This window comes from Oncorhynchus clarkii, chromosome 31, assembly GCF_045791955.1.
Source record: "Oncorhynchus clarkii lewisi isolate Uvic-CL-2024 chromosome 31, UVic_Ocla_1.0, whole genome shotgun sequence".
In the NCBI taxonomy this organism is placed as follows: domain Eukaryota; kingdom Metazoa; phylum Chordata; class Actinopteri; order Salmoniformes; family Salmonidae; genus Oncorhynchus; species Oncorhynchus clarkii.
The window spans coordinates 39,109,860-39,398,217 of record NC_092177.1 but is presented as its reverse complement, the minus strand read 5'-3'; the positions used below and the strand labels follow the sequence as shown (position 1 = coordinate 39,398,217).

Genomic DNA, 288,358 nt, shown 5'->3' with positions numbered 1-288,358 from the left:
TAGGATGCAATTGCAAGATATAAACATCTAATATTTTTTATGACGTTATCCATGTCTTCCAAACTTCGCCGGCCACCTTCGTGGGTCGAAGGCTTTGTGGTCTGTCTGCCCTCCTCGGGTTGCTCCTCTGCATTTGAAGCATTTTGAGGGCCTCCCAAGTGACATAGACCAGCGACTGGATTAGCATAAAAATCGTATTCCACCGGATAAGATTAACAATCGAACGCAGACCTGGCAGGAGCGAGAGCTATAGGCTAGGAATCAATTACTAAATTACTCAAACCTCTAAATCGACATTAACGCATGCCATCGACCAGCCTGAAGTAAAGATTTTGAAAAGATGTGATCATTAAATCTCTCGCCAGTGTTCAAAAATGTGGTTAATAAAATCGTCCAAAATGAGATGGAATTAAATTCTTATCAGAGTCCCATGTCATCATTTCATCTCGTGCTGTTTAACGTTGGTCAATGGCCTTCATGCGATTTCCCTCTCTTTAAATAAACTTAGTAAGTGAATCCTCCCCTCTTCGAGACATCGTTTGCGTGTTAATTTATCAGAGTTTTGGCGGATATGACTGCATGCCTACTCCATGAGGTAAAACCGGGAAATATAAAAGACTGTCCACCGTTTTATGACAATATGCATTTTTATATTTAGATCTTTTGTTTGTTTTTATTCATTTGATCAAAACAAAGATAATGTATTTTATAGTAGCCCTATAGTCAACTTGTTTTTGTTTGCCATTATTTCACACATTTTACACATAAGCATAGGCCTAGGCTGTGTTAGGCCTACACTTTTCACATGTAGGCCTAAACCCAAAATGTCTTGGGGACGACTTAAACTCAAGCTGTCAAAGCCTTACTAGCTGTCTCCCCTAAGTAGCCGTGCGGGGGTCGTCATGTGTCAGGCCAGTGGCGGGCGAAAGAGAGGGCATATTTTACTTAGCATATACTGGCATTATACCCCCCCCCCCCCCCCCCCCCCCCCCCCCCCATTAGCAATTGACAATTATTAGCTCCAGTTTCATAAATCAGCTGCTTGGAGCGTTATTATTGTTGAATTGAATGGCTGTTGGGGAAGTGAGGGTCAGTGTCATTAACTAGCCCCCCGAATCCCCACGCGTTCCTCCCCCGGCCCCCTGAAGGCATTTTGGGCTCAATACAAGGCAAAGACCTGCTGGCTAATATCGCCGTGTGGTCGGGCTAAAAGCTTAATCACACATGCATTAGCCAGAGACAGCGGGCCATTGTGTACACGTAGGTTTACTGGAATTAAGCGATTAATGGGAGGCTAGGACGGCAGGCGGACAGGGCAGCGCATCAAGAATGATGGAGCGCTTTTTAATGTTAAAACCCCAAATTGGCCAATGAGAGAGCGGATGTCGCGCTGACTGGTGCGGCGTCAAGGGGAGCGGCAATTACAGTAGACCTAGTCTCTCAATTCATCATAACACGTCAAGGTCATTGTGAAATTATATTGAAGATTGTATCCCGGCGCATTGTAATGTTTATTGCTTTGCTATTATACCCATTCCAACGATGCACACGTGTAAACACCTGCCATGCATGACAGAAGCTTACCAATTTGTTTCGCCTCATGCAAGTAGACCCCTTTATTTTCTTTCTTTTCATATTTGATGGTTTCACTTGTAAGTTCTGCATTACAGAATTTTTTGGGGTATGAGTCATCCCTTTAGGCCAATAATTACTCGGTCCCCTTATGAATGAATTATCATGAATAATTCAGAATAAACCCCAAAGTGGAAATTGTTAATATAATTAATTAGGCAGACTATAATATCCAGGCAACATAATTATTTAATAAAAATGAAATGTATTCACATGCTGGAGCTTGTACCTTATGTAATGTGAATATGTTTGTGGGATGTTGCTATAGGGAAATAACAAATGTTGTCCATTCATTACAATAATATATGACACACATTTGTCTTGTATTGCACATTCCACAAATTGCTTTAATTTATATCGGTAATTAACTTGCAGATCGCTAAATTGTTGAATCTATGGTTTCAGCCTGCAAGAAGGCATGTATTTTCACCAGGATGCTTGACTGGGTAACCTATCACCCAAAACACTGTAATCTTCTTGTGGGTTTATATCCACTTCATTTAACCATAACTACATTCTATGAAACTCAGAACCTCAGCAGAGGCAACACTCAATCAAAACCACAAACTGGGTTTCCAAGATTAGTCCAAAACGTCATTTTTCTTGCACTGCAGGCTAAGGTTGATACTCGACAAAACAATATGGTGTGAACCTAGAAGAAACTCTACTGCATATTAATATACGCATTTTTCTCACTGTTGTTGAAAAAAAAAAAAAGTATCCCTAACCTGGTTATAATCGGTTTTGATTGAATAGGGCCTTCAATACCCACAGCCACTAGCCAATCGTAATGCCTGTGGATCAATCAAAGCTAATTTGATTGGATATAATCCTTAAAAAAAATAGCCAGATGGGAGCAATCGGATGCAGTCTGCCCGTCCTGAGCCTCTGATTCACTTCCTGTTCCCAGAAGGCCCCTCTCTCTTTCGAAGAAGAAGAAAATGCTCCAGTACTTCCCTCTCCCAGCCTCCCGTGAGATTGCGTGACGTGTGTGACAAATTGCTGGATGTGCAGTTTTCTGAAGCGAAACCAACATGCCTCTCATCATCATAGGGCACAAATTTGATCAGAACACACCCAGAATCCCCAAGCTATCTGATGATGAATTGGCGTATCAGAGACTATGTTTATGCATCCCTCACTGGCAAATGAGAGTAAATTAATTCTCAGGCAAATATCAGGCCTGGGATTCCACAAGGCTGAGTCCTGGGTCTACCCACCTTGGTTAATTGCCGGAACATTTCCAAAGAGCATAGCAAAAGTAAACAGAAGTTATCTTATATCTGGTGATGTTTAAATATACATGTACCCATCCATCTTTTGGTCCCACAGAGTCCAAACTCAGGGAGGAATTAGACAAGATATTTGGAGTATTGACTCGGAACCATTATGGAACCAGAACTAGAATACACAGGGGCTCTCCAGAAGCAGAGTCTGCTGTCAGGTACTCACATTGTCCTCTACGCCAAGATAATGTGTTGCGTAAGCACAATAGTTATCCAAATGGTTTTGCAATTATAGAAATGGCAGAGAAGTTTTGATCTGTTATATAGCTCCTAATCATGTTTTTTATATATATATTTTAATGTTTTTGTTTTTCAAATACTTTCTCTCGTGCATTTTTCCATTGACGCCGTGACCTCCCACGCTACGACCTGTGTAGGATCTCATGTGAACAGCTTTTGTTTTACTTCTGCTGCTGAACAGTTGACTTGGCTAGCGCTTGGTCTAAGTCCATATTGAACCAACCCATAGAATGAAAACCAATACCCCGGGGGGTGATATAAAGTATCACTCAGAAGACAGAGCAAAGCCTAAGAGTAGCAATATAGCTAACGCAATAAAATAAAATGGTTTTCTGAATAAAGGTGGGAAGAAAGCGATAGACTGAAATCTCTATTTCAGGACCCTGGGCAGAGGTGACAGTTTGATGAAGCAAAATCCTGCAGCAAGTTCATATTTGTTTTTCTGAGGTCAGATGCTAAAGAATTCCCCCAACCAACACTATATATAATATGAGATAGGTTATTTATTCACTGCTGATACCATGTTTAGGAAATCATGTTGGTTTGGATTCAAGTTTCAGCCTAATTTTAGTCAAGGTGTTTGGAGGAGTATACAGATTTTTTGCACACTGACGGGACAAACTCGGGAAGGGTCTCAGGGCCAAAAACATGGAGCAAATGTCATCGTCAGTGTGTGGGAGTTTGGTTTGAAAAGATAAACAAGAAGCCTTCAGAAAGTATTCAACCCCCTTGACTTTTTCCACATTTTGTTATGGTACAGACTACATTTGAAATGAATTCAATTTGGTGTCACTAATCTACACACAATATCCCATAATGTCAAAGTAGAATTTAGATTTTGTAAATGTTTACAAATTAAATCAAATCAAATCAAATCAAATCAAATCAAATCCAATTTTATTTGTCACATACACATGGTTAGCAGATGTTAATGCGAGTGTAGCGAAATGCTTGTGCTTCTAGTTCCGACAATGCAGTAATAACCAACAAGTAATCTAACTAACAATTCCAAAACTACTGTCTTGTACACAGTGTGAGGGGATAAAGAATATGTACATAAGGATATATGAATGAGTGATGGTACAGAGCAGCATAGGCAGATACAGTAGATTGTATCGAGTACAGTATATACATATGAGATGAGTATGTAAACAAAGTGGCATAGTTAAAGTGGCTAGTGATACATGTATTACATAAGGATACAGTCGATGATATAGAGTACAGTATATACGTATGCCTATGAGATGAATAATGTAGGGTAAGTAACATTATATAATGTAGCATTGTTTAAAGTGGCTAGTGATATATTTACATAATTTCCCATCAATTCCCATTATTAAAGTGGCTGGAGTTGAGTCAGTGTCAGTGTGTTGGCAGCAGCCACTCAATGTTAGTGGTGGCTGTTTAACAGTCTGATAGCCTTGAGATAGAAGCTGTTTTTCAGTCTCTCGGTCCCAGCTTTGATGCACCTGTACTGACCTCGCCTTCTGGATGATAGCGGGGTGAACAGGCAGTGGCTCGGGTGGTTGATGTCCTTGATGATCTTTATGGCCTTCCTGTGACATCGGGTGGTGTGGGTGTCCTGGAGGGCAGGTAGTTTGCCCCCGGTGATGCGTTGTGCAGACCTCACTACCCTCTGGAGAGCCTTACGGTTGAGGGCGGAGCAGTTGCCGTACCAGGCGGTGATACAGCCCGCCAGGATGCTCTCGATTGTGCATCTGTAGAAGTTTGTGAGTGCTTTTGGTGACAAGCCAAATTTCTTCAGCCTCCTGAGGTTGAAGAGGCGCTGCTGCGCCTTCTTCACAATGCTGTCTGTGTGAGTGGACCAATTCAGTTTGTCTGTGATGTGTATGCCGAGGAACTTAAAACTTGCTACCCTCTCCACTACTGTTCCATCGATGTGGATAGGGGGGTGTTCCCTCTGCTGTTTCCTGAAGTCCACAATCATCTCCTTAGTTTTGTTGACGTTGAGTGTGAGGTTATTTTCCTGACACCACACTCCGAGGGCCCTCACCTCCTCCCTGTAGGCCGTCTCGTCGTTGTTGGTAATCAAGCCTACCACTGTTGTGTCGTCCGCAAACTTGATGATTGAGTTGGAGGCGTGCGTGGCCACGCAGTCGTGGGTGAACAGGGAGTACAGGAGAGGGCTCAGAACGCACCCTTGTGGGGCCCCAGTGTTGAGGATCAGCGGGGAGGAGATGTTGTTGCCTACCCTCACCACCTGGGGGCGGCCCGTCAGGAAGTCCAGTACCCAGTTGCACAGGGCGGGGTCGAGACCCAGGGTCTCGAGCTTGATGACGAGCTTGGAGGGTACTATGGTGTTGAATGCCGAGCTGTAGTCAATGAACAGCATTCTCACATAGGTATTCCTCTTGTCCAGATGGGTTAGGGCAGTGTGCAGTGTGGTTGAGATTGCATCGTCTGTGGACCTATTTGGGCGGTAAGCAAATTGGAGTGGGTCTAGGGTGTCAGGTAGGGTGGAGGTGATATGGTCCTTGACTAGTCTCTCAAAGCACTTCATGATGACGGAAGAGAGTGCTACGGGGCGGTAGTCGTTTAGCTCAGTTACCTTAGCTTTCTTGGGAACCTTAGCTTTCTTGGGAACAGGAACAATGGTGGCCCTCTTGAAGCATGTGGGAACAGCAGACTGGTATAGGGATTGATTGAATATGTCCGTAAACACACCGGCCAGCTGGTCTGCGCATGCTCTGAAAATGAAACGCTGAAATGTCTTAATTGAGTCAATAACTGTTCACCCCCTTCATAAGCACAGGCATAAACATTTGCTTGACAAATCACATAATAAGTTGCATGGACTCACTCTGTGTGCAATAGTAGTGGTTAACAGGATTTTTTGAATGACCATCCCATCTCTGTACCCCACACCTATAATTATCTGTAAGGTCCCTCAGTCGAGCACTGAAGATCAAGCATATATTCAACCACAAAGACCAAGGGAGGTTTTCCGCTGATTGGTAAAAAAAAATAAAAAATAATAAGCAGACCCTGAATATCCATTTAAACATGTTATTAATTCGGTTATGGATGGTGTATCAATACACCCAGTCACTACAAAGACACAGAGATTTCACAATGAGGCCAATAGTCATTTTAAAACAGTTACAGAGTTTAATGGCTGTGATATGAGAAAACTGAGGACATATCAACAACAATGTAGTTACTCCACAATACTATCCTAATTGACAGAGGGAAAAGAAGGAAGCCTGTACAGAATAAAATATTCTAAAACATACATCCTGTTTGCAACAAGGCACTAAAGTAATACTGCAAATGAGGCAAATACTTTTTTTGTTGTTGTCATGAATACAAAGCATTACGTTTGGGGCAAATCCAACACAACACATCACTGAGTACCACTCTTCATATTTTCAAGCATGGTGGTGGCTGCATCATGTTATGGGTATGCTTGTCATCGGCAAGGACAAGGGAGTCTTATTTTGTTGTTGGATAAAAAATAAACGGAATAGAGCTAAGCATCTGCAAAATCCTAGAGGAAAACCTGGTTCAGTCTGCTTTCCAACAGACACTGGAAGACAAGTTCCCCTTTCATCAGGACTATAACCTAAAACACAAGGCCAAATCTACATCAGAGTTGCTTACCAAGAGGACATTGAATGTTCTGTGTAGCAATGATCAACAACCAGCTTCACCGAACGGCCACGCAGGGCACGTGCCCCAGTGGGAGGTTGTGGGTTCCCCAGATAGCATATGTTAGCAAAACGTGTAGAATTGTAGGAAATTAGCTTTAAAACTGCAACATTTTCTCTCAGCCTCAGGCAAAATGTAAACAAAAGCATGAGAGGAGCTAAAAAACAAAAACATTTCCCCCTGCCCAATGGCAAAAAGTGTAGAACTGCTGGAAAGTAGCTTTAACAAAATGTGTAGAATAGCATTATAAAACATCACATTTTTCTCTCTGCACCATGGCCCCAAATGCGGTACTCTAGCCCTGAGCTTGACAGAGCTTGAAGAAAGAATGATGGGCAAATATTGTGTAATCCAGGTGTGCAAAACTCTTAGAGACTTACCTGTAATTGCTGCCAAAGCTGTTTCAAACATATATTGACACAGGGGGTTAAATACTTATCGAATCAAGATATATTAGTGTTTTAATTTTCCTACATTTTATAATATTTGTAAAAATTATTATTATTGTGTAGATCGTTGACAACAAAAAAATACAAATCAATTTTAATCCCACTTTGTAACGCAACACAATGTGAAAAAAAGTCAAGGGGGTTGAATACTTAGGCCTAATGGTGAGCAATAATGCATCCAATTACGAGTTTATGGTGCAGTCATACTCCAATGATCAGTAACGAGACTTCAGTGTGCCCACCATTAAGCCTATGCCCAAAACATAAACACTATTTCCCTGCATATTTGTTCACCCTCCCTTCCCACTGTGTCAATTTTTGTGAGATCAATGCGCATCCATCTATGCATCTGAATCATCGGGGCCTGAGCACTAGCTGGCCACGTGGAGGCAGATTGATGTCATTGTCTCGGCACACTGACCTTTGCTGTAATACCCACGGCAGACATCGCAAACTCTCACATCAATTTAGCCCAATTGGATGTGGCATGTCTTGGCTAACTCGATTTGTGGAGAAATGCACCTGTCTCTGCCTTCTCTCCCTATAGATTTCGGCTGAAGTGGGAGGGGGTGGGGGGGGGGGGGGGGGTAGAGGAGGGGAGGGGGGCTTGGAGTGGAGCTGCTGCATGCTCTCCACCCCCATCCACCAATCCCTCTATCCCTCCCTCCCTCCCTCCATCTCTCTGCAGATGTAGCCCCGTCTGCAGTAGCACACCCCCGTGTGTCTTGCCTTTCCAAAGTCTGGCCAGAGCGTCTCCGAGCAGCAGAAGGAAACCCATTAGCCAGCCGGATAATCTGATTAGGGAAACGTTAAAGGGGGATGTGGATTTAAACAGGGAGGAGAGGAAGAAAGTTTGAGGTTTTATTAAGGTTGTTCATTTCTCATATGGTTTGTGTGTGTGTGTGTGTGTGTGTGTGTGTGTGTGTGTGTGTGTGTGTGTGTGTATGTGTGTGTGTGTGTGTGTGTGTGTAAACCAGAGAGCAAGAGAGAGAAAGATCGAAGATGAACGAGTATTAATGGTGTGTGTGTTTGACTATTGACAAGCTATATGTGCATGAGTTTGTGCATGCCTGTATGTGTGTCTGTGTGCATGCATTAAACTGTGTTTTTATGTCTAGGCCTGTGTGTGGGTCTGCATTCTTTATATGCTTTTGTCGATATTTGCGTTAGTGTGCCAGAGAGAGTCAATTGTGTGTGTGTGTGTGTGTTTGCCTGCATGCGTGTGTACATGTTTGCACATGTATGTGTGTGTGTGTGTGTGCGTATCTGTATGTGTTGCGAATGTGAGGGGTGCATGACTCGTGCATGCGCGCATATGCGTCCGTGTTTGTGTGTATGCGTGTGCGTTATGCAAAGCAGTGTGAGCTGTCAGCGATGAATAATATACAGTGGGTTATGAGCATTAGGTAATGAGGCGCATGCTGTGAGATGAGCGCTAACGCAGTATGCCATGGCCCTCCATCTGTGCTGACACGGTTTATTTGCGATTACAAACAAACACACCCACCAGCACCAGGTATACATGTGGCCCTTCAGTCCCACCGTGAGGCTTGCGCATTTTGGACTTTCTAACCCCAATTCAACGTTGTGCGTTTGAGCTACAGACGACCTATGTCTGTGCGGTTAACGGGGGCTGAGCTCGAGTTTGTTTGTGAGACAAGGGCGGATTCTCACAAACATTTCTGTAAAGGCCCGAACAGTTTGCGCTACAGAACTATTATGAACCATCTATGAAAAGTTGGTCTCCTACATAGAAGATCATTGAAAATCCCAGGACATTGTGTCTATAATACTGTAATAAGCTCATATAGTTGCTGGCACAAACTCCAAACTCCACACATTTGTCACTGACTAGTTGGATAGTCATGTCCCACTGAGCAAACATTTCCTAGAAATACATTTCTTATAAGGTTTTTGCTTGGCGGACCTTCGTTTTTTTATTGAGATTTTTTTTAATTTTTTTTTAGCGCTCATGAATGCAGCTGTTTATGTCAAGTTGTTTTGTGTTCTACTTGTAGCCCTGGTTGTCCTGAAAAGAAAATGGTTAAACACTTTAATTGTGAGAAAAATATGGGTCACACCCTGATCTGTTTCACCTGTCCTTGGGCTTGCCTCCGTCTCCTCCAGGTGTCGCCCATCTTCCCCACTTATCCCCTGGGTATTTATACCTGTGTTTTCTGTCTGTCTGTGCCAGTTCGTCTTGTTGGTCAAGCTTACCAGCTTTTGTCCTGTCAGCTCCTGTCTTTTCCCAGCCTCTCTTTTTCTCGTCCTCCTGGTTTTTGACCCTTGCCTGTCCTGACCCTGTACCCGCCCGCCTGTACTATCGACCCCTGCCTGCCTTGACTTGTCGTTTGCCTGCCGCTGTTGTTACAATAAACATTGATACTTCACACAGTCTGCACTTGAGTCTTACCTTCATACCTGATAATATGAGGGAATAGTAAGCAGATTAATGATAGTTGTGAATTTCAGGTTTTTCATTGTGGGATTTCCTGGGACTGATAAGGTTTGAACATACCCTCTCTCTGTCTCTCTCTCTCTCACACGCACTCACATGTACACACAAACACACACACACACACACACGAGAACAAACACACAACAGATATTGAGATGGCAGTCAAATCAAATCAAATGTATTTATATAGCCCTTCGTACATCAGCTGATATCTCAAAGTGCTGTACAGAAACCCAGCCTAAAACCCCAAACAGCAAGCAATGCAGGTGTAGAAGCAGGGCGGCTAGGAAAAACTCCCTAGAAAGGCCAAAACCTAGAAAGAAACATAGAGAGGAACTAGTCTTTGAGGGGTGGCCAGTCCTCTTCTGGCTGTGCCGGGTGGAGATGATAACAGAACATGGCCAAGATGTTCAAATGTTCATAAATGACCAGCTTGGTCAAATAATAATAATCACAGTAGTTGTCGAGGGTGCAGCAAGTCAGCACCTCAGGAGTAAATGTCCGTTGGCTTTTCATAGCCGATCATTAAGAGTATCTCTACCACTCCTGCTGTCTCTAGAGAGTTGAAAACAGCAGGTCTGGGACAGGTAGCACGTCCGGTGAACAGGTCAGGATTCCATAGCCGCAGGCAGAACAGTTGAAACTGGAGCAGCAGCACGGCCAGGTGGACTGGGGACAGCAAGGAGTCAACATGCCAGGTAGTCCTGAGGCATGGTCCTAGGGCTCAGGTCCTCCGAGAGAGAGAAAGAAAGAGAGAAAGAGATTAGAGAGAGTATACTTAAATTCACACAGGACACCGGATAAGACAGGAGAAGTACTCCAGATATAACAAACTGACCCTAGCCCCCCGATACATAAACTACTGCAGCATAAATACTGGAGGCTGAGACAGGAGGAGTCAGGAGACACTGTGGCCCCATCCGATGACATGGCCAAACAGGAAGGATATAACCCCACCCACTTTGCCAAAGCACAGCCCCCACACCACTAGAGGGATATCTTCAACCACCAACTTACCATCCTGAGACAAGGCCGAGTATGGCCCACAAAGATCTCCGCCACGGCACAACCCAAGGGGGGGCGCCAACCCAGACAGGAAGATCACATCAGTGACTCAACCCACTCAAGTGACGCACCCCTCCTAGGGACAGCATGAAAGAGCACTAGTAAGCCAGTGACTCAGCCCCTGTAATAGGGTTAGAGGCAGAGAATCCCAGTGGAAAGAGGGGAACCGGCCAGGCAGAGACAGCAAGGGCGGTTCGTTGCTCCAGAGCCTTTCCGTTCACCTTCACACTCCTGGGCCAGACAACACTCAATCATATGACCCACTGAAGAGATGAGTCTTCAGTAAAGACTTAAAGGTTGAGACCGAGTCTGCGTCTCTCACATGGGTAGGTAGACCATTCCATAAAAATTGAGCTCTATAGGAGAAAGCCCTGCCTCCTGCTCTTTACTTATAAATTCTAGGGACAATTAGGAGGCCTGCGTCTTGTGACCGTAGCGTACGTGTAGGTATGTACGACAGGACCTAATCAGAGAGATAGTTAGGAGCAAGCCCATGTAATGCTTTGTAGGTTAGCAGTAAAAGCTTGAAATCAGCCCTTGCCTTAACAGGAAGCCACTGTAGGGAGGCTAGCACTGGAGTAATATGATCACATTTTTTGGTTCTAGTCAGGATTCTAGCAGCCGTATTTAGCACTAACTGAAGTTTATTTAGTGCTTTATCCGGGGTGCCGGAAAGTAGAGCATTGCAGTAGTCTAACCTATAAGTAACAAAAGCATGGATTCATTTTTCGGCATCATTTTTGGACAGAAAAAAGCTGTCCTTGAAACAATCTTGATATGTTCGTCAAAAGAGAGATCAGGGTCCAAAGTAACGCCGAGGTCCTTCACAGTTTTATTTGAGACGACTGTACAACCATTAAGATTAATTGTCAGATTCAACAGAAGATCTCTTTGTTTCTTGGGACCTAGAACAAGCATCTCTGTTTTGTCCGAGTTTAAAAGTAGAACGTTTGCAGCCATCCACTTCCTTATGTCCGAAACACAGGCTTCTAGCGAGGGCAATTTTGGGGCTTCACCATTTTTCATTGAAATGTACAGCTGTGTGTCATTCGCATAGCAGTGAAAGTTAACATTATGTTTTCGAATGACATCCCCAAGAAGTAAAATATACAGTGAAAACAATAGTGGTCCTAAAACAGAACCTTGAGGAACACCGAAATGTACAGTTGGACAAACCATTCACAGAGACAAACTGATATCTTTCCGACAGATAAGATCTAAACCAGGCCCGAACTTGTCCGTGTAGACCAATTTGGGTTTCCAATCTCTCCAAAAGAATGTGGTGATCGATGGTATCAAAAGCAGCACTAAGGTCTAGGAGCACGAGGACAGATCCAGAGCCTCGGTCTGATGCCATTAAAAGGTCATTTACCACCTTCACAAGTGCAGTCACAGTGCTATGATGATGTCTAAAACCAGACTGAAGCATTTGGTATACATTGTTTGTCTTCTCGAAGGCAGTGAGTTGCTGCGCAAGATTCGATATAGGCTGATAGTTTTTTCTATTTTCTGGGTCAAGGTTTGGCTTTTTCAAGAGAGGCTTTATTACTGCCACTTTTGGTGAGTTTGGTACACATTCGGTGGATAGAGAGCCGTTTATTATGTTCAACATAGGAGGGCCAAGCACAGGAAGCAGCTCTTTCAGTAGTTTAGTTGGAATAGGGTCCAGTATGCAGCTTGAAGGTTTAGAGGCCATGATTATTTTCATCATTGTGTCAAGAGATATAGTACTAAAACACTTGAGTGTCTCTCTTGATCCTATGTCCTGGCAGTGTTGTGCAGACTCAGGACAACTGAGCTTTGAAGGAATACGCAGATTTAAAGAGGAGTCCGTAATTTGCTTTCTAATAATCACGATCTTTTCCTCAAAGAAGTTCATTAATTTATTACTGCTGAAGTGAAAGCCATCCTCACTTTAGGAATGCTGCTTTTTAGTTAGCTTTGCGACAGTATCAAAAATACATTTTCGGATTGTTCTTATTTTCCTCAATTAAGTTGGAAAAATAGGATGATCGAGCAGCAGTGAGGGCTCTGCGATACTGCACGGTACTGTCTTTCCAAGCTAGTCCAGTTTGGTGTGGCGCCATTTCCGTTCCAATTTTCTGGAAGCTTGCTTCAGAGCTCGGGTATTTTCTGTATACCAGGGAGCTAGTTTCTTATGAGAAACATTTGTAGTTTTTAGGGGTGCAACTGCATCTAGGGTATTGCGCAAGGTTAAATTTAACAGTCCTATCTGTTTGGGCTTATGGATTTCCACCGCAGGGATATTGACGACCAGTCATTATCCACGTGTGCAGAGACCAACCTCCATTTTTTACCCTAACGTTCACTTAACACTGAAATGTAGAAATCACCTCCTGGACAGCACACACAGCCAAGAGCCTTGTATGCCAAAATGTCAGTGTTGCTTATATCAATCATCCAATGTACTACTTTAGTTTTCACCTCACTCATATGGAATTGTGAACCTTACATATTGGTGTAAGGATAAACTGTCAATCAGTATGTATCCCCATTGGTAATTTGGTTTACAAACAGGACAACATGACCAAATACACACAATCCATATACAAGAAAACAGACCACAGAGTGGCATACACCACATAACACATCACCAATTCCAGGTCGGCGTTGTGAATGAGAACTTGTTCTCAACTGGCCTACCTGGTTAAGTAAAGGTGAAGTAAAAAATAAATAAAATCATCATACTGCATTTATTAAAGATGCTGCTGCTGATCCACTACACATAAACTAAGCAGGAAAAGCAAACTTGTAGTATATTCAAGGTTTAAAAAGACAAACGTTTGTCATTTCTACTTAATATGCCAAACTTGATTTGCCATAACTAAAAAATGGATCAACCCCTCCAAAAAATGTCAGTTAATTATAATCCACACAATAATTCACATTTCCTGTTGCTGCAGGATTATTCTCCTGTTGTGAGAAACTGGTCAAATTAAGATCCGACACCTGTAGCTGTGTCCTCAGTCGTCCCCTAAAAGTTCCACTGTGTGTGTGAGAGGTAAAGTTATGGCTCCGGTGGCACAATAATGCCTTCAGCCTGGCACCCTGTCTGTCGCAGCCACAGCCTGACACTGGGGGTCAATGTCCCCATCATCCCTGTGAGTGCCCCGAGGCGCAAGACAACATCGTCATAATACCAGAATGCTGACCAAACCCCACGGTCTACAGACACACACACACACACACACACACTTTGTATTCCCCAGCATGGGTCCACACAACCACACAGTGAGTGACCTGTTCCAATCAGGCTCCCCACCAGCCACCACGCCAGAAGTCCAGACTGACAGAGTGACCCCCACTGCCCCCCTCTCCTCCCCACTATCCCCTCTTCTCTTACCCCCCACCCAAATGCTGAGGCATCACAGTTCCTGAGCACACAGTCCTGTCCTATAGCACCCCCTGACCCCACGGTGTCCCCCATTATAGGCCAGTCAGAAAGCTTTTAGGGGTCTGGTAACGCTGAAAGATTGATGGCGTAAAATGGAGTGGAGGAGGGGGGAAGAGCAGGTGGCTAAGAAGAAAATGTCCTGCTTAATGGGTTGCAAGGAATGTAATTCAATAATTATGAAAAGTCACTCAGGAAAGCCAGGATGGGTGGCTTGTGGTTTCAGGAGCATTGAGATTGTTCAGAGAGTTGCGGGTGTTGTGCGCATGCCAGGTCCCTTCACTTCCTTCTCCCTAACAGGGGAGTTATGTCAGACTAACTTCCTGCTTCCTGCTATGACATCCTAGATGTACAGTAGCCAGTATTGGAATGACCCCCCCCCCCCCCCCCCAGTTTTGGTTCCAGTTCTACCTGGAACCAAAGAAAGTTATACCGGGAACCAAAAGGGTTGTCGTATGGGGACAGCCTAAGAACCCTTTTTGAGTTTATACAGTAAAAGGTATAATAAAAACATAACCAAATCTAGAACCACAATAAAGTGAAAGAATGTCTCTTACAATATCAACTATTCTGACGTGTTGCCATTTTTTTGCCATGTTTATTTTTTTTGAGTCGAATTCTGATTCAAGCAGGCCCTGTAGTTAAAATGTCATAAACGTACAGACAGTAACACGACTGACGACGATATGAAAACGCAGGTTTTTGTGACACTTGCTAACTCCACATGTCAATAAATCTCTTCAACATAATATATGTCTACTGTATGACTCCAACCAGTTGTTTCATCTTCCAACTTTTTTTTTTATCTAACACCCCCTTTCCAATACCCAGGGTCTATTCTATTCAATGTCTTTGTCTTCTTATTCTCTCTCAGCAAGATGTATTGCTAATTTCCAGCAAAAAAAAATACAATTTCCGTTTATTCTACAGAGCAAAAAAAAATCCAATAGTGCAGTCTTCAATTCAATTGCTTTTTTTTTTTTTACAAGAGTGGAGAACAATAAACATTGAAAGGACCCAGCTCCAGACATTCAACATGAGATTATTGTTCAAAAGAGACCTGATACAATTCCAGGAAGCAATAGATAATAATTACATCACAACATGATCTCTCCTCAGTGGACAGCACATATTAATCTGTGTTATGCATGGGAGTGAAGCTGAAATGTGGCAAGTACAGCACGGCAGGGCAGGAACCAGGTCTTTCATGAAGGTTGGCCGGTATTTTGATACTGTGTTATAGCAAGGTTACGGGGGACACCGACACATACATTTCAAGTTAAGCAACCGAATTTTGGGACAAGCTGCTGTCTGAGAACGGGTCTAGTTATTATATTTTGAGATATAACATGTCAAAAACATGTAAGAATAACTGTGGTTCCATCAACAAGCACAGCTTACTGTCCTGCATTGAAGGGTCGCCGATGACATCACAGGGAAATAGGCAGATACTGTAGGACTTGTTATCGGTCATCCACAATTGTATGAAGCGTTGCACTGTGTAGACGTCGAAAACATTTGAATGAGAAAAGAAAATGGAAAACGTTGCTTTGTTCGATCACAGACGCTTTATTGTCACATACACCAGATAGGTGCATTGAAACGTGTCGTTTGACTGGGTCAGCCAGAGTAGTATGGTGCCCCAGGAGCAAATTAGGGTTTAAGTGCCTTGCTCAAGGGCACAGACATATTTTCCAGCTTATCAGCTCAGGTAGTCAAACCGGTGTCCTAGGCTACCTGCCTCCCTTTTTAATATTGTTTATGTCAGTATTTAGGCTTAACTCAAGTGCAGACATGTGATCAATATTGATCCCTTTAACAACCTCATATCACTAAACATCGCACCTTTTATGTGTATATTAATTGATACAAATTTGCTTATGGCAATATGTTAACCTCAAATAATGTGGGCCATACACCACATCAGCCTCACATGGTGATATGGCACCACATCTCACAACTACACCCCTTAAAACCCATTCCCAAAATAGCAGGCAACACATTAACCATCCCCAAAAAAAGGGGGGGGGGGACTGAAAACAAACAAGAGTAATTTGATTCCAGTGTGCAAAGAGTAGCTGTTTGGCGAGGAGGTAGGGACGGAGGGAGGGCAAACAAACGGTGGGGACCAGGCGGTGAAAGATGGCCCCTTTTACAGGGAAAGACAATGCAAAAGAAAAATAACAAAACTGCCCAACTTTGAGGGCCCCTGAATATATTGGTCACTCTGCCTGTGCTGCTGTGTGTGTGTGCCTGCAGCAGAACAGCAGCAGCGGGTGGGGGGGGGGGGGGCAGAAGGGTTAAGTAGGATAGAAGGCACCCATACTTCAGATTGGCAGCAAGCTGCCACAAGGATAATCTAATCAGGGGATATAATTCAATTAGCTGGGGTCTCTGGTGCGGCTGAGCCAGGCAGCCGGTCACAGAGCAGAGCCGCTACGCTACCGAGGAGCCCTGTTCTCCTCCGCCGATGGTAGCCCGACCGACGCTCCACTCGGCCCGGGCCGCGCCGCATGAATGCAGATGAAATTTGAAACATGAAAATATCCAATAATTTATGGAAGTTGTCAGGAAAGCCGGGGCCAGGCCAGTTGCTGGTGGCTGTGTTGGGAGGAGGGAGGTGGTTTGGAGAGGAGGGGGAGGGAGGTGGGAGGTGGTTTGGAGAGGAGGAGGGAGGGGGGTTTATTCCACCCATAGAGACAAGTGGAAGTATCTGACTGGTTGTTCTTCGATCTCAGAGTGACTAGTTGTGCATGGATGCTCATGTGTGCTAGGCCTTTATGTTACTTGCTATATGGCAAACAGATGAATGCGTGTACATTTGACATAATACAAAGGATCATAGCTGAGTTAAGCACGGTAGCAATGACTTCCAAACCTCTCTCACACGGACACACAAACCTGAACTTTGCTACATATCCCGATCGTTATCTCTTCATCTCCCCTTCTCTCTCAAGTAACAACAAAGCCACACAATTATGAAAATCACACACACATCCCAACCCCCCCCCCCCCTCCCTTTTCCTCCTCAAGAAAAGAGAGAAGAAGCCGATGAGTGCAAGAGGTGGAGAAAACGAGAGAGCCGAAGGAATAATGGGTATTCTCTGCTGTGAACCTGAGCCTTGACTGGAATGAGGGTGGGGAGTGAAGAGAGAGAGAGGGATATAGAAAAAGAAAGAGAGAGGCTCTTAGACAAATTACACCTCATTAGAGACTGCCTTGCACTGTGCCATTATGTCAGGAGCAATCCTTTTTCATTTGCAAAAATTTGCCTGGAATTCTTTGAAATTAGCCTGGCCTCCATTATCAAACATGGGAATCCGATTAGCTCTTGATTATTCTCTGCCTCCCATGCCAATGTTTCCTCATGTGGCCTGTGCTGGTGGCTGGAATCTTCGCTAGCCTTTTAGTAACCCCCGCCAACACACCCAAACAAAAGCATACAAGTCTACATACGCTATTATGACATAAATTAGTCATCCTTTGACCAATGCCCATCTCTGTGATCTAATACATGTTTACTATGCTATATGCAGTACTTGTGCATATGATGTGATATTCATGTTTGTATGACAATGGAATAAAATAGCATTGTCAAACATTCCGATTTGTGTATTGTTACCCTATGCTCTTCTATATGATAATGTTTTAAAACTAAGACACAGGAGTGTAGGCCTATACATATTCAATTTACCATCACGCTCCATTTAAGCTACTGATTTTACTGTCACAATGCCCCTATTAGACCATGGTAAATACCTACTCTTATGATATACCCTTATTCACTGGGGTTTAAATATGATTATTGATTATTTGATTCGATCATTGAGAAGCAAATCCAACTGTAAATCCATCATCTTATCAATTGATTGGCAATGTGAGGAAGACGGTGACAGATTCCCCCTTCTGACAGAACAGTTGGAATGGTTTCCCCATTGCTAAATAATCCCTCCAATTAAACAATTACAACCCGAGGAGAAATTGAGTTACAAGGGACCCCGTGTATCCACCCCTTCTTCGCTAAACATAAATGAACAGAGACACGCTTGATTTTTGATGGTTTCATCAACCTGTTGGAATGTTAAACACAAATCTTGAAGGGCAACTTCACGGTTTGGTCTGCCATTTTGTATTGGCTATGCTGCTGATGAAAGCAAAACAACACAGTTTATAAGAAAATGAGCTTTATTAGGCTACATAGATTTGTAGTTACTACAGAGACAACAAATTATGTTTTCTCGAAAAATTGTCCAACAACCTCTCTTCAAAACTGCCATCCCCTGTAAGACGCAGTATAACAAATTGATTAGAAAATACCAGATGTATGGTTCTACATACACTAACGTTCAAAAGTTTGGGGTCACTTAGAAATGTCCTTGTTTTTGAAAGAAAAGCACATTTTTTGTCCATTAAAATAACATCAAATTGATCAGAAATACAGTGTAGACATTGTTAATGTTGTAAATTACTATTGTAGCTGGAAACGGCTCATTTTTTATGGAATATCTACATGGGCGTACAGAGGCCCATTGTCAGCAACCATCACTCCTGTGTTGCAATGGCACGCTGTGCTAGCTAATCCAAGTTTATCATTTTAAAAGGCTAATTGATCGTTAGCAAACCATTTTGCAATTATGTTAGCACAGCTGGAAACTGTTGTCCCAATTAAAGAAGCCTTCTTTAGACTAGTTGAGTATCTGGAGCATCAGCATTTGTGGGTTCGATTACAGGCTCAAAATGGCCAGAAACAAATAACTTTCTTCTGAAACTCGTCCGTCTATTCTTATTCTGATAAATGAACGTCAACATCAACAGTGAAGAGTCGACTCTAGGATGCTGGCCTTCTAGGCAGAGTTCCTTTGTCCAGTGTCTGTGTTCTTTTGCCCATCTTAATCTTTTGTTTTTATTGGCCAATCTGAGATATGGCTTTTTCTTTGCAAAACTGCCTAGGCCAGCATCCCAGAATCGCCTATTCACTGTTGACGTTGAGACTGGTGTTTTGCTGGTACTATTTAATGAAGCTGCCAGTTGAGGACTTGTGAGGCGTCTGTTTCTCAAACGAGACACTCTAATGTACTTGTCCTCTTGCTCAGTTGTGTACCGGGGCCTCCCACTCCTCTTTCTATTCTGGTTAGAGCCAGTTTGCACACACAGCGTTGTATGAGATCTTCAGTTTCTTGGCAATTTCTCGCATGGAATAGCCTTCCTTTCTCAGAACAAGAATAGACTGACAAGTTTCAGAAGACAGTTCTTTGTTTCTGGCCATTTTGACCCTGTAATCGAACCCACAAATGCTTATGCTCCAGATACTCAACTAGTCTAAAGAAGGCCAGTTTTATTGCTTCTTTAATCAGGACAACAGTTTTCAGCTGTGCTAGCATAACTGCAAAATGGTTTTCTAATGATCAATTAGCTTTTTAAAATGATAAACTTGGATTAGCTAACTCAACGTGCCATTGGAACACAGGAGTGATGGTTGCTGATAATGGGCCTCTGTACGCCTATGTAGATATTCCTTTTTTTTAAATCAGCCATTTCAAGCTACAATAGTCATTTACAACATTAACAATGTCTACACTGTATTTCTGATCAATTTGGTGTTATTTTAAATGGACAAAAAAAATCGCTTTTCTTTCAAAAACAAAGACATTTCTAAGTGACCCCAAACTTTTGAATGGTATTGTACATAATATAACCATTAGGATAAAAATCAGAGGGCATCCATCCTAAATGACTAGGGAACATTAGCATTATCTTAGAAACTCCTTTCATTTCCAATTCAATTACATGGGTTTGAGTGGCTGAGGTAGAGGGATCAGTGGAGAGCTCGAGTGTGACATAGAAATAGAACATCCAGATAGTCCCGCTACCATGAGACATCGCCTTGAATTGCAACATCCATTCTACTAACTCTACTCCCACCCATCTGAGACCTACTGGGAGTAAGTGTCATAGGGCAGACTGGAGCCACAGGACATAAGCCCATCACTCCACCCCCTTCCTCCCTTCCTCCCTTCCTCCCTCCTTCTCATCCCTCCATCTCCAACCAGGCTGTACTGCAGTGTACCGTGTAGCTGCACTGAGCCTGGGGTCAGTGTAAAGCTGGCTTGGTAGGAGATGATTGCAGCCTAATTGTGCCATTGAGGGATGTGGTGCACTGGGGTTAGTATGGCCTGCATGAGGTCTGTCTGGCCACTGTGGTGGACCATTGGGACTAATGCATTTTCAGGATGACAGGGATTCCCCAAGCTTCAGTGGGAAGGTCTCTGTGGAGCAGGGGTCAATGGCTGACCAATTGGTCTCCTGTTGCTTGGTGCAAGTGTGGCACTTCTATGAAGGCCTTTTGATTAGCTGGTGCCCGTTTGGGATTCTTGCTTATAGTTATGGATGAAGGGATGTAAATAAGTATTGTCCCAGATGTTGTCTTGTTTTGCCTCTTTGTTTTCTACAGTATATTGCCTGAATAGTATATCACCCTTCGGTTAGATTAGAATTTCAATTTTTAATGTTAAGATAAAGAATATAGGTGTTACATACTCAGGCAAATACAAAAAACCTGCATTTTCTGATATGCAAATCATCCCTTACCTTCTACCCTGGAGGAAGCTGCGTGATCATCAGCATCTTTCTCCATCTCCCTCTCCCTCAATTCCTCGATCAGTTGTGTGTGAACTGTACGCGTCTCCCTACATCCTCCCCTCCTGTGGGCCCTATCCAGCCCTCCACTCCCTGCTATTTTCCCCCCCCCCCCCCCCCCCCCCACACACACATACACACACACACACACACATTCGTCGCTGCACTTATTATCTAGCCTCAGACGGCTGGTGGCTCAATGGCTAAATGGATTATGGAACAACAGAGCACCTTCCCCTCTTCGCTTGCTTGCCTGAATCCTCGTAGGCGGTGGCTATTGAGCGGGCCCAGGCCCTCCACTAGCCAGGCTTTATTGAGGCGTCTATGGGGCTTTATGCTGCCAGCGCTCGGCCTTGCCCTCGCCTTCATCAATCATCTGGGCTCCAGGGCTGCTATCACAGCGGAGACAGGCCTCCAATGCACTGCAGCACCCATCCAGGAAACTCTATAGGACAGAGAGAGAGAGAGAGAGAGAGAGAGAGAGAGAGGAGGGGGGGAGAGAGAGAGAGAGAGAGAGAGAGAGAGAGAGAGAGAGAGAGAGAGAAATGAAAGAGCATCAGTCTGTTGGGGTTTCTTAGCCTGCCACTTGTTTCTGGGGGGTTTGAGTGCCATAGAGTGCATGACATGACAATGCAATGATTAACAAGGGTTGGGCTATTGCATATCGTTTAATCATAATGTTGTGAATGTATATGTCATAATGTTGGCCCCTATGTATTCCTGATCACAGTGATAGTAAGTTATGATATGAATAATGATAATTTCTGTTTGAAAATAATGACTTTATTCAATAATAGATAGACCATTAACAGATAGAGACCATACTGTGTCTATGCTATAGGATATTGTGTAAAGATAAATGAAGAAAGGTTATTTAGGGATAATATGTCTCATATAGGCTAAGGTCTGTCGGTGTTATCACTTTCCCCATTTTTCAACATGCCTCAACAGTATGTTGAATTTTACTCTGTGCCTAACTTTTTTAATAAAGATTTTTTTTCCCTCCCCTTCAGCCGTACACTCTCACTCTCTCCTCCCTGGTGGAATAGCCTAATGCGATTATAGTTCTATTTTACAGCAGACGCCAGGGGCGCAATAAAAGGAGGGGAGCATGGAAACGGGACTTCAGCCATCAGTTAGATCTCTATTAGCAGCCAATGCAGACCTCACCGCAGAAAATACTGCGGCCGGACTGCCTCAGCCAAGCGCCGAAATGAAAAAAATGATTCAAGCCCCTCGACAAGCTTGAGTCAAGTCTCCATTGTTTTGGCCAAGTTGTTTTTCTATAACCGATACGATTTCGTCTTGAGTGCTATGATTATAAAGGCCACTTCATGCGGGAGCAATGGCCTTGTGACCTGCGGCGGTGCTAACATGTCCATGTGAGATAATTAGCTGCAACAATAAAGGAAATAAATGGGGAATGCCTTAGAGAGACGTTTGTCTGAGATTAAGGGCTAGATTGTATCAGATCCGCACTAACCGACAACCGCATAGTGGTTGTTTTTGGCCGTGTCGGAGATCCGACAGAGCTGTCTAATCCACAAGCAGCTCCCGGTATTACTCTATACCTAAAGTGGACATTGGCTGCACAGAGTCTAATTAAGAGAAATCCCATGCAGCCTTGTTTTCAAGTTGAACACTGAGATGTAATCTACACCTCGATTAGGCTGATAATCCTCATTATTTTGCTTAAGAATTTCTAAATTTGACCGTCATTATTTCTATATAGCCTAGGTCTACAGACTTTCTCGTTCTGAACTCCTAAGGCGCGTGGGACGGGTGTGGCTTTGTGACAAGGATCACAAGAGCAGATGCTCACCAATTTGACAGCTCCAACACAGTTACACCTCTGGCACAGTCAAAACATCAGCCATGCATGTGTCAGTTATCACTGGTTAATGCTGATTGAATCTAGGCCTAATTCGTGATTGTAAAATGAGATGTTTCTGTCTGTTTCCTGGCTAATTTGCTCTAACAGCACAACGGTGATGGGAAGGTTAGTGATCTTCAAAACATCCATTCGGGTCCCAGGGACTTCTAGAGTTGCCTTCAAAACTGGCCACTAGGGGCAACAGTGAGCCAAGTAAAAGCAACACTCCATTGCATGTTCAATCCCAGTGACAGGCAACTGTTTTTTGCTTTTCTGTTTTAAGCCTTTCCCAAACCTTAACCACTCGGAATTCATTCCTAAACTTAACTAAACTTAACATTTTAACCCTATACCACACCTTAACCCTTTAACTTCACCAGATTTGAAACCCCTAGCCCAATGGCAGTTTAGTGTTTGGTTTCACTTGAGTTAGGTAACAGTGGCTTAACTTAAACATTAAAAATAACTGTTTTACCTTGACTTCAGCCACAGATGTTTGGAAAAACGTGGACAAATGTCAAATTTACGAAGTTAAAAAGTGATATATGGGATTTGATCCACTTGATTAACCAACCCTAGCCTCCCATTAGGACAATTTGTGTTGTTTTGTGTGGAAACGTAATTCAGAACCCTCTCATGTGTTTATAATGCATTTGTGTCATGTGTGAATTGGTCTGTTCTGTATTTATTATCTCATCTGAATGCCACAACCAAAGCTACCTCTGAGAAAAAGTCATTATATTCTCGCTGATCTTTGTTGCTATCAGACTCAGAGCAAACTGATTGTCTGATTTCACTTTGTGGGAAAATGTCTCAAATACATGTAACTATTGTTATACTAAACAAGTCATGGAAGAGACACTGTTAGGGCACACGAGTATGCTCTGCTCGTTCTCCATTGATGAAGAGAGCATGCAGCTTGGTCTTGCAAAACTTTCCCAAAATTCACAGGTTATTCCAGAAATCCCAGATGGAATATTCCTGAAATCAGGTGGGAATAAGCAGGAAATCCACAAATCTTCCAACCAATTTCAAGAAAGTTAGGAGAATTTTGCAACCCTAAATAGTTTTTTCCCCCTCATCAATCTACTCACAATACCCCATAATGATAAAGTAAAAACAGGTTTTAAGAAATGATTGCAAATGTATCAAAAATATAAATACATTTTTTTTTTAAATCACATTTATATAAGTATTCAGACCCCTTACTCAGTACTTTATTGAAGCACCTTTGGCTGTGATTACAGCCTTGAGTCTTCTTGGATATGACGCTACAAGCGTGGCACTCCCATTCTTCTCAAGCTGTCAGGTTGGATGGGGAGTGACACTGCACAGCTATTTTCAGGTCTCTCCAGAGATGTTTGATCAGGTTCAATCAAGTCTGGGCTCTTGCTGAGCCACTCAAGGACATTCAGAAACTCCTGCGTTGTCTTGGCTGTGTGCTTAGAGTCGTTGTCCTGTTGGAAGGTGAACCTTCACCCCAGTCTGAGGTCCTGTGTGTTCTGAAGCAGGTTCTCATCAAGGATCTCTCTGTACTTTGCTCCGTTCATCTTTCCCTCAATCCTGACTAATCTCTCAGTCCCTGCCGCTGAAAAACATCTCCACAGTGTGACGCTGCCACCACCGTGCCTTTCCGTAGAGTAGGTGCCAGGTTTCCTCCAGACGTGACGCTTGGCATTCAGGCCAAAGAGTTCAATCTTGGTTTCATCAGACCAGAGAATCTTGTTTCTCATTATCTGAGAGTCCTTTTGGTGCCTTCTGGCAAGCTCCAGGCCGGCTGTCATGTGCCTTTTATTGAGGAGTGGCTTCCGTCTGGCCACTCTACCATAAAGGCCTGATTGGTGGAGTGCTGCAAAGATGGTTGTCCTTCTGGAAGGTTCTCCCATCTCCATAGAGGAACTCTGGAGCTCTGTCAGACTGACCATCGGGTTCTTGGTCACCTCCCTGACCAAGGACCTTCTCCCCCATTTGCTCAGTTTGGCCGGGCAGCCAGCTCTAGGAAGAGTCTTGGTGGTTCCAAACTTCTTCCATTTAAGAATGATAGAGGTCACTGTGTTCTTGGGGACCAAGATTCAATGCTGCAGACATTTTTTGGTACCCTTCCCCAGGGAAGGGGGGTGCATCGACACATTCCCGTCTCGGCGCTCTACAGATAATTCCTTCGACCTCATGGCTTGGTTTTTGCTCTGTCAACTGTAGAACCTTATATAGACAGGTGTGTGCCTTTCCAAATAATGTCCAATCAATTTAATTGACCACAAGTGGACTCCAATCCAGTTGTAAAAACATCTCAAGGATGATCAATGGAAACAGAATGCACCTGAGCTCAATTCTGAGTCTCATAGCAACGGGTCTGAATACTTATGCAAATAAGGTATTTCTGTTATATTTTTGTTCTATAAATTTTCAAAAAAATCTAAAAACCTGTTTTGATTTGTCATTATGGGTAATTGTGTGTAGATTAATGAAGAAAAATAATAATTTAAGCAATTTTAGAATAAGGCTGCATGCAACAAAATGTGGAAAAGTAATACTCTGAAAACTTTCCGAATGCACTGTTTAACCATTCATTGACACCCATGCCATGATTCTCTAGTCTAGGGATGTGCTTGTCACAATCTGCAACCAAGACAACATAATTCTTGCATTTTAGGTTTAAATAAATATACATAACATAAAATAAACAACGTTTGTGTTAGTTCATGTTGCTTCAGTAGTCCTATAATCTTAAAGTTCAACAAAACTAAAGTACCCAATCTTTAGCAGTTTCTTAGTAGGCCTCAAGGTTCGTATTTCTCTATTTGTTCAATCAAAGGATGGCAATTTATCATCAAGAGGGACAGCTTCGTATTTTCTACCTAGTTCTCTGAAGCCCAGACCCAAATCCAGCATTTTTATGGAAAACTGCAGTCATTTTGATTGATGAAATCTAAAGATGTCTAAAACAATGCAAGAGATCCCCAACTGTGGCGCGCCGAAGGGGTGCTCCACTGTTGTCATTGTTCCGCACAAATGGGGAGCGTTGGGAGAATACGCAAGAAAAAATAGAGATTTCAGTTCAAAAGGAATAGAAAAGTAGCATTTCTTTGCAGGCAGTGGGAAAGTTTCAGAAAACATTTTCCACTTCACTCGAAAACAAAGCTAGCTTTGGTCTTCTCTTGACTAATTCAAACATATCGGCTTGCATAGGAATAGGATATAAAGAATATATTATTTTACTGAATATGAAAGTCGTTTGTTTGCATGCGTGAGTGCCCGTATGTCTCCAATTGATCCAATAATAAAAATGGTACGTTTCATGTGTCCTATATAAAACGATTATTATTTGACTATCATGGAGCTCAGGGTATCCCAAACTCGGTCCTGGGGCCCCCCTGCGTGAACGTTTGGGTTTTTGCCCTAGTGCTACACAGTTGATTCAAATAATCAAACCTTGATAATGAGTTGGTTATTTGAATCAGCTGCGTATTGCTAAGGCAAAAAACAAAACGTGCACCTTGGGCTGGACCGAGCTAGGGAAACCGTGGTGTGCCCTACTGTAGATTTGTGACACATGGGGTTGTTTCCTTGGCATGTAATACAAATAAATTAAATAAAGTACCATGTACATTTGTTTTTGATTAGAGGCCTACTTGTACTTGCTTGTTTTCCCTTCTGTCTGTCTTGTTTAGCGGGACACATAATGTAACCTGCCTAATTTCCACGTTATATTATTAATACCAGGAGAGCGTGGCATCCTTATCACCCGCCGGGAATATTTTACTTAATACCGCGACACCCAAAGGGATCAATAAATCTCCCTTTAACTGCCTTCTCCCTCAAAACTCCTTCAGGCGAAAGGAGGCCGTGTCAAGATTGCGTTTGTGTGCCAGTGCTTAGGACCAGCTGCTCCTAAAGACAGACAAGCCCTTGTCAATTAGCCAGTGACAAGCAGGTCCTCTGGTTGCCTAAGGCGCTCCACCACCCAGCTAGCACATTTGGTTCCTTGGAAGTTGTGGGAACTTTTGCTTTTGATTTCAAATTGGTTGTTGGAACAACGCAATACATTTCCTGACCATTTAAACTGAACCTTTTTTACAGGTTCTGAGAACAGAAGGGAAAACGTTGCCTGTTCTGGGAACATTTATTTTCAGGTTGCAGGGAGGTTCTGAAAACATTTTACTCTGGTTCCTTGAATTTTTTTCTTGGAGGTTTTAATTCAGCTCTGAGAATGGAAATTATAGGTTATTGAGTTTTTTTTAAATAACTTCCTTAAAAATTACACTGAATGTTTCAATATAACTTTTAATAACACTACTAGCTTATTTTGAGTTAGGTTTTGTTTATAACTCTAAGCACAGATAGGACACAGACATTATTGTCCTTTGGCATTTATACATGTATTTGTTTTTTGTGATATGGCATTTGTGGGATTTGAATGTAAGATATTTTATTTTCTATCTTTTGAATTATTCCACTGCGCCGCCAGAATACAAAGCTTTTAATTTGAGTCTATTCAAACAAACCCCATTTTTAAAGGAAACAAGCACTCATTAAGATCAGGTGTGGTCAATTAGTGTGCGCAGCCAACACATCTGAGCACACTTAACAAGATAGAGGATAGAGATAGTTTTGTTGATGCTGACAACGAAATGTATATGTTTTCAAATAACATTCTTAGAACGTTATCTGAACGTTACTAAAGTTTTCTTGTGTTTTTTTTTTATGGAACATTTTCCATTAAGAAACTGGTGGGAAACTTTATGCAGAAGTACGGGAATTCCCACAGAACAACGCTGTTTCATAATGTTTTTGGCACAATTTGAGAACATGACTTTAAAATGAACCCTGAGTAACCTATAGGAAACACTATGCTTATGTACTGAAATTCCCGGAGAAAAACGTAGATTTTTAACATTCTCTGTATTACTTGAAAACATTCCTGTCAAAATAGTTGGAGAACCTTCCTAGAACATGACCCAAAATGTAAATTAAATGTATCCATGTTTGAACTTTTGGGAAAGGTTCTGTTAAAGTAATGGAATATCAAGAAAGCTAAGTATTTTTATACCAATTAAATGTTCCTTAAAGGTGCTGAGAACCTTCCAAAGCCAAGCAACTATCATGCACCATTCCCAGAACGTTGTGGGAAGGTTGTATGCAAAATAACCATAGGACAACCACGCTCTCACCAAGCTCTAAGAAACATATGGTTCTCAGAACGTTATGTGCTAGCTTGTCAGCTAGCCGTGTACAGTCCCTGCAATTAGTATACAATTCTGTCTGGACCTCCTTGGAGCACACAAGGAGGTCCAGACAGAAATAACTGGATAAGCCACAAATTACACTGCGTAATATACCATTTTAGCTGCAAGAGAAGGAAATGCTGGAATAGAAAGAAAATGTAGACTTTTTTAGGCTTAAATTCAAACATGAAACTGTGTTTGGTTCCATGAGACTAGTAACAAATGTCAGTCCAACACTGTCACAATACTGACATCCCATAGAACGATTGCTCACCGCGAGCCTTTGTGGCCGGTGTCACCGCTAGCAGCTGGTGGTGCCATTCTGAGCCACGGACGGTGCCCTTTGGCCCGTGGGGGGATGGACTTCGGACAGGGCGGTCCAGCCGTTTCAACAGCGCAACAGAAGAGCTAAGTTTCCAGCAGGACATGCAAAGTCCAGAGTTAGAACACAATCCAAAAAGCTCACCGGGCCTGCCGACTCATTAGTACGAGCGTTTATTTAACCAATTAGCAAGCTGGGCAGTCAGGGGAGGCTTGTATTCGACAGGGCATTGATTTTGAGGAATATCCAGAGTTCAAAGTACAGGATGGGGACACGGCAGCGTCGCCTGGTGAGGCACACTGAAGTTCAAGAACAGTGCAAACAGCACATGCCAACAATGGGGGGACACACACTATTCAACTGTGGAGCCAAAGAAGTCCCAACGACTGCAAAATAGAGAGCGAGGGGGGAAAGATCCCCAGTTAAACATGGGAAAGTTTAGGGAACGGGTCGGCGGGTCAAGAAAAGTCAACAAGAGAGCAGTCTTGATGACAGAAGGAATTTAATATCAAAAATACATAAATCTTCGAGTAAGGGCAGGCGCACAATGGGCACAAAGGGGGCGAGTGTTCCGAGTCAACGTAGATATGTAGTTGGCGGTAAAATGGATTAGGCCAAGTTGTTAACATTTAACACAAAACGTTGGCACTAGAATAGAAGTTGGGTGAAATAGAAGGGGGTTCCCTTTAGGCCAGGGCGGTCTACAAGGAAGAAAAACAGCTTATGGTTTTGCCTCGAGGCTAATTGGAGACAGCCAATTCCACTGAGGGTGGCTATTTTTTAAGCACGTAAAAGTTGCTCATGCGAAAAAGTGCGCTGGCTGATTATTTTTTTATACAATGTAATAAGCTATATGCAAAAAGAAAGCAAAACCTACTCGCAAGAGCTATGAGTTAATGACCAATGAATGATATGTCAGGCCTTGCAGGGCCTTCATGCTGGAATAGTTCGGTGCACTGAAATGCATCATCAACCTAGTTGATTTTATGAGTAATAAAATTGTCACTAAAATTGGCACATTTGGGAATAACGGTACTTCACCATCTGTAAACATGATGGGGTGAATGGTAAAAAAAAAAGAATTACATTTACATATAGCAGCCAATACCAAGCCCCAATCCAATCGTAAAATTCAAGTGGCGCCACTTGTGCCTCCTCTCTCCAGTCCTTAGAAGATGCCACACACTGACCATTACTGCTGAGAACTTCATCTGACCTTCGCCAGTTTCTCAGCAGTTGGCTGCCCTCACCCTTCCTAGCCCACACTAGGTCCCCCAGCAGTCGCCAACAACCCTGGATTCCATAATTCTTCGACGAAAAGGCATTATTAGGGAAATCCTTCCTTTTTGACAATTTAATAGTGAAAACTAATCATCTGCGTGACACGGGACATTCATCTCGTCATAGCGAGACAAAGACGAGGCCTCTTCGCATGTTGAGTCTGGGATCCTGCAGCTAAGACATGGCTCTATTTTAGGATAAAGTGCACAATAAAAGCATTGTGAACGCTTAATGGTTATGTTTGTGAAACCAATACCAGTGTATTAAGTCGATTTTTACTACGGATTAGAAATCTAGCCTAACCCACAGAACTCACAACTTTCATGTTCCGTTTTCAATTTAGAAGAGGAGCGAAATGGTATCTGAAAAAATAGCTAACTTGAAATGCGTAAAAGTAAGGACAACATGATGGAGAAAGCAGGGGGAAGATAATGGTAGGGTGGGACACAATTAGGACTACTTTCTGTAAAACCTGAAACAATTTAGTGGTTCCAAATCATTTCCCAAACATTCTCTTGCGGGATTAACAGGCCAGAGAAATTGATCCGCTGAGACCTCACCTTTCAGTGCGCCTCAATAAAAGAGACATCAGCCTCGCGCGACGACTGTTTAATTTTTAATATATATGCAATAAATGTTCAATTTGTTTCCTGAAATGACGGGAAATAATAACGTCAAATTTTAAAGCCATCCATTATATGACAACGATGTGCTTGCTCTATTGCGTGGCGCTTGATTAATTCATTTTCTGATTGTGTTTGATAAAGCAATAAAGATAGCGCTTTGATCTTGACATTGTGCTCTCCACGGGGCAGGTAGACCAATTCCCCTTTAGGGGGAAAATACTATGCAGGCATAGGCAGTTGTTTAAATATGATCAATTATTAATTTATGAATTCGACGTTATTAAGCCACGCCATATCTGGTTGCCCCAAATGTCAACACCAAAATAGGTCTACAGATAAGGGCCCATATTTTAGGCCTTTACCATTAGATTGGCGATCCGATCCAAACGAATAATTCGTTTTTCAAGAATGTCACACACTATTTTAAATGTGTATGCCAACACAAATTGTATATGTCTTCTACAGTGAACGTGTCCTCTGCTTAAAATGACCTACAATAGGCCTACACACAATTTAGTTCATAAACATCATAAGAAATATGGCGATTATGGTAGCCTTCCGGCTACCCATACCATTATCGCCAAACGAACAAAAGTGGCCTATCAGCATGCATTGGCCACTGCACAACGAATAAATCAAATACGCCTTAGATTGGGTAATATTCCTATAACCATTTGATTAATACTATCGTATTCAACCAAAAGGAGGCCCATGAGCTAGAGAGAGGGACGTGACTTAATAGTCGAGCAACCCTGCGCGCCCAGATGAGTTGTGGTGACAGCCCAGGGCCTCGTTTCCTAGTTGCAATGTAACTTAAACATTGCGATTATCGTACCAGTTGCCTCCTTATTTTACAAGCCAACTTTTTAAACCAACTTTTTAAACAAGCACGTAGAGAACGTTCGCTAAGTCCATCGTTAACAGATGGTCTTTAGACCATGTGTCGACACTGACAGGATCGAGAGAGAAACATCAAAGCTGCTCTTGGATCAGCCTTCTCCACTCAAATCTTACCTTAACATTATAATTATGCCATAATACTGAATAAATGATTGTCATTATATGCAAACATAGTTTGGAAATATGCACTGGTAGCCAGGGAGGCATTTCTTTGTTTGAATAATGGCCCATGTCAACACTGGCTGACTTTACAATACAATGCAATACAACTTTGTCCATTAGTTACAGAGAACAACACAAATATGTCTTCTGCTCCATTCTCAACCTTGGAGGCTCCACAGAGGAGGAGCATCCTCCTCAGTTAATTTCAGAAAAATGTAAATAGTGAAACATTTAAAAAGTTATCCTTTTAAGATACAAGTATACTAAATATATTGTCAACACATCAACAAAATATTTATTAAAACACACTGTTTTGTAATGAAGGTCTACAGTAGCCTCAACAGACTCTGTGGGGTAGCACCATGGTGTATCCAGAGGACAGCTAGTGTCCGCCCTCCCCTGTGTACTATGACTTCAACACAAAACCTAGGAGGCTCATGGTTCTCACCACCTTCCATAGACTTACACATTACAACTTCCGGAGGATGTCCTCCAACCTATCAGAGCTCTTGCAGCGTGAATTGACATGTTGTCCACCCAATCAAATGATCAGAGAATGAATCTAGTCCTGAAAGTATAAGCTACAGCTAGAGCACTGCAGTGCATAAAATGTGGAGAGTACTTGACTCAAAGAGAGAGAATGACAATAGTTGAACAGTTTTGAACAAATTCATTTCTTAAAAAATGAAGGAGAAGCTAGAGAGGGAGAGCTAGCTGTATTTCGCTGTATCTTTTTCCATTTCACTTTCACTTACTAAGCTTGCGAATGCAGCTAGCTAGTTTCGTCTACTCAAACACCCGGGCCAAACAGAGAGGGACGCTATGTTAGCTAGCTGGATATGGCTATCCAACACTGGAACTCTTCCAAGTCAAGGTAAGCTTTTGGTTTTATTCAGTGCTTGATTTGGACTGAAATTGGTGCTGGTACTCATTTTAGGTGCTGGTACTGTTTATATTTGGGTTCAGGAGCTCCACAATACCTTTGAACTAATATTCTAAAAGATGAACATTAGCTCAAGCGTTACAATATTGAAGGTGCTGGTACTCAGCTACGGTGAGCTCTTGCCCAAGTCAAGCACTGGTTTTATTAATTTATTGCCACCGTGACCTGCCAGTGTACACTACTTGCTGACTGTACACTGTACTGCATGATTGTAGTGGGTATACTAACACATTAGTTCTAATAGCTATGTTTACCATGACATTAGCTAATATAGTGACAACGAAATAGGCTGTGTGTAGCAGTTAGCGGTTATGATATGAAGGTTTGGCTTGGAGACATTTTTTTGCCTGGTCACAGACAGCTGATGTGCTGTGCACTGAAGTCCACAAGTGAAAGAAAAAGATGGGAGGTGTGAGATGGAATTATACAATGAGCAAAGTGATCATACTGGTTGTATATGGCTGCTATGAAAGTGAACTGTGTTTTTGCATGTGATCAGGGAAACGGAACAAAACGGGGATAAACATACCCAAATTTGTCCAATAGAAACTTGTTTGCAACTGTTGGACTTATGATTACAGCCGAGATCAGCTAGATGCAGGCAAGAGTGTGCATGCTTGTATTGTATGTGTCACTGTCTGTCACCTTGATTACTCAAATTTTTCTCTCGACCTGTGTGCACCTACGTAGTAAACTAGGCTATGTTGGCTAGGTTATAGGCTAGGTTGTAGCCACCTCATGATGGGTATAGGGAATATTTTAGTATCATGTAGAAGCCTAAACCTATCGATGTTACATTGAGCTGGTTGAGTGGAATATGAATGACAGTCATCCAATATGCTGTAATAGAAATAAGGCCATGCTCCTTAACACAATGATCTTCCTCCCTCATCTTAAACGGCACTGACCGCCACTGGTTCTCAACAATAATGAGTCTACATACAAGGAGTACCAGTACAGAGTCAATATGCAGCGCTACGAGGTAGTTCAGGTACTTGAGGTAATACAGTATATACATGTAGGTAGGGGTATAAATGGCAAGGATAGCAGCGTATAGCAGGATAGAAGCGTATGTGAATAGTGAAAGTGTGTCTCTGTGAGTGTGGCGTCAATATTCATGTGTGTGTGAGCGTAAGCAGTGTGTGTGTGTGTGTGTGTGTGTGTGTGTGTATGTATGTATGTATGTGTGTATGTATGTGTGTGTGTGTGTGTGTGTGTGTGTGTGTTGGAGTGTGTTGGAGTGTCAGTGTAGTATGTGTGAGTGTGTGGGTAGAGTATAATGAGTGTACATAGAGCCAGTGCAAGAGAGTCAGTGCAAACAAATTAAAATAGAAAATCTTTAATAAAGGGGGCCCATGTAAATAGTCTGGGTAGCCATATGATTAACTTTTCAGAAGTCTAATGGCTTAGGGGTAGAAGCTGTTCAGGAGCCTTTTGGTCCCAGACTTGGTGCTCTGGTACCTCTTGCCGTGCAGTAGAAGAGAGAACAGTCTATGACTTGGGTGGCTGGAGTCTTTGACAATCTTTAGGGCTTTCCTCTGACACCGCCTGGTGTAAAGGTTCAGCCCCAGTGATGTACTGGGCCGTATGCACTACGCTCTGTAACACCTGAGGTTGGATGCCGAGCAGTTGCCATACCAAGCAGTGATGCAGCCAGTCAGGATGCTCTCAATGGTGCAGCTGTAGAACTTTTTGAGGATCTGAGGGCCCATGCCAAATCTTTTCAGCATTATAAGGGGGAAGAGATGTTGGTCATGCCCTCTTTACGACTGTGTTGGTGTGTTTGGACCATGATAGGTCCTTTGTGACCTATCATGCTGCAGTGCAACACCCCTGGACGGAGAGAATGCTGCGGGGTTAAGGGTTTTGCTCAAGGGCCCAACGGTAGGGGAATGTTTTGATGATGTGAACCCAGCAGCCCTCCAGTTGTCAGATCAATTCCGCCTGTTTTTTTTCCAGCACCCGGCCCAGGTTACCTACTGCCAGCACAGTATGGATTATCGGCTGACTGGTTCCAGAGGATTAGACAATAGGAGCAAAAACACAAGTTAATCTTCAGAAATAAGCATGAGTTAATCTGACAAAATGAAGACAAAATTCTGTGCATACATATAATTATTATGATGTAGAAAAACAACTCACATACAGCTGTTGTCAGCAGCAGCCAAAACACAGATTATCTGCCTCTGATAGTTCTGGGTTACTGCCAGACTGAGGAAAAACATAGTATGTTAAAAGTAATGTAATGCTTAACTAGGCTTTTGAATCACCAATACTTATTATACATCATATGTTATAAATAATTTGTGCATAGGCCTACCTCCTCTCAGTCAGCAACAGTCTTCTAACGGCTTCATGAAACATAGTCCCCTCAATTGATTCCACACTAAAATACTGAAATAAAACTAACAGTTAGCAAATGTCCTTTGTCAGATTGTGTCTGTAGCTCCATTTGGTATAACCCATAATAAAAAACAATGTTTATTTGAAACAGTAAACATTAGCCGGCTAGCTTGTAAAGTGGCAGATTAAAGTAAATCCTAGCCTAGCTCAGCGTTTTCTGTTTAATGCTAAATTAGCCAAATAAATGCTGTGGCTAGAAACGTGCTCAAATTCTAATAACATAACACAGCCTATAGTTTATCATATGAATTTGCCTTCCTATATTTTAAATAAATAATCTACTTTGCTTACCTTAAGACATTGAAAAATAACTTGCTTATGGGCACGGTTCAACCACAGTACTCTTGCTTATTCATGCTAGAATGGCAGGTGGTTTTGAATTGACCAAAGGTTTTATATAGAAGCAATTTTTTTAATCTATGCTTTTATGAAACACATTATTTCCTCCTGCTAGCTAGCACAATGTGGCAAAATATGAATTCGATCTTCCCCTTGCCATAAAGAGCTAACGTGTTGGACGTCAGCTAGCCATTCTTCTGACCAGGCATAATCATGCAGCAGTATCATTAATATGTATATAAATGTCAATGCAACAAAAAAAAAAAAAGCTGAAACAAATTAAAAGGGCATGTTAGCTGTCATTTCAGAGTTTGATGTGACTGAGTTAGCTTTTGATAGGCTAGATGTTGTTTTCTACATTCCCCATTACACTCCGGGGTAGGGATAGAACCCTCAAGGTTATTTACCTTCACAGGGTATATAGTACAGTAGCCTATGTATAAACGTTTTTAGTAAAGGGATCTTTCATCTCGACCAAAGAACCAAAATGATCTATATTGAACCCCAAATATCAATTTTTCTAAGTGTAGGAGCTGATCGGTTGTCCGTAGGCTATTGTGGAATCATTGTCATGTTATGGTAGATTTGAATGGAGAAAAGTGATCTCAAAGCAGCAATGCTTTTCTTTCGATCCTAACAGTAGCGAACACATGGTCTAACAACATACTTAGCGAACATTCTGTTTACATGCTTGTTTGGGAAACGCTCTTTCTTAAAAGTTGGCTCATAAATCTACCACCTCTCACAGTCTCAAATCTGAATTAGACATTCATCCATGTTTCTCAAATATCAAATTTCGAAGTTGTTTCAAATGTCAAATGTTGAAGTATTTAAGGTTAAGTTCAGGCATGAAGTCTAAATTCTTAAGGTTATGCATTCAATCCGAATGGTTGATGTAAGGGTTAAGGTATGGAATATGAAAACAAAAATATCAAAAACAACTTTCTATTGCTGCATTCGAACGTGTAACCTTTGGAATCAGAGGCTTATAGCCTACTTGAAGGTAACAATGCTCAATGTTGCCCCTAGTGGCCGGTGTCCACGTCATCTCCCAATGTCCTCAGAAAGGAACAGAAGTCGAACACTGATTTGACCTGGCTGCATAAATAACGATGCATCTGGTACCATCATTGTGATGCTTAGTTACATCGTAACTAGGAAAATAGGTCCTTATCCGATCAATTTCATAGGTCCCGTTTCCCGATAGCGATGGAATTTAGGCTTACGGGTGTTTTAAAGATGTATCTTTCGTACAACGGCCGAAGATGTTTAATGCGTTTTCCAAAACACCATGCAGAGATAACTTTGGGCTAAGTGCGTCGTTGAGGCATGTATAGATACTAATAGAATCGAAAGAAAGGCGCTGCTCTCGGGATCATCCTTCTCCACTCAAATCTTACCTCAACATTAGAATAATTACACAATACTGACAACGGATCAGCTCCTAGAGAGATATTATCACCAATGGCTGCAAATGTTGAGGTGGCTTGTTCTAATGCTTACCCTTATAATAATGCACTAAATACAGATTCGGCACATAATTGCGCACATGTTAGGCTACACATCATGAAATATAGCCTATTGAGGTAGAAATTACATACAGTTGTCAGATAGAAAAATTAAATACAATTAAATAAACATTACATTGATTTCTATATAATTTAAATATATAGGCCTATGTAGCCTATACTGTAGGTAGGCTATTTATATTTTAATGCAGGCATCTCGGTTTTCATTTGAAGCATATTTTTTATCCTTCACTTGTTTGTAACAATTGCATAGACATTGGCAACTTCATTGTGATGTTATCAGCGGTCACAGAGACAGATAATCATATTGATTTTATGTTTAGCAGAGATCTTCTGTGTATAAAGTGACGCGGTAGGGAAAAACGCATCGAACGACGTGCTTATCTCTTCTGAGAGTGGTCTGAGGCAGTCGGTAAATAACGAGCATTTTCAAGTGCACCTTTTGTAACGACAGTTTTGGGAAACCCCTTGGAGATATAACAATGCTCCTACGAAGGTTCTAACGAGGAACTTAGCCTTAAGATGCTTTTGGGAGACCGGGCCCAGGCCATTCAGCTAAGAAACAAACATACAGTACCTCCCCAAAAGAAAAAGGCTTTATTTTCTAAATAAAGCATTTATTCAATGGACATAGTTTGGCTATCAAGTCAAGCATAAGGAACAAGAGATTAGCCTATATAACACATCATTTGTAGCCTGTTCACTGGTCAGCGGGTTTTCACCCGCATCCACCACCTTAAGTGTTCTACATTTTGTTAATGCATGTTTATAATGACTTTTTTGTCTGCTTGACCATGCAAACATATTGCCATGCAAACATATCACCATGCAAACGAATGCCGCAACAAGAGCTGCCAATTATTTACAGGCTACAATCAGAAATCAGCATTTATTTCATTATTGTATATTTGTTTTATATTTTCGAAGCAATTCTGAAAGTCCGCTATTCTAAATAAATAGCATTAATATAATGCTTGATCCCCCATTAACAGAGCTAATATAAGGTTTGAAGGAACTATAGATTCACCCTTATCCCTTTTCCCTCTTCCACCAAACCAAGCCTTTTTACACGTCTTCCTCGCTTGTGCCAATTTTCGTTGGTTTCAGCCCATTCCACACCCTGTTTCTTTTGGTCAGATACAGCTGCACAGACCTATTTTTGCCGATTACAACTACATTCCTTTTGAGGTAGCCCCCCCGCTTATACCCTGTCAATCGCACGTATGTTTTCTTCTATGTCTCGACGCAGCTTCAACAGAAAACGTATGGCCCTTGTTGATTGATCAGTTTTGAAATAGGTTAAAAAGGTTAAAGGTGGAAATAGTTAAAGTGCGGCTTTAAAGGTTTCCCTGGCAATTGCTTTGTTTTTGCGAAAATGCTGTTATTTTTTTGTCATTGGTGGTAGCGATTCGACAGCAGAAAAAGTGGGTTGCTGAACGAATTGTTTTGCATAAAAAAAATAGACAATTGTGGACTAAATCAAATAGATACAAAAATAGGAGTCAACAAAAAGCCTACATTTTATGACACAAAAAAAATGTAGCCCTACATCATTTGCAGCTTCCACATATTAGAACATGACGGACGGTGCAGACAGACAGGTGCGTCTGAACCCTCACGCTTTTATGGAGTTTATGGAGCATTTCTTCCCCTGCACTTTTGCATTGCAGTGAATATAAAAAGGAGAGGGCCTTTTCATCGAAATCCTAATATCACATTTAAGCAACAGCAATGCAAAAAACGCTATATCTTGGTGAAATAATCAGAAAGCTAAGCCTAAACTGCTTTAATGCAGGAACAAATAATTTATTTTCCACCACAGAATGTCTAGATTTTTCCACATTTACATTTTGCAATGCATGAATTCACTCTAAGTTAGGCTATACGCTATAATGACTGTGGTTTAATGATATAGGGTCCTCGAGGACCTGACGCAGGATAAATATCATGCACTGCAGTGCTCATATATTGATGTTGCCATATATTGCGATTCCCTCCGGGAATAATATATTTTTTTGAATAAATCATGCAGCAATATACTCTTCCATTCGTTAAAGGAAAACGACATACATTTCATAGTTCGATGCGTAGCCCATGGTTAATGCAGCGATTCCACCAATAAAACACGCTGCCTTATAGCCTCGGCTGTAAAACTACAACATTTCGTGTAGATTCTGATGTTTTAATAACAGCAATACGAAAATGGGCTATAGAAAAAAAGGGCAAAAATACACATGCTATAGCCTACTTACTATGACGATGTCCTGCTTTCCCATCTCAGATCTTGTCAAATGTGGTGTGTTTTGTCTCGACCATTTCTCAGAGATTCACTTAAACAAGTGGAAACTTAGTGTCCTGCACGATTTTATACACGATGAGCCGTCAGTAATGGGATTATTAAACAAAAACGGTTTCAGGCGCTGGCGTTAACCTTTTTTAATGCCTAATTAGGTTTTGCAACGAAATAATTAGATTCAGTATTGCACTGCCTTTATTTTCTAATGATATCTTTCCACAATCTCATCATTAGGCTATATGACCCTCTTGTCAATCATATTTAAGCATATATTTAGTGTCAGAGTACAGTAGATGATTTAAAAACATGTTGGCATCAAATACAGCATTATAGACGAAGCGAATTATCCTACACACAGCGACAGTCAACTCCACACTGCAGAGGGGCAATGGACCCAACTGAAGGGCTGACCGCGCCATCTAGTGAAACCATAACAAAACATAATTGTTCTGTGAATACAACCATCACATGGCCTCATTTACAGGTTCATTGAAACATTAAAAAAACTGATTGAAAAGCATGCGGAAAAGGGCACGGTGCTGTCCATGGTGCTGAAACCAATCTGCAGCTGTTGCCTGGGCCACAGTCACTTGATGACTGTTTTCACCATGGTCTCTGATGCTTTCCAAGTGATTCTTGCTGTTCTAAAACCCATCCAGCATCTCGGTATCACAAATATTGGCTGCAGTCAGTGCATATGTAGCCCTAATATCTGTCTTTTCAACCAGCCTACTCCCTTGATGTCACAGATCTCACCCCAGGGCTTGATTGCATTTACAACAGATTTCAAATCCCTCCATTCCTCCACAACAGCTTTTCAAACGCTGGGAGAGGAAATCACATTGAAATTGTTATCACTGTCGCTCTCATCAGTGGTGAAGATGGTCTCAAACTTTCCAATTGTGTCAATAGGCCTAAATAATCAAACCGTAGGTCAAACCTAGTTACAATGTGGATTTATTAGACATGTTAGCCTTTGTATAAATCTTATTATCCTGCATCATATAATCAAATGTCCAGATTACGCTATACTAAATAGAAATTAAATCAATGGTAATTGCAGCTAGATATCACAGCCAGCCCTGCAAGTACCATTTATTAAGTAGAGGGCAGCATTGAGGTCAATTTTGCTAAAGGCCCAGTGTAGTCGAAAACGTGGTATTTATGTGTTTTACATATATTTCCACACTATGAGGTTGCAATAACTGTGACATTATGAAAATGATGATGCCCTTTTAGTGTAAGAGCTGTTTGAAAAGACAGCCTGAAATTTCAGCCAGTTTAGGTGGGATTGAGTTTTGGCCTGTCTGGTGACATCACCATGCGGGAAATTAGTTAATAGACCAATGAGAAAGAGAGTTCCAAACCTCTCTGCCAATAACAGCTAGTTACTCCCCACTCAGACCACTCCAAGACAATCCTAGCAAAATTTTAGCTTGAGAAATTGTATTTTGCTAAGAAGCTATTTTAGTTTCTTTTTTACTAATTTAATTGAAAACAATCAATAGTAAGGTACTTAATTGTTACCCAGAAAATATTTGATATTGAGATAAACGGCTGAATTGGACCTTTAATTATTTTATTTCAGTTTAGTGAATTGTTTTTTCATGATTCGTTTTGTTTCAGTTTTTGCTTACTATAATAACCTATGTGTGTGTGCGTGTGTGTGTGTGTGTGTGTGTGTGTAATATAGAGGAGTATTGGCCAATTTAATGGATTTCAGGTTGGTCTCCAGATGAATGTTTGCTGGCTTGACACTTCTAAATTGTGGATTCTGTTTAAAGTACTGTTAAATATGACATGTACCACAAATATATGATTAATAGATCAAAGCCATTTGAGCTACAACACTGTAATTAATCCCTTGTTAGGATCCCCGTGTGGACATGATGCAATACAAGGAAACTTTATGCACATATCCCATGTAGACGTTTCCTAGCCTACTGCACATGTGAGAACTTGCACTCATTGGTTGCCATATCTTTTACTGAGGGAGTATTTCCAGTGTATTTATACAATACCAATTAAGTTTAAACACTGAATCTTGACTAAAGTAGACCTAGATCTCAAATCAAATCAAATTGTATTTTGTCACATGAGCCAAATACAACAGGTTGTTGTATTACAGTGAAATGCTTACTTTAAAAGCCCTTAACCAACAATGCAGTTTTAAGAACCCCCCCCCCCCCCCCCCCCCCAAAAAAAAAAGTAAGAGATAAGAATAACAAATAATTCAAGAGCAGCAGGTATTAACAATAGTGGGGCTATATACATGGGGTACCGGTACAGAGTCAATGTCAATATGCGGTGGCACCGGTGTCGAGGTAATTGAGGTAATATGTACATGTAGGTAGAGTTATTAAAGTGACTATACATAGATAATAACAGAGAGTAGCAGCAGTGTTCCTGGGGGGCAATGCAAATAGTCTGGGAAGCCATTTGATTAGCTGTTCAGGAGTCTTATGGCTTAGGGGTAGAAGCTATTTTAGGCGCCTCTTGGACCTAGACTTGCCGCTCCGGTACCGCTGGCCGTGCGGTAGCAGAGAGAACAGTCTATGACTAGGGTGGCTGGAGTCTTTGACCATTTTTAGGGCCTTCCTCTGACACCGCCTGATATAGAGGTCCTGGAAGGCAGGAAGCTTGGCTCCGGTGATGTACTGGGCCGTACACACTACCCTCTGTAGTGCCTTATGGTCGGAGGCCGAGCAGTTGCCATACCAGGCAGTGATGCAACCAGTCAGTACGGCCCAGTACATCACCGGGGCCAAGCTCTTGATGGTGCAGCTGTAAAACCTATTGAGGATCTGAGGACTCATGCCAAATCTTTTCAGTCTCCTGAGGGGGAATAGGTTTTGTCGTGCACTCTTCACGACTGTCTTTGTGTGCTTGGACCATGTTAGTTTGTTGGTGATGTAGACACCAAGGAACTTGAAGCTCTCAACCTGCTCCACTACAGCCTCGTCGATGAGAATGGGGGCGTGCTTGGTCCTCCTTTTCCTGTAGTCCACAAACATCTCCTTTGTCTTGATCACGTTGAGGGAGAGGTTGTTGCCCTTGCACCACATGGTCAGGTCTCTGACCTCCTCCCTATAGGCCTACCACTGTTGTGTCATCAGCAAACTTAATGATGGTGTTGGAGTCGTGCCTGGCCGTGCAGTCATGAGTGAACAGGGAGTACAGGAGGGGGCTGAGCACGTACCCCTGAGGGGCCCCGTGTTGAGAATCAGCATATCGGATGTGTTGTTACCTATCCTTACCACCTGGGGATGGCCCGTCAGGAAGTCCAGGATCCAGTTGCAGAGGGAGGTGTTTAGTCCCAGGGTCCTTAGCTTAGTGACAAACTTTGAGGGCACTATGGTGTTGAACGCTGAGCTGTAGTCAATGAATAGCTTTCTCACATAGGTGTTCCTTTTGTTCAGGTGTGAAAGGGCAATGTGGAGTGCAATAGAAATGGCATCATCTGTGGATCTGTTGGTGCATTATGCAAATTGTAGTGGGTCTAGGGTTTCTGGGATAATGGTGTTGATGTGAGCCATTGCCAGCCTTTCAAAGGATTTCATGGCTATAGGCTTCTGTATATTTATATAGGATCAGTAGGTTTCTGTATTTTTACAATAAAATAATTCCAGTAAGATGAATGTTTTACACAGAAATCTTGCTAGGACAACATAAAAGAAGCCATACTTGAAATGTATCTAGCTAGTTTCAAATAATAAAACAAAACAGAGATGATTTGAATGATCTTTTCCCCTTTCTGGTGCAAGCCAAGGTCAGCTGATAAATTTTACTTCAATGTGGGAATGGCGCATATCGCTATAGTCAGGAAGGTACAGGAATCAATTGATGAGGTAGAGCAGTGGGCATTAATGTGGGGATTCAGGTTCTCTGTAGAGAAAATGGAGACAGTGTTCTTTACCAGGAGGAAGGTGGGAGATGAAGTACGCTTGAGGTTATATCGGAGAAACTTGGAGAGGGTGGGGACCTTCAGGTTCCTTTGGGTGTACTTTGACACTTGGGCCAGGCTGACCTGGGCAGAACACATTGAGAGAGGGGTGGGAAAGTGTAAAAAGGTGCTAAATGTGACGCGCTGTCTGACGGGGAAGGAGTGGAGGGCTGGGCGTTCCTCATTGAGGACCATGTATGTTGCATGGATCCAATCTGTAATCGACTGGCAGTTGATGGTTCAGCAGCGCCTGCACTACAGATGAAGAAGGGGGATATGTCATTGCAGATTAGGAGACAGCAGCTGGCAATTAATTATTGGGTCAATTTACAAGAACATGGAGTGTCTCATCCTGCGAAAGGGATTTTACAGGCATGCTGGGAACATGAGCTTTGGGTGGGTGGGTAATACCCAGGCAAGGGAGATGGGACTGTCTGGAAGGGAATTTTTCCCAATGGTAGCTATTCCTGTGAACCCATCATGGCTACTCCCGCCTCCAGTAGGTGATCTAGAAGTGTTGGAGAGACATTTTGTGGCCATTTACACAGATGGTTCAAAAGATCAAGGACAGGGCGTACTGGGTCAGCATTTGTACTGCAGGAATGTGGGGTGTCAGTCAGGAAACGTATTACAGATCACCTGGCTGTATATGTGGTGGAACTGATGGCTGTACTGTTGGCTTTGCAATGGGTAGAGGAAGTCAAGTCAGACAGAGTAGTTATTTGCTCTGATTCACGTGCAGTGTTGATAAGTCTCCAGTCCTTTAGCTCACGTAGCAGACAAGACCTGCTTTATGACATACTACAAACCCATGGCAGGGTTAGACAGATGGGAACACAGACCAGATTTACTTGGTTCCCAGCCCATGTGGGGATGGAGGGGAACGAGGCAGCCGATGTACTGGCTAAACAAGCATTCAGTAGTGGAGATATTGATGTTGTAGTTTCAATGAGCAAGGCAGAGGAAAACATCCTGATATGGACCGTGACCAAGACTAAAGAGATGATTGTGGACTTCAGGAAAAGGAGGACCGAGCATGCCCCCATTCTCATCGACGGGGCTGCAGTGGAGCAGGTTGAGAGCTTCAAGTTCCTTGGTGTCCACATCAACAACAAACTATCATGGTCCAAACACACCAAGACAGTTGTGAAGAGGGCACGACAAAGCCTATTCCCCCTCAGGAATCTAAAAAGATTTGGCATGGGTCCTGAGATCCTCAAAAGGTTCTACAGCTGCAACATCGAGAGCATCCCGACTGGTTGCATCACTGCCTGGTACGGCAATTCCTCTGCATTTGACCGCAAGGCACTACAGAGGGTAGTGCGCACGGCCCAGTACATCACTGAGGCTAAGCGGCCTGCCATCCAGGACCTCTACACCAGGCGGTGTCAGAGGAAGGCCCTAAAAATGGTCAAAGACCCCAGCCACGCCAGTCATAGACTGTTGTCTCTACTACCGCATGGCAAGCGGTACCGGAGTGCCAAGTCTAGGACAAAAAGTATTCTCAACAGTTTTACCCCCAAGCCATAAGCCTCCTGAACAGGCAATCAAATGGCTACCCAGACTATTTGCATTGTGTGCCCCCCAACCCCTCTTTTTACGCTGTTGCTACTCTCTGTTTCTCATATATACATAGTCACTTTAACTACACAATCATGTACATACTACCTCAATGGGTCCGACCAACCAGTGCTCCCGCACATTGGCTAACCGGGCTATCTGCATTGTGTCCCACCCCCCACCCGCCAACCCCCTCTTTTACGCTACTGTATAGTCACTTTAACCATATCTACATGTACATACTACCTCAATCAGCCTGACTAACCGGTGTCTGTATGTAGCCTCGCTACTTTTAAAGCCTCGCTACTGTATTTAGCCTTTCTTTTTACTGTTGTTTCATTTCTTTACCTACCTATTGTTCACCTAATACCTTTTTTGCACAGTTGGTTAGAGCCTGTAAGTAAGCATTTCACTGTAAGGTCTACCTGTTGTATTCGGCACACATGACAAATAAACTTTGATTTGGTGGTGCAGAGATGGCATGAGTAGTGGAATAGAGACACTAAGGGCAGGCATCTATTCCAAGTACAGACAAAAGTCGGGGAGGACGGAAGAGAGGAGGCTAAGATTACGGGTAGGACACAGCCAGGTTGAATAAGACTAAATGTGATAGGAAAGCATCCAATTGGAATGTGTGACTATTTACAGGAAATATAAACAATAGGGCATGTAATGATACTGTGTGGGCAGTATGAGAGGGAAATAGAAAGGCTGAGATCCAGTATGAGGGAGAAGTGGATACAGGAAATGAGTTTAAAGAGTACACTGAGTAGAACGTCATTAGATACAATATTCTCAAATATTTTGATACCTTTTTTAAAGGAAACGGGGCTGGCAGGTGGGATTTAGTTTTTCCCCGTCTCTGGTCCATACTCCAGTACAGTAGGTGGTGGTAATGCACCATAACGTTGGCTGCCAACCGCCGACAAAAACCCCACCGAATAAGAATATCGCTGAGTATTTAGCAAAATTAGCCAACAAAATAACAGAGTCATTGATGAAACGGCACATCTGACGTTGATCTCGAAATCTCAGGTAATTTTCAGAAAAGAAAATATAGCCTAACCCGAATTGTTCGTGTTAGCCACATGGAAGCCAGACGGTCCACGCAGAGAATATTTAAGATAGTTTACGGTACATTACATGCTTGGCAGCTAGTCTAGCCAGAATTGAGCTAGCTAACGATACTAGCACTAGCTAACAAGCGTCCGAACATTCTAGAGTGTGAAGGCGGTCATGCGTTAGCTAGCTTACATTAGGCTAGCTCACTTATTTACCGGGATTAGCCAGTTTGATAACGTTCTCTCAATTAACTCATTCTATTAAAGCCAACACATTTGCTTGTTAAGTACTATAGTTGGCTAGTTATCACTTCCTGATCTGTCCCACGTTGGTGTGGCTAATAATTGCTGTCTAAGTTAGCTAGCTAAGCTAGTTGAACAGCGACTTTTGCTATGTTCTGACATTGCTCCAGCTAAACCAAAGATATTGATGCCCGAACTGACATTCATCTAACGTTGGCTGGATGAGTATGTTGGGTAACGTTAGCTTGAATCGGTTAACGTCAAAAGCAACCAGCAAAAATGTTAACGTCCGCACTCGGCATATGCAAAAGCAACTCATGGACGTGTGTTTAAACTGATCAGCGTTTTCATTCTTGACATTTCTTCAGAGTCAAGTGGGCTTTCTATGTCAGGGTGCTGGAAGTTATTCATTAAACGGCGTCTTTGTTTCCTTCTCTCTTCAGGGGTAAACGAGAGTCAAAAAGATGGCTGACACAGAGCAAACAAGTGCCCCTCCCCCTCAATTAGGGCCAGTGGTGAGTAATCATGCACTTCTACTTCATCGAGATCATAGATTATACATCCTGCCTAAGAAGTACACTCTAGTGTAGGAGCACTGTGACTTCACCACACATTTGGCTGCATGTTGTAATTTTACGCACTCTCCAGTGATGTTTTGTTACGGACGTTTGGTTGAGTATAAACCCAGCTTAAAGCCTATTTTATACATTGTGCAAGTACTCAATGCAAGGACACTTATATACACTAATTGTTAGTGATGCACCGATATTACATTTTTGGCCGATATCTGATATTTTCCTTGCCAAAGAAAACGATACCAATATTTTTTTTTTAATTGCAGCCTGTATCACATCCGGCCGTGATTGGGAGTCCCATAGGGCGGTACACAATTGGCCCAGTGTCGTCAGTTTGGTCGGGGTAGGCCGTCATTGTAAATAAGAATTTGTTCTTAACTGACTTGCCTAGTTAGATGAAGGTTACACACACCACACTGACCAAAACGTTTTTTCTTTTTTGGCATTTACACATGTCCCCATTACCAGTAAAACATAATTTAAAAAAAACTTGCCGTGCTGTTTCGTTGTTTATTTGTTTGTTTCATTCTTAACCAGAATTTCTATGGAATGCCGGTTGGGTCTTTGCGTGTCAAAAAAGATATGTCAAATAACACCACTTGACAAATAAGCTTGTTGACTAATCAGGACCTGAATATGACTACATGTCACGTAATAATTTAACGCATTCATGATTTTTTTAACATAGTTATTACACATTTATTAAACTGTCACTTGTATTTCATATGTCACCATGATTCATTGATACGTATGCTATAATGCTGGTAAAGTTGTCTCGCGCACCTACAGTGCTGGTCATTAATAAAAAACAATCAAGCTAGCTCATGGATGCAAATGATGTTCTTCCCCAAAAACATAGCAAAATGACATCTGTTTTAGTAGCTATATAGTTAGCTAGCTAACTATATAGCTTGGTGTCATTATCTAAAATAACCCTAATTTATAAGACAGTTTTTATATGATTTAATGGTTGTCGGACCCATATGTGAAGCTAGCCACAATAAGGATTAGCCACAATAGTGGACCTTGCTGTTAGCCTTCAAAACAAAAGTATGTAATTGACAATGATGCAAATTAATACAAATAGTAGAATTATGCCATAATTGAACAGATCATGCTAAACGAGGTTGGAATGTTATATAAAATCAGCAAAATACAATAATTTGTCAATTTGACCAGTCTGTTGAAATCACACTGGATGTATTATACATAAGAATTGCATTGGGGGCATACTTAGTTCACTGTACCTGTGGATCAATGACATGGGGTATCAGTCTACTCCGTGACACCCAGAGAACATTAGCACCGTAGCTCTTATTGTGGGAGTCTGAAACAACTGTGAATTGAACCACATTTATTGACAACCTATGTCTATTGAACACTGTTGCTGAGGGAAAAAAAATACTGCGTAGATGTTTTGGAGTCTGAACTCTGAGTAGGATGTTGGGGGGGAAAAAATATATTGGGTATTGAGTAGACTGATAGCCCATTTCATTGATCCCCTATCCTTAGGTAAAGCTGTACAGTGCAATATGAATGTCAATACACACACTAGGCTTACTGGGGAGGGGATTTCACGCAGTCCCAGTCCCGCGGTAAGAGCTAAAACACGAATCTTTGCGTAAACTCTTCAGTTGTGTTCTGTGGGTGTCACAGAGTAGACTGACACCCCATTACATTGCTTCACATTCCAACCTTGTTTGACATTATATAGGTTAAATATGGCATGATTCCACCAATTGTGACCTGCTGCATCACTTTCAAATAGGTACTTTTATTTTGAAGGCCAACCGCAAATTAAACTTTTGTGCCAAATCCTTATTGTAGCTAGCTTCACAACACATAACCCGGTCCGGTCGAGCCTCCCTAGCCAGAAGTTAGCTGGATGCTTATAATGTTAGCTTTGGGAAACGGGGTTAAGTAGCTGGCTAGCTATTTCTTTTCATGAACTGAAATTCAATTTCAATAGGCGAACAACAAGTGGCTACCTAGCTAATACTTACTCACAAGGATTCCTAAATCATTGCTAAGAATAATGAAAATGACTGCAGTTTCTACTGGTCATTGTTTTCAGGCTGGTTGTATTGGTGCTAGCTAGGTACCCCAGAAGTTGCGGTTGAACAAATAATGCTTTATTACCAACGTGGTATTATAAACGCATAGATTGTGGCCGGTGTTTGCTTGTTTGTAGACTTTCTTTTACAGCTTTGACTGTGCTACTCATAGTAGTGGTGGCGCTTGGCTTGCACGTGCAAATTCAGAACAAACAACATTCTATAATAGAACGGTGTTATTTGACATTTCAAATTAAAAGCTTATTTAACGCGTCAAATGGTGTTATTGGACATGTATCTTTTTTGACACGCAAAGACCCAAATGGTGTCGGGAAGCTAATAGCATTGCCGCTATTACTGTGCAACTCCGGTAGGGTAACATCTGAAAAACGCACTTGGTAGTGTGTACCGGTGCTCGACCAGTCGCGAAAGCCAACATCACTCACGACAGAGAACGGTTGATTGTCAAGGGCAATCTTGGCGTTAATTAATTTCGCCTTTGAGTAGTCTTGCTGAAATGTTGTTCTTACTTTTTCAAATGACTGCTCGACTTGACTTGACTGCTCGATCCACACAGCAGACATTGTGGGCCAGGTTAGGAATGCTGTGTTGCACGTGTAGCGCAACATTTTACGTGACGTGCATATAGGTATGCACGTTAGCGTTAAACTAGACATCGGGCCGATACCGATGATGGCGTTTTTAGCTAATATCGGTCGATTCCGATATGTTCACCGATATATCATGCATCCCTACTAATTGGCTGTCCTGTGCAGTTGTATTACAAAAACATGCTGAAGTGTGCAGACCCAAATTTGTAGTGCAATGCAATTGTGAAGGTAATTGCGTCCTTGTAGACATTATTTTTTAAATATTTTTTGGGGTCTCACATTTTGGTGTATTGCAGATCATTTGGATAGTGCTCAATGATAGGCTTGGATGGTGATTTTAAAATATATTTAAAGTTTTTCTAACCTCATGAACTTGAATGTCCTCTATTTTTTTTTTCACAGCAATTCATGATGGCTAACAAACTAGAGACGGCAATGTGGCTCTCACGGCTCTTCACCATCTATTGCTCAGTAATGTTCATTCTACCACTCTTAGGGTAAGGGTCAATGCTCAGATGTTTTACTTTGTCTAGATCAGGGCTCTCCAACCCTTTTCCTGGAGCGTTACCATCCTGCAGGAGGTTTTCAGTCCAACCCCAGTTGTAACTAACCTGACTCAATTTATCAACCAGCTATTGTAGTGTGCAGTTTGGGTTTTGCGTTATTGTTAATGTTAACACCTGGGATGTTAGCAACAATAGCTGACACAGAACACCAATGCAGAACTGCAAAATTAACAATGTTCTGCTGATGTCATTATCAAATGAATGTCTTGACTGGTCACGTGATGCCACCACATATTCAATTTTGTAGCATATTGTCGTCCAAATTGTTTCACCTTTTCGATACACTGAAATGTAGTTAACTAGTCTAAGTTCCCTCAAAGTAATGCATTTGTTTGTTTTAAACTTTTAAAAACTTTTTCCAGACCCCAGGCGGCTGCCAATTTCTACCAGCGTGCGCTGCTGGCCAACGCCCTCACCAGTGCTCTGCGACTACACCAGAGGCTCCCCCACTTCCAGCTCAGCAGGGCCTTTCTAGCCCAGGCACTCCAAGAGGACAGTTGTCACTACCTGCTGTACTCCCTCATCCTGGTCAACTCTAACCCCATCACAAGTATCCTCTCAACCATACGTAAAGGCTTTATGACAATAGCCTGGTCCCAGACCCGTTTGTGTTGCATAGCTGAATCCCATGGTCATTGTCATGTCAGGCTAATGTAACCATGCCTTGGTGGTTCTGTCATAAGGGTCTCAGATAAAGCTAGAGCTTGGTATATCACCACAAACTGGTTTGGGGAGAATGCTGATTGGTAATGCAGGAAGGTTTTTGTAATGCTTGGGGTCATTGTTTCAGTTATGCAAATCTACTAAACCTATTTTCCTATTAACAAGAAGGCGTTGCTTGAAAACACTTAAGCTGCCCTTTAATGTCTGTTTTGCGTTGTTCATCTTAACTGCTGTTTGCCCTTTAACCACTGTCTACAGTGAGCATATTCCCAGTCTTCCTCTTCTCGTTGCTTCATGCAACTGCCTACACAAAGAAGGTTCTTGATGTAAGTATCCTCTCTTGATTGCAAAACATTTTAAATGTTAGTAAAGCCAGTTGGGTAAAGCATAGCCACCACTTGAAAAAGGGTATTTTGTGATTTGGATGGTGACAATGACCTTTATGCTCATTAGGCATTTCTCATTTAGGAAATTCATGGAAAATGTAGTGTGTAAGGTGCTCTTTAAGTGCTAGTTTAATCATTATTTGGTCATCCTGATGTATATTATTCCCCTTGTAGGCAATGGGCCCCAATAGCCTGCCCTTTGTGAGGAACTTCCTCAACAAGCTCACAGCCAACCAGCAGAACATCCTGAAGTTCATCGCCTGCAACGAGATCTTCCTCATGCCAGCCACCGTATTCATGCTATTCAGGTATGTCTATTTCTTGGTACATTTCTCTGCACATTTTAATGGTACCTTAGAGCTTTTTTCCCTTTTTGTCTGTCTTGCAATACCAGTATGCACTGAGATAAGAATTCATTGATTGTCCGTCCATCTGCCCCCACCCAGTCACTTGATTGACTCGTGGTTTTTGTTGTGTTAACAGTGGCCAGGGAAGCTTGCTGCAGCCTTTCATTTACTACAGGTTTCTAACGCTCCGCTACACCTCAAGGAGAAACCCATATTGCCGGTAAGTAGCCTCAATTGACTTCTGTAGGTGTAGCAATATGTTGGATAATTGTACAATAAGTAAATATGGCAAATTGCATTTCTCAAACCATAATTTCCCTTCATCTCCCTGTCCACCCTTCCCAGCACCCTATTCTCAGAGCTGCGGATTCTGCTGGAGCATTTCATCATGAAGCCCGCCTGCCCAGCCTTCTTCAGAAAGATGTGCCTCAACAGTATCGCCTTTATGAGTCGCCTGGCCCCCACCGGAGTGTGACCTCACTTCCTGTCCCCCCCACAACCACAGTTTGTACTGTAAGGGGTGTGGCGACATGTCAACTCGAAAGGGACCGACGAGCAACAACAGAGTAAAATACATTTGAATGTTACATGTCAGGTCTGTGTTCCTGCTGCTCTGTTCATTTGCTACAGCGGAGGCTTAGGCTCAGCCTGGGATGCACTGAAAATCCCCCGATATTTGTTTTTTAAATGGCTTTATGGAGTAGCTGGACACTCACTCACCCTCCTCCACCCCCCTTTCTCTCTCTTTGGGAAGAACACCAGCTGACTATCTGATGTGTTCTACTTCTTCTAAGGATTGACCTTATGATGGTAATTGTCGTTGGTCTGTCCTGTATGATTTATTTATTTATGGAAAATACTTGTTCTTCTCTTGCAAAAAAATATTAACTTCTGAGATTAGATATTTAATTTAAATTGTACTAATATTCATAGTTGTAATTCTTTTTTTATTAATCATATTGTTTTTCAAAGGCAATGAGATGTCAGTTGCTCTGCGACTTCTACATCCACCAATTCCATTTTATACATTTTTTTTCTTACGTGGAAAGCATCGGTTGTTATGATTGTCTTAACATAAATTTTTCTCTTTGAAATTCAAATGTGATCTATGCCATGTAACTCACTACTTGGAAAAAAGAAAAAGGGGAATACCTGCTGTACTTCTGAAGACTTGAATGGTACAAGGACATGCAGTCAAAGGATTTATGCTAAAAAATTAAACAGTTTCACTATACCAGCAGTTCCTCAGTCTGCACATGGTATGCAGTAAATGGGAAGGACTAGGCTTCAAATGCAAGTGTATAGTTGCATTTTGAATAGGTTTTCTAATTTAAAAATGTCTTCAATTCAACTGATTCGTGGCTAATACCCCTAGTTTTACAGTTCACTGCATGCCCACATTGCCATGTTAAATGTATTTATTATTTACTTGTAGAGAAACCGTTTGTGTAGATCTGGAATAAATTCATCCATTTTAAATCAATAAAATATTAAAGAAATTACCTTGTTGAATGACATTTGTAATATTGACTAATATAAACATGATTTGTATCAATTCGTATTTTTTACTCCTTTTTGGAGCGTCGGGGATTTTAAGGTCTGCTTGGTTTTTGTCAGTGTTTGATCAGCGCTATCCGGGAGCCAACGGCGTTGGTCCCATGAATGTTTATTTTAGAACGCTTCCGCATGGAATTATTACGACGTTTTTTAACGTAGCTACTATCGAGGAAGACACTGTGGACCACGCTAAACCAATCAGAATCTAGGTTTAATCTCAGACACCATCACCCTCATCCCGTCAGTTGAGGATGCCTGGTCTTTCTTTAAAAGTAACTTCCTCACCATTTTAGATAAGCATGCTCCGTTCAAAAAATGCAGAACTAAGAACAGATATAGCCCCTGGTTCACTCCAGACCTGACTGCCCTCGACCAGCACAAAAACATCCTGTGGCGGACTGCACTAACATCGAACAGTCCCCGCGATATGCAACTGTTCAGGGAAGTCAGGAACCAATACACACAGTCAGTCAGGAAAGCTAAAGCCAACTTCTTCAGGCAGAAGTTTGCATCCTGTAGCTCCAACTCCAAAAAGTTCTGGGACACTGAAGTCCATGGAGAACAAGAGCACCTCCTCCCAGCTGCCCACTGCACTGAGGCTAGGTAACACGGTCACCACCGATAAATCCATGATTATCGAAAACTTCAACAAGCATTTCTCAACGGCTGGCCATGCCTTCCGCCTGGCTACTCCAACCTCGTCCAACAGCTCCCCCCCCCCCGCAGCTACTCGCCCAAGCCTCTCCAGGTTCTCCTTTACCCAAATCCAGATAGCAGATGTTCTGAAAGAGCTGCAAAACCTGGACCCGTACAAATCAGCTGGGCTTGACAATCTGGACCCTCTATTCCTGAAACTATCCGCCGCCATTGTCGCAACCCCTATTACCAGCCTGTTCAACCTCTCTTTCATATCGTCTGAGATCCCCAAGGATTGGAAAGCTGCCGCAGTCATCCCCCTCTTCAAAGGGGGCGACACCCTGGACCCAAACTGTTACAGACCAATATCCATCCTGCCCTGCCTATCTAAGGTCTTCGAAAGCCAAGTCAACAAACAGATCACTGACCATCTTGAATCCCACCGTACCTTCTCCGCTGTGCAATCTGGTTTCCGAGCTGGTCACGGGTGTACCTCAGCCACGCTCAAGGTGCTAAACGATATCATAACCGCCATCGATAAAAGACAGTACTGTGCAGCCGTCTTCATAGACCTTGCCAAGGCTTTCGACTCTGTCAATCACCGTATTCTTATTGGCAGACTCAGTAGCCTCGGTTTTTCGGATGACTGCCTTGCCTGGTTCACCAATTACTTTGCAGACAGAGTTCAGTGTGTCAAATCGGAGGGCATGCTGTCCGGTCCTCTGGCAGTCTCTATGGGGGTGCCACAGGGTTCAATTCTCGGGCCGACTCTTTTCTCTGTATATATCAATGATGTTTCTCATGCTGCGGGCGATTCCCTGATCCACCTCTACGCAGACGACACCATTCTATATACTTCCGGCCCGTCCTTGGACACTGTGCTATCTAACCTCCAAACGAGCTTCAATGCCATACAGCACTCCTTCCGTGGCCTCCAACTGCTCTTAAACGCTAGTAAAACCAAATGCATGCTTTTCAACCGTTCGCTGCCTGCACCCGCACGCCTGACCAGCATCACCACCCTGGATGGTTCCGACCTTGAATATGTGGACATCTATAAGTACCTAGGTGTCTGGCTAGACTCTAAACTCTCCTTCCAGACCCATATCAAACATCTCCAATCGAAAATCAAATCAAGAGTCGGCTTTCTATTCCGCAACAAAGCCTCCTTCACTCACGCCGCCAAACTTACCCTAGTAAAACTGACTATCCTACCGATCCTCGACTTCGGCGATGTCATCTACAAAATTGCTTCCAACACTCTACTCAGCAAACTGGATGCAGTTTATCACAGTGCCATCCGTTTTGTCACTAAAGCACCTTATACCACCCACCACTGCGACTTGTATGCTCTAATCGGCTGGCCCTCGCTACATATTCGTCGCCAGACCCACTGGCTCCAGCTCATCTACAAGTCCATGCTAGGTAAAGCTCCGCCTTATCTCAGTTCACTGGTTACGATGGCAACACCCATCCGTAGCACGCGCTCCAGCAGGTGTATCTCACTGATCATCCCTAAAGCCAACACCTCATTTGGCCGCCTTTCGTTCCAGTTCTCTGCTGCCTGTGATTGGAACGAATTGCAAAAATCACTGAAGTTGGAGACTTTTATCTCCCTCACCAACTTCAAACATCTGCTATCTGAGCAGCTAACCGATCGCTGCAGCTGTACATAGTCTATTGGTAAATAGCCCACCCATTTTCACCTACCTCATCCCCATACTGTTTTTATTTATTTATTTTTCTGCTCTTTTGCACACCAATATCTCTACCTTTACATAACCATCTGATCATTTATCACTCCAGTGTTAATCTGCATAATTGTAATTATTTGCCTACCTTCTCATGCCTTTTGCACACAATGTATATATAGACTCCCCTTTTTTCTACTGTGTTATTGACTTGTTAATTGTTTACTCCATGTGTAACTCTGTGTTGTCTGTTCACACTGCTATGCTTTATCTTGGCCAGGTCGCAGTTGCAAATGAGAACTTGTTCTCAACTAGCCTACCTGGTTAAATAAAGGTGAAATAAAATTAAAAAAAATAAAATAAAATAAAAATGATCTTGAAGCTTCTTCAAATGACATCGTTGTCCATGGTAACGGGTCCAGTGTGCTCAATCAGATGCTAGCTCGACAACGTGAATTTGTTACTCTATGGAATATATTAATGATACTAGTCCGTGTGTGTCACGTGGATTTCGAGAAACGCAAAGGAGCTAATTTAGCCAACTAGGGGTGTGTTCGTAAATTTAGAGCGTTGTCAGATTGTCCGTTCGTAAACTGGACGTTCTGGCTGAGAAGTAGGGTTGATCCGAGCGTTCTGACTATGGGGCATACTGACCTCACAACGGCACCCAAGCTAACTGGCTAACGTTGGCTAGCTACTTCATGTCACACAGAACACCTCACTAACTGTTGCTGGCAACAATTTCATAACGTTTTTTTGCCAACGTTTACTGACACCCGCCACATTCGGGTGTTGAGCGTTCGTAGATTCTGCGCTTTTGGCACACTATAATGAGTGCTCTGAAATCGGAGTAGATAACCAGAGTGAATTTACGAACGCACCATAGGCCAGCAAATCCCTACTACAGAATAATCCCACGGAGCTGTACTGTTTTTGATAATCCCATTCTGACAAAATATTTGTTGCTAATTTCGGATGTTAGCTAGCCAGCTAACGTTGATTTAGATGCATGTAACCCGGTTGGAAATAGCTTCTTAACGTTTCTGGACAGAAACCCAGCTTCTTTGGATAATTGAGCTAGTTACAGTAGCTAATCAATTAAATTTCACACCAAGCCAAGAGAACATCATGGAGATCAGCCTCAATCGAGTTGATTATCTGCAGTTGCCTACAGTATTTTTACGTTTTTCATTTAACCAGGCAAGTCAGTTAAAAACACATTCTTATTTACAATGACGGCCAAACTTGGTCGACGCTGGGCCAATTGTGCGCCACTTTATGGTACACCCATTCACGGCCAGATGTGATACAACCTGGATGCCTCTTGCGCTGAAATGCAGTGCCTTAGACCGCTGCGCCACTCGGGATCCCAAAGTTATCACACCATCTAACGTTAGATCATTTGGCTGGATAGCTTTTTTTCCAACATTTTGATCCCAGGCCCTGAACACGTCACTAATGTTATGGCTAGGTAAATAGTAGCCTGACTGGAAAAAGGACAGATTTTTTTTTACTGTGCCAACTTAGTCTTTAGTAACTGTCGATGAATTGTGATGCTGATTTACCCTGGCTGTAACATTCATCGTCACAGCTTGGTGTGGCTTCTCAGAAAACCAAGATGCCCCCAAATGGTACTGTAACGTTAATGTGCATTATTAGAGGTGACCCATAAACATACCTTGTCATTGGTTTGGAATATGCTTTTGAAATCTGTCTCTGAACAATGCCCCAAGTATTCAGTTACAAATTTAATTTAGCGTGTTACCGGTTGCTGATCATGATGGTGTGAGAACTTGTTTTGGGAGGAAAAAAGGAGAAGCTGTGGTGTGTATGGGGTCTTACATATTCAACCTCATTGAAATACTAGCCTGGGCGCCATTCTGTTTTTAGCCAACTCATTCATCATTGTTGGCTAAAGCAGAACCAGACTGGCACAGAGGCTATCAGAATACAACCACTTCTCAGGGGCTTCATATGAATGCCTACTGCCGTTGTCCTCCTGTACAAGGCACTTAGCCTAACCTGCTCCAGAGAAACTGCTCTGCAGCTGACCCTGTGCTGTTCGGTGGGATGGGTACCATGTCCTCAAAAATACAAGTTTCCATTGTGTAATAAATAAATAAGGTTTCAATCTATGAATGTTGATTGTGGTTATCTTGATGAGGCTCTTGAAACCCTGCAGAAGATCTTTGTGTGTGCTGGCTCAGAAGTGAAGGGATACACCAATAAAGGCAAACAGTTCCTGTCCTTTGAGGCCAACCTTACAGAAAGCATTAATGCCATGTCATTTTTTTAACTTTTCGATTTGACATAGGTTACCTTGCCTCGGTTCCAGGCCCTCTACACATGTTCGTTAACAGTGATGAACGGGACTGGAGAGTATGGTGAGAGTATAAGGCTACCTTTTATTGTGAAAGAGACTTGGAGCATTTTTTTTTTAAATTGGTGTATAAATAAGGGGAACTGTGGCTGTTTTTTTAATGCCTACAATGTGTTTTGCAGGCACGTTTCAGATGCAGACCTTTTTGTATGTGCGAGTTACATCTACAACCACTACTGTGAATGCAATGCACCAAGACCAGGACCTGTCCGGAGACAAAATCAATGACATTGTGTGTTTGTCTGCTGAGAACTTGGGCCACATTGTCCATGTGTTGGCATGTCAAGACAGTTCTCAAGAGTGTTGCAGGTAAAGATTTTACCACACGGTCTATCATTTAATCCCATTTCCATACAATCCAATGCTTGTTTTCTAATGGGTGAATGGAAATTAGTACTTCAAAGAGTTTGTTGTTTCTTGCCCATAGGGATCTGAGCTATTGTATGATATTGAAGTCCCTGGTCCTCCCTCAGTTTTGGAGCTGTACAATAGAGATGGAGGCAAGTACAAAACTCTTATACTGAACTCAAATGTCAATTTCACACATCCCTGTACTTACAGTGCATTCAGAAAGTATTCACACCCCTTGACATTTTCCACATTTTGTTGGTTACAGCCTGAATTTAAAATTCATTACATTTTTTTGTCCCTGGCTTACACACAAAACCCCGTAATGTCACAGGGATTTCTGTTTTTAGAAATGACTAGAAATGAAAAGCTAAAATGTCTTGAGTCAATAAGTATTCAACCCCTTTGTTATGGCAAGCCTAAATAAGTTCATGATTAAAAATGTGCTGAACGAGTCACGTAATAAGTTAAATGGACTCACGTTGTGTGCAATAGTGTTTAACATGATTTTTGAATGACTACCTCATCTCTGTACCCCACACATACCCCACACATCTGTAAGGTCCCTCAGGCGAGTAATGTATTTCAAACACAGATTCAACCACAAAGACCAGGGAGGTTTTCCAATGCTTCGCAAAGTAGGGCAGCTATTGGTAGATTGGTAAAACATTTAAAAAGCAGACATGGAATATTTTGGGCATGGTGAAGTTATTAATTACACTTTGGATGGTGTATCAATACACCCAGTCTCTATAGAGATACAGGCGTTCTTCCTATAACTCAGATGCCGGAGAGGAAGGAAACGGCTCAGGGATTTCACCACGAGGCCAAAAGTGACTTTAAAACAGTTAGAGAGTTGGCTGCAATAACTGCGATAACTGAAAACTGAGGATACATCAACAGCATTGTAGTTACTGCACAATACTAACCTAAATGACACAGTGAAAAGAAGGAAGCCTGTACAGAATAAAAATATTCAAAAACATGCATCCTGTTTGCAATAAGGCAAATAAAAGTAAAACAGTAAAACATGTCAAAGAAATCCACTTTGTCTTAAATACAAAGTGTTATGTTTGGGGCAAATCCAACATAACTGAGTACCACTCGTCATGTTTTCAAGCATGGTGGCGGTTTCATGATGTTATGGGTAAGCTTGTCATCGGCAAGGACCAGGGAGTTTTTTAGGATAAAATTAAACGGAATAGTGCTAAGCACAGGAAAACTCCAAGAGGAAAAGCTAGTTTAGTCCTCTTTCCAACAGACACTGGGAGACAAATTCACCTTTCAGCAGGACAATAACCTAAAACACAAGGCCAAATATGCACTGGAGCTTCCCAAGACAATACAGAATGTTGCTGAGTGGCCGAGTTACAGTTTTGACGTATCGGCTTGAGAATGTATGGTGTGATGACCCTCCCACTCTGTCTGCCGAATCCTTTCTCTTTGTTCTCGTTTTCCTTAATAGGATGTCGGTGGGCGGAGCTGGGAGGGTCGTCAGCGAAATGGGACACGCCTGGGCTCAGGTGTGTCCCAGGATAAATGCACCTCTTCCCCATTCATTGGGCAGACTCTCTCCATGCAGGCACCTTTATAGATTTTTTGGGTGTGGCCTTTTTGGTTGTTTGCTTTGGCACCTTTCAACACCCCGCATTATCACATTTATGCATGCAAAACACTCACTTACACTACTGATTACTGATTACACACACATTGTACTTAGTTTACTTTATTTAAAAAATATATTTTGTTATTCCTTGTCTCCACATTGTCTCCCTTTTGTTATGAACTTTGAGCCGGTTCGTGACAATGGCAAGACATGAAAATGGCTGTCTAGTAATGATCCCCTACCAACTTGACAAAGCTTGAAGAATTTAAAAAATAATAATGTGCAAATATTGTACAATCCAGGTATGCAAATCTCTTAGATATTTACCCAGAAAGACTTACAGCTGCCAAAAGTGATTTTAACATGTTTTGACTCAGGGGGTTGAAGGGGGTTTTGACTCAGGGGGTTGAACACTTAATCTAGGCGGCAGGGTAGCCTAGTGGTTAGACCGGAAGGTTGCAAGTTCAAACCCCCGAGCTGACAAGGTACAAATCTGTCGTTCTGCCCCTGAACAGGCAGTTAACCTGAACAGGCAGTTAACCTAGGCCGTCATTGAAAATAAGAATTTGTTCTTAACTGACTTGCCTAGTTAAATAAAGGTAAAATAAAATAAATAAAAATAATAGTATTTTAGTTTTCATTACAAATGTTAGGGTGGGTTGCACCAACATGGATTAACTCTTAAACTGGGTTAAATCAAGGTTCATCTATTCATCTTGTTGCACCAAATGTTTAACCTAGTTTCACTTTAAACCTAGGTTAATTTTAATCCTGTTAATCAATCATTTCAAAAAGAAGCAATACAAACTTAGATTGGAGGTCAATTCAAAACTACCACTTGGTGGTTTAACTGGTAAAATGGCAGCATATCTACCGTGTAGAGACCAAAACGACAGAGTTCCTCAGAGAATAATTAGAGACAGGTTGAATCCTGTTGAGTTTTTGATAATGATAAGATACCACTTCTCCAAATACTCTGTAATGCAACTGGAAAGAAAGGTTGCACCAACCATTAAGCATGGGAGTGATAGGAATGTGGCTGTACCCCAACTACTTCAGCTGCTGGTCCGGTTCTACGCAACTGGATGTTTCCAGATTTTTAGACTCCACAAGTCAACTGTCTGCAGGATTGTAGTCCGAGTGTCCAGTGCTATTGCCTGTCTGAAGAATCAGTACATAATGTTCGATCCTATGGAGGAAACATCTGGATTTTACAGGAGAGGTAGATTCCCAAGTGTACTAGGAGCAATAGACTGGACACACGTTCCTATTCCCAACCCTGGTGGTGAGAATGGAGAACTATTCCGTAATCGGAAAGGTTACTGCTTCATCAACGTGCAGGCTGTCTGTGATGACAAAGGTCAGCTCACCAACATCGTAGCTAGATGACCAGGATCCACCCATGACAGCAAAGTCTTTGACAATAGTCATCTGGGTGTAATGCTGGAAAGGGGGGCATATGAAGGCCACCTACTAGGTGACAATGGATATGCCTGTCCTGGGTACCTTATAACTCCCCTTTTAAATCCCCAGACACCTTAAGAGAGAATACAACACCTCTCATTGTCAAGTGTCAATGTGCAGCGGTTAGGACGGAGTCAGGCGCAGGACATAGAACTGAGTAAAAGACGTACTTTACTCGAAAAGAAACAACCAAATGTCAACGCAGTGTAATGGAATTCTTCATCCTCCTCTGACGAGGAGTATGACATTTCGGACCAATGTGCAACGTGGTACACTGACATACAGACAACAACGTGAATAAACGAAAAAAACGAAACAGTCCTGTAAGGTGCAGAAAAAACTAAATAGAAAATAATCACCCACAAAATACAGGTGGGAAAAGGCTACCTAAGTATGATTCTCAATCAGAGACAACGAACGACACCTGCCTCTGATTGAGAAACATACCAGGCCAAACACATAAACACAGCACAGAAAAAAATACATACACTACCCACCCCAACTCACGCCCTGACCAAACTAAAACAAAGGAACTAAGGTCAGAACGTGACACGCAGGGAAAACACACCAGCTCACAGAAGTCTTGAACACTAAACAAAAAACATACACGCACAAAACCATATGGGAACTAGAGGGTTAAATAGGGAATAAATTATAACGTAATGGGAACCAGGTGTGTACAATCAAAACAAAACAAATGGAAAAAGAAACGTAGATCGGTGGCAGCTAGAAAGCCGGTGATGACGACTGCCTCCCGAACAAAGAGAGGTACCAACTTTGGCGGAAGTCGTGACACTCATATCCTGGCAAGTGTGGGGGAAAAAATATTCCCCTGCCTAAAGGAGGGGCTCCGCACAAAGATGGACACTACACTGACAATCATCATTGCAGTGGCGGTTCTGTATAACTTAGGCAAGAGACAAGCTACCTGAGGAAGCTGAGGAGGACCTACCTGAGAGGAATGAAGATGGCCAGGTGCAACATGCTGCCAATGCAAATAGGAATGCTGCGAGAACCTTGATTGAGAACCATTTAGCAGCCTAAGGTGTGTCAAATGTAACATTGGTAACATGTAAAAAGCAATATTATATTTTGATCTACACGTACAATTCCTAATTAGGTTATCTGTATTCAAATGTATAATTTAGACTTTGTTATTCTCAATACCATACAGGGTGGAACTGGAAGTACCAGAACACAAGAGTGGAGACAAGACTGGAGGATACCAAATCACTTGGGAAAGCATTGTTTTAATAAATAATTGTTTAAAAAAATGATTCCTTAAATAAATAAAAATATTCTTTACACAGTGGGCATTTGTTTCCCTGAAGGGGTTTCTGAATTTGCAATAGCTCTTTTTGTAAATTCAGGACCTCAATCTGCAGTAGAATTCTCTCTCTCCAGCTACAAAACATCAATATGAGCTTGGTTCATGTCAGTTCTGGGGCTTTTTGTTTGGCCTGTCCGGTGTTTTTGCTGCTGGCATGCAAAATCCAGGCACTGCTGTTTCTCCATGGCACAGTGTGTCAGCTACAACAATTGAATTGGGCCCTATATGCCCAGCCTTGGTACAAATTATGATATGTGACATGCTGTAACGGGCCTGATAATAGTAACATTGTGAAGTAGCATTAACATTCGTTTTAACGTGCATTATAGTCATTGATATTTACCAGTTATTTATACTTACTAAATATTGGTGGTTCGAGTTGTCCGTCGTCATCATAGGGGTTAAGGAGAGGGGAAAACTGCTGGTGAATCATCTCGCATATCTTCTGGGAGAGAGAATCAATTCCCTTGGAAGGAGGCCCCCCTCTGGTCTGAAATAGCCCCCGCCGCATCCTTTTTGGCTTTCACTTTTACGTTTTTCGAGCACTTTCATCTGATTTGGGTCCCACTTTTCTTTAATCCGTGTCGAACCATTAAATCGCCCAGGTGTCTTCCTTCTTTTTGACAGTCGCGTTGTCTGTCTTTTTGTCCTCCAGTACGTTACTAAATTCCTCCATCAGCTCCGACAATAGTTTTTTTTTCATAAGCGGAGAAATTTGAACTTCTTTGACGTGTCATGGATGACTATGAGTGGAAGGTAGGAGTCAGGCGCAGAGAGCAGAGGGTTCAATGATTCGTAAATAATTTAATTATCCGGAAAAACGGTCACGCCAAACACTGACCAACCCAAAACACTGGGCAAACAATCCAGAGAACGAAAACACATCGACAGAGAACACAAAATAATCCCGCACAACCCTAGGCGGGCCTAACAGGCTTAAATAGACCAAAAATCAAGAAACACAAAAGGAACAGGTGCAACTAATAAGACTAAACAAATAGAAAAGGAAAAAGGGATCGGTGGTGGCTAGTAGACCGACGACGACGACCGCCGAGCACCGCCCGAGCAGGCAGGGGAGCCACCTTCGGTGGGAGTCGTGGCATGACGTGTCAAGGTGGCTAGCTGACAAATAATAAATGCCTAAATAAGTAATGACAATAATATATGACATTTTATGCTAACTAGCTTTGTTTATAAACTAGTTATCTACAGTCGTGGCCAAAAGTTTTGAGAAAGACACATAATTATTGTTCGTCACCAAACTGTTCCTGGATGGTTGGGAAAAGTTGCACTCGGAGGATGTGTTGGTACCATTTTTTATTCATGGCTGTGTTCTTAGGCAGAATTGTGAGTGAGCCCACTCCCTTGGCTGAGAAGCAACCCCACACATGAATGGTCTCAGGATGCTTTACTATTGGCATGACACAGGACTGATGGTAGCGCTCACCTTATCTTCTCCGGACAAGCTTTTTTCCGGATACCCCAAACAATCGGAAAGGGGATTCATCAGAGAAAATGACTTTACCCCAGTCCTTAGCAGTCCAATCCCTGTACCTTTTGCAGAATATCAGTCTGTCCCTGATGTTTTTTCCTGGAGAAAAGTGGCTTCTTTGCTGCCCTTGTTGACACCAGGCCATCCTCCAAAAGTCTTTGCCTCACGGTGCGTGCAGATGCACTCACACCTGCCTACTGCCATTCCTGAGCAAGCTCTGTACTGGTGGTGCCCCAATCCGGCAGCTGAATCAAGTTTAGGAGATGGTCCTGGCGCTTGCTGGACTTTCTTGGGCGCCCTGAAGCCTTCTTCACAACAATTGAACTGCTCTCCTTGAAGTTCATGTTGATCCGATAAATGGTTGATTTAGGTGCAATCTTACTGGCAGCAATATCCTTGCCTGTGAAGCCCTTTTTGTGCAAAGCAATGATGACGGCACTTGTTTCCTTGTAGTTAACCATGATTGACAGAGGAAGAACAATGATTCCAAGCACCACCCTCCTTTTGAAGCTTCCAGTCTGTTATTCAAACTCAATTTGTCATGTTGTCTTGTCTCTGTCCTTTCCCTTCACCCTGTCTCCCTCTGCTGGTCGTGTTAGGTTACCTTTTCTCCCCCGCTTTCCCCCAGCTGTCCCTTGTCTCCTCTAACTACCCATTCACCCCGTTCCCCACCTGTTCCCTTTTTTCCCTCTGATTAGGTCCCTATATCTCTCTCTGTTTCTGCTCCTGTCCTTGTCGGATTCTTGTTTGTTTGTGTCATTCATGCCTGAACCAGACTGTCGTCATGTTTGCTGTAACCTTGTCCTGTCCTGTCGGAATCTGCCGGTCCATCTGAGCCTACCTATGTTTGGTAATTAAAGAAGCTCTGTTTAAGTTGATTCGCTTTTGGGTCCTCATTCACGCACCGTAACAGAAGAATCCGACCAAGAATGGACCCAGCGACTTCGGATCCTCTCCACTCAGCCGTCGAGATCCAGGGAGCGATGCTAGGCAGACACGAGCAGGAATTGTCTGCTGCTCGACATGCCGTTGAGACCCTGGCCACCCAAGTCTCCAACCTCACAGAACAGGTTCACCATCTCCGCCTCGATCCACCGGCCACTTCCAGGGCTTTCGAATCTCCGGAGCCCAGAATCAATAACCCGCCGTGTTACTCTGGGGAGCCCACTGAATGCCGCTCGTTCCTCACCCAGTGTGATATTGTGTTTTCTCTCCAGCCCAACACTTACTCCAGGAGCACTGCTCGTGTCGCCTACGTCATATCTCTCCTTACTGGACGGGCTCGTGAGTGGGGCACGGCAATCTGGGAGGCAAGGGCTGAGTGTACTAACCAGTATCAGGACTTTAAGGAGGAGATGATACGGGTTTTTGATCGATCTGTTTTTGGGGAGGAGGCTTCCAGGGCCCTGTCTTCCCTATGTCAAGGTAATCGATCCATAACAGACTACTCTATTGAGTTTCGCACTCTTGCTGCCTCCAGTGGCTGGAACGAGCCGGCCTTGCTCGCTCGTTTTCTGGAGGGTCTCCGCGCAGAGGTAAAGGATGAGATTCTCTCCCGGGAGGTTCCTTCCAGCGTGGATTCCTTGATTGAACTCGCTATTCGCATTGAGCGACGGGTTGATCTTCGTCACCGAGCTCGTGGAAAGGAGCTGGCGTTCTCCGTTGCCCCCCTCTCCGCATCACTACCATCTTCCTCTGCCGGCTCGGGTGCTGAGCCTATGCAGCTGGGAGGTATCCGCATCTCGACTAAGGAGAGGGAACGGAGAATCACCAACCGCCTCTGTCTCTATTGCGGTTCTGCTGGTCATTTTGTCACTTCATGTCCAGTAAAAGCCAGAGCTCATCAGTAAGCGGAGGGCTACTGGTGAGCGCTACTACTCCTGTCTCTCCTTCAAGATCCTGCACTACCTTGTCGGTCCATCTACGCTGGACCGGTTCGTCAGCTTCCTGCAGTGCCTTAATAGACTCTGGGGCGGAGGGCTGTTTTATGGACGAGACCTGGGCTCGGGAACATGACATTCCTCTCAGACAGTTAAAGGAGCCCACGGCCTTGTTCGCCCTGGATGGTAGTCCTCTCCCCAGGATTCAGCGTGAGACGCTACCTTTAACCCTCACTGTTTCTGGTAATCATAGTGAAACCATTTCTTTTTTAATTTTTCGTTCACCTTTTACACCTGTTGTTTTGGGCCATCCCTGGCTAGTTTGTCATAATCCTTCCATTAATTGGTCTAGTAATTCTATCCTCTCCTGGAACGTCTCTTGTCATGTGAAATGTTTAATGTCTGCTATCCCTCCTGTTTCCTCTGTCTCTTCTTCACAGGAGGAGCCTGGTGATTTGACAGGGGTGCCGGAGGAATATCACGATCTGCGCACGGTGTTCAGTCGGTCCAGGGCCACCTCTCTTCCTCCACACCGGTCGTATGATTGTAGTATTGATCTCCTTCCGGGAACCACCCCCCCCCGGGGTAGACTATACTCTCTGTCGGCTCCCGAACGTAAGGCTCTCGAAGATTATTTGTCTGTAGCTCTTGACGCCGGTACCATAGTCCCCTCCTCCTCTCCCGCCGGAGCGGGGTTTTTTTTTGTCAAGAAGAAGGACGGGTCTCTGCGCCCCTGCATAGATTATCGAGGGCTGAATGACATAACAGTGAAGAATCGTTATCCGCTTCCTCTTATGTCTTCAGCCTTCGAGATCCTGCAGGGAGCCAGGTTTTTCACTAAGTTGGACCTTCGTAACGCTTACCATCTCGTGCGCATCAGGGAGGGGGACGAGTGGAAGACGGCGTTTAACACTCCGTTAGGGCACTTTGAATACCGGGTTCTTCCTTTCGGCCTCGCTAACGCTCCAGCTGTCTTTCAGGCATTAGTCAATGATGTCCTGAGAGACATGCTGAACATCTTTGTTTTCGTTTACCTTGACGATATCCTGATTTTTTCACCGTCACTCCAGATTCATGTTCAGCACGTTCGACGTGTCCTCCAGCGCCTTTTAGAGAATTGTCTTTTTGTGAAGGCTGAGAAGTGCACTTTTCATGCCTCCTCCGTCACATTTCTCGGTTCTGTTATTTCCGCTGAAGGCATTAAGATGGATCCCGCTAAGGTCCAAGCTGTCATTGATTGGCCCGTCCCTAAGTCACGCGTCGAGCTGCAGCGCTTTCTCGGCTTCGCGAACTTCTATCGTCGTTTCATCCGTAATTTCGGTCAGGTGGCAGCTCCTCTCACAGCCCTTACTTCTGTCAAGACGTGCTTTAAGTGGTCCGTTTCCGCCCAGGGAGCTTTTGATCTCCTCAAGAATCGTTTTACATCCGCTCCTATCCTTGTTACACCTGACGTCTCTAGACAGTTCGTTGTCGAGGTTGACGCGTCAGAGGTGGGAGTGGGAGCCATCCTTTCTCAGCGCTCCCTCTCTGACGACAAGGTCCACCCATGCGCGTATTTTTCTCATCGCCTGTCGCCGTCGGAACGTAACTATGATGTGGGTAACCGCGAACTGCTCGCCATCCGGTTAGCCCTAGGCGAATGGCGACAGTGGTTGGAGGGGGCGACCGTTCCTTTTGTCGTTTGGACTGACCATAGGAACCTTGAGTACATCCGTTCTGCCAAACGACTTAATGCACGTCAGGCGCGTTGGGCGCTGTTTTTCGCTCGTTTCGAGTTCGTGATTTCTTATCGTCCGGGCTCTAAGAACACCAAGCCTGATGCTTTGTCTCGTCTCTTCAGTTCTTCAGTAGCCTCCACTGACCCCGAGGGGATTCTCCCTGAGGGGCGTGTTGTCGGGTTGACTGTCTGGGGAATTGAGAGGCAGGTAAAGCAAGCACTCACTCAAACTCCGTCGCCGCGCGCTTGTCCTAGGAACCTTCTTTTCGTTCCCGTTCCTACTCGTCTGGCCGTTCTTCAGTGGGCTCACTCTGCCAAGTTAGCCGGCCACCCTGGCGTTCGGGGTACGCTTGCTTCCATTCGCCAGCGTTTCTGGTGGCCCACCCGGGAGCATGACACGCGTCGTTTCGTGGCTGCTTGTTCGGTCTGCGCGCAGACTAAGTCCGGTAACTCTCCTCCTGCCGGCCGTCTCAGGCCGCTTCCTATTCCCTCTCGACCGTGGTCTCACATCGCCTTAGATTTTGTCACCGGACTGCCTTCGTCAGCGGGGAAGACTGTTATTCTTACGGTTGTCGATAGGTTCTCTAAGGCGGCTCATTTCATTCCCCTTGCTAAGCTTCCTTCTGCTAAAGAGACGGCACAAATCATCATCGAGAATGTTTTCAGAATTCATGGCCTTCCGTCAGACGTCGTTTCGGACAGAGGTCCGCAATTCACGTCTCAATTTTGGAGGGAGTTTTGCCGTTTGATTGGGGCTTCCGTCAGTCTCTCTTCCGGCTTTCACCCCCAGTCTAACGGTCAAGCAGAACGGGCCAATCAGACTATTGGTCGCATCTTACGCAGTCTTTCTTTTCGCAACCCTGCGTCTTGGTCAGAACAGCTCCCCTGGGCAGAATACGCCCACAACTCGCTTCCTTCGTCTGCGACCGGGCTATCTCCTTTTCAGAGTAGCCTCGGGTACCAGCCTCCGTTGTTCTCATCTCAGTTCGCCGAGTCCAGCGTCCCCTCCGCTCAGGCTTTTGTCCAACGTTGCGAGCGCACCTGGAAGAGGGTCAGGTCTGCACTTTGCCGTTATAGGGCGCAGACTGTGAGAGCTGCTAATAAGCGTAGAACTAAGAGCCCTAGATATTGTCGCGGTCAGAGAGTTTGGCTCTCCACTCAGAACCTTCCCCTTAAGACGGCTTCTCGCAAGTTGACCCCGCGGTTCATTGGTCCATTCCGTATCTCTCAGGTCATTAATCCTGTCGCAGTGCGACTTCTTCTTCCGCGATATCTTCGTCGCGTCCACCCGGTCTTCCATGTCTCCTGTGTTAAGCCCGTTCTTCGCGCCCCCGCTCGTCTTCCCCCCCCCCCCCCCCCATCCTTGTCGAGGGCGCACCTATCTACAGGGTCCGTAAAATCTTGGACATGCGTCCTCGGGGCCGTGGTCATCAGTACCTAGTTGACTGGGAGGGGTACGGTCCTGAGGAGAGGAGTTGGGTTCCCTCTCGGGACGTGCTGGACCGTGCGCTGATTGATGATTTCCTCCGTTGCCGCCAGGTTTCCTCCTCGAGTGCGCCAGGAGGCGCTCGGTGAGTGGGGGGGTACTGTCATGTTGTCTTGTCTCTGTCCTTTCCCTTCACCCTGTCTCCCTCTGCTGGTCGTGTTAGGTTACCTTTTCTCCCCCGCTTTCCCCCAGCTGTCCCTTGTCTCCTCTAACTACCCATTCACCCCGTTCCCCACCTGTTCCCTTTTTTCCCTCTGATTAGGTCCCTATATCTCTCTCTGTTTCTGCTCCTGTCCTTGTCGGATTCTTGTTTGTTTGTGTCATTCATGCCTGAACCAGACTGTCGTCATGTTTGCTGTAACCTTGTCCTGTCCTGTCGGAATCTGCCGGTCCATCTGAGCCTACCTATGTTTGGTAATTAAAGAAGCTCTGTTTAAGTTGATTCGCTTTTGGGTCCTCATTCACGCACCGTAACACAATTAGCATGACAGAGTGATCTCCAGCCTTGTCCTCGTCAACACTCACACCTGTGTTAATGAGAGAATCACTGACATGATGTCAGCTGGTCCTTTTGTGGCAGGGCTGACATGCAGTGGAAATGTTTTTGTGGGATTCAGTTCATTTGAATAGCAAAGAGGGACTTTGTAATTAATTACAATTCATCTGACCACTCTTCATAACATTCTAGAGTATATGCAAATTGCCATCATACAAACTGAGGCAGCAGACTTTGTGAAAATGAATATTTGTGTCATTCTCAAAACTTTTGGCCATGACTGTACAGTAGCCAACGTTTGATAACGAATTAGATATCTGTCTAGTATCGTTCACGATGGAGTTGCAGTAGTTCTAACTTTACATTTGTATTATTTTATCAAGGAACAGCAACTTTGTGGCCTCATTTGTCAAGTAGGATAGCTACTTACCTCATATATTGGTGTAACATGTCACTAATCGTTGTTTACATTTTCTGATCCAGATTTACAATAAAGTGGTGCAACACATCTCTGATTAATTCTAATCCTAGATTAATTGAAACCATGTTGGTGCAACCCACCCTTAGAGTATTTTGTGTAGATCGTTGACGGAAAAAAAAGACAATTAAATCCATTTTAATCAGTGGTGGGAGAAGTACCCGATTTTCATACTTGAGTAAAAGTACAGATACCTTAATAGAAAGTTACTCAAGTAAAAGTGAATGTTAGCCAGTAAAATAATACAATAATAATCGTCAAAAAGTATTTGGTTTTTACATATAATTAAGTATCAAAAGAAGAAGTATAAATCGTTTAAAATTCTTCATATTAAGCAAAGCTGATGGCACCATTTTCTTGTTTTTAAAATATATGGATAACCAGGGACACACTCCAACACTCAGACATTATTTACAAAATATGCTTTTGTGTTTAGTGAGTCCACCAGACCAGAGGCAGTAGGGATGACCACGTGTTCTCTTGATAAGTGTGTAAATTTGACAATTTTTCTGTCCTGCTAAGCATTCAAAATGTACTTTGTTTTGGAAAATGTAGTAAATGTAGTAAAGTAAAAGTTGTCAAAAATATAAATAGTGAAGTACAGATACCCCAAAAAACTATTTAAGTAGTACTTTAAGTACAAATATTTTAAGTACTTTACACCACTGAGATTAATCCCACCTTGTAACACAACAAAATGTGCAAAAAGTCAAGTGGTGTGAATACTTTCTGAAGGCACTGTATATCAAACTGGTCAACATTTACCACACCAGTCTGCTTTAGGGACTAATGGCGAAGACATTCTCTATGGAACTGTGGATAGCAAACTGGGACTGATTAGGATAACTGATTCCTATTCCTCTTCTAAATGGGAGATTGATAATGACAAAACGAAAGGAGGTACGAGACTGTTAAAGAAGCCTTACTAGCTAGTGTATGTTTTATTTGCCAGAGACTGAAGAGTATCTATGCACTTAAATGCAATTAGCACACGTATTGTCATCTTATGTTAAAATAATGTTATTGACATTGATTTACTATGTTGGTTATCATTCATTCATACACAGTGGGGCAAAAAAAACTTCAACTATGACAGACAAAATGAGAGAAAAAAAATGAGAAAAAAAGTATTTTCCACCAAAAATTCTACAATGTGATTTTCTGGATTTTTTTCTTCTCATTTTGTCTGTCATAGTTGAAGTGTGCCTATGATGAAAATTACAGCCCTCTCTCATCTTTTTAAGTGGGAGAACTTGCACAATTGGTGGCTGACTAACTACTTTTTTTGCCCCACTGTAGCTAGCGTTATTCCATTCATTCAGCTTATTCCTCTTTTCTTTTTCTGTGGTTGTTGACAATAGGTGTTTTGTGGAATTGACACGTTTTGATATCCTGGGTGACGATGTGAAAGACATCCTCACACCTGGTTGCCAGGGACGATGGGACAGTGGAGGTCTATGCCATTGACAGCTCCGACGAGTTGTCGTTGTGCTTTGAGCATGTGAGGCCACCATTTTTTAAATTCGTCATCCTATATCTTATATCCTTGGGCGTCCAACTGTAACCAACTTCACTAGCCCACCAGAGGAAAGGCACACGGACACCCACACTTCAGCTTGACTCGTTTTTTATCTGCAGTAAAATATATCAAAAAGTGATGACATGCATTGACAGGACGGTCACAGCCACACGTTCACTGCTCTCAGAATATCTCTCTCAGACTCAATCCACAAAGTGATCGTATGGTATACATGCGTTGTGTTTAGAAAATAACAAAAATACAGAAAAGCACACGTGCAGTAAAATATATCATACAGTGATTACGCATTGACAGGACGGTCACAGCCACACGTTCACTGGTTAGGCAGGACACAAGATATCTTTTAGATAGGAGCAACACATGCCCTCAATGTGAAGTGATATTAATCCATAAATACAGAGCACAATTATAACCCTCTTTTATATAAACATTTTAAGGTAGTAAGAAAATAATCACTCACTTAATATTTCAATAAGTCACCTGCTAGAAAATCACCTGCTGTCAATAGCTAGTGTAACATTGTAGTGCAGTGACCAACGGTGCTAGTTATTGTGAGGTTCTGTGTTATGCACTATAGCCCGTTACCATATCATATGTGATTGAATATTTTCTGCTGTTGGCTTGTGTGGGTGTATGTATGTGTTATGCAACATAGCTGACTTGAGACATTGTTAACAGTTTCAGGGCCATGGGCCTTTCTCCTGATGGAAAAATACAGAATAACATAAAAAAAACAGGAACTGTGCAATGAGTTGCGAGGGACACATACAGAACGTAGTGTAGGGAACAAACGTTTTTTTGTTAGATAACAGGAGCCAGGTGTGTGATAACTGTATCGAGTGTATGAGCGCATAGATATTCTACACAACTACAACGACTGACCGCTGAATCGCCTAGGGGGCTGGGACCAGCTCGTGCGCCAACAATCAACGATAGGCTGGGTGAGTTTAAACTACGCCCAGTCTCTACTTTATGACAGGCCGGCTCGGAAGCAGGAACTACTTCTGTCAGAGTATATTATAATATCTTTGTCAGGAACAAGTCAGTTCTCTGTACTGCCCTGCGTGGTGTTACAGCGAACCCGTATATACGAAAATTGCATTTACCACTTATTGCTTAGCTAATAAAAAGTACATAGTATACAATCAGTGACTCAGTGTCATATTTATCCTGATACCAGATTCGATTGATGCAACCCTTAACATTAGCTCGTTGTTAACATGGCTAACGTTAGCTAAGTCAGCAAAAACTTGGTTAACTTGCTGAAATAGGTCTTCAATACATTAACGGCAAAATAAATATATACATAGCCCCATTCGCTATTGACTTTAGGATATATGAACCAGTTTTCCAAAAACACTATTGTGTTATACAGTTTTAAGCAGTTTTTAAAAACAGATGAAGGAGACAGGAACCTTCTCTCAGACTGAGGAGCAGGCAGACCAACTTCCTAAATAGGGGAGAAGCACTCAAAACCCACTAGTTGTTCTTTCAAAGAAAATAATACAAAAATGGTAAATCCAAAGACCTCTCGTATTACCAACCTTAATACAATGGCAGCAAATATTTGTATAAATTCAGTAACACATAATGAAAGGAAACTATTTATATCACCCCTTTTCCTGAAGTGAATGGTTTCACCCACTACTCCACCCGCGAACTGCGGCGTTCTCTGATATCTACATTGCTCGCGAGGTTGATGGAAACTCTATATTTTCACGTTGTTACACAACCATCAGTGGTGGGTAAGCTACTCCGAAAATATACACTGCTCAAAAAAATAAAGGGAACACTAAAATAACACATCCTAGATCTGAATGAATGAAATATTCTTATTAAATACTTTTTTCTTTACATAGTTGAATGTGCTGACAACAAAATCACACAAAAATTATCAACGGAAATCAAATTTATCAACCCATGGAGGTCTGGATTTGGAGTCACACTCAAAATTAAAGTGGAAAACCACACTACAGGCTGATCCAACTTTGATGTAATGTCCTTAAAACAAGTCAAAATGAGGCTCAGTAGTGTGTGTGGCCTCCACGTGCCTGTATGACCTCCCTACAACACCTGGGCATGCTCCTGATGAGGTGGCGGATGGTCTCCTGAGGGATCTCCTCCCATATCTGGACTAAAGCATCCGCCAACTCCTGGACAGTCTGTGGTGCAATGTGGCGTTGGTGGATGGAGCGAGACATGATGTCCCAGATGTGCTCAATTGGATTCAGGTCTGGGGAACGGGCGGGCCAGTCCATAGCATCAATGCCTTCCTCTTGCAGGAACTGCTGACACACTCCAGCCACATGAGGTCTAGCATTGTCTTGCATTAGGAGGAACCCAGGGCCAACCGCACCAGCATGTGGTCTCACAAGGGGTCTGAGGATCTCATCTCGGTACCTAATGGCAGTCAGGCTACCTCTGGCGAGCACATAGAGGGCTGTACGGCCCCCCCAAAGAAATGCCACCCCACACCATGACTGACCCACCGCCGAACGGGTCATGCTGGAGGATGTTGCAGGCAGCAGAACGTTCTCCACGGCGTCTCCAGACTCTGTTACGTCTGTCACATGTGCTCAGTGTGAACCTGCTTTCATCTGTGAAGATCACAGGGCGCCAGTGGCGAATTTGCCAATCTTGGTGTTCTCTGGCAAATGCCAAACGTCCTGCACGGTGTTGGGCTGTAAGCACAACCCCCACCTGTGGACGTCGGGCCCTCATACCCCCCTCATGGAGTCTGTTTCTGACCGTTTGAGCAGACACATGCACATTTGTGGCCTGCTGGAGGTAATTTTGCAGGGCTCTGGCAGTGCTCCTCCTGCTCCTCCTTGCACAAAGGCGGAGGTAGCGGTCCTGCTGCTGGGTTGTTGCCCTCCTATGGCCTCCTCCACATCTCCTGATGTACTGGCCTGTCTCCTGGTAGTGCCTCCATGCTCTGGATACTACGCTGACAGACACAGCAAACCTTCTTGCCACAGCTCGCATTGATGTGCCATCCTGGATGAGCTGCACTACCTGAGCCACTTGTGTGGGTTGTAGACTCCGTCTCATGCTACCACTAGAGTGAAAGCACCGCCAGCATTCAAAAGTGACCAAAACATCAGCCAGGAAGCATAGGAACTGAGAAGTGGTCTGTGGTCACCACCTGCAGAACCACTCCTTTATTGGGGGTGTCTTGCTAATTGCCACAAGAGCATGTGAAAAAACAGCATGTGAAATTTATTGTCAATCAGTGTTGCTTCCTAAGTGGATAGTTTGATTTCACAGAAGTGTGATTGACTTGGAGTTACATTGTGTTGTTCAAGTGTTTCCTTTATTTTTTTGAGCAGTGTAGTTTACCAAGGTACAAATGACTTCACACTGGAAGAAGTTAAACTACACTAAAGCTACCCTTAAAAATACTATTTGACTAATTCACTGCATCAACCTACTTTGTGACACAGTAAACTAAAATCTGAAATTACATAGAGTACAAATTACAAGAACATATCACTCTGGAGTCCAATGTTAACAGAATGTGTAATTTATTCTGTTAAATAAAAAAACTATGTTTCAAATAAAATTTTGGCAGTTCTGATGCCAAAAAAAGAAAGGAAATGCTTGCCTACTTCACCCCAAAAATGTCTGTGATGACATTGAATCAATGTAAAAACTGATTGGATTAGCAGAAAGTCATCAATGTAAGGGCATTTCATTTTTTAAAATCCAACTTTTAACCTAAATTCAATGACATGGTGAAATGTTTAGTTGAATTCATGTTGAATTTACGTTAGTTGACAACTCCAAATGTAGATCAAAACTAGACTAGCCTTATTCCGAAATGGATTAAATATATATTTCCCCTCATCAATCTACACACAATATCCGATAATGACAAAGCAAAAACAGGGTTTTAGAATTTTTTGCTAATTTATATATTTATAATAATGGTACATTTACATAAGTATTCAGACCCTTTACTCAGTACATTGTTGAAGCACCTTTGGCAGCGATGACAGCCTCAAGTCTTGGGTATGACACTACAAGCATGGCACAACTGTATTTGGGGAGTTACTCCCGTTCTTCTCTGCAGATCCTCTCAAGTTCTGTTAGGTTGGATGGGGAGCGTCGCTGCACAGCTATTTTTAGGTCTCTCCAGAGATGTTTGATCGGGTTCAAGTCCGGGCTCTGGCTGGGCCACGCAAGGACATTCAGAGACCTGTTCCGAAGCCACTCCTGCATTGTCTTGGCTTAAGGTTGTTGTCCTATTGGAATGTGAACCTTCGCCCCAGTCTGAGGTCCTGAGTACTCTGGGACAGGTTTTCATCAAGGATCTCTCTGTACTTTCCTCCGTTCATCTTTCCCTCAATCCTGACTAGTCTCCCAGGCCCTGCTGCTGAAAAACATCCCCACAGCATGATGCTGCCACCACCATGCTTCACCGTAGGGATGGTGCCAGGTTTCCTCCAGACGTGACGCTTGGCATTCAGGCCAAAGAGGTCAATCTCGGTTTCATCAGACTAGAGAATCTTGTTTCTCATGGTCAGAGAGTCCTTCAGGTGCCTTTTGGCAAACTCCAAGTGGGCTGTCATGTGCCTTTTACTGAGGAGTTGATTCCGTCTGGCCACTCTATCATAAAGGCCTGATTGGTGAAGTGCTGCAGCATGGCCGGGCGGCCAGCTCTAGGAAGAGTCTTGGTGGTTCCAAACTTATTCCATTTAAGAATGATGGATGACTGTTTTTTTGGTACCCTTCACCAGATCTGTGCCTTGACACAATCCTCTCGGAGCTCTACGGACAATTCCTTCAACCTCATGGCTTGGTTTTTGCTCTGACATGCCTTGTCAACTGTGGGACCTTATATAGACAGGTATGTGCCATTCCAAATCATGTCCACAGGTGGACTCTAATCAAGTTGTAGAAACATCTCAAGGATGATCAATGGAAACAGGATGCACCTGAGCTCAATTTCGAGTCTCATAGCAAAGTGTCTGAACACTTATGTAAATAAGGTATTTCAGTTTTTTTTTTTATAGATTTGCAAACATTTCTAACCTGTTTTCACTTTGTCATTATTGGGTATTGTGTGTAGATAGATGAGGGAAAATATTTTATTTAAGCAATTTTAGAATAAGGCTGTAACGTAACAAAATGTGGAAAAAGTATTTCCCGAATGCACGCTATACCCAAAGAATTTATAGTGAAAGATGTTTTTTTAATCAGATTAGGAAATGAGAAGTAGCCTAGGATAGGCTAGCCTACTGTGTGCTCCCCGGGCTGGGCTCCCAGTCTCCACAGATGCGCAGCTCGACAATCTCCCTAATTGTTTAAGCTTTTAAGGGACATGCAAATTAGCATACCTAGGCTATAACAACACAATGCAATAATGCATTTCATGATTTTTTTCAACCTTGTAAAGACTTCTAGTCTAGGTTGTTAAATGCAGTGAATATGTCATTTCAATAACTGCTAAAAAGCCCTGCTTTTTGAATGCATGTTTCACTCTGAAATAATAATAATCTAGCCTAGGCCTCGTTAGGCAACCATTTGGATCAGTAATGGGTCTTTTTCTCTACAGTTTACAAGGTACAGAAAGGCACATTAGCGGGCCAGTCATAGTGTTTTCTGTCAGGCTATATTGGCATGAACAGATATGGCCTTCTCATACTGATATGCGCTGTTTGTCGTGGATCACCATTTACCCAAGTCGTCCTATAATTAATGTAGCCACCAATTTGCTCACACATGCCCAGCACAGGAGGATGGTGGCACCTTAATTAGGGAGGACGGACTCGGGGTAATGGCTGATCAGTATATGTGGAACAATATCAAATACATCACACATGGTTTCCATGTGTTTGAGGCTATTCCATTCACTCCGTTACAGCCATTATTATGAGCCGTCCTCCCCTCAGCAGCCCCCACTGATGCCCAGTTATTCAGGCAAGTTTATCATGCACTCTGCCTTCTCCTCTCCGAGCAGACACCTAGAACCAAGAACACTTCAATAGAACGCGTTTTTGATTGGTTGTCGGTAGCTATTTTTCCTTTAACTTGTCCTGTGATTTTTTTTGTCGACATTTAAAACATTCGTATATAAAATATATGCGACAATTGCCAACTGCGGTGCCTTTCCATTTAACTATCTTGTGTCGATAAAAACAGCTGGATGAAATGACGTCACACCAACAACATTCCATTACCGATTTAGCCAATTGTGCATTAATAAATTGGGCAAGAGCCTGTATGCCTTTCCATCTATCTGTTTCATGTCTCAGGTGGCCCATCAAAGCCAGCATGGATAGAATGCAAGAATTGACTAATATTTAACATATTCTAAAAATTGTCATTAGGGCTGGGTGGTATACCGTATTTTATGATATTCTGGAATTGATGCATGGACCGGTTTGGGTTTTTACTTTACCTTCTAGAACAGTATTTGAATGTTTGGTTGTTAATGTGATACGCCGTGTGTAACATCCATTTTTATAGTTTACTTCGCTACTTCAGTCATCTCTCTCAGCTCTCTCTCCATGCCGTTTTCCGAGCACATTTGTGTTTCCTCGACCAGGAGACGCGTGCATTCAGTCTGCATGGTCAATGCAGTGCATGCAACAATGTTGATGACAATGATGCTGTTTTCACTTTGCTTCTTAATATAAATCTACTAGTGTTCTATAATTACACTATTCGTTTGTGTTTCTTACATCGGCAAACAGAAAGTTTGTCTTTTCTTAGCAAGTTGAGCCTAAATCTTGTTAGCCAGTAATGTTAATCGCTAGCTAGCTAGCTAATAAATAAACTGAGTCAGTGCAAACCTAATGAGCAATACAGCCTGATTATTCCAGTGATATTGTGGACCTAAATCAGCATGTTGTTTGTGCAACATTATCTTCTAAATCAAAGAGGAATAGGTGACTGGACATCTGTTTTTTTTGGTGCATAGACGTCTATGTTTGGTTCAGATTTGGTTCGGTCCGTGCCAGCCTTGATTTGGCACAAACATAGACGTCTACGGTTTATTCAGATTTGGCCTGGATCAGACCAAAACTTGATGTCCCTGGATGTTGAAATCAAGTCTGGACCAAATCTGAACCAATCATTGACGTCTTTTTGTCGCGACTAGGGCGACAGAACAGCTAGGACCGGCACAGGAAACATGCCCAATGTTTTATAATCTGAGGGACAGGGAAAAAAATAGCTCTGAAAGTGATCCAAATGATAGCTCTCATGATCGTTTTCCTTGAATTAGAGCATTAGTATTTTTGTATAGTTATCGTCCACAAGGCCCTTAAATCTGGCCATCCTACAAATGTAAAAACCCCAATAAATTTTGAACAGATTATGATAGAGATATGGTTTGGAACATTGATTTATTTTCTTAGAAGAGTATCTACATAATTAACATACTATTTCACCCATTGGTCAAAATATGCGTTTTTGATTGGACACTATATACCCTACTGGCACTGTGCATATCATTTGAAATTCAGGGAAAAAATAAACACTTTATTGCCATTCAAGGTTGATAGGAATTTTTATTTTTGTTGTGGAAGTCTGAGAAATAACAAACTTTCTATCCTAAAGTTGAAAGCGTAATCCATGTCTTTGTGTTGTCGGAGAGGGTCACCTCTATTCATGGTGGCTGTGTTGGGAAGGAGTCTTATGACGAGGTTCTGACAGCCACGTATACAGGTGAACTATCAACGAGAGAAAAGAGAGGGTTTTGTGCACAAGCTGTACAAAAATAATAACCAGTAGAGAGAAAAACAAGTGATGTCAACGTTGGGAGCGACTTGAAATAACAATATGTATGTGTCCAGGGTGGGTGACAGGGCTAACTACAGAGCCCCAACAGGCAGAGGTAGGCCCTGGAGAGGAAGTCAAAATGAGGTCGGGGGACCCAGAACAAAGTGTCAGCTCTCAGGTACACTTGTGGAAAGTTGCAAACCTGCATTTGCCAAAAGATATCAATGGAACTTTGTAAGCAAAACTTAGTGTTGGCGAGGCTAATTCAACAGCCAAAGTGGTAGTTTAGCACAAAACAAAGATGGGAGTCCTGTATTTTGCAAACATTAGAGGTAGCTAACTTAATTATGAGGACAGATAGTAGCTACGCTATATATACACATAAGTATGTGGAGACCCCTTCAAATGACAGGATTTCATGCACACCCGTTGCTAACAGGTGTATAAAATCGAGAACACAGACATGGAATCTCCATAGACAAACATAGGCAGTAGAATGGCCCGTAATGAAGAACTCTGTGACTTTCAACGTGGCACCGTCATAGAGTGCGTTTATGTCGATAAAAAAACGCTGTACGTAATGACGTCACACAAGAAAAGCGATTCTGCAAAAATCTACAGTGTTGAATAAAACAGTAGTGGTTGAAGTGTTTCCATCACCCATTTAGGCAAATTGCACATTAATAAATTGGTGACAGCCTGTATGCCTGCCCACCTATCTGTTTCATGTCTCAGTTAGCCTGCGAAAGCCAGCATGGATAGAACGCAATAATTATCGTGTGCCAACGTATTGCCATGGGCCGTACCATGGTGAAACTTGCACTTCTGTCGATCTAAAATAATTGGATGGTGAAACTTGCCAGCCAATCAGAAGAATAAGGCGAAGAAGTTCAAGCATTCTTGAATGTCAGGACAATCCTTGTCCTGCAAAGAAACATTGTTTTTATAGTTTTAAAAAATATACTTGCAATCAGTAGGCATTTAGAATTAAATGTGGAGCCATAGACATTAAAACCTTATAGTTATTAATGAATTCACGTACCTTCAAAAGTATTCGGCAATCATAATTTATTCAAAAAACAGTTTCCAACATCATTTGTCGCAATAAAGAATGTTAGACAAAAGACAAATCCACCCGTCAAAAGGATAAAAATGTAGTTGATCTTTAGAAAATGACTCCTATACCTGCCGTTTACATCACAAGTCGCAATGTTTTTTTGTTGCAACATTGCTTTTGTCAAATAACCTTGGTCAATAGAAACCTGCCTACTGTCTGTTGTTGTTGTTGTTATTTTCCCCAGTATGAACACACAGCACATGTCACCCTCAGGGCAGAGCTAGACCAACTGCAGATGAAGGTCCTTCAGGGCAGTGTGAAGTACCAGCAGACCTCCCAGTCCAGTACGGCCATCTCTGCCATGCACATGTTCAGCGTCAACGACAAGTTCACCCTGTGTCAGGATGACGCCAGCTACAGCCTCACCCTGGAAGTGCAGACGGCCTTTGGCAATCTGCTGCTACAGGTGAAAGTAATTGCCTCAACTCTGTATTTTTTATGTTGTGTATTGAACCCGAAAGGGAGGTTTGAACGTTTCTTTGCATGAGAGAGATCTGCTATTGATACGGCTATGACGACTTGTGGATTTTTATGTAATGGATTGTAATGCTAGGTTCCATTTTAGTCGGTCACTCGGTATAACATACCATGGGGAGTCAACGCCCAATCCTATTCACCTGAAGGAAACTAAAATAACGTCCAACGTATGCCGAGCCTGCCCTTCGAAGCCCTGCCTTACTGGCTATAATACCGGGCCTGTCATCCATTTTCTAAAATCTTTGCTCTTCAGCTCGCCTGAAGGAAGAACGTTTCACGCAATATACAAGCACACAAAGGCTCAGAGATTCGCCTCCGACCTACAGTGCCTTGCGAAAGTATTCGGCCCCCTTGAACTTTGCAACCTTTTGCCACATTTCAGGCTTCAAACATAAAGATATAAAACTGTATTTTTTTGTGAAGAATCAACAACAAGTGGGACACAATCATGAAGTGGAACGACATTTATTGGATATTTCAAACTTTTTTAACAAATCAAAACTGAAAAACTGTTGTGAAGAAGTTTAAAGCCGGATTTGGATACAAAAAGATTTCCCAAGCTTTAAACATCCCAAGGAGCACTGTGCAAGCAATAATATTGAAATGGAAGGAGTATCAGACCACTGCAAATCTACCAAGACCTGGCCGTCCCTTTAAACTTTCAGCTCATACAAGGAGAAGACTGATCAGAGATGCAGCCAAGAGGCCCATGATCAATCTGGATGAACTGCAGAGATCTACAGCTGAGGTGGGAGACTCTGTCCATAGGACAACAATCAGTCGCATATTGCACAAATCTGGCCTTTATGGAAGAGTGGCAAGAAGAAAACCATTTCTTAAAGATATCCATAAAAAGTGTTGTTTAAAGTTTGCCACAAGCCACCTGGGAGACACACCAAACATGTGGAAGAAGGTGCTCTGGTCAGATGAAACCAAAATTGAACTTTTTGGCAACAATGCAAAACGTTATGTTTGGCGTAAAAGCGACACAGCTCATCACCCAGAACACACCATCCCCACTGTCAAACATGGTGGTGGCAGCATCATGGTTTGGGCCTGCTTTTCTTCAGCAGGGACAGGGAAGATGGTTAAAATTGATGGGAAGATGGATGGAGCCAAATACAGGACCATTCTGGAAGAAAACCTGATGGAGTCTGCAAAAGACCTGAGACTGGGGCGGAGATTTGTCTTCCAACAAGGCAATGATCCAAAACATAAAGCAAAATCTACAATGGAATGGTTCAAAAATAAACATATCCAGGTGTTAGAATGGCCAAGTCAAAGTCCAGACCTGAATCCAATCGAGAATCTGTGGAAAGAACTGAAAACTGCTGTTCACAAATGCTCTCCATCCAACCTCACTGAGCTCGAGCTGTTTTGCAAGGAGGAATGGAAAAAAATGTCAGTCTCTCGATGTGCAAAACTGATAGAGACATACCCCAAGTGACTTACAGCTGTAATCGCAGCAAAAGGTGGCGCTACAAAGTATTAACTTAAGGGGGCTGAATAATTTTGCACGCCCAATTTTTCAGTTTTTGATTTGTTAAAAAAGTTTGAAATATCCAATACATGTCATTCCACTTCATGATTGTGTCCCACTTGTTGTTGATTCTTCACAAAAAAATACAGTTTTATATCTTTATGTTTGAAGCCTGAAATGTGGCAAAAGGTCGCAAAGTTCAAGGGGGCCGAATACTTTCGCAAGGCACTGTAGGTGTCTGTTAGTGAGCAGAGAATATTCTTCCCCATATGTGTTGCGAGTTTTGGGTCTTGGTATCGGTTTTTGTGTTTGCTAAAAGCGAACTACTTTCTGCTCTGCTTGTGTAGCCAGTGCTTCCTTGCCAATTGTAAGAGTACGTTCAAAAAGGCTAACCAGCCGAGTTCGAACCTCCTACCGTACCCTAGGGCATGTGGTTTCACAATGAAAATGAAAGATACTCTTGAGTGCTGTCCTGTTGTATGGAGTGGAAACACGCTCAGGAAGCCTTGGCTCGAGCCTGTTCGTGTGACTATTGTCTCCAGCTGGGTTCAACTCCATTGGGAGTCAGGCTGACTGAGAGGAAAGTGGTCGAAGTTGATAAGGGTGTCATCCCAACCCAGTGAGGCTCATTCCGGTTTTCAGTGTGTGAATCGGATGACATCAATCCGGTTCAGCCTGAAGCCACGACTTTGGATCCGGCTGAGGAGACTAAACCATTGGTGGTGAATACGCCTTTGATGCCGTTTTATCCCCTGCATCAGTACCTCCAGGTTTGGGGAAGGTACACCAAATATACAAAAGCATGTGGACACTCCTTCAAATTAGTGGATTTGGCTATTTCAGCCTTAACTGTTGCTGACATGTGTATAAAATTGAGCACACAGCCATGCAATCTCCATTGACAAACATTGGCAGTAGATTGGCCTTACTGAAGAGCTCAGTGACTTTCAAAGTGGCAGCGTCATAGTATGCCACCTTTCCAACGGTTCATAACATTTCAGCCCTGCTAGAGCTGCCCCGGTCAATTGTAAGTGCTGTTATTGTGAAGTGGAAACGTTTAGGATCTACAACGGCTCAGCCGCAAAGTGGTAGGCCACACAAGTGCACAGAATGTGACCACCGAGTGTTGAAGCGCGTAGGGTGTAAAAATAGTCTGTCCTCGGTTGCAACACTCACTACGGAGTTCCACACTGCCTCTGGAAGCAACTTCAGCACAAGAACTGTTCATCGGAAGCTTCATGAAATTTTTTTTCATGGCCGAGCAGCCGCACACAAGCCTAAAATCACCATGCGCAATGCCAAGCGTCGGCTGAAGTGGTGTAAAGTTCGCCGCCATTAGACTCTGGAGGAGTGGAAAGGCGTTCTCTGGAGTGATGAATCATGCTTCACCTTCTGGCAATTCGAAGGACGAATCTGAGTTTTGCGGATGCCAGGAGAATCCTCCCTGTGGGTTTGAGCCTTGGGCTGCCATGGCACCGCACAAATACACATTTACTGCAGGTTTCCTGTGGGTTTTAACCTCAGGCTGCTGTGGTTCATCGACTCTGGTCCGATGCTATACATCCCGCGTGTGCGCTTTACCAAGTCACGACAGATGTTTTGTTTTGGACATGTGATTCCTTGTACAAGTTCTGAAATTTCAGGCTTGCAATTGTTGTTCTTGGAACCTTGGGGTCTATGGACTTGGGCTGCAGTGTTAGTGCGCATAGCCAAGTTCCAGCAGATTCTGGTTTCCTATATGGGGCTCTGACAGCTCAGGTTTCTAGGGTAAGTATTTGGGGGGGGGGAAAGGTGGCTTTTGTAACGCCTTTTTGGAGCCGGTAGAACCTGGATGTGCTTAGGTTGCCATTGGCCTCCTAGTTTGGTACTCTCTCAGCCGGCTTGGCGCGTGATTGTACAGTGCCTTCGGAAAGTATTAAGACCCCCTTATTCTAAAATTGATTAAATATTATTATTTTTCTCAGCAATCTACACACAATACTCAATAAAGACAAAGCAAACACAGGTTTAGATTTTATTGCAAATGTATAAAAAATGTAGAACAGACCTTATTTACATAAGTATTCAGAACCTTTGCTATCAGGTGCATCCTTTTTTTATTGATCATCCTGGAGATGTTTCTACAACTTTATTGGAGTGCACCTGTGGTAAATTCAATTGATTGGACATGATTTGGAAAGGCACACACCTGTCTATATAAGGTTGACAGTGCATGTCAGAGCAAAAACCAAGCTATGAGGTCGAAGGAATTGTCCATAGAGCGCCCCGAGACAGGAATGTGTCGAGGCACAGATCTGGGGAAGGGTACCAAAACATTTCTGCAGCATTGAAGGTCCCCAAGAACACAGTGTCCTCCATCATTTTTAAATTGAAGAAATTTGGAACCACCACGACTCTTCCTAGAGCTGGCCGCCCGGGCAAACTGAGCAATCAGGGGAGAAGGTATTTGGTCAGGGAGGTGCCCAAGAACTCGGACAGAGCTCCAGAGTTCCTCTGTGGAGATAGGAGAACCTTCCAGAAGGACAACCATCTCTGCAGCACTCCATCAATCAGACCTTTATGGTTGAGTGGCAGCAGGGACTGGGAGACTAGTCAGGATAGAGGGAATGATGAACAGAGCAAAGTACAGAGATCCTTGATGAAAACCTGCTCCAGAGTGCTCAAGACCTCAGACATGGGTGAAGGTTTGTCTTCCAACAGGACAACAACCCTAAGCACACAGCCAAGACAATGCAGGAGTGGCTTCGGGACAAGTCTCTGAATGTCCTTGAGTGGCCCAGCCAGAGCCTGGACTTGAACCCGATCAAACATCTCTGGAGAAACCTGAAAATAGCTGTGCAGCGACGCTCCCCATCCAACCTGACAGAGCTTGATAGGATCTGCAAAGAATGGGAGAAACTCCCCAAATACAGGTTTGTCAAGCTCATAGTGTCATCATACCCAATAAGACTTGAGGCGCTAATCGCTGCCAAAGGTGCTTCAACAAAGTACTGAGTAAAGGTTCTGAATACTTATATAGATGTGATATTTCTGTTTTTATTTGTCATACATTTGCAAAAATTTCAACTTTTTGCTTTGTCATTATGGGGTATTGTGTATAGATTAATTATGGGGGGGGGGGGGGGACAATTTTATCCATTTTAGAATTATGCTGTAACGTAACAACATTTGGAAAAAGTCAAGGGGTCTGAATTCTTTCCGAATGCACTGTAGACAGTCTCACATTTGTATTTGCGGCTCTAATCTTTAGATATCAGTGACGATTCAGTGAGCCACACACTCAAGATGATTCGTCTGATGCTTGAGTATCAGCTGCATTTGGCCAAAAAGTTTCAGCTGATTGACTCATTAAAAGTAAATAGGCTTACCAGTGTTGCAAACTGCTTTTTTTTTGTATTACTGAAAGATGTTGAATATTGCAACCCTTGCACACATATCGCTCTCGTTCTCTCTCTCTCTGTGTGTGTGTGTGTGTGTGTGTGTGTGTGTGTGTGTGTGTGTGTGTGTGTGTGTGTGTGTGTGTGTGTGTGTGTGTGTGTGTGTGTGTGTGTGTGTGTGTGTGTGTGTGTGTGTGTGTGTGTGATGATCTTCATGTTCACAAGGGGAATGCAGACTTCCTTACTCCTGAATATTGTAACATTCTAGACGAGTCTGCCTATCTGCTAGAGGAATACTAGAAGCAACCAACTCACCTCGAAAGACTTTAGTTACAGTTATTGCTGTAACATTATCGTTTCACTCAAATAAATAAAAAAACAGCCATCACAGTAGACTAGCTTGCCAGGGATCCTACATCTCCTGGGTGCATAATGAATGTGACAACATGGTTATGCAAAACTACAATCACAGTAACGTGTGTGTTTGTTTCCGTTTCCCCAGGTACTATAACTGACCTCTTCATCGACAAAATTCAAAGGACAGAATGTCAAGACCAAAGGTGTCATTGCTGCTGGAAATGTTTGGGTAACTACGATTTGGATTCTTTAATGAATTTCTTCAATGAGGATACAAACTTTGACACTTCATTTGTAATGGCTTGTTGTTTTGTATAGAGTTTATTTTTCAGCTTTGTTTGTTTTTTGTAAGATACTAGCATCAATTATGTTACATAATATGAATTATTTATATCAATTGTCAACAACATCTGGATGTCTAAAGCCCTATATTCTGTTGGTCTAGCTATATCATCTGTTGTATGTTCTCTTTTATAGGTTTACACATTAACAATTATATTTTCATGTTTGACAAGTTATATTTCTATTCAAGTATATGTATGTGTACCGCACGGGTCGGTATTGAGATCTGTACTATTTACATAAATAATATTGGTCTATCTGTTAAAACTTGTAATATTCATCTGTATGCAGACAACACTGTTATTTATTCCAAAGACCCAACTGTTGAACAGCCTGTTAGAGCTGTAATTTGACCTTGTTAACTTACAGAAAGCCCTGGTTGGTTTAAAACTTGTACTTAATGCGGGCAAGACTAAATACATGTTCTTTAATTCTCACCAAAAAATTAAGATGGACTACGTGTTTATTCATGGTTGGTTCTCCCATTGATCGGCTTCCCGCCTATAAATATTTGGGCATTTGCATTGACAAAAATGTAATGTTTAAAAAAACGTACAGATGAGCTAGTTAAAAAGCTACAATTTAAAGTGGCCTGGCTTATTTTTTAGAAATGGATCTTGCCTCTCACTAAATAGCAGGAAGCAGATTGTACAGTCAACATTCCTGACAGTTCTTGACTATGGTGACAGCCTTTACCAGATTGCAGCAGCCACTACTCTTAAACCTTTGGTTTCCGTCTATTGGATCACCATTCGTTTTATCAAAGGTGGTATTTTTAATACTCACCACTGCATCCTGGTTCAAAAGGTTGGCTGGTCCTCAATGTCCAGTAGATCACTTAATTACTGCCTTTTTGTTTACAAAGCTCTACTACATAAGCTTCAAACTTACCAAACTTCGTTGTTAAAGTATAAAAACATTAGAAACAAAACTGTTGAGATTTCTCTGGTCTCCCCAGAACTTGGTAAATCCACTTTTAGTTATAATGCGCATCATTGCTGGAACCAACTACAAAATACATTACAATTGAATGTTCTGGTCCCCCTCCGCAATTTAAAATATTGATTTGGGAACTTCTTACTGAGGAATGTAACAGTTGTTCTTGAATATTTGTGTTGTGCTATATTTTAGTTTGTTTTACATTAGTATATAATTTTCATTGGATTTTGTCTTATGAACTGCATATGCAGGCTTTATTGTGAAAGAGAATGGTAACTCCCTGTTTAAAGGTTCAAATAAAAAAATATAAAATAGAGTATTTAAATATATCAAATGTTTAATAATTTGTGGTTCATTTGTCATGGGGGGGTTGTCTACTCTGTATAACATAAGTGAGTGTAACAATACTTTGAGATGCTCTCAGAGAGATCATAATTGTTTATACACTATTATATGAATTACAGTGATAAAAAATCGGCCTTTGAGTATTCATTTTCAGGTTGTCCCGCCTGACAAAAGTGTACACCGAAATCTCAACGGCTGTGCATTCGCGGCATTCGCGGACACAGGGAATCTGAGTTCTATCAGCCGCCGTAGCTTCGTGACGTACTTTCGCATTCGGCTCTGATTGGCCGTTTCAATGGTCGCGGGCTACTTGAATTGAGAAAAAAAGCAGCATATCTCTAGCTGCATGTTCTGAGAAACAAGGGACTTGGTCTAGTTAGCAGTTATAACATTTTCTCAAACCGTATGGCCAGCTAATGTTGTGTTTTCATGTAGAGGATTTTGTTGCGTCAACGGTCCAGATAGGGTTTCAAATTTGCAGCGCCGACTTTTGCTAACGGTACGTTGCCATCTCAACACGAGACTTGTGCGATAACTAGCTAACCTAGCCTCTAGCTCTAAGCTCATTTGTAAATCCAGTTTATATTTTATTTACCATCAAGGTTCTGTTTAATCTTCTGTGACAAATTGCACGTATCTGCAGTGACTTGTTTGACTTCAGTGAGCCACGAACGGTGGAACATAGGCTAACATGTCAGGATCAACCCAAGGACAAGGAAGCGCAGTTGATGTTCCACTGCCAGAATACCAAAACCAAGAAAATAAGCTGTCCGGACTGAGGGGTACAATCAAAAACCGTGTGGACAACCAGGAGAACATTGTCCCAAAAGCGCCACAGAGAACTGTCCTGGGAGCCTTGCAAAACAACAAACGCAGCAAACCTCAAACTCTGCGCGGCACAAAACAGGTTGGTAACTTGCTAACTAGCCACTAGCCAGCCAACACCATATACTTACAGATTTGTAGACTAGCTAGCTAACATAGCAGTAGCATGCAGATTGAGCCTGGTGGCGAGCTAATTTGCTACATTTAGGGAAACACTTTTTAAAGTTAATATTTTCACTACCAAGCAATTTTATTTACATTTTACTGAGTATTTGTTTCTAGAAATGTTGGGTAGGTTTACTTCCAACTAACGTTAGTCCGCCATTTTATGCTGTCAGTCTCCTCTTCTGCTCATTGGAATGGCCTATTTGCATTCTCAAACACAATTCTTGTCCATCGAATGTATTAATTTAACTTTAGAAACCATGAGCATGGAAATAATTGTCTGCTCTTTGAAATGATCTGCCCTCATTTCAGGTGCTATCCTGTGACAATGAAGTACCCAAAAGTTATGCAGACAAGCTGGGCAGCAAGCAACCAGCTTTCCAGATTCATGTGGATGAGCCTGATAGTGCCTGCTCCAAGAAACAGGTGTCCCTCAAGGCCAAGCCCTCCACAGAGATTCCACCCCTGACACTGAACCCAACAGTTACCCTTCTCAGGCAGCCTCTCTCCTCTCTTGCTATACCAGCAACATGTGTATCTAACATGAATGTTAGTTTTGACGGTGAGTGATCAATCAGACTTTATATATCCCCTAACTTATTTACCCTTTTAAAACTCTGAACATGGTGTTGTCTCAATATGGATTAGAAAGTCAAACATTTTCCAATTATCTTGATATATATCTACAGATTCTCCCATGGATATGTCGGTTATTGAAGGCGACGAGAAGCCAGTGAACGTGGCAACGGAGTATGCTTCAGAAATACACACGTATCTTAGAGAAATGGAGGTGAGCAAACTTGCGCATGCAGTCATTTTTCAGTTGGCGCTGAAATAACTGACCTGTAACTAGAGTATTGTGGATACCCTTTGTCTTTGGACTCTTGTCCTTAGGTTAAGTCCAGACCAAAAGCGGGCTACATGAAAAAGCAGCCAGACATCACCAACAGCATGCGGGCCATCCTCGTTGACTGGCTGGTGGAGGTTGGAGAGGAGTACAAGCTCCAGAACGAGACGCTGTACCTTGCCGTGAACTACATCGACCGTTTCCTGTCTTCCATGTCAGTCCTGCGGGGGAAGCTGCAGTTGGTCGGGACCGCTGCAATGCTGTTGGCTTCGTAAGTGTTGTAGACTCCTCCACAGCATTATTAAAGGGAGTTTGTGTCTCAAAGGTGTGCGGAGTGGACTTAGTCTTTGCTGTTTGTTGTGTAGCGCTCACTTGATGTATTAGGCCTCTGTCCCAAATGAATGGAAAAGATTGGCACCAACATCTGACACACGTTTTCATTAATGCAGGAAATTTGAAGAGATCTATCCCCCGGAGGTCGCAGAGTTTGTTTACATCACGGATGACACCTACACGAAGAAGCAAGTGTTGCGAATGGAGCATCTGGTGCTGAAAGTGCTCTCCTTTGATCTTGCCTCTCCCACCATCAACCAGTTTCTCACGCAGTACTTTCTCACCCAGCCAGTCAGCAGCCAGGTGGAGAGCTTGTCAATGGTGAGCAGAGCACACATTGTGGTGTACACATCTGGAAATTTAAGTTGAAATTGTGGTTTTATTGTTCTATGTTTGTCTTAGTTCCTAGGGGAGCTCAGTCTAGTTGACTCGGACCCGTTCCTGAAATACTTCCCTTCTCAGACTTCTGCTGCCGCTTTAGTTTTGGCAAATCACACAGTAACAGGAGGCTCATGGGTAAGTTTGCAATGCCACAGTAAGTGTTCCAACGGGGTAGGAGTTTCCTTGGCCTTCTGGTTTGGCCACCATGCCCCCATTCAAAATAGGGCAACAACATGTAGTGTCTTCAACAGGTCTTGGCCGCAATGCAGTAGGCCGGGATTTAGTAGCTAGTGCTAACAGGAAATCCCTCCCTGCAGTAACTCTGCCACGGGCACTCACTGGCTTTTGAAGAAGCATTCACACAATTTTTAAAAATCTCCTTTATATGCAAGGCTTCACAGTAATAATCAGGCCTTTTTTGATGCTCAATGATGCTTTGGCCAATTTGGTGTCACTGAAGGTTAAGTGCCCTTGTTCTATACCCTGACTTGGCACATACAAAACCTTATTTCCAACTGTCAGTAAAGTCACTTCTATATTAAGTCTGCTTTTTTAAGTTAATTGTTTGATAGGTAGGCGATACCCTAGTTGACAGGTTTGCTTACTGACAACATAGGAATACACCATCTCTAATCCCCCCTGCTGCCCATGTGTTTATGATCCTCAGCCTCCTCCCTGACACGCAGTCTCTTGCTTGTATTTAATTTTTTTAACAGTTAAACCTACATTTTTCCTTATACTGCTGTTGTGAGATTGTCTTACCCTGAAGAGACTGCTAGCCTGTGTGGAATGAAAGTTTGCAATTGATAAACAGTTTCTCCCAAACTCAAATGACTTGTCTTTGCTCTAAAACAAATAAATTTGCAGTGCCATTTTTTAAAATTCCTCTTTCCTGACTCTGTTTTTTTTATTAGTCAAAGTCTCTGGCAGAGGTGACTGGCTACTCTTTAGAAGACCTGATGCCTTGCATAGAGGATCTGCACCAAATGTATCTCAACACTGCTACACATGCACAGCAGTCAGTACGGGAGAAGTACAAGGGTGCAAAGTAAGTGATTTCAAAATTCTTAAGTTGTTCATGACTCACTAGTGGTCACCGTAATCCACTGTATATACCAAATTTGGCATATGTTGCTAATGTTAACAACCAATTAGTATCTCATTCATTTGATGCTAATCTATACTGACCAAAAATATAAACGCAACAATTAACGACTTTACTGAGTTACAGTTCATATAAGGAAATCAGTCAATTGAAATAAATTAGTCCATCATTTATGGCTTTCACATGACTGGGCAGGGGTGCAACGATGCCACCCATTGGGAAGCTAGGCCCAACCAATCAGATGTAGTTTTCCCATCAAATAGTTTATTAGACAAATACTCATCAGTTTCATCAGCAGTCTTGGTGGCTGGTCTCAGATGATCCCCCAGGTGAAGAAGTTGGCTGTGGAGGTTCTGTGCTGGTGTAGTTACGTGGTCTGCGGTTGTGAGGCCTATTGGCTGTACTGCCAAAATCTCAAATTATGTTGGAGGTGACTTACAGTAGAAAAAATAACATTCACTTCTGGCTCTGGACAACCCTGCAGTCAGCATGCCAATTGCACCCTCCCTCAACTTGAGACATTTGTGGCATTGTGTTGTGACAACTGCACATTTGTCACTTTTTGTTCCAGTACTGTCTAATGATCATGCTGTTTAATCAGCCTCTTGATAATCCATCCACCTGTCAGGTGGATGGATTATCTTGGCAAATGAGAAATTTGAGAGAAATTTATTTTTGTGCGTCTAGAACGTTTCTGGGCTCTTTCAGCTCATGAGACATGGGACAAACACCACACATGTTGCGTTTTATATTTTTGTTCAGTATAAAATGTCCAGTAAGCTTACGTGCTTGGTAACCACTTGATGTGTTAATTTTACAGATTTCTATTAGCTTGAACATGACTGATTAGTGCTGGTTTTCCTACCATATTGTGTTTCTCATTGTCCAGGTACCAAGAGGTCTCTCTCATCGAGCCCCCAGAGAAGTTGTCATTGAATTGATTTCTTTCCTTTGCTCACCAATGCTGAGAACTGGTTTAATCTTTTTTTTTTCATGCACATTTTAATCTTTTTTTTTTTTTACATGGCATCTTGCCAAAATGTCTAACTGAACCATGGCAGCAATCTTTTGTAGCTTTGGGCACAATTTAGTGATCTTTTATGTATTTTTATATGTACAATCCTGTAGGATTGTCTTTTATGCTTGATGCAACCCTGAGCTTTAATGTAGTTAATCAAGTCATCTGTCGGTCTCTTCTCACTAGACAAATGTGTTCAGTGGTTTTTAACTGTTAGAAAAGCTGTACAGATGCATCTTTCAGTCTGCATTCTTGTAATAAAACGTCAGCTTATTTTTCCCTCTCAAACACATGCTTGTGAATATTTCCTGACCAATCTTTCCCGGACTAGCTGTCTTGGTTTTCTGATTACTTGATATTTTATATGGGCTGTAGATTTTATTTTTATAGCACATTCTGCTCAATGGTATTCTAGCTAAAGTTGGACACTGAAGTCTAGTTTTTTGGTTCAACATTCTGCAGAACGGTGCCTTATTTTTTTTTTTACATTTTTTTTTAACCACTTGCCTCATTCAAAGGGGTCTGGTTGGAGTTCACTTGTTATCAATCAAGGCATCTGTGCTGTAAAATATCTTGTAAATAAATTCCATTCCTTCCAAGACCCTCTTACTCCTTCCCTTCTATTTCAATTGTTTTATTTCATGCATGTTGGAGCTCTGCCTAAGATTTTCACTGTACTCGGCAATCACACCTGCAACGCTCTGACTGTTACATTGCAGGTGTCTTAGAGTTTTGAGCTATAGAATATTTTGATTGTAAAATGGTAATTGTCCATTTGGTCTTTTTTTTTTTTTTTTTTTCCACATTGCCAAATGCCTAAAACTTAATACAAGTTTGGAAAAACTCAAATTAAATCAGTTTTATCAAGAAGCTGAACTTGTGTCCAATACTTATTGCTTTCATTGGTCTTCCAACATTTGGGAGGAAATGTGCGATATGAATGGGCTGTGTTCAGTGGCCTATAGAGTACCACATTATCAGTCATAATACTCATAAAACCTTGCAGTCAAACAAGGTATTGGTTCCAATTGTTTTCCCACCATTTTTTTCCCATAGGGGATTTTAGAAAAACGTCAAGTAAGGGCGAGACAGCCGAATTGAGTCAAATGAAGACCTTTGGATTAACTTTAAAATGGATTACATTAGGTTCAGTTCCTTTGAACTGTCTTGTGCAAATTTATTCAACACCTTTTTTAGGGAAGGTGTCTGCTAGAGATTTCTAGTCGCTCATCTCTATTGATGTTCAATTTGCATTTTAGTCTGGGTGAATAGACAAGGTGACCTATCAAACTATTTTTGGGGGTTCCGAGTTAATCAATTTGTCACATGAGCTGACCACTATGCTTATTTTAGTGAAATGCTTATTTGCAAGCCCTTAACCAAAAATGCAGGTTATTTAATAAAGGAGCAATAAATACTAAGGCTGTATACAGGAGAGTACTGTCAATGTGCGGGGGAACTGACTGCGGTATTGTAGAGGTGACGTGACTGCATGGATAAAGTATAGCAGCAGTGTAAAATGGGAGGGGGGACAATGCTAACAGTCTGGGTAGCCATTTGATTTGCTGTTCAGGAGTCTCATGGCTTGGGGGTAGAAGCTGTTAAAAAGCCTTTTGGACCTAGGCTTGGTGCGCCAGTACCTCTTGCTGTCTCCTGAGGGGGAATAGGTGTTGTGGTGCCCTCTTCACAACTGTCTTGGTGTGTTTGGACCATCAACAAAAACACGAGCAGAATTGGTTATGAGCCCGTAAAACTTCGGCCATCTCATCCGGCGCCGCCTTTAAAATGTCAAGCCAGGTTAAGTCTACACGAAGCACAGCCCTTTAAGTTTTTCTAAAATCCCCGATGGGAAAAATGAATGGTGGAAATGTTTTTTTGACCGTTTGACTTAGGTTTTATGGTCATGACACCTTCACTCTGGGGCTCTAACCTTTTTGAGGCGTAGTCTCTATTTTTCCCAAGTAAGTCATGCTGTTGTATCAACTTATTTTAAAGGTACATTTTTTTTCATTGATTTCTACCATCAATGTGTTGCTCACTGCACTTTTACTAGAATGGTTTAGGAGTGCATATACTATAACCTCAAATCATTTCAAGACAGGTTATCCAATCTGTATTTTCAATATGCAGGTTTTCACTCGTTTTTAAACTACAATAGACAACATTTTTACAGGCCTAACTAAGGGCAACTTGTGACAAGATACCACCAAATAAGCTCTGACAAACTGTGCGCAGGTTGGCCTATGTTCCACGTTGGAGCTAGGTGGGTGTGTCTGTCTATAAATGCCAAGTGCACGTTCCCCAGGTGTCACTAGGGTATTGAACAATTTCCATTTTCCCAAATCCACTGGTGAGCTGACTAAAATAACCATTTATGTTGTTAAACATTATGCGCCTTTGTCCCCCACAAATCTCATCTGCATGCTGCTGTGCTGTGATAGGCTACGTTAGCAATTATTTGAATGGGAGGGATTTGTTTAGTGGGACATGACACTCCTTAAAAATTTAACCGTCTTGCTGGTTATTGCCTGCATATCTAAGCAGCTTATGGTGGCTGACTGTCAAAAATAAATAAATAAAAAGTCTGAAGAAAGAAAGGGGGAGCAAAGGACAGAGCAACCAAAGCCCCCCCCCCCCGGTCCGTCTCCAGAAGCAGCAGCTTCAAAGGAAATGTGTTCAAGGGCAAATTCTCCGCCAAACACCAGACGCAATGCACTTGGGTTGCAACAGGTGACGATGCCTTTGTGCTGGGAGGGAACTGCAAAAAAGGGCAAACAAGTTTCGACTGAATATGTGGCCAAACCAGCCACTTGCCAATTATACTGCGCGCTTCTGGTTATTTTCCTGTTTGGTCCGAGCTGCGTTCTCACCTGCAGCGAGCCGAATAGGATCTGACCGAGACCACCCTTTTTGCTCCCCAGATCTTCTAATTTGTGAAGTGTGAAAGTTTCTCATCACAATTTGTGGGTGGCATTAGTCGAATGTGTAAGTATGCTATGTCTTGTTTTGGCCTCATGGTGGGAGCAGAGCACTATTGCTCCCAATTTCCTTCAGATTTAGGAAATGTACACTTTTCCTATACACTTCTCATTAGTTGATAGATGTACCTTTGTACCTTTATGCAGGTGTGTAATGGGCTTTGCCGGTGTTATTCCCTTGTGCGCACTGATTTAAATTGAATTGAACCTCAGAAATTCCTCCCACTTGCTGGACAACAGAATTTTTCAAGGAGTTTTCAATCAATAGGATTTTCAATACTTTTATCTAACGCCACCCCTTTAATTTGGTGTACTTGACTTTTTTTCCCCTATTCGAATTTTCGGGATCAATTAAGGAAAGCAGTGTAAATACACACTTCATCATTTCAGCACCAATTGGTAGATAAAAAAATACTCTGATATTGTTTAGGAAAGTATATATATAAAAAAATATTAAATATATTGGTGAATCAAAAGTATTGGTTTGATTCATCCTGAAAGTTTCCATATTAAATAGTTCTATCCTTGAAATATTAGAAGTTGAGAAGTGTACAGTGGTCGACCAGTAGTTTTATAGATCTACCCTAATAATCCTCACTAATCATGGAACTGTGATGACAACAGTTAAGGTGTCAGAAACCGTGCTCCAGGTTTAAACTGCGACGTATGGTCTGCGTTCCACAATGATTCAAATAGGTTACATGTTCCAAATGATTGCACAACTTGTAATACCGTAGCCCAATATGATCCACTATTGCTAGCGATCTTCATAACAACCACACGAATGTAACACAGGAAACAAAGGTAAACTAAATATATAATGGAATGATGCAAAATGTAAGGAAACTAAGAGGGAAATGACTGTAATAATTGTATTTTGGTATAACTGACGGTTACCTATAGTGGCTAATATCTGGGCATATAATTAAAACATTCTAAAAATCACAAATCAACTTGGTAGGTTTGGCGCTATACTGTCAATTGCACATGGCTACAGAAGCCTATAGCTTGGGTCTCCACATTTCACATCTGTAAGTTATAAGGCCAGCATTAAATAAACTTCACTATTGAAAAGGTGATATGTTTATGCTTCAGTTTGGTGCCATGTGACCGGTTTCACATTTGTCTCCAGCGATCAACATTTCAAATGGATATAAACAATTGTTAAATTTACAATCCCCTTATCCAAATGGCTTACTCATTAGCCTAGCTCTTATCAATAGCTTTTACCAATTTATAAATGACAGTGCATCGGTTGACACACCTCTGCCACACATCAATTCAGGGTTTCCCAAACTTGGTCCTCGGGGTGTAGGTTTTGGTTTTGTCCTAGCACTTCACAGCTGATTCAACTAATCATCATGCTTTGATAATTTTAATCAACTGTGTAGTATTAGGGCAAAAAACAATAAGTGTGGTCTAAACGAATAGTTGGTGAATATCATGCTATTTTCATGATTAAGTTCAAGGTCAAAATTCATGTAGAGAGAAAGGTGCATAAAAAAGGGAATTGCGTTCCATGTACACATGTGTAAATAAATACCACCCATTTATTTCTCAAATCCTCTCAGAGGAATTTGAATGATAACCCAGACTCTGTACAATGTAACCATTGTTTTTCCAAACAGTCCTTTTGTGTCCCTGACATTTTAAAAGCCTTGTTTTCTCAATTTCCCTTCCATCTATAATGCAATGTCTACTGTATGATAAGCAATTTCACAAAAGTTATAATTTATCTTCTGAAAGGAAATACTGGATGTAGACTATTCTTAATGATGGCACTTATGTATTGGGTGATTGTTAAGTATCGGCCCTGTTTTTCAATTTTCACCTAAAATGACGCCCAAATCTAACTGCCTGTAGCTCAGGCCGTGAAGCAAGGATATGTATATTCTTGGTATCATTTGAAAGGAAACACTTTGAAGTTTGTGGAATTGTGAAAGGAATGTAGGAGAATATAACACATTAGATCTGGTAAAAGATAATACAAAGAAAAAAAAAATACTGTTTTGTACCATCTTTGAAATGCAAGAGAAAGGCCAAACTGTATTATTCCAGCCCAGGTGCAATTACATTTCTGGCCACTAGATGGCAGCAGTGTATGTGCAAAGTTTCAGACTGATCCAATTAACCATTACATTGCTGTTCAAAGTTTTGTATCAAGACTTCCCAAATGTGGCTAATTTGTTTTTCATGTTCAAAACTGTGCACTCTCCTCAAACAATAGCATGGTATTCTTTCACAGTAATAGCTACTGTAAATTGGTCAGTGCAGTTAGATTAACAAGTCTTTAATCTTTCTGCCAATGTCAGATATGTCTATGTCCTGGACATTTTCTTGTTACTTACAACCTCATGCTAATCACATTAGCCTACGTTAGCTCAACCGTCCCGCAGGGGACCCACCAATCCTGAAGAGGTTTTAATGACTGCAATCCAATGGAATTTTTTCATCACCAAGCTTTTTTGTTTTTTGTAAACCCATTTTTGTTTGTTTTGCCACATGGATTCCCTAAACTTGGAGAGGAATGCTTTTGTAGATGTCATGGTGACAGAATAGAAGTTATTTAGCATAGTTCAATAGTTTGAGACTATTGCACCAGGGTTGAAATGACGGGCAACTCATCCTCGATCGCCGGAGTGGTGTTACACTTTTTCCCCATCCCTAGCAAACAATTAATTGCGTTCTAAAGTAAAGACCATAATTAATTGATTATTGGAGTCAGGTGTGTGAGCTGGGTCAACAATGTGAGACCAATCAGGCCCCCAAGGACTGGAGTTGCCCATCCCTGCCTTAGAGCAGAGGTGTAACTCCTGGTTTCTTTAGTAACCACATACTTTTTAAATGTACTTAAAAACATTTTTAAAAATATATAAAAAAATAACATTCTTTCCTCACCACCACTGTTTAAGCCTGAAGTCCAAATCGTTTTTACTACAATATATTGTTTGCGAGAGAGGTTTGTTTGATCAGTCAGATAGTTTGAGGACATCCTGCAGTAGATTCAAGTTTGATTTGAATTAGTTTTTCAACTTCAAAGTAAACAATTATGCATGTCATATTTTTCTGCTATGAGACTGTTGATTGTAATCATTCCACAATTAAAAGAATAGACTAAAATAATGTAACTTCTCGAATCTCAACTGATAAACAACGCACAAGTTTTACTCACTTTTACAGTCATCTTTTTCATCTATTGAAAACCATGAGCTACAGATTAATGCAAATTGAAACAATTAGAATGACAAAGGCAGATTGTTGATGCCATTTTAAATTAAATTGGTAAGAAAAATAAAATGTTATATTTATGTTTAAATTGTTTAAAACATGCAATGTAAACTGAAGCCTACTATAGTTCTGCTTCATGCTATTGGTGCCAAAAAAATGAACAAATAATTTAAACATAAATGTTACGTTTTATTTTTCTTACCCATTTAATTTAAAATGGCATCCACAATCTGCCTTTGTCATTCTAATTGTTTAAATTTGCATCTCATGGTTTTTAATAGATGAAAAAGATGACTGTAAAAGTGAGTAAAACTTGTGCGTTGCTTATCAGTCGTGATGTCCCACCCAGGTGAATTTGGAAAAAGGGGGACACTTTGCATTTCCGGCTTCTGTAATCTCTTTCAACATCTATCCAAAGTATTATCCCAACACATGATACATTTCTGAATTCCTCAAGATGTTTCCGAAATCACACCACATTGAGTTGACTTGTCATTGGGGTGACACTTAGGACAGTCCCAGTTGATCTGAACCTGCTGTCCCAGTTCACCAAACGCAAACTGAAAATAGGATTTTGGTTCAGTCTACACAAATGCGCGTGTCATGCCTCCTGTGAATAGGATATCAACATTTGTCATTTTTGCGTGACTGGGAAACATGAGGATTTCAGAAATGTATCATGTGTTGGGCTGATATGTTGGATAGATGTCGAAAGTGTCCCACTTATTCCCGAATTCCCCCTTTATGTACATGCTTGCATTCAAATCACATCCCCAAGTTTGACAAAACGTAACAGATCTAGGCATCTGTGACATAAATGCATCTTTTCTCATCAATGTACTATTATGGTTTATTATGGTTGGCATCTGGCTCTTTGTATTTGAAAGCCACGATTCAAAGCTGAGGCTCCCATCTGAAATGGATGAAAGCTGCTTACAAATAGATGATATGATTGACACTTCAGAAAATGCTATTCTAATTATTTCAAGGACCTTTGTGCAACAATAATGTTTCCTCTTATCCTCAACATGAGAACGTATATACCATCACATACAGCTCGGCTACATAATATATTGTTTCATGAGATAAAAGAAGCAGACTGATTTATGTAAAAAAAAAAATATCATCACAATTTAGTTCAACAATGTAAACACGTGTCTGTATATTTTCTCCAGCAATGTGTATGCGTCATTGTGTATGAGTCATTTAATCAAACTCTCACTCCAAAGACATAATACCGATTTAAACAACATATTGATGTTTTCTGTTCCCAGCTCGCCTATGATTTGATTCTCTGCCTGTGATTGTGGACGGAGGTAGCCAATGGCAGTGAGAGGGGTTTCTTGCTCTCTTGGTGTGTGTTGAGGGCTGACAGCAGAAGAGAGTACGGAGCCCAGCAACAGAAAGCTTACCACACATTTCCCCAGTCTGTCTTGACGAGAGCACAAGTCTACACCATGGACCGCCTCTCCCTTGCTTCTTCTCTAGATAACGATGACGACACAACTCAAAAGGAGGACACATGGAATATCTGAGGAAAAACAAAACCATGTAGGGAAAGAAATTTCCCAGACCAACCAGCCCTAAGGATCTAACATTCTAAAATGACAACCATGACCACACCTCAGCACCGGTCCAAACGTTAAAGGACCAAGAACGCACCAGGGGGGACTCCAGAGCTGACCCATGCCTTCGCCGAGGAGGTTCTTGGTGGCATCCACCTCGCTGCCCGTAGCCTTGGGCTGGGGCTGGAACCTGAGCGTGTACCTGGGGCTGTTGCTGCTACTGCTCCTGCTCATGGGGCTCCTGCTCTGGATGCTCCTCAAGCAGCTGAGGAACTCTGTGGGATCTAGTCTGCAGCCCGGGCGCTCTCTGAGAGACCCTCGCCATGGTCAGAGAGGAAACTATGTCCTGTAAAGGAAGAATAAGAGTGTGCTGACTTTGTTGGACTGTGTCTCCATCTTGTTGGATGGAAAGACAGTCTTCTCCAGACTTGTATTAGACTGTGCCTAAAAATACCTTTGTTATAAGGAAATTATGTTGTTGTTTTTTTAAAGGATGTTGGGCTTTGCCTCGCAGCTTGTTCAATGGAAAGACAGTATTTTGAAGATCAAGAATTCTATTGGACTGTGCCAAAGACACTGTTAGAAGGAAATACTCTCTTTTCTGATAGGGTGAAATACCTTTCTTTTCAAGAGGTGTCAGACTATGCTGTAAGGACCGATTTATCCTTGAGCGGATGGTCGAGGGGGCTGGAACATAGTTATAAATCATTTGTACACTGTAAATTGAATTCAAGAATTCCAATCAGAATCATTTCAAACTTGGATACAATCACACGTTGTCTATTTATGCGTGGTAATATTTGGGAACAGATTTCCTAAATTAAAATCACTGACATTTCCTGGGGATTTTACTGTCTTATGTCAAAGAATGAAAATTATTAATAATAGTAAAATATGTGTTTATTCTTTGCTCAGAAAACTTGGGCCAAATAAAATCACTGGCAGGACGAATTTGGCCCGTGGCCCGCCTATTGGGGAACCCTGCTGTAGACCTTTGTCATAAAGAAAGCGTGTTGGACTATCCCTCACAGCTTGTGGAAAGGAAAGACTGTTTTCTCTATGAACCTGTTTGAATGTAATGTACCTCATGGTTTGCAGAACACTTACCATAAAGCCTTCTTCAGAAGTTTCTTGGACTGTGCCTCACGGCTTGTCGACTCACCGGAGCTATACGCTATGGAGCTTAACATGCCTATAACCTGCTATGAACTTGCTTATTCTCCTCTCAACTGAATAATGGATCATAGAGAGCACATCAGTGCTTTGGACTGCTTAGTTGTGATTGACAGAGACAGTGACTAGGCAATCCTTGTTTTAATCATGTATTGCATCTTATTTCCATGTATGTACTGTGCCTAAATTTGTACATAACAATGTTTTCACCATTGCATCAGTAGATATTTTCTGAGGAGTGCATACAATGTAACATTTGCTGAGAATATACTCTGATAGTATTAAGATATCACCCAAATTACAAAATGACACATTGATTACAGAGTAAGGAAACCAGTCTTTGGACAAGGTATGACAGCAATCCACGGCTTGGTTTTATTTCCTTGGCACTGTTTACAAATGCTAAAGTTTTAGCACAAATCCCATTCAAGTCATAGAACCGATATTAGCAACAACAAAATAATTCATCTATAAGTGACTGTCGCGATTCAGTACCTTTGGATAATTTGGACATTTTAATTATAATATCGGTACCAGGACTAGGATGGGATTTGTGCCACAAATATGGAAACAGTGCCTAGGAAACTAAACCAAAGCATGGTTTGTTATCAAACCTGCTTACAGAGTAAGGGAACAAATGATATGATTTGGGTGAACTAGACCTTTAAGTTTATTTTCTCTTTTCAAGGCATGTCGAAGTGGTATCAAATCAATCTATGCCAGTATACAGTGTAACTCATTATAGTATTGATTGGCCACAAAACAGAGCAGGAGTCTCTCCGCATTAAATATTGATGATATTTTAATGCAATTTGTACCGCACCTAAACACACAACCCATATTAACCTACTTCTATTAATCTTTCGAATGCATTTCCACAGTCACTTTAAAAAAAAATCTGCCTTTCCAAGAGAAAAACACATGCAAGATCCAATCTGCATTTTAATATGCTGATTAAAGTGATGCTTTCAGGATGGCAATTTGCGCTCCTCTCATCTCAGTGGTGATTTGTTTGGCTAGTATTGAGGAAATGTCTCCAATAAAAAATTCGAAGGGAGCTTGGCCATTTATTTAGTTAATACATCTACCCCACATCCAGGTCAAACCAATTTCTGATTGAGTCCCTCTGGGAAAAGGGTCATATCTTTAATGTATTACTGCCATGGGCGTGTATATATATATATATATATATATATATATATATATATATATATGTAATTTTCCAACCCATCCCATCTTGTTCAGAGGACTTGTGTTTTGCATCATAAGGAAACGGTCCATAGGGGCGTGGGTGCCAGGGTAGGTGTGTGTGTGTGTTCACTGCATTGTGATGAATGGGAAGATCTGTTGCTTTTCTAGAGCTTAGAGCTAATCAATGATATCCTCACCTTGAAAGTTAATTAACCTTCAATAGCGGATTCCACCGTTCAAGTAGCTCACAACATCAACAAAATGCGTCCTTCACTCGGCTCCGTTATGCAGTGGCGTGAAAAAGTATTTGCCCCTTTTCTGATTTTCTCTATTTTTGCCTATTTTCCACACGGATGTTATCAGATCTTCAACCAAAACCTAATATTAGATGGGAAGGGAACCTGAGTGAAAAAAATAACACCAACATGTTATACTTATTTCATTTGTTTAAACTTTGACTGCAGTGGGCTAAATCAGGGTCACACGGAGTGTTTCCTGGTAGTCTTAAAAGTATACACCTCACACACATGGTTATGGGCTTAACAAAAAGAAGACACCGTGTCAGATATAGAGTTGAAATGTATTCAATTTCGACTTTGCATTCCAATATTACACATTATATACATAACACAACACTGAAATATAACAAAACCATTTGACATGGAAACACCAGATTCTCCGTGTGTTTTATGATGTTGATTAATTATGAAAAATATGAATAACGTTCCACCCATGAGGCCACTAGAGGGTGATTTGGTCTGACTGCAGGAAACTACTAAATGAAGTTATGCAATACCCAATGCCCCTGTGTGAAAAAGTAATTGCCCCCTTACACTCAATAACTGGTTGTGCCACCTTCTACCTGCAATACCTGCAACCAAACGCTTCCTGTGGTGGTTGATCAGTCTCACATCGCCGTGGAGGAAGTTTCTCCCACTCTTCCATGCAGAACTGCTTTAACTCAGCCATATTGGCTGGTTATCGTGTATGACACAGAAAATGTGTCATACACGTACACAAACATACACACAGCTTCCTAAATGAGTTGCTTTTCAGCCATTCTGGTGTAGACTTGATTGTGTGTTTTGGATCGTTGTCTTGTTGCATGACACAGCTGTGCTTCAGCTTAAACTCACGAATGGATGGCCTGACATTCTCCTGTGGAATTGTATGATACAGAGCAGAATTAATGGTTCCTTCAATGATGGCAAGTCACCCTGGTCCTGAGGCAGCAAAGCATCCCCAAACCATCACACTACCACCACCATGCTTGACTGTTGGTATGAGGTTCTTACTGTGGAATGCAGTGTTAGGTTTTCGGTCTACTTTTAACTAATCTGTCCATAGAACATTCTTTCAGGAGTCTTGAAGATCATCCAGGTGCTTTTTGGCAAACTTGAGTCTACTTTTTGGATGACGTGGGTCAATGAGTGTCAGGGCCCTGGGCAAGTGCCCTGCATGCCAGGTCAGTATTTCGCCATGATAACTTCAAGTCTTCAGATAACTGGCTAGAGTAATTTACCAATCTAAAAATTGTTAGCTGACATGGCTAATTGAGGGACTGTCAGCGACTGACAAAACAAGAGAGAAACTGCTGATGCACAACCACATTTCAAACTTCCACCTTGTGCATTCTACTATTCTAACGCTCAACAGTAAGTTAAGATACCGAGTTCCTACATTTTTGAAATAAAAGCTTATGTCGCTTATGCCTTAGTTGCAGGTATTGCAGCTAAAGGTGGCACAACCAGTCATTGAGTGTAAGGGGGCTATTACTTTTTCAATGAGTGTTGGGGCAATGAGTGTTGTATATCTCTTGTTTATTAAATGAATGAAATAAGTATCCCATTTTGTATTTGTACACTCTGGTTCCCTTTATCTAATATTAGATTTTGGTTGAAGATTAAAAAAAAGCAAAAATAAGATAATCAGAAAGGGGAGAAAACCTTTTCAAGGCACTATAGCCTCATTTGTGACATTGTACATTTAGATTCAGATTCGATTTGGATTCAGATTTTGTCTTCAGTTTACCTCAGCAAAAATAAACTCACATGTGGCGTTGACAGACAGAACATTATCCTCTGAATTACCAACTATTATGGCGCTATTTTTTTTGTCCTATTTTTTTTCTTCTAATCAACAAGACAAAAGTGTCACGTTTTCACCGACAAAGCTTTGTTTAGTAAGGTCAAGGATGTGCTACTATGTGCTGAACGGCTAATCTTAGCTACAACCTTGAGTGTCATATACTACCTTGCCCATCACATACACAACCCAAGTGGGTTTACTTTAACTATGATGGGCCTAAACTAACCAGAGATGCCCAAACCTTTTGACGTCAAACATTGTAACAGTCAAGGAATTTGAACAGTTCAAATTCCTTGGTTACAGTGGGTCCATCCACTTCACTGACAAGCCACACAAAATTGGAGATAAGAACTCAAACTGGGACACGTGGCTATGATGAGAATTCATTATGTGACCTGTTCTGTAGAATCATAATTCATCAATGTCACCGGCTGATGGTGTGTGAGCCACCGTGGAGGCGACATGCAGCATATTTCTCTCTTTCTCTTCTTTATTTTGGTGGGCGGAGGCATTCAGTGGTTGACTAATATCGTCTGTCACCACTTGGTCATCTGCAGGGCTCAATAAACCAACGTATGACCTTTAGTAAGTCTACATCTCCTATCTTGTCTCCCCCTAGTGATCACCATGGCCCCGGGGCCTTCGTTATCGTAACGGATTCTGCCCCTGTCAATTGAAGTGAATGGATGGATGGATTGATGAATGAAATGAATTAATTATGGTTACTTACCACTTCTTTCTATAAGCTTTATACCATCCGTAATGTGATGACTGGACATTTAAAATAATACAAATTATTTAATATTTATTAATAGCAAACATGTTAGCCCCTTTACATTTTTTAATTGACTCTCAGGCCTGCATAGTCTGAGGTTATAGTAGCTTAATAATAAACATTTTTTTTCCCACTGTGAGTTCAGAACCTGAGAAACAGGCATATTTCTTTTAGCATCCACGTCTAGAACCTCACACTAAAATTCATCCCAATGTGACAAAAAGTATTTAAGGAAGTCACTTCAACCCAACCAAATCTCATGATCTGATTTGAGAAGCGCTCCCAGACAGTCCTCACAATATCTGTGGAAATGTAATCCCTCTCCATTTTATCAGCCACCTCCTCAGAGTATAGGACCTCCTCAGAGTATGGGACCAAATAAGCAGCGGGTGGAACCCGAAACAGACGCCTCGATTTATGAATTGAATTTATTGTCCATCTATCAGCACTTGGAGAGTGAGCTGTCCTGTGGGATGTATATCATTCTGTCCTAACTGAGGTGGAGATTGTAAATAATAATCCCTCCATATCGACTTGCTGTTGAAACCGAGGGTGAGGAAGAAAAGCTGCTGCTTGCAGAGGGGTGAACTCTGTCCGAACTCGGGGCAAACTTCAAACTCCAACAACTGGAGGCGGTATTCTCGAGAGGAAGGAGGAAACATAGCACTGCACTCTTAGGCCTAAATGTGGCACCCTAGGGAGACAAGTCTAAAATGTTTCCACTTGAAACAGGCGAACCATCACAGGAGGAACTAGGTTACACTTCATACCTAATAACTTAAACAAATAAGCAATTATGAATGCATCATAAATTGAAAGCAATGTAATAAATGCCTATGCAATGTACCACTTATAAAATGCTTAGGAATACTTTAGAAGTAATTCAATATATGATAATAGTATGTAGCATACACTATCTGTAAATACTTTATTTCTGCTTATATTATACAATTATTCAAGTTTAAGTCATTCAAGTTATTATAAAGTCTGACCACAGTTTTTTATCATACAGTCAGACTCGCGGTTGAAGATGGAGTGAAGTCTTTGGTGGGGTAAGATTCTCCCTGTATGTTGTTGTTGGTATGTGTTGGTATCTTTGCTTGTTTAGCCATGACTCAACTCCAAAACCCCTAAGATGAAACCGAGACCTGTGCGCTTACCCGGGCTCCTGTCTCCTCGCAAGTGCTCATTTTAATTCAGGGTTGCTGTGTGCAGGACAGGAATGGGCATATGGGAGAGATAGGATACAAACACCTTGTTCTTGTGATCTGCTGATCTCACTCCTATCAACGATCTCATTCCGTCTATCACAGACGACTCACTCAGCCTCTCCCACATCTCAACGTGCTACTTTCAGAGTAGAGTGTAGACAAGGGAAGCTGGTGAAGAGGAGGCAACTGTTTGTGTTTGTAAGTGCTTTAAAACATTTTAAAACATTTTTTTTTATCACAGAACATGAAAGTCAGACTCAGTATGAAGATTAGTGAGATCTATTGTAACCTCGACTTGCTCTGTCTTTCCAAATACAATGTGACAGGAGCGAAGATTAAAAAAAACTAAGATCTGCACATTTGCTCTGGGTAGGTTGCATTGATTCCACACTTTGTAGTGTGAATGAAGTTGCCGAGTGAAACTATTGGGAAGCTACCTAATTAAAAAAAGTATTTTGAAACTTTATTAACTAGGCAAGTCAGTTAAGAACAAATTCTTATTTACAATGACGGCCTACCCCGGCCAAACCCTAACCCGGGCAACGGGTAAGAATATGTTTCTGAACATTTCTACATTCATGTGGATGCTACCATGATTACGTATAATCGTGAATGAATTGTGAATAATGATGATTGAGAAAGTTACAGATGCACAAAGATCATGCCCCCAAAACATATTAACCTCTCGCCTACACAAATAACAGGGGAGGTTAGCATTTTTAGGGGGGGGTGTATGATGTTTATGACTCTGTAACTTTCTCGCCTAATGATTATTCACAATTCATTCATGATTTTCCGTAACCATGGTAGCATGCATATTAATGTACAAGTGTTTAGAAACACATTCTATTCTTATTTCAAATTAAAGTGATTCCAAAATGACAAAATACATTATTTACCATCCATTACTAATTGGAACTACATAATCCGAAACACAACCAAAACAACCTGCAAATGCATCCAACAAGTGTTGATGTAGCCATTTCGTGCTAGGAATATGGGACTAAATACTAAACCTTTGACTAAATTGAATGCAATTTAAGTGAATTTGTCCAAATACTTATGAGACTGTCAAACGGGGGGACTATATACATAAAGTGCTTTCATTTCTAAACAGTAAAACAGATATGTATGAAAATACTCTAAAATAAAAAGTGACATTCTGTGCTGTCGTCACATAAAGCATTTGATCTCAAATCCAAAATGCTGGAGTACAGAGCCTCAATCCACCTGATATGTGATTCCAGTAAATGAAACATAAGGCTGGAATGGGATAGTTGGGATGTGGGTGAAACAAAGTGTCTGATGTCTGAAATCCCCGATTATAACGCTATTTTAGGTCAATTATAAGCTGAAATGTCATATTTCTCCATTGGATCCCTGTCCATTGTTACAACAGTCTCTCGTGTTCATGTGTTAGTGTGGCAAATGTATCATCCAGATACTACACTGTGAAAACGTCAGAATGCATTAGGTCATAATCCCCAGTTTGATTGACAGCTGCTGAAATAGGATACTTTGTTTGGACAGTGGAGTAGTTCAGTTAGGTCTTCCCCACACTGTTGTTGTCGAGCGATTAGGGAGCATTAAGAAGCATGGAATAGAAGAGTGTCAATACCCATTACATTTTCACAGCCTGCTGTATCTTTACTGCACTTTCCATTCTCAGAGGTAAAGAACAAGACACCTTTGGTAAGATACCTTTTAGTTCTTGTTATTATTCACATGGTTTATACTGCAGTGTTTTTTTGTTTTTGACTTTTCAGAAAATCATTAGTGCATTTAATATAGACAAACATATTTGTGCATTTGATATCCTACACTTAATTAATTCGACTTGTGAATTTCCATGTTTTCCTACAAAATCCGAAAGACCATTTGCCGTTGTTAAATTGATGCTCTTAGAAGCGTGACTCTCAGTGCCATTGTAAATGATGACATGTGAACTTCTGTGATGCTTGCAAAATTGCTTTTTCAGATTTGATCAATTCTACGTTGTCTCATCAACAAGTTACATCTCATGGTAAGTGTTTTTTGTTTGTTTACCGCGGTGTTAGTTCAAAACATTGCAAATACAGCAGTGAAATGGACCGCACCAGTTCTGGTTGACATGGGATCATTATCCAAACTACACAGTGAACTGGAGAATATGCTAATAACATAACAAGTGTATTATTACCAATTAAGAGCATCTCATTTCCACGTATTCATTTGAAACTTCAAGTTATTCACTCACTATGGAGATGTACTCATTAAAAGTGCAATATGACAGCAAACAGCTCCCCTGCTGTGACATCAAGCTCTAATTTCTTGAAACAAATTTAATCCGGTTCAGTTCTTTATTTATTTGCAATTCCAGTCGCTTCTTCAGCTCGTTATGAATATTTCTAACAAGTTGATTCGATGATTAAAAAGACAGTCAGATGTTGACTTCCATGCACCACTTCCTCATAATGGTGGTTCATTTGCATAGTGTTGTATTACCGTAAGGACGGTAACAGGGATAGCGTGGGTCTAAGCCCACCCACCTAGAATAGGGTTTCATTGGGGGAGACCTGACTTGAATATCCCTTGAGGTAGTCAGGTTAGGCAATCTTCACTGATGGGTCTCTAGCTCGGCGTAGCAATGTCCTTGCTCAGTCTGCACTCGCAATCCCTACACATACATCTAAGAAGACTCTAATCACTCTGCGTTGGAAACAGACAGACAGATAGACAGACAGACAGACAGACAGACAGACAGACAGACAGACAGACAGGGAGGGTGGGTGGGTGGGAGGGAGGGAGGGTGGGAGGGAGGGAGGGTATCTTTTGGTAGGTGTGACTCCAAAAGAGGGGTTTCAACCATTGAGTAAATACAGCCAAATGCCATCAATCTAACAGTGGATTGTCCCGTAGACCTATTTGCATTGGTTGATTACTGTTTCTGCAGTTTGCCTGTCTGTCTTTGCGTTATTACTTCAATGCCCGCAGGGAAAGAGAAGACATCTTTAATTGTTAATGAAAAACCTAAGACACTAACCTTTAATGTCCATTCAATATTAGAGTTTTTTTTTTTAACTTAGGTGTGGTATTCAGTTGCTGCCTCCTGGTAACTTTACTCGTTTAATTAAATTAATGATTTCTCAAACCCTTTTCTGGTTATTATGAACCATGTGAACTTGAATGTAAATGCGAGTGGCTCAGGTCATGATCAGATCGAGATCTTCATTCCGTTTCTTTGTTTTTGTCCTTCAAAATAATATGAATCCATCATTCTCCTCAAATATTACGTCACCAGCCGCCACTGATGGAGTCTTCACCCCTCGCCCACTATATCTATTCACCCCTGGTCTTGTAAATCCAGTTGCTCTCTAATATCAATATCTTTAATGATTAAATAATTGAATACCTTGTGCTGATAGCCTTTTATTTGACCCAATGGTTAATGGCTAACATGTCAACCATTAGCTAAACATAGCCAACCAGCAGCAATCTCAATATGTAGCAGAATCGGATATTCAGTCGATTCATTTTTTTATTTTTTTTATCAGCACATACCAGTATGATCTTGTTAAGTAGACAAAGATGCACAACAAAGCAAATTGTGGGAAGGGAGTTTTGCTGACTGGAGGGGAAGCTAATTTTCTCAAATCTAAACCTTCGCTGGCATCCGACTGAGGCTGAGGCTGAAAGAGATGTTATATTGCTTTTCTCCTCAAATGCTATTTTCCTCAGAGATCGAAACCAAGTACAATTGAAAGATTTATGACTCTACATGACATGGGCCTATCAACGTGAGCTTGAACAGTATGTGTTTACTTCTGAATTAGCAATGATGGTTAACATATATGTAGATTAACACAGACTACATTACAGTAGCCTAACCATCTGGAAGGGACAAAATAAAGTATTGCAAAGTGTCTATTGAGAACAACCTTGTGAACAAGTTTCAGTTCAGGGGGATAGCATGGAGACACACAGCTGCACAACATTCCACGAGTATCCCCCTTCTGATGTTAAGCGTTTGCTTCTGCAACCAAACGTGCTAGCTAGATTATAGTTTGATTGTGCAAAACATTTTCTCCCATGTCTGTCCCACAACAACACATATTAAGGAAATGCAGGCAACGTCCTCTGTATTCGGTTCCCAGTGTTCATCCGTTGTTATTTCTTTCCCCACAGGATTCCCATAGAGGCAGTGTGAAAGACTTTGTCAACTTCAATGCCAAGCAGGATGCTGAGCTCCTGCACAAGGCCATGAAAGGCATAGGTGAGTTCGATGCACTTAATGTTTATAAATATAACAATACGTGCAATTTAGCAGACACTTTTTGAAAGTGATTTTACAGTATAGTGAGGGCATACATTTTAGTATGTGGCCTCAGTGGCAATTAAACTCATGAACCTGCCGTTTCTAGCGCCACACTCTTACCAACTGAGCCACATATGACCAGATGTAAACTCTACCAGAGAAACTGCAAAATATGTAATTACACTGTAATGAACTAGTAACAAGCAGAATTTACAGAGTTTTTACTTCTTAATTACGTTTTTTTTTTTGCTTAGAAAAACTGCATTAGCTTGGTGTGCAGGCAAGTACTATATCTACCTGTACTTAAATATCTCATGCAAGACTTTATTCCCCTGCAATTCTCCGGGATAATGCCACTGTAATGGCATGTTTTTATGGAACTTTTTCCTCTATTAATCTTAAGCGAGGGTTGCTAATCTATATTCTCGAGCTTCAAAAAGGCGGCAGAGTCGCCTAGTGGTTAAAGCGTTGGACTAGCAGCCGAAAGGTTGCAAGTTCAAATCCCCGAGCTGACAAGGTACAAATCTGTAGTTCTGCCCCTGAACAGGCAGTTAACCCACTGTTCCTAGGCTGTCATTGTAAATAAGAATTTGTTCTTAACTGACTTGCCTAGTTAAATAAAGGTTACACAAAGGCTGTGTTCAGCTCCAACATGATACGGGAGAGAAAAATAAATAATCTATTTCAGATTCGTTTTGCCTATTTGACCTTTGAACTTCGTTTCCCTCTGTAATAACCTGGAATTCATCACATAAACCAATTGTTCCAGTGTTGTGGTGCATTTGATGGCCTTAAGCCCTAAAGACATAGTTCTACAGAGGAAGTAAAGGGGAAGACGATCGTAAAATGGAGACATATGTCGTTGAATTATAGGTTGATTTATCATTGAATCTAATAATCAATCTGAACTCTGTGCTTTGAACCAGATCACATTATAAACTGGGACCTGCTTTATGGCATAGTTAAGTACAGATAACGAATCTATTTCAACGTTGCCCAAGAAATGCTGTGGCTTTGTCTCAGCCCTGGCATTAACTGTTTTTCTGTACTTCAATGTTTTACCGCAGAGGTATTGATGCCTTTTAAAGGTATTGGTATTGATTGTTTGTGCATTAGTCCATTTAACTCGTTATTTCCCTGGTGAGAATAGGTGTATATGTTGATCTACTGCTTATTAAAGGGGAGTTCATCCTCTAGATGCGATTACACGGTGCCAATCTAATTGAGATCTGTAGATTTTCTTGAATTCCTTTAGCGTGGTCCGAGCCACATTGAGTTTGACAAAGTTTGACACAGAACACCATGTTCCTGCCATTTAAACCACACTCTATTCATAGAATACGGACTCAGCTCGACATTAGACCACTTTTGGAGCATGGAAATATCTGACAAACGTACATTTTTGGGTGAATCATCCCTTTATCGTTGAAAACACAGACTTAATTTCCTTACTTGGTGCGCTACACCAATGTAATGGACAATGTGGTAACTTACAAGAGTTATTCCATACTGTTAAGGGTGTCCTTGTTTTAATGAGTTCTGCAATTAATTATCAAGACACGTTCTCATGTCACTGATTTAAGATCAATTAATGTATGTTTGCCATCATGTTTGACAGGCACTGATGAGGGCACCATTCTCATGCTCCTGACATCGCGCAGCAACAATCAACGGCAGGAAATCAAGGCGGCGTACAAGAAGGCCCACGGAAAGGTGAGACAGGAAGCCGATGACAAGCGACACGTATCGTCTGATTGATGCCTACAGATCATGTCACCAACACTGTTGTGACGTTGTCACCAACCTCACCATTAATCAGCCAAGACGAGCTGGTCTACTCGGGGGTTACCTAATGGGAAAACAATTAGATGTGCTCGTATTACACCCTTACAACAAAAAACACATGTCAAATTTGCATTTTCACATATGAAATCACATTTCCACATGTGAAATAGTTGTTTTCACATGTGGAGCTTAAATATTTTCACATGTATTACATTTACAGTTAACATGTTAACACCACTGTCAAATTTGCAGTTGCGCATGTTTAAAACGTTCACATGTGAAAACACATTTGCTGTTTCACATGTAAAAAAAAACATAAATAAAAAAAAAATAACAAACACATGTGGGGTTGAAATAACGTTATTTTCCTCACACGTGAAGATGGTTTTAGCATGTTGCAGAAGCAATGTTTCCACCGGTGGAATTAGGGAAACCACATCTAAAAAGCCCAATGAGGGACAAGGAAATGATTTTGCAGGACATTAATGGAACAGTGGACAGGAGAAAAAAAAAATTGGGGGGGGGTTAATGGATCACGTTCAAATGGCGACACAGTTCTGCTGTCTGAAGGTCACTGTCTGATTAAAGGGGAAGTCCTTAGTTGCTCCATCCATTTTTGGACTTCTAAATGAATTATTTGAACCCATTGATTCTTGAAGAATATGACGTATAAATGCCTCATAAGCTTAGTTCAACTGTCGTACCGCCTCAGAACCCAAAATATAAGCTTGTTTTGCTCCAATGTTTGTAAACAAAGCCTAAAAACATGGCTAAAACTATCATTTTGATGTCATGGATGGCCAGTCCTTACACACATAGCGTGGTCTATGGATTTGAGAGTAATTGCATTTCTCCAGCCCCATCCCTCAACTTTTTTACTGAAACTGTGGTGGTGATTAATAGTGTAATATAGTAATAGTTTTATTATATGGTCCAATCCTCTAGTGAGTGTGTTATTTTTTGCCATTAATATCATTGTCGTTGTATTTTAAACAAAAATAACGGTATCGAAAGCAAAACATGAACCCACAAATATTGATAGCAAAACATGAACCCACAAATATTGATAGCAAAACAAAATATTGCAAGGAAATCATTTTGAAATGCAAGGAGAAAATGAATTGTAAAATGGACGCAAAAAAAAAATGTTGAAAGTAAAAAATATACATGATAACGTGATTAAATAAAACACCTCCCTCTTTCCTGCAATTTTCTCTATCTTTGGTTACCATGGCCTTTGCTTTCGCTGCCTGTTGCAAGTTTTGGCACAAGTTTTTCCAGCAACATAGCACCCTGTATCCCACTGCTGGTTTGCCTCTGAAGCTTAGCAGGGCTGGTCCTGGTCGGTCACTGAACGGAAGACCAGATGTAGCTGGAAATGGTGAGACATAAACGTGAAAAAACACACATGTGAAACTTCAAACGTGTCCTGAGAACCACACCCAGTGCCTTCGGAAAAGTATTCAGACCCCTTGACTTTGTCCACATTTGACTAGATTACAGCCTTATTCTAAAATTGATTTAAAAAATGTTTTTCCCTCATCAATCTACACACAATACCCCATAATGACAAAGCAAAAATTGGTTTGGTGAATGTATCAATCAAAAAAAACGAAATTATCACATTTACATACCAGTCAAAAGTTTAGACACAAAAGTTTGGACAGTTTTCTTTATTTTGACTATTTTCTACATTGTAGAATAATAGTGAAGAAATCAAATATATCAAATAATACACATGGACTCATGTAGTAACCAAAAAGGTGTTAAACAAATCATAATATACTTTAATATTTGAGATTCTTCAAAGTAGCTACCCGTTGCCTTGATGACAGCTTTGCGCACTCTTGGCATTCTCTCAACCAGCTTTGCATCATTTGTTTTTTTTAATTGTACGTGACATTTTTCACATGTTTTGTGTTGACACGTGTCTGAAAACCACATTTAAAAGTGTTTTTTTTTTCACATGATTTTTTGCATGTTTTTTTTGTAAGGACAGTTACAGTATATGTTCTAATGTTACTAAAAAGGAGTAGAGTATTCCATCCACACACTGCCAAAATTCTTTACTGTTACTGTCAGATTTGGGGTTTATTTGTATAGGCAGGTTGGCATGACTGTATAGCAATTGCAGCTAGCAACCCCTGGCAGCTAGCAGCCCAGGGGCTCCAAGAGGTTTTTGACTTATCTGTGACGAATAGCATCTGTCCAATGCCTACAATATACAGTTGGCCCTCATGAGGGTTCTGAAGTATTTTACACCCACGCATGCCATAAGTTTCTCTACCTGCCCCCCACCCACCTACCCACCCACCACTCACAATCTCTCTCTCCCCACACCTCCATCCTCGCCCTCTTCTTTTTCCTTTCCAATCTCCCTTTCATGTTGTTCTTCATTCATTTCATCTCTCTCTCTCTCTCTCTCTCTCTCTCCCTCTCTCTCTCTCTCTCTCTCTCTCTCCCTCTATCCTTCTCTCCCTCCCTCCCTCCCTCCCCCCCTCCCTCCCTCCTGCCTGTTCAGATCATTACAAAAAGAAAATATGCCAAAATCTATGATAAACAGCTAATAAAAATTAATTCCCGACATACACTTCTGTGAGTAATGTGTTGAAGTGGCCGATGCCTTATCATAAGGGAAAGCCAATAATATATTTAGTTAACAGGGTCCCTGATAACTCTCTCTCTCTTAGGGTTGACTCAACTGATGTATATTAGAGTCAACACTAATAACTTGAGCTCTCTCTCATAAGCCACACGTTAGCTTACAATTCTGTGGGCACGAGTTCTCAAAACGTCCGTTAATCATTCAAATGTATTGATTGACTTAAGGACTTCTGCTCTTTTATTCAAATATTTTCCTATTACTTAAAGAAAATCCAAAGCAAACGCTTCCTTCATTGTCAAAGTTATCAGAATATGAATCGTCAAAATAGTTAATTATTTAAATGTATTGATCGAGATAATGATTTTTTTTTCTCCATTGTTCAAAGTGCATTTTTTTCCTCAGGATCTTGTGAATAATTCAAATGTATCGATTGAGTAAGCAATTGTGGCTCCATTTGTTCAGATATTTCTTAATAAAAAGAGAAGTCTAACGGAAAACCCTTCTGTTGTCTAAGTTATCTTAATATTGTCTTTATTTTTCTACAGGACCTTGTGAGTGCTTTAAAGTCGGAGCTCGGCGGCTTGTTCGAGACGCTCGTTGTGGCGTTGATGACGCCTCCCATTTCCTATGACGCCTCTCAACTCCACAAAGCACTCAAGGTAAAGTATAGCAACGTATAGTCTATGTTTGGTTATGGATCCAAGATTAAGTCATATATTGTGCAGTCAAACATGCAATATTCGGGTGAAGTCGGAAGTTTACATACACTTAGGTTGGAGTCATTAAAACTCGTTTTCAACTACTCCATACATTTCTTGTTAACAAACTATAGTTTTGGCAGGTCGGGTTGGACATCTACTTTGTCCATGACACAAGTAATTTTCCAACAATTGTTTACAGACAAATTATTTCACTTATAATTCACTGTATCACAATTCCAGTGGGTCAGAAGTTTACATACACAAAGTTGACTGTGCCTTTAAACAGCTTGGAAAATTCCAGAAAATTATGTCATGGCTTTAGAAGCTTCTGATAGACTAATTTACATAATTTGTATTTCAAGGCCTACCTTCAAACTCAGTGCCTCTGCTTGACATCATGGGAAAATCAAAAGAAATCAGCCAAGACCTCAGAAAGAAAATTGTAGACCTCCACAAGTCTGGTTCATTCTGGTTCAATTTGGTTCAATTTCCAAACACATGAAGGTACCATGTTCATCTGTACAAACAATAGTACCCAAGTATAAACACCATGGGAACACTCAGCCGTCATACCGCTCAGGAAGGACACGCATTCTGTCTTCATGATTGTGTCCCACTTGTTGTTGATTCTTCACAAAAAAATACAGTTTTATATCGTTATGTTTGAAGCCTGAAATGTGGCAAAAGGTCGCAAAGTTCAAGGGGGCCGAATACTTTCGCAAGGCACTGTATATGGAATCAGTCAGTTGAAATGAATTCATTAGGCCCTAATCTATGGATTTCACACGACTGAGAATAAAGATGTGAGTATTTTGGTCACAGATAGCTTAAAAAACAGGTCGGCACGTGGATCAGAAAACCAGTCAGTATCTGATGTGACCGCCATTTGCCTCATGCATTGTGACACACCTCCTTCGCATAGATTTGATCAAGCTGTTGATTTTGGCCTGTGGGAATGTTGTCCCACTCCTCTTCAATGGCCGTGTGAAGTTGCTGGATATTGGCGGGAAATGAAACACACTGTCGTACACGTCGACCCAGAGCATCCAACACTATGAGTATCTGAGTATGCAGGCCATGGAAGATCTGGGACATTTTCAGCTTCCAGGAATTGTGTACAGATCCTTGCAACATGGTGCCGTGCGTTATCATGCTGAAACATGAGGTGACGGCAGCAGATGAATGGCACGATAGTGGGGCTCAGGATCTCGTCACGGTATCTCTGTGCATTCAAATTGACATAGAAAAAAATATCAGCAAACCGCTCACCCACACGATGCCATCAGGGATGTTTTTCAGTGGCAGGGACTGGGAGACTAGTCAGGAGCAAAGTACAGAGAGATCCTTGATGAAAACATGTCCCGCCCGGAGTGCTCAGGACCTCAGACTGGGGCGAAGGTACACCTTCCAACAGGACAACGACCCTAAGCACACAGCCCAAATAATGCAGGAGTGACTTCGGGACAAGTCTCTGAATGTCCTTGAGCGGCCCAGCCAGAGCCAAACATCTCTGGAGAGACCTGAAAGTAGCTGTGCAGCAACGCTCCCCATCCAACCTGACAGAGATTGAGAGGATCTGCAGAGAGGAATGGAGGAAACTCCCCAAATACAGATGTACCAAGCTTGCAGCATCATACCCAAGAAGACTCAAGGCTGTAATCGCTACCAAAGGTGCTTCAACAAAGTACTGAGTAAAGGGTTTGAATACTTACTCACATGTGATATGAATGTTTGTTTTTTTGAAGAAATTCTTTTTAAATTCTAAAAAATCTGCTTTTGCTTTGTCATAATGGGGTAGATTGATGAGGAACAAACAAACAATTTAATAAATTTTAGAATAAAGCTGTAACGTAACAAAATGTGAAAAAAGTCAAGGGGTCTCAATAATTTACGTATGCACTGTACATACTTTGCCTTCAGAAAGTATTCATACCTCTTGACTTATTCCACATTTTGTTATGTTACAGCCTGAATTCAAAATGGATTAAATAAAGAATTTTCCTCACCCATCTACCCATTGTACCCAATGATGACACATTGAAAACATGTTTTTAGACTCTCTTTTTTTCTCCAAACGTATTTATTGAAAATGAAATACAGAAGTATCTCATTTACATAAGTATTCACACCCTTGAGTCAGTACTTTGTAGTGGAATCTTTGGCAACGATTACAGCTTTTGAGTCTGGATTAGTCTCTAAGAGCTTTCCATGCCTTGATGGTGCAACATTTTTTAATCGTGCACTTTTTTTTTTAACCATGTCCACATGTACTGAATTCAATTAAAGCGCTTGCTAGCTGGTTGTTACATAATTGTCAGCCAGTTATTGAGTTTTGAGTGACATTTTCTGACGGTCTCTGACTGCTCTTCCCCAGGGAGCCGGGACTGATGACGACGTGCTAATTGAGATCCTAGCGTCCAGGACCTGCGCCCAGATTAAAGACATCGTCAAAGTCTACAAGAAAGGTGAGCGGTTGAATGTCTCATGACACATTCATAACATATTTCATTCTTCATCTGCTAGAGAAAGGTGAGAGGCTCCACAAGGAAAACAGGTAGCACTTAAGCGGACGGTATAAATAGGCGTTCAATAAATCACCTTTATGAGTGTCGCGGTATCATCCCATAAAAACATCCGTAACCATGTTTAGTCAACAGTGGAGAGAAGTTGGGTCGAACACAATCCACGTGATGTTTTCACGGTCCAACAAATAAAGTGACACATTCCACATTTTACAACCATCTGCATAACCTTGATACCGTAATGTTTCTGCTTTCAAATGCTGACCCACCAATCCTGAAGAGGTTTTAAACAGTACTAGCTAATTTACCAACATTTCTGAAAATGGATATATAATGTTTTGGAATGAAACTCTTTAAATTAATTGTAAAAGGATGGAAAATAATTGTTTTCAGTAAAACATTTATGATATTGCAATTCAATAAAATTCCTCCTCCCCCTTTCCTTAAATTTTCCCTGTCTTGGGTTATGTTACCCTGGCATTTTGCTTTCACTGTCTTTTTTCCAAGTTTTGGCACGTTCCTTCCAGCAACATTGCACCCACTGCTGGTTTGCCTTTTTCCTCACGTGATTTTGTTCATGTTATTTTTTTGCCAACTCCTATGGTCATTATCACACCATTGTCACAGCACAAACTGTTCTGGAACCAAGCTACTGGCACAATAGGCCAAGGAAAAGAGCCACACTGGCCATCTGAGTTGAACACTGGAGAAGCCTGATCCATCTGTTACCCTTCTAATCAAATCCCCCTTGCGGACACCTTTGGCTAAACAGAGCACGACCAATCGGACCAGTCCATTTCTGCCATTGGCGACTATTGTCAGAGATAAGTGTAAGCAATCTTCTGCCCTTCCATTCTCTCTCTTCTCATCTATCTCAGAGTGCGGTGGCAAGCTGGAGAAAGATATCACTGGTGACACCTCGGGCCACTTCCAAAAGCTTCTAGTGATCCTTCTGCAGGTAAACGAAGTGGGGAAGGAGGGATGACACAAAGGGAGGAGAGAGATATTTCCTTCTAATAATGAGAGTGCTTTGGTGATGCCATTATAAAGTCATGAGTGGTTAAGTTGAGGTGGGCATAGAGTGAGGAAGGAGGAGGGAGTGACGCATTCTGTATATCATTGTCTGGTAACCTAACCCATCAGGTCGCCAGGTTGGGCGACACTCAGCGAAATTAGGTGACGAAAGGGTAGACATGGCTCTTCTCCCATGACGCACTGACCTTCTGCCTTTGTTCTTTCTTCCCCTTTGCTCCTCTGTTTTTTCCCCGTTGTTGTAGGGGAGCAGAGACGAAGGGGTGGATGAAGACAGGATTGAGAATGACGCGAAGGTAACGAAACCCTATGGGTGGGTGGGTGCTCGCTAAGTGATATGCTATAGCGCAAGACATAATGACATTTTGTCTTCAGCGCTCAAATGTTAACATGCTTAGGATATGCCTTCAAACTACTACCATAGGCCTAAAGGACAAAGCAAGCTTCAAGGCAGTATCACAGTGCTCTCTGATAAATGATCGACGTGAAACATTTTTTTAGGACATTTGCTAACTGGAAAGGACATTTCTGTCCTCAAAGCTATTATTGTTTTTGTAGGTACATTTACTAATTACACATGCATGTATAATATAGGTCCCCTGAAGGTTCTTTTTGCCTTTTGTCATCCACTCCATGGCCTTTATAATATTCAGTGAAATCCAGTGACCAGTATATGTTTCAGGAACTGTTTGCTGCTGGCGAGGGGAAGGTTGGCACAGACGTGGAGAAATTCATCAACATCCTGGGCAACAGGAGCCATGAACACCTTTGCCTAGGTGTGTGTGTGTGTGTGTGTGTGTGTGTGTGTGTGTGTGTGTGTGTGTGTGTGTGTGTGTGTGTGTGTGTGTGTGTGTGTGTGTGTGTGTGTGTGTGTGTGTGTGTTAAAATGCCTCCCAAGTGCAAGCTTTAACTTTTAGTGCTTGCTCTTTAATCAGCTCTGGGATTCTGGATGTTTTATTTCCACGGTGGAAATTAGTGATTACGGCCATTTTGTTCAATCATAAAAACAGAATAGCATTCTGCACTTTTATTGTAACATCAAATAACATCACATTCTCATTTGTATTTTTGTATTTTTGATTGTAAGTGTTTGACGCCTACAAGAAGCTGGCTGGCAGTGATATCGAGGACAGCATTGAGGGTGAGACTACTGGAAACCTGGAGAACTTAATGCTGGCTGTTGGTAAGACTTTACAATGATGATAAGCAAGACACAGTAAGGTAATTAAAATTTAAAAAAAGAAATAAAAGAAGAAGACAAATATACAAAACTGAAATATAACACACTTAAAGAATGGGATTTCTCTATTGCATTTTGATAAATCAAACCTAAAAAAAACAGTCACGTACGTATTGCATGCATGCATTATAATGAAACATTAATAAATCATTTGGGAATGCCATCTTCCTTTTCCATAGTGAAGTGTGCTAAGAGTGTCCCAGCCTACTTTGCGGAGTCTCTCAATGGGTCTATGAGGGTATGCTCTTTTGTGTTTGTTATCAATCATTCTGTGGACGATTTGCGAGAAGGTTTGAATTGCCATCGCATATCTCCAAAAGTGATTCAGTAGTTTAGGTTTAGGCATTTGTAATTGTGATGTCTATTGTTTATTGTTAGCGTGCTGGCACTGATGACCAGACTCTGATGAGAATCATGGTGTCCAGGAGTGAGACAGACATGCTGGACATCAGAGCCTGCTTTAAGAAGATGTATGGGGCCTCGCTCTACAACACCATTCAGGTACAGGGGGCAAATCTCTCCTCTATCCATTCTGGTACAAAAGGCTAGTCTCCCTTTTATTTATTCAGGTACAATGGGCTATTCTCTCCTCTAACCATTCTGGTACAAAAGGCTAGTCTCCCTTATAACTATTCAGGTCCAATGAGCTAACCATTCCGGTACAGTGGACTAGTCTCTCCTCTAACCAGGTACAATGCACTAGTCTCACCTTCATCCCAGAGGAACTAACCCTAACAATCTACCTCTATACCGAGCTACCACCTCTCCAGTGCCACTAGATTCATGAGATACATTTTTGCCACACACCATTACACTGTGATGTCACCTGAGTAACAGGTCCTGTTATTCCATCTGCTCCGGCCACAGGATCCCAAAATAATGTAGCGAGTTGGCTACTGTGACAAACTGTTGCTCTCGTGCATATCCTCCTAGGTCTTTAGCTCATCCGTATCTGGATAGGAAGAATACCACATCTGGTTTCAGCCCCATTCACATGGGAGATGTCAGGCATCACAGAGGGCGTACTAGACTGGTGTAATTCCAAACGGATAGGACCAGTACATACATGCCACCTCCTGTCATGTGTCCTTAATTCCAACCTCGCAATCTACAGCCTACATCATCCATTTATGACACTGTCAACTCAGTATTCTCAACACATGACTCGACGTGACATGCTCTCTGCCTTGTTAATGATGAGCAGCCTTCCTTGCTCTGACTTGCGTCAGGTTGACAAAGTGCATAATGACAGTCCCCTCATTTGACACAACTGAGGTACAACCCATTTGACGCAACATCCAACGGATGTTGTTTCCACAACAGATGTGAAGACGCTGCACAATGGTTTTGCAGACTAACTCTCTGTTGTATGACAAAGCGGTCTGTCGAATGTGTTGTACACGAGTTGCACTAACTGAGTATTCGGGCCTATGTAAAACCCATAGGCTGCTCGTCTGTCTGACAGTACTGAATGCACCTTAAATGGCAGTTTGTGTTTATTTGTTTACTCATTCACAGGACGACACCGCTGGGGACTACGGAAAGGCCCTGCTCTACCTTTGTGGAGGAAATGACTGAGGCGCTTTTTGATGATGTGCAACGATGTTGCTCTATGATGATGCGTTATGGAGCGGCAATGGGCTGCACTTGATACTCTCTGCCAATTACAATGAATTAACACTTGACTTTATTGGCTTCTGTTTGACGATTGGCTTGAGATACCACTTCACTGTATCGGCTATGTGTCTTGATTGCCCACATTCAACACATATTGAACTCAACAGTGTGTGCCCTGTTTTTTCTTATATTGTTCAAATAATCAGCCCATTCTTTGACACTAAGGCTGCGTTTACACAGGCAGCCCAATTCTGATCTTTTTACAATAATTGGTATTTTGATCCAATCAGATCAGATGTTTTGTGAATAATTGGGCAAAAGATCAGAATTGTGATGCCTATGTAAACACAGCCTAATGGTCATGTCAACCAAACTATGCTTTGTTTTGTCGAACAATTTCAGGGAATAATGAGAATAATATTGCTATAACTTTGAACTTTGAAGTTCTCTTCTTTATTGTTACTTAAATCAACATGCTATCTTACTCTATAGTATCTGTCTATGGGAGTTAGATATACAGATGTAGGATCGTAATTTGATCACTCTTTTGTTGCCGAGAATTTTCCTGCACAGCAGGAAATACAAACTTGCCGGGTATTCGAGGTTTCAAAAGGTTTCTAAACTTTGTCATTTCCATTTTAAAATGTCAGCCTTGATTTGTCCTATCAAAAAACATGTATCAACCCCTACATTAATTATAATCCACCAATGAATGAACATTTCTGTTGCTGCAGGATTATTTTCTTGCTGTAGCAAACTGACTCAAATTAAGATCCTACATCGGTACAACGCTGCTGTTGAATTATTAAAAGGATAATGTCTACTATGATGTTTCACTCATGAATTACATATGAAGTGGTGAATTGCAACAGGAGTGTCAATAAGTAATGATATGCAATTGTCTATGCATGAACACTTGGGGCAGATATGCAAGATATCAATCGCCTCTAAAGCCTTGTTCACGCTGCAGGCCTTAATGTTTAAATCCGTTTTGTTTCTCAAATCCGTTTTGGAATACTGACTGTCCAAACAGCAAGTTACCAGTGACCAAATCTGATTTATGTGTGTTCAGACAGAAGTAATTTGCTAAAATGGCTACCCTAGATGTCATAATAATGACCGGTGTGTGCACTGTGGTGTAGGCTGATTGGTGGTGGTGCTCTGGTTCCTATCACTCAGAAGTTATGTAGCAAGCTAAGGCGACAACAATGCCTGCCATGGACGTTTCCCAGTTGCTTTGAATGTTCAAAATCATAGTGTAAGAAGACTTTTAAAGCCTCAAAGGGCAAGACGATACAACTTTCGAAACAACTACTGTGGCGAGCCAAAAATGACTGAACTAGCTAGCTAGGAAGCTGCTAGTTTTCTAGCACATTCACTCATTTGTTTGTAAACAATTAACAAGCTAGTTAGCTCCCTCATGTTCTTGTCAAAACTGTCAACATAGCTAGCAAGCAACAAAATAAGCCAATAACAGTCTAAAAAGCACTTGAGGGCAAATAAACCAGATTTGACCGCTCAGACGCAGGGCCAGGAATCAGATTTATTGTACCAGTACCAGTTTAACATTTTCTACATTGTAGAATAAAAGTGAAGACATCAAAACTAACACGTATTGAATCATGTAGTAAACAAATAAGTGTTAAACAAGTTAAACAGAATCTTCAAATAGCCACCCTTTTCCTTGATGACAGCTTTGCACACACTTGGCATTCACTCAACCAGCTTCACCTGGAATGCTTTTCCAACAGTCTTGAAGGAATTCCCACAAATGCTGAGCACTTGTTGGCTGCTTTTCCTTCACTCTGCTGTCCGACTCATCCCAAACCATCTCATTTTGGTTGAGGTCGGGGATTATGGAGGCCAGGTCATCTGATGCAGCACTCCATCACTCTTGGTAAAATAGCCATTACACAGCCTGTAGGTGTGTTGGGTCATTGTCCTGTTGAAAACCAAATGGTAGTCCCACTAAGCACAAACCAGATGGGATGGCGTATCGCTGCAAAATGCTGTGGTAGCCATGCTGGTTGAGTGTGCCTTGAATTCTAAATAAATCACAGACAGTGTCACCAGTAAAGCACCCCCACACCATAACACCTCCTCCTCCATGCTCTACGGTGGGAAATACACATGCAGAGATCCTCCCACATCATGTCTCACAATGACACAGCAGTTGACAATGACACAGCAAAAATCTCCAATTTAGACTCGAGACCAAAGGACAAATTTCCACCGGTCTAATGTCCATTGCTCGTGTTTCTTGGCGCAAGCAAGTCTCTTCTTCTCATTGGTGTCCTTTAGTAGTGGTTTCTTTGCAGCAATTTAACCATGAAGGCCTGATTCACGCAGTCTCCTCTGAACAGTTAATGTTGAGATGTGTCTGTTACTTGAACTCTGTGAAGCATTTATTTGGGCTGCTATCTGAGGCTGGTAACTCTAATGAACTTATCCTCTGCAGCAGAGGTAATTCTGGGTCTTCCATTCCTGTGGCGGTTCATCATGAGAGCCAGTTTCATCATAGCGCTTGATGGTTTTTGCGACTGCACTTGAAGAAACTTTCAAAGTTCTTGGTCTTTACCAAATATGGCTATCTTCTGTATACCCCGCCTACCTTGTCACAACACAACTGATTGGCTAAAACGCCTTAAGAAGGAAAGAAATTCCACAAATGAACGTTTAAGAAGGCACACCTGTTAACTGAAATGCATTCCTGGTGACTACCTCATTAAGCTGGTTGAGAGAATGCCAAGAGTGTGCAAAGCTGTCATCAAGGCAAAGGGTTACTATTTGAAAAATCTCAAATCTCAAATGTATTTTGATTTGTTGAACACTTTTTTGGTTACAACATGATTCCATGTGTTTTTTCATAGTTTTGATGTCCCCACTATTATTCTACAATGTAGAACATAGTAAAAATACTTCAATGAGTAACGCTTCAGCGATACAGATTGAATAGAGTCCTAAAATGAACACTATATCTCCATGACATGGTAACACATAACGTCATCTGATTGACTGACTAGTCCTTAGTTCACAAGTCGTGAAAAGGGTTGAGTCTTTGGTGATATCAACATTCTGCCACTAGATGGCAGAAACGCACAAAGCTTACTGTAGCTCCTTATTTTTTTTACCATAGTAGTTGTGTTGTAACGTCTCCTTCTCTAGATAGGTCCTCTATAGGCTAAAAACTATATTATTCTATGCATGTGCACGTTGTTCTCAGATACTAACCAAACAGATAGACACACCCCCAAAACCTAGAATGAGTAGCAAAGAAAGACTCGTGTTTTGAGGATTTGGTTGTCATTAAACACGGGTGTGAATTCATGGTGGTGAATTCAAAAACAAGGGACTTTAGTTTTTAGTGCACTTCAAATGGCATGGAATGATGAGCAGGTGAATGTTTGGACCATAATGACACAGTAATAGCCCCAGGTCTAGCCTAGAGAATCAACTATTACATAACAAATGGTTGCCAGACACTTTCATATTATGACACTAAATCATTCACTGGTTCAAGCTGTGAAAATCTTTTCATGTTTTGGCAGGCTTTTGCTGCAAGGTTCCCATCTCGCTGGTAGTTTTGAGTAATTGTTGTCGTAGCCTCTGCAACTGATTTGTGACTGACTGGCCAATCGAGATTGGGTGATCGCTGTCCCCTTTTCTTACACTGTTATTACGTAGAAGAGTGATTAGGGTCAGTGGTCCTAGCAGTGGCTCTCTTTAGGGGAATTCGATGACAGGTAAAGTGTCAGAATGGGGAAAGGTTGGCCTGATTTGAGAAGTCTACAGTCTGGACTATGACCATGGTGGATGGATTATGACCACTGAGGAATTCATGGGCAATCACAGGGGTGGTCAATCCTGGTCCTGGGCGGCCACGTGGTGTGCATGCTTTTGTTCCAGACATGCACTAATACATTTGATTATTAAAAAAAAACATTATTAACGGATCAAAAATGGAGCGTTCAAGACGTCACCACATGCCCTGCAACTGATAGCTTCTCTAACCCACATTGGATTGTACTCTACCCTACCTTCACGTAAACACATTGAGGAAATGTGCAGTCTCACTTTACACCTCACACACAAACAATGAATTGTTTGTAGACTGTAATAACTTCCTGGCCCCAGCACTAAACCTCTTTATTAACCAATCAGCCCCCTGGCTGGCTGGCTGGCTGGCTGGCTGGCTGGCACGCACGCACGCACGCACGCACGCACGCACGCACGCACGCACGCACGCACACACACACACACACACACACACACACACACACACACACACACACACACACACACACACACACACACACACACACACACACACACACCTCTTCAAATCTCCTGCTTGGGTGTGTTTTCTTTATGTGTGAGGATGATCAAGGCTTTGTTTTTTTAGCCAATCAGGGGAAATCAGGCCACCTCTGTCCACACAGGAACAATACAACTGGCTCCACCCACCAACCGGCACAGCAGGAAGTGGACATGTCCTGGCGAGGTGGACATCACGTGAAATTTTGGCAGGCGTGTGGGCAGTGTTCCCAAATTCCAAGGTGTGGGTATTGGGAAAGGGAGGGAAAGAAAGTCTTTCTTAATCTCACGCTGGTAAAAGGTCATGTGGCAGTGGTTCAATGTTTCTGTGGTAGTTCTATATGAAACAAACTCTATAGAAATATGAACTGTGTATGCAGTATAATACTCTGTGAGGATATTCCAGACGCTATTTGGGTATAATCAATTCATCTTAAAGGGAAAGAGTACACCTCTCGGTGTTCGTGTAGAAGAATGAAGTGGCTGTGAAAGTGTTTGTTGTGCAATGGCGGCATGCATTGACAAGCGAATAATATCGGCCTTTTCATGTTATCAGTTACGAGAGGAATGTTGGTATCTTATCTTCCCATGAATACAGTAGCAAACGTTGGACGTTCCTCCCAACAGAACACACTGATGTGAACCCACCTGTAAAGCTTTACCTGTAGAGATTTATCTCTACGACTGAATCTCTAATCCGTGCTTTTAGAACAGCCTGTCAAGACATCGTGTCGATGACCATCACCTACAGCACAATGCACAGAATCAAAGTGCTGCCCGACAAAGACAGCAGACACTGTCAACATTAACTGTTACAAGAGTTGGGTGGGGCAGCCATATATCCGTATTGCATAGCCGTATTGTATGTATTTATGTGTAGCCTGTGGCTCTGGTGGTCAGAGCAGGCATGAGCAGGTTCTTACTGTAGATCAAAGGCACGAGTAATGATTCATATACAGTCCATATCTATAGAGGTGAAAGGGATGTTAATGAATGATTAGGTTAAGCCATGAATGAAGTTAATGTCTACTTAACTTGTGTACTGTGAAACAGGTGGCATAGGGACACTGTACGGGAGGGGAGGTACGATATTTTGCGGTCCCACCATGTCTCAACGACGTTCTGTTCCTTTCGGAAGAGAACATCGTTGTTCACTGGCCGCTATTGACTTTCTCGATGCATTATGGGGCTGTGCAAGAATGACAAAAACGCTAACGTTGACTCCTAATGAACGTAATTGTTCGGGACTGTCATGAATGCAAGGTGAAATTGAATTGAAATAAATAAGTAAAGTAAATAGAGCCCAAAAAATAAGGTGAACAGCACTGTGCTTCCACAGAGTTTGCGTTTATCCAATGAAGACTTATTTAGGAGTCCAATGCTGGTTTGATTGATTGATACACAATGTTTACATTTGAGTAATTTAGCCGACGCTCTTATCCAAAGAGATTTACAGTACTGAGTGCATACATTTTAACGTGTTTAAAACCTCTTATCTGGAGGGTCGTTGGAACATACCCAATGTGCTGCCTACTGCCATTGTGCCCTTGAGCAAGGCACTTTAACCCTCAAACTGTTCCAGGGGCCACTGCTCTGCAGGTGACCCTGTGTTGCTCCCAAACTGTTCTGTGTTTGTGTGTGTGGGGGGTGTTGGGTTGGGCACAGAGACATCAGAGGGAAGGATTTCCGTGCAAATGTCAAACAGATAAAGATCTATTCAATTCTATCTGTATTCATAGTGAGGGCGTATCCTCAAGGATCTGACTTACATTAGATGTGCCAGCTGTGACTAAACTACTGAGGGAATGTGCTTCCTGTGTCCTGTCATGCATCCTAGTCACTTGTTAGTGAAAGCATCACAGCACAATGCAATCCTGCATATAAAACCCAATTCACTTCAACATCCTCCTCCATCTTTCTATAAAGCATTGAAAGGTCAAACAAACTTTACAAGACCAGACAACGTTCAAAGGCACTTCGGTGCATGGGTGATATTCAACTACATTCCTGGGGTATCTTATTTTTCTTATCTGATTTCAGCTGTCATGATAAAAATATAGATATATAATCCTGAAAAGGAAACCTTGTCTCATCGTAAAACAACTTTATTTGTTTTGGTTAAAGAAATCACACCTGAAGAATCTCTTTTAAGTGAAATATAGACTTGGGTATATTTTATTTTTTAAATTCCTTTCAATAGGTATTTTCCTTGTGTTTGAAAACATGTGGCACCCACCTTCTGCTATTAAACAAAATTCTAATCAAATCAAATGTTAATTGTCACATGTGCAACCTTACAGTGAAATGATTACTTACAAGCCCTTAAACAACAATGCAGTTAAAATTAAAAAAAAAAAAAAAACAATGTATAAGAAATAAAAGTAACTAATAATTAAAGAGCAACAGTACCAGAACAGAGTCAATGTGCGGGGGCACTGGTTATTCGAGGTAATTGAGGTAATATGTACATGTAGGTATAGTTATTAAAGTGACTATGCATAGATAATAACAGAGAGTAGCAGCAGTGTGAAAGAGGGGGGCGGGGGGGGGGGGGGGGGGGGAATGCAAATAGTCTGGGTAGACATTTGATTAGATTTTCAGGAGTCTTATGGCTTGGTGGTAGAAGCTGTTTAGAAGCCTCTTGGACCTAGACTTGGTGCTCTGGTACCATTTGCCATGCGGTAACAGAGAGAATAGTCTATGACTGGGGTGGCTGGAGTCTTTGACAATTTTTAGGGCCTTCCTCTGACACCGCCTGGTATAGAGGTCCTGGATGGCAGGAAGCTTAGCACCGGTGATGTACTGGGCCGTACGCACTACCCTCTGTTGTGCCTTGTGGTCGGAGGCCGAGCAGTTGCCATACCAGGCTGGGATTCAACCAGCCTTTCAAAGCACTTCATGGCTAAAGATGTGAGTGGGGCGGCAGGGTAGCCTAGTGGTTAGAGAGTTGGACTAGTAACCGGAAGGTTCTGCCCCTGAACAGGCAATTAACTCACTAGTCCGTCCTTGAAAATAAGAATTTGTTCTTAACTGACTTGCCTGTTTAAATAAAAGGTAAGATCTTAAAAAAGTGCTATGGGTCGGTGGTCATTTAGGCAGGTTACCTTAATGTTCTTGGGAACAGGACTACTATGGTGGTGTGCTTGAAACATGTTGGCATTACAGACTCAGACAGTGAGAGGTTTAAAATGTCAGTGAAGACACTTGGTCACCGCGTTCTCTGAGTACACATCCTGGTAATCTGTCAGGCCCTTGTGAATGTTGACCTGTTTAAAGGTCTTACTCACATCGGCTGCGGAGAGCGTGATCATACAGTCGTTCGGAACAGCTGATGCTCTCATGCATGTTTCAGGGTTACTTGTCTTGAAGCAAGCATAGAAGTGATTTAGCTCGTCTGGTAGGCTTGTGTTACTGGGCAGCTCTCGGATGTGCTTCTCTTTGTAGTCTGTAATAGTTTGCAAGCCCTACCACATGCAACGAGCATCGGAGCCTGTGTAGTACGATTCAATCTTAGTCCTGTATTGACGCTTTGCCTATTTGATGGTTCGTCGGAGGGCACAGTGGGATTGTCTTTGAAAGCGGCAGCTCTACCCTTTAGCTCAGTGCGGCTGTTGCCTGTAATCCATGGCTTCTGGTTGGGGTATGTACATACCGTCACTGTAGGGACGATGTCATCGATGCACTTATTGATGAAGCCTGTGACTGATGTTGTGTACTTCTCAATGCCATCGGAAGAATCCCAGATCACATTCCAGTCTGTGATTGCAAAACAGTCCTGTAGCTTAGCATCTGCTTCATCTGACCACTTTGTTATTGACTGTGTCACTGGTGCTTCCTGCTTTAGTTTTTGCTTGTAAGCAGGAATCAGGAGGATATAATTATTGTCAGATTTGCCCATTGGAGGGCGAGGGAGAGCTTTGTATGCATGTCTGTGTGGAGTAAATGTGTTATCAAGTTTTTTTCCCTCTGGTTGCACATTTAACATGCTGGTAGAAATTTGGTTCAAATGGATTTAAGTTTCCCTGCATTAAAGTCCCCGACCACTAGGAGCGCCACTTTTGGATGAGCATTTTCCTGTTTGCTTATACATCTCATTGAGTTAGTGCCAGCATCGGTCTGTGGTGGTATGTAGATAGCTACGAAAAATACTGAAAACTCTCTAGGTAGATGGTGTGGTCTACAGCTTATCATGAGATACTCTACCTCAGGCGAGCAAAACCTCGAGACTTCCTTAGATATCGTGAACCAGCTATTGTTTACAAATATACATAGTCCGCCGCCCTTTGTCTTACTAAAGGCTGCTGTTCTATCCTGCCGATACAGTGTATAACCCGCCAGTTATATGTAATTCATGTCGTTGTTCAGCCATGACTCGGTGAAACATAAGATATTAGCATTTTTAATGTCCCTTTGGTTGTTTAATCTTGCTCGTAAGTCATCAATTTTATTTTCCAATGATTGCACGTTGGCCAATAGAGCAGATGGCAGTGGGGGTTTACTCGCTCGCCTACGAAGTCTCAGAAGGCAAGTGACTGGGATCTGGTGATAAATGGTAGGTAATGGTGTTTATTTTAACAAGTCATTAGGTCATGGTGTTTATTTGATTTCTAGGTAAATACCAGATTATAGATAACTGTAAAACAACAAATAACACAGCTGTGTCCTTGACTGGCCTGTATGATGAAGTAATAAGGCCCAAGGGGGTGTGGTACAGTGCATTTGGAAAGTATTCAGACCCCTTCCCTTTTTCCACTTTTTGGTTACGTTACAGCCTTATTCTTAAATAAAACATTTTCCCCATCAATATACACACAATACCCCATAATGACAAAGTGAAAACAGGTTTTGAAATGCTTTTGCAAAAAACTGAAATACCTTAATTAATTACAAAAGTATTCAGACCCTTTGCTATGAGACTTGAAATTGAGCTCAGGTGCATCCTGTTTCCATTGATCATCCTTGAGATGTTTCTACAACTTGATTTGAGTCCACATGTGGTAAATTCAATTGATTGGACATGATTTGGAAAGGCCCACACATGTCTATACACACACCAGTTAACAGTGCATGTCGGAGCAAAAACCAAGCCATGAGGTCTTAGGAATTGTCCGTAGAGCTCCGAGACAGGATTGTGGCGAGGCACAGATCTGGGGAATGGTACCAGAAAATGTCTGCAGCATTGAAAGTCCCCAAGAACACAGTGTCCTCCATCATTCTTAAATGGATGAAGTTTGGAACCACAAAGACTCTCCTAGAGCTGGCCACCCGGCGAAACTGAGCAGTCAGAGGAGAAGGGCCTTGGTCAGGGAGGTGACCGAGAACCCGATGGTCACTCTGATAGAGCTACAGAGTTCCTCTGTGGAGACGGGAGAACCTTCCAGAAGGACAACCCTCTCTGCAGCACTCCACCAATCAGGCCTTTATGGTAGAGTAGCTAGATGGAAGCCACTCCTCAGTAAAAGGCACACGACAGCCCGCTTAGAATTTGCCAAAGGCACCTAAAGGACTCTCAGACCATGAAAAACAAGATTCTTTGGTCTGATGAAACCAAGATTGAACTTGGCCTGAATGCCAAGCGTCACCGCTGGAGGAAACCTGGCACCATCCCTACGGTGAAGCATGGTGGTGGCAGAATCATGCTGTGAGGATGTTTTTCAGCGGCATGGACTGGGAGACTTGTCCGGATCGAGGGAAAGATGAATGAAGGGTTCTGAATATTTTCAGAATGCACTGTGTATGGCTAATATACTACGGCTAAGGGTTGTTTTTAAGCACGATGTAATGCAGAGTGCCTGGATACAACATACAGTATGACGGCCATATGATGGCCATATACCACAAACCCCCGAGATGCCTTATTGCTATTATATACTGGTTACCAACATAATTAGCATTAGTGTAAAGTACTTAAGTAAAAAATACTTTAAAATACTACTTAAGTTGTTTTTGGGGTATCTATACTTTACTATTTATATTTTTTATTACTTTTACTTTTACTTCACTACATTCTCCCTGACACCCAAAAGTACTCGTTACATTTTCAATGCTTAGCAGGAGAGGAGAAGTGTCTAATTCACACACGTCCCTGGTCATCCCTACTCCCTCTGATCTGACGGACTCACTAAACACATGCTTCGTTTGTAAATTATGTCTGGGTGTTGGAGCATGCCCCTGGCTAGCCGTAAAAAAAAAAATTTAACTACAAAAAGGTGCCATCTGGTTTGCTTAAAATAAGGAATTTTAAAGGATTTATGCTTTTACTTTTTTTTTTATATACTTAAGTATATTTAAAACTAAATACTTTCACACTTTTACTCAATTAGGATTTTACTGGGTGACTTTCACTTTTACGTGAGTCATTTTCTATGAAGGTATCTTTACTTTTACTCAAGTATGACAATTGGATACTTTTTCCACCACTGGTAATTAGAGCAGTAAAAATAAATACTTTGTCATACCTGTGGTTTTCAGCCAATCAGCATCCAGGGCTCGAACCACCCAGTTTATAATTAGCCTTATCCTCCTCGTGCTCCTACACTTACAGTATCCTTACTTTTTAAATCCTCTTCAGATTGCATTGCAGTACATTTTAGGCATGATCACAAGAACAAATACCTCCAACCTAATTCCATATTTGACACGTCACATGTTGTCAGATGATCTCATCCTATAATTCATTGTTTTGCCCCCAATGACGTTATTCCAAGAAACCTGTTTGAACCAAATCTAGACTTGTTAAAAAAAAAAAGTGTGACCAATTTCCACTGAACAGGACACATTTTTCCCAGTGGCAGGTATGAAACATTCAGTTCTGATAGTTCAGTTGGAACGTTGAGTCATAATGCCACAGTTACTCGGAATAAAGACAGCCTAAAGACAGCCAGAAGGGCCACTCTCCACCGTCTGGTCCGATGCATGTTGAGAATTAGCTATACGTCCTGATTAAGTTCTGTTTATTGCTCCTTCAGGTGCTGTGTAGTAATATCACCTGGAGTGACTGATGTGTTGCTAGATAGATAAAGGCTTGGCGTGTTCCTATCTTCATGTTTCCAGGTGTCCCTCTAACATTCTTTTTATTTTTTAAAATGTTTTGGGTGGGTCAAACATTAATAATCTACGTTGGTAAGGGTTGACGGGGCACTACATTCTGAAATCACATCATTCACATCCAAAATGTATTATTTGAATGCGGGAATCGGCAATTTCCTAAAGAACGTACACTTGTTCTAAAGTACAGTTCAAGCTCAGGTCAGCCTTTAAGTTAAATTAATAAGCAACCATCTATAAGGACTATTACATGAGTAGCGAAATAGCTAATAACTAACTTATTATAAGTATGTATGGCTTAAGGCCTATGTCCTACATGGCTTTGACAAGTTGCAATAGTTAACATAGAGCTGCTTGTTAAAGTACACCAGTAAAGAACACCTTGTGTTGAGGGGGACATGGGTGGAAATTCAAACCAACAAGCTTTCTACAATCCAACAAGCTATCTACAATCCAACAAGGTCAAAGCAATGTACAACAATGTGCATGTTAATGTATAACCGAAACAAACCTTTCGGCGTTATTCAAGCGGAAGATATCCAACTACAATCAGGGGTGCACTAAAACATTTTTACTATGACAGATTCATTTAACTACTGGATATGAAATACATATGGAGCTTCCTTCAACGTGATATAGAGCTATAGAGCTGTATAAACGTGTTTCATTGCAGTGGCATCAGAGCTGTATTACAGTATGCCCATAAACTAATTGGTGGGCATACTGTTTAAAGAGGATGGTCACACTGTCAGCAATGACTGAGAGCATGTACTACAAAAGCATTGTAGAGCTTTCAGACCAAGCCACATTAAAGGTCAGTTAATGTTGATAATCAGGCATATTTCTATACGACATGACTTAGATCTTGGAGTCAAGTATAATATTCCCAGTTATCAGCCTTGGCAACAGTTACCCATGTAGCAATACCATGCCCTAAAGCACTGCAAGATATACCCATATCTATAACAATGCGAATAAATCAAGTGATACTAGCCTTTTATTCAGAGCTCATTCCAGAGACAAACTGCTGTATTAGAATGTTCTACAATGGGCTTCTGGTCCTACTATTGGTAAAGTTGACCACGTTTCTGTCCTCTTATACTGTCCTTATTTATTATCTGGCTGTTGGTTTTTCTGGCTTATCCATGTTTTTTTCTTTCCACACACGGACACCATTACACCGACTCTTTTGGGGATCAAATCAACACCAATTTCACTCTGCGTACATCTGCATACATTTGCTGGATCATTTCCATGTTTGCTCAATAGTGTACCATTCCTCTCCCATCTAATGAGGCCAACATGCTGGGAGAGGAAATGTGCTCAAATCTCTGAATCACCTATAGTCTACTCAAGCCTCCGGTCCCAGACATGCCCATTAAAAGTTGGTTGAAAATTGACAAAAGTTTTACAGTATGTTCAATTTTTTGGGGGGATTTCACCTTTATTTAACCAGGTAGGCCATTTGAGAACATGTTCTCGTTTACAACTGCGACCCGGGCCAAGATGAAGCAAAGCAGTGCGACACAGACAACAACACAGAGTTCCACATGGGATAAACAAACGTACAGTCAATAACACAATAGAAAACTCTACACACAGTGTGTGCAAATGAGGTAAAAGATAAGGGGGGGTAAGGCAGTGAATAGGCCTTGGGGGCGCAGTAATTACATTAATAAGGCACCATCTGTAAGATGACGTGCTGTCACCGGTCATTTAAACAAAGGAATGCCGATACTGCGAGGACCTCGCAGACCTTGCATCCATAGCGTCATCTAGGAATTTGAGAGTGGCTATATTTCCCCTGTTTCCATTCCTCAGCTTACCACCATCTGGAGGGCTAATTTGAACCAAATAAAAAAGACAAGTATTCGATACACACGTATTGTATTTTTCTTAACCTTTAGGCAAGTCAGTTAAGAACAAATTCTTATTTACAATGACGGCCTACCCCGGCCAAACCCGGATGACGCTGGGCCAATTGTGCGCCGACTCCCAATCATGGCCGGATGTGATACAGCCATATACACATGTATTATATACTCATGTATTATATACTCATGTATTATATTCTCATGTAATATGTACTCATGTATTATGTACTCATGTATTATATACTCATGTATTATATACTCATGTATTATATACTCATGTATTATATACTCATGTATTATATACACATGTATTATATACTCATGTAATATATACTCATGTATTATATACTCATGTAATATATACCCATGTATTATATACTCATGTATTATATACTCATGTATTATATACTCATGTATTATATACTCATGTAATATATACTCATGTATTATATACTCATGTAATATATACTCATGTATTATATACTCATGTAATATATACTCATGTATTATATACTCATGTATTATATACTCATGTAATATATACTCATGTATTATATACTCATGTATTATATACTCATGTATTATATACTCATGTAATATATACTCATGTATTATATACTCATGTATTATATTCTCATGTAATATATACTCATGTATTATATACTCATGTATTATATACTCATGTATTATATACTCATGTATTATATTCTCATGTAATATATACTCATGTAATATATACTCATGTATTATATACTCATGTATTATATACTCATGTAATATATACTCATGTAATATATACTCATGTAATATATACTCATGTAATATATACTCATGTATTATATACTCATGTATTATATACTCATGTATTATATACTCATGTAATATATACTCATGTAATATGTACTCATGTATTATGTACTCATGTATTATATACACATGTATTATATACACATGTATTATATACACATGTATTATATACTCATGTATTATATACTCATGTATTATATACTCATGTATTATATACTAATGTAATATATACTCATGTATTATATACTCATGTATTATATACTCATGTATTATATGCAGTTGAAGTCAGAAGTTTATATACACCTAGCCAAATACATTTAAAATCAGTTTTTCCACAATTCCTGACATTTAATCGTAGTAAAAATTCCCTGTCTTAGCTCAGTTAGGATCACCACTTTATTATAAGAATGTGAAATGTCAGAATAACAGTAGAGAGAATGATTTATTTCAGTTTTTATTCCTTTCATTACATTCCCAGTGGGTCAGAAGTTTACGTACACTCAATTAGTATTTGGTAGCATTGCCTTTAAATTGTTTCATTTGGGTCAAACGTTTCGGGTAGCCTTCCACAAACTTCCCACAATAAATTGGGTGAATTTTGGCTCATTCCTCCTGACAGAGCTGGTGTAACTGAGTCAGGTTTGTAAGCCTCCTTGCTCGCACACGCTTTTTCAGTCTTTCATGTTCTATAGGATTGAGGTCAGGGCTTTGTGATGGCCACTCCAATACCTTGACTTTGTTGTCCTTATTTGACCCCTATGCTCCTGGATTCACTTTGGCGCCTTTTCTATGCTCCTGGATTCACTTTGGCGCCTTTTCTATGCTCCTGGATTCACTTTGGTGCCTTTTCTATGTATTTCCAGGGAGCATGATGATGGATTGTCAAGTGCTGGTGTTGGTCGTGTAGGTGCTTGTCTGAAGTGGGTGGTGGTGTGTGGGAGCACCTGTAGTGAAAGAAAAGTCTTAGAGAGAGGGGAAAGAGTGCAACACAGGCTTTTTAATCATTACATAAGTGACATCACCTTTGGTCATACCATTACTTTTTGGGTCACCGTGGGTGGAAACCCGGCTTTGAAATCATATTAATACTTTGAGTGTTTTCTTTAGTCTGCCTGGAGTGCTAGGTGGGTGAGGTTTGCACTTTTGGGACTTTTCTATTGCTTCCATTGCAACTGGCAAACTCAATCAAGCATAGCAAAATTATAAGATATTATTGTCTTGTTTTGCACACCTTGTACAAAATAATAAAATGCAGTACTACAGGATATTTCTTAATGTAGCTCTTTATTAGCTAGCTATAACTGGCATGTTCACGTATCGCCAACCAGGATCAAACTGCCCATGACCTAACCATTTGGGTGGTCTTAACCAATCATAGCCCAGTATGATATGGCGGTAAAATGCATCCAATTACATTTCAGTATGTTTACACATGAATATTACAATTATTTCAGATAGTATTTTAACCCTAGTCAAGGTGGGTGATGCCTTGTCAGAAGTTTATCACGTGGCAGTGACCCTTTGACCTCCAATCCATAGATCAGTCAAAAATAACAGCTGGCCAGTAACAAGAAAGCAGGAAAAGCCCAGTAGCTGAAAAATTACTAGCCCAAAGGCCGGCAGATGGCGATATTGAGTTGTTTTATCTTACCGTCCAAGCGAATTGTATGCGGCCGGCAAAACACTCGTACCTAAAACATTCTCCATTCAGGCTGCAAAGGCTTCAAATGATTCCCTAACTTTAATGGCGAGATGGCACATTTTGGGGGGGAAAATATGCGTGCTTGCTTTACGAAACACAATTTTCCACTATCATGCTAGAGTGGCTAAATGCTAATCTGAGATGTTGCATATTGCGTTCAGCCAATCAGGTTGCAGCAGTCTGTTGTTCACCCCTGGCTAAAAGGGGGCGCAACATCGGGAGGTAGCATTCCTAGGCAATAGCCACACTGGTGTGGTAGTGGAAAATGGTGTTTCATAAAGAAAGTATGCATATTTCCCCCCTTTTTTTCTCCTTCTCACCATTAAATACATTTAAGGAGGTAATGGAAGCCTCTGCAGCCTGAATGGAGAATGTTTTATGCACAAACCGGTCCACGGGGGATACGAATGTATTACTGGCTGCGTGCAATGCATTTGGACGATAAAATGAAACGACTCAATATCGCCATCTGCTGGCATTTGGGCTAGAAAATGACATGTTTGTAACTGGCTTTGTCAGTAGACCTAATTCGTTAACTTAGGGCTCTGTTTGAACAGATCTGCTTTAGCAAACATCCGCATAGCGGTTGTTTTGGCAGTGTTGGAGTGGAACTGCATTAGAGCTGTCAAATCCACAAGCGGTTCCAGGCATTATATCTAAAGCGGAGATTGCAATCGGCATGAAGAAAAATCCCATGCAGCCTTGTTCACAAGTTTGACCACTGGAATGTGAGATGTAATCTACACCTCCATTAGTCGTATAGAAATCCTAAGCGTCATTATTATAGTCTTATAGAAATTTGAGCGTCATTATTTCTATATAGACTACACTTTTGTCGTTTTGAACATCTAATGACAATGATCAAGGGTAGATGCTCACCGATTCGATAGCTCCAACGCAGATACACCTCCAACACTGGCGATCACCGGTTAACGCTTGATCTGATTCAATCTAGGCCTTAATGCACCTATGGGTCTCTGAAAATATCTGAAAATCCTAGGAATGCAACAACCTCACTGTGTAATGATAATAAAAATACCAAGAATGATGATCCATGAAAAGCTATTGGACCAAGACTAAAGAACCATCCAAGAGTCAATTATCTCATCAATGAAGAGGGTTGGGGTTAATTTATTTCAAATTGCCCTCAGTGCAAAGAAGGATTGAAATCCAATCATTGGAGAGAAAAATGTATCAAAAGTATCTTCCCTTGATTGCCTGATAGCAATAGTTGTATAGTTATAGCAAAAATATCTATTAGCTATCAAGCAGTCTTGTACATTTTACAGACATCGTGATTGTGTATTGTTGTAGTGATCTACATGAAAGGCGTCGCTAAACGTCACAGACGAGTGTTTAGAGCATGTGAATTGCATTTCGCCTTGGAAAAAGCCAATGAAAAGTCAGTCGTCAGTGCCAAGGAATGCAGCATCAATCTTCTAAATGATCCCTCTAACTGACTTGGTATAATTACAGTGTGTAATTACCCAACATGCTCAAACTCCTAATATTTTGGCAAATGCAGTGGAGTACGCCCAGGAGGGTCGTGTGTGTGCGCGCATGCATGTATTCTCGTGCGTGCACGAGTGAGTCCATGCAGGGTGGTACGGAATAACACTCTTGACTGCCAAGTAGTAGTAAATCATACAATCATTTTTAGTCATTAGAAAATAATGAGGAATGGGTATAAAGCTAACACATCATTGACAAGTATAATATATAAGTATACAAGTATAATAGTCTAACTTCAATCCACCCTCCCAGGTTACAGAGCTGCAGAAATGCTTCAACTACAAGGGCATATGAAGAGAAGAGTTGAGTACATAGAAAACATATTTATTAAGTACTGTGGCTTTACAATGAATACAACACATGGCAAAAAGGGAAAATTGGTATGGTTGGTGCGAGACAATCAATCTTGAAACTCAATCAGTCTTGATATTTTAAATAAAATTATCCATCAAAATGCACACATCTTCAGGAGGAGCAACACGTGCCAATTTTGTTTATGACTAAATCAATGGGGAGAGAGGAAATTTAAATACATTTATACTCTCAGCAATCATCATTCTGGACCATGGAAAAAAAGAAAGTACACAAACTCGACCAGGAAGCCGCGCAATATTCTTCCGCCAGTCTCTTTTGATCAACTGCGCAAGATTTTTCTCCGAATGAAGAGGCAGAGAGAGAGGAACGCGGCTGAATTGTAGTCCTCGGAAGTGTAGCAACATCTCTGGGTGTGTAGTTAAGTTTGAAATGCGCATCCTTGGGAGCTTTTCTGCACATACCTGCTTTAATCAAAGCCGTTGAGTCAAAGCATACATTCTTATTTTTCTTTAGAGCGCGCGCAATCTGTTTCCAATAGGCTTTGGTGTTGGACTCGTACCCAGGGCAAGTGGCTGGTTTGGCCACATATTCGCAGTCGAAACGTGTTTGCCCTTTTTTACAGTTCACGCTAAGCACAAAGGCATCGTCACCTGTCGCAACCCAAGTGCATTGCGTCTTGTTTTTGGCGGAGAATTTGCCCTTGAACACATTTCCCTTGGGGCTGCTGTTTTTCTTATCTGGAGATTGGACGGGTGGCTTTGGTTGCTCTCCGTCCTTTGGTCCCTGGTTTTCTTTCTTCTTCATTCCCCTTTTTTTGGATCCTTGACAGTTAGTCACCATAAACTGCTGAGATATGCAGGCAATAACCAGCATGACGGTTAGGTTGGTAAGAAGTGTCATATCCCGCTAAAATATCTGCAAAAAAATGGCATAGTTGTGTATGTTAGTACAGTACAATTACCTCCCATTCAAATAATTGCTACGGTAGCCTATCACAACACAGCAGCATGCAGATTAGATTTATGGAGGACAATGGCGCATCATGTTTAACAACATAAGTGGTTATTTTATTCAGCTCACCTGTGGATTTGGGGAAATGGAAATGGTTCAATCCCGTTGTGACACCTCGGGAACGAGCACGTGGCATTTATAGAGCACCGACACACCCACCACCACTCCCTTATTCCACCAACGTGGAACATAGGCTAAAGCGCACTGTTTGAGTTCATCTGGTGGTATCTGGGTTTATCTGTTGGTGTCTTGTCAGAAGTCGTTGTCCTTAATTAGGCCTACACAGTCTATTGTCACGTATAACAAGTGAAAGCGTGCATAATGAAAATAGACAATTGATTACCCCTAAAAAAACATTCAGGGACCTTTCTCTACACATGTTATAGTGTGCGCACTCCGGCCTAGTAAAAGTGCAATGAGCAACGCATTGACCGCAGCAGTCATTGAAAAAATAATATTTGAAAGAATATACAACAGCGTCACTTACTGGGGAAAAGAGACACTGCACCTCAAAAAGGGTATTATTGAACACAAATGTAAACATGAATGTTTCCAATATTGTTCATTTGGACTTATTCCCTGCTGGTATTTAAAAAATGGGGAGAGACAGGCTTTAAACCTAAAGCAAGCCAGTAAGGAACACAGACACACCAACAAGAATTAAGAACACACTTTATTCATTATATACAGACATTCATACATTGATTATGACATTTCTGTACAATGAACCAGTGGTAGAGTTTGCAGAATATGCCTCTCTACTATGTGAATGACACAAAAACCTTGTCATGTTTTTCCCCAACACAGCATATTCAATATGTGGTTTATGGTAATAAAAACATACACATAAACAAACATAAAAAAAATGGCAAAACCAACTGTGTATCTGCCTTAGGAGAGTACATTATAGGGTACCATAGGTTTGTCGAAATGTGTAGAGTGCTTTCTGACACAAAAATCATGGTACTCATTTTTGACAAAATGAGTACCGTGTGAAAGACGATGGATTTAACGATCTGTCCATACCCGATCCACACATTCAGGTATGGATGCGTTCAGTTGTTATTGTGACCCTTGGAATTACAATTTCACCAAACATTTTGGATTGGTATTGGTCTCAATGGAACATTCACAACTCATGGTAAAATGGCTGGCAGGAAAGATGTTTGATTGACAGAAATGTCAGCACCATCATTCCCATGGAGAGGGTGTTCAAACTCTCTTCTGTGACATTTATTAGCAAAGTCCTAATTTGGAAAACCACTCTGAGCACCTCTTTAGTCAGACCTTTGAAATCATCTTCACAGGGGAATATAAATCTGGGAAACAGAAAGCAAAGTGAATACAGTGAATAGGTTGACATTTTCTACTCAGTAAAACACGGACTAGACTATGAGCCTAACATGAAATCATATTGGTTGTATTTTTATAGAACTTAAGTCAAATGACTTTAAGAGACATACAACACAGCTCATCAAGTTATCGTCATGATATATTACACAATGGCTACAATTCAGAAAATATCAGCAGCCAACTTATTTCAACTGACCTTCATTATTAGTTCTGAAACCAACCAATGACATAGGAACAGATGCCTTGAAGTGACTGCCAACAATACTCTTGTGCAATCTTTTTGGCATTGCCCTTGACAGTGGGCTTGGTTGGTTTTGGAGTGGTTGGTTTGGGTGTCAGAAGCTTCTTCAGTACTGCTGTCTTGTTCACTGCTGGTTTTGCTCCTGCTGGTTTTGCTCCTGCTGGTTTTGCAGCTGCTGGTCTTGCCTGCTCTGGTTTTGCCTGCACAGGTCTGGATTGCACTGGCTTTGTAGGTGCTGGTCTTGCTTCTGGTTTTGCTGGCTCAGGTCTTACCTGCTCTGGTCTTGGCTGCTCAGGCTTGGTTGTGGCTGGCTTGGCCTGCTTGACGATCGGTGCCTTGGGAATATCTGGTTTCGCCTGGGTTGGCTCCTGGGCTTTCTCCGGCTTTTGGGGGGTGGCTGCTGATGCTGCCTCTGGCATGGAGGAAGCGGAGTACAACATCTGGGCGTCTTCCGGTGCCCTCTTGCACATCTGAGGCTTGATAGCCTTGGGTGCCTGACAGGCGTTCTGGAGTTTCCTCAGGTCCCACATGATCTGGGTGAAATAATGGCGAGGGTTGTTGTTGTAGGCACGGCACATCTGGGGCTTGCCCGTGTACTCGCACCAGTAGGTTCTCTCGGCACCCTGGCACGATATCCTCAGCTTGGTGACATCTCCCTGGCCGGTGACGCTCATGGTGCACAAGTCCTTTGCCTTGTTGTTGAACTGGATGGGGTCCTCCCAGACACCCTTCCTGTTCTCTGCAGTAGCAGTGGCGGCAGCACCACCACCATTGCCTGCCCTCGTGTTGCCATTGCCGTTCTCGTTCTGACCCTCCACTGCCCAGAGGCAGCAGGCGAGGAGCAGCAGTGCGCTAGCCCGAGTCCACATGGTTATGCCAGATGATTAAGTGTGAGAGAGAGAGTGAAAGTGGGACTGCAGAAGCTGAGGGTCCCCCCTGCTATTTATGGGCTCAGCACACAAAGGGGGCATTCAGGTGAAAAAATCATGGGTTTCAAGAGCCATCCTGAAGAGGGGAGGAGTGTAGTGCAATGTGACTATAATTTATGGCTATCTGGAGACTGTCAATGAAAGCCAGGACCACATGCGAAACCAATTGGGAGGGAGGCGAACATTGATGTCCTCAAGTTTAACCAGGTGTTATATAATCGCCCATACTAGTATAGTATATCAGTGTTTCATTGACAAATATGTCAAGCACAACTTTGTGGATTTTATCGCTTTAAAAAAATTCCAGACTGCCATTCATTTTGAGAAGCTTGGCACACGGATGCCAACATAAGATTTCTGTAATGGTTCACCATGTCACTTACATTTTCTTCTCAGTTTTACACACCGTTGGTATGTGTGGTAAGTCCATTTCAACTCAATACCACAAAGTGTCTTAAAATGCTATTCTATAAGGACATGTCGAACAGTTCAAGGTTCACGGCTGTTTTAAAGTTAGATGTTTACAACCATACAGCACAGCCTATAATTTCCTTCCAAACATAAACACAATCAAATCTGAAACAGAAGTGTGGAGAAACCTGAGGATAGAAATCAGAGAAGAACAAGAATAACCCATAATAGAGTTGCTGACTCGAGACAAAGGCATCTATAGTATGTAACAGCGAGTGTGTGTGTCTGTGCGATAGAGAGGGGGGTAGCAGCACATGCCTCTTGCAACTTTATTTTCCTAGCAATCAATCATAACGGGGGAGAAAGGGCTCCTTGTGAGTGACGCAGGATCTGTAATGTAAACTTCCGGAGCAGGTTCGCTTCGCTTTGTAGAATCAGGAATTGCACTCCGTGGCCGCAAGCCAAACGAAGGGCCGGGCATTTCTTCCTCTCTCTCTCTCCCGGTGCATGTCAGTGGCTACACAGAGTTTGCAGGGAGTACAAAGAGCTGCAAAGGTGGTGAACCAAAATATATCACTGCAGACAGCCTGAGGAACGATGAGCTTAGGTTAAGAATCAAAATACAATTACCTAGGATTTGAAATAAAATCAGTTTCACTCTCTCTGAAGTTTAAACTCATTACTCAATCTTCTTCTTTAGCCAGTTGTACATTTAGGGTGAGGGAGAAGTGGTCACGTGCAGGTCAGAAAATGTCTCTGGGCTGCACAGATGTGGGTGTGGGTGCCAAATGACTGTGGAAACCTCAAGTCCTAGCCCATAGCAAAATATAATCATCTCGTATCCAAAACAGCGGGTACATAATGGGGTACGGCATGTTCTATGTCTGACGACGGCAACAGCAACATTATATAAGACTATGTGGCCTTGAGGTAATAGCTAACACATGTGTAAGCCCACTGTCTCATGTCAAATGTTCCTGGTCATGTGCCGATAATAATTGACACAAAACAAGGGACCTGGTGTCCAAAATAGCGACCCCCTTGCCCTTGAAAACTTGGGTAACGATTGGTTTCTCCATTGGTTTCTCCAGCGGTCACTGAGACACACCTCTTAACGGGAACATCAATCCAAAAGATTTGTGTACAAGAATGCAACTGAAAGTTTATTCACATTTGTACACTTTCAAAAAACAACAACATCATTATAAGGAAACACATTTCCAATGATCACCATCAGTGCACCCCCCACTATCCAGTGCCACCATTACAGTTATACCCTTAAAACAACCAGGAAACATTGCACCCACTATCTAACCAGATGGTGCATATAAAACGTCTGTCATTAGATCTCAGTAAAATAGCGTGTTATGTGATTAATCATACACTTGTTAAGGTAAGCAGTCTGCAGGCATGTACTTATTAAGTAGTAATTGTTGATTGGGAAGTGGCGTTTCTTTCCGAGACTCAACGGGCAAGATCAGTTATACCAATAAGATGTCCTCGCTCCACTCGTCAACAAGCCTCTATTGGATTGGATTAATGCTATTTGACTGACAGCACATGGTAGTTAAGCAGGCTAATGTCCCCATCTTTGTGAGGCAGACAGTAGGGAAGAAGGAACGTGTAAACAAGTGAGAACAGATGGGCTATGTTATTGGGGGGGTGGCACATTTTTACAGTATGTTAACGTTGTTCAGCATAGTCCACACGGGTGTCATAAATCACTTTAAGCAATACATCTCTTATATACATATGACTATTCAATACATTCCCCCTTCCATAGTTCCATAGGTACCAAAAGCTACTGTGGGATTTACAACAAAACAAAAAAGATTGAAACAATATATTATGCATAACTGTTATACAACTAAAGACCTGAGACCTACAGTAAAACTAGGATTTGGCTTCAAATAGCAGTTCTCCAATTGAAAGTTTGACCACTACAATAGCCCCGGAAAATATCTTTATTAACGTGCCGTGTTAGTATACGCAACAGGATACTTTGCATTTACTGTTAATCAACTGAATCAACTAAGGAATGTTATAGTCTTGACATTTCTGTCCAGGTTCCTGTTATACACTGATATGAGATACAGTATGTCCTCATATCCAACAAGATGGTGGACACCAGTCAAAATGCTGTGGTAAAACAGGTCTAAAAGGCAACCGTCTGGAGTTTGCCCCAACCCTGTTTGTTTAACGTGATACGTCTCAAACGGCTCTTCTCCATCAGTTAGTAAAACATCATCGCGAAGACCCCTCAAATATGAGCAGTAATGGCAATGCTCTAGTAGCAGCTCTACATGACATTTCAAAGGATCTTTTCATTCACTGTGTAGACAACGCGAAAGAAGTACAAAAGATTTGAGAGTACACAGCCATGTAATTGTCGTTGTGTCCTCAATTTGAACTCAGCCTCGGCTCTGATATTGTGGCCAGACTAATGTAAACACACTAGACAGCTGTGTGAGAGGTGAAGGATGAAGGTCGACCGACACTGGCTCAGATGTATGGCTTCCTTATAGTCCCCCCCCCCCGGGGGAAGATCAAAGAAAGGGTTGATGACAGCACCTTCTGTAGTGTCCGAGGGGGGTCCTATTGGACAGCGGATATCCAGAACAGCCTGTGACTGGTCATTAGGATCTTGTCAGTAAAAAGATCCGTGCAGACAGAGGAAGAGAGGACCGGCTGAACACACACAAAATACATCAGGTAAGGACCTCTTTTTGAAGCTTTGTCTTGTCCAGGGGGTGGGAAATCGATGGTGTCCTAAACATAGATGAAATGCAATTTAACACCGCATTCAACATCTGAGTAACAATGCATTGATGTAAAATAGTCTAAGTGGAAAGCCAACAGATAGCATATGAAGTGGTATATTTCTATGTTAAAATGTATCATAGAAAATAGGAACAGTATCTACAAATATAGTGGAAACGTACAATCTAGTGTTTCAGTTCCAGTTTCCGATGGCACTGCAGAAAAGGAAGACACTGCGTCAGAAAACATTGACATTTAATTGCATCAGATTTGATTAGACATTTCAGAAGCTTATTGCTTTTGCCATTGTGAGACTCAGGGGGGGAAATGAAAGCAATGAAATGTGAGTTTTGAAATGAGAGAAGGAAGACTTTCATCTTAAACTGTATAAGTCATTAGGAACGGCAAACACGCACAGCGGGCCTCGTCTATTGCACATTTATAGAGCAGTTACACGTGGTTAGACACAAATACCATCGAGCCATTTACGGTTTAGGGTTTATTAGTGATTCCAAAAACAGCAATCCTCCCCGTTGAAGACTTTCTGCAAAGCCAGTGAAGCAGACATGCGAGTGCTAAAAACAAGCTGTTGAAGAAGGGTGAATTGGGGGGTTACATAAGGAAATATGGTGTCAAGCAAAGGAGGAGACGAGAGAGAAAAGCCTGTCGAACTTCTGGAGGCTTTTCAGTGTGGCAACGGCATGCAGACAAACAGCAGGAGAAGATGGCATGGAAATTGCATGAGGAGAGAACAAAGGAGGGGAAGATGACGCTGATGAGGCGGCGGGAGAGATGTCGTCCGCGTATTCAGTGGTTCTCAGTACCTTTCTGGAGTCGGTCAAAAAGCCTGGGCCTCTCTCACCAGTCAATATGCCTGGGGGGAGCGGAGGCCCGTGGGAACCTAGTCATAGTGTCATAGGCAAGGATGCTAGTGGCACAGGGGTACAGGAAAGGGGGACAACATCAATGCCAGGAAAAGGGAACATTCGAGGGTCAACCATTTTGTTAGTCCTGTCTCTTGCTTTCAGATCCTGCACTTGAAGGGAGCAGCAGGCTTTCCCCAAAACACAGAGAGCAGAACCACTCCATCGACACTCGCTGAGGGCTTGAGGCCAACAAGGGATGGTATGATGCCAGGGTGAATGTGTGCAGTACATTTTCCTGTGTGTAACCATACACGTGTTGCATATGCACTGAACTGAGGTAATAATATCCACTCTATCCAAACTGATTTTCATATTGACTTTTAGAGGGAAGTAGAGAGTGAAACCATGGTCATGGTGAATTGATGATGATACTGGGTAGATTGTAACATAAGACAAGCCATAGGTGGTAGTCTCAGCATGTGTGTTATTGTCACGTTCCCCTGTCTGTCATTCTGCGGTGATGCTCTCTGTGTTTGGTTCACATTGCTTGGCCGTCCAAATGTACATTTCAATGAAAAACATGCAGTTAGAGGTCGTTAGAAGTTCGTCACATGAGCAGTTGTCTCAGTAGCACCACACCAAAGCAGACATGCTTGCCTCTCTTTTTGCCTCTCTCGGAGCAAAAGGATCACGTGTACATTCACAGCAGTTTGCCCAATTCTAAAGAAGAGGAGACATGCAAGGAGTTTCATTTCACTTGATCAAGTCATTGTGCACAGAGCATGCAGTGGGTTAGTAATGCTCCAAAGATCATGTGAAACCCAAAACCAAAAACACACAAGCGGTAAACAGTGGACGAGCTGGCTTGTTCGCGACCTCCCAATGCTGGAGCAGCAACCAGTGTAGCATCCAGTGGAAAGATCAGCTGACCTCTGAGGGGCTAGCCAACCCCTTGGGCATGCACTGTGTCCCAGCCACCTTATTTAACCACCCCACTGAGTGACTGACTGCCCCCTAGCCAACATGCCGCCAGGCCATGCAAATAGATTTTTTTCCCGTCGGGCTGCTTTATATTTTGTTTACCTTGTCATTACAGGGTTTTTGGATACCTTTGTAAATACTCAACATGATAACCATTATTACCAATTTCCATACTGAAACAAAACATTGTATACCAAAAAAACATGATGAAAAGATATGACGCATGCTATCAACCCTCGGCAATAAAAGTTTCTCTCTAAGTAGGAAAACTTGGGGAAATGCTAGCGTCTATTCTAAACGTAAACAAACGTATGGTTCTATATAGAAAGTCTAGAATGCATAAACCACAGTACTTTATCTTACACCTTAACTTACAAAAACAAAAAGGTGGGCTTGTAAGAATCAAATCAAAGTGTATTAGTCGCATACACAGTTTAGCAGATGTTATAGCATCGTCCGGGTTTGGTCGGGGTAGGCCATCACTGTAAATAACAATTTGTTCTTAACTGACTAGCTAGGTTAAATACTTTTTTTTTTTATTTATTTTTTATTTTTTAAATAGCGGGTGCAGTGAAATGCTTGTGTTACTAACTCCTAACGGTGCAGTAAAACAAGTACACAAATAATCAAATACTAAAAACAAGAAATCAGAGCCCTTAATGATCAACAAGGGGCACTTTTTCAAGATTGCACGCAAAGGAAAGCCAAAACGATACAGCGACGGATGCATTTCAAAGCTAAAAATGTAAAACACCAAGAACCAGCACCAAGAAATCAGCAATTCAATCTATGTACAAAATCCACAAAAAAGCGCAGATGTACGGATGAGTTCTACTGGAAGGAGAAAGGAAAGGTAAAATGGGTCAAATGTATCTTACGTTTTCATGGGAATTGTCTCAATGCTACAAAGATAGAAAAAAGAATAAAAAAAATGTATGAAATGCTCGGCAATAGAAATGCACCAAAAGGTTTTTGGGCACTGATCAGACTACGTCGATACACGTCTTTGATCAAGACACTTGGTGACTTGTCTATCGCATTCATTCACTACTGCAAGTGCATGGGAGAGGTGAGGGCTACTGAAGGATGCATAAAACAATATGAATAGTACTTAATACGCCGCTTTTAAAAAATGTCTTCATAAAGTGCAAAGTGCTTGACGGAGAGAAATGAAATGAAAAGTAAGGATGGAAGAAGATGGAAATAGTAGGAATGGTTATCACAAAGTAAAATGCCAAGTCCCAGAAACAGAGGAACTGAAAAGAGAGAGAGAGAAAGAGAATTAAGTAGAAAGAGTTAAGATACTGTTGCTTACAACTAGTTACTACTGCAAATGAACTGCAATAGACAGAAGAGGGAAAGGCAGAGATAGGGGAAGGAAAGTAAGGCAAGATAGAAAAAGGGGCTGGACCAGAGACAGGAAAGAAGCAATTCTATGACCTCCTACTGAACTTGTCTGTTGTGGATTGAGTCAAATTGTGTTAATTACCACTTTGTAATCCTGGCACATGAGAACTAATCAGACTCAGACCCAATTTCAGTCTTGTTTTGCATATCATAGGGTCTAATAAGGAAGTGTTCCCCAAGATGACTTTCCAGTCTCAAATCAATTTAACCAAATAGGCATGGGGAAAGAGCTAGGTGGGGTGGACCAATTGTAGGGGAAACTCTGTAAGAGGGATCACCATACATCAAACTAATCACTGGGTTACACTACCAATTCACAGTAGGGGACGTCCAAACCTCAGCTATAGTTCACTTAAGAGGATGATCAAAGGGTTCTTCCCGATATGTGACCAACCGGTTCAATTCGGTCTTATGTAGCAACATTTGCAATGTTTTTTATTTTATTTTTTACAATGGATAAAAGTAGAGTCTCAGAGCTAGAAAATGGTATATCATACACTACAATTGAGGAACACTGGGAAAGTAATTCTGCTTTGAAAGTTGATACATTTATAACCACACTTTTGAGAAAATGGCCCTTGAATGTTTTGGTAAACCTACTGGAGAGCTCTTCTTTGTCTACACCGATTCAGCATCCTTCACACCCTCTTAAGCCTTAGCCCCACCCATCTCTTTAAGGATTCAAATGTGAGGCCATGTGCTAAACAGAGTGAGTAAGGTAGTGTACTAAACAACCAAAGATTTCAAGACTAAAGGCTGGTTTACACTAGTCTATTGACATGTCTGTAGACAGTTGTTGCAGTGACATCATGAACATGCTATTGTCGTCTGACATCAAACTTGCTGTCGTTATGAAAAAGTATAAACACTAAACAGGCTGTATGACATCAGCAACTTGGTGGTCCAAAATAGCATAATTGGTGTATTTTAACACCAATAAACCCACCCATTAAAAACTCATTAAAAATGAATTTAGTTTATGTCAATCGAGCAAACCAGGCTAAACAATGTTTTGGTTCGTTTCTAGCTTGTTAGCTAGCTAGCTAATGTTAAGTTAGCTGGCTAACGAGTTCAAAAAATGACAATATCATATAGCTGACAACGTCTTAATTTGAGCTAATTTGTATTCATTACTACAGGAAAATAAACTCACAACAAGATCATTATTTCCAAATTAATGGCCAGCTAATTACAGAAAATAACTTACGGTTGTGAGTGTGACGAAATAAAAGCAGGCCATTCTACCGGAGAATTTAAGAACTTACACACTGTCTCGTTGGCCTAACGTTATATCCTAATTTGACTTTGGTGCAGGTCATGTTGTCCTTCACATTACCGTCTCTGGTAAACACAAACTAGATCAAATATAATCAAAGTTTATTTGTCACATTTACAGGATACAGAAGGTGTAAAAGGTACAGTGAAATGGTTACTTGCATAGTGGAGCCTTATGTTTAGACATTTAGCTAGCTAGCTAAACAGTTAACCATAATCCTAATTTATAACATAATTACCCTGCATGAATCTGCAGGTAGCTAAAGCTAACCAACTAAGTTTGACGTTCGCTAACTAGACAGGTGTTTCTCTTTGCAATCAAACGCCATAATTTTCTCCATCGCCTTAGACATTCCACTGACTTCAAAACTCGGTCCTCCAGAAAGTGGAGAGCATTAGCAACACTTTTGCAGTTCTTTGTGATAACTTTCATAATAGCCGTGTTAGAAAGGATTACCTACAGAGCAGCTCATGTTATAGACAGGCGCTTGCTACATGGCAGACCAATCCAAACTCATTTCTCGGCATGTCCTGCCCAACCATTATCTCAGCCAATCATAGTCTTTTTCCGTGGCTAAACAAACTAGGCACGTAATTCAACAATTGTATTCGTATTTACAGATGCACACACGTTTGTTATTAAGGCACATGAAAGTTCACATGTTCCAGAAGGCATTTCTGCCAAAAAAATGCATTTTGATTTTTTAAAATCTGTTTACGTTCAAATGCCTCTCCTGTGAAGTAGTGACACGCGACATACTGTATGTGACGACATAGTATTTAAAGTAACTGTTCAGTGTTCATAGATTTCTATGAAAGATGACCTATAATTAATTCCAATATGAGTTAAATAGTTTTCCTTCCAAAAAATTGTAATTAAGTATGTTAAAAAGCATATATGGGCACACACCAACAATAGAATGGTGTGGGCATATACCTCATTAAAATACTCATGCGAGTAGACTGCTGATTGGCCAGCTCAGCCAATGAGCCAACATGACATCATGCTCTATGAGGAAATAACAAGCATTTTTTAAAGATATAAGATATGTTTAAGATATAAGTTTGAGGTGGGTTTTTTATTGTGTTTTTTTCCCTACAATTTATGCTTTGGCCACAAATACTAGTATAGGACGAGTCAACAACATCTGGGTATGAGTTAACAGAATATGGACTTTTAAAAGTGAGATTTTCACTGGAGAGTTTAAGATTAGAGATACTCACTCATCATAAACATCCTCTGTGTCCATTCTACGGTAGAACTTTGCCAGTTTTACTGACAGGATGATGCTAGGAAGGAGGAATAGGGCACAGCAGCCTAGGCCAAACCAGAATGTGTTCTGAGAGACAGGGAAAACAGAGAGAATGCAGTATCAGTCAAAAGCAGTCTTAGGTTTGGTATACTTTCTCTTGATCATAATTTTTTAAATACATGATATATATGTATATATAAAAAACATTTTGTTACATAATAAATATATTTATGGTTTTATGACAGATAGACATGGAACATAATATATCATTTAATATCTCATTACTGGGAAGACTTTCAACACTGGAGCCTGAGGTAAAGCACCATAAACTGGCTACACTTCTCTGCACTGTCAACTGTGTATATTTATCTTTCGTAGAGGACTTTCCATCAAGTTGGAAACAAAGTTCCGCACAGTATGTGTACCTGTTTGTGACTGTGCATGTTTTTGCAGAGGGGCCAGCACAGTTTACCCAACTCTAAAGGTGGAAAACACTGAGTCATAAAGTCTACATGAAGCAGAGTATGTGAGCGGAGCGGAACTGGAGCTTTGACTGGAGAGTGGAGCGAAATTCCCAAAGGCTGGGGCGTCGGCCTTATCGCCTGCTCCATTTTCGCTCCAGTAGCACTGACTTCACGAGCTCAGGGCGTGCCCGGCCCAGCATGCATTTGTCGTCTACTTGTGTGCTGCTCTAGCCCCTTGCTTTAGCTACTGTCATGGAGTTCGCTAACTATTTTCATGAAACAATTTAGAAAACACACAGGTGCTAAATCAAGGTGACTTATAAAGATGAGGACCAAAAGAGGGAGCGTGGCGATCCAGTGTCCACAACTAAAGAACAATTGTGGAATCTGAAAAGACACGTAATCCCATAAGCCTACTACATGCACATGCTAAAAGAAAGGAATGAGGTGGGTAGATAACTAAATGTGTCATTGTAGCAAAGTACTTATAAACCTAAAATCTGATCTCCTAAACGTTTAGTTCATTTTCATTATATTATCTAGACAATAGACCAATAGACCAGTTCAGCTTTCAGTTTTGACTGGGTTATTTTGCCTAAAAAAACTTTAGGCTTACTGTACCCATGTAAAAAATAAAAATAAACATCTCTGCCCAGCCTGGCAAGAGTGGCCAAAAGTGTGTTTAGCATCCCCAGTGGCTCTGCAAGTGTGGCGAGGATATTTTTCGCTGCTGGCCGGCTCTCCAGGCACCATCGCATGAGCCTTAAGCCACAGACCGGCCAAACTCGTGTTTCTAAAAATGGATTCTAAAAATGGATTCAAAGGCATTTTTTTGTCTAATTTGCATTTAATTATAAGTAAGTCACAGCCTATATGCGCAATTTACAGACTATAACCAACTGTCACGGATCCCTCCGGAACTTTCATTACGCACACCTGTCCCCTACTCCCACTGATTAGTACTTGTATAAGTGTGCCCTTTGGTTTCCATTGGACTGTCCATTATTGTTACACTGTCTGTTGGTGCGTGTGAGTACCTGTGCTGTGTGTTTTGGGCTTTCGTGCCCTTGTGGATTGCGCAGATGATTACGGGTCTCGTCCCGTAGTGATAATCATTGTGCGGCGTGTGTTATTTATTCGAGGTACTCCTTGCTCTTTTTTGGGGGGTTTCTACCCTGTGTTTGGTATAGTGTTTGTTTTGTCTTCGTCCCCGGGCCTTTACACGGCACGCCATATTTTGGGTACAATTTTGTAAAAACTATTACGCATTCCTGTGTCTGTCTCCCAGATCATTTATACCAGCGTGACACCAGCCTACTCTGTCACACTCGCAAATGCTTCACAATGTATTTCTTTGTAGGCTGTAGCCTTGAAATAATTTATATAAAATACTCTAAATAATTCATTTTCATCCCTTCTTAAGCTTCCTGTCTGGCTCCTGACCTATTAAGAGTGTGTATATGCTGTTTAATATGACATGTAGTCTACTTGAAATTATGTTTGCTTCTTACATTCACCTTAAATACTTTTCATTAAAATCCTTATGGTTTGGTTTCAATACTTAAAAAACAATTGGTAGGTCCAGGTAGTCAAAAAAAATAGATAGGTGTTGGTTAAATTGTTTGATTTTAATGAACGGAGCGAATTTTGAGCGGCTGTTTTCTTCCCTGTGAGCACCGGGCAGTTTTTAGTAGAGCGTTAGGAAAGCACATGGAGCGATGAGTGCGATTTCTAACCACTCAAATCTGCTCAAATGATCTGAGATGAAGTAATCATAGCCATGACATAACAGCCCCACGGTCCGTTTACGAGAATGAAAATGTCATGATTTCATTTTGCTCTGCTCCAATCACACTGATAGTCAAAGTGTCACAGCTTTTCTCTTGTCACCATGTTAGGTAAGTAGTTCCATTCCTCCATCCCTGCCAGACACACTGTGCTGTTGACCTTTCTCTACTGTATCAACTTTTAGTGTGGAAACCCTGTTGTGTGTAGCTACTGTACAGAGGAAAGACTAGAGGCGCTATTGGAGCACTTACAGGCTCTTTCCTGTGTTGCTGCACCTTTGCTCTGTTGCTCCGGGACACTAGTAAAACAAGCGCTTTGGTCCGTACGGTGAGTCCAGAAACATCCTGTTGGCAGTCCAAGTCAATTAGCTGGCGCTGGAACCTATGTGGGCTCTAAGTGGCGGGGGGGGGGGGGGCTATTTGTTTAATTTCATGGAGATGCTTCCTGCCATTGGGACTGTGTTGGTAACAAAGCTCCATGCAGACTGGACACATGGGCAGATGTCGAGATTACGTAAGGCTGGCTTTCATTTCCTTCTTGTCTCTTCGTCTCTCTCTCTCTCATTCTCGACTCTTCGTCTTTGCAGCACTCTGTAGGGTTCCTCACTGTGCACTGCCAGGTCTAACTGCCTTTCACTGATCATGTGCTGGATTCCAGGGCCTGACTTGTACAGTGGGGCAAAAAAATATTTAGTCAGCCACCAATTGTGCAAGTTCTCCCACTTAAAAATATGAGAAAGGCCTGTAATTTGCATCATAGTACCTGTACACTTCAACTATGAGACAAAATTAGATTTTTTTTTCTCCAGAAAATCACATTGTAGGATTTTTAATGAATTTATTTGCAAATTATGGTGGAAAATAAGTATTTGGCCATCTACAAACAAGCAAGATTTCTGGCTCTCACAGACCTGTAACTTCTTCTTTAAGAGGCTCCTCTGTCCTCCACTCGTTACCTGTATTAATGGCACCTGTTTGAACTTGTTATCAGTATAAAAGACACCTGTCCACAACCTCAAACAGTCACACTCCAAACTCCACTATGGCCAAGACCAAAGAGCTGTCAAAGGACGCCAGAAACAATATTGCGGACCTGCACCAGACTGGGAAGACTGAATCTGCAATAGGTAAGCAGCTTGGTTTGAAGAAATCAACTGTGGGAGCAATTATTAGGAAATGGAAGACATACAAGACCACTGATAATCTCCCTCGATCTGGGGCTCCACGCAAGATCTTACCCCGTGGGGTCAAAATGATCACAAGAACGGTGAGCAAAAATCCCAGAACCACACGGGGGGACCTAGTGAATGTCCTGCAGAGAGCTGGGACCAAAGTAACAAAGCCTACCATCAGTAACACACTACGCCGCCAGGGACTCAAATCCTACAGTGCCAGACGTGTCCCCCTACTTAAGCCAGTACATGTCCAGGCCCGTCTGAAGTTAGCTAGAGAGCATTTGGATGATCCGGAAGAAGATTGGGAGAATGTCATATGGTCAGATGAAACCAAAATATAACTTTTTGGTAAAAACTCAACTTGTTGTGTTTGGAGGACAAAGAATGCTGAGTTGCATCCAAAGAACACCATACCTACTGTGAAGCATGGGGGTGGAAACATCATGCTTTGGGGCTGTTTTTCTGCAAAGGGACCAGGACGACTGATCCGTGTAAAGGAAAGAATGAATGGGGCCATGTATCGTGAGATTTTGAGTGAAAACCTCCTTCCATCAGCAAGGGCATTGAAGATGAAACGTGGCTGGGTCTGTCAGCATGACAATAATCCCAAACACACCGCCCGGGCAACAAAGGAGTGGCTTCGTAAGAAGCATTTCAAGGTCCTGGAGTGGCCTAGCCAGTCTCCAGATCTCAACCCCATAGAAGATCTTTGGAGGGAGTTGAAAGTCTGTGTTGCCCAGCAATGCCCCAAAACATCACTGTTCTAGAGGAGATCTGCATGGAGGAATGGGCCAAAATACCAGCAACAGTGTGTGAAAACCTTGTGAAGACTTACAGAAAACGTTTGACCTCTGTCATTGCCAACCCTTTGTATATATAACAAAGTATTGAGATACACTTTTGTTATTGACCAAATACTTATTTTCCACCATAATTTGCAAATAAATTCATAAAAAATCCTAAAATGTGATTTTCTGTATTTTTTTGTCTGTCATAGTTGAAGTGTACCTATGATGAAAATTACAGGCCTCTCTCATCTTTTTAAGTGGGATAACTTGCACAATTGGTGGCTGACTAAATACTTTTTTGCCCCACTGTATGTTCTAAATCAGGCGAGGTTGGGGGTGATTATGTGTGATTGGGTGTGATTGATGGGGTGATTGGGGGGGGGGGGCTCATTTGTCTGATGGAGCTCTGTTGAGGGTCACGGAACCCCCCTTACCTCCCAAACCCCTAAACTCCCTACCCACACCCATCTCCACTACAGACCCTTCACCTTACACACACATAGTCCCCTGTATCTCGCCTGTGCCTTCATTATATCATGCCATTAGCGTCCGCTAAAACCTGGGGCCCTCAGAAAGAACCTGCCTTGTCTTCTGGGCCTGGCGGGCTAGGGGGTTTTGGAGGAGAACACTGAGGGAGCTGTGTGGACCCATGCCAGTAGAATGTACCGTGTGTGTGCCCCTACACATCACATATTTTAGCAGAGCGCAGCACATGGCTGTGTGAACATACTGTACCGGTACAAGGACAATGTGAACCCTCTCAAGAGACCAACCTCCAACCCCCTCACCCCTTTCAAGTTAGGCCCTGCATGCCTTCCTGTCTGCACCCCAACGGCCCAACAGACGTTTCAGGCATGTTTTAAAAGGATCCCTTATATTGCGTTTTTAGTTACCAATGAGTCAACCAAGAAGCTGCAGGCTACGATCTCCACTGTGTCCACGATGTTGCTGAAGGGTTTGCAAGCCGCTACCTCCATGGTCAGCTGGGTAAACCATGCAAACAAAGAGCATATGTTAGAGTTATACCATTGGCAAACAATTATGAAAGTTGCCAGTTGGAATGTCTGGAAAATGAAGGGACGTTATAGCTTTACACTTGGACAATTCACGATTGATGACCAAGTTGATTGAAAACAAGTCAGCAGCACTGTCACTATTGGCACAATTCAATTAAGTTGTGAGAAGCATTCTGTTCAAACAGTAAGACTGTAATTTACGACAAGAGATGCAATATTTCTGCTATATCTAATTTCCTTCTTATGCTACAGGGGGGAAAACCAAGGCATTAACAAACTGTTGGAACACAAATACTTACAGAAGTCCTGACCCACTCTATGTATTGCCTGAAATAACCAACAATGTTTTGCTTGTACTTTTCCGTTTCCTAATGGAGAGAGGAATAAAATGTTAGCTACTGAGTTTTACTGTAGCATCGAAATGTAAACAATTACTGGTAAGCCATAGTAATCACCTGATTGACGACTTGTGTGGCATTCTGGGATATGAGATACTGCGCTGCTTCTATGGTCGCCAGTACATCAGCGACTTTGTTCTGGACAGAACAGAGGGAAAATAATGCTCAAGAAGCTTTCGTAAGAATCTATGGAGCTGCTCCGGAGTCTTTGTTCAGCGTTTATGGATGTACTACGAATGCTTGATGTTGATTGAGTCAGCGTGAACTGTTGGGGTACATGGTTCGTAGGAGGCCCACTTACCGGCAGGTCTGAGGCCGTCCTCTCCAGTAGTCTGATGCTCTGGTTCAGCATACTCTTTAAAAGGGGAAATGCACAACACATGTTAACATCCCAGAGGTTTAAAGGTCAGGGTTTAGAGACATACTCCAACAACGCCATTTCATGTGGATTTTGGTCGTGAGAAATGTGCTGCAAGATATGTCAAAACCCCAATTAAAGTGCTTTCGCATGAATTCATAATACATTTTCTTCAATACTATTTGAACACGTGAAGACCACTCGTGATGACTGATACTGTACGTGCAACATGTAAAAAAAGTGACAAACTCCATGCTGGTCCCAGTATACAGTACGTACATGGTCATTAGTCAGCACATGCACCAGACTACTGACGAATAATTACAGGATTAACAATTACAGACAGACTAATCTACATATCATGAATGATTGATTTTTTACAAGGCATATAACGGACCCAATCTTGCTCATGCAAAATCAATCATGTCATACAGGTCTGAATCAGCATGCTGTACTAAATATCCTGACCTGAAAGAGAATGAAAGTTCATGGTAATGGTCAGGGCATGCCAGGGAAAAGCCCCTTGGATTCGAGGTACAAGGAGCATGGACAACTCACACTAGTGGTGAGAACACCAATATCAATTATTCGATATGACATCAATAATTTGATATGATATCGATATGAGCAAGGCATGTCATCACCCTCAACATTACAAGACGAACACAGGTCCATTGTGGAGACACATGCTTACCCTCGCTCTAACATATTTCTTGGAAGCCATTAGTTGAAGTAAAAAGAGTTAAAAGGGAAATATTCAAATAAAAAGATAAGACAGACCTCTAAAACTCAGCCTTTCTTGGTAACAAGATTGCAGTTCGTGGAATTACTTTGAAGTACACTGACTATTAATGGGTATATTATCATATTCGGGGAAAAGCACATTATATGTGGCCTACAGTGATGTCGTGTAAGTATATGTTGTTGGGTCCTTTTAACATATGCCTTTGAACTTATTAAAGAGTAAGATACCAGTAAGATACTGGGTCAAATACATATGTCAGATGTGCTGCACTTGGTTTGGTTTGCCCGGTACAATGCAAACAATGGAATAGTCCCAAAAGAGCAAACCATTTAATACGTACTCCCAAAAGCGTACAAATAAATTGAGCGCACCGCATACATTTTCAACTCTTTGAAACTATCTGACCTACTGGTTTGATCTGGGTCTGATTCTTTTTTCCTAAAAGGGTAGATAGAGCACGACTACGGGCCATGGCCATTTCTGCTAGTTTAATGAAGCCGAGCACTGATGGGCCCAGACATGGATGTTAATCTAAAAAAAATAATGATTGAAGATAGATTGTTGATTACCATGGCCTGCTCCATAGGGACGACCTGCTGACTGTGGATCTGCCGGAGACTGTTGGCGTGGCCCTTTAGAGAGGTCTGGAGGGGCCCCTTGGGCTGTGGACACACACACAGACAGAGGTTCAGAGTAGACACACATAAACACATACAGTAATAAGAGAGGTAATAATAATAGTATCCAAAAGGTCACCATTGTTCAGCACCCCTGGACAATGTGCCTTGCTCAATGGCACAGCAACAGATTTTTCACCTCGTTGGCTCCAGGATTTGAGCCAGTGACTTTTCGGATACTGTCCCAATGCTCTAACCTCGAGGCTACCACACACACAGTACCAGTAAAAAGTTTGGACACACCTACTCTTTCAAGGCTTTTTCTTTATTTTTATTAGACATCAAATAACACATATGGAATCATGTAGTAACCAAAAAAAAAAAACTAACCCTAACCCTATTTTATATATTTGAGATTCTTCAAAGTAGCCACCCCTTGTCTTGATGACAGCTTTACTCACTCTTGGCATTCTCACATCTCAACATCAACTTTTCAGAGGAGACTGCGTGAATCAGGCCTTCATGGTCGAATTGCTACAAATAAACCACTACTAAAGGACACCAATAATAAGAAGAGACTTGCTTGGGCCAAGAAACACGAGTAATGGACATTAGACCAGTCTTTTGGTCTGATGAGTCCAAATTGTTTTTTACATTTTCATTTTTTTTTTAAAACATACAACATACTTGCAGTGAAGCCGCTCAACAACGACATCAGACTAGTCATCTAACAGACTCCCATCCAGAGCGACACACAGAAGCAACCAGGGTCAACACCCTGCTCAAGAGCACATCGACAGATCTCCCACAAGGTCAAAAACAGGGACCCGAACCAGCGATCCACCAGCCACCGGCCCAAGCTTCCAATCACCAGGCCACCAGCCCTCCAAGACCCCCCCCCCCTTTTTTTGCCTCAAAAAGTCCAGAAAAGTTTAGATCTTCAATGAGATATTGCAGGGATCTAGCTTGCAGACTTAATATAAAACTTGAGATATCAGCGTACATTGACACCTTTGTTTTTAAGCTTAAACCTTGGATTTTTAATCCACTAATGTTGTTATTTTATCTGATTTTAATAGCTAGCATTTCGATGGCCATAACGAATAGATATGGTGACATCGGACACCCTTGTTTAACTCCTCTTGCTAATTCAAAACTCTCTGAGAAGTAGCTGCTATGTACTGTTTTACACTGGGGTTGCTACACATTACTTTTACCCATTTTATAAGATAATCACCGAAATTGAAAAAAAATGCAGACATTTATGAATAAAATAGTCTTACTTATTCAAAGGCCTTTCAAAAATCCGCTCTAAATACCAGGCCTGGCTTCTTAAGTGTTTCATGATCCATTATTTCTAGTAGTTGTCGTATATTATCTCCAATGTATAGTCCATGTAAAAAACCGGTCTGAACAGGATGAACAATACCTGGTAAAACCTTTTTAATTATGAGTGCTATGCATTTCGCTTGTATTTTTACATCAAAACATTGAAGTGAAAGAGGCCTCCAGTTTAAGATAGACTGTATCTTTATATTTACCATCTGGGTCTTGTTTTAATAATAGTAAAATCAGTCCATCCTGCTGAGTACCTGACAGACTATAATTTCTATAGGAGTAGTTCAAACAAGCTAACAATGGAGCTTTGAGTATATCAAAAAAGGTACCAGGTAAGCCATCAAGCCCTGGGGGTTTTCCAGACTGAAAGGATTTAATTGCCTCAAAAAGTTATTCCTCTGTAATTTGTCCTTTGCACTGAGCTTTCTATACATTTGTTAATTTTCATTTTTTTTTTTTTTTTGAAAGAATTCCTAACAGTAATTGTCATTCAGTGGGTGAGGGTAAGACGGAAAAGACGGGTAAGACGGAAAAACATCTGCTTAAAATATTTAGCTTCCTCTTTTAAAATGTGTTCCTGTGTTGGAGATTCTGGAAGAATTTGATGCATTGATCTCCATATTCCATCCAGTTTGCTTAATTTTTGTAATAGATTACATTAGATCATTCTTGAATAAGTTCCTCCAGTTCTTTTTGTTTTCCCACTAACTTATTTTGTATCTCTGTGGTATCATTTTTATTGCTATCTAACTGTATTAGTTTATGTATTTCCCTTGTTAGTCTTGTTTCTTTAGTCAGAAACTGCTTTTTTATTATTGATGAACATTGAATTGAATAATTGAAACATTTAACGATATCCCAAACAATAAGGGGATTTGCTGAACCTATGACTCGAAATTTGAGACTTTTGGTTCCAACCGCCGAGTCTTTGTGAGACGCAGAGTAGGTGAACGGATGATCTCAACATGTGTGTTTCCCACCGTGAAGCATGGAGGAGGTGGTGAGATGGTGTGGGGGTGATTTTCTGGTGTCACTGTCAGTGATTTATTTCGATTTCAAGGCACACTTAACCAGCATGGCAACCACAGCATTCTGCAGCGATACGCCAGTCCATCTGGTTTGCGCTTAGGGGGACTATAATGATTCCTACACTACATGATTCCATGTGTGTTATTTCAGTTTTGATGTCTAATAAAAATAAAGAAAAACCCTTGAATGAGTAGGTGTGTCCAAACCTTTGACTGGTACTGTATATAAACACACAGGTTCCGATGAACAAACACATACGCACACACACGCTCACACACAGATGTTGTCATTCAAATACCCTTTTGTAAACTAGTCCTACATACATACATTCATGTACATATAGATGTATAAATATTTAGAGCAATATGCAATCTGCGCAAAACTCTACAATACACAGACCTACTTAGTATAAGAGACTGCCTTAAATCAATGAATGTAATGCGGCATAAAAACGACATAGTGAACCCACAGAATTACATACAGAATCAAATAATTTATAGGATCTCTATGGGTGAACCAGTCTGAGTGTCCAGCGAGTGTGTGTCTTCTATGCCAACAGGAAAAACCAGTACCAGAATAGATGGGCACCAAATTAATACTAGGGGGCACAGGCATAAGCACATACCACCCCACAGAACACCACTTTAAACTAGCTCCATTGCCACATGGCAGACGTAGGAGGACCCAGAGTTGGACTCAGCAACATTTTGGGCCATGAATGGGGAGCTTGTGTGAGCCTCAAACCCCCGCCCCCCAAAGGCAAGGCAGAACATTAAAAAGTGCTTCCACAGACTGCTTCAGTGTGTGTGTGTGTTTGTCGACAGCAAACCGCCGGCGAGGCTGTGCAGTTGATAAAGACACACGGAGCTTTCACAGTTTTAGATCTGAACTTCCATTCCATTTGATCCCGGTCTTGGATCGTGGTGTAAAATGCAACTGTAAAATGCAAGTGCCTTGCAACTGGTACACTGAGAAAACATTGTGTGGATGGTTGGAGCAGTGTTGATTTTGGGGGGGAGTTTTGTTGTATGTTCCTCTCACCATAAGGTCTGTCTGTGCCTCGAGCTCATTGGCGTACGACAGCAAGTCCACCTGAGTCACCCCTTTGTTAACCTGCAAATGAACAGACATAGGATAATAATGCAGCATGACGCTGTTATTTTGCATTATAACACTTGCCATAAACATGTATGACCCCCCTTAAAATGTATTCTCATCTTACAATTGCATAATAGAGTCAGTTGTGCAACATAGAGATGCATAACATGTACAAGCCTTATAATAACACACTATAAAGGCTCATGCACGCTTATAACAAGTCATAAAGCATTATAGCTGGTTTTAAGTAAAGAGTTACACATGCTGCAGTAAGAGGCCATAAGACGACCGTGTTTCTCCTGAATTCAACAGATTATTTAACAGATTCTGATAGAGAAGACATATACTGAACAAAAATAGAAATGCAAAGTGTTGTTCCCATGTTTCATAAAAGGCCACTCTAAAATGTACAGTTTTGTCACGCAACACAATGTCACAGATGTCTCAAGTTTTGAGGGAGCATGCAGACTGCAGGAATGTCCACCAGAGCTGTTGCCAGGGAATTTGGTTTATTCCTTTACCATAAGCTGCCTCCAACATAATGTTAGAGTATTTGGCAGTACGTCCAACCGGCTTCACAACCACAGAACACGTGTATGGTGTCGTGTGGGCGAGCGGTTTGCTGATGTCAACATTGTAAACAGAGTGCCCCAAGGTGGCGGTGGGGTTATGGTATAGGCAGGCAGAAGCTACAGACAGCGAACACAATTGCATTTTATCGATAGCAATTTTAATGCACAGAGATACCGTGACGAGATCCTGAGGCCCATTGTCGTGCCATTCATCCACTGCCATCACCTCATGTTTCAGAATGATAATGCACGGCCCCATGTCACAAGGATCTGAACACAATTCCTAGAAGCTGAAAATGTCCCAGTTCTTCCATGGCATGGATACTCACTAGTCATGTCACCAATCAAGCATGTTTGGGATGCACTGGATGGACGTGTACGACTGCGTGTTCCAGTTCCTGCCAATATCCAGCAACTTTGCACAGCCATTGAAGAGGAGTGGGACAACATTCCACGGGCCACAATCAACAGCCTGATCAACTCTATGCAAAGGAGACGTGTCACACTGCACGAGGTAAATGGTGGTCACACCAGACACTGACTGGTTTTCTGATCCACACCCTTACCTTTTTTTAAAGGTATCTATGACCCACAGATGCACATCTGTATTCCCAGTCATGTGAAATTCATAGATTAGGGCCAAATAAATATATTTCAATCAACTGATTTCCTTACATGAACTGTAACTCAGTAAAATCGTTGAAAATGTAGCATTGTTGCGTTTATATTTTTGCTCGGTATAAATAGTCTGAGGTATAAGGGTGGAAAACTGCCAAGTCTATAGCTTATGGAACACTGATTTTGGCAAGAGTAGCTATAAACTATGCAATCTCTAGAGATACATCAGTAATTCCACGATATTCATTTAGCAGTGGAGCACAGCCGCTGTGAAATCGTTGCCTTCACCGCAAAATAAATGCAAGAATGAATACCTAGCTTGTAATTCTGGAAATGTAGCCAACTCTATTAACAGATGTCAAGCTGTATGCCCAAGCAAGACCCCAGGAAGACCCCAGGAAGACCCCAGCTGCCGCCCGCTCCCTGGTAAACGATCCTAAAATCTGTACGCGCATATGTAATGTCTTGGCCCTCATTCGGTACTGTAAAGCCAGGAAGGGATGTCTGTAGTATGTTACATGAAGTCAATGGAGCAGTTATACATTGTAAACACAGAGGCAGATTGTAAATGAGTACATCAGACTTTTTAACCATCTTGCTGGTCGATCCTCGCAATTCAATCACACTCTTTGCATGTGTGTTACTTAAACCTGTTAGATATCACCGTAATCAAAGTCAGGGGCGTACTACAGAACAAAATCCTGCCATTCTTATCTTATCTCAAATGTAAAAGACGGGATAAATCCTGGGTTTTTCCATTACAGAAGCAAAATCCTACATCCCATTCTGTTATCCCGTCATAAATGTACGTCCTAAAATGAGATAAGACGTGATTTGACAGTTATGGATCTTTCTGGAACACCTACCGCGGTTACTATTTAATAAATTCCAATAAAGTTCTTTCACAAGATAAGTCACTACTGTAGGATGCGTTTAAGCAGGTTAGCATCTGAAATGATACCTGTCTTTTTGTTGAGTTGTGTTTTGTACGAGTACGCTAGTGTGCCTCTTGAAGGTACGGTGCCCTCGAAAAGTATTCAGACCACTTGACTTTTTCCACATTTTGTTACATTACAGCCTTATCCTAAAATGGATTAAGTACAAAAAAAATCCTCAGCAATCTACCCCCTAATGAAGAAGCGAAAACAGTTTTTTTTAGAAATACCTTATTTACATAAGTATTCAGACCTTTTGCTATGAGACTTGAAAATGAGCTCATGTGCATCTGTTTCCATTGATCATCCTTGAGATGTTTCTACAACTTGATTGGAGTCCACCTGTGGTAAATTCAATTGATTGAACATGATTTAGAGGCACACACCTGTTTATATAAGGTCCCACAGTTGACAGTGCATGTCAGAGCAGCGGCCTCCATCATTCTTAAATGGAAGAAGTTTGGAACCACTAAGACTCTTCCTAGAGCTGGCCGCCTGGTCAAACTGAGAAAATGGGCGAGAAGGGCCTTGGTCAGGGAGGTGACCAAGAACCTGATGGTCACTCTGACAGAGCTCTAGAGTTCCTCTGTAAGGATGGGAGAATGTTCCAAAAGGACAACCATCTCTGCAGCACTCCACCAATCAGGCCTTTATGGTAGAGTGGCCAAACAGAAGCCACTCCTCAGTAAAAGGCACATGACAGCCCACTTGGAGTTTGCCAAAAGGCACCTGAAGGCTCTCAGACCATGAGCAACAAGATTCTCTGGTCTGATGAAACCAAGATTAAACTCTTTGGTCTGAATGCCTACGGTGAAGCATGGTGGTGGTAGCATCATGCTGTAGGGATGTTTTTCAGCAGCAGGGACAGGGAGACTAGTCAGTATCAAGGGAAAGATGAACGGAGGAAAGTACAGAGAGATCCTTGATGAAAACCTGCTCCAGAGCACTCAGAACCTCAGACTGGGGGTGAAGATTCACCTTCCAACAGGACAACGACCCTAAGCACACAGCCAAGACAACACAGGAGTGGCTTCGGTACAGGTCTCTGAATGTCCTTGAGTGGCCCAGCCAGAGCCTGGACTTGAACCCGATCTAACATCTCTGGAGAGACCTAAAAATAGCTGTGCAGCAACGCTCCCCATCCAACCTGACAGAGCTTGAGAGGATCTGCAGAGTGTGCCAAGCTTGTAGCGTCGTTTCCCAAGAAGACTCGAGACTTCAACAAAGTACTGAGTAAAGGGTCTGAAAACTTATGTAAATGTGATATTTCAATTTTTTAGGAGAGGAAGCCAAAGTAGACTATTATTTATCCTGTTTTTACCAGGTACGTTGACTGAGAACATAATATATTTTACAGCAACGACCTAGGGAAGTGTAATAGGGGGAGGAGAGAGGTGAGCCAATTAGAAGCTGGGGATGATTAGGTGGCCATGATGGTATGAAGGCCAGATTGGGAATTTGTCCTCAACACGATAAGTGCCATGGGATCTTTAGTGACCACAGAGAGTTAGGACACCCATTTAACGTCCCATCCCGAAAGACGGCACCTTACGCAGGGCAACGTCCCCTTCACTACCCTGGGGCATTGGGATGTCCGTAGACCAGAGGGAAGAGTGCCCCCTCCCTGGCCCTCCAACACCACAACACCACACACTATTAAGGCGAAAGAAAGGACACCGTACTTTTGACATAAAGGAGAGAAGAAAAGTGGAGAAAGCCACATTAAACTATAGAAATGAATGCTAGGAGACCAGGGGAGAACGTCATTTTGGATTGAGATGCCCCCTCAATGCCAGTATAATACCTCCTCTAGATAGGCTGCGTAGTTGATCCTGTTGACGCCCGTCTCAGAGAAGCCAATGAGGTTCTGCTTCCCCTCAGACTCCAGCAGAACGATAACTCTCAGGTCAATCTTCACATCGTTAAACATCTTCCCCACCTCCTTGGTGTACTGGAAACAGGGAGGGAGAACAGTCCGTTTACAAAAAGGATAAGCAATAGCTATGAATGCAGTATGTATTGGCTACATATGTGTTATGAAGCAGGAGCTAGTCGGTTTGTTTACGCCATAGAAATAGACCATAGAAATAGACCATAGAAATAGACCATAGAAATAGACCATAGAAATAGACCATAGAAATAGACCATAGAAATGGAATAGAAATAGACTTCAATGGTCAAGACCACTATTTCAGAGACAAGCCTAGAACAAACTTGTTTACACGTTAGACCAGCCAGTGTTACACAAACCCCTTTGTTTTTGTGTGTGTTGGGGGAAAGGACTCTGTTACCCTGGCAACATAAACTTTACATTGAGCCCCATTCAAATTCTTAATTCGCAGAGGGTCCTCCTAGGCAACCCCATTCATTGATACAGAGTACAGATTAGGACGGCCTGTTTTCGTTTCATTTTGTATCATTGGACCAAAAAATACAGTGAGGAGTTTTTTTTAAGCCTCAAGCGACACAAATCTTCAGCAGCAAAGTACCTCATTAAAAACCAGAGGCTGTAGCATTCAAATATAAAATATGACAATACATTATCATTATATTTGAATGTGCTCCATGTAAAAATTGGCAGGTGAAATCAGTATAAAAAAATACATGAAAATGAACATAGGAAGAACTGTAAATACAGCCAATTTGTGTAATGTACTGTAACTTAGGCTACACTAGCCAGCTCAACTTTATTGCTAGTCCGTACAATAACAGAAGCAAGATGATCTTGCCAGCTGGCTGACTAATACAGAATGGTCCGGTTGGTTGACACTAGACAGGACTGGCATCACGTCAAGGAAGTCCCAATGATACAAGCTGAGGTAATGGTGAAGGAATCCTAACGCTACAGATCACTAGCCTGCTCTTTGTTTTGGCAAGGATAACACCATTTAGCTAATGTTAATGAATCACCATTAGGAAATAGAGAGTGTTAGCCTGTTTGTAATCGCCTGGGTCTGCTGCACACCGCAAGACTGTGTTTGCCTGCTGAGCTAAAACCTAGGCATTGGATTCACTCAACGAGCTGACATGACTCTTCAGGCCTCAGTGTTTTCATTTGGACTATTGCGTTGGTTACATTGTACCCGGCAAGCTAAACCAAGCGCAAGTATTAGAAAGTACTCGGTATGTAAGCTCAGGTCGGACTAGGTGTGAGTTTGACTTTCATGCACAGGTATGCAGAATGCAGTACAGTGAGTGCACACTGCATGTGAATACTGACCAGGCTAGAGTTTAGGAAGGGTGTGACATTGAAGACTTTGTCCAGGCGCATGGCAGAGTAAATACCTCTGTTCTCCTTGCAATTACTGAGAGAGGAGAACAAGAGAGGGAGAAAAGAGAGAGAGAATTCATCATCGTCACATGTCCATTCATACATTTTTTGGGGTTAGCTTGCTCTCTCGACCGCCATCCGGTGAATACATTTGGAACCTCATACACTCTCCTTAACTCCGTATTGCTGCCTTCCAGTCATTTTACAAGCAGTGTACTCACAAGTCACTCATAGAGAGCTTTTCCAAAGCAATAAAATCAAGTCAGCATGGCCAACGTTTCCCATTTGTACACATTCAAGGGTGCAAGGGTAAAGTAAGAGTAAAGGAATTCCTATGGTCATGTAGGTATACACTATCTCATGGGTCACTTTTTGACTGGGCAGGAGTAGCTGAGGCAACTAAACTATATTTAAGCAAATATAGTATAGTAGTAAATAGTATAGAACAAGGCAGTTAACCCACTGTTCCTAAGCCGTCATTGAAAATAAGAATTAGTTCTTAACTGACTTGCCTCAAATAAATATTGTCATATGGCTTTCAGCCAATCAGCAACTAGGGCTCGAACAACCCTGTTTCTAATAGGGAACACAACGTGATGGTCTTACAACACAGATTTGCTGCCTGTTCTAATCGAGAGATGATGAAAGTTGATGAAATCTAGGCCGGAAAGAAACCTCAAGCATTAAATCCCTCTCCCTAGTTTCAATATTTTAAATAATTTACTAAGCAATGTCAGAGAGAATGTGAGGAGACTCCTGTGACATTTATTCCAGTCAAAAAATACCACAAAACAGAAATAGCTAGTGTTATCATCTAGTTCGATTCATAAGTAATCAATATAGTTCTCCAGCAGGTCTATGTAAAACATAAACCATCACTAAAACACACACAGATGAATCCCCAGCAGGAAGTGGTACATACATACATCCTGTAAAGTATTACCTGTAGAGACTCTCCACTGTGAGATCCAGGTCTGAGTCGTTGTACATGTACCCTGGGATGAAGTTCCTCCACTCAGGGTTCACCAGGTGAGGAGTGTCCAAAACCTGGGACACAAATGACTAGTAAGACCATCATTCAGTTTCTCGACCATTATTATACAGCAAGACCATTTACAATACCTAGACAGTCTCACATTAACAGTTACCACATCATAACTTGCCTTGAAGAGCTGCTTGGTGTGGAAGGGCTCGCAGACCAGCTTCTCCAAGTTGCCCCCGACCAGAAAGGTGGCGGTCACCACTCCCATCAGTATCCAGGAGAAGAGGAAGCTGAAGCCCACACCGCTGTGGAGAGACACGCATAGACAGATAGACAGACAGATGCCCAGCCAACCAGTCAGTCAGCCAGAGAGACAGCCTGTCAGCTGGCCAGAATTTGTCATTTATTTTTTATTTTACCAGGTAAGTTGACTGAGAACACATTCTCATTTACAGCAACGACCTGGGGAATAGTTACAGGGGAGAGGAGGGGGGATGAATGAGCCAATTGTACAGCCTGCCAGCCTACTACTCACGCCATAAGCAGGGTGCCGCCGGTGTTGGAGACACAGCCCCGTGTGGTGGGGGAGGCGTGCTTGTCATAGCCTATGGTGCCACACAGTATGGCCAGGAAGTTGAAAGCAAGGATGAGAACCACCATGCAGCACAGGCCAATACAGCAAATCCACCTGTAGAGGAACCCTGGAGTCAGTACACCATGACGAGTAATGATGGATAATAACGATGGAGCTACAGACTACGTTCGCCGGGTAGAGGTCTGGGTAGAGGTCTGCACGGGACTGATTCCTTCATCCCGCTCCAGAAGCTTTTCACATGGCTCCCTCAGCTCTTCATACCGCACCTGCCGGCTCCTGCTAACTTCTTGTCCGACTCCTATCCGCTCCCACAAGAACTGGTCCCGAGCCTGACCGTAGTCCCGCAATGTTATTGTAGGTGTATGAGATGCTGCTAGCTTTGCAGCCCCCGGTCTCAGCAATTTTGCCACCTTAAGCCAGATCAAAATGCAAAAATAGCCTAATAAATAGGTTCAATTACCAGAGATTCACACCAGGCCAATTATATTACACTATTGGTATTATTGGGTATATCAGCCAATAGGCTAGACCTACAGTAGTTTGAAAGAAAGCAGAGTTGGGGTTGAAATTAGAATAGGAGCGCACTAGACTTAAGCTAAGTTTTGCATAACTTTTAGGAGCGGCACGATCTGCAGACAGAGTAAAACAAATGTGTTATCAATGTTGATTTCCAGTCAATGTCGGAGCATAAACTATAGCCTATCCTATTTAGGAAGGTGATTCCCTTGGAACGACAACTGTCCCGTGGTCCGTATTTCCCTGCCCCTGCAGCCTACAGGCTATTTACTGAGGCCACACGTTGGGTATACGCGCAGTTGATCTCGCACACACAACAAAAGAGAGGAGGGGTAGGCTATTGAACTTGAAGCAACAAAAATGTGGCTATTCATTTGTGAATATTTTGCGACAAATAGTTGCTCTTAATAGGCTACAGTAGATACAGATTTGCAGGCATAGACAAATAAATGTGTTATCAACAGGGTATTTACGTCCAGTCAATGTCGGAGCCGTAGCCTACCACTGGGAAGCACATTTCTCCGCACACGCAGCCGACTTCATCGATACCACACATAAGGCACATTTGATCTCGCACGCCCAACAAAAGAGAGGCGAGGTAGGCTGAACTTGAAGCAGCAACAAAAATGCTCTCCATCCCAAGTAGTCTGTCTGACCGCCTGCTCCCGCCCGCGGCAATGAAAAATGCATGGCGGCATCACAACGCTCTCTGTCGCGGCCTGAAGGTTCCATGGGTACCCAGCGGCAACGCAGCCCCCCCCATCTCAGGGCTCAATCAAATGTAATGGGTGTAATAAGCACAGCTGGTCAAAGAGGGCAACATCAGGAGGCCATGTATGCGTGGGCAGGTCCAGGGTATACTTAAAAGATAACTGACTGAACAAACTCCTGATTCATTATTACATTATGTCACAGTGACCTCTGCTGCTTGGAATGATGCAATAACTCCCGACAATGTTCAGTTAAAAACAGAAATGTATTTGTTCTAAAACTCTGAGCACATCGTGGGCCCCGGTCAAAAGTAGTACACTGTATAGGGAATAGGGTGCCGTTTGGGACGCCCGGTTTGTGAAGCGAGGCCCAGTTCCCGATTGTACCTGTAGAAGTCGATCTGGTCGATCTCGGGGTAGGAGTCTTCTATCTTGGAGTGTGTGTGACTAATGAAGTTGGTGAAGTTGGCCATAGTGCTGTGTACAGGGAACACCTTGGAGAAGCTGCTGATGTTGGTGCCGATGATGTCCAACATGCCCCGGGCTCCTGGGAGAGAGGGAGGGAGAGACATTGGTGAATTAATGGAGTAATACAACAATATATTTTGGGGTACTGGGGTAAGACAGTTCAGGTGTAGGTCATTAATTGGAATATGGCAATTGGTCTTATTGGGCTTTACCTTCAATGAGTATTCACACCATACATGATTTGACTGATTTGGTAATGCAAAGTTGAACACTCAAAATGATATAACCCTTCATATAGTTTCTTCTGAAACTTTTTTAGGAGCATTACATGAGGTTAAAGAGAGATGCCACTCACCCTCGAATACGTTCCTCATCTGGTCACTCACCATGCCTGGAGTGTCATTGAATGAGGAGTAGCCCTGTTTGGAGGAGAAAGTACAGGTGTGGGATCTTAATTTGATGACCCTGTTGTTGCAGGAAAAATGCAAACTTGTAGTGTATTTGAGGTTTAAAAGAGGCTTCTAAAGTTTGTAATTTCCACTTTAAAATGTTAGACTTGACTCGTACTAACTAAAAATGTGTCAACCCCCAACAAAAATGTAAATTCATTATAATCCACACAATACTTCACATTTCCTGTTGCTGCAGGATTATTTTCCTGCTGTGAGAAACTGGTCATTAAGATTCCACATCCATAGAAAGGCACGTCTGCGACAGTATCACAAATATATATTGTTTTAAATGTCACAACATCCAATTTTAACCTAAAGCTTTTGCAACATTTCTAGACTCACCTTTTGAATGATATTGCTGAGGTCCGTTTTCATCAACTGATTCACACTTTCCAGCTGATTGTTCATATCAGGTAACTGCAGCACATCACAGACAGCACACACTTACAACGTGATTTTCCTCAGGTAGCGCAGCACACACAATGGGCAAAAATACATTTTAAATAGACCAGATGGCAAATAGTATATTGCTATATAAATCAAAATATCACTGTATGACTATTATTATCATCTTCAATAAAGCGGGCCAGCATACCCGGGTGAAGTTGGCGCTGACGTGGAGCTGTGCCAGGGAGCTACGGATGGAGAGGCAGAGCTGGGCGGTGGTGGCGTCCGAGTCCTCATCGTTGCAGCCCGGGTCGTTGAGGGTTCTATTGAGGCTGAAGCGCACCAGGCTCAGGTTGAAGTGGAGCTTCCCTGTCGCCTCCTGGAGAACCTCCAGAGACATACTCACGTTCTCCAGGGCGTCTTTGGTCTCCCGCATGGCTTGGGATGGGGACGGGGTAGGATGGAGAGGTGGTAAGTGTGTGTGAGAGTGCATTATAGAGACACACACACACACAAATGTACAAGGCATAGTCACAAAAACACTCAATGTATGCACACGCAAGTACATACACACCAAACCAAATACACACACACATGCACAGTCATACCCTAGCCGTGATTATACACACACACAAAAACACACACATTCACACAGGGGCAGCAATTAGAATTGAACAGCTGAACAATAGTTGCAGGTTCAATCCACTGTTGGAGCAAGATTGGAACTTGGAAGGCCATAAACTTAATATATTCATATCGAGTCATAATTAAGATGGCACGCAAGGTAAGTTTGTACAGTTCCAAATATAGTGGCAAGAAAAAGTGTGTGACCCCTTTGGAAATACCTGGATTTCTGCATAAATTGGTCATAACATTTGATCTGATCTTCATCTAGGTCACAACAATAGACAAACACAGTCTTATTAAACTAATAATACACAAACAATTATAGGTTTTCATGTCTTTATTGAACACACCGTGTAAACATTCACAGTGCAGGGTGGGAAAAGTATGTGAACCATTGGATTTAATAACTGGTTGATCCTCCTTTGGCAGAAATAACCTCAAACCAAATGTTTTCTGTAGTTGCGGATCAGACCTGCACAACGGTCAGGAGGAATTTTGGACCTTTACAAAATTGTTTCAGTTTGGCAATATTCTTGGGATGTCTGGTTTGAACCGCTCTCTTGAGATCATGCCACAGCATCTCAATCGGGTTGAGGTCAGGACTCTGACTGGGCCCTCCAGAAGGCATCCTTTCTTCTGTTGAAGCCATTCTGTTGTTGATTTACTTCTGTGTTTTGGGTCGTTGTCCTGTTTGCATCACTCAACTTCTGTTGAGCTTCAATTGGCGGACAGATAGCCTTACATTCTCCTGCAAAATGTCTTGAAAAACTTGGGAATTCATTTTTTTGTCGATGATAGCAAGCTGTCCAGGCCCTGAGGCAGCAACGCAGCACTAAACCATGATGCTCCCTCCACCATACTTTACAGTGTGGGTGAGGCTTTGATATTGGTGTACTGTGCCTTCTTTTCTCCACACATAGTGTTGTGTGTTCCTTCCGAACAACTCAACTGTAGTTTGCCAGTAGCGCTGTGGAACATCCAGGTGCACTTTTGCAAACTTCAGACGTGCAGCAATGTTTTTTTTGGACAGCAGTGGCTTCTTCCATGGTGTCCTCCCATGAACACAATTCTTGTTTAGTGTTTTACGTATCGTAAATTCATCAATAGAGATGTTAGCATGTTCCAGAGAGTTCTGTAAGTCTTTAGCTGACACTAGGATCATTCTTAACCTCATTGAGCATTCTGCGCTGTGCTCTTGCAGTCATCTTTGCAGGACGGCCACTCCTAGGGAGAGTAGCAACAGTGCTGAACTTTCTCTATTTATAGACCATGTGTCTTACCATGGACTGATGAACATCAAGGCTTTTAGAGATACTTTTGTAACCCTTTCTAGTTTTATGCAAGTCTACATTTCTTCTGAGATATCTTTTGTTCGAGGCATGGTTCACATCAGGCAATGCTTCTTGTGAATAGCAAACTCACATTTTGTGAGTGTTTTTTATAGGGCTCTAAACAACATCTCCAATCTCGTCTCATTGATTGGACTCCAGGTTAGCTGACTCCTGACTCCAATTAGCTTTTGGAGAAGGCATTAGCCAATGGGTTCACATACTTTTCCCAACTTACACTGTGAATGTTTAAATGATATATTCAATATAGACAAGAAAAAGACAATAATGTGTGTGTTATTAGTTTAAGCACACTATGTTTGTCTATTGTTGTGACTTAGATGAAGATCAGATCAAATTTGATGACCAATTTATGCAGAAATCCAGGTAATTCCACACCTTTTCTTGGCACTGTATATTGTTGACACACAAGGATGCCTCGTGATTTAGCCTGGTCCCAGATCTGTTTGTGCTGTCTTGCCATCTCCTATGGCCATTGTCATACCAATGGTACAAACTGATCTTGGACCAGGCTACAATTGGCTCAAGAGCCAGGAATACCACAAGGGGACCAATCACAAGAGTGACACCAGGGTGAAGTCTCAAGGTTACAAGGCCAGGGATCACAAGGTCAGGGTTTATTTACTGTTACCTTTAATGGCCCTCTCCACTTTGACTTTATGACAAAAAAGTAAAAAGGAAAGAAAGGGATGTCTACTTAAGCGATTAAAGTCGCAGTACGCCATGTTACGAGCTAAGCAACAAGATCTTTCTATAAGAACTACAATACTACTCTATATTGTTTATATACAGTGCATTCGGAAAGTATTCAGAGCCCTTGATTTTTTCTTTTACAGCCTTATTCTAAAATGGATTTTTAAAAATCTCCTCATCAATCTAAACACAATACCCCATCAAGATGAAACGAAAACAGGTTTTCAGAAACTTTTGCAAATGTATTAAAAATAAAACACAGAAATACCTTATTTACATAAGTATTCAGACCCTTTGCTATGAGACTCGAAATTGAACTCAGATGCATCCTGTTTCCATTGATCATCTTTGAGATGTTTCTACAACTTGATTCAAGTCCACCTGTGGTAAATCCAACTGTGCAGCGACACTCCCCATCCAACCTGACAGAGCTTGAGAGGATCTGCAGAGAAGAATGGGAGAAACTCCCCAAATACAGGTGTGCCAAGCTTGTAGTGTCATACCCAATAATACTCAAGGCTGTAATCGCTGCCAAAGGTGCTTCAACAAAGTGCTGAGTAAAGGGTCTGAATACTTATGTAAATGTGATAATTCCATTTTTATTTTATTTGTAATACATTTAAAAATGAAAACGCTGTTTTTGCTTTGTCATTATGGGGTATTGTGTGTAGATTGATGAGGGGGAAAAAACAAATGAATCCATTTTAGAATAGGGCTGTAACATAACAAAATGTGGAAAACGTCAAGGGGTCTGCATACTATCCGAATGAACTGTATACATACACTGAGTGTACAAAACCTTAGGAACACCTTTCTAAAACTGAGTTGCACCCCCTTTTGCCCTCAGAGCAGCCTCAGTTCGTCAGGGCATGTACTCTAACATGTGTCGAAAGCGTTCCACAGGGATGCTGGATTTCTTTATAATAACAGCTTCATCTCAATTCTAGTCAGGTTTTAGAGCCAAGCATAGTACAATAACTGTGGTAACTAAAGTTGTAGAGGCTCAGGACTGTGGTTCCCTTTTTTATTGATTTGTTGAAGGTCTTCGACACTGTTGACCATGCCCTGCTGTTGTATAAACTTAAAAAAGGTTGGTTTATGTGTTGAAGCATTGGATTGGTACTGACAGAACACAGTGTGTAGCACAGCCAGGTTATGACATTTCGAAGGATTACGAAATGAGTTGCCCGGGGCTCAATTTTTGATCCGATCCTTTTCACGGTGTATATAAATTATATAGGGAAGACTGTTGACTGCATTGATAACTTGACCAAGAAACGGAAGTTGAAATTACATTTTTATTTTAGGAACAAATCTTGCTCTTCAACGTCAGGCAGAAAGGATCTTGTTCAAAGCATTTTCATATTGCTGCTGGATTATGGTGATATTGTCTCGATGCAGGCCTCGGCAAGTACCTTAAAAACTCTGGACACTGTGTATCATGGTGCTTTAAAATGTATCACAAATGCTAGATCACTCACCCATCACTGTGAATTGCATGCAATGGACCTTTCTCTCCACCAGGAGGCTAAAGCCCTGGTATACCTTCGTACACAAAGCATTGATGGGACAACTCCCTTTGTATCTCTGTTCCTTACTGACCAGATCAGTCACTCGATACAGTCTTTGTACACAGTCGCTGCTGTTCTTGTCTGTTCCTAAGGCTAGAACTGAGATGAGGAAGCCTTATTTTTCCCATAATGCCCCTTCATCCTGGCGCATGCTTCAAAAGATATTCAAGTTAAGGAGTTAGTGTCCTTGCCTGTTTTAAGACTCTGATCGCCGCGACTTGTTTTTGATAGTTGCGGTTATTTTGAATCTTCTACCGTATCTGCAATTTGTGACACTTTGTCTTCTGTGTGTATTTGTATTTTTTTGTAATATTTTATGTACATGCTGCTATTTCCCTGTTTGGCTTTCTTGCATGTCTCCCTCGCAAAATATATATTTTAACATCATTAGGTTGCTACTAGGTTAAATAAAGGTTAAGTAATACATAAATAAAATAATGTTTTGTACACTCAGGGTATTCTTAAAAGATCCTCATAACTTGTGTCCAATTTGAGGACAGCATTGTCAGTGTGGTAGAGAATAAAAACAATGACAGCATCGGTCTGAAAGAGGAAATGATATCATAAGTACAGGACATACCACCAGCCATACGGAGCGCTCCGTCCATTGCAGGACAGACCTCTTTCCCCAATTCCTCATGAATCTTCCCTCCAAGCAGAGGACCCACATCTGAGGATGGGGAAATAGCGTCATTATGTATTCGGGCTAGGGTCAATTCCATTTGAATTCAGGACGTAAATAAATAGATGTTAAAATTCCAATTTCTCTCACAGAAAAGCAATGGAGAAGAATTGGAATTGCAGTTGACATCCTCAATCGACAGAATTGAAATGAAATTGGACCACAACTCTGTTATGTATCTACTTAACGTTCAATATGCTGTTAACTTGATATGGCCATAAGATTCAGAGTTTTGTGCAGTAGACTGAACACAGACAATATGGAGACGTGGCCTCAGGCGCTGTACTTACTATCCAAGTCAGAAATTACTTTGTTCTTGGCAGTGGCGTATTGTGCTATTAGATAATCAACTTGCTGTGAAAAGAAGAGCAGAATAAAGTCACAGAAATTGAGACACGTGAGTCTGTTTTTTTTTGTCTGAGATTGTGTTACTCTGTCAGTTTCTCTCTATCTCACACATACCCACGCACCTATTACTGTATGTACGCACGCACCCCTTTGAGAAGCATACAATATACATTTAATCTAACCATCTCTTACATTCTCGACTTAGCCTTGTGTGTGTGCACACCTACAGAAATACTGTCATTGCAGCTATGGTAAAAAAAAGCTGTACCGTTGGCGTCTCGTTGGTAAAACTCTGCAGGTCCCTCAGGTTGCTACTGACCAATCTCCTCATGCCTTTGAGCTGTGAGCTCAGGTTCTGGTTAGCTGCATACGCACACAGTACTCCAGCCCTGCGGACAAACAAGAAATACAACCACAGAGAACATTAAAAGAGATATAGGCTAGCACACACCAAAATAAGAGCATTTTAAATATTGTAATCCAGATATTCTAAGCTTTATGGCTGCAATTAAATCTAGAATCGGCTGCTAAACATACCCTCGTAAAACTGACTATCCTACCGATCCTTGACTTCGGCGATGTCACTTACAAAATAGCCTCCAACACTCTACTCAGTAAACTGGATGTAGTCTATCATAGTGCCATCTGTTTTGTCACCAAAGCCCCATGTACTACCCACCACTGTGACCTGTATGCTCTCGTTGGCTGGCCCTCGCTACATATTCGTCGCCAAACCCACTGGCTCCAGGTCATCTATAAGTCTATGCTAGGTAATTCCCCGCCTTATCTCAGCTCACTGGTCACCACAGCAACACCCACCTGTAGCACGTGCTCCAGCGGGTATATTTCACTGGTCACCCCCAAAGCCAACACTTACTTTGTCCGCCTTTCCTTCCAGTTCTCTGCTGCCAATGACAGGAACGAATTGCAAAAATCACTGAAGCTGGAGACTTATATCTCCCTCACTAACTTTAAGCATCAGCTGTCAGAGCAGCTTACCGATCACTGTACCTGTACACAGCCAATCTGTAAATAGCACATCCAACTACCTCATCCTCATATTGTTACTTATCCTCTTGCTCTTTTGCACCCCAGTATCTCTACTTGCACATCATCATCTGCACTCCAGTGTTAATGCTAAATTGTAATTTTTGATGGCCTATTCGCCTATCCTATTTTTTTCCTTAACTCCCTACTCTTCTACATTTGCACACACTGTACATATATATTTATATTGTGTTATTGACAGTACATTTGTTTATGTGTAACTCTGTGTTGTTGTTTTTGTCGTACTGCTTTGCTTTATCTTGGCCAGGTCGCAGTTGTAAAAGAGAACTTGTTCTCAACTGGCCTACCTGGTTAAATAAAGGTTAAATATATATATATATATTTTTTAATTACACAGGCAGCCCAATTCTGTTATTTTCCCACTAATTGGTCTTATGACCCAACAGATTTTCAAAAAATTGGGCAAAAGATCAGAATTGGGTTGCCAGTGTAAATGCAGTCTTTATATGCTTATGATTTTGTTGAAAGGCAATTAATGTCAAACTTTTGTTCACACCTTCTGTCTATACAGTTATGAATCCTGTACAGACCTCTAATCAGTTTACAAATACCACAAATAATCATTGGAGTTGAAACATACTTTGAACTAGGACATGGAGCCAGCTAATGACAGTACATGATGTCCTGTCATCTATTGCCTTTATTGCTTTTCATTATTTTGATTGTTTGTATGTGTGGTATTGTATGCACCACTCCACACAGAAGGTTGGGGGTGGGGGGCAATTAAGTTGTTTGGATTTGAATGTCCATCTCTCCTTGGCCACATAGCCAACCATTATGACATCACCTGCTTCAGAAAGCTTTGTTCGCCGTGGAAACCATCAATAACATTCTAAAATCCACAACATTCTAGAAACAGAATCAACATTCCCCCCATAAACACTTTCACCTTCTGAGAAGACAGGTCGTTTTGAGACAATCTGTGTACCTTTTTATTGCTAAAATGTTGCTGCATGTGTATAATGATGGCTACGAGTCTGACTCCCACTATCAGCCTGACCAGGGCTACGACTCAGGCTTTGAATCTGAATTGGAGTCAGAAGACCCGTTAGAAGAGTCCAGAGAAGTGGGCCTCTTCATCGAGCCCACACCCTCCTCATCCTCAGATCAAGATGAGGTCCGTGAAGTCCCGGTGGCCAGGACCCATGCCCAGAGGGCTGAGGTGGACCAGGCAGTGGCCCTGGCCACGGCCCCTGTGGACCCGGAGGTCATGGTGGGCGAGCACAATGAGATTCTCCAGAGCTCCGGCCCTGAGATCACCAGAGCACCTATCTGTCTCATACTTGCCCCTCAGGTGGTTCCATCGTGGGTCACCTGGTTTAGAAGCAGAGAGGCAGAACCAGAAAGCACTCACTCAGACAGTTCTTTGAGCAATGGCGAGTATAAAATTCCAAGTTTATTAGGAAACATCATCACATAGAACGTTTTTGAAGACAAATGCTGTCTTTTAAGTGTGACCGATTGTGTGTATTGTCTTTCATTCCCTAGATTATAATGGTTTAGACGTGAAGCGTCAAGAGTCTCCCGTAAGAGATCCGGAGGACCAGAGGGTCCCGCTCACCAAGAGAATGAGAGGATCAGAGGACTCTGACAGTTTCCTGATCCCTAGGTTGCCACCATGGGTCACCTTCAAGAGGACCAGGGAGTCCGGCCCTTCTAGCAGCCCAGGCTGTATCCAACTAGAAGGCTCATCATGGAAGAAATGGAAGAGGTAGTCTATCTTTTGATCTCTTTATTGTTTTATCTTGTGTTTTTTTATTTTATATAGACAGTACCAGTCAGATGTTTGGACACACCTACTAATTCAAGGGTTTTTCTTCATAGTTCTATATTTTCTACATTGTAGAATAATATTGAAGACATCGAAACTATGAAATGACACATATGGAATCATGTAGTAACCAAGAAAGTGTTCAACAAATGAAAATATATTTCATATTTTAGATTCTTCAAAGTAGCCACACTTTGCCTTGGTGACAGCTTTGCACACTCTTGGCATTCTCTCAACCAGCTTCACTTGGAATGCTTTTCCAACAGTCTTGAAGGAGTTCCCACATATGCAGTGCACTTGTTGGCTGCTTTTCCTTCACTCTGCGGTCCAACTCATCCCAAACCATCTCAATTGGGTTGAGGTCGGGTGATTCTGAAGGCCAGGTCATCTGATGCAGCACTCCATCCCTCTCCTTCTTGGTCAAATAGCCGTTACACAGCCTGGAGGTGTATTTCAGATCATTGTCCTGTTGAAAAACAAATGATAGTCCCACTAAGCGCGAACAAGATGGGATGGTGTATATCGCTGCAGAATGCTGTGGTAGCCATGCTGGTTAAGTGTGCCTTGAATTCTAAATAAATCACTGACAGTGTCACCAGCAAAGCACCCCCACACCATCACACATCTTCCTTCATACTTCACGGTAGGAACTACACATGTTGAGATCATCCGTTCACATACTCCGCGTCTCACAAAGGCACATCGGTTGGAACCAAAAATAAAAAAATTGGACTCATCAGACCAGAGGACAGATTTCCAACGGTCCAATGTCCATTGCTCATTTCTTGGCCCAAGCTGTCATGGTTCCACCAGGGCCCTAAGGAATTTCTTTGTTACTCAGGTGTTGCTTATCATTTCATTTCAGCACCTGGGTCCAACCCCACCTCATCACAGCATGTTTCTGCCATAACATTGACCCAGCAGAGATCAACCAGATTAGAGGTCATAACCTATCAAGGAGCACTGTTGGGAAGATGGCAAGAACAAATCCACGAGACCCTCCGGGCACTCACCGATTCCTTCTGTCCACGGCACGCCCCCAATTCAGGAGGAGCCAATGCCCAAGTCTCATCGCCCAGTGCTACAGGCGCCGCTGTAGTTCCTCCAGGGAACCTGCACCAGGAACCCAAGATCCCAGCCCCCTGAGCGGTATGACGGCCACCCGGGAGGATGTAAGGGTTTCATCAGCGAACCTGCACCAGGAACCCAAGATCCCAGCCCCCTGAGCGGTATGACGGCCACCCGGGAGGATGTAAGGGTTTCCTCACTCAGTGCTCTCTGGTGTTTGAGCTACTGTCCTCCTCGTTCCACACTGACCGGGCCATGATCGCCTACATCATCTCTCTGCGTCAGGGCCCTGGCGTGGGCAACGGCTTTGTGGGAACAGCAGCCACCATCCGGCAGCTCCATATTAGCCTCTACTGCCGAGCTGTGTCAAGTCTTTGACCACCCAGTCGATGGGCGAGAAGCAGCAAGGCGACTGTTCAGACTCCGCCAAGGGGCCCGATCTCCATCCAAGAAGCCAAGAGGTTGAATGCTCGCCAGGCTAGGTGGGCTCTGTTTTCTAACCAGTTCGATTTCACACTAGCCTATCGCCCGGGATCCAGGAATCATAAAGCAGACGCCCTGTCCCGACAATACAATGTCTCTAAGGAGGAGAGGGACCCCGATAACCTGACCCCGTGTGGGGGACCCACTAACAGACTTTACATTCCGCGATCAACCTGGGCCCGACTACTACAATGGGGGCGCTCCTCTAAATTAACTGGGCATCCAGGGGTTAATCGGATACTGGAGTTCCTGAGGTGGATATTCTGGTGGCTCCGCGGCTGGAACCACTCCTGAGGGGGCGGGGGTACTGTCATGATTCCTCCTGGCAGCAGAGACCGCCCTAGATACTTTGTTACTCAGGTGTTGCTTACCATTTCATTTTGATTTCCCCTTGTAAAAGAGGTGTGTTTTCTGTCCTTGTTTGCAGAAGCTTGATTTTGGTTGCCCTGTGTGTTTGTCGCCTGAGTAAGTTTCTAGTCCTTGTGTTTGTTGTTTTTTCAGTATTACTGTGATCCTTCTGTTACCTTATTGTTTTTCAGTGAAGTATTTACGTTATCCTAAACCATTGATGCCTTGTCTGGTCCATTTGCTGCACCTGGGTCCAACCCCACCTCATCACACAAGCAAGTCTCTCTTTATTATTAGTGTCCTTTAGTAGTGGTTTCTTTGCAGCAATACGACCATGAAGGCCTGATTTACGCAGTCTCCTCTGAACAGTTGATGTTGGATGTGTCTGTTACTTGTAACTAACTCTAAGTTACCTCTGCAGCAGAGAATGTGCACAGCTGTCCTCAAGGCAAAGGGTGGCTATTTTGAAGAATCTCAAATATATTTTGATTGGTTTAACACTTTCTTTTGGTGACATGATTCCATATGTGTTATTTCATAGTTTTGATGTCTTCACTATTAAAAATAAAGAAACCCTCGAATGAGTAGGTGTGTCCACTTTTGACTGGTACTGTATATATATATATATTTTTGAGTCTTCGGGAGACTTGAAAGGCACTTAAAATCAAATGTATTATTAGGTCAGTTGAGGAGAGTGACATTGCCATTGTCCCAAATGTGACAAGGCCCAAGTATAGGAGAACATGGGAATTAAACCTTTGCCCAGGACGTTCTGAGTCCGTGGGAACCAATCGGAAGAGACAGAGGGTCTGATGAGGACACTGACTCAACTCAACTGACGTTATAAAATAATTGTACTGTCTTTTTTCTATATTAATAGAAAATAAAAATGTTTTAGATCTGCGATCTGATTTGTCCTTATCTGTCTTATGATTACTTAAGATTTGAAAACATATATAAACACCATGTAAAGTGTCAGTCCCATGTTTCAAGACCTGAAATAAAAAATCCCAGAAATCTTCCATATGCACAAAAAGCTTATTTTTCTTCAATTCTGTGCAAAAATGTGTTTACATCCATGTTAGGGAGCATTTCTTCTTTGCCAAGATTATCCATCCACCTGATAGGTGTGGCATATCAAGATGCTGATTAAACAACATGATCTTAACACAGGTACACCTTGTGCTGGGGACAATAAAAGGCCACTCTAAAATGTGCAGTTTTTTCACAGCCATTGAAGAGGAGTGGGACAACATTCCACATGCCACAATCAACAGCCTGATAACGTCGATGCGAAGAAGATGTGTCGCACTGCATGAGGCAAATGGTGGTCACACCAGATACTGACTGGTTTTCTGATCCACACCCCAACCTTTTCTTTTAAGGTATCTGTGACCAACAGATGCATATTTGTATTCCCAGTCATATGACATCCATAGATTAGGGCCTAATACATTTATTTAAATTGACTTATTTCCTTATATGAGCTGTAACTCAGTAAAATCTTTGAAATTGTTGTATGTTGTGTTTATTTTTCTGTACAGTGTAAATAACACCAAATTGTACCTAATAAATGTATCTTAATATTTTAGCTGTTCTTGCCATAATATGGAATGCGTTCCAGGTGACGACAATCTGCCCATCTCTGCCCATTCACGAAAATGGTTCGCTCCTACAGACAAATCATATTCAAACCAAATCAAGCTTTATTTATACAGCACATTTCAGACTTGGAATGCAATGCGCTTTACAGAAAAAAAAAACTATGAAAATAAAAGCTGAAATATTTACTACACAACAAACACAAAATAAAAAACTAAAGAATGACAAACTGAACAACTAAAAAGCACTCTAAGGAAAAGCAAAGCTAAAAATGTGTTTTAAGATAAACATTTAAAATATGTCCACAGTTTCAGCTGGGGGCATAATAACTAAAGGCTGCCTCTCCATGCCTCTTGGTCCTAGGCTTTGGGACAGTTAAAAGGCCAGTGCCAGAGGACCTGCGTGAGTCACCTGGCCGTGGCTTGCTATATAAAGCAGGCAGACAAGCATCAAGGCATTCAGTTACTGTTTGATTCAACGTTAGAATGGGCAAAACCAGTGACCTAAACGACTTTGAGTGTGGTATGATCGTCGGTGCCAGGTGCACCGGTTCCAGTATCTCAGAAACGGCCGTCCTCATGGTCTTTTCACACATGACAGTGTCTAGGGTTTACCGAGAATGGTCTGCGGCAGTCCTGTGGGCGAAAACAGCTCGTTGACAAGAGGTCGAAGGAGAATGGCAAGAATTGTGCAAGCTAACAGGCGGGCCACAAACAGGCAAATAACGGCAACAGTGGTATGCAGAACGGCATCTCGGAACGCACAACTCGTCGGTCCTTGTCACGGATGGTCTATTGCAACTCCTATCAGCCAAAACAAGAAGAAGCGGCTCCAGTGGGCACGCGATCACCAACAATGGACAATTGAGGAGTGGAAAAACATTGCCCGGTCAAAACAAATCTCGGGTCCTGTTGCGTCCTGCTGACGGCAGAGTCAGGATTTGGCGAAAGCAAAACAGGCAAAAGCAAAACAGGCAAACTGCCTGGTGGCGGTGGTGTAATGGTGTAGGGAATGTTTTCCTGGCACAAGTTAGGTCCCTTGATATCAATTGAGCAACATTTCCATGACCTGAAGAATTCAGGCTGTTCTGGAGGAACTAGATGGGTGTACCTAATAAATTAAACATTTTCAGATAATTGACAAAAATACTTCATGGAATCCTTGTATAAGCACAGCAATAACATATAAATGCCAGCAGGTGGCAGTACAAGTCCTTGCAGCAAAACCCCGACCTGTTCCACCATCATTATAGGAATAGTGTACAGGACCTAAAATTTAATACAGACTAACTGACCAACCGAATCTGCTTATGCCCCCCCCCCTCCTCTGGGAAAGTTAACTAATTTAAAATGAAAAATACACACTGAAATGGTTGAAGGTGGAATGCTGTGGCTCACTCAACTGAAATGATTTGAGATCTAGGCTTTACACTCTGTCATGTAACCTTTCAGGCAGTAAACATTCTGTAAAGTACATGCTAAACACGTTACTGCATATTGTGAATAACTTATACATCTAAAAGAGTCACTTCCGTACTTAAAATAGTCCATACTGTGGCTCTGTGTGTTGTGCTTCTAGTGTTAATTAGCTCCAGGAACATCAACGGGAACCTTGTCCATATATTAAGTCCTAATTTCCATGATTCCTTCTATCCCTCCTGAATACTAACCCTAGTTTCTAAAATGGTCAGAGCTTGATGAATACTAACCCTAGTTTCTAATATGGTCCGAGTTGCTAAATAATAACCTTATTTTCTAAAAACGGTCCGAGTTGCTAGGTCAGGGGTTCCCAAACTTTTTTGGCCCACGACCCCATTATGATATTAGAAAATTATTGCGACGTGAAAAAAAAGAACAATTTTATTTCCCAAAAATATTTTACCCCTTTTTTTGATCATGTCTCATCGCTGCAACTCCCAACGGGCTCGGGAGGCGAAGGTCTGGTCATGCGTCCTCTGTTAAACATGACCCGCCTTACTGCAAATTATTCTGACATAATGTCTCTTCTCTCACCACCACTAATGAGATAGGTGTGCTTGATGCATGGCGTGTCAGAGCTTCCCAAAGTCATGGGGTGTGGTCGACAGTGCGCACCTCATCTCTACTGTCACATCCGACCTGGGTCGATATTTGGTTTTAATGCCGATGAGAGCACTGAATCCAGCTTCCTACAGATATGATCTGGCAAAGGGTAGCATACCATGAGTTTTATGGTGCTTTCACGGAAACGGAAACATGGCTTACTCGAGACATGCTAGCTGGTTTCTTCACACATCGCGCAGACAGAAACAAGCATCTTTATGGTAAGAAGAAGGGCTGGGGTGTAAGCCTTATGATTAACGAGACGTGGTGTGATCATAACAACATACAGGAACTCTATAGAAGTCCTTCTGTTCACCTGAATTCCTCACAATCAAATGCAGACCGCATTATCTACCTAGAGAAATCTCTTCGATTATCAACCCAGCCTGAACGAACTTCATTTGACTCTATTGACTCTTCATTTGACTCTATGTAAACTGGAAACCACATATCCTTAGGCTGCATTCATTGTAGCTGGGGATTTTAACAAGGCAAATCTGAAAACAAGGCTCACTAAAGTCTATCAGCATATTGATTGTGCAACCAGGGCTGGCAAAACCCTAGATCATTGTTATTCTAACTTCTGCGACGCATATAAGGCCCTCCCCCACCCTCCTTTCGGAAAAGCTGACCACGACTACATGTTGTTGCTTCCAGCCTATAGACAGAAACTAAAACAGGAAGCTCCCGTGCTCAGGTTTGTTCAACGCTGGTCTGACCAATCGGATTCCACGCTTCAAGATTGCTTCGATCACGTGGACTGGGAGATGTTCCGCATTGCGGCAAACAACAACATTGATGAATACGCTGATTAGGTGAGCGGGTTTCTTAGCAAGTGCATCGGTGATGTTGTACCCACAGCGTCTATTAAAACATTCCCAAACCAGAAACCGTGGATTGATGGCAGCATTCGCATGAAACTGAAAGCGCGAACCACTGCTTTTAATCAGGGCAAGATGACCGGAAACATGACCGAATACAAACAGTGTAGCTATTCCCTCCGCAAGGCAATCAAACAAGCTAAGCGTCAGTATAGAGACAAAGTAGAGTCACAATTCAACGGCTCAGACACGAGAGGTATGTGGCAGGGTCTACAGTCAATCACGGACTATAAAAGGAAAACCAGCCCAGTCGCGGACCAGGATGTCTTACTCCCAGACAGACTAAACAACTTCTTTGCCCGCTTTGAGGACAATACAGTGCCATGACACGGCCCGCTACCAAAACCTGCGGGCTCTCCTTCATTGCAGCCGATGTGAGCAAAACATTTAAATGTGTCAACCCTCGCAAGGCTGCAGGCCCAGGCGACATCCCCAGCCGCGCCCTCAGAGCATGCGCAGACCAGCTGGCTGGTGTATTTACGGACATATTCAATCAATCCTTATCCCAGTCTGCTGCCCCCACATGCTTCAAGAGGGCCACCATTGTTCCTGTTCCCAAGAAAGCTAAGGTAACTGAGCTAAATGACTCACTTCCGTCATCATGAAGTGCTTTGAGAGACTAGTCAAGGACCATATCACCTCCACCCTACCTGACACCCTAGACCCACTCTTATTTGCTTAGGTCCACAGACGACGCAATCGCAATCCCACTGCACACTGCCCTAACCCATCTGGACAAGAGGAATACCTATGTGAGAATGCTGTTCATCGAGTACAACTCAGCATTTAACACCATAGTACCCTCCAAACTCATCATTAAGCTCGAGACCCTGGGTCTCAACCCCGCCCTGTGAAACTGGGTCCTGGACTTCCTGACGGGCCGCCCCCAGGTGGAGAGGGTAGGTAACAACATCTCCACCCCGCTGATGCTCCACACTGGGGCCCCACAAGGGTGTGTTCTCAGTCCTCTCCTGTACTCCCTGTTCACCCATGACTGCGTGGCTGTGCACGCCTCCAACTCAATCATCAAGTTTGCAGACGACACTACAGTGGTAGGCTTGATTACCAACAACGACGAGACGGCCTACAGGGAGGAGGTGAGGGCCCTCGGAGTGTGGTGTTAGGAAAATAACCTCACACTCAACATCAACAAAACAAAGGAGATGATCGTGGACTTCAGGAAACAGCAGAGGGAGCACCCCCCTATGGGACAGTAGTGGAGAGGATAGTAAGTTTTAAGTTCCTCGGCGTACACATCATGGACAAACTGAAATGGTCCAACCACACAGACAGCGTTGTGAAGAAGGCGCAGCAGCGCTTCTTCAACCTCAGGAGGCTGAAGAAATTCGACTTGCCACCAAAAACACTCACAAACGTTTACAGATGCACAATATCACCGCCAGGTACGGCAACTGCTCCGCACACAACCGCAAGGCTCTCCAGAGGGTAGTGAGGTCTGCACAACGCATCACCGGGGAAAAACTACCTGCCCTCCAGGACACCTACACCACCCGATGTCACAGGAAGGCCAAAAAGATCATTAAGGACAACAACCACCTGAGCCACTGCCTGTTCACCCCGCTATCATCCAGAAGGCGAGGTCAGTACAGGTGCATCAAAGCAGGGACCGAGAGACTGAAACACAGCTTCTATCTCAAGGCCATCAGACTGTTTAACAGCCCTCACTAACATACTGACTCAACTCCAGCCATTTTAATAATGGAAAAATTGATGTAACAAATGTATCACTAGCCACTTAAAAAAATGCCACTTTTATATGTTTACATACCCTACATTACATATGTATATACTGTACTCTATACCATCCACTGCATCTTGCCTTTGCCGTTCTATACCATCACTCATTTATATATTTTTTTAATGTACATATTCTTATTCATTCCTTTACACTTGTGTGTATAAGGTAATTTTTGTGAAATAGTTAGGTTAGATTACTCGTTGGATATTACTGTATTGCCAGAACTAGAAGCACAAGCATTTCGCTACACTCGCATTAACACCTGCTAACCATGTGTATATGACAAATACAATTTGGTTTGATTTGATTTCAAGACAACTGGGAACTCTGAAAAATATGAGGTCAAATTATGACGTCAAGCCTCCCGGGTGGCGCAGTGGTCTAAGGCACTGCATCGCAGCGCTAGCTGTGCTACCAGAGACTCTGGGTTCGAGCCCAGGCTCTGTCGTAGCCGGCCGTGACCGGGAGGTCCATGGGGCGACGCACAATTGGCCTAGCGTCGTCTGGGTTAGGGAGGGTCTGGCCGGTAGGGATATCCTTGTCTCATCGCGCACTAGCGAATCCTGTGGCGGGCCGGGCGCAGTGCACGCTGACCAGGTTTCTAGGTGTACGGTGTTTCCTCCGACACATTGGTGCGGCTGCCTTCCAGGTTGGATGTGTGCGGTGTTAAGATGCAGTGCGGCTTGGTTGGGTTGTGTTTCGGAGGACGCATGGCTCTCGACCTTTATCTCTCCCGAGTCCGTATGGGAGTTGTAGCGATGAGGCAAGACAGTAACTACTAACAATTGGATACCATGAAATTGGGGGTAAAAATATATATATATTTTTAATTCATGACGTCAGTGATCTTCAGGTTGGAATGTCAGAGCTCTAGAAAGAGGCCAGAGTTCCTGAGTTGGAATTCCGAGTTTAACGACCATTCAAAACAATTTTTCTCAGTTGGAGCTTGTTTTTTTTCGCAAGTTTCCAGTTGTCTTGAACACACTTAAGTCAGAAGTCAGAGATTTCCGAGTTCCCATTTAGGAGTTCCCAGTTGTTTTGAACACAACATTAATGCTCAGAGGGCATTAATTGAGTCAGTGTAACGGATGTGAAACGGCTAGCTTAGTTAGTGGTGGTGCGCGCTAAATAGCATTTCAATCGGTGACGTCACTTGCTCTGAGACCTTGAAGTAGTGGTTCCCCTTGCTCTGCAAGGGCCGCGGCTTTTGTGGAGCGATGGGTAACGATGCTTCGTGGGTGACTGTTGTTGATGTGTGCAGAGGGTCCCTGGTTCGAGCCCGGGTATGGGCGTGGGGACGGTTTAAAGTTATGCTGTTACATTGATGCTGTTGACCCGGATCACTGGTTGCTGCGGAAAAGGAGGAGGTTAAAAGGGGGGTGAGTGTAATGGATGTGAAACGGCTAGCTTAGTTAGCGGTGGTGCGCGCTAAATAGCGTTTCAATCGGTGACGTCACTTGCTCTGAGACCTTGAAGTAGTAGCCGCGGCTTTTGTGGAGCGATGGGTAACGATGCTTCGTGGGTGACTGTTGTTGATGTGTGCAGAGGGTCCCTGGTTCGCGCCCGGGTATGGGCGAGGGGACGGTCTAAAGTTATACTGTTACATCAGGAACCAAAACCCCTCCATAGTGACCCGTGAATGTGTTGTCTGTAGCATTAGGTCACATGACAGCTTGATCAGCTATTCGATTTCACTTACCGGCATGTCATCTGAGCCAGGATCACAGTCAAACGGATTGGGAAGTAGGTCCCAAAGTGCTCTTCCAAGCATTGGAGGTGAGCAGTCATCACTCGTGTGGGACACTTACTGATGCTGTTCTGTTATTTTATTTGACATCCATTGTGAACGACAACAGTTCCTCTCTCAATGCAAAAAAATATTTCTAACACTCCCCCTCGATAACCACCAAGCCTTGGTGTGAAATAGAACATTGTCATGATCAGATCCCATATCTCCACATAGTTTCGTGAACAGGTGTGCGCAGTGGATGGGGTTTGATGTAGTTTACAATCAAAGTTACCTGCTGCAGTGTATCGCCGAGTTCTGTGCTCAGCACTTTTCCTGCCATTTGCTCTCGGCGGAAACAATGCGTCTATATGGCAGAGGGAGACACATTCATAACTAGAGTCCCGCAGTCCCGCCAACGACGGAGCCCCATCTGTGCAAAAGCCCACCATTCAATCCCATACGCAATCTGTTTTTCTGCCAATATAGCCCCACTGCACACGAATAGCATCTCCTAACATCTATAGTGAACAACAGTCAATGCATGGGGCATCTTAGCCCTCACAGCTAACGTCCATTTGGAGAGTTTTCTGAGTCGATCAGGCAGAGTTTCCTCTTGAGGCTAGCAATAGCATAAATTCTTCGTTTAACAGTGTTACCTGACAAAGATATTGATGTGAGTTCCTGTGCCTCTGCCTCCCCACACACTGTATTCATCATGTCAGTTTGAGGCCGGTAATATCAAAGTCTCTGCAATAGTGTGTGGTTTCATAGAGTAGCGAGCCTACCCATTCACTGTGGGAATGATTCACGTGCAACTGAGACAGAAATTATATATTTATTTTCAGGATTTTGGAAATTATCCCGCGACCCCATTTTCATATCAGGCGACCCCACGGGGGGTCGCAACCCCTAGTTTGGGAACCACCCTGCTTGGTACGGTAGTGAGAGAGGGGCTTATAAGTAAAGGATTTGAGAAAAGACTGTGGAAGTGTCTATGGAGGTTGAGGTACGCAACCAGCAGCATGTGCTTTTGGGCAAAATGTTAACATTGGTTATGTCCCAAATGGCACTCTATTCCCTATATACTGTAGTGCAAAGTAGTGCACTGTATAGAGAATAGGGTGCATTTGGGATGCCTGGTCAAAGTGCAGTACACAAACAACATTGTACTGCATATGTCATCTATAGAAATATGAAATGTTTTAAAATAATTAGCAAGCAGCTCAATAAAGAGATAGGATGACTCACTGTAAGAATGAGTCAGAATGTCTGTTTTCCTATGGGTTTTGAATGTTTTGATCAGTTGAGATGGAGTGTGTGCATTTGCAGTGTGTGCTTTATGTCTGTGTTAGGAAAATGAGGTAAATTATTATTAGCATGCATTCCGATCTATTTTGAGTCACTCATGAGTCATTCATCCCAGATGTGTGTGTCTGTGTGCGCGGGGAGAGTGGGGGAGTACTATGTACTGTACAGTGTGTTTGTGTGTGTGTGCATGTTTCTTCTGTGTGTGTGTGTGTGTGTGTGTGTGTGCGTGTATGAACAGTGTCAGCTTCGCATGGGGCATCATGGAGATAAAGGAGAGACATGACCTGGGTAGGTGAATATAATGAGCGTTGTCATTCATGCTCACTCCATCACTCTTCCGCTTATGCTAACGGAATGTTAGCCCTAACGCTTGAGGGTTTACCACCGCTGAGAGATACCCAGCTGTCTCTCTGCTCGGTCTCTCAGGTTGCTGTTCATTCACACTGCATCCCTGGGACTGGAGCTGGTCTCACAGTGTGTGAGAATGCTCTGTGTGTGTGTGTGTGTGTGTGTGTGTGTGGGTGTGTGTGTGTGTGTAGTGTGTGCTCATCATGCATTGAAATGATGAATCATCATGTGTATGTCATTGGCAGCTGTATCAGAAAGTGTGCAGCCCTAACTGAGAGAGATTGCCCGTTTGCATGTGGTATGTGTGCCAAGTCCTGAGGTTTTGTGCTGATGCTCATATAGAGACAAGCTCTTGGGAGAGCAAAATGGAAATCATTATGGTGGCTATTGGCTAACATGTAGGTTGCATGGACATGATGCTACTAAAGCTAGGCAGTAGGCATTGAGGCAGGCAGATCAAGGGAGATTCAAAATGGCTGCCAGACGACAGGCCTTTTGTGCAACTGCCTCCCTCTCCCTCATTCTCTCACTTTAATGTCCCTTCTCCCATCATTTTCTATCTCTCTTTCGGTCCCTAACCCATTCATTCTTTCATTCTAATTATCATTCTCTCTCTCCCTCTCTCTCCCTCTCTCTCCCTCTGTGTCAGCATTGTCCAGCAAGGTCAGCGGAATCTCCACCGAACAAAGGGGCTTTGAAGATGGCAGGAACTGTGGAAGAGAATGGACCCTGGTCTAGTGACTACATTCTGACCTGAAACCGTAGCTCTCACCAGAGCAGGGAGACTGTCAACAGACTACAGCGTGTGTGGACCCATTCAACGAGTCAACAAAACAAAATGTTTCAGGAGAAAAACAGCGACTCGTCTTGCGATAGTTAGCTGTATAGCAACTTGACGAAATTCGCCGTATGAAATGAACGCCTACAAGAGCAACAAAGTCAACGAGACGTGATAACATAACTCGATAACAAGTCATCATAACTGTGAACACAGTGTAGCGCAAACTGTTGGCCTATAGCAAATCATATAGGCCAGTAACGGCAGTGTAGCATTACACGGTCTAGTGGCTCCATGGCTTTGCTTGGGCTAACAATGGCCTGTATTCAGCTGTGTTGTGCTAGGACAGGACAGTGCTTTCCCAGTCCTCCTCTCTTTCACTCTCTCCAGTCTCTAGAGAGCCCCGTTTCTGTTTTCTATGAATGACAGGGGTGGTCAACACTCTATTCAGGGGCATGCAGGACTATAACAGCCCTGCTCCAACACACCCGATTCAGCCAAACAAGATACGAAAGATACTCACACGAGTGGCTGATCAACAGAATCAGGTGTATTGGAGCAGAGCTGGAGCAAAAGAAAAGCATACCCAGGAGCTTTACAGGAGGAGGGTTGGCCATTGCTACTCTAGATGTACAACGTCCTAACAGGAACTGACCCACAGTCTCACAATCTGGTCTGCAAGATGCAGCATGGAGTAAGATGTTGCCTTTCGTATTTTGCTCAAAGGTAGAGTGCCCACTAATTATCGGCCTTTAAATAACAGCTGGGTAACACGACACAAGCTAGATTGAAATCGACAGGTCTTGGTTATGTTGATGAATGGTTATGTTGATGAAGTGATGCACACTAAAGTACTCTTCTCCTTTTACGTCACATTCACTGATATGATCTGTAGTTCAAAGGGTCAAGCAAAAGCAAAAAGGGGTTTAGCACCATGCTTTGTGTGAAGACTGAACAATGCCATGAGTGTATGGGTCTAAAATTAGGTGTAAAATGTAAGGTAAATGGATGCTTCTGGTTAAGAAACACGTGAAGCCTACATACCACAGAACTGTGCTTAGCACTTAGGCTAAGGAAGGAAAATGACTGCCGTCGTCTTTCAAACCATTTAACATATAGGATTGTTTTCATCTGGCGTTAAGGCTGAGATTTTTCGTCAAACTCACACTCATTTCAACTTGTAAAAGCTCTGCTATTTTCCAACTCTGGCGCCAGGATTGGTCCTTTACCTGTCTTATATTAGCTCACTTGCGCTGAGGAGAGGGGTGGAAATATTTGAGGTGTGTACTGTGTCCCTAAGACTCACCAAATGAGGGCCTTAGCGGTAACTCAATAGATTACGGCATTGATTTGGCCAGCGGAGGCACACAGTAGCCTAATCAGTAGCCTATAACCAATACTTAATTAAAATATCAGGAGCAGCAAAGCAGTCAACATAAACTCAGCAAAAAAAGAAACATCCCTTTTTCAGGACTTCACAGATCTTCATGTGAAAGGGTTTAAACACCGTTTCCCATGCTTGTTCAATGCACCATGAACAATTCATGAACACGCAACTGTGGAACGGTCGTTAAGACACTAACAGCTTACAGACGGTAGGCAACTAAGGTCACAGTTATGAAAACTTAGGACACTAAAGAGGCCTTTCTGCGTCTGTCTCCCGATCCTTCATGCCAACGTGACACCCCCCGAACCTATAACGCTACCGCCAACGCTAAGATTTACCATCGCGTTAGGTTTGTTCAAATAGAGCCCATAATCTCATGATTCATTATCTTTTCAAGAAAAGACAGCGTACAGCATACAATACCACTTAAAAAGTGGATCTATACTTCAAGAGCGCAGCAAACCTCGTGAATGACACAGTATGTCACTACTCTTACTAAAGACAACTATTAAGGCAGCAACCACACACACGCACACACACACACAATAAAAACTATATCAAAAACATTTACAAAACATTCATCCATTTATTCTCAGGAAATAACTTTAGGAAGGATTCTTCCATTTTTCAAATCACAGATGGTCACACTCAAAATCTGAATTTAGCTCAGCAACATCTCCCATGAAGAATGAACCAGTGAATACATCATTCAGTGTTACGCTGACTAAAAGGGCTTTGGCATTGCGAGACACTAACACACGGCTTAGCCCCCCAGGGTCCTGTCATGTAAGGACACAGTGTCAGTTCCGAGCACCTAACACAAAGTACACAGTAACATAGCCCTTCCCCTCCGAGTTAGCTGTACGATGGAGGACAACAGGTATTTTTGTGTATGTGTATGTGGGTGTGTGTGTGTGCAGCGCACCTGCAGGAAACAGCACAGTCCTTCCCCTCCAAGAACCCTGGGTAGTCATACTGTATGTATGTAGACAACAGGCGTTTCAGACCTTGATTTGTTGCCTTAGACTGCAAGACTGACAACAATGCTAGCGTCATTGACTCCATGCCAAGTAACCATGGTGGTTGGCTGCTCAGGGTTGTATAAACTACTCAGGGTTTGCCATATCAACTCCAGTCCTAATTAGGAACCCAATATTGCATATTGGCACCATCATAACCATATCTTTGTGACAAGAGATGAAAAGAATCTGCCCACTCCATCAAGCCATGGGGACAACAACACAGGGCATTCACGGGACCTCATGGAACCATGGACCGCACCTGCAGAAACTGGACAACAGGGAGAAGCCGAGGAGATACCTATCATAGACTTCTCACAGCTGACGCTTGACATACCACCTACGGCACCTCCAGTGGTAGAAACAACCAGCTGGTATGATTGAGTCGAATCAGCCAACAGTAACACGGAAGCAGCAATGTGAGAGTCAGTAGTGCATGACCTTAAATGGTAATAACAGGAGGCAGCAATGTGGGAGTCAGTAGTACATGACCTTAAATGGTAATAATAGGAAGCTTCCGTTTAACACACAGGCCTAAGGTTACAGCCCCAGTGGGAACTTCCCCTTTAAAAAGGTATATAAAGAGAACAGAGATCATAAGACAGTATGATCCTCGTTAACATATGAGACAGACTTCATATGGAGAATCATCACAGGTAAATTTACTATTGCACTATACTCTTTTTGTTAATATATTAGAGAATTTGATTATTTTGCCTAAGTACTTATTGGATCACTATCTGAATATACTTGGTTGAATTTGGTGACCCCGAGACTGAGTCTACGAAACACAGAGGTCTAAACACCTCTTGAATACAGACGAAGTGGCAGTCACTCAGTGAGACATCAGGTACAGATGTGATTGGCAATACAAGGAAACAGCAAAGTACCAGTTACAATATATTGAGTCCATACACAGAGTTGTAAGTGTATTAAGATATTAGAATTGGGAATCTAGCGTCATTGCAGTGAGAATACCGATTACAGGAAAGTGACCAAGGGGTTGAGCATTTAAGGTAATTGAACTATTTTTGCTATTTAGTCAATATTGTTAGAAGTGTTAACGCATTTAAAGTTTTGCAATATTATCTGGCATAGCTTAAAGCATTAAGGATTGATTGAGCATTATTGTTGTATTGAGAAACTGTATAACCATTGAATTGTAATGATGTGTATAAGACAAAAAAACAGAGTGACTTAATAAAAGCTAGAAACTTTGACAACTAGGCCAGATTAACGATCTGGAGAGCAAACGCCTTTGACAATCTCACTGAACAGAAAGTGACCCTGGTTATAGGTTAAAGTGATTGCACTAAAGAATATTTCATTGTGTGGACAATAATATATTTTTAAGAGAGTCAAAACATATACCAATACTAGTTTCCGAGTGACTACTAGCTGACGAGCATAATAACTACTAAGAGTTGTTATTAGGTATTGATATATACATAGGTAAAGATAACTTGAGGGCAAGGAAATATAGGAGGAATCCATAAAGCTTAAGAATATTTAAATAGGAGTATCCAAGGCCTCATACTAGACCGGAAAATAAGGGAGTGACAACGTGAAAGAAGGAACAAACCCAACTCACGCGAAGGGCCATTACAAATACATAGGAAGGTTGGTAGGGCCGCACGGCAAGGCCCTTGTTACACCGAAGTAACTAAAATCCTAAAGTACTCTGCCTAGCCAGAGGACGGGGTAGAGGCTTTTGCTGCAGGTATTGGGCAAAGGTCAGCACCGTGACACCTTGATAGATTTGTCATAAGCACCTATGGTGCTTGTAATGTCTTACTATCATAGTGAAAAAGGACGTTACACGGAACCCAAACTGGCCAAACTGGCAATTTAGCTAGCTAGCTTGCACTTGCTAGCTAATTTGTCTTATTTAGCTAGCTTGCTGTTGCTGTTTACCTGAAATGCACAAGGTCCTCTACTCCACCAATTAATCCACACATTAAATGGTCAACCGAATCGTTTCTAGTCATCTCTCATCCTTCCAGGCCTTTTCTCCTCTTGACTTTATATTTGGATTGGCAACTTTCATAAATTAGGTGCATTACCGCCACTGACCTTGTTCGTCTTTCAGTCACCCACGTGGGTTTAACCAATGAGGAGATGGCACCTGCTTCTATAAACCAATGAGGAGATGGGAGAGGCAGGACTTGCAGCGCGATCTGCATCAGAAATAGAACTGAGTTCTATTTTAGCCCTTGGCAACGCAGAAGCTCATTGGCGCGCGCGAGCAGTGTGGGTGCAATAATTGAATAATATAGATTTCTACATTTATTTTTGCAACGCTCGCATTGCGTAGTCAGCCTGTTAGAGTGGACATGGAGTGACCAGATTATTTCCTTAGTTCTTATTAGGTTATTATCCCCAGCTTAACAAAGCTATTTTTTTAGAGACAAACATTAGCAGCTGCTAGCTTAGCTTGGTCATGTGTCTTCTCTATGGTTAAGTCTAATGGACAACACACAAGCACAAATGAAGTTAAGACTCCTTGAAACAATGGGGTTAACACTACTGACATCACATGTTATGTGAATCAGAGAAGACATAAAGGGATCGGATCAATGAAATAGAACCATTACGTCTGCAATAAGGGGTTGGGAATTGTGTGTCAAGCAAATCCATAAACACACACTGTCCCTTTAAGATTGCAGTGCATAACATAAATTAGGGGTATTTAACATGGGGTCCACAAAAAGTTTGGACACACCTACACATTCCAGGGTTTTTATTTATTTATACCCTTTTTTGTACAATGACGAATAATTGTGAAGACATCAAAACTATGAAATAACACATATGGAATCATGTAGTAACCAAAACAAGTGTTAAACAAGTCAAAATATATTTTATAATTGAGATTCTTCAAAGTAGCCACCCTTTGCCTTGATGACAGCTTTGCACACTCTTGGCATTCTCTCAACCAGCTTAATGAGGTAGTCACCAATTTCTTTCTTTCTTAATGCGTTTGAGCCAATCAGTTGTGTATGACAAGGTAGGGGTGGTATACAAAAGATAGCCCTATTTGGTAAAAGACCAAGTCCATATTATGGCAAGAACAGCTCAAATAAGCAAAGACAAATGACAGTCCATCATTAACTTAAGACATGAAGGTCAGTCAATCTGGAAAATTTCAAGAACTTTTCAAGAAAGGTTTTTCCAAGTGCAGTCGCAAAAACCATCAAGCGCTATGATGAAACTGGCTCTCATGAGGACCGCCAGAGTTACCTCTGCTGCAGAGGATAAGTTCATTAGAGTTAACTGCACCTCAGATTGCAGCCCAAATAAATGCTTCACAGAGTTCAAGTAACAGACACATCTCAACATCATCTGTTCAGAAAAGACTGCGTGAATCAGGCCTTCATGGTCAAATTGCTGCAAAGAAACCACTACTAAAGGACACCAATAAGAAGAAGAAGAGACTTGTTTGGGCCAATAAACACAAGCAATGGACATTAGACCGGTGGAAATCTGTCCTTTGGTCTGATGAGTCTAAATTTGAGATTTTTGGTTCCAACTGCCTTGTCTTTGTGAGACGCAGAGTAGGTGAACGGATGATCTCCACATGTGTGGTTCCCACCGTGAAGATTGGAGGAGGAGGTGTGATGTGTGGGGGTGCGTTGCTGGTGACACTGTCTGTGATTTTTTTTTTAAATTCATGGCATACTTAGCCAGCAAGGCTACCACAGCATTCTGCAGCAATACGCCATCCCATCTGGTTTGCGCTTAGTGGGACTATCATTTGTTTTTCAACAGGACAACGACCCAAAACACACCTCCAGGCTGTGTAAGGGTTATTTGACCAAGGAGAGTGGTGCCTAACCTTTGTTTAACTAGCTAAAAAGCTGCTCTTAGTGAAAATGTGTTTGGAGTCACCTTTTGTAGCTAATAGGATACGTTAAGAGTTAATGTGGTGAGGTCAAAATAAAGAAACAAAACCCAAATCTATTAACTTAAAAATGTTGCTTACTTCTCCTTGCCATTATCATTCACCTGATGATAAGACAACATACTGTACGTTTGTTTATTTCTATATGCTATGGTATGATGGGGTCCTTAGCCATCTAACCAACGCTCAAGACAATTCTATTGCTGTGATTTCAGGGTCCCTTAGATTCTCTCTCTCCAGTGAGAAGTCCCTCCAAGCTGCCACTGGACACAAATATCCCCAGTCAAGCGGAGGACTGGCATCACTGTGATGTTGCCTATGGTCATTCACTGGGCCAGCCAGTGCCCAGTATAGCTGCACGCAACTACACACACACACACACACACACACACACACACACACACACACACACACACACACACACACACACACACACACACACACACACACACACACACACACACACACACACACACACACACACACACACACACACACACACACACACACACACACACACACAGGCAAACATGCAGGTTTGTAAACATAATACATTAAAGTCAGGAAATTCCTAACACGTGTTTGTGTGTGCATGCAAAATGCATGCATATGTGTGTGTGTGTGTGTGTGTGTGTGTATGTATGTGTGTGGTGTGGTGTCTTGTCTGTGTGCAATAATGTGTGTGTAACACATTCATGTCAGGGAATTCCTGCCACATGTTTGTTTGTGCATGTGCATGAATGTGTCCATTCACATGTGTGAGTGTGTGTGCCGGTGTCTGTGTGTGCGTGACATAGCTTTTCTCTTTCGTAACCAGAAAGATAACGCCGTTCCCCTTGGCCACATAAAGGGCTGAACAGGACCACTGTATTCTCCAAACTGTAACATGTAGGGGACAGAAGCAGAGCTGCTATCTGTCCACAAAGAAAAGTTACACAAAGGAATGAAAGACGTCTTTATCTACCACACAAATGCTTATCTTTCAAACTAGGAGATCCACCAAGAGCTCATGTCACAGTCTTGGTTGCAAAACAAACAGGAAACAAATCCGTATTTTCTAAATAATATCGCAATATCACTTTCATCTAGGACCGTCACCGATTTAAAAAAATCTTGGTCGACAGAGAATCTTCCTGTTCTTTCGACCAATCGTTTGGTCGAAATGTTTAAACTTATTTTTCCATATATACTGTTACGGTGAGTGAATGAGGACCCAAAAGCGAACTAACTTAAACAGAGCTTCTTTAATAACCAAACATAGGTAGGCTCAGATAGACCGGCAGATTCCGACAGGACAGGACAAGGTTACAGCAAACATGACGATAGTCTGGTTCAGGCATGAAACACAACAAACAAGAATCCGACAAGGACAGGAGCAGAAACAGAGAGAGATATAGGGACCTAATCAGAGGGAAAAAGGGAACAGGTGGGAAAAGGGGTGACGAGGTGGTTAGGAGGAGACAAGACACAGCTGGGGGAAAGAGGGGGAGAAAAGGTAACCTAACAACGACCAGCAGAGGGAGACAGGGTGAAGGGAAAGGACAGAGACAAGACACAACATGACAGTACATGACAGTACCCCCCCACTCACCGAGCGCCTCCTGGCGCACTCGAGGAGGAAACCTGGCGGCAACGGAGGAAATCCTCGATCAGCGCACGGTCCAGCACGTCCCGAGAGGGAACCCAACTCCTCTCCTCAGGACCGTACCCCTCCCAATCAACGAGGTACTGGTGACCACGGCCCCGAGGACGCATGTCCAAAATTCTACGGACCCTGTAGATGGGTGCGCCCTCGACAAGGATGGGGGGGGGGGGGGGGAAGACGAGCGGGGGCGCGAAGGACGGGCTTGATGCAGGAGACATGGAAGACCGGGTGGACGCGACGAAGGTATCGCGGAAGAAGAAGTCGAACTGCGACAGGATTAATGACCCGAGAAATACGGAACGGACCAATGAACCGCGGGGTCAACTTGCGAGAAGCCGTCTTAAGGGGAAGGTTCTGAGTGGAGAGCCAAACTCTCTGACCGCGACAATATCTAGGACTCTTAGTTCTACGCTTATTAGCAGCCCTCACAGTCTGCGTCCTATAACGGCAAAGTGCAGACCTGACCCTCTTCCAGGTGCGCTCGCAACGTTGGACAAAAGCCTGAGCGGAGGGGACGCTGGACTCGGCGAACTGAGATGAGAACAGCGGAGGCTGGTACCCGAGGCTACTCTGAAAAGGAGATAGCCCGGTCGCAGACGAAGGAAGCGAGTTGTGGGCGTATTCTGCCCAGGGGAGCTGTTCTGACCAAGACGCAGGGTTGCGAAAAGAAAGACTGCGTAAGATGCGACCAATAGTCTGATTGGCCCGTTCTGCTTGACCGTTAGACTGGGGGTGAAAGCCGGAAGAGAGACTGACGGAAGCCCCAATCAAACGGCAAAACTCCCTCCAAAATTGAGACGTGAATTGCGGACCTCTGTCCGAAACGACGTCCGACGGAAGGCCATGAATTCTGAAAACATTCTCGATGATGATCTGTGCCGTCTCTTTAGCAGAAGGAAGCTTAGCAAGGGGAATGAAATGAGCCGCCTTAGAGAACCTATCGACAACCGTAAGAATAACAGTCTTCCCCGCTGACGAAGGCAGTCCGGTGACAAAATCTAAGGCGATGTGAGACCACGGTCGAGAGGGAATAGGAAGTGGCCTGAGACGGCCGGCAGGAGGAGAGTTACCGGACTTAGTCTGCGCGCAGACCGAACAAGCAGCCACGAAACGACGCGTGTCATGCTCCCGGGTGGGCCACCAAAAACGCTGGCGAATGGAAGCAAGCGTACCCCGAACGCCAGGGTGGCCGGCTAACTTGGCAGAGTGAGCCCACTGAAGAACGGCCAGACGAGTAGGAACGGGAACGAAAAGAAGGTTCCTAGGACAAGCGCGCGGCGACGGAGTGTGAGTGAGCGCTTGCTTTACCTGCCTCTCAATTCCCCAGACAGTCAACCCAACAACACGCCCCTCAGGGAGAATCCCCTCGGGGTCAGTGGAGGCTACTGAAGAACTGAAGAGACGAGACAAAGCATCAGGCTTGGTGTTCTTAGAGCCCGGACGATAAGAAATCACGAACTCGAAACGAGCGAAAAACAGCGCCCAACGCGCCTGACGCGCATTAAGTCGTTTGGCAGAACGGATGTACTCAAGGTTCCTATGGTCAGTCCAAACGACAAAAGGAACGGTCGCCCCCTCCAACCACTGTCGCCATTCGCCTAGGGCTAACCGGATGGCGAGCAGTTCGCGGTTACCCACATCATAGTTACGTTCCGACGGCGACAGGCGATGAGAAAAATACGCGCATGGGTGGACCTTGTCGTCAGAGAGGGAGCGCTGAGAAAGAATGGCTCCCACGCCCACCTCTGACGCGTCAACCTCGACAACGAACTGTCTAGAGACGTCAGGTGTAACAAGGATAGGAGCGGATGTAAAACGATTCTTGAGGAGATCAAAAGCTCCCTGGGCGGAAACGGACCACTTAAAGCACGTCTTGACAGAAGTAAGGGCTGTGAGAGGAGCTGCCACCTGACCGAAATTACGGATGAAACGACGATAGAAGTTCGCGAAGCCGAGAAAGCGCTGCAGCTCGACGCGTGACTTAGGGACGGGCCAATCAATGACAGCTTGGACCTTAGCGGGATCCATCTTAATGCCTTCAGCGGAAATAACAGAACCGAGAAATGTGACGGAGGAGGCATGAAAAGTACACTTCTCAGCCTTCACAAAAAGACAATTCTCTAAAAGGCGCTGGAGGACACGTCGAACGTGCTGAACATGAATCTGGAGTGACGGTGAAAAAATCAGGATATCGTCAAGGTAAACGAAAACAAAGATGTTCAGCATGTCTCTCAGGACATCATTGACTAATGCCTGAAAGACAGCTGGAGCGTTAGCGAGGCCGAAAGGAAGAACCCGGTATTCAAAGTGCCCTAACGGAGTGTTAAACGCCGTCTTCCACTCGTCCCCCTCCCTGATGCGCACGAGATGGTAAGCGTTACGAAGGTCCAACTTAGTGAAAAACCTGGCTCCCTGCAGGATCTCGAAGGCTGAAGACATAAGAGGAAGCGGATAACGATTCTTCACTGTTATGTCATTCAGCCCTCGATAATCTATGCAGGGGCGCAGAGACCCGTCCTTCTTCTTGACAAAAAAAAACCCCGCTCCGGCGGGAGAGGAGGAGGGGACTATGGTACCGGCGTCAAGAGCTACAGACAAATAATCTTCGAGAGCCTTACGTTCGGGAGCCGACAGAGAGTATAGTCTACCCCGGGGGGGGGTGGTTCCCGGAAGGAGATCAATACTACAATCATACGACCGGTGTGGAGGAAGAGAGGTGGCCCTGGACCGACTGAACACCGTGCGCAGATCGTGATATTCCTCCGGCACCCCTGTCAAATCACCAGGCTCCTCCTGTGAAGAAGAGACAGAGGAAACAGGAGGGATAGCAGACATTAAACATTTCACATGACAAGAGACGTTCCAGGAGAGGATAGAATTACTAGACCAATTAATGGAAGGATTATGACAAACTAGCCAGGGATGGCCCAAAACAACAGGTGTAAAAGGTGAACGAAAAATTAAAAAAGAAATGGTTTCACTATGATTACCAGAAACAGTGAGGGTTAAAGGTAGCGTCTCACGCTGAATCCTGGGGAGAGGACTACCATCCAGGGCGAACAAGGCCGTGGGCTCCTTTAACTGTCTGAGAGGAATGTCATGTTCCCGAGCCCAGGTCTCGTCCATAAAACAGCCCTCCGCCCCAGAGTCTATTAAGGCACTGCAGGAAGCTGACGAACCGGTCCAGCGTAGATGGACCGACAAGGTAGTGCAGGATCTTGAAGGAGAGACAGGAGTAGTAGCGCTCACCAGTAGCCCTCCGCTTACTGATGAGCTCTGGCCTTTTACTGGACATGAAGTGACAAAATGACCAGCGGAACCGCAATAGAGACAGAGGCGGTTGGTGATTCTCCGTTCCCTCTCCTTAGTCGAGATGCGGATACCTCCCAGCTGCATGGGCTCAGCACCCGAGCCGGCAGAGGAAGATGGTAGTGATGCGGAGAGGGAGGCGACGGAGAGCGCGAGCTCCTTTCCACGAGCTCGGTGACGAAGATCAACCCGTCGCTCAATGCGAATAGCGAGTTCAATCAAGGAATCCACGCTGGAAGGAACCTCCCGGGAGAGAATCTCATCCTTTACCTCTGCGCGGAAACCCTCCAGAAGACGAGCGAGCAAGGCCGGCTCGTTCCAGCCACTGGAGACAGCAAGAGTGCGAAACTCAATAGAGTAGTCTGTTATGGATCGATTGCCTTGACATAGGGAAGACAGGGCCCTGGAAGCCTCCTCCCCAAAAACAGATCGATCAAAAACCCGTATCATCTCCTCCTTAAAGTCTTGATACTGGTTAGTACACTCAGCCCTTGCCTCCCAGATTGCCGTGCCCCACTCACGAGCCCGTCCAATAAGGAGAGATATGACGTAGGCGACACGAGCAGTGCTCCTGGAGTAAGTGTTGGGCTGGAGAGAAAACACAATATCACACTGGGTGAGGAACGAGCGGCATTCAGTGGGCTCCCCAGAGTAACACGGCGGGTTATTGATTCTGGGCTCCGGAGATTCGAAAGCCCTCGAAGTGGCCGGTGGATCGAGGCGGAGATGGTGAACCTGTTCTGTGAGGTTGGAGACTTGGGTGGCCAGGGTCTCAACGGCATGTCGAGCAGCAGACAATTCCTGCTCGTGTCTGCCTAGCATCGCTCCCTGGATCCCGACGGCTGAGTGGAGAGGATCCGAAGTCGCTGGGTCCATTCTTGGTCGGATTCTTCTGTTACGGTGAGTGAATGAGGACCCAAAAGCGAACTAACTTAAACAGAGCTTCTTTAATAACCAAACATAGGTAGGCTCAGATAGACCGGCAGATTCCGACAGGACAGGACAAGGTTACAGCAAACATGACGATAGTCTGGTTCAGGCATGAAACACAACAAACAAGAATCCGACAAGGACAGGAGCAGAAACAGAGAGAGATATAGGGACCTAATCAGAGGGAAAAAGGGAACAGGTGGGAAAAGGGGTGACGAGGTGGTTAGGAGGAGACAAGACACAGCTGGGGGAAAGAGGGGGAGAAAAGGTAACCTAACAACGACCAGCAGAGGGAGACAGGGTGAAGGGAAAGGACAGAGACAAGACACAACATGACAGTACATGACATATACTACATGTGCTTTAAGCACACTGTTTGAAGAAATAATTAAGACACACAAATAATTCAAGAATGAGCCCAATAATCACACTGTGTTAAAAATAAATGACAGTGAGTGCCTGTGTGACTGACGCACATTGTCTCGCACTCCTCCCTACTGCAGCGAAAAGGCCCCACAGCACAGCAAGTGTTTATTGTGTATGTCCGTGCTGAAGCTTGCAACATAATTTCAGCCATTAAGTTTCTTACTTGTTTCGGAAAAACATTCCCTAATCCCTTGACCCTTGCTCTCTTTACGTGAAACATGTAAGCATTGCATGCATGTGACCAGTAGGGCCTGACCTATAGCCTATCATAATCACGTTAATAAATTGGGGGAGGGTTGGTAGGGTTGGAGGGTAATAAAGGAAATATATATATTTTTAAAATTAATAAATAAATAAAACATTTGGTTATAACAATCTCCAAACACAGTAATGTCGACAGTAAAACGGATGCAGAGGATATGAAAAATAAACTCGAAACGGACAAATATTTACTGGTTGCTCAGGAGGGAAAGGGGAAGTCAGATTTGTGGAAGACATTTGACTTAGTTGTGGAAACTACTGGAGATCCAGAAAAAGGAGGGTATAGGAGCAAGTGTTGCGTGAATATTGTGTGCCAAACAGTTGCTGTTAGATTACAATATTTTTTCTGACCATTTGGAACAGTGTAAACACCACTAAATAAATAAGTGTAACAGAGTCTGTTTTATATAAAGCCTTTATTACAGAAGACTAAAAACAGTTGAATGCATTCGTGAATTGCGGTTTATTTTTTGTTTAGGCTAATTATTCAAAGCTCCATTTGTTATTTAATTAAAAGTAAAATGCGTGATTTCATTTCAAAGCAGGAATGTATCATGTGCTGTGTGATGGCATGAACAAATGAATGATTGATTGATTGATACAGTAGCCTAAATATAGGCCTTAGTAAATTACGGTAGACTAAACAGGACACGCTCTTAGGCCAAAGCTTAATGGTGGTTATACAAGATTACTATACAAAGCCTACTAATGATATTGACATGACTTATTATTATAATGATGATCATAACAATAACTCTAATAATAACAATAGGAAGGAGATCAAGAAAAATGCAGCAAGAGCACCGTGTATATTATATGTATATAATGTCATACTTTATGTGACAAACAGGTGCTGTTAGATTACAATATGATTTTTCTGCCTGTATACAGTGTCAACAACAATAAATAAATCAGAAGTAATGCCCCTCTGTTTGAACAAAAAAAAAAAAACAATCGTAAAGCCTTTATTACAGCATTGCAAAGATGAAAAACAGCCAAATCTGTGAAATTGCTTCATCCGACATTTGCTGATTGCATGAGGCTTGGTGGTCACAGAATGAGCAGGCTATTAAACAAACACTCAAACAGGCAACAGAAGCAAGATCTGTCTTATTTCTGTAGACATATGTGGATGGTTTACAAAGCCAGGCACATTTAACAGTTAGGCTATTGATTATAGACCTAATTAAGTTTCAGTTTGCTCCGGCAATTTTCAAAGACAATTAGGCAAAGCCCTATTTGCACGGGACTAGAATTACTAGAGAACGTTGGTTCTGTAATTATGACCCCAGAACGTCCGTTATTCCAGAGGACGATTCGGACGATCCAAACTTCCCCCTGTAATTCTTTAATTTTTTTTTTAAATAAATTGACAGATATGACGGAAGGCTGGAATGCAGGCGATAACAGGGCTACACTGATAGCTCCAGCTTGGTTCCCAAGTTTCTAAACCACACCATCTTTGGTATAGTGTCGCCACAATATTTGAATTGAAGAAGTGTGATCGTAATCATTAGGATGTTTTAGCAATCCGCAGTAGACGTCCTAAATGCCCCCCCCCCCCAAGTCTTCAGATGTCAGCGAAACAGTGCACTTGGACCTGAGAGGGGTTTTAAGACTATGGATGCGAAAGTGAACTTATCATTTGTAAATCTTTAGGTCAGTTGTATGCTGCTTTACGATCTATTAACAGCAAGGGTTACATTAACTAGGCGTAATATTTTTTACTGATGCATTTGGCAATATTAAATTCATACACACAAAACATTCACTGTGAAAGTTGATATACAGTGCATTCAGAAAGTATTCAGACCGCTTTACTTTTTCCACATTTTGTTATGTTACAGCCTTATTCTAAAATTGACTAAATTGTTTTCCCCCCACATCAATCTACACACAATATCCCATATTGACAAAGCAAAACAATATTTTTGTATTAAAAATACAAAACTGAAACATACCATTTACATAAGTATTCAGACCCTTTGCTCAGTACTTTGTTGAAGCACCTTTGGCAGCGATTACAGCCTTGAGTCTTCTTGGGTATGACGCTACAAGCTTGGCACACCTGTATTTGGGGAGTTTCTCACATTCTTCTCTGCAGATCCGTTCAAGCTCTGTCAGGTTGGATGGGGAGCGTTGCTGCACAGCTATTTTCAGGTCTCTCCGGAGATGTTCGATTGGGTTCAAGCCCGGGCTCTGGCTGGGCAACTCAAGGACATTCAGAGACCCGAAGCCACTCCTGTGTTGTCTTGGCTGTGTGCTTAGGGTCGTTGTCCTGTTGGAAGGTGAACATTCACCCCAGTCTGAGGTCCTGAGCGCTCTGTGGCAGGTTTTCATCAAGGATCTCTCTGTACTTTGCTCCGTTTATCTTTCCCTTGATCCTGACTAGTCTCACAGTCTCTGCCCCTAAAAAACATCCCCACAGTAAGTATGATGCTGTCACCACCATGCTTCACAGTAGGGATGGAGCCAGGTTTCCTCCAGACGTGACGCTTGGCATTCAGGCCAAAGAGACCTCTGGTTTCATCAGACCAGATAATCTTGTTTCTCGTGGTCTGAGAGTCTTTAGTTGCCTTTTAGCCGGCTGTCATGTGAGCAGTGGCTTCCATCTGGCCACTCTATCATTAAGGGCTGATTGGTGGAGTGCTGCAGAGATGGTTGTCCTTCTGGAACGTTCTCCCATCTCCACAGAGGAACTTTGGAGCGGTGTCAGAGTGACCATCGGGTTCTTGGTCACCTCCCTGACCAAAGCCTTTTTCACACGATTGCTCATTTTGGCCAGGCGGCCAGCTCTAGGAAGAGTCTTAGTGGTTCCAAACTTCTTCCATTTAAGAATGATGGAGGACACTGTGTTCTTGGGGACCGTCAATGGTGCAGACATTCTGTGCCTTGACACAATCCTGTCTCGGGGCTCTATGGACAATTCCTTCGACCTCATGTCTTGGTTTTTGCTCTTACCTGCACTGTCAACTGTGGGGCCTTATATAGACAGGTGTATGCCTTTCCAAATCATATCCAGCGCATTTAATTTACCACAGGTGGACTCCAATCAAGTTTTAGAAACATCTCAAGGATGATCAATGGAAACAAGATGCACCTGAGCTGAATACTTACGTAAATAAGGTATTCCTGTTTTTAATTTGTAATACATTTGCAAAAATGTATAAAAACCTGTTTTGCTTTGTCATTATGGGGTATTGTGTGTAGATTGATGACGAAAACATGTATTTAATCAATTTTAGAATAAGGCTGTAACGTTCCAAAATGTGGAAAAGTCAAGGGGTCTGAATACTTTCTGAATGCACTGTATGTAGGCCCTTCGTATTCAGGTTATGAGCAGCACTTCGTTACATTTTTGTCGAATCAGTTATTCCACGAGACTAGCATTATCAGAGGACCTTGGAGTTTGCCAAAAAAACATTATTCTGGCTGGAATTCTTACTCTCCTGCCATGTTCAAATTACTGACATGGCAGATTCAGACTGGACAAAAATTACAGATGTGCTGTTTTGTGCTTGTGCACATAATTACATTACCTGATCACCCAGTAAAACTAATCCCGTCCGAATAGGGCTTAAGGCAAGGGCTGTTTTCTCATCTTTGCTGCTGCTGCCTCCGCTGCATTGTTCTCAATCCCAATATGCCGGTTCATTTTGCTATTATGCACACAGCAACATAGGGAAAGGCACCAATTCTACGGCGCACCTAAGATTATGTTTCAGAACCGTGGACAGCGACCGTATCCAACTCGGGAGAAAGCGCATTTGTTATAAAATTATATTCGATTTATTAGTGTTGCACCATTATTTTTTACATAATATAACCATATACAATTTCAGTAACACATGTCTCAGAGTGATGGACTGTGACCTCCCCGTGGCCTCGGCAATGGATCAGTCCACTGAGACGAATCAGACAGGTGTCTTGTGCGCCATGAAAAAACAAATGATTGCGACTGCTCGGAAAAAGAAATCTCAGTCAACCAAACAATCAGTCGACTAAATGGAGTCAGCCCTACTATCATCTATAATGTTCAGCCCTTTTTCTCCATTCCTTCAACTTAAGATTGTAGACGAGCGAACATTAAGCAACAGCGCTTTTTAAAAACCCGAAAAATTGGTCAGGGCGTGACTACCTCATTACTGAATTTACCCTGAGAAAGTTCAATAGTTCAACAGCTAATGATGCTACAGTAATCATTATTTACACCATAATACGCTTTCATTAACAGGGGTAATAATATCTCTCCTCAGTCGCCTGTGATGACCTGTCTGGGGCTCATCTTTTCGGGGGGCCTGATATTATTAGCTTGGGCTTTGATGACTCAGAATCTGCACTAAGATGTAAGATGGGCCCTCCCCTGTCTGTCTGTGGGACGGTCGATCTGTCTCCCCCGTCAGTCGGTCGGTCTGTGTTGTCTGTCTGTGTGGTCTGTCTGTCTGTGTGCTCGCTTGCCAGTTTGTACTGTCCGTCCGTCCGTTCGTCCATCTGCCGTCCGTCTGTCCGTCCCTCCGCCTGTCTCTGTCGTGCCTATCTGTATCTTGTTAAAGCAGATGCTCTGCTCGCAGAGCTACAGTACAGCGGTGCCACCCTTTTATATCGCTCTCAAATGACAACAAGGCACAACGGCAGGAGTTTAGTGCCTTGGCAACAGATTCTGGGGAGCTCACTGTTGGCTGAGAGAGGTGGCTGTGGAGGGATATAATCATCTGACAATAATGATGTGCAAGGAGAGGTAGTGTGTGTAAGAGCCATACAGTACTCATATACAGGTTAAGGACTGTATGGCTCTATACTGTAGTGTGTGCTTATGTTAAGAAGCAAAAACAATCCATCTCATATGTTTCATAACTGAAAATTTATCAAATATGTGAGTGGGCAATACATCACATTATATTAAGGTCAGCTCAGCCAAAATGCCACAAATTGTGTATTACTTGTGAACAAGAGAGTGTGGAAGACAAGTACCAGCAGGTGAGGTGATAACAATGTAATACCTGGAAGATTAAAAGGTTGATTTGAAGGTTTCATCTGATACAGTAACACATGTAGAGTATACAAAGTAGAAGCCAAAACAATACAGCCCCCAAGTCTACTGATTGAAGAATACCATGGCTATTCCTTTAAATCCTACAACTCTCTGAAGTCATTTCTGATTCCTTTGTGACAGATTTAACTTAATACTCAACCCAATATCAAAAGAATCTACTAAAGATAGCCATGCGCGAGATGTGTCCCGGTGGTGTGCGAGTGTGTGTGTGTGTGTTGAGGTGTGTGAGAGAGTGTGAAAGTGTGTGTGTCTATGTGTTTGTATGTAGGCATGTGCCCGAGTTTGTGTGCGTGCAAATGTGCATGCGCTTATGCGTGCCTATGTGTGAGTCTGCGCCTATGAGTGCGTCTGTGTGTTCAGCTCACCATGGCATGTAACACCACACTGACAGTGTTCTGTGCACCCGGAGAAAGCAGGGCAGTGATGAGAATTTGTTTCAACACATTAATTGGGTCACGTCGTTAATTATTAATCAAGCACATCTTACGTTGCTAAAGACATAAGGCAGAACGGGGCCCCCAATACATCACACAGTGCCTTCAGAAAGTACTCATACCCCTAGACTTTTCCCATATTTTGATGTGTTGCAAACTGGGATTCAAATGTAGTTCATTGTCATTTTTTGATCAACGATCAACATAAAATACTCTGTAATGTCAAAGTGGAAGAAAATGTTTAATATTTGTACAAAAAAATAAAAGCAAAAAAATATATATATATATCTTGATTACATAAGTATTCAACCCCTGAGTCAATACATATTAGAATCGCATTTGGCAGGGATTACAGTTTTGAGTCTTTCAGGGTAAGTCTCTAAGAGCTTTGCACACGTGGATTGTACAATATTTGCACATTATTCTTTTTTAAATTCTTCAAACTGTGAAGTTGGTTGTTGATCATCGCTAGACAGCCATTTTCATGTCTTGCCATAGATTTTCAAACCGATTTAAGTCAAAGCTGTAACTAGGCCACTCAGGAAACATTCAATAGGCACTTTCACACTGCGCCGTAGCCCTGGGCTAAGGGAGATTTTAGCCTGGGGCTAAGCGAGTGTTCACACTGCGCCGTAGCCCTGGGCTAAGGGAGATTTTAGCCTGGGGCTAAGCGAGTGTTCACACTTGCACGTTGTAAAGTGGGCTAGCATCAACTTTAGCCCAAGGCTAGCTGGCCCTGCTCCGGAGCTTTTCAGGGTTAGCCCCAGAAACACGGTGCCAAAATAACGCCTAGAATGCTCACTGTCCAATCACAAGAGTGGCACTTTCATGCTCGTGATGCCTGAAATGCGTTCTGCGCGTTATTTTGACAAGTACATTTATACTATTTAAACCAAAAGATACTTTAATCCATGCAAAAACATTGGTTGCTATGCCTAAAAAATGGTTGCTATATGCAGGCTGGCTAACCTCCTCTCACTTAGCCAACTAAAGCTACAAACTCTACAGCTGGAAGGGCATTTCCCTCTGTTTTCAATGCTTTTCTATTGACATGTTATTGCATATATCCATGCTAATAACATTGCTGCATGATTTCGCCGGGATCAGAAAAGTTGATGTATTGATCGTTTGCATGCATTTGCAGTACAGGGGTGAGATCGAATTTCAAAAGTTAAACACTGTTCCCGATTGCCGGAACAGGCAGACACAGCAAGGTTTATACAAACCATCAACCACTGTGTTGGAAATCAAATGCTGGGCTAGAAGCAAGAGGAAATAATGTGTTAATAAATGTTGTATTGCTTCTAACATTGGACGTGTGTCAGCGGAAGAATGTTGGTCGCATGTTGTGTTTGTCCGCGTTATCCAAGGAATTTGGAATACAAGAATCTCTAGCCCAGGGCTAAAGCACAGACCAGGGTTAACAAATGCTTGTATGAACACAGGCTAAGCTAGCACAGGGACAGTCTATCTGGCCTGGAGCTAAGATAGCCCAGGACTAAAAACAATGCCAGTGTGAAAAGGCCTAATGTAGTCTTGGTAAGCAACTCCAGTGTATATTTGGCCTTGTGTTTTTAGGTTATTGTCCTGCTGTAATGTGAATTTGTCTCCTAGTGTCTGTTGGAAAGCAGCCTGAACCAGGTTTTCCACTAGGATTTTGCCTGTGCTTAGATCTATTCTGTTTCTTTCAATTCCACCAAAAAGCATATTCATAACATGATGCAGCCACCACCGTGCTTGGAAATATATTGAGTGGTACTCAGTGATGTGTTGTGTTTGCCCCAAACAGAACACTTTGTATTCAGGACATGAAGTTCATTTATTTGCCCCATTATTTGCCTGTTTTACTTTAGTGCCTTAACGCAAACAGGATGCACGTTTTGGAATATTTCCATTCTGCACAGGCTTCCTTCTTTTCACTCTGTCATTTAGGTTAGTATTGTGGAATAACTGCAATGTTGTTGATCCATTCTAAATGTTCTCCTATCACAGCCATTAAACTCTGTATCTGTTTTAAAGTCACCATTGGCCTCAAGGTGAAATCCCTGAGCGGTTTCCTTCCTCTCTGGCAAATGAGTAAGGAAGGACACCTGTATCTTGGTAGTGACTTTGTGTATTGATACACCGTCCAAAGTGTAATTAATAACTTCACCACGCTCAAAGGGATATATTCAATGTCTGTTTTTTGTGTGTGTTTTTTTTTATACCCATCTACCAATAGGTGCCCTTCTTTGCGAGGCATTGGAAAACCTCCCTGGTCTTTGTGGTTGAATCTGTGTTTGAAATTCACTGCTCGACAGAGGGACCTTACAGATCACTGTATGTGTGGGATACAGAGATGAGGTAGTCATTCACACAGAGTTTATGTAACTTCTGTGACATGTTAAGCACAGTTTTACGCGTTAACTTATTTAGGCTTGTCATAACATTAGGGGTAGAATACGTACTGACTCGAGACATTTCAGCGTTCCATTTTTAATTCATTTGTAAGTATTCCGAAAAATATAATTCCACTTCGACATTATGGGATATTGTGTGTAACACAACAAAAATGTGGAAAAAGTCAAGGGGTGTGAATACTTTCTGAAGGCACTGTATATTTGTATATTCTGTATCTCGTGTTAATACTTCTAGACAGGGACAGAAATAACATACTTGGGTCCACTACATTGGCAAATACTAGTTTGCAACTTGGTTCTGTAGTACTGGGCAAACTAAATGGTCTAGAAATAGACTGGTCTGGAAATTGACCCCAGTGGATCACATCATGGGGCCCATTACGAGACAAGGGAACCTCTACTTACTTGTCGACAGCAAATTATCATTATCATCATCAACCATACAGGTCTAGTATGTCGTGCTACTGATTATTCTCCTGTGGTCCAAACATAATCGGTAGTCTCCATCCATTTCTTTTGAAGAACTGTACTTATTTGTTTTTTAGTCTCTTCGGGGAATTACAGGGGATTATTATCATGAAAAAGTTATTCCACTCAAACAATGTGTCATTCAATATGTGTAATGTTGTGTGTGCAGGCATTTCATATCTAGTACCCCTAACAGGGGTTGGGGTGAAGGGACTCACACTAGGCACAGTGTTTTACTCAGAACACAGTCTGTGGCTTTACGTAGCGAAACGGCACTGTTGCGATGTGGGATTAAACCCAAAACATTAGGAAAGTCACGGGACTGGGACTGACATTGGAAGTGACACGATTCCAACATTTACAAAGCGATTAAGAATGTATGGTGACTGTGCTGCTCTATTTCAAGCCTGAGCTAAATGTGAAATGGATGGGAGAGTACACAGAGGACAAGCTGTCTCATCTTCCCTATCCTCTAGCATCTTTACCTCGACTGCAGTCAGTGCACCTGTCTGTCTGGTCGGATGTGTGACCTTAGACGAGACATTCAGCTCACTGTCCCTTTAAATGGTTTATATCTAAACGTGTTTGTTTTTCCGAGGGGTTCTGAACCAGTCGGACCTTGTACCAGTGACACAACTAAAGGCAAATAGGACCTACCTTACAAAACACGATTTCATGCTACACCAGCTTTTCTAAGACATCTTTGGCATACCAACCTACACTAAGTGTAGAAAACATTAAGAACACATTCCCCTTTGCCCTCAGAACACCCTCAATTTGTCAGGGGCACGGACTCCACAAGGAGTCGAAAGCGTTCCACAGGGATGCTGGCCCATGTTGACTCCAATGCTTCCCATAGTTGTGTCAAATTGGCTGGATGTCCTTCAGGTGGTGGACCATTCTTAATACACATGGGAAACTGTTGAGAGTGAAAAACCCAGCAGTGTTGTAGTTCTTGACCCAAACCGGTGCGCCTGGCACCTACTACCATATCCTGTTCAAAGGCACTTTAATCTTTCGTCTTGCCCATCCACCCTCTGAATCATGGCGCCGGAGAAAGGTGGCTGAAGTTTTACGTGCTCCTAACTAGGGCTGGGCGATATGGCCTAAAAGTCATATCTAAATCTTTTTCAGTGGTTTGGATGATTCACGAAATATATCTTGATTTCTTGTTTTTCCTCTAAACAAATTAAAAAAGGCCAAGACATAATTCAAAGATAAAAAAATATATACCTCAAGGCCTATTTGTGCAAAACAAATGAGCAACACACACCCACACGTCTATTCTATTGTTTGGGAATGTTTGACCACTAGCTGTTTGAATATGTAATTCATGTAATCATTTTGATTGAAAATGTATTAATTGAGTTAATTTGTTGTTATAATTAAAACAGCCTGTGGTTATTTGCTATTGGATTGGCAGAATGACACAACTACTAACACATTAGCCTACAGCTGGCCTGAACATAACTTTTTTGAACGCACTTTAATTATCCAATGTCACATTTACCGATGGCTAGGTGAAGCCCAAAGGGCTCAGTTGTTCAAGCGCAATGCTTTTATCATGCTGCTCCTGCTGTCAGTTGTCATGCACACCTGTCGGTCTTCGCTCATCTTCCACGATGCCAGAGAGTCTGAGACCCGTATGATCATCGGAGAAGTAAGGCGTCTGGAGGCAGACATTTAGCAATTTCCAGTTTTCAGTAATGTAGTGGACTGTCAAACTTCGATAATAGCTCTGGTATGGCTGTGGTGGAAAAATAAGAAATAAGTGTTTTTTGTTCGTTTTTTTGCGTTTTTTGTAACTTAAAAAAAAGAAGGTATTTTGTACATAATGTTGCTGCTACTGTCTCTTATGACCAAAAATAACTTATAGACATCAGAACAGCGATTACTCGACATAAACTGGCAGAAGCTTTTTTCTCCTTTAACGAGGCCGACGAGCCCGGTGTGAAGGGCATGCTGCTTCCCTGGGACAAGGCCCAAATCCCTATCATTTGCGTGAAAAGAAGAGAAGATGGAGAAAAATCATAGGAAATCGACTAAACCCCCACTGTATTCATTGGAAAATAAAATCCATGACCTACGAGAAAGATTAAACTTCCAACGGGTCATTAAAAACTGTAAAATCTTATGCTTCATGGAGTTGTGGCTGAACGACGACATTATCAACATACAGCTGGCTGGTTATATGCTGTATCGGCAGGATAGAACAGCGGCGTCTGGTAAGACAAGGGGCGGCGGACTATGTATATTTGTAAACAACAGCTGGTGCACGATATCTAAGGAAGTCTCAAGGTTTTGCTTGCCTGAGGTAGAGTATCTCATGATAAGCTGTAGACCACACTACCTACCTAGAGGTAGGTTTTCATCTGTATTTTTCATAGCTGTCTACATACCACCACAGACAGATTGCTAGCACTAAGAAAACACTCAATGAGCTGTATTCCGCCATAAGCAAACAGGAAAACGCTCATCCAGAGGCGGTGCTCCTAGTGGCCAGGGACTAGTGGCCAGGGAACATCAAACAGGCAAACATCAATACAGGACTAAGATTGAATGGTACTACACCGACTCCGAAGCTCACCGGATGTGGCAGGGCTTGCAAACCATTACAGACTACAAAGGGAAGCACAGCTGAAAGCTGCTCAGTGACATGAGCCTACCAGACGAGCTAAACTACTTCTATGCTCGCTTTGAGGCAAATAACACTGAAACATGCATGAGAGCACCAGCTGTTCTGGACGACTGTGTGATCACGCTCTCCGCAGCCGATGTGAGTAAGACCTTTTAAACAGGTCAACATTTACCAGGCCGCAGGGCCAGACGGATTACCAGGACGTGTCAAGCAAGCATGCGTTGACCAACTGGCAAGTGTCTTCACTGACATTATCAACCTCTCCCTGTCCAATTCTGTAATAGCAACATGTTTTAAGCAGACCACCATAGTCCCTGTGCCCAAGCACACCAAGGTAACTTGCCTAAATAACTTCTGAGCTGTAGCACTCACGTCTGTAGCCATTAAGTTCTTTGAAAGGCTGGTCATGGCTCACATCAACACCATTATCCCAGAAACCCTAGACCCACTCCAATTTGCATACCGTCGTAACAGATCCACAGATGATTCAACCTCTATTGCACTACACACTGCCCTTTCCCACCTGGACAAAAGGAACACCTATGTGAGAATGCTATTCATTGACTACAGCTCAGCGTTCAACACCATAGTGTCCTCAAAGCTCATCAATAAGCGAAGAACCCTGGGACTAAACACCTCCCTCTGCAACAGCATCCTGGACTTCTTGACGGGCCACCCCCAGGTGGTAAAGGTAGGTAACAACACATCCGCCATGCTGATCCTCAACACAGGAGCACCCCAGGGGTGTGTGCTCAGTCCCCTCCTGTACTCCCTGTTCACTCAAGACTGTATGGCCAGGCACGACTCCAACACCATCATTAAGTTTTCCGATGACACAACAGTGGTAGGCCTGATCACCGACAACGACAAGACAGCCTATAGGGAGGAGGTCAGAGACCTGGTTGTGTGGTGCCAGGACAACAACCTCTCCCTCAACGTGACCAAGTCAAAGGAAATGATTGTGGACTACAGGAAAAGGAGGACTGAGCACGCCAACATTCTCATCGACGGGGCTGTAGTGGAGCAGGTTGAGAGCTTCAAGTTCCTTGGTGTCCACATCCCCAAGAAAATAACATGAGGACATTAAAGACAGTCGTGAAGAGGGCACAACAAAACCTATTCCCCCTCAGGAAACTGAAAAGTTTTGGCATGGGGCCTCAGATCCTCAAAAGGTTCTACAACAGCACCATTGAGAGCATCCTGACAGGTTGCATCACTGCCTGGTATGGCAACTGCTTGGCCTCCGACAGACGGTAGTGCGTACGGCCTAGTACATCACTGGGGCCAAGCTTCCTGCCATTCAGGACCTCTATACCAGGCGGTGTCAGAGGAAGGCCCTAAAAATTGTCAAAGACTCCAGCCACCCAAGTCATAGACTGTTCTCTCTGCTCCCGCATGGCAAGAGGTACCGGAGCACCACATCTAGGTCCAAGAGGCTTCTAAACAGCTACTACCCCCAAGCCATAACACTCCTGAACATCTAATCAAATGGCTATCCCACCCCCACCCCCACCCCCCAACACACACACACACACTATTTTATGCCGCTGCTACTCTCTGTTATTATCTATGCATAGTCACTTTAATAACTCTACCTACATGTACATATTACCTCAATTACCTCGACTAACCGGTGCCCCCACACATTAACTCTGTACCAGTACCCCCCTGTATATAGCCTCTCTATTGTTATTTTACTGCTGCTCTTTAACTACTTGTTACTTTTATTTCATATTCTTATTCATATTTTTTAAGCTGCATTGTTGGTTTAGGTCTTGTAAGTAAGCATTTCACTGTAAGGTCTACCTACACCTGTTGTATTCGGCACATGTGACTGATACAATTCGATTTGATTTGATTTGAACTGCACACATACACAACCTTTGTCTCATTTGTCTCAAGGCTTAAAAATCCTTCTTTAACCTGTCTCCTCCCCTTCATCTACAGTGATTGAAGTGGATTTAACAAGTGACATCAATAAGGGATCATAGCTCTCACTGGGATTCACCTGGTCAGTCAATGTCATGGAAGGAGCAGGTGTTCTTAATGTTTTGTACACTCAGCATATACGCCACACCTGAAAGCCTTATAGGCCTACACCTTCAAATGAACATTCGCATTTAATCAAACAGTTCTTGGAAATAATGTAAAATACACCACCCCTGTCCTTTTTATGCCTCATCCTCTCTCTCCCTTTCTAGTAATATTCCTGCAAGCCTTACTTACACAAATCAAAACTCTTCTTGAAAACCCCTGTCCTCACTGTAAAACATCCCTCAGCTCGAGAGGCAGTCTCCTCCTTCCTGTGCCCAGTGTAATTGCTTCATTAGAATCGGTGAGGAGTCTTTGTCTGGAGGCCGGGGAGATTAAATAAGGGCTCTAGGTGGTTTTTCTCTCTCAGACACTTGTCTCTGGGCAGCTAGGATTCCACTCTGGAATTTCTAATAATGCGGCACTCTCTCTCTCCAATAAAGCCGTAAAGTCAAGAACATCAAACAGAGAAATGAAGCCTGGTGAATCCTCTCTCCTCCACCGTAGAGCCAGAGGCAAGCCACAGATACTGTCTGTATTGTTTCTATATTTGGCTATTTCTACCTCCTAGGCAATAATGTGCTGTAAGTACATTTGGCCATTTGTTTCTCACAATCACCACTGGACTCTAATGTTCTGAGGTTTTTAAGGTGATGCCAGCCACTAGGTGATGTGCTATGTTCGTAAAAGCTTGTGAGGGAGAACACTGAAGCAGGAACAGCAAAAATGAAATCAAAAGACTGTTGAGAATGAGTAAAAATGTATAATATATATCTCCATGTAAAATGTCTAAATCTACCGTGCCTAAAAATGTAACAGTGGGCCTTTTGAGGAAGATTTCCAGGGGGCCTCTTGATGTAAACTGAGAATGTAAGCCATGATTAATATAAGCCATGATTCATGTATGGTATTATAGTGTTACATTTACAGGTGGCCTCAAACCTTCTAGAGCAGCCTTCAAAGTTACCCAGTGTTTTCCCTAGATTATAATCCAGACGAGGCACAAAAGACCCCCTAAAACAACACCCAGGGCCTGTTGAAATAACATTTTCAATTTAAACCCATTGAAGTCAAATACTTTTAAAGCAGAATTTTTATTTTATTACCTTTATGCAACTAGGCAAGTCAGTTAAGAACAAATTCTTATTTTCAATGACGGCCTAGGAACAGTGGGCCTGTTCAGGGGCAGAACGACAGATTTGTACCTTGTCAGCTCACGGGTTTGAACTTGCAACCTTCCGGTTACTAGTCCAACGCTCTAACCACTAGGCTACCCTGCGGCCGCAGAAGGGGAATCGAGCTAAGTGAACCCTCCTCGACCTATAAAAAGGTTGACTGCCACCAGTGGCGCATGGAATGAAGATATCAACGCATATGGACTCACGTGATGACGAGTGAGGTGGCGAAGAGCAGTGTGGTGAGCAGGCCCCGTTGGCAGTCTGCGTTCTTCCGCTGGCGCTGGTGCATCTCGCCACCACAGTTGTCGCAGCAGCGGCACAGGCAGAAGAAGAGGCCGACCAGGGGCAACAGGACCATGAAGAGCAGGCCGAGCACAGCACACACCACGAAACCTGTCTCATAGTAGATGGCCTGGAGAGAAAAGGAGGAGTGGAGGGGGAGAGAGGGGGATGAGGGGAGAGGGGGAAGGAGAGAGAGGGAGTGAGGAGAGGGGTAGAAGTAGAGAGGGAGGAGTAGATGAGTCTAGAATGATGATGAGAGGCCACAGTTGGCATTGACAACACTTTACATGAATGCTAAGAGGAACGTTTAAAAAAAATCTATGTTATTAAACACAGTACATAGTACTCTATAGCCATGTTTGACAGTTTTTGGCAATTTGGCCACAAAGCTGGACAACAGCGACGGCTGTGGAGATGTTATCCTCAAAATCAATGCCAAATGTGTGACGTGTCAAGCCAGTGGACACAGCACAGTGATGCCATTTGATTTTTATTCTATTACATTCTATGCAGCAAACATGCAAATGATAGCAGGAATAATGCCATACACGATGTCAAATCAATAGAAACATAAATTGAATTACATTTAGCATCAAAACAGATTTAAATAAGGGCAGATCAACACAAAGGACACATCAAAAATAAAAAGGAGACAGAAATCTTTAGTTCAATAGGTACAATTTGTCTAAGGAATTTGGGACAAATTCTAGTGAAGAGGGAAGTAAGAATTAGTGCTACTAATGATACTTCAGAAGTAGAAATGCTTCTTCAGTTAGCTAGGGGTGGGGTAGCTAGGTGAGATGGGGTAGCTAGGTGAGATGGGGTAGGGGTAAGGACCATATGTGACCTGATTCATGAAACTAGGCGTATGTCGCGAGTCACGATTTCACAGGAGAGCCGTTTGAACATAAAACATATTTTTTTATCAAAATGCGTTTTTTGGGGGCAGAAATGCCTTCTAGAACATGTGAACTTTCATGTGCCTTAATAACAAACTGTAAATCTGTAAATACGAATAAAATTGTTAAATTACGAGCCTTGTTGGTTAAGTCAGAGAAAAAGGGTGGGCCTTCCTACTAGCCATGATTGGCTGAGATAATGAGTGGGCTGGAGTTCGGATTGGTCTGCCATATTGAAGGCTTCTGTCTATTTGTGCTCGTCAGTCTGTGTTGGTAATCCTGTCGAACGCGGCTTCTTTAAAATTGTATTGTGTAGTGGAGCTGATTAAGTGTTGCTCTCCACTTTCTGGAGGATCAAGTTTTGAAATTAGTGGAATTGGAGTATGATAGCTAAAGAGACGGAGAAAACACCTGTCTCCGGATTACATCTTCAAACTAAGGGCAACTGTGGTATGGCATTCCTGACATGGAGATGCGTCCATCATGCATGATGACATATACAGTTAAGATAGTCTAGCGTTAGCTAGCTACATTTTCAGATATTTCACGTGTCTAATTTTGACAGAAAGTGGTTTCATTTAAAGCTAAAGTGTATTGTTAGCTAGCTAGCTAACACTAGCTGGCTGGCTCCCTAGCTGACGTTACTATTTGTTTCCCAAGGTCGTTTGCTTTTCTAGTTAGAGCCTAATGTTAGCTAGCTAACATTGGACCTGGTTGGTTAGCTCCCAGCACTGTGGTATTGTTGGCACTTTGTTCATTGTTGTTTAACTAGCTAACGTTAGCTGGCTGGCTCATTAGCTAGGTTCATTGTTTACCTAGCCAGCTAGCTATATGTCTTAAGCTAAAGTGTACTGTTAGCTGACTGGCTACCTAGCGGACATTATTATTCCTTTCCCAGAGCTGTTTGCTTTTCTAGTTAGAGCCTAATGTTAGGAATTGTTGACACTTTGTTCATTGTTTTTTAACTAGCTAACGTTAGCTGGCTGGTTCGTTAGCTAAAGTTACATGACGTGTGTACAACATGGCCGGTGTCAGTAAACGTCTGCAAAAAAGCGTAATGAAATTGTTGCCAGTGTTGGGGAATAATCAGAATTAGCTGGTAACATAGGTAAGATGTTTTATATTCATCATATGTTTGTAAGTTACTTCTCTTCAGAATGTTATTTTTGTATAATACTGTGGCGGGGTTGCAGTATCTGTTCTATGTCAAGACTAAGTTGCTTGGGCCGGAGAGGGGAGAGGTCAAGCGTGTATCTCTTGGCTCCACAATGTCTGTGTGCCAGTCAGTGTGTCTCTGTGATCTTGTCAAGATAGGATGGATTTGATATATGGCTGTTGATATGGAGGATTTGTTTATGGTTCTGAGTTTGAGAAAATAACATAGTTTAGGAGACAAAGCTGAACGATAAATTATGCCTATGCTGTCTCACTATGTGTGTCTTTGCTATAAAGGATCTCAGTTGAAATGTGTAAGGGACTCTCAGAGAATTCATTGATAGACACTGAATTGATCTGAGAGTCACAGGGTTGTGATAGAGCTCATATAATTAAAGATGGACTTTGTGATAACTAACTCTGACTTGTGTGTGGTTTGCTCTCATGATTTGGTAAATAGAGGAAATTTCCACGACACCAGCAGAGCTGGTTATGCTGTTTTCATGTTATCCATAGGTAAACAAATCATTGGCCAGAGCATCAAGTGTGCACTCCGAGAGCGAAACGAGATGGGTGGGGCTAAAGCTTAAGAGGGTGTGAACGATGCTGAATGGGTGTAGACAAAGAAGAGTTCTTCACTAGATACCAAAACATTCAAAGGCGATTTTCTCAAAAGTGAGTTTACAATTTGATCAACTGTCATAGCAGAATTATTTTCCCATTGTTCCTCAAATGCAGTGTATGATATACAATTTTGTAGCTCTGAGTCTCTACTTTTATCCAACGTAAAAAACACAATTTCACGTTTTGCTACATGAGACCGAATCCAGGTGGTGAGTCACACATAGGCTTGAGCACATGGGGCCAAACTTGAGAGCACTCAAATGATCCTGTTGGTTATCGTGAACACTGTCTCCCATCTCCCCTTGTTATGTAAGGCTGCCGTCCCACTGATCTCCTCCTATGTCAACTGAAGTAAGTGAGGGCTTTGAAAATTGGAAAAATCAATAGGGATCTGTAATTCCTGCACCGTACGTAACTTGTCACAATGATGTTCAATGGGCTGCTTCATTATGAAAGGATCAAAGGGGTCGCTATCAAAACGTCTGAATGACTTGGGCTCTTCTCGTGGCTTTCCCTACTGATTCTCTCTAATCTTCATATTTTTAAAGGGCAACTGCACTTCCTGATTTGGCCTCGTTTTAGATTTGGTTTATTACGAAATGTTTTACGAACATTACGAAGTTGGTTTGACTTTGGATAGCCTATCTCCGGGGCTTGTTAGGGACGATCAATAAATGACAATGTAAATTAGACAATATTTTCATGTAGCACAACTTTTAGTTTTCTCATTAAACGCTTTCAATATTTGTTCCCGTATGCGGGTTGAAAATGGCAAATTTGGACACCAATAAGCATCTAAATTGGAACATAGTGGCTGTACAGTAACATGCTAAACATGACATTAGAGCTCTGGCTATGCGCTTCTCAGTGCTGTATGGGTTTTGACTGACAGACGTTCAGAACCTGAGCACTGCGCGCGACAAGAAGTCCCCCCCCCCATCCCTCCCGATAATTTGTGCAATTTAAGCAAATGTTTTGTTGTCTGAGTGAGGGAAATGCTGTAAATGAAGATGACTCAATGTACTTTGAAAGATGAGAAGCTGAGGATTATAATAAATACCGCTTTGATGTCATACAAGTATGCCAAACACTTAATATTACCAAATCATAAAACTCATGTCATATACAGTGTCAACGTTTATGATCATTATGTTGAATGCACAGTTACAAGATGACATGGTGTCATACCCTGGGTTGTTCTGAACAGAATGAGCCTGTTTGTTTATTGTGAAGAAAGTTTGCCGTGGCACACGCACCTGAATGCACTCATGACTCCATTCTATGCCCACCAAAATTACCATCTGCTTCTCTGAATTGCCTTGTGAAAGCCTAACACTGTAAGATCATGTTTTATAACTTAGCTAGTCATGTTGGCAATAGAACAAGCTTTCAAATCATGCCCACCTCAACCAGATTTGGATTTATAAATGGACAGTTTTTGGATTGTGAAAACAACAACAGTAATTGTGTGATGGCGGGGATGCGGAGTTGTGTTCCAAAGTAAACAACGATAGGTGTGTCTGCTCTAGTTCTTCAACGGCACAGCTAGGAGAGCTCAAAAAAAGTACCTTATAGTTGGAGACACTTCTTTTGAGTCATAAAAGTGCATTGAGATTGCTTACGAACTGTGCAAGCTTTGGAGAGGTGTGGCCACTTGGAGACACCAGTTAGTCCTCTCACTCAAACCCTTGTAATTGTTTTGTCTTATCTTGCATCTTCCCCACATTTTACATGAATAATCTTATGTTACAGAATGTAAAATATATTTTTAAATGTTGTTGTCAACAAATGCGGTGAAAAGTACAGTAAATGTCAAATGCACGTAAAATAAACAGTGTAATGTTTGGATTCAGTCTTGTGTCAGGTGAACTGTTGTGTACAGTCGTGGCCAAAGGTTTTGAGAATGACACAAATATTAATTTCCACAAAGTTTGCTGCTTCAGTGTCTTTAGATATGTTTTGTCAGATGTTACTATGGAATACTGAAGTATAATTATGAGCATTTCATAAGTGTCAAAGGCTTTTATTGACAATTACATGAAGTTGATGCAAAGAGTCAATATTTGCAGTGTTGACCCTTCTTTTTCAAGACCTCTGCAATCCTCCCTGGCATGCTGTCAATTAACTTCTGGGCCAAATCCTGACTGATGGCAGCCCATTCTTGCATAATCAATGCTTGGAGTTTGTGGGGTTTTGTTTGTCCACCTGCCTCTTGATGTTTGACCACAAGTTCTCAATGGGATTAAGTTCTGGGGAGTTTCCTGGACATGGACCCAAAATATCGATGTTTTGTTACCCGAGCCACTTAGTTACCACTTTTGCCTTATGGCAAGGTGCTCCATCATGCTGGAAAAGGCATTGTTCGTCACCAAACTGTTCCTGGATGGTTGGGAGATGTTACTGTTGGCATGCCACAGGACTGATGGTAGCGCTCACCTTGTCTTCTCCGGACAAGCTTTTTTCCGGATACCCCAAACAATCGGAAAGACTTTACCCCAGCCCTCAGCAGTCCAATCCCTGTACCTTTTGCAGAATATCAATCTGTCCCTGATGTTTTTCCTAGAGAGAAGTGGCTTCTTTGCTGCCCTTCTTGACACCAGGCCATCCTCCAAAAGTATTTGCCTCACTGTGCGTGCAGATGCACTCACACCTACCTGCCTGCTGCCATTCCTGAGCAAGCTCTGTACTGGTGGTGCCCCGATCCCGCAGCTGAATCAAGTTTAGGAGATGGTCCTGGCGCTTGCTGGACTTTCTTGGGCACCCTGAAGCCTTCTTCACAACAATTGAACTGCTCTCCTTGATGTTCTTGATGATCCGATAAATGGTTGATTTAGGTGCAATCTTATCCTTGCATGTGAAGCCCTTTTTGTGCAAAGCAATGATGACGGCACGTGTTTCCTTGCAGATAACCCCATGATTGACAGAGGAAGAACAATGATTCCAAGCACCACCCTCCTTTTGAAGCATCCAGTCTGTTATTCGAACTCAATCAGCATGACAGAGTGATCTCCAGCCTTGTCCTCGTCAACACTCGAGAGAATCACTGACATGATGTCAGCTGGTCCTTTTGTGACAGAGCTGAAATGCAGTGGAAATGTTTTTTGGGGGGATTCAGTTAATTTGCATGGCAAAGAGGGACTTTGCAATTAATTGCAATTCATCTGATCACTCGTCATAACATTCTAGAGTATATGCAAATTTCCATCATACAAACTGAGGCAGCAGACTTTGTGAAAATTAATATTTGTGTCATTCTCAAATCTTTTGGCCACGACTGTACTCACCTTCGGTCTAATCATTTTCCCATTATCTCCAAACTGTTCCATTTCAACTGCTACCATGTTTATGCATATTTTTTGGATATTTCTTCTGCAAATTCGCCACGTGGTTTACACCTGATTTGAAAATGGAGTTACGAGAAAAAAAATAAGCAATTGCACTTGTTTCATAGAACCGGTGTTGCGTCAATAACCTCCATTAGCCACTAGATGCGCTTATAATGAACAGATTGGTTTCTGTTTTCTTCCTACAAATGTGTGTCTATTCTTTGAACGGTTTAAGCAACAACAAAAATATTACGACCCCGTCACTGAAAGATAATCTCAGCAACACGCGTGTGTCTTCTGTTTCCCTCGAGCCACACAGGACTCATTAGAACAGAGTGGACAAGACCAGGCACGAAACCAGACTGGTGGGAAAAGAACACCGTCAATTATGATGTTTTTTTTTTATCTACACAGAATATAATAACAAATTATTGCCTGATGATCTTTTGAAATTCCCAATACCTTTCTGATGCATTTCAGTCACTTCAAACCAGACTTCCTTCAGATTGAAATTCTGTCAAAAGTACTGTCAGACTGATTTGTAATAGACTGTCATAGCCCCAATTTTAAAAAAGTAAACATTCGGCTTAGATTACATCCTTCTTTTTTTTTTACATGGTGGATCGCAAGGTCGCTGATCCGAAACAGTTGGGGTGCCCCTGGGTGAACATATTGTCCCATGTACATTGTGTAATTTACCGATGGACTCTAACTAGCCCCATAGGGATATCAAAAGTCAACCCAAATTGACCACGAGCATTATGATTGGGTCGCGTGTAGCTGCACCCTGAATTCATAATGACTTGTGTGCTGCCAGATGTGGGCACGTTGTCAGGGTTAAAACAAACCCAACCTTCATTTACACTGTGATACAGTAACGGCCACAAGTTTCACAAAATTCCAAAATGATCCTAATTGCACTTTGTCGTCAATTTTGACAGTAGAATAAATGTTTTTCTGACTCATATCGAATGCCACATGGGCTCAAATCTAGTTGGAACTTTTTCCACCTCTTCTCCTTTCCTTTCCTGCTAATTTCGACATCTTTGGGGACAGTTTCTAAATCTCCAGCTGCTCAGTTAATCCAACTTTCAAAGCCACTATTTGGCTGAGTAAGGCTCATTGGGTGTCAGTCAGGTAGTTCCTGGAGGCTATGGATAAAGAAAAATCCTGTCTTACCTAAAGCCCCCTTCGCCCTGGCTTCTTTTTCTCCACATTATCAGACGTGGTAAATCTCAGAGCTGGAGGGAATGTGTGACTTTCACTATAATGAACGAAGCAGCCATGTCTGACCAGCCCTGACGGTTTGGCCTCATTATTTGCCCATGAACGGTTTCGTTTGTCTTTGTTGAGGGTTCTGCACGTCCACTACAGTCGCGTTTAGATGGATCTTTCTGTCAAATGCTTCCCACAGCTGTTTGAACTGGGTGGCAACTGGCAAGGGCACTTTGTGTAACTCAACGGTATGTGATCTGATTCATTCTCAAGGTTAAGATCCCAGGTGGGCCGTCCGCTACTCGCTTGCTACTGGCATTTGTCCAATTAGGGATGAAAACACACACACACACACACAGCCATTCTCTCAGTGCATATAACGAGGAGAGAAAAAGGGACTTTGACAAATGTTCTCACCAGAATAACTGTCCGATTGCGAGAGAGTGTATCACAGGGTGGTAATGGTAGCAGTAAACTGTAATCTCTGTCCAATCCTCACCAACAACCCTTTACATGGTAAAAACGACGTTCTAAAGACTGCCCTTGACATAATGGTAAGAGATATGATGATAAGCATCACCTAACCTCTCCAGTCTCCAGCAGGTTCGCCTACCGCATGGGAATGTGATATATGAGGGTCTTTATGGACTAGTACTGTACGGAATATGGGGTGGGGGGGGGGGGGGTCCAGTGTCTTAGGAATTAACTGGAGTTCTGGCCACATCAGCACATGCAGGGCTCAAGTGAGGCTCGGCATGGCAATGGTTTGACTGGCTGTCTGGGAGAGAAGAGGGGGAAACACACTGCAGAGGATTCAGGAAACTACACGAATGGTTGCCATCGAAATCCCTGGTCCGAAACAAATCTGACCCTTTAGGAAATTGCTCATACACAGATATGAATTGTGCCTGTTATTGTACGACTGGCATGATCATATTAATGAAGGCACTTAATATGGTATAGTACAAACCCATATGAACCCAGTGACTGTCATATAACTTTGAATGGATTTCCAATGATGACCATAACCACAAGTAGTTTCCAAGACCCCCAGCCCAGCTGGCAAAATGTGTCATGGTAAGTGCCAAGTAATGACATTATTTTCTAATTGAAATCGTTTTTTTTTCTCATTTTTTGGGGGGTTGAAGAGATGCCAGATAACCACAGCACAATCAGTGAAAGAGGTATTTTTCCCAGTATGCTAAAAAGATGGGTAAACAAAATGTCATTTTGCCACGAGTGTACAACCTGACGTTATCATTGCGAAGTCTGACATCATTGCAAGCAGTTTTGCCCGCTGGGTCAGTTCAACAGATGTGATGGCAGGGAGCGCTAAAGGGATGCTAGATGGGTGAGGGGTAGGGTGGCGAAGGACATGGACCAGACAGGTGAATGAAGGTAAAGGAAGCTAGGTAGTGTGCAGACTTTACCTGGAGCGTCAGAACAATGTTCTCTGGCTGAGGGTTGCCAAGTCAGATGAAGAAGGCATGCAGAAGACAAAGCCAACGCAGAGTCAAAGAAAGGGCAAAGCCATACAAACCAAATAATGAAGCAGAAAATCAAACTTAAAATTGACATGCATATCCAGACATTTGCACACAGACAGAGAGCATCTATAGCCTCTAATATATTGTACACTCCATCTTTGAAGTCGTTTCAACGTTTTGGCATGCCATTGACTGGGGGGGGGGGGGGGGCTTCAAAACAGTTTAATCCTGATTTAATAAATAAATCATTGAAGTTCTGTCTGGAAACTTTCTAACGCTTTTCTTCTGAAGATTCGGGAGAAACCTAGATCTTCAAAGAAAACGAGTTCTTAATTAAAGCTATTTATTAGACAAAAACACAACTAATTTCTCCCTCTGTTTGTTTTCATACACAGTGCCAGAGGCAATTACTGTTTTTCCAGTGTACTGACACAAAGGACGGCCATACCTTGGCTTCCACAAGCAATTAACACATTGCTTTAGAACAGAAAGGGCGGTGCCAATTTCGCAACATCTGAAATATGCGTTGTTTCCGTATCATAAGAAAAACTGTGACACTAATAAGAATGTGAAATCATAAAAACGTGTGAACAACCACAGACAACCATCAAACATAGAGTGTGTGCACAAACACACACTTACCTTCTGATACTCCGACTGAATGGCTCCAAATTTATCCTTGGCGACTTTGATGACGAGATCTGAAACAACATGGAGGAAACAGACACAGTGTGAAGCCCCCTTGTCACAGCTCAGCAAAGTACAGAAACATTTACAACACAACCCCTCGAGGACCACCTTTGCCCTCTAAATTGTACAGTAGTAAATCATATACCATATCCATAGGGGTTCAGTCAAAGAGATACAAAATAATAGTGTTCTATTTAATTATGTGTGTTCAGCAAAGCTATCCACTGATCTAGAAAACAAAAGGCTATTGCATCTTCACTAGCGGTGGATGAAACCTTATAGTAACTGCAGAACTGTAGACATCCACTTTTACTATGGACATGTTGAAGTAAAAATGTATTGTGCAGGTCAAATCTAAACACATAACAAAGCTATAAAGAAACATTTTTAAAACATATGAAAGCTGTTCAGATTTCGAAGTAAAAAAAATCCAAAAGAACCCTTCAGTTCAATGTGAGGACAACATAGCCACTGATGTTATTTTGTTAGGAGTCAAACTGACATGAGGCCGAAAGCAAAGTCATGAAGTGAAAGGGTCAAGCACCACGCTTTCGTGAGGTGAAAGGGTCAAGCACCACGCTTTCGTGAAGTGAAAGGGTCAAGCACCACGCTTTCATGAAGTGAAAGGGTCAAGCACCACGCTTTCATGAAGTGAAAGGGTCAAGCACCACGCTTTCATGAAGTGAAAGGGTCAAGCGCCACGCTTTCGTGAAGTGAAAGGGTCAAGCACCACGCTTTCATGAAGTGAAAGGGTCAAGCACCACGCTTTCGTGAAGTGAAAGGGTCAAGCACCACGCTTTCGTGAAGTGAAAGGGTCAAGCACCACACTTTCATGAAGTGAAAGGGTCAAGCACCACGCTTTCGTGAAGTGAAAGGGTCAAGCACCACGCTTCGTGAAGTGAAAGGGTCAAGCACCACGCTTTCGTGAAGTGAAAGGGTCAAGCACCACGCTTTCATGAAGTGAAAGGGTCAAGCACCACGCTTTCATGAAGTGAAAGGGTCAAGCACCACGCTTTCATGAAGTGAAAGGGTCAAGCACCATGCTTTCATGAAGTGAAAGGGTCAAGCACCACGCTTTCCGCGGACGTCAAATTACTGAGACACACTGCTGAGGACAAAAATACTGCGACAACATTCTCCAAGATTGCCTCTCCTCCAACCCACTCGATGCCCTCTCTATGTGGCATATTGGGGGCATGAGCTTGATAGAACATGGAGTGGGGTACTCTTCCCACAGCTATTTGACCTGCAGCGGGGTTGTTCATTTCTCACAAATGATGACAGCGTAGAGCAATGCTTCTCAGAGGCTTAAAGCGCCCTGGAATGAGATGGAAAAAGAAAGACAAGGGGCTTTCCTTTGCTGCAATGCAGGTTTTCTTTTAAATCACAGGCAGAAATAGACAAAAAATGCTAATAAAGACACGCTAAGGAGGGAGGGAATCGTTGACAGGCACGTTTTTTTTTTAGCAAAGATGGGCCATCTATTATTCAAAGGATGGGCTGTGTTTTAAGAGGAGGAGGTCGCTTCGGGCTTCTCTTTCACCCAATTATTCTTGCTTTTATGAAGATCTGAGTGGCAAACTAACACGGGTTCCATGGAAAACCTACTTCATTGTCTTTGTCTTGACATTAAATTGTGTTGAAATTAGGACATGTTCGCATCTGATTGGCGCGTACATCCCTGTCCTTACCAGAAAATAGTCATTAGTAAAAATTATTTTGACACATTGCTCACGTTTCCCCCATTGATTTCCCGCCCAGAGTTGAAAAGTGAATCTAAGACCTCTGGTTTCACTTTTCTGACGGTTCAACTTGACATTGAATCGACCACTGTCAATATCCCCTCACATTCTGATAAAGGGGGAAATCCATTAACCAGGTAAGTAAGTTTGCTCATCAGAAGATGACTTACATGCTGACCAAACCGGCCGCGTTGTGTGTGCGAGTGTTGCAAAATACATTTACAGATGTTTTTCCATTTTAGAGATTGACGCGATGCAAGTCTCGCCTCTCCCATCTACTGATTGTTTTTTTACGAACATATACCCTCGTGGGTGACTGAAAGATGAACGAGGTCCACACTTCACTCCAGTTCAGTCCACTCTGGTTCACTCCACTCCAATTGCACCTTAAAGTTGGTTGCCAACCGCCATATCAAATCCACAGAAGAAGATGAACGAGGAGAGATTAAGAAAACAGAAAACTAACTAGGTTTCCCCTTTGTATCTGTAGATTAATTGTCAGAGTGGGGAACACACCATTTTGTATGACTCTAAAATTAAAAAAATATGCAGCTAAAAAAAAGACCATATGCATTTCAGGTAAAATAACAACCCGATGTTTACCTCCTTGGACAAATTAGCTAGGAACAGTAAGGTAGCTAAATGCCCATGAATGTTATTACTATGGTTGGTTCACAGTTGACTTTGGTATTTTAACCTGCGTGTCATGAATGTGTCTGGTGGGATAGACAGAACCGGTTTGGTCAGCCTGTTACAGATACCTTCTGTGCAATCACATTAGCTAGCTACCTACAGTACATATCAGGGTAGAGGGCAGCAGCAGCTTAAAAGTAGTAATCATATGGGGGGGGGGGGGGGGATGAATTTAAAATATATTAGGATACATGTGAAATGTAAAAAGAAATTGGCCATATAAGGTATTTCAAAAACATGTTAAATACATTAACATATTACGGAATGCACAGTGGGGCGAAAAAGTATTTAGTCAGCCACCAATTGTGCAAGTTCTCCCACTTAAAAATATGAGAGAGGCCTGTAATTTTCATCATAGGTACACTTCAACTATGACAGATAAAATGAGAAAATCCAGAAAATCAAATTGTAGGATTTTTAATGAATTTATTTGCAAATTATGGTGGGTGGCAAAAAGAAAGCTAACCCAAGGCCAAAACTACAACAAGTCATGTCTCCAGATCCTCTATCCTCTATTATACAGTGCATTAGGTTAGAATTCAGACATGTTGACATTATCCAATTTATTTTACGCTACCGCCTTATTCTAAATAGATTAAATGTTCCCCCCCTCCCATCAAACTACACACAATAGAACATAATGACAAAGCAAAAACGTTTTTTTAGAAATTTGTACAAATTCAGAAAAAAAACAACTGAAATATCACATTTACATAAGTATTCAGACCCTTTACTCAGTACTTTTTTGAAGCACCTTTGGCAGCGGTTACAGCCTCGAGTCTTCTTGGGTATGACGCTACAAGCTTGGCACACGTGTATTTGGGGAGTTTCTCCCATTTTTCTCTGCAGATCCTGTCAAGCTCTGTCAAGTTGGATGGGGAGCGATGCTGCACAGCTATTTCCAGGTCTCTCCAGAGATGTTTGATCGGGTTCAAGTCCGGGCTCTGGTTGGGCCACTCAAGGACATTCAGAGACTGATCCCGAAGCCACTCCTGCACTGTCTTGTCTGTGTGCTTGGGGTCGTTGTCCTGTTGGAAGATGAACCTGTGACCCAGTCAGGTCCTGAAAGCTCTGTGGCAGGTTTTCATCAAGGATCTCTCTGTACTTTACTCCGTTCATCTTTCCCTCCATCCTGACTAGTCTCCCAGTCCCTGCCGCTGAAAAACATCCCCACAGCATGATGCTGTGACCACCATGCTTCACCATAGGGATGGTGCCAGGTTTCCTCCAGACATGACAGTTGGCATTCAGGCCAAAGAGATCAATCTTGGTTTCACCAGATTACAGATCAGGTGCCTTTTGGCAAACTCCAAGTAGGCTGTCATGTGCCTTTTACTGAGGAGTGGTTTCAGTCTGGCCACTTTACCATAAATGCCTGATGGGTGGAGTGCTGCAGAGGTGGTTGTCCTTCTGGAAGGTTCACACATCTCCACAGAGGAACTCTAGAGCTCTGTCTATGTGACCATCACCTACCTGACCAAGGCCCTTCTCCCCGGATAACTCAGGGGCGGCCAGCTCTAGGAAGAGTCTTGGTGGTTCCAATCTCCTTCCATTTAAGAATGATGGAGGCCAATGTGTTGTTGAGGACCATCAATGCTGCAGAATTGTTTTGGTACCCTTCCCCAGATCTGTGCCTCAACAGAATCCTGTCTCGGCGCTCTATGGACAATTCCTTCGACCTCATGGTTTGGTTTTAGCTCTAGAATGCACTGTCAACTGTGGGACCTTATATAGACAGGTGTGTGCATTTCCAAATCATGTCCAATCATCATTTACCACAGGTGGACTCCAATCAAGTTGTAGAAACATCTCAAGGATGATCAATGGAAACAGGATCCACCTGAGCTCAATTTCGAGTCTCATAAACATTTCTAAAAACCCTGTTTTCGCTTTGTCCTTATGCGGTATTGCCGAGTATTTTAGAAGAAGAAAAATTATAATAAGGATTTGACATAACAAAATGTGGAAGGGATCTGAATACTTCCTGAGGGAACTGTATTTTGACAAAATGTATTTTTATTGTACTTGACGCATACCAAAAGCAAAAAATGCACTTAAATGGATTTAAATCACTACAAAAATGACTACAAACATTATCGGTGATGTAGTGACTAGATATTTTAATTATTTAATTAAGCTGAGGAGAGGCACTTATTGTTGTCTATACCATACAAAAAAATGTAACATGAGATTTTTTTTACATAACTTCAATTATATCACTGGCTTGGTGGACCAATTTATTTTCTCCTGTAGCTAGGTTTTCATTCAATTGCAGACAGATTTTCATGTGAATATTAAAACATCTGCATGAAGCAATATGCACATTTTCCCACCAGAGATGTTTCCATTTAGCTGAATTATTGCGAATAAAAGGCTGTGCATGATAATATAGTGCACATAAAAAAAAAACTTTTGTGGTTAAATTACCATAAAAAATACTAGTCAAATGGTAGTGACGGTTTTGTCACAAAAACTGTTGCTTTATATAGCAAATGGGCCCACTTTGGACTTGGCACGTGTGCTCTAGCCAACAGCTCGCAGAGAGAGTGTGGGTATTGGTAGGCTACGTACAGTTGAAGTTGGAAGTTTACATACACTTAGGTTGGTGTCATTAAAACTCATTTTTCAAACACCACAAATTTCTTGTTAACAAACTATAGTTTTTGTCAGGTCGGTTAGGGCATCTACTTTGTGCATGACACAAGTCATTTTCCAACAATTGTTTACAGACAGATTATTTCACTTATCATTCACTGTATCACAATTCCAGTTGGTCAGAAGTTTATATACACTAACATGACTGTACCTTTAAACAGCTTGGAAAATTCCAGAAAATTATGTAATATCTTTAGAAGCTTCTGAGAGGCTAATTGACATCATTTGAGTCAATTAGAGGTGTACCTGTGGATGTATTTCAAGGCCTACCATCAAACTCAGTGCCTCTTTGCTTGACATCATAGGAAAATCAAAAGAAGCCAAGGCCTCAGAAAATAAATTGAAGACCTCCACAAGTCTGGTCCATCCTTGTGAGCAATTTCCAAACACCTGAAGGTAGCACGTTCATCTGAACAAACAATAGTACGCAAGTATAAACACCATGGGACCACGCAGCTGTCATACCGCTCAGGAGGGAGACGCGTTCTGTCTCCTAGAGATTAATGTACTTTGGTGCAAATCAATCCCAGAACAACAGCAAAGGACCTTGTGAAGATGCTGGAGGAAACAGGGACAAAGGTATCTCTATCCACAGTAAAACGAGTCTTATGTCGACATAACCTGAAAGGCCGCTCAGCAAGGAAGAAGCCACTGCCCCAAAACCGCCATAAAAAAGCCAGACTACGGTTTGCAACTGCACATGGGGACAAAGATCGTTGTTTTTGGAGAAATGTCATCTGGTCTGATGAAACAAAAATAAAACTGTTTGGCCTTAATGACCATCGTTATGCTTGGAGGAAAAAGGGGGAGACTTGCAAGCCGAGGAACACCATCCCAACCGTGAGGCATGGGGGTGTCAGCATCATGTTGTGGGGGTGCTTTGCTGCAGGAGGGACTGGTGCACTTCACAAAATAAATGGCATCATGAGGCAGGACAATTATGTGGATATATTGAAGCAACATCTCAAGGCATCAGTTAAAGTTAAAGCTTGGTCGCAAATGGGTCTTCCAAATGGACAATGACCCCAAGCATACTTCCAAAGTTGTGGCAAAATGGCTTAAGGACAACAAAGTCAAGGTATTGGAGTGGCCATCACAAAGCCCTGACCTCAATTCTATAGAAAATATGTGGGCAGAACTAAAAAAGCGTTTACGAGCAAGGAGGCCTACAAACCTCACTCAGTTACACCAGCTCTGTCAGGAGGAATGGGACAAAATTCACCCAACTTATTGTTGGAAGCTTGTGGAAGGTTAACCTAAATGTTTGACCCAAGTTAAACAATTTAAAGGCAATGCTACCAAATACTAATTGTGTGTATGTAAACTTCTGACCCACTGGGAATGTGATGAAAGAAATAAAAGATGAAATAAATCATTCTCTCTACTGTTATTCTGACATTTCACATTCTTAAAATAAAGTGGTGATCCTAACTGACCTAAGACAGGGAATTCTTACTAGGACTAAATGTCAGGAATTGTGAAAAACTGAGTTTAAATGTATTTGGCTAGGTGTATGTAAACTTCAGACTTCAACTGTACATGATGAGATTATTATGGATAAGGGCAAGATTATTTGTATTTTTCAAACGGCAGCCGAATATTGATCATCATGTCACCAGAATAAGACCCTCAATATTTATTGGAAAGGAACATCAAGCCAATCACAGTGCACTTTCACCACCTTGTGCTTTCCTGTTTCATTGAGTGACTCCAAGTTTACTTCGATATAACGGTTATTATATAAATATTTGCGCGTAAAGGTGTTTCCACTGCCATATCTGGCATAATTAATTTCACAGACAAAAATATCCCACCATGTCGAACGGACAAATTGTCTGTCAGCATTTATTCATTTGTAGCGGCATTTCATGTTTCCATCAGCCCGGTAGTGACTTTTTCCATGCATCAGGTAATTCATCCGCATTAAAGGGTTGGATGGTTAACCTGGGTATTGATCAATACGTAAAAGGGTCATTTAAGGGCCGCCCGAGTAGCGCAGCGGTCTAAGACACTCGATCCCAAGCTGTGTCGCAGCGACCGGTTGACCCATGAGGCGGCGCACAATTGGCCCAGCGTCGGGATGGATGGTCGGGATGTCCTTGTCACATCATAAGCTAGCGACTCCTTGTGGCGGGCCGGGCGCATGCATGCTGACTTCGGTAGCCAGTTGTACGGTGTTTCCTCCGACACATTGGTGCGGCAGGCGTTAACTGTCATAACAGTTAACGCCTGTCAATCCAAATGAACGCTGCCATTATCTGCCACACGGGTTGCTACTAGCTTACCTACAGTCGACATGATTTGACTGAAAATCTGAGTCAGGTGTTACTATTATCCCTGTGCTTCACTGAACCTCATGCTGTGTGGAGAAGAGGAGGCAAGCAATGAACAAAGGTGAGATTACTATTATGTTCACCCAATTAATTCCAATTAGCATGTGTACACCCATGTCAGCTGCCGTGCTGCTAGCTGATTTGCTAATGGGATTAGCCCGAGGAGACTCTCTCACGCTAATGGGGAGAAACTGGCCTGCGCCCTTTACCTCACTAACAGTGTTGTTAAGCGAATGAGACACAGGGCCATCTGTCCCAACTATGTGACAGTTCCTAATTTATTTCCTGTTCCACTTTGTGTGATGGACAATAGCCTCTTTTGGCAATCCACACAGAGACAGGCAGGTATTGGAGGGCCTTGTTTGAGATTCTCTTGTCTTCATTTTGAGCTAATAACATTGTACTGGTCTGCTCTGTACTTAATACTGAGTTGGAGTTCAATTTTAGGATGTGAACTCTTGTGTAACAATAGTTGTTTATCTGGTCAGTCAAAGATGGCGGGTGGGTGAGAGAAGAGTGAGAGAGAGACTTCACTTCAAAGCCGGAAAGCCTCACGGCATAGGTAACACAATCTGCAGCTCGTGTTGACATTGGTAGTGACAACCTCAAACTGACCACTCAGAAGTGATACAGTCTGCCCTGACCTCCCACTGAACCCGAAAAGAGTTAGATGTTTTGTAAACACAAAAATGTAAGCTCACAACACATAGTATCACAGCTGTTTGAAAAGCTTACATCTACATTGGAATTGTTATGTCTGGTTAAATATCCCAAAGCAACATCGTTTAAAATAAAAAAATACAATAATTAGGCATAATCAGGTTTTATTTTATTCATGCTTATAATAAACCAAAGCAAAAATTATAGTTGAAATATAGGACAGCAATATGTTCAGCAAATGTTAGTGTCAGTTTTCCAAAGTTAGAGATCTAGGAGATAACTCACTACCTGAACACTATAATATGTCATCAAGCATTACAATAAACATGCATAGATGCACTGATGAGGTATGCAGTAGCCTGTGCAGTAAAAGTATGCTGTTTCAGGCTTGTCGGCAAGCTAGTTTACGGACCTAAAATGCTGCTCATGTGTCAGTACCTGCACTCGCCATAATCTGACTCATGACGACATCAAATTGTGCCCGACTTATTGTGACAACAATTATCAAGACTGAAATGTAGACGCCATGCAGTCGTAACATTCAGGGTAAAGCATAGCCAGGAGGGGAGGAGATCCAATGGGTTTTGGAGTCAGGGGGATATAGTGATATTAGGGCTTTAGAAACAGACACTCAATGGAGGTCAGACGTTTGCTGTGCTATCACCCTCCAATTCTGCCAGCCCTAAACCCAGCTGACATGGTTTGAATATGGTGCATGAATTCCCATTCCTCGGGCGGATGTAAACAGTCCCTTAGGCCCAGTGGTAAACAAAAGAGCCGTGTCTCTTACTGTGTGACTCCAAGAGGTAGTAGAGCAAGGGGAGGGGGGTTCAATTACATAGTTGCATAATAAGACCGGTAGGACTCCATGCCAGCGGGAGACTAGATACTGTAACAGTACGGTAGGGTTCCCCATCCGCTACTTCTGTACTAGCCTGGGCAGCCACTAGTGGGCTTTATGGATGGATCTCCACTATAGTCTGGGCTTGATCCACACAAGTCCCCCGGTGAACGGCTCGTACATAAAACATTCTCCATTCAGGCTGGATTTCATGGCGAGAAGGCAACAACAAAAAAACAAGGAAAATATGGCTACTTTCATTGTGAAACACCATTTTCCAACACCATGCTAGTGTGGCTAATGCCTAGGAATGTTAGCCTTCTTGCCATTAAATCTAGTTAGGGAGGAAATCGAAGCCTTTTCCAGCCTGAGTGGAGAATGTTTTATGTAAGACCCGGGTCACCAGGGGACACGAGTGTATTACCGGCTGTGCACTTTAAGCCCAGATGACAGTGGAGATCCATAAAGCGGCTGCCCAGGCTACTTCTCTGCCGGCTAAACTCGGAACTCCATGTGCTTCTGATTCATCTGATGGCTGACACCTACTCTGGGTCTGATATCACCTGACTCGAGACAGGGGTTGCTCCTTTTGATTTCAAAAGATCTGAAGGAATATAATAAATCAGTGATGGGAAAACACAGCAATGCAGGTCTCTTTTGAGAGTGAGATGATACCCGACCCTATGGTATTAACTTAATTGTGTAAGCCCAAGCAATGTTTTTTACACAAACAAATGTTCTGAAATCTCATCCGAACACTCAGGCGTGTTTCACAGTTTGTTCCACGTACTGGAAAACTTCCTTTGCTGTCTCCCAGAGGACTTAAGACTCCTTTGATGTGACAAGGCGGAGGAGGTATTTGGACAACCTGTTGTGTCTTTGAGATGGATGGGATCCCCTGTGGGTATCGACCTCACTATTTTCAGAGGCAAAGGAAAATGTTTTATGGAGGCATAGATTAGAAGCACTTGTACAAAGGAAAACATTCCAGTGAATTACTCGCCTGATGACTAACCTTTCCTTCGACCTGAGGACTAGGCATCTAGGAGAGGTTTATGAACGTGTAGGTCTGATAAGTGAATGAGTGAGTGTATGTGAGTGCGCTTGTGTATCGGGAGGCACTAATGACGAGCAGCTCTGGAAGGAGAGCGAGAGAGAGATATGGACGTGATCCAAGCTCGGGCCCAGTGAATAGAATCGTCTAATCCTCCTCCATCAATGGCAGCGCAGCTCACATTTGCCTCTGATTAGGTTTCCCGCCCACGCCACTTCTCCCCGTCGCCGTAACTCTATCTGTGGTAGCGTGGGGGAGCCGGCTAGCATCTCACCACCTCCCAGCCTGAGTGGTGGATTTTACCGCAGCAGCATCTATATTCTCTATATCAGCCTTTGAGTGGAGATAAAGAAGAAAGAAGAAAAACCTTGCTTAATATTTCATTGGAGTTTTCCCAGAGGTAGCCCATTTTGCTTAGGACGGGTGTGCAGCAGCAACTGATTAGATAGACACCCACTGGGCACAGAAGTCAGTTCAAAGTCTAGTTTTACATTTGGTTGAGTTGTCAACTAACGTGAATTCAACATAAAATAAATAAAACAAATTCGCTATGTCGTTGGACTTAAAGGTTAAAAGTAAATGCCTTTACTTTGATGGCTTTTTGCAAATCCAATTAGTTTCCACGTTGATTCAATGTCACTACATAGATTTTGGGGTTTAAATGACATGGAAACAATGTTGATTCAACCAGTTTTGCCCAGTAGGTAGGCTCTAACGAACAAAGAGCTCCTATAGGCTTCTACTGCATCCATATCTTTGCCTGTATTAAACAGGATATCCTGCCTGCAAGAATGTAGCAAGTGGGCAACTTCAGGGGTTGAGTTAACTGGGCTAATTCAAGTTCAGGTTTATTACTTTTCCTAAGAGGAAAAGAGGAAACAGAACTGATGTATGGGTGAGATTTTCATACACTGCCCATCATTGACAGATTTATATGGAAGTACTTCCTTATATACTTTGATAACAGGCTACCTTCAGACGAGTCTTGTGAGGCATGTGGGCGTCCTAGTGCAAAACAACTGACATGTAGGCCTATGTGTCCGTGAGAGTCTCACCTTTCGATGGTGGGTGAAATTAGTGTGTAGCCCAAACTGTTTGGACAGATTGGAGGTTGTCAGATTGGCAGTTCTGACTTCAGAGAAGTACCATGACACTTGTGGGGATCGTAGAGCAAAACGGAAAACACAATCTTGTCCGTAACAGTCTCATCTTTCCATAAAGGGGTCATATTAGTTTGTAGTTGGATGCTACAGACATTTTCTTGGAATGTCTCCTTGTCTGACAAACACCGCTGTAGCTCTGCCACCTTCTACCACAGATGAGGAAGGTCAACCTTGGCAGATTTTTTTATTTTAAATGTAACCTTCATTGAACAAGACAAGTCAGTTAAGAACAAATTCTTATTTACAATGACGGCCTACCCCTGCCAAACCGGGATGACGCTGGGCCAATTGTGCGCCACCCTATGGGACTCCCAATCACAGCCGGATGTGATGCAGCCTGGACTCGAGCCAGGTACTGCAGTGACGACTCTTGCGCTGAGATGCAGTGCCTTAGACCACTGCGCCACTCGGGAGAGCGATGGATGCAGGGGATTGAGACGCAGCCCATCCCAAAATGATATCTCTTGCTTAAACAGAAATATGTGTATATTATGCTAATTAGATGTCCATGCGGGCATGAACATTAAATCTAGGGATTAACGAGATACTGTCCAATGCAGGGGTGGGTAACTCCATTCCTCCAGAGCCTGATTGGTCTCACACTTTTCTCCATCCCTAGCAAACACAGCTGATTAATCAAATTGCATTCTAAACTGAAGATCATGATTAGGTGATTATTGGAGTCAGGTGTGTTAGCTGGGGTTGGGGCAAAATTGTGACACCAATCAGGCCCTCGAGGATTGGAATTGCCCACCCCTGGTCTAATGGTACCAATAGAGGATGACGACGCCATCTAAACTATAATCATAACTTTTAAAAATATATATACATACCACATAGCTGCAGTGAAATGTGTTGTTTTACAGGGTCAGCTATAGTACTACGGCACCCCTGGAGCAAATTAGGGTTAAGTGCCTTTCTCAAGGACACACCTCCAGATTTTTCAACTTGACGGCTCGGTTAATCAAACCAGCAACCTTTCGATTTCTTGCCCAATGCTCCAACAACTACGCAACCTCCCACCCTACATCTCTCCAAACACCCACAGTGTGATGCTAATCCTCAGTCTTAGCCCCCTGGGTGTCCATGCAAAACAGTCTTAGCCCCCTGGGTGTCCATGCAAAACAGTATTAGCCCCCTGGGTGTCCATGTAAAACAGTCTTAGCCCCCTGGGTGTCCATGTAAAACAGTCTTAGCCCCCTGGGTGTCCATGTAAAACAGTATAAGCCCCATTGGTGTCCATGTAAAACATTCTTAGCCCCCTGGGTGTCCATGTAAAACAGTATAAGCCCCCTGGGTGTCCATGTAAAACAGTATAAGCCCCCTGGGTGTCCATGCAAAACAGTATTAGCCCCCTGGGTGTCCATGCAAAACAGTATTAGCCCCCTGGGTGTCCATGCAAAACAGTCTTAGCCCCCTGGGTGTCCATGTAAAACAGTCTTAGCCCCCTGGCTGTCCATGCAAAACAGTCTTAGCCCCCTGGGTGTCCATGCACAGCACTTTAATTGATTTGAGTGAACGTCTAAGCCCACGCACTGGGACACACAATACATGTACCCAGTTCAGTGGCGCATCTCTGAAGATGATCTGAATCTGAGCCTGGGTTGGTGATGCACAAAGAATGACCTAAACGCTCATTCATAATCAGTCTTTCTCATTTAAATGAACTGCAATAACCATGGGGAGTGTCCACAAAATGGACTCCGAATATCACCCAACTGTGAACCATATGGTGAGTGAACCTTGTAATTATGCACTTTGGGATGCAAGGCACTGGATCGACACAGTATTATCTTCATCATCATAATGACTGCTGTAAGATATTTTGAGGGATTTACCTATAGCAGTAGTTTTTATACCATTGAAATCCTTGGGCGGGCCATTGTATGTTTGTTTTTTGTTTTTTCGGGATGGAAAAGCGCTTTCAATGTACACTTAAATGACTAAAACCAGATATAGAGTATGTACAAAAGATAATGGACCTTTATCTTTTTTAATAATATGATCTTTAAGAACTAACATTCACCGAAATAAAAGCTAGGCAAGGGAGACAGGGAGAATTGAAAATTCCAAAAACAATGAATTTAGATTTTGCTATTATGTTTGAGCAAAATAACACAGCATTAGCCATGGCAAAATGCAAAGAATTGCAGGAAATTATCCTTAACACTACAACATTTTCTCACAGCTGCTTGGCAAAATGCAAAGAATTGCAGGAAATGTGCTTTAAATCTGCAACATTTTCTCTCAGCTGCATGGGGAAATGTGTATAATTGCAGGGAAATGGGGGCCAAGATGGGGGCCTCTAAAATATTCTCTTAAATTCAACCAAGCTGACGGGAAGACCGCACCCCCGTCACACCCCTTCCATGCCCCCTGCCACACCTACCACCTAAGCCCCTTTAAGATCCAGAAGAAACCCTGTATAGTCTAAATTATAACGAGGAGAGTAGCAAAAATGAAAGTGAAACACATGGTAGTCTGTGCTAGTTTCTGCAGTCCAGAATGTTATAAGATTCCTATTCAACCTAGTATTAGTGCAGCATGCCATATTTTTTTTTTACAACTATGCAACCATTTCGGGTCTTGGCCACCGAAATGAGGAGATAATCCAAAATCTGTTATTCTGTAGCCGCTCAACTGAGCAGAGTATAACGGAAGAGGCAGGAGGCAGACACAGATATAAAGAAAATGCATCGCTTCATCAATGTCTCAGAGAAGCGTACCCAGGTAAAGTGTGTGAGAGAGAGAGAGAGGGAGAGAAAGAGAGAGGGACATATTGTGTGTCTGTTTGGGAGAGAGGCGGGGAGAGAAAGAGAGCGAGAGGAAGAGCGAGAGAGAAAGAGACAGTCTGTTAAGTCAAGCCCCATGCACTCATTCTTCCATCACTCACATTTACCCATGAAGGCACTGTGACTGATGAGACCTTGGGTTGGAATGAAAAAATACTAATCAATGGGATAAAAAAAAAAGCCAGTCGCACCGTCAAAATACAAATATTACCCCAGCTTAAACCTTCTCGCCTGTATAGGGGGACATCCATATAACAGGCTTACTGGTGGAAACGGTATAAAACGGCATATCTTTGAGATACATTTCCAAGGTATTGTTCAACTCACTCGACCCCTCCCTGCTTGTAAGGCAGAGTAGAAAGCAATGTGATTTTCTGGGTCAGGGATGGCATTGACAAAATTCTGCGTTTTCCTGAGCAAAGCTACTGTGTCTGTGGAAAAGCAGAGCCTAGTTCAGGGAAGTAAGCACAACCTGACGAGTGTTGAATGGGGAACATCTTGGCAGGGACTGTCACAAAATGGGATTTTATTTGAAGTCTGGTGTGACGATGTCACTTCATCTTCCTCTGAGGAAATGGAGATATAGCCGGTGAAATTAAGTATTATTGACATAGCGAAAGTTGGTAACAACTTAGATGGGTTAGCGAACAAGCAACGGTGAACAAGCTTCAAAGGTGCAGAAGGCCATGTGTTGTTGTGATTCTGGAATGCTATATAGCTAGCAACAATGGTAAGAAGCTGCCATGTTGGGAATCATGGGTGGCTCGTTCGAGCTAATTTTATCTTGTTCTTGATTCCATGCCTTGTTTTGAGTTGTTTTGACTGACGTCACGTCTATGATAATATGACAAAAAATTCACTAGCTTCCTAACCAACAATTGAAACAATGCATTTCAGAGACAGTGCTCATTCTGCAAATGTATTTATGTTTTCAATAAACATTGGAGAAGAATGTTGTCACCAATCTTAGCCAATTGCCCTAAAGTTGAGCACTTGTCCGTTTTGTTGCTTAACAACAAACCCCATCTATTAGGCATTAATGAAATAATACATAACAAAGGCTATATACAGTATCACATGTTTTTAATTAGCCTACAACATAAACATTTATAAATGCATAGGTTATCCTGCAGTAGTAAATACTGATTGTTTATGCGGTGGTTATGAACTATGAATTCCATTCGTTTTTTCCAACAGGACAATGATCCAAAAGACACCTCCAGGATGTAGAAGGGCTATTCGACCACGAAGGAGAGTGATGGAGTGCTGCATCAGATGACCTGACTTCCAAATGATAGTCTCACTAAGTGCAAACCAGATGGGATGGCGCATCGCTGCAGAATGCTGTGGTAGCCATGCTGGTTAAGTGTGCCTTGAATTCTAAAAACCACTGACAGTGTCACCAGCAATGCACCCCCACACCATCACACCTCCTCCTCCTTGCTTCACGGTGGGAACCACAGATGCAGAGATCATCTGTTCACCTACTCTGCGTCTAACAAAGACACAGCGGTTGAACCAAAAATCTCAAATTTGGACTAATCAGACCAAAGGACAGATTTCCATTGGTCTAATGTCCATGGCTTGTGTTTCTTGGCCCAAACAAGTCTCTTCTTCTTATTGGTGTCCTTTAGTAGTAGTTTCTATGCAGCAATTCGACCATGATGGCCTGATTCACGCAGTCTCCTCGGAACAGTTGATGTTGAGATGTGTCCGTTACTTGAACTCTGTGAAGCACTTATTTGGGCTGCAATTTCTGAGGCTGGTAACTTAAATGAACTGATCCTCTGCAGCAGAGGTAACTCTGGGTCTTCCTTTCCTGTGGTGGTCCTTATGAGAGCCAGTTTCATCATAGCACCTGAAGAAACTTTCAAAGCTCTTGACATTCTCTGGATTGACTGACATTCACGTCTTTGTATTATTTGTATTTTTTTAGTGGGTAGATCAGCTTTAATATTGCAGATAGATTGTAGCTTCCATCAATGTAATTGTCTGCATCATTTCCAATCCCCCATATATTTTTGGCGTATATATATATATATATTTATATATACTGTATATACATACCCTTAATATATATATATATATACACACACACACACACATCTTTAAAATATATTTTCCTTTATCATTCCCCACAAACCCTTCCACCCCTCCCCTAATTGGAGTAAACAAATAAACAAGAACACTTAGGCTTCTACTTCCAGCTTATCAAACCAAATCAATTGTTATTAGTCACATGCGTCGGATCTTACAGTGAAATGCTTACTTACTTACAAGACCCTAACCAACAATGCAGTTTAAAAAATATGAATAAGAATAAGAAATAAAAGGAACAAGTAGTTAAAGAGCAGCAGTAAAATAACAATAGCGAGGCTACATACCATTACAGAATCAATGTGCGGGGGCACCGGTTAGTCGAGGTAATGGAGGTAATGTGTGCATGTAGGTAGAGTTATTAAAGTGACTATGTATAGATAATAACAAAGAGTAGCAGTGGCGTAAAAGAGGGGTTGGGGGTGTGGGCAATGCAAATAGTCTGGGAAGCCATTTGATTAGATGTTCAGGAGTCTTATGGCTTGGGGGTAGAAGCTGTTTAGAAGCCTCTTGGACCCAGACTTGGCGCTCCGGTACCGCTTGCCAAGTGGTAGCAGAGAGAACAGTCTATGACTAGGGTGGCTGGAGTCCTTGACAATTTTTAGGTCATTCCTCTGACACCGCCTGGTATAGAGATCCTGGATGGCAGGAAGCTTGGCCCCAGTGATGTACTGGGCCGTGCGCACTACCCTCTGTAGTGCCTTGCAGTCAGAGGCCGAGCAGTTGCCATGCCAGGTAGTGCTGCTGTAGAAACTTTTGAGGATCTGAGGACCCATGCTACATTTTTTCAGTCTCCTGAGGGGGAATAGGTTTTTGTCGTGCCCTCTTCAAGACTGTCTTGGTGTGCTTGGACCATGTTAGTTTGTTGGTGATGTGGACACAAAGGAACTTGCAGCTCTCAACCTGCTTCACTACAGCCCAGTCGATGAGAATGGGGGCGTGCTCAGCCTACTTTTCCTGAAGACCACAATCATCTCCTTTGTCTTGATCATGTTGAGGAAGAGGTTGTTGTCCTGGCACCACACAATTTTTCTAGGCGCACTGGTGCTCCTAAATTTAAATTCCCGATCGCAGCTAAATATTTAGACGCATATGCGGACAAAATGGTCACACTGTAAAGCCCTCATAGATCCAGTCGCTAGGGAGAACAGAATTTGTCTTGACAAACAGAGCCAACGGGTCTGTCTGAGGAAGAGAGCGAGATGGAGAGAAAGTCTTGTCTTTCAGGACGTGCATCACAGGAGGTTGGCGGCACCTTAATTGGGGAGGACGGACCTGTGGTAATGGCTGGAGTGAAGTAAGTGGAATGGTATCAAATATTTGATGCCATTCTATTTGCTCTGTTCCAGCCATTATTGTGAGGCGTCCTTCCCTCAGCAGCCTTCACTGACGTGCATCCATAGTGGAGTGCTAATAAAAAGGGTATTAAGTGGTTTATAAGGTAATAACCGACTGGAAGAAACTTAACGCACATATTTCAATTAGAAAGCTGGGAGACAAGGCAAATTAGTTTAAGATGAAGCTATATTTCAATTGCTGTTTTTATTAGACAGATACAAGTGTAGGGTCTTAATTTGAGCCAGTTTTCTACAGCAGAAAAAATTATCCTGCAGCAATGGGAAATGTGCATTATTATGTGGATTATAATAGACATTTTTGTAGGGGTTGATACATTTTTCGTTAGTGCAAATCAAGTCTGAGTTTCCAAAGTGGACAAACTTTAGAAGCCTTTTTCAAACTCAAATACACTCCACGTTTGCATTTCCTGTTGTAAGCAGTGGATCAGGAGCGCATATGTGAAGCTGCAAGCAAACAGAGATGTTAGCGAGGCAGTTGAGGCTCTTGTGTGAAGCTGAAGGCAAACAGAGGTCTTGTCAAGGCAGCTGAGGCTCTTGTGTGAAGCTGCAAGCAAACAAAGGTCTTATCGAGGCAGCTGCAGGCAAACAGAGGTCTTATCGAGGCAGCTGAGGTTTTTTGTGTGAAGCTGCAGGCAAACAGAGGTCTTATTGTGGCAGCTGAGGATTTTGTGTGAAGCTGCAAGCAAACAGAGGTCTTATCGAGGCAGCTGAGGCTCTTGTGTGAATCTGCAGGCAAACAGAGGTCTTATCGAGGCAGCTGAGGCTCTTGTGGGAAGCTGCAAGCAAACAAAGGTCTTATCGAGGCAGCTGCAGGCAAACAGAGGTCTTATCGAGGCAGCTGAGGTTTTTTGTGTGAAGCTGCAGGCAAACAGAGGTCTTATTGTGGCAGCTGACGATTTTGTGTGAAGCTGCAAGCAAACAGAGGTCTTATCGAGGCAGCTGAGGCTCTTGTGTGAATCTGCAGGCAAACAGAGGTCTTATCGAGGCAGCTGAGGCTCTTGTGTGAAGCTGCAGGCAAACAAAGGTCTTATCGAGGCAGCTGAGGTACTTTTGTGAAGCTGCAGGCAAATAGAGGTGTTATAGAGGCAGCTGAAGCTCTTGGCTGCATCTGCCAAGTCCACACTAATACTGTCTCAACTAATACTGTCCATGTGCCAACACAGAGTATTACTCAGGCATACAAACACAAACACGTATGCATGGTTAAGCATACACACGTACAGTACGTACAGTATGAAAGCACATCAGAGAGAACTCAAAGAGATAGGAAACATGGACGAGTTGAGAAAAACACACAAATACAGACAAACAGACAGACAGGCAAGCACGTATACACAGTAAGATGTTAGAATGAATGCAGAGGCCATAAAGTTACTAGTTGGCAAGACTGAAAGCAAGGCACATACACATTTTTTCACCATGCAGATGCATTCATGCATACAGTATCTAAAGCAGGGGTTCTCAAACGTTTTGGGGCTGAGGACGCCTTTTGTGATAGCAAATTCATAATCAGAACAGAACTAGAGTGAGATATAAAAAAAAATAGCATACAAGGAGTTATACTATGACTTCGGCAGGGCATGGACAGGCAAACCAAGTCCCGGGCCCTGGGAAGGAACATTTTAAAAGGCCCGTCTTGTCATCGGAGAGAAAATGTGTCCGTTTCCAGCTAATTTCCTGTAAACCCCCCCCCCAAAAAAATCCACGACACAGAGAGAAAAATGTGCAGTTTTAAAGCTTAAGTTAGAGTGCATTTATTTATTTTAAATATTGAAATTAAAAAATGATAATTGGTGGACTAAGAGCCATGTTTCCCAGGGTTAAGAACATAAACAATATTACATTGTATTGTCTTTTATAGTCTAAACCTATTCCTCGGATTCCTTGGCCAAAATTAGTTTAACCTGTTGTTGTTGTTAGTCATTTTCCTTAAATACATTTTTCTTAAACACAAGAGGGACATATTTCTTCCACATAGCTCATCAAATGGCTCGTCTTGTTGGGGCTCTGGCGATAAAGACAATGTTTTCCTTCGTGTTTTTCTCCTCGTTGATTTGAGTCTTTTCACCCCGAGGCAGCATCATAGACATCATTTCCACTTGTTTACATCCTTATTAAGAATAATCATTATTATTCCCTGTGGCGGGCGGAAGGAAGAGTAACCGGCCACATAGAAAAGAGCTCGGAAAAGGGGAATGGTTTCAGTCTCGTTTACATTTTGGGGTTATGGCCTCCTGATTGCTGCCTCTTTGTTTGCTGCATGATTCACTCAAAGCACTTGAGTAAGAACCCAAGGGAGAGAAATTGTCATGGAGAACTGGATGAAATGACCATAAAATGTGTCAAACTAGCATGAGCTCATTGTTACACTACATGAGCACACGTTGTTCTGTAGAGATTGGAACCACATCCAAGTGTTAGGCACAGCACAGTACAATGGTTTAGGCCTAGGTCTACTGCAAGGTGTGGAGCATCACACATTCCAAGTTTAGCCTAGTTTTCAGGATTTTCACACATTCTTCTTAATTCCCCTTTAAACACATTATCCCCCCCCCCCCCCCCCCCCCCCCCCCAACTCATGGGTTTACCCATTAGGAACTTTATGCCCTAATTATTGCCAACGTTTTATGAATTTGTCAGTATTATTTTAGTTCCATATTCAAGGTTACTAACTAGGCCAGAAAAACTGTTGTCCTGAAAATCTTACACATTTCACAAATAGGGATTTGGGAAGGTGGGAAACCTTCACTCCCAGTGGCTAACTGTTAGTTTATATAAAACACACTTGAGAACTGTGGTTAGCCCAACTGGCTCACACAAAAGAGTTAAAGTGGAAAGGTCATCTGAATCAGTATCCCACTAATTATATATATAAAAAAAGAAATTGGGGGGGGGGTGATCTCCATTAGCTCTTGCGAAAGCAGCAGCTACACTTCCTGGGGTCCACACAAAACATGAATTATGACATAATACAGAACATTAATAGACAAGAACAGCTCAAGGACAGCTAGGCTAACTGTTGTAAAGCAGTGGGTGGCTGAGGATTGGCTATGCACGTCAGAGGTGCAGGTAGACACAATCCCTGATTAACATCAGTTTGCAGGAGCTAAACCAGTGTCACGGCGACAATGAAGGACAGACAACTCTAACTACAGAGGGCGGGTGCCTATTGATCAGAGAAGGAAACCTAAATCCACCCCACACACTGTCAATAAAACAGATGGAGCTGTGTAATCATGTGTTGTTCGCTATCGGAAGCACGGGTCTTAAACATGCGGCACATGGGCAATTTTCAGTCCGCCATCTGATTTAAAGTGGACCCTACTTGTGATCCCATCAGTAGGCTAACCTTTTTGATTATTTGACATTCTATGTTGGGGAAAAACTACTCACATGCAAAGAGGCACTGCACTCAGTGTCTGTGTGAAAAAGTAATTGAAGGATAATTAGGGTGCGCCCTAAACCAATTAGCATTAGCATTGGTTTTCGAGAGATAATTGATATATCCCTGACACCAACCAATCCCAGTCCTCAAGAGCTAAATTACACACTCTTAACCTCACTTCTTCATTGTGACACAGACTATCAGTGGTACATTTAACTGAGGGCCCCCTGTCTCTTAAACGTAGTAAGGCTAAAAGGATACTCTGAAGTAGCACTGAAGCTGATGCCACGCAGAGTGGGTCGTCCGAGTAGTCATCTCAGGCGTTGGCAGGTTGACCCTTACTGCAGCACATCTGCAATTACAACTCACCATGTCCCCAGTGCCAGCTCCCAGAGGGCACGGCTGCGCCCACCAATGAAGCTGAACTAAAGGATGGAGAGGATGCATGACTTGCCGTCCATTCACCAGGACAGTGGCTTGCTCGCCTGCTCGGCTTCCCAGGGCTGACCCATATATGACGTGCCCGAGCGAGACATGGCCGCAACCGCCGCTTCATGATGATGATGCGCTCTCTCTATTTGTCTCTCCCACACGCTCTCTCTTTTTCATTCTTTCTCCCTCTCCTTTTCTTCGCTGCTTCTCTTGATCTTTATATTGTTCTCCCTCTTTTCTCTCTAAGGGACGCCATGTTTGTTTTCCTGTTTGGATCTTTGACTGTTTTGTTTCCTATCTCTATGTGGATTTCCTGCTTTTTACCCTCTGTTTTCTCTGTGGTTCTCTCTCTGTCTTTTCATCACATTCCCTTCTTTCTTTGGCAGATTGAACCTATGCCGATTGAAGCGACGTTGGTGGCATTGTGCGAATAGCATTACCTGAAAGGCTCAAAGTACCAGGACATCTCAATTCCATATCTCATATCATATGTTCCATCCTCGCTCTGCCAATACGCCAGCCTAGTGTTTGGTAAGGCGAGCTTCAATTAATGAGACACAGCGCTTGCCTTTTGGATCAGAATTACCGGAAATACCTTATGTCCTTTACAATCAATTTGTGGCACCCCGTTGAAGAGCACATACAGATTTGCCGGCATACTTAACGATCATTCACTTTACAGAGAAAAAAACGGGCAATTAGGAGTCTTTCAGCACTCTGAACTCTCAGAATTCTTTGTCTTGCGGCTCGGGCGAAATCCCATCCAAAGCTATGTGAAGGAAAGTAGCTCCACTAAAATTAAGCATTTCATTCAGCACTAGTGATTTGGCTTCCATCCCCTTGGCGGAATCGAGTTCCTGCAGGGTTTCCAAGTTCTTTATTACTGCACTAACGTGGAACACCATGCAAAGGTATTTTTCGGGGGGGTGGGGGGGTGGGGTGGGGGGGGGGGGGGGGTTAAATGCAAATGCAACCATCACAAAGGGGAGGGGGGGGGGGCATGAGCTCATATGACAGAATTAATCTTGGATTCTCTAGCGTCGGCTTAAAGTCGAGGAGAAATTCATGTGTAGGCCTAGTTAGTTATAAACTGCACGGAAGAGAAGATCTCTGACTTCAAACTGCTTTGAAAAGTTGAGAGCCGTCTCAACAAGTTGTGTCTGCAAAAAGGAGTGGATTTTGTTTCCAGCGTTATCTCTGAACGTGAGGAGGAAATTCACTCAACCTTCATCTGTAATCTTTAAGAGCGTTATTTCATTTGAATGGGAGGAGTGACGGAGAGTTGATTTCAGGCAATATTGTAGCTCATGCATGTCAAATGTTGGCAGACTGTGCACATGAATCTATGCTATATTGCTGCTGGCCTCAAGACAGTGCGACATAGTTAAGCTATAAGACGTTGGGGTGAGAGAAACGACAGCCTGGCAGAACAGGATTAACGGTTATAGGTTAGCCTACATCCTCAATTCTTCATCGGATAATGCTTTATCCCAACGGACACAAATGACACAATATCATTACATAAAACGGCATAAATGGTACACTCGTATGACATTTGATAGCCTAGCGTAAATTAACAGAAAGGAATCCCATGCTTCAAATAATCAAACCAGTACTGTGGTAGCTATGGTGATGGGGAAACCAAAGATAAGAGCAAAGGTAGGGGTTTTGGCATTTGCTTTGTGTAGTAGGAACAAAATACGGTATATTCAGAAAGTATTCAGACCCCTTCATCTTTTCCACATTTTGTTATGTTACAGCCTTATTCTAAAATAGATTAAATACAAATATGTACTCATCAATCTACACACATTACCTCTTAATGAAAATACGAAAACAGGTTTTTGTAAATTTTTGCAAATGAATTTAAAAATAAAAAACAGAAATAGCTTACTTACATAAGTATTCAGACCCTTTGCAATGAGACTTGAAATTGAGCTCAGGTGCAGCCTGTGTTTGGAACCACCAAACCTCTTCCTACAGCTGACTGCCCGGCCAAACTAAGCAATCGGGGAAGAAGGGCCTTGGTCAGGGAGGTGAGCAAGAACCTGATGGTCACTCTGACAGAGCTCCATAGTTTCTCTGGGGAGATAGGAAAACCTTCCAGAAGGACAACCATCTCTGTAGCACTCCACCAATCAGGCCTTATAGTAGAGTGGCCAGACGGAATCCACTCCTCAGTAAAAGGCACAAGATAGCCTGCTTGGAGTTTGCCAAAAGGCACCTAAAGACTCTCAGACCATGAGAAACAAGATTCTCTGGTCTGATGAAACCAAGATTCAACTCTTTGGTCTGAATGCCAACCGTCACATCTGGAGGAAACCTGGCACACTCCATACGGTGAAGCATAGTGGTGGCAGCATCATACTTCGGGGATGTTTTTCATCGGCAGGGACTGGAGACTAGTCAGGATTGAGGGAAAGATGAATGGAGCAAAGTACAGAGCGATCCTTGATAAAAACCTGCTGCAGAGTGCTCAGGACCTCAGACAGGGTCGAAGGACCTGATAATGGCGGCGATGAATAGGGCTGCCGTGCTTCGAGCGCTTAGGACATTTTTTGTGTTATTACATACAGCCGGGAAGAACTTTTGGATACCAGAGTGGCGGTAACTATAAGCATTTCGCTACACCCGCAATAACATCTGCTAAGCACATGTACGTATGTGACAAATAAAATGTCATTTAATTTAATTTGAGGTTCACCATCCAACAGGACAACAATCCTAAGCACACAGCCAAGACAACACAGGAGTGGCTTCGGGACGAGTCTCTGAATTTCTTTGAGTGGCCCAGCCAGAGCCTGGACTTGAACCTAATCGAGCATCTCTGGATAGATCTGAAAATAGCTGTGCAGCAACACTCCCCATCCAACCTGACAGAGCTTGAGAGGATATGCAGAGAAGGATGGGAGAAACTCCCCAAATACAGGTGTGTCAAGCTTGTAGCATCATACCCAAGAAGACTCGAGGCTGTAATCGCTGCCAAAGCTGCTACCCCATTTGCAATTAATTTATGTCCAATGCATCATTACAAATAAATGCCATCTGTGCTGTAACACACATAAAGCAAGTAGCTCATGAAAACAAAATGATCACTAATACCTCAATAAAAGTAGAATGAATGTAACGGGCCACCATTTAGGATAGCTCTTCTGTTTGTGCTATATCCAGAGCCCCCTTAGTATTGAGTTGCCTTTAAATATATCACACAAAGCAGTATGGTCCAGACAAGGTAGTCACAAATCAACTTCAAAAGATTTTGGCCTAGGCCAAAAAAACAAATAACTCCAAGGAAACAAATAACTCCAAGCACCTGTCCCAGCCATTGTTGGTGTATGAGTGACTAATTTCCATGCCTCACACTAGTCTATTTTATATCATTTTGTTATCATTAAATTCTTGAGGTTATTTTGTCTTTTGGTTTGGCAGTAGGTTATATCAGGATTGCGGTAAAAACTGTGTTATTTTGATATCAACCATGAACAGAGTGAGTGGGCCATAGTTAGCCTAGTCACTACTGTTGCTACACAATGGAGTAGCAAACACTAAACAACCCATAATGATAGGCTCTGAACGACAGAATAATGTTGATCTATTTGTGCTCACTGCTTATATTACATGGTATGCCATTTGAGCCCAATGTACACAATGTCCAGCTAGCTACTCTTTGTCGTACTCTTTGTCAGTCCATTTCAAGACGTTCGCCTATAGCCTACCTCATATGGGCTAAAAGTACATTAAGTCTATAAACAAAGCCTAAATAATTGAAAACATACAAAGGAAATGACTCAATATGGTGCAGGCGAATGCATAGGCCGACTTAGCTACGTGACAGAGTGGCACTTTGCCACAGGCGTTCAGCTGGCATTATGTTAGGCAAGTAAGACCATGCCCATGGCTGTCTTGGAGCATTACCACACTACGGGCACCACAGTCACTACAGTGACATGACTGTGTGTGACAGGCGCTGATACACACCAGGGAAACTGTGTCATACATCCAGCCAACTCACATTTTCACGTCCTGTTACAGTAACAGTGCGGCTGAGCTCTAGACACAGATATGCTTACATGTCATCGGGTTGATAAGCAAGTGATAGGTGTTCTGATTGCATCCCACTCACTAGGAGTGTTATCTGAACGTGAGAAGCAACCAATTGAAATGGACAGGATGTCATGCTCATTTCACTGTGCACCACAGCGGGAATTTGATGTGCAGTACTCAGGGAGTATATCGCAATTTCAGACCCACAATGCAATGCAACTGGAAAAGGGTCCGTGTTCAGTCAGGGAACAAATCGTGATAGACAATGACACATACTCGTGCTCCGTATGTATGGATGAGTCATAGGCTCATATTTATAGCTTACTGTATACCTTTTTCATTAAACAGTGTGTTATAAAAACTGTTTGTACACTTTTAGTTTAGAGTACATAGCAGGGACATTCAGACACAGCCATGTTGTCCTGAGAGGACCCAGCAGAGCTAAGGAGGGAGACCATTGTGATTAGAAGTGACCCCAGATTGATGCCCACTGCTGATGCCATCCGCGACAAGCTGACCAATCCCTGCCCCATCATCCCACTACTGCCTTTCACATCCACAAAAACATAGGCATAAACATATTCATATCATGATGGACATTTCAGACACAGCACATAACTGACATTTCAGACACAGTGCCACTGCAGAAACATGACATAGGCCTTCTATAGTGTGGCGTATCATGGCTAGGGTCTACTAAAATGTAACACTTTCTCCCTTCATGTGTTAAACAAAGAATCCATCGTGTCCATGAAAACAATGTATTTTAGTACTAGATACACTCAATACTGGGATTGAAAGGAGCTGCGTCTCTCAGCGAAGCACCTGCGGCACAGTGGAAATATGAGTTGCTAAAACCGCAAAAACGCTGCAGTTGCCTCCAAAACCCTGTCTCAGTTCACCCTTTATATCAAATGAGCGCATGCAGACATACAATGCCTTCAGAAAGTATTCACACCCCTCTAAAAACATAATTTGACATTATGGGTTATTGTGTTTAGATCGGTGACACAAAATCTCAATTGAATCCATTTTAAATTCAGGCTGTAACACAATAACATGTGGGGAAAGTCAAGGGGTGTAAATACTTTCTGAATTGACTGTATGAATTGACTGTATGAATTGACTGTATGCAAAATTAGGGAAATTAAAATACATTGCCTGCCGGTGTGTGTGTGTGTGTCTCCCTGGCAACTGTTACCTAGCCTTAACTAATTCCTGTTCCCTCGCCGAATTGCTGTGTCCAGTCCACGGAGTCAATATTACACCTGTCATAGCTACGTCTGGGAGAGGAGATATCAAACATACTTTTCGAATTGTGCTGTTAATGAGAAAACCTTCTATTTGTCACGAGCACTTTCCGACCAGGATTCGCATGGCTTCAGGTAGCATAATCCCCCTAGTCTCATACCAACAGACTCGGAATGACAGTAGAAACGGCATAAGAAGACCTCATTCACATCTTGTCTTAAGTTTTAGAGTGACTTATGTTACAGAACAGTTCTACTAAAATAGGTCAAACGGTTTGAAATGACAGCAAACGGATGACAGAAACTTGACAACATGAATGAGACATTTTCTGTACAGGTTCTGTTGCTGTGTGATTTTGTGTGGGTGATGTGCACGGGTATGGCCATATGTGTCAGATAGCACTATGGTTGCATGAGTGGGTGGAAGTGACAGACAAGGTGACAAATGTTGCTAGATTGCTAATAACAGCTCTCACGGGTTGGCGGGTAGTGGAGGAAAGGTGTTATTAACAACAGAATGGTGACATATCGCAGTTCAGCTGTGTGATGTAGGCTACTCCCATAAATCATAACAAAATGATGGATGTTATGGACATAGGCATTATTGTCCATTATAGTACTCACGGCACCAGTTTGTGATGATGTAACCAAGAGGAAACACTGTGCCATAGACATGATGGTTTAATCTAATGTGCTGGGGACGAGAACACCCTCTAACCACCTCTGCCAGTGTAAGAAGTGTTTCCCTTGTCATTACTTAGGTGTGGTGAGCTCCATCCCAACCAGTGCGTAGAATGGCCTGTCTCCGAGTGCGTACATGTAAGTCGGAATATCTTTAATGATAAGAATCAGTATTGAGAAGACAGAATATAAACAGAGCTTGACCGGTCTTGATTTGCCGGCTCTGGGAGGTCAAAGATCTTTACACACACTAATAGCCTCCAACACAGTGTCTATTGTCCTCGGGTGTGTTCGTGCATTCAATCTGGAATGCCAGAGTGCATTCAGAGCGTTTTGCTCTCGGAGAGTTCAGAGCACACACAAGATGCTCTGGCCGAGGAGTAGGGTTGATCCTAGCGTTCTGACCTAACAACAGTAGTCCCAAGCTAGCAGGCTAATGTTGGCTAGCTTGCTAGTTATTTCAGACACAAATGAGAGAACAACTCACTCTGACCATTTTACTCGCCCTAGCAGAGTAAAGTAGAGTGTTTTTATGTTATCCAGAGCGTTGGTGAACATAACTGTGCTTCTGGCAACAATTTAATTACGATTTTTTTTGCCAACGTTTACTGACGCCGGCCACATTCAATGGGTTTTGAGCGTTCGTAAATCCGTCAGTTATTCTGCACTGTGGCACACGCTAGTGCTCTGGAATCGGAGTAGATAGCCAGACCAAATGTACCAGCTACGTCTATCGACAGTTGTCGCAGTGACATCATGAACATTCTATTGAAATAGTTACTTGCATAGTGGAGTCTTTTGTTAAGAAATGTAGCTAGCTAGCTAAACAATGAACCATAATCCCATCTCATAACGTTACTACCCTGCATGAATCTGCAGGTAGCTAAACAACCAGGTTCAATGTTAGCTAGCTAGATAACATTAGGCTATAACTAGCAATGCAAATGGCTCTGAGATACAAATAATATTACTACACAGATCCTACACATAACGTTAGCTAGCGAGCCAGCCAACTAATGTTAGCTAGATAGCTAAATAGATAGCTAGATAGTTCACTTGAAATGAAAACGACTTTCTGACTAAATTAGAAATGTGTTATATCTGAAAATGTAGCTAGCTTGACTATATTACCCATATACATGGATGGACGCTTCTCCCTCTCTGTCACGGATGCCATGGTTGCCCTTAGTTTGAAGATGTAAACCAGAGACAGGTGTTTTATACAATAGCCGTCTGTGTGTTCTCTTTTCGACACCCTCTGCATATTTGCAATCAAGCAACATAATTTTCTCCATCTCCTTAGGTATCATGCTCTAACTCCACTGGGCATTCAACTGATTTCAAAACTAAGGCCTCCAGAAAGTGGAGAGCAACACCTTTGCTGCTCTACTACGTGATATCTTTCAAAAAAGTTACGTTAGAAAGGATTACATGTTATAGACAGAAGCGTGCTACAAGGCAGACCAATCCGAACTCATCTCTTGGCATTGCTTGCCCATTATCTCAGCCAATCACGGCCCAACTTTTTCATGGCTAAACCAACTAGGCTCGTAATTTAACAATGTTATTCGTATTACAGATGGCATACAAGTTTGTTATTATTAAGGCACATGAAAGTTCACATGTTCCAGAAGGCATTTCTGCTCAAAAATGCATTTTGATAAAAAAATAAAAGTTTATGTCCAAATGGCTCTCCTGTGAAGTAGTGACGTGCGACATACGCCTAGTTTCACCTAGATCTTGAAGGTGAGTGGTCTCATAAAGACATGGACTGGCTGTAACATAATTCTATATCTTACAATTTTCTCATGGATTTTGATGCATGTAACCACTGCTAATACACCACACACTGACGCCTCAGGTGCAGCTGCAAACCGGTATTGGACTGAAAGAGCGGCATAAGTCGTCGGACACCCCGGACAGAGCAAAGGACATCAAAAAGCAAAAGGCAGCATCGCCAGAGACACGATAGTTTATAAATGTAAACCAATCCATACATTTTGAAGTGCAGTACTGAATTTTGAAAAGTTGAGACTTCTTCCACAGCTTTTAGTGTGTGTACTTTTTTGGCTTTTTTTTTATTTTTAAATATTATCATTCCAGAGTTGGAGACCATTTGTTAATTAGGCAGAATAACTTATTGTCGCATGTAATTTCACAGGCTCCGGCCAGTCGGTCAAAATAACTCTCTGCTGAAGAGAAGCAGTGATTTGCGGGTGCAACTGGAGACATGATGTCTGATGTGGAGACAGACCCAGGGGAACCCAACGCATTTTTAATAACCTCCCCTGAGTTTGAGGACCTGATTGTGTCAGCAGACCGGAAAAGGGCCAAGCATGCTTATGGGGAGAAAAGGCGCCGTCAGAACTAAAATCGGAGCCAGCATGCACATCCAGCGCAGACCTACCCAGAACAAATGATTGTGCAATACACCACAGACAGCCTGAACAATTCCTCGGTGTACACATCCCTAAGGAATTAACATGGTCCACACACCCACACAGTTGTGAAGAGGGCACGACAGCACCTCTTCCCCCGCAGGAAGCTGAAAAGATTTGGCACGGGTCAGAAATTGTCAGACTCCAGACACCCAAGCCATAAAGTGCTCTCTCTACTACTGCAAGGCAAGCGGTGCCAGTGCACCAAGTATGGAACCAACAGGACCCTGAACAGCTTCTACCACCAAGCCATAATACTACTAAACAAGACTGCTAAATAGCTAATCAAATGGCTACACGGACAACCTGCATTGACCCTTTTTTGCTCTAACTCTCTTGTACTGACTCTATGCACACACACAGGACACAACACACCTTCACTCACCACATATGCTGCTGCTACTGTCTATTCTCTATCCTCAGTCATTTTGCCCCTATATGTACATAGCTACCTCAATTACCTCGTAACCCTGCACATCGACTTGGTACTGGTTCTCCCTGTATACAGCCATGTTATTTTGGACTTGTTATTGTTCGTTATTCACTGTGTATTTACTCTTTATGTCACTTACATTTTATAACTCTGCATTGTTGTAAAAGGACCTGTATGTAAACATGTCACTGTTAGTCTACACCTGTTTGTGCATCATCTCCCACACATCTATAGTTTGGAAGGGGATCAGCAAGTACGTATTTTTTTTCCACTGTGAGCTTGGATTATTTTCAGACCAATTTGTGTAAATAGCCCTTGGTAAATGTTGGGTCTTTTAAGAAGGACTGGCCTCACCTGTCTTCCCTGACTATTTAAGTCGTAGTGCATCATCTATAGTTTGGAAAGGGATCAACTCTTACAAGAGCAACAAGTACATTTTTGGATTCAATAAGTAGCTGTTGGTATTGTCTTGCTAGGGCAATTGAATTTAAGTGCTGTCTTTTACCTAGTAGTCTATAAGCTGTCTGATTGCTCAGTACGTGTGACTGCCGTTGTGGACTTGGATAAGTTATAGGCCTACTTGTGTAACAGTCTTGCTCATTTGTAGGCGTGTTGTATTGTAGGGAGTGTTTTCTTCAGCTCTGCCAGGCAATCAGCATTCAGTGCTGGGAGGTGTGTCTTCACCTCTACTAGGCATTTAGTGCTAGTACTAAAAGCGTCTGTATTGTTAATTTATCGGTGTTGTTGCCGAAACAAAGACATTCTGCCGAGTTGTTTGAGGAAGGCTCCCACCACACTCTCACTTGAGTATCTTACCTAGTTCTTTTCTGATGATCTCATTTTGCTCTTTTGCAGCTTTGGCAAGTTTGTGTGTTTCCCATCTCAGTTTGCTCCTGGCTGTAACCCTTCCTAATTTAGTGTACCCTGCGCGCACAACCCGTGTGGAATTCCTAGTCTCTGGTAGCGTTTGGAACTCATCTGAGCCTTTTGAGTTCATCTCAGCCCATTTGCTCTTCAGTCCCTTGACTTCTTGGCCGTGGCGGCGACATGGTTTTCCCCAGAGAACACTGCAACTCCAGCTGCTCTCTCGTCATCTGACTATGTGTTCTCTCATAGTCCGAGAGCATCTGGTGGTCGGGATGGTGGCACAGGGCTAGGGCTGGGTGATATGGCCAAAATATTATATCACAGTATTTGAAAAAAAAAATGGACGGTAATGATGGTATTTGACATTATTTTTAGTTTTTGAATAATAAAAGTTGTACATTTGCTTTATGAGTAGTGAGTGATCCTAGGGTGGCAACACATACATTCTAAGTGATTTCAATGAGTCTTTCTCCAATCTGATTGTTTTATACTGTTCAATTCAACTTCAACCTAAACAAATTACAGCACTTTTATCATGTCTGCATTTCCTGCACTCAATCGCAGTGGTGGAAAAAGTACCCAATTGTCAGACTTGAGTAAAAGTCTAAAAGTCTTTCCAGATTAAATCCTGCAGCTAGTGATACCCAGCCACCCAACAACCTGCCCACTCGATCCCATCCCCTCCTCCAGACCACTCTCCTCTTGTGTCACAGAGACTCTATGCTCTACCAAAGCTGGACTCTCTCCTCTGTTCTCATTGACACTCAATTACTCTTCTCCTTCCCCCTCCTGACACTGAGGTGGCGACAAGCATCTCTGCGTGACTGGCAGACATCTCAGCTCGGATGTCGGCCCACCACCTCAAGCTCCACCTCGCACCATCTTCAAGACCCTGGTGCTTGCCTACGGAGCAGCAAGGGGAACTGCACCTCCTTTACCTTCAGGCTCTGCTCAAACCCTACATCCCAACCAGAGCACTTCGTTCCACCACCTCTGGTCTCTTGGCCCGCCGACCCCTGCGGGAGGCCAGCTCCCACTCAGCCCAGTCAAAACTCTTCTCTGTCCAGGCTGGGTGATATGGCCAAAATATCATATCACAGTATTTTTTTAAAATGTGACTTATGTTTTTTAATAATAAAAGTTCTAAATGTGCTTTGAGTAGTGCGTGACCCTACGGTGGCAACACATGCATTTCAATCGGTCTTGGGTCAATGGGTCTTTCTCCATTCTGATTGTTTTTATGTTCAATGAAACTTCAAACTAAAATAATTTCCCGCATTTCCATCAATTTCTGCATTTCCTGCACTCATTTGAGATCATTTACACACTGCCATGTAGGGCTGCACGATTTGAACAAAAAACATGGCCCTATTTTTTTAACAAATGTTGCAATTGCAATTTGACTTGTGATTTAGATCAATACACTTGGGTGAACTGTTGGAATCATGGAAATATCATATTTATTCATAGTTCGAATATAAATAATAGTGGGCACTTTGAATAAAGTTTGACATGACAACGAATTAAAATTCCAGGGAGTTATTGTTACAGGGTACGAACCAAAGTCATGGCCAGTTTTTCCTAGGGGACCCTATAATCTTTGGCTACATTAAATGTTTCTTCATGCAGCAAACATATTCATGCTTTGCTAATTCCTATTTGATTTAGCAGATACTGTTGAACGATCAACATGCAGTTTTAGGCTTACACCTGCACTGATATCAGGCTATATTAGCTAGCTACATTTGCTCTGACTCAGTACATGTATTAGCTAGCTAGCTAGCCAGCTAACTAGTGATTAGCATTAACGGGTAACACAATTTAGCTAAAACATGCTAAGAAAAGACAAACTAGCTGATTTCAGATGTAAGAAACAAACTAATAGTGTAATTATAGAATGCTAGTGGATTTATATTAAGAAGTGGAAACAACATCGTCATCAACATCGTTGCATGCGCTGCATTGACCATGCAGACTGAACGCAAGTGTCTTGTGGTCAAGCAACAACAAATGCGCTCCTTGAGTGACAGGGGATGGGGCTAGGTCTGTGTGAAAAACAGCATGGAGAGAGGAAAGGGGGATACCTAGTCAGTTGTATATATTAAATGTATCTTCCGCATTTAACCCAACCCCTCTGAATCAGAAAGGTGTGGGGAGCTGCTTTAATCGGGATGACTCAAGTAGCGGTGTAAACTATAAAAATCGACGTTACAACACGGCATATCACATTTAACAAACCAACCATTCAAATAAAACCCAAACCGGTCCATACATCAATACCATGACTCTTTCGCCCCCCCGTTCCCATGTGGCGTTTCCTACTAGCACTGACTTTGCTGATAAATAATTTGTTGGGGGGAGAATGTACATGATACGATTGTGATGTGTTGTTGTCTCGCCTAGCTATCTTAAGATGAAGGCACTAATTGTAAGTCGCTCTGCATGAGAGCGTCTTTGAAATGACAAAAATATTAAAATGTATAAGACGCAAATACGAAGTATTTGACCAAATACTTTTCACAAAATCTTCACAGCTGCTTCTCAACTTTTTGTATCCCCAACTCACCCACCGTTACATACTGTGTACACACACACAGAACAATACCATGTTGTTTTCACAGTGCTTTATAACTTTTTTTAAAATATATAAATGTCTTGATATTGTGTATTTTATACTATGAATGTGTGTTGATTGCACTGTTAGAGCTGGCAATTTTTTTGTTTTGTTATTTCATTACTTATTTTTTTGGCAGGGGGTTTGGGAATATTTTTTTGTTTATTTATGCGTAATGTTGTACACTTGACATTTTTTTACTTCATTAGATGTTGTATTTTATAATTTGCTTGACTTTTGAACACGTGTTCTTTTTGGGGTTGGGGGGCAATGCAGTGCAAATGTATATGACTTGTTTATTTATTTAACTGATTTCATTACCTATTTTTTGGGCAATGGTGAGGTGTGAGTGTCAGGATAACTTACTGGCATGTATCAGGCTGGACACATTGGCAGTCAGGATCTCTAGTATCCACCGAGTGCTGTTAACATCCCATGGTTCCTCTTATCCCATTGTCGGTGGAAAAACTAGCTTTTGTGTGTTCAGAGATAAAACACTTACGTTCTTCCGACTGTCATGGAAGTGGCTAGATTATTCAGAGGTGTAAGGATAATTAGAAGTCTGAATTAGGGATTTTGGTGCAGTGCATCTACCTGTAGTTCTGTTGCCTCCCACCTGAACTAATTATTTGGCCTCTATTGGTTTCAAATGGGATATTTTGGGAGTTTACAGTCCTGATTGTTGGTTTGGGGGCAGTGGTGCACCAATAAATGAATCTAGGGGAACAGGTATATCATACATTTTATATGATTGCATTAAGAAATCAGAAATCAAGATACATTTTTCTTCGAAAATTGTCCACTGCCACACTATGTATGATGATTTACGGCAGTCACAACAGTGTTATGGGGAAGCATTAGGGGCTGGTACAGCCTGTCCCTTCCAATCAAAATAGGCCTGACAGATCACTGGATTATCATGCTAAATCTCCATGTGTGCATTTTTATGTCCCAGTTAATTGGCAGACATGTGACTGTACAGCTGAGGCTATCTGGTTTCAATTAAGCATAGGATTAATTTGAAATAATAATGAAACCCCCTACAGTAATATGGATGGATGTCTAAAATATATTGCCTAATAATAATAATAATTGTCTAATAATGGTCATATAATTAATTTCGGTGTTCATTTTTTTTTTTTTTTTTTTTTTTTTTGCATTCATGGAACATTTTTAAGACACTGTCCAGAAGAATTCCTATAGACAGTTCATACAATACAAACCCCACTATCTCTAACATGGGATTTCAACTTTACCTATAGATGTGTAATAGAACCCAACAAAGACATCCAATGAACAAATTGAACATCCATTGTGTAAGTGAGTTTGAGCCATATATCAACGAATGCCTCTGACAACCCTTGAAACTAAAAGCACAGCAACATATGGCATTCCAGATTATGGGATTACCTAGTTAAATCTGTGACACAGGGAGACACTCCTAATCTCCAGATTTACTAAATGATTATGAACACTGAGATGGGGTAGTATTGCCTACCAACCCCCTCAATTCAAGTGACCACGCAATACTTACTTTAAAGACACCTTATTTGAGTTATATGGAAAGTTAGGCCTAATTGCATTAAATTGGACCAACGGTCCATCGTCCAACCCATTCCATCCCCATTGGGTCTTGGCATTTTCTCGTGAATTGTGTGCCCAGACTATTTAGTGACCAGTGACCACATGATGCAAAGTCAGTAAGGGTCGGTTTAATTGTAATTATGTTGACACCGGCAGGCAGCACACTGTAGGCAAAATACTCTTAAAGCACAACAAGAATGTAGAAATATGATGCAAATAAACACAATTTTACGCATTGGATCGGCATGTTTTGCGTAAACCTGTGTGACATATTCACAGCTGCCAAATAAAAGATAAAGCCCTTCCTGCGATGATTTGAACATCTCTGCACGCATGTGTCATAGCAAATAACTTATCTTGCCATTGGCAAACTTTGTAAACGACAATGACGGCGCTGACGCTAAACGAGGACGAAGTGCCTCACTGTGCGGCACTTATAATGAGTTGAAGCTAGATGGCTTGTTACCTACGGTGTATTCTTATGAAATGTTATTGGACAGCATCAATGGGCATCAAAACAACATTGCACTTACCTTCCGGGAACGGGTTGGGCTGCACAACATATAGGAAAGCGTGCACCATGTGGAACAGTAACCCTATTACTCCAGGTTCGTAATAGGCGAGGGTTTGGTAAACTCCCTGAGGCACATAGCCAAAATCCAACTTTCCCGACGGTGGCAGACTTCGGCGCTCTGGCTCCGTTTCTTCTTGCTGGAGTTCACCAGACGTTAATAGTCCCCAAAAGAGGAGAAGAATACCGGTTTTCCACATCGTCCCAAGACACTGTCAAGCTCAATGTACAGGGGTTAAAATAGGCTACAACGAGGGAGATGGTACAAAAATGTCGCTACGTCCGTATCTCTACTAAAATGTGGAAATAAAAGGGAAGGGTTGAGCAGTGGGACTGCAGGTTTTAAGTCCTGCTGTCCGGGGAAGGATTCGTGATTATCATCGTTCCCACGGTCAGTGGCTCCTCATATGGACGCAAACCGGGTGTTTCTTTTCTCCGGTCCTCCAACCGCTCAGTTCCTCAGAGATGATATCAGACCGACTGTCAAATTGGCTGGAGCATCTGTGCAGTGTGCTAGAGGAACGGGAAGGTTTGGATGGCTGCGCGAGAGAATGCGTGCGCATTCACTCTACTGGCTGTGGGAGGCTCGGGCAGGGGCGGACTGGAACAATAATTCGGCCTTGGCATTTCATCCACACTAGCCCATATCAATGCGCATGCCGCCAAACCCAGTGACTGGCGAGTGATGCTCCTCCTCATCTTTTTTAACCAATTCATGTTTAAAACAAATACAATATGTAAAAACACCACTGGGTTGTTCCACCTCAAAAAGCACAAAAAATAGGATTTTGACACCCACCATCTCAGATTGTTCTGAAATTGTTTATGTTGTTAGTAGCAGATACAATTAGCATTCCTGAAACATTATTTTGTTGAAATATAATTTTATCTCTAAGAAATGAAACTAATTAATTGCACAAAAATTGGCAGTTTTAGTTGATATGATTGAGATAATATTCAATAAATATAGTACCCATCACCCACATAGGCTTGGGCGGTATCTAGATGTTTATATTGTTGTGAAAGGGCCTAGTCAATATTTTTTGTTGACTCCCCCAGTCCCTAGACAAGACAGACAAGACTCTGGTAACACTGAAACAAGAAAAGATAAGAAGAAGTGGAAGAAGAGGCCTCAACCACAAGCATCTGCAGCCAGAGAGCGGCAGGACCAAGTCAAAGAAAGAGAAGAAATGACGGGTGTGGGTGGACCATATGCAGATGTTCCTCTGCTGGAGGGCGGAGGTTCATCGTATATGGCAACACCCCTGTCAGATCTCGGCCCTGCGATGGAGTTGGTAGAGTTGCTTGATCGTACGTAGAGCAGATGAAACCACGGATTGTCGTCACCTTCGAAGGAACCAATGTGTTACCAATGGCAAAATTGAATATTCATACATGTAAAATCACTAATAAAAAAAACACTCTTCCGTGTTTTCTATCAGGAATTTGAGCATTACATTAAGACCATTCTACATTCTTCTAAGAAATAAATCTGTGAAAACAATCAATACCTGAGAACCTCTTATGGATCTACGGGATTGGGGTCCCTATACCGGAACAGTTGTTACTAATGTGTGCTATTGTGACTAGAATGACATTGTAAGTAACAGCAAACTTCCCAAGACATAGACATGTTTTATATGGGCAGAAAGGTTAAATTCTTGTTAATCTAACTGCACTGTCCAATTTACAGTAGCTATTACAGTGAAAAAACACCATGCTATTTGAGGAGAGTACACAACAACAAAAACTTATCACGGCAACTAAAATGATACATTCACCTCTGAAAGGAAAATAATGTACTTACAGTCAGTAATCTCTATATATATTGCTACCTGTCCCAGACCTGCTGTTTTCAACTCTCTAGAGACAGCAGGAGTGGTAGAGATACTCTTAATGATTGGCTATGAAAAGCCAACTGACATTTACTCCTGAGGTGCTGACTTGCTGCACCCTCGACAACTACTGTGATTATTATTATTTGACCATGCTGGTCATTTATGAACATTTGAACATCTTGGCCACGTTCTGTTATAATCTCCACCCGGCACAGCCAGAAGAGGACTGGCCACCCCTCATAGCCTGGTTCCTCTCTAAGTTTCTTCCTAGGTTTTGGCCTTTCTAGGGAGTTTTTCCTAGCCACCGTGCTTCTACACCTGCATTGCTTGCTGTTTGGGGTTTTAGGCTGGGTTTCTGTACAGCACTTCGAGATATCAGCTGATGTTCGAAGGGCAATATAAATACATTTGATTTGATATGAAATCGGAAGTTTACATACACCTTAGCCAAATGAATTTAAACTCAGTTTTTTACAATTCCTGACATTTAATCCTTGTAAAAAGTCCCTGTCTTAGGTCAGTTGGGATCACCACTTTATTTTAAGAACATGAAATGTCAGAATAATAGTAGGATTTATTTCAACTTTCATCACATTCCCAGTGGGTCAGAAGTTTACATACACTCAATTAGTATTTGGTATCATTGCCTTTAAATTGTTTAACTTGGGTAAAACGTTTTGGGTAGCCTTCCACAAGCTCCCCACAATAAGATGGGTGAATTTTGTCCCATTCCTCCTGACAGAGCTGGTGTAACTGAGTCAAGTTTGTAGGCCTCATGCTCGCACATGCTTATTCAGTTCTGCTCACACATTTTCCATAGGATTGGGGTCAGGGCTTTGTGATGGTCACTCCAATACCTTGACTTTGTTGTCCTTAACCTCTTGAACCTCTGGGGGCAGTATTTCATTTTTGGATGAAAAACGTTCCCGTTTTAAGCGCAATATTTTGTCACGAAAAGATGCTCGACTATGCATATAATTGACAGCTTTGGAAAGAAAACACTCTGACGTTTCCAAATCTGCAAAGATATTGTCTGTGAGTGCCCCAGAACTGATGCTACAGGCGAAACCAAGATGAAACTTCAAATAGGAAGTGAGCAAAATGTTCTCCTTATATCTCCTTATATGGCTGTGAATGCGCAAGGAATGAGCCTACACTTTCTGTCGTTTCCCCAAGGTGTTTGCAGCATTGTGACGTATTTGTAGGCATATCATTGGAAGATTGACCATAAGAGACTACATTTACCAGGTGTCCGTCCGCCTGGTGTCCTGCGTCGAAATTGGTGCGTAATCTCCAGCTGCAAGCATTCTTCAATGTGATTCAGAGGTGAAACCAGACTTCCACAAACGATATATCATCGAAGAGATATGTGAAAAACACCTTGAGGATTGATTCTAAACAACGTTTGCCATGTTTCTGTCAATATTATGGAGTTAATTTGGAAAAAAGTTCGGCGTTTTGATGACTGAATTTTCGGGGTTTTTTGGTAGCCAAATGTGATTAACAAAACGAAGCGATTTCTCCTACACAAATAATATTTTTGGAAAAACTGAACATTTGCTATCTAACTGAGAGTCTCCTCATTGAAAACATCCGTTCTTCGGTTTGCAAGCCTCCCCCTTTTTCCTCCAAACACAACGATTGTCATTATGGCCAAACAGTTATATTTTTGTTTCATCAGACCAGAGGACTTTTCTCCAAAAAGTACAATCTTTGTCCCCATGTGCAGTTGCAAACCGTAGCCTAGTTTTTTTATGGCGGTTTTGGAGCAATTGCTTCTCCTTGCTGACCGGACTTTAAGGTGATGTTGATATAGGACTCGTTTTACTGCGGATATAGATCCTTTTGTACTTGTTTCCTCCAGCATCTTCACAAGGTCCTTGTCTGTTGTTCTGGGATTGATTTGCTCTTTTCGCACCAAAGTACGTTCATGTCTAGGAGAGCAGAAAGCGTCTCCTTCCTGAGCGGTATGACGGCTGTGTTGTCTCATGGAATTTATACTTGCGTGCTATTGTTTGTACAGATGAACGAGGTACCTTCATGCGTTTGGAAATTGCTCCCAGGGATGAACCAGACTTGTGGAGGTCTACAATTTGTTTTCTGAAGTCTTGGCTGGTTTCTTTTGATTTTCCCGTGATGTCAAGCAAACAGGCACTGAGTTTGAAGGTAGGCCTTGAAAGGTAGGCCTTGAAATACATCCACAGGTACACCTCCAATTGACTCTGAACATCACATGTAAAGGAGACAATGTGCTACCTGACTCTGTCTAAACATCACATGTAAAGGAGACAATGTGCTATGGAACAATGTGTTTGCTTAAATGTCATGTATAAGGGGGAGGATTTCTTGTGTGTCTGTAGTCAAAGGAGGCATTGGCTTGGGCGGTTAAGGGGTATTAAAACCCCATGTGAAAGATAAGGAAAGCGGAGCGGAGATTCTGGGCGAAGACAGATCAGGAGCTGAATGATGTATTAGAAGTTAAAAGACTTTTGGGGTAAGAACAGAACTTGATTGTTATTGTTAGAAGTTTTTACATTATAATTGCTATATTTAAAAAACAATAAATCCATCAGTTGTGAAACCTTGGAACCAGAAGAGAAGTGTTACTTGTTTTCATGAACTTGTTCAATTATTTGTTGAATAAAGTGCTGAAGGAGAAGAGAAGCATTGTAACAACTACAAGCTTGGTGGGTTCACCTTAGGTGTCCGCGGCCAGACTATATTGTGGGCTCGAACCACAGGGGAGCTCAAGGGTAGTTGTGTAAAAGACACACAAAAGGAGCACTGGGTATTTATAGTTTGACTTTACTCAGACGAAGTGTTCGGACCCCTGATTTCAACTAAGAATTACTTTCAAGATATTAGTCTTAGCTGAAACCCTATACCCGGGACTTAGCGAGTGTGAGTCACCCGTGAGGGTGTTGTCCTGTCAACTAGAAAGGGAGGACCAGCCGCTAGCAGGAGTATCTGAGCCGCTCTTATAAAAACAGTATAACCCTGTGGTTGAACATATCCTGCGTGAAAGGTGAGATACACTACACTGCCAAAAGCATGTGGACACCTGCTCATTGAACATCTCATTCCAAAATCATGAGCATTAATATGGAGTTGGCCCCCCCTTTGCTGCTATAACAGCCTCCACTCTACTGGGAAGGCTTTCCACTAGATGTTGGAACACTGCTGCGGGAACTTATTTCCATTCAGCTACAAGAGCATTAGTGAGATCAGGAACTGATGTTGGACGATTAGGCCTGGCTCACAGTCGGCATTCAATTCATCCCAAAGGTGTTCGATGGGGTTGAGGTCAGGGCTCTGTGCAGGCCAGTCAAGTTCTTCCACACCAATATCGACAAACCATTTCTGTATGGAACTCGCTTTGTGCACAGGGGTATTGTCATGCTCCAACAGGAAAGGAGCTTCCTCAAACTGTTGCAACAAAGTTGGAAGCACAGAATCGTCTAGAATGTCATTGTATGCTGTAGCGTTCAGATTTCCCTTCACCCAAACCATTATTCCTCTTCCATCAAACTTTACAGTTGGTAGCGTTCTCCTGGCACCCGCCAAACCCAGATTTATCTGTCGGACTGCCAGATGGTGAAGCGTGATTCATCACTCCAGAGAACGCGTTTCCATTACTCCAGAGTCCAATGGCGATGGGCTTTACACCACTCCAGCTGACGCTTGGCATTGCTCATGGTGATCTTAGGCTTGTGTGCAGCAGCTCGACCTTGGAAACACATTACATGAAGCTTCCGACAAACAGTTATTGTGCTGACGTTGCTTTCAGAGGCAGTTTGGAACTCCAGTGTTGCAACCGAGGACAGACGATCTTTACACGGTACGCGCTTCAGCACTTGGCGGTCCAGGACTTTGAGCTTGTCTGGTCTACTACTTCGTGGCTGAGCCATTGCTGCTCCTAGACGTTTCCACATTTCCACTTCACAATAACAGCACAGTTGACCGCGGCAGCTCTAGCAGGGCAGAAATTTGAGGTACTGACTTGTTGGAAAGGTGGCATCTTATGACGGTGCCACATTGAAAGTCACTGAGCTCTTCTGTAAGGCCCTTCAATTGCCAATGTTTGTCTATGGAGATTGCATCTTGTCAGCAACAGGTGTGACTGAAATAGCTGAATCCACTCATTTGAAGGGGAGTCCACATACTGTTGGCCATGTAGTGTAACACGTAGTAAGAGCTGACCCACGTTAAAATAGTGCAGAGCTGACTATAAATAAATATCGGATTGCTCATTGGTGTTGTACACAAAAATAGCCCCGCTGACACGTAGCATACTGCATCACAAATGACCTGTGAAGTGTTAACAGTAGGAAGGAGTGAGCTAACCTCTGTGGCAAGCAAGAGATGGACCAAGAGGGGAGCCTGGGGTCGAAAGACAGGGAGGCCCCCTCACCAGCAAAGAGGCTCATACCGCGGGATAATCCAGGCCTACCGGCACGCAGTGGTAGTTGACCCACACTGTGTGGTCAAGAGAAGATCCACAGGTAAGAATACCTGCGCAGTAGTGAATGCGGCCATACTTGTCACTTCGACATTCTTGATGCCCAAGGTGGGGCCTTAAATAGTTAAAAATCTATAGAGGAACCTAAAGTAACTGGTTAACAGATTTAAAGGCAAAGCGCCACACTAGAAGGGGCCCTGTGAAAAACAATAAAACTCTGATAAGGGTCTTAACTAATTAAATCCAATTAGGGACAACCGGTCTATAACCCTAGATTGGTAAATGGTTACGATTTATGACCTAAAGTAACTGTGCAGAATAGCCATGGTGGATACACCCGGTAGCAGATAAAACAACTTAAAGTAACTAGTGAAGAAAAGGCCTTTTCATTTTGGATAAGATATAAGTCAAAGGAATCCAAATGGTTCAAACGAAGGCTCAGCAATACCAGTGACCCTAATACCCGTCCTAGAAGTGTGGGATAATTTGCCAGAAAAAGAAAGAGGGATGTTAATGAGAGGAGAAATTAACTGTAAAAAATGGGTTAAGGTAATGGTAGAGCTGAAAGGAGGGCAATTCTACTGGAATCAGTTTATAAGGCAGCATAGACTGATACTGACCAGAGCCCCTCTCTCCGGTGTAGTGGCAGAAGCAACACGAGAATTGGGTGGCCTGGCAAAAAAATGTAAGAAGAAAGGAGGGAAATTCAGGGAAATGGACAGATGGCTGGTGGCGTTTGGTAAGTATGACCCCAGCTTGATTGTACGGACATGTGAGTATGTGGATCCAGAGAATGTCATGAACGTCACACCCCCAATAGTAATACAAGCAGTCCATAAATTCAGCTTACACTATGAGAAGGGAGTGCCTAGTGCAGTGTGTGGGTATAGTAACTTAAGAAGGTAGAAATGGTGAATGAGGAGCCCTGGGGAAGCGACGGGGGGAGAGGGACAAGCAGTAATGCAGTGTCCCCTATAACGTCAACACCTATGGTGTCCTCAGAAACGGAATGGCACGCTATTTACAGCTGCTTGAGAAGTGGGATAGACAGGACCAGTTACCTGAAGGGAGAGGTTCAGGGCCATAGTACCTAGACCTGGCACCACAGGTGCACCACACCCAGTGTGTCACATAGGCCCACCCACTGTGGATCAGGCCCAGCCAATCAGAAGGAGTTTTTCCCCACTAAAGGGCTTTATTACAGACAGAAATACTCCTCAGTTTCATCAGCTGTCCGGGTGGAGGTCATGGGCTGGCGTGGTTACACGTGGTCTGCGGTTTTTAGTCCGTACTGCCAAATTCACCAAAACAACGTGGGTGGCGGCTTATGGTAGAGAAATGAATATTCAATTCTCTGGCAACAACTCTGGTGGAAATTCCTGCAGTAAGCATGCCAATTGCACGCTCCCTCAAAACTTGAGACATGTGGCATTGTGTTGTGTCACAAAATTGCACATTTTAGAGTGGCCTTTTATTGTCCCCAGCACAAGGTGCACCTGTGTAATGATCATGCTGTTTAATCATCTTCTTGATATGCCACACCTGTCAGGTGGATGGATTATCTTCGCAAAGGATAAATTCTCACCAACAGGGATGTGAACAAATTTGTGTACAACATTTTAAAGAAATAAGCTTTTTGTGCATATAGAACATTTCTGGGATCTTTTATTTCAGCCCATGAAACATGTTGCGTTTATATTTTTGCTAAGTATATGTTCTTAGGACAGAACAGCTCATTGTTACCCCTCCTAGATCATGGGTGGATAAGATGGATGAGGGAACACGTGAGACACGGTTCATTTATGGGGATTATGGAAATTTTGCCAACCAGCCCTCCACTAAGCGCTTAATATTAGCTCAGGGCCTCATTCTCCCTCTCAAAACGTCTTTAATGGAAGTGGCGCATGATGTCATGTTGCAGCAATGTAGGAGAAAGATAAAAAATAATTAAAGTTGAAACTAGAAACTGAAAAGAAGAGTTAGAAGAATCAGATGGAGATGACTCTAGCTCTGAGATGTTAAACAGCAACAGCACCTGGGCTCCCAGTGCTTCCTCAAGAGGAAGTGCTGGCAGTTTTGATCTGAACTCTTAACAGATTGCTACAGGAAGCTGGGTTATGCAAACACAGGCGGTACCCATGACAGCCTTGCTTCAGTCTGATGAACATATAATATATAGACAGTGTTGCCTAAAAGAGAGACAACATATAGACTCCTTGGCTAGAGATAAACATTTACTAGACACTTATGGCTTTTGCGGGTAACTTCAGACAGCTGAAGTATCAGCAATACTGGAAGGACTATTGAAAGCTAAAGACAAACACATACAAAACACAAATTGAGGAATTTGGGATAGTATGACTTCTCTCCCCAGTAAACAATCGAACGGCCTGGTAGAGAGGTCTATTACACTTGTAAAAAATTGGAATAGCGAAAAATCTGAATGATGACCACTGGAGTGACAAAATTAGGATTGTTTATAAACAATAGGAACCAAGATAATAGAAATACGCCTGCGTACTAACTAAATGGGTGGCCATTTGAGACTCCAGAAATAGGCAGGAAAGGTACCGTTGGGGATGCCACACTGTCCTCTCTCCATAGGGCAAGAAGTGTAGATTAAGACATAGGAAAGGGACACAGGTGGCAGACCTATTCAATGAAAATACGACCGAAAGGATAAGGTAATACAAGTCCTAGACGCTAACACAGAATACAGTGCGTAGATCAATTAAAAAACCCATTGTGATTAGCTAATAACCTAGTATCGGAAAAGTGGGCTAAATCAGCACTCCAAGGCAGACCCTATGACCGAACCTAGAGCTCAAGTAGCATTTCCTCTGTTGGTGGAGGTAGTGAATGTGAAGGGCCTGGTGCTTGTAAGAAGGGGACACACCCATACAGTGCCTTGCGAAAGTATTCGGCCCCCTTGAACTTTGCGACCTTTTGCCACATTTCAGGCTTCAAACATAAAGATATAAAACTGTATTTTTTGTGAAGAATCAACAACAAGTGGGACACAATCATGAAGTGGAACGACATTTATTGGATATTTCAAACTTTTTTAACACATCAAAAACTGAAAAATTGGGCGTGCAAAATTATTCAGCCCCCTTAAGTTAATACTTTGTAGCGCCACCTTTTGCTGCGATTACAGCTGTAAGTCACTTGGGGTATGTCTCTATCAGTTTTGCACATCGAGAGACTGACATTTTTTCCCATTCCTCCTTGCAAAACAGCTCGAGCTCAGTGAGGTTGGATGGAGAGCATTTGTGAACAGCAGTTTTCAGTTCTTTCCACAGATTCTCGATTGGATTCAGGTCTGGACTTTGACTTGGCCATTCTAACACCTGGATATGTTTATTTTTGAACCATTCCATTGTAGATTTTGCTTTATGTTTTGGATCATTGTCTTGTTGGAAGACAAATCTCCGTCCCAGTCTCAGGTCTTTTGCAGACTCCATCAGGTTTTCTTCCAGAATGGTCCTGTATTTGGCTCCATCCATCTTCCCATCAATTTTAACCATCTTCCCTGTCCCTGCTGAAGAAAAGCAGACCCAAACCATGATGCTGCCACCACCATGTTTGACAGTGGGGATGGTGTGTTCAGAGTGATAAGCTGTGTTGCTTTTACGCCAAACATAACGTTTTGCATTGTTGCCAAAAAGTTCAATTTTGGTTTCATCTGACCAGAGCACCTTCTTCCACATGTTTGGTGTGTCTCCCAGGTGGCTTGTGGCAAACTTTAAACGACACTTTTTATGGATATCTTTAAGAAATGGCTTTCTTCTTGCCACTCTTCCATAAAGGCCAGATTTGTGCAATATACGACTGATTGTTGTCCTATGGACAGAGTCTCCCACCTCAGCTGTAGATCTCTGCAGTTCATCCAGAGTGATCATGGGCCTCTTGGCAGCATCTCTGATCAGTCTTCTCCTTGTATGAGCTGAAAGTTTAGAGGGACGGCCAGGTCTTGGTAGATTTGCAGTGGTCTGATACTCCTTCCATTTCAATATTATCGCTTGCACAGTGCTCCTTGGGATGTTTAAAGCCTGGGAAATCTTTTTGTATCCAAATCCGGCTTTAAACTTCTTCACAACAGTATCTCGGACCTGCCTGGTGTGTTCCTTGTTCTTCATGATGCTCTCTGCGCTTTTGACGGACCTCTGAGACTATCACAGTGCAGGTGCATTTATACGGAGACTTGATTACACACAGGTGGATTGTATTTATCATCATTCGTCATTTAGGTCAACATTGGATCATTCAGAGATCCTCACTGAACTTCTGGAGAGAGTTTGCTGCACTGAAAGTAAAGGGGCTGAATAATTTTGCACACCCAATTTTTCAGTTTTTGATTTGTTAAAAAAGTTTGAAATATCCAATAAATGTCGTTCCACTTCATGATTGTGTCCCACTTGTTGTTGATTCTTCACAAAAAAATACAGTTTTATATCTTTATGTTTGAAGCCTGAAATGTGGCAAAAGGTCGCAAAGTTCAAGGGGGCCGAATACTTTCACAAGGCACTGTATGGCTCAGAAGAGCCTTAGCGCTACTAGAGCTTGCGAAGGACGGCATGACTAGCAAGGTGTCTGAAGGTCTGAAGTGGCTGTAGACTGCAAGTGTGCCACCTACCCCGGGACGCCATTGCCAGTAAGGAAAGGCCAGGAAGGATACCTGGCGGGAACGATGCCCTGATAAGATTAGATGGATAGTAGTTAACCTACTCCCTAGACTGAAAATAGCTCAGGAGTCTGAAAATAAGGGTAATAAAGTAATGATACCCACTGACTGTACCTGTAAGTGGGATGGTGCCCAGTTGTTTAAGTGTGAAAAATGCAGAGAGGGTGACCATTAAAGCTAGGAGGGGGACGAACGCAATTCAGGGTCACTTGATGATCTCAGGGACTCGGAAGCCCCTGCCAGAGGGAGCAGCCGGACAATTGTTTGAAATAACTATTAAGGTGTGGTGCCACGCAAAGGTGTTTTTTTTCACTCTTTATGCAGGTAGCATCAGGATTTACAGAGCCAGAAAGACCCGAAACTGAAACCACCTAAAGTAAGCGATAAGAAGGGTAAACAAAGGGCCCCAAAGAAGGAGGCCAGAGATACTGCATAAAGGGTGAGTATAGACGATGGAGAAGGAGGAAGAGCTGGGCGTGGTGGGGAGCCTTCCAGGAAGTGTTCGTTCTTCTTTAGACTCCCTAACATTCTCAGACGATGAACCTCTCCTTCAGCAGGGCCATCCAGCAAAGTGTAAATACTGTCACCATGGGAGCATGGGCATGCTGTTTCTAGTACTGATGGAGGTGACTCTGTATTTGATTGGGGAGCCAGGCTGGGAACAAATGCATGATAAAGTAGGGATAAAGACAACAGAAAGATTAAACCAGACTGACTACATTCCACTGTTTGAGACCCATGCCCTCCCGATGATATGTGAAAGGGGGGCTGGGAATGAACGCCATTAAAAGGGGTTTGCTATTCAGGAACTGGAATTTCAGCAGAAATGGGAAAATATTTTGAGGGAAGTAGGGAAAGAGTTCAATGAACCTCGAGCTGGATGCGCGCAGAGACCAGTGAATGGTTGACGGTTGACTGTCACTTAAATGATGAGGTTGGTTACTGGGTTTTGGATTTGAACTGGGACTGTGAATACTTATACTGGGTCACAGTGCACTGGGCTAGAAGATAAAGGCGTACAAGTGAACTGGACTAAAAAGGAGGGAGAACAACCAAGGCTGTACTCAGATTGGTGTGCTCAGTATTTCAAAGGGGACCCGGACACCCCTTTATGGTAAAGGGAGTGTGTAGAAAACAGTGAATCAAGGGCTGGAGGAGTGTAAGGCTAACATACCCTGTGGTCACTCAAATCTGACATACCCCAGAACAGAGAAGTTGGTTAATGCAAAAGGGACCCAGAGCGAACCTCTTGAAGGAAAATCACGAGGCCGTAGACAGACTAAGGTAGACCCAGTCCTTTATCCGTACCGAATAAAGGACTGTAGGTGGATGGACAACCTTGCCCCTCATGGGGGTGTGGCCCCAATAACTGTAACCATTTATCCTATGGGTGGGGGGTAATTGGCCAGGCTGTCACAGTATAATGAGGGTAGGGATAGAGAGTGAGATTAATAAGACTCTACCCTGGGTGTGGAAAATACCTGTTACCTTATACCTGCTCTCCCATAGAAGAATGTGAGAAAGTGAAAGAGGAGACGTGGGTGCAACGCCAGCCTAGTCCTGGGGACTTGAAAGGGGGTTAACAAAACACATTTTAGAGAGCTGGATACGTGTGTGAGTAAGACAATTGCAGAGATGCTGGAGGGAAGGGACTTCCCCGTAGATTCATTTACAAGGAATTCATCAGGAAATCCTAGATGCCCAATATGTCAAACAAGACCAATGGAAGAGGGATACTGGTTATATAATTTCACAGCGGTCAGGTACTGTTAAAAAGGTGATTTGAGGTCTTACACACAGGTCTTCACTACGGATAGAGGTAGAGTAGGGTGGGGATTAGAAACTACAGAAGTGTTGAAATAATTATGTGAAACCATGCTTGGATAATTTAGACTGGTGAAACAATTACTGGACTAGCTACCAATACCTCGCTACGGGCCCGTTTCCGTGGTTAACGTCTAAGAAATTAAAAGAGGTGGTTATAGAACGAGCCAGAGGGAGCCTGGACCGTTTTGGGTTAAACAAAGGCTAGATAGGAGCAATTGAAAGATAAGAAATGGGTTAGAATAGTAACTGGGCAGGTGTCTTGTAGGAGTTATGTAAGTGGGGGAATTATGGGACACGCTTTTTCCTCAGGAATGGTCGTTTGAATGGCTTAATAATGTTTATTGGGTAATTAGGGAAACAAATAGGAAATTAAACATCCAGCCATGCACGTAGAGAATCCGCTCTGGTGCGGACATAGAGTTCATGAATGGCGGAGAGATTTGTGCAATGGAAAAGTGCAGAAAGGATTAGATTGGGTTGGGAGTAACAATATGTACTGTATACCAACACTACGGGTAGGAAGCAGTGCAGGAAAGGCTCCAGTCTGGGGATCCTGACTGTACTATCCCAGAGTTATGGGGGCAATCAGCAGTGTAGGGAGATAGAGAGGTAGTGGAGACGGTTGTGTGGAGGAGTGTGTGAAGGATATGCTGTGGGAATGGGCCGGAGTGTTTTTAACAATGGTGGGTGCTCTGGCTGGAAGGCTACTATTGTTGATGATAGGAAAGTGCTGTGTGAGTGCAGCAATAAACAGGATGTGCGCCCGGGAAATAAGATTAAGTGAAGCTGCTTAGAGAGGTTAAAAAAACAGCAGAGAATGAAGAGGGAGAAGGCGTCTACTGATTGCCATTCTTTCGCATTCAAAACAACCATCTTTTATACAAGGAGTAGGAGATAGACATTGTGTGTAGAAATTGTGTAGAAATTGTGTAGAAATTGTGTAGAAATTGTGTAGAAATTGTGCACCTTTAAATTAAGGGGGGTGATGAGTTGTTTAGAACGGAAGGGGGGTAATGGGCATCTAGTAATTTATAGATCAGGGTGATAATCCTAGAACTTCCAAACCACTTAATACGAACATGGATGATGTTCTATGGAACTGTGTTCTCAGAAGCCTGCCGGATGGCAAGAAAACCTTGGTGTCCTACCCAGACAGACTGAATCCATCCCATTGTCACCAATGCCCAAAATAGTTAGAGGGGGGTTAGGTTTGCAGTGATCCTGGGAGGAATTGTGGCTGTGTGCTGGCAATGTTGTGAAGGGAAACGTGACTACAGAGCACTAGGCAGAGCAAGTACTCCAGGATGCATGGTAAAAAAGGGCCTAAAGCTGACAGTGACAGGAATAAACGGGGAAGACATGTTTTAAGGGCAAATATTGAATGGTGGTGGGAGGATATAACATTCAAATAGAGGGACGAAGACCACAGGTTGCAGACAAGAAAAAGCCAACACCAATGCAGAAAGGGTGTGGGGAAATTGGTGGAAGGCACTGATTATTCAAACTACATGGCCGGTACAGGGGAAAGTACGGAATATACAGTGCATTCGTAAAGTATTCAGACCCCTTAACTTTTTCCACATTTTGATCCGTTACAGCCTTATTCTAAAACTGATTACATGTTTTTTTTCCTCATGAATCTACACACAGTACCCCATAATGACGAAGCAAAAACAGATTTTCCGAAATTGTAGAAAATATATATTAAACATAACTATTCAGACCCTTTACTCAGTACTTTGTTGAAGCACCTTTGGCAGAGATTACAGCCTTGAATGTTCTTGGTTATGACGCTACAAGCTTGGCACACCTGTATTTGGGGAGTTTCTCCAATTCTTCTGTGCTGATCCTCTCAAGCTCTGTCAGGTTGGTTGGGGAGCATCGCTGCACAGCTATTTTCAGGTCTCTCCAGAGATGTTGGATCGGGTTCAAGTCTGGGCTCTGTCTGGGCCACTCAAGGACATTCAGAGACTTGTCCCGAAGCCACTCCTGTGCTGTCTTGGCTGTGTGCTTCATGTCATTGTCCTATTTTAAGGTGAACATTTGCCCCCGTCTCTGAGGTCCTAAGCAATCTGGAACAGGTTTTCATCAAGGATCTCTCTGTACTATGCTCCCGTTCATCTTTCCCTTGATCCTGATTAGTCTCCCAGTCCCTGCCGCTGAAAAACATCCCAAATCAAATCAAATTTTATTGGTCACATACACGTGTTTAGCAGATGTTATCAGCGTAGATTTTAATAGTCACAGTGGATATAACATCTTCTATACACTTATTGAAAACTCAGTAATCGTCATAGTATATACATCGATATTATTCTCTGAAGCTAACCGGAACATATTTCCAGTCCGCGTGATCAAAACAATCTTGAAGCGTGGATTCCGATTGGTCAGACCAGCGTTGAATAGTCCTTAGCACGGGTACTTCCTGTTTGAGGTTCTGCCTATTGGAAGGGAGGAGCAAAATGGAGTTGTCGTCAGATTTGCCGAAAGGAGGGCGGGAAAGGGCATTGTATGCATCCCGGAAGTTGGAATAACAATGGTTGAGTGTTTTTCCAGCGTGAGTACTACAGTCAATATGCTGATGATAGAATTTAGGTAGCCTTTTCCTTAAATTTGCCTCAACGTCCCCAGCTACAATAAATGCAGCCTCAGGATATATGGTTTCCAGTTTGCATAAAGTCCAGTGAAGTTCCTTGAGGGCAGTCGTGGTATCGGCTTGGATATACACAGCTGTGACAATAACCGAAGATAATTATTTTGGAAGATAATATGGTCGGCATTTGATTGTGAGGTATTCTAGGTCGATTGAACAAAAGGACTTCAGTGCCTGTATGTTATTACAGTTACACCATGAGAATCCAGATGGCTGGACCGACTCCGACAGTATATCCCGAGTGAGCCATGTTTCCGTGAAACAGAGTATGTTACAATCCCTGATGTCCCTCTGGAAAGAAACCATTGCCCTGATCTCATCAACTTTGTTATCCAGGGACTGAACATTAGCAAGTAATATACTCGGAAGAGGTGTGTGGTGTGCGCACCTCCTATGTCTGACCAGAAGACCGCTTCGAATCCCTCTTCTCCGCCAGCGTTGTTTTGGGTCGGCCTTTGTAATCAGTTCAATTGCCCTGGGTGGTGCGAACAAAGGATCTGCTTTGGGAAAGTTGTATTCCTGGTCGTAATGCTGGTAGTGCTGGCGAGTTTCCGCCATTCTGTTATCCAATATTTCTGGCCGGCTGTATGTGATAACACAATCAATTTTCTGGTCTAACAATATAAGAAATAATACATAAAAAACAAAATACTGCAAAGTTTCCTAAGAACTAGAAGCGAGGCAGCCCTCTCTGTCAGCTCCATTTTGTAGAGTGTTAGTGTAATGCTGCCACCAACATGCTTCACCGTAGTGATGGTTCCAGGTTTCCTCCAGATGTGGCCCTTGGCATTTAGGCCAAAGAGTTCAATCTTGGTTTCATCAGACCAGAGAATCTTGTTTCTCATGGTCAGAGTCCTTTAGGTGCCTTTTAGCAAACTCCAAGCGGGCTATCATGTGCCTTTTACTTAGGAGTGGCTTCCATCTGGCCACTCTACCATAAAGACCTGATTGGTGGAGTGCTGCAGAGATGATTGTCCTTCTGGAAGGTTCTACCATTTCCACAGAGAAACTCTGGAGCACTATCAGAGTGACCATCGGGTTCTTGGTCACCTCCCTGACCAAGGCCCTTCTCCCCCGATTGCTCAAATTGGCCCTCTTTCTGGGACTCCCCAGATTAGATAAGATGAGAGCACCACAAAACAGGACCAAGCCTGGCCTGCTGAGGAGTGACGGACTTCATCCTAGCTGGAGGGGTGCTCTCATCTTATCTATGAACATAGACAAGGCTCTAACTCCTCTAGCTCCACAATGAGATAGGGTGCAGGCCAGGCAGCCACTAGCACAGTCAGTGTAGTCGGCTCAGCTATCCCCATTGAGGCCTTGTTTGTCCCTCGATCTAGGTTGAGCAAAACAAAACATGGCAGTGTTTGCCTTAGCAATCTCACTGGAATAAAGATATCCTCCATTCATGTCATTATTGAAAGAGATTGTGATGTCTCACATCTCAAAATAGGGCTACTTAATATTAGATCCCTCACTTCCAAGGCAATTATAGTCAATGAACTAATCACTGATCATAATCAGTCTAAGCTTGATGCAATCAATCTCACAGAAATGATCAATGAACCTACCAGGTACAACCCCAAATCCGTAGACATGGGCACCCTCATAGATATCATCCTAACCAACCTGCCCTCCAAATACACCTTCAACCAGGATCTCAGCAATCACTGCCTAATTGCCTGCGTCCTTAATGGGTCTGCGGTCAAACGACCACCCCTCATCATTGTCAAACGCTTCCTAAAACACTTCAGCGAGCAGGCTTTTCTAATCACCTGGCCCGGGTATCCTGGAAGGATATTGACCTCATCCCGTCAGTAGAAGATGCCTGGTTATTCTTTAAATGTGCTTTCCTCACCATCTTAAATAAGCATGCCCCATTCAAAAAATGTAGAACCAGGAACAGATATAGCCCTTGGTTCACTCCAGACCTGACTGCCCTTGACCAGCACTGCAATCAAATTAGCATTGAATAGCCCCCGCGGTATGCAACTTTTCAGGGAAGTTAGGAACCAATATACACAGGCAGTTAGGAAAGCAAAGGCTAGTTTTTTCAAACAGAAATTTGCATCCTGTAGCACAAACTCCAAAAAGTTCTGGGACACTGTAAAGTTCATGGAGAATAAGAGCACCTCCTCCCAGCTGCCCACTGCACTGAGGCTAGGAAACACTGTCACCACTGATAAATCCACTATAATTGAGAATTTCAATAAGCATTTTTCTATGGCTGGCCATGTTTTCCACCTGGCTGCACCTACCCCGGTCAACAGCCCTGCGCCCCCCACAGCAACTTGCCCAAGCCTCCCCCATTTCTCCTTCCCCCAAATCCAGATAGCTGATGTTCTGAAAGAACTGCAAAATCTGGACTCCTACAAATCAGCCGGTCTAGACAATCTGGACCCTCTCTTTCTAAAATTATCCGCCGAAATTGTTTAAACCCCTACTACTGGCCTGTTCAACCTTTCTTTTGTATCGTCTGAGATTTCAAAGATTGGAAAGCTGCCGCGGTCATCCCCCTCTTCAAAGGGGGAGACACTTTAAACCCAAACTGCTACAGACCTATATCTATCCTACCCTGCCTTTCTAAGGTCTTCGAAAGCCAAGTTAACAAACAGATCACCGAACATTTCAAATTCCACCGTACCTTCTCCACTATGCAATCTGGTTTTTGAGCTGGTCATGGGTGCAACACAGCCAAGCTCAAGGTCCTAAACGATATCATAACCGCCATCGATAATAAGACAGCTGTGCAGCTGTATTCATCGACCTTTCGACTCTGTCAATCACCACATTCTAATCGGCAGACTCAACAGCCTTGGTTTCTCAAATGACTGTCTCGCCTGGTTCACCAACTACTTCTCAGACAGAGTTCAGTGTGTCAAATCGGAGGGCCTGTTGTCCGGGCCTCTGGCTGTCTCTATGGGTGTGCTGCAGGGTTCAATCCTCGGGCCAACTCTCTTCTCTGTATACATCAAGGATGTCATTCTTGCTGCTGGTGATTCTCTGATCCACCTCTAGGCAGACAACACCATTCTGTATACTTCTGGCCCTTCACACTGTGTTAACTAACCTCCAGACGAGCTTCAATGCCATACAACTCTCCTTCCGTGGCCTCCAACTGCTCCTAAATGCAAGTAAAACTAAATGCATGCTCTTCAACCGATCGCTGCCCACATCCGCCCTCCTGTCCAGCATCACTACTCTGGACGGTTCTGACTTAGAATATGTGGACAACTACAAATACCTAGGTATCTAGTTAGACTGTAAACTCTACTTCCAGACTCACATTAAGCATCTCCAATCCAAAATTAAATCTAGAATTGGCTTCCTATTTCGTAACAAAGCATCCTTCACTCATGCTGCCAAACATACCCTCGTAAAACTGACTATCCTATCGATTCTCGACTTCAGCAATGTTATTTACAAAATAGCCTTCAACACTCTACTCAGAAAATTGGATGCAGTTTCACAGTGTCATCCGTTATGTCACCAAAGCCCCATATACTACCCACCACTGCGACCTGTATGCTCTCGTTGGCTGGCCCTCGCTTCATATTCGTCGCCAAACCCACTGGCTCCAGGTCATCTATAAGTCTTTGCTAGGTAAAGCCCCGCCTTATCTCAGCTCACTGGTCACCATAGCAGCGCCCACCCATAGCACGCGCTCCTGCAGGTATATTTCACTGGTCACCCCCAAAGCCAGTTCCTCGTTCGGCCACCTTTCCTTCCAGTTCTCTGCTGCCAAATACTGGAACGAACTGCAAATATAGCAGTGAAGTTGGAGACTCATGTCTCCCTCACTAGCTTTAAGCACCAGCTGTCAGAACAGCTCACAGATCACTGCACCTGTACATAGCTTATCTGTAAATAGCCCATCCAACTACCTCATCCCCATACTATTTATTTTATTTATTTTGCTCCTTTGCACCTCAGTATCTCTACTTGCACACTCATCTTCTTCACATCTATCCCTCCAGTATATAATTGTTATATTTGCAATTTCTTCGCCACTATGGCCTATTTATACTTCCGGCGCCGACAGAGATGGCCGCCTTCCTAGGAAACTATGCAGTTTTTTGTTTTTTTACGTGTTATTTCTTACATTAGTACCCCAGGTCATCTTAGGTTTCATTACATACAGTCGAGAAGAACTACTGAATATAAGATCAGCGTCAACTCACCATCAGTACGACCAAGAATATGTTTTTCGCGACGCGGATCCTGTGTTCTGCCTTACAAACAGGACAACGGAGCGGATCCCATGCAGCGACCCAAAAAAACGACTCCGAAAAAGAGGGAAACGAGGCGGTCTTCTGGTCAGACATTGAGTGGCTGCTGCCAACACACTGACACTGACTCAACTCCAGCCACTTTAATAATGGGGATTGATGGGAAATTATGTAAATATATCACTAGCCACTTTAAACAATGCTACCTTATATAATGTTACTTACCCTACATTATTCATCTCATATGCATACGTATATACTGTACTCTATATCATCGACTGTATCCTTATGTAATACATGTATCACTAGCCACTTTAACTATGCCACTTTGTTTACATACTCATCTCATATGTATATACTGTACTCGATACCATCTACTGTATCTTGCCTATGCTGCTCTGTACCATCACTCATTCATATATCCTTATGTACATATTCTTTATCCCCTTACACTGTGTACAAGACAGTAGTTTTGGAATTGTTAGTTAGATTACTTGTTGGTTATTACTGCATTGTCGGAACTAGAAGCACAAGCATTTCGCTACACTCGCATTAACATCTGCTAACCATGTGTATGTGACAAATAAAATTTGATTTGATTTGATTTATTGCCTTACCTCCCTTATCCTACCTCAACTGAGGAACTACATTTTACTTTGTGTAATACCCTAGATGCAATTGCACCCCTAAAAACAAAAAACGTTCTTAAGAAATTAGCTCCCTGGTATACAGAAAATACCCGAGCCCTGAAGCAAGCTTCCAGAAAATTGGAACGAAATGGCGCCCCACCATACTGGAAGGCTTCCAACTAGCTTGGAAAGACAATACCGCGCAAGAGCCCTCACTGCTGCCTGATCATCCTATTTTTCTAACTTATTTGAGGAGAATAAGAACAATCCAAAATGTATTTTTGATACTGTCAAAAAGCTAACTAAAAAGCATCCTTCCCCAACAGAGGATGGCTTTCACTTCAGCAGTGATACATTCATGAACCTCTGACGAAAAGATCTTGATCATTAGAGAGCAAATTTGAAACTGCATATTTCTCCAAAGCTCAGTTGTACTGAGTCTGCACAACATTGCCAGGACCTAGGATCAAGGGAGACACTCACATTTTTTAATCCTATATCTCTTGACACATTGATGAAAATAGTCATGGCCTCTAAACCTTCAAGCTGCATACCGGACCCTATTCCAACTAAACTACTGAAAGTGCTGCTTCCTCGGCCCTCCTATGTTGAACACAATAAACAGCTCCCTATCCACCGGATGTGTACCAAACTCACTAAAAGTGGCATGAAGCCTGTCTTGAAAAAGCCAAACCTTGACCCAGAAATATAAAAATCTATCAGCCTTTATCGAATCTCCCCTTCCTCTGAAAACATTTTGAAAAAGCTGTAGCACAGCAACTCACTGCCTTTCTGAAGACAAACAATACATGCTCCATTCTGGTTTTTAGACACCATCATAGCACTAAGACTGCACTCGTGAAGGTGGTCAATAATGGCATCAGACCAAGGCTCTGCATATGTCCTCGTGCTCCTAGACATTAGTGCTGCTATTGAAATCATCAATCACCACATTCTTTTGGAGAGATTGGAAACCCAAATTGGTCTACAAGGACAAGTTCTGGCCTGGGTTAGATCTTATCTGTCGGAAAGATATCAGTTTGACTCTGTGGTTGGTTTGTCCTCTGACAAATCAATTGTAAGTTTCAGTGTTCCTCAAGGTTCCGTTTTAGGACCACTATTGTTTTCGCTATATATTTAACCTCTTGGTGATGTCATTCGGAAACATAATGTTAACTTTTACTGCTATGCAGACGACACACAGCTGTACATTTCGATGAAACACGGTGAAGCCCCAAAATTACCCTCCCTGGAAGCCTGTGTTTCAGACATAAGGAAGTGGATGGCACATTTTCTACTTTTAAACTCGGACAAAACAGAGATGCTAGTTCTAGGTCCCAAGAAACAAAGAGATATTCTGTTGGATCTGACAATTAATCTTCATGGTTGTACAGTCGTCTCAAACAACTCTGTGAAAGACCTCGGCGTTACTATGGACCCTGATCTCACTTTTGACGAACATATCAAGAATATTTCAAGGACAGCTTTTTTCCATCATCGTAACATTGTAAAAGTAAGAAACTTTCTGTCCAATAATGATGCAGAGAAATTCATCTATGCTTTGTCACTTCTAGATTAGACTACTGCAATGCTCTACTTTCCGGCTACCCGGATAAAGCACTAAATAAACTTCAGTTATTGCTAAACACGGCTGCTAGAATCTTCACTAGAACCAAACAATTTGATCATATTACTCCAGTGCTAGCCTCTCTACACTGGCTTCCTGTTAAGGCTAGGGCTGATTTCAAGGTTTTACTGTAAAGCATTACATGGGCATGCTCCTACCTATCTCTCCCATTTGGTCCTGCTGTACATACCTACACGTACTCTACGGTCACAAGACGCAGGCCTCCTTATTGTCCTTAGAATTTCTAAGCAAACAGCTGGAGGCAGGGCTTTCTCCTACATAGCTCCATTTTTATGGAATGGTCTGCCTATCCATGTCAGAGATGCAGATTCAGTCTCGACCTTTAAGTCTTTATTGAAGACTCATCTCTTCAGTAGGTCAGTAGGGTGTAGTCTGGCGCAGGGGGGTGAAGGTGAATGGAAAGGCACTGGAGCAACGAACCGCCCTTGCTGTCTCTGCCTGGCCGGTTCCCCTTTCTTCACTGGGATTCCCTTTTACGGGGGCTGAGTCACTGGCTTACCGGTGCGTCAATTGAGTGGGTTGAGTCACTGACGTGATCTTTCTGTCTGGGTTGGCGCCCCCCTCGGGCTCGTGCTGTGGTGGAGATCTTCGTGGGCTCTACTCAGCCTTGTCTCAGGGTAGTAAGCTGGTGGTTTGAAGATATCCTTCTAGTGGAGTGGAGGCTGTGCTTTGGCAAAGTGGGTGGGGTTATTTCCTGCCTGGTTGGCCCTGTCCGGGGGTATCGTCGGGCCCCCCGACACAATTCCAATGGGAAGCAGTCCTCATGAGGTTAGGGAAGGAGGATACACTGGAAGATTATAATTGAAAAGATGGAACATGAATATAGGCAGAGGTGTCATGCCCATAGGGGGAACAGGGACAGGTTCCCCCTGAGATTTCTCCTGTTTACATACAAAGTAGTGAAGTCATCAAAACTACAAAATAACACATATGGAATCATGTAGTAACAAAACAACTGTAAAACAAACCAAAATATATTGTATAATTGAGATTCTTCAAAGTAGCCACCCTTTGCACACAAGTTTGCACACTCTTCACTATTATTCTACAGTTTAGAAAATAGTCAAAATAAAGAAAAACCCTTGAATGAGTAGGTGTGTCCAAACTTTTGACTGGTACTGTATATATTAAATATTTTTGTTGTTGTTTCTCTGTAATACTACTAGCCACCTAGCAATTTGAAGTTGCCCAAACTCCCAACCGCATAACTAACTACCAAGTAGCCATTTCAGGCTATCACTGAAGTTAGAGTGGCTAGCTTGTTTTACCATCTTAGATGGCATGCCTGCTGGCAAGGTTGGTAGACTTGAGAAAAGTAAGCAATTACTAAATTTACTGAATAAGACTCACATTCCTTTCAATCTTTTACCCATATTTAT

General features: G+C 42.5%; 6 protein-coding genes and 1 pseudogene across 11 annotated transcripts; 4 read left to right on the top strand and 3 right to left on the bottom strand.

Moving 5' to 3' along the window:
- The first annotated feature begins 45,170 nt into the window (after positions 1 to 45,170).
- On the top strand, positions 45,171 to 52,267 carry LOC139390799 (transmembrane protein 33-like). The gene is made up of 8 exons (XM_071138194.1): positions 45,171 to 45,284; positions 45,997 to 46,068; positions 49,196 to 49,290; positions 49,722 to 49,909; positions 50,281 to 50,348; positions 50,583 to 50,716; positions 50,892 to 50,975; positions 51,101 to 52,267. Exons 2-8 carry the CDS (start codon positions 46,018 to 46,020, stop codon positions 51,228 to 51,230), a joined length of 750 nt encoding a protein of 249 aa, XP_070994295.1. The 5' UTR covers positions 45,171 to 45,284; positions 45,997 to 46,017; the 3' UTR covers positions 51,231 to 52,267.
- Positions 52,268 to 56,102: 3,835 nt separating this feature from the next.
- On the top strand, positions 56,103 to 82,281 carry LOC139390908 (BBSome complex member BBS7-like; annotated as a pseudogene).
- Positions 82,282 to 87,408: 5,127 nt separating this feature from the next.
- LOC139390677 (cyclin-A2-like) lies at positions 87,409 to 92,568 on the top strand. Its single transcript, XM_071137965.1, has 9 exons — positions 87,409 to 87,517; positions 87,662 to 87,925; positions 88,321 to 88,570; positions 88,698 to 88,798; positions 88,903 to 89,126; positions 89,305 to 89,509; positions 89,591 to 89,704; positions 90,484 to 90,617; positions 91,564 to 92,568. Exons 2-9 carry the CDS (start codon positions 87,710 to 87,712, stop codon positions 91,613 to 91,615), a joined length of 1,296 nt encoding a protein of 431 aa, XP_070994066.1. The 5' UTR covers positions 87,409 to 87,517; positions 87,662 to 87,709; the 3' UTR covers positions 91,616 to 92,568.
- Positions 92,569 to 99,584: 7,016 nt separating this feature from the next.
- LOC139390907 (annexin A5-like) lies at positions 99,585 to 121,658 on the top strand. Its single transcript, XM_071138289.1, has 14 exons — positions 99,585 to 99,789; positions 104,535 to 104,565; positions 106,048 to 106,099; positions 110,066 to 110,153; positions 111,814 to 111,908; positions 115,131 to 115,244; positions 117,661 to 117,751; positions 118,687 to 118,766; positions 119,086 to 119,136; positions 119,523 to 119,616; positions 119,928 to 120,023; positions 120,260 to 120,318; positions 120,459 to 120,581; positions 121,599 to 121,658. Exons 1-14 carry the CDS (start codon positions 99,585 to 99,587, stop codon positions 121,656 to 121,658), a joined length of 1,239 nt encoding a protein of 412 aa, XP_070994390.1.
- Positions 121,659 to 138,573: 16,915 nt separating this feature from the next.
- LOC139391002 (fibroblast growth factor-binding protein 1-like) lies at positions 138,574 to 140,394 on the bottom strand. Its single transcript, XM_071138459.1, has 2 exons — positions 140,349 to 140,394; positions 138,574 to 140,183 (listed from the first exon to the last, which is right to left on the bottom strand). The coding sequence occupies exon 2, from the start codon at positions 140,166 to 140,168 to the stop codon at positions 139,497 to 139,499; it is 672 nt and encodes a 223-aa protein (XP_070994560.1). The 5' UTR covers positions 140,169 to 140,183; positions 140,349 to 140,394; the 3' UTR covers positions 138,574 to 139,496.
- Positions 140,395 to 140,934: 540 nt separating this feature from the next.
- LOC139390943 (fibroblast growth factor binding protein 2a) lies at positions 140,935 to 142,794 on the bottom strand. The gene is made up of 2 exons (XM_071138374.1): positions 141,829 to 142,794; positions 140,935 to 141,598 (listed from the first exon to the last, which is right to left on the bottom strand). The coding sequence occupies exon 1, from the start codon at positions 142,740 to 142,742 to the stop codon at positions 141,837 to 141,839; it is 906 nt and encodes a 301-aa protein (XP_070994475.1). The 5' UTR covers positions 142,743 to 142,794; the 3' UTR covers positions 140,935 to 141,598; positions 141,829 to 141,836.
- Positions 142,795 to 146,154: 3,360 nt separating this feature from the next.
- Positions 146,155 to 265,530, bottom strand: LOC139390606 (prominin-1-A-like). Of its 6 annotated transcripts, XM_071137837.1 has the most exons (26): positions 264,975 to 265,530; positions 229,278 to 229,336; positions 228,579 to 228,605; positions 219,854 to 220,059; positions 177,613 to 177,733; positions 177,287 to 177,350; positions 176,895 to 176,984; positions 174,682 to 174,705; positions 172,283 to 172,512; positions 172,030 to 172,104; positions 171,591 to 171,654; positions 171,155 to 171,314; positions 169,482 to 169,634; positions 169,128 to 169,251; positions 168,908 to 169,011; positions 167,914 to 167,998; positions 166,498 to 166,644; positions 162,512 to 162,583; positions 159,056 to 159,148; positions 157,685 to 157,738; positions 157,441 to 157,521; positions 157,285 to 157,353; positions 156,863 to 156,952; positions 151,727 to 151,842; positions 146,798 to 146,901; positions 146,155 to 146,188 (listed from the first exon to the last, which is right to left on the bottom strand). In XM_071137837.1, the coding sequence occupies exons 1-25, from the start codon at positions 265,210 to 265,212 to the stop codon at positions 146,832 to 146,834; spliced, it is 2,616 nt and encodes an 871-aa protein (XP_070993938.1). In that variant the 5' UTR covers positions 265,213 to 265,530; the 3' UTR covers positions 146,155 to 146,188; positions 146,798 to 146,831. The 6 variants fall into 6 exon arrangements, with proteins under 6 accessions (XP_070993938.1, XP_070993942.1, XP_070993939.1 ...); XM_071137841.1 differs by lacking the exon at positions 146,798 to 146,901; XM_071137838.1 differs by lacking the exon at positions 174,682 to 174,705.
- Positions 265,531 to 288,358: the final 22,828 nt, after the last annotated feature.

What these genes read in the sequence shown, in the direction of transcription:
- LOC139390799 (XM_071138194.1), top strand. Translation starts at nt 46,018, where the DNA reads ATGGCTGACACAGAGCAAACAAGTGCCCCTCCCCCTCAATTAGGGCCA. An exon ending in TTCATTCTACCACTCTTAGG is followed by an intron (nt 49,291 to 49,721) that starts GTAAGGGTCAAT and finishes AACTTTTTCCAG; the next exon opens with ACCCCAGGCGGCTGCCAATT. An exon ending in ACCGTATTCATGCTATTCAG is followed by an intron (nt 50,717 to 50,891) that starts GTATGTCTATTT and finishes TTGTGTTAACAG; the next exon opens with TGGCCAGGGAAGCTTGCTGC.
- LOC139390677 (XM_071137965.1), top strand. Translation starts at nt 87,710, where the DNA reads ATGTCAGGATCAACCCAAGGACAAGGAAGCGCAGTTGATGTTCCACTG. An exon ending in CATGAATGTTAGTTTTGACG is followed by an intron (nt 88,571 to 88,697) that starts GTGAGTGATCAA and finishes ATATATCTACAG; the next exon opens with ATTCTCCCATGGATATGTCG. An exon ending in CAGTAACAGGAGGCTCATGG is followed by an intron (nt 89,705 to 90,483) that starts GTAAGTTTGCAA and finishes TTTTTTTATTAG; the next exon opens with TCAAAGTCTCTGGCAGAGGT.
- LOC139390907 (XM_071138289.1), top strand. Translation starts at nt 99,585, where the DNA reads ATGCCTTCGCCGAGGAGGTTCTTGGTGGCATCCACCTCGCTGCCCGTA. An exon ending in GGATTGAGAATGACGCGAAG is followed by an intron (nt 119,137 to 119,522) that starts GTAACGAAACCC and finishes TATATGTTTCAG; the next exon opens with GAACTGTTTGCTGCTGGCGA. An exon ending in CGCTCTACAACACCATTCAG is followed by an intron (nt 120,582 to 121,598) that starts GTACAGGGGGCA and finishes ACTCATTCACAG; the next exon opens with GACGACACCGCTGGGGACTA.
- LOC139391002 (XM_071138459.1), bottom strand. Translation starts at nt 140,168, where the DNA reads ATGACACTTCTTACCAACCTAACCGTCATGCTGGTTATTGCCTGCATA.
- LOC139390943 (XM_071138374.1), bottom strand. Translation starts at nt 142,742, where the DNA reads ATGTGGACTCGGGCTAGCGCACTGCTGCTCCTCGCCTGCTGCCTCTGG.
- LOC139390606 (XM_071137837.1), bottom strand. Translation starts at nt 265,212, where the DNA reads ATGTGGAAAACCGGTATTCTTCTCCTCTTTTGGGGACTATTAACGTCT. An exon ending in GCCACCTCACTCGTCATCAC is followed by an intron (nt 177,734 to 219,853) that starts GTGAGTCCATAT and finishes GTTTGTCCGCAG; the next exon opens with GGCTGGAGTACTGTGTGCGT. An exon ending in AGTGGAGAGGGCCATTAAAG is followed by an intron (nt 172,513 to 174,681) that starts GTAACAGTAAAT and finishes CCCCATCCCAAG; the next exon opens with CCATGCGGGAGACCAAAGAC.